This window comes from Rhinolophus sinicus, chromosome 17 (assembly GCF_057876585.1).
Source record: "Rhinolophus sinicus isolate RSI-liver-muscle chromosome 17, RSI-T2T, whole genome shotgun sequence".
NCBI classification, from domain to species: Eukaryota; Metazoa; Chordata; class Mammalia; order Chiroptera; family Rhinolophidae; genus Rhinolophus; species Rhinolophus sinicus.
Window position 1 is genome coordinate 63,807,544 of NC_142517.1, and position 238,669 is coordinate 64,046,212.

Genomic DNA, 238,669 nt, shown 5'->3' on the forward strand with positions numbered 1-238,669 from the left:
TAGCCCTCTCACGCTATGCCCCTGTATCCTTGGTCTCACCCTCCCAGCCCTGCTCCATCTCCATCCCTCTTCTATCTGGAATTCCTTTCCCCTCTCAGTGCACCTTGTGAATTTTTCATCCTTCAAGACTCAGGGGGAGCACGCATTCTCTCTTCAGCCTTTCCTGAACACCCCCAAATAAAGTTGACTAGCCCCCCCACCCCCTGACCCCCAGTTATACAAAGAAGGATGCTTGGAGGCCCATGTTTCAAACTCAGGTACATAGAGGCTTCTATTGTTCATTTGACCTACAATGACTTTGTAACCCTTGATAGATTTGGTTGAAAAGATGGAGAATATATCCCCAATTTTCCCTATCATTTGATTCAAAAACTATGTGCCGAACACAACTACCTGCCCAAAAATACCGTTTCCAATCTATTATTTACTCTTGCACCACCCCACCCCCACTCCTTGCCAGCTCCTTCCCTAAATCTTTTACTCAAAACCAGCTAACCCAGTGATGAAATTCGTAAAGGAATGAGTGTGCCTTGACTTTTGGCATGCTCTTGATTGCTATGCTCTTAAAGAAAGGGCAGTCACTTCTACAAAGGAATCCTGGAGAAGTAAACATTGTCTCTGTTGCTGTCATCTGGGCTATGCATGTCTCTGTTGATCCAAAGCTCTGGCATGGAGCCAGGCGTGATTCTGACCCAAGCATGCGTTGCCCTGCTGATTGAAATCTTGGAGGTGTCGATCCTGATTTCAAAGTCTGTCACTATCTCCTGGCCTGTGCCCAAACTGTCTTTCCTTAAAGGATCAACTTGGCCTTCCTGGAGCTAGTAGAGGAGAAAAGACGCATCAGATGTAGGTGGCATGTTTTTAAAGAAAGCCATATTCTAAAATGGTAAAAAGAAGAGTCAATGCAAGTTCCACAAAATCTCTTCTGTGTCTGTATGTATTTTATTATATTTAAATGTGTCTCCTCCACAGATTTCATGTTCCTAAAAAGCATCAAGTATGTCTTCATTTTTGCATCCTCTGGAGTAGCCATCAGAGGACTTTGCAGAAAGAGTAAGCCCAATAAATGTCTGATGGATGGATTTCTGGGCAGATGAGTGGATGAAACAAAGGAAGGCAAAGAACCTGTGTGGGGCTAGCAAAGCAGCAGAAAGGGAGGCAGAGCCATCTGTTTTCACTATATTCCAACGAGTTAAGAGCAAGAAACAACATCACCCAAAAGTAACTGAATTCTGAAAGTGATAGTCCTTTAAGTCTCTTTGGGAGAGATGGCATAGAGTGATGCCATCTCATAGAGAGAGGGCGTAGGGTTAATGGAAGAGAAACAAGAAAATTATTGTGAGAAAGGTTTCTTCTTAAAGATACTTTCTCCACAGGCTTGTAACTAACAAGCATTAGCAGGAGGACAGTCTACTCATCTTTATCACCATCACCTTCCCGAGTCCCCTTTCTTAGAGCTACAAACAAAGCAGTGTCTCTGTTCCCTCTGGCTGCTGCACGTTTCCCAGTAACACCATCTAGGCTTTGTTATGGGAGGTCTAATGCAAAGGTGACATTTATGGGGCTGAAAGAAGGAGAGAGGCTACTCTTGGTCCTCAGATTTTGCTCTTCCTCACCTGTGGTACCTACTTTGATCTCTCTCCCAAAATATTCTTGATCTTAACATCCCCAGCCAAACTGCAATTTCACTACTGAGATCACAGCGAGACAGGAAATGCCAATGTCACAGGACAAAATAACCCGATAAGAGCTGGACAAGCTGTGGGTCAGTGTCTCCCAACCACCTTCATTCTTTGACTTACCTTTGGATGTTCAAATACACTAGCAAGACCCATAGGCTCAGAGAATAAGTGTTTGGGAGAGGCACTGGAAAGGTCTTCAGGTGACTAAGAGAAAAGCCAAAGGACAGGAAAAAAAGAAAAGGAAGACAAGAAGCCCAAAGGACACAGACATGTGGGCGCTGAGATGAAGGAGGAAGGCAAAGAAAGACAGCCTCCCGCTTGGCTTCGTCAGTGGAGAGACTGTGGCAATTGCCTCCCTTGTAAATGAACGTGCTGGCTCCCATTCTGCGTTGGGAGAAAGTGAGCCTCACGTCTGCGAAGAACAGCAGAGCTACCCTTGCAGAGCCCTTTCTTCAGCTGTGTGTGACGGCTGGCTCCTTGCTCAACTTCCCCCACTTGACTGTGAGCTTCTTGAGTCCACAACTTGTCATAATTATCTTGCCGCACGGTGTGTGGCATGGGGTTGATGCTCAGTAGATGTTTGTCAAAATAAATAAATCAAGAAGAGTGGCCTAGCCTGAATTGAATTGGCTCAAGGGGGGCCCTCATACGGCAACTCACGAGCTGAAGTCACTTAGGAAAGCAGGGCTTCGGTATCTCCTCTCGGACAGCAGTGTTGTTGATCCACTTACGTTGAAATCCTTTGTGATAATACCTGAACCCTTTGTCAAAAGAAGACATTTTTGATGGGGTCTCTTCTCCACTAATTTGTATACAATAATTTTCTACCCCCATTGCAATGCCTGGGCTTAAAATCACCTATGTGTCTGGGTGACTTTCAGCAAGTTGCATAACCTCTTTGTGGCTCAGTTTTCCCAACTGTAAATTGGGAGAATAACACCTACCCTATAAGGTTATTATGAGGGTTAAATGAATTAATATTTGTAAAGTGGTTTGAACTGTGCCTGGCACAGAGTAAATATTATGTGTTTGTCTTAGAAAGTTGTTTGGGAAACAGGTTTACATTTAGAAATCCCTTCATGTTTTCGTGCTTTATACCCAAATCCTCCTTCTTTGTTTTCAATTTATTCCTGAGGGAAGGGTCTTCTAAACAGATCTGGCAAAATGCGAATTGGTTCAGCGCACTTCCTGGGCAACAGAATTTTCTCCCTGAATCCCTTCTAAGGTCAGGTTCACTTACTGTAGGGAACACAACCACCTACAAGACTCATATATTAGGGCTGGCCTAGAAAGAAAGGTGCGGTTGGAAAGTCAGGAAATCTGATTTTTTTTAGGGTGGAGCCAAAAGAAACAATTTCCGTTGTAGAACCATTATACACTTCGTAATAGAAAAAAATACATGGAGTAACTACTATGTGTTACTTGATATTTGTCTCATTTAACACGTATAACCACCCCACAAAGTGGTAGTTGTTTCGGTTTTACAGATGAGGAAACTGTAACAGGGAAAGGTTAGGTAACTGGCCTAAGGTCACTCAACTGGTTAGGGGCAGACCAGAGTTTGAACTGAAATCTGACTTGATTCTAAAGCCCTTTTTTCACTCCCTGATGCTGGTTCCAGAGCATGTGCTACAGGCATGCTACCAGAAGACAGAAGGAATTTCAACCCGGCAGGGCAGGGGCCCAGTCTGAGGTTTTTTTAGGACACCAAGGCTTCCTTAGGAAAAGCAAGCTAGTCTGGTTCTGTAAGCCTATTGCAAAACCCTCCACTGCTGAGTCATTGAACAGCTTCCTGGAGACTGGAAGGGAGCTTTCTAAAGTTACCTGGTCACTCCCACCCCCTTCAGGAAGTTCACTACCAAATACTCGGGGTACAGAGAAAAAGCCAGTCCCTTGTTTAAAAAGACCATGGTCAGGCCCCTAAGCTGAAAGTTTTTTTCCCAAGTACTGTGTCCTTTAAATGGGACAAAAACATGACGCTGGGAAAGGGTCCCAGAAGATCCCATGACAACTAGAGACAGACCACAGATCTTCTGTTGAGACCAGGGTAGAGCCATAGAATCTCTTCAACTCAAGTTCTTACTTTGCTGAAAACCCTTCATTGCTCCTACTTCCTGCAGAATGAAATCTCACCTTGGTTTGGGGATTGAGGCCCTCCAATCATGGAGCTCTGCCCTCCTCCATTCTTAGCTTACCTAAAATGCTCCTCCTGGCTCCTGCTGAATGGGTTTACAGTTGCCAGAGCATACCTGGGTCCACCTCAGGCTTATGCAGGAGGAACAAACTTTCCTCTAGCCTCAAGGCTCTTCCAGCCGGTCTAATAACCAAATAGACATGAGACAGGTTAGCAAGAGAAAAAGAACCAAATTTTATACATATCTATGTATGTATGGGGACACTACATGCATAAGAGGTTCAGAGGCAGAAAGGGTGATTAAGGTATGTAAGACATCCTGAGCTACTAGGGATGAGGCAATGCACCTTGGAGGCTTCAGAAGGTGGGTGTAGGATGATAAGAATAGACCTTTAGTAAATACAAGTTTACTCTGCCCTATAGATAGGTCAAAAGAAGTTGTCTCTGATAATAGCTTATTTTGGTAAGGCCCCCTATGGCAAGTTTCACTAGGAAGTTAAAGGGAAGGGCAGAAATTTCTCTTTAACTGACGTTAAAGTTGCCTTTAGCTCAAAGTAATCTACATACCACTGAGGCATATGTTGGGGTGGCCCATTCTGAACCCCTACAGGCTCTATACTTTTGGTCACACCAGCCCCTCTCTCTTTCATTCTAACTACCTCAGCCTAAAGGGACCTGTTTTCCTTCTGACTAGTTCCAACTGCCTTTTTATTAGGCAATAAATCAAAAACGCCTGAAATGCCCCCTGACAACAATTTTATTGTTGTCCTAGGTTGCTATATACATCCTTTATTGTTAACTTTTCACACGTTCATTTCTTCCTTCTCCAGCCAGATGATGAGAGACTGGAGGGCAAGAACCATGCTTATCATTGCATTTTTAATTTATCGTTGCTTTTCTTTCCATAATACCTTATACACAGTGCTGGATGCCTTCTAGGTCTCAATCAACATGTCTAGGTTTATTTTGAAGACTGGCCAAATCTTTCTTTGCTCCTACCTTTTTGTTTGTACCAAGAATATCTTGAGCAAATAAAAAGGAATTTGGCAATATTTTTCTTTGAGATTGTACTTGAAGTTTAGCATTTAGAAGGCTCTCTGCTGTCTGATTTGTAGAGAGTTCACGATATGCCAAGCATTATGATAGGGCCTTACAGATAATACTAGAAGAAATTAAGCTCACAGGACCCAAGTAGTAAGATCCCTAAAACTTGGGACCCAATTTCCGTAAGAGTCTCAGAATAAGCAAACAAATAAAAACCAGCAACAACAAGACCTGCTTTTCTGGATGGTCCCTGTCTACAAGCCCCTATAGGAAGTTGAAGGGTCCTGAAAAGAGGGAAAACAGGTTAGTTCTGCAGCTCTTGCTCCCATAAAATATAGTAGAGAATTGGAAACGGGATGCAGATCTGTCAACACATTCTCCTGATGTCACAAGCAGTCACTTTTACAGTCAGGAAAAGGAGGCCATACCAGTGGAATGTGGCCAGATGTCTTATTTCCAGCGGTTATCCCATCGTGCCGGAACTGCAGGAGTCTCATGACTGGGCCAGAGTGGCCTGAGTCTTGCAGCCAGAAGCCACTGCTGTCAGTCCACATCCTAAAAGGATTTCTTCCCTCTGAAGCCCTGCCTACACTTTCTAGGACATCCCAATCAAGGTGGAGTCTTGGTATTAGCATTTTTTTTATAGTTTCCAAGGTGATTCTAATGTGCAGCCAGAGTTGAGAGCCCCTGGGCTTTGGCTCCCATCTCCTGGGATGCCAGAATGAAGCTTCTGGCTTCTGTTCCTCATCTCCATCCCCAAGCCTTGCCCAACCTGGGCCTGGACCAATCCCACTCCTCCCTGAGCATAGGCCCCAGGTGTTTGCACATTCTATCCTCCCCTATCCTTCCTCCTGTTCCCTTCTTTCATCTCCAGTGCAGGTCCCTCCTCCTCCAGCCTTTCCCTCCACACCCTCAGCCCACTGCACCTTCCCTCTGCAGCAGTTACCATCTAACACCTATCCAGCACACCTACTCCGACCTGGTCGTGGAATGCAGCCTCTCACATGGGCATGTTTTGTCTCTCCTGAAATCACAAACTACTCAGAGACAAGAGCCCTTCTTTGAACCTCCTTATGTTCTGACAGGGATGAGCATGGAATGCCGTGTACACAATAGACAGAAGATATGCTTAAATATTGAATGGAAGGAGAGAGGGAAGGGGACGAAGAAGGATACATTCTTATTCAACAAGTCCTTACTGCACATCTAACGTGAAGCTAGTGGAGAAATAGTGAACGAGTAAACAAAAAATAAAATAATCTCCTAGATTGTGGTAAGTGTAATGAAGAATAAATACATCAGAGTTAAGGAGATAGGGAATGAATAAATAAATGAATGAATGACTTCATCCAGTGTCTAGTAAATGCAAATCACGCGAACATTTAATTTGCATCCACACAGGGTTTTTCCCACCAGATTGTACAAGAGTGAAAGGAAGCCACTGTCTATTAGTTTGCTAGGGCTGTTATAACAAAGTACCACAGACTGGAGGGCTTAAACAATAACAATTTATTATCTCACAGTTCGGAACTGTGTCTAAAATCAAGGTGTCAGCAGGATTTAGTCCTTCTGAGGGCTAGGAGGGAAGGATCTGTTCCAGACCTTTCCCTCTGATGTGCACCCTAATGATCTCACTTGAACTTAATTCCCTTTGTAAAGGTCCTGTCTCCAAAGTAAGGTCCCATTTGAGGCACTGGGGGGTTAGGACTTCAATATATGAATTTTGGAGGAACAATTCAACCAATAACAGTGTCCAAACAACGTTTTCACCTTTCTATGAATATCCACATACCTTTCAGAATTAACCACTTACAGATTATTTTACTCAGTTGTAAATTCCTTGAGGGCAGGAATTCTGCTGTTGTTTACACCTATCTCTGAAGTCATTAAGACCATACCTGGCCAGTGGAAGAGATTGAATTCACTTTTGTTCAAGAAAATTCAGGGCAAAGGGTAAAGCCATTTAACCCAGAAAATCAAGAAAGCTTGATAGCCTGCAGGAATTCCTGGAACTCTCTGAGTCAAAGGAAATTACGTTTCCATGACACAGAATCTGTCTCTGGATTTCTTAATTAGGGGTATTTGCATGATGAGAGGAGACTTGTTTCTGAATAGTCATTGCTCTCCTGTCAAATCAATGGCCTCTGCTCCTGACATTGGAATTATCTCTACAGCTACTACGTGAGTCATAGAGAGAAGGTTTGACTCTCAGTAGGGGAATGAACAGCAGGAAAGAGGGAAATCATCTTAAGATAGACATCTCTTACCAGGATATACAGGAGAAAAGGAGAACCCACAGCTCAGCCTCTCAGTTACCAAATGCAATAGAAATAGCGAAATAGCTTTTAACCAAGTGTCTCCCTCACCTTCAGGATATGCTGGTACTTCCCTTCCAGCTGCTCAGTAAAGGTCTCCAAAGCTCCATACCACCTGGGTACCCTGCTCTCTGCCCTTAGGGCAACTGTGAGAAGCTTAACACCCAACAACCCAAAAACAAGAGACCATGAGTGTGGAGGTGTGGGCTATTACCACCATCCTGCCTGACTACTGGCCTTGTCCTCTAGGGATTTCAGATCTGGTATCTCAATCCAGCCACCATGGATTCTCTGAATGGGGGTATTCCATATGTGATGCTTCCCATGTCTTCTTCCATCACTAAAAGCGTTGAATAAAGGTCTCAGCAAGACTTTGTCACAGTGGGCAGTATTCTTAAGATCCATTTGTTCAGATAACCAAGAACGAGAAGCCATGTTTCAGCAGGAACTTTTCCGTTCTTTCTCTTCTGCCAACTGGCAGCCTGTGTCAGGGATCCAGGCCTCTAGGTTGGATACCAAGCAAAACCTTAAGGGAGACTTTTGGAAGATGATCCACAAAGCTAAGGCATGTCAACCAGAATTCCAGACAATAATAAAGAATGTTTTCCTTATATTGCTGTGAAGAAGCTGCTGAAGAACCACAATGCAGCTGAAAATGGTTAAAAGCAATTAGGGGCCTTTAGCAGTGTACCTGAGGGAAAGACATAGAGATGGCCAAGACCAAATTCTTGAACTACTGTGTTTCCCCGAAAATAAGACCGGGTCTTATATTAATTTTTGCTCCCAAAGACGCATTAGGGCTTATGTTCAGCAGATATCCTGAAAAATCATGCTAGGGCTTATTTTCCGGTTAGGTCTTATTTTCGGGGAAATACTGTATAGCTTCCCAAGGGAGCTCTGGGGAAAGGACTCTTGCAGCGAATGCACACAGCTTCTGATTACAGGACTTTTGACCTTCATTCACTCCAGGAAGTTAGACCGGGCCATGTAAGTGCTGGGAAGAATTTGTTTGCCCCTCTGGCCTAAGGCTTAGATTAGTATTTCTCTAATGCAGAAGATATTTTCAGAGAACTGTAAGATCTCTCTGAGACTTTTTTTTTTTTTTTTTTTTTTTTTGAAATTTGGCTCTTTATTTTAATGACAATATAAAAATAATTCTAAACTTGTTCTGAGTCTCCTGGATGACTGTTTTAAAATGCTCCATGAAATTTCAGTACCTAGGGTTGTGTGTGTGAATGTTTTCACAACAAATGAAGCTCAAATGACATTAAGGCCTGCTGTATAAGTGAGGATTTGGAAATGGTGCAAGTGTAAAAAAAGTAGTGGGAGAATTGAAACATCACATGACAGATGGCAAATGCGGGAGATTGTATTGTCCAAAAGTGGGCTCAGCAATATTCCTGGTCCTACATGCTCTTCCAGAGCCTTGTCACTATTTCATCAAGAGGCAGAGACTCTCTGTACTCTCTTTCAACCACCATGGGCCTTTGTGACTGCTTCACCAAATAGAATGTGGTATGACTTCTCAGGCTAGGTCATGAAAAAGATAGAGAGCTTCCTCCTGGCTCTTTCTCTCTGAACATTTGCCCTTGGAACATAGCTCTATGTTGTGAGGAAGCTCAGGTCCCATGGAGAGGCCACACGTAGGTAATCTGGCTGGAAGACCCAGGTAAGCTCTCAGTCAGTAGCCATTGTCAACTGCCAGACATGTGAATGAGCAAGCTTTTAGATCAGAGGTGGGCAAATTTTGACCTGTGGGCCAAATCTGACTTATCGCCTATTTATATAGATAAAGTTTGATTACTCTATAACCATGCTCATTTATTTGTCTATGACTTCTTTTGCACTACATGGCACAGTTTTAATAGGTACAACAGCAATCATATGGTCTACAAAGTTGAAAATATTTTACCACCTGGTCTTTTACAGAATAAGTTTACCAACCTCTGCATTAGATTATTTCAGCCCCCAGTCTTTGAGCCACCCCAGGAAAGTCCTAATGGAGCAGGGACAAGCTGTCCCCACCAACCCCTGCCCAAATCATAGATTTGTCAGCAAAACAAATGTTAGTTTTTTAAGCCACTAATTTTGGGATGGCTTGTTTCATAGCAATAGATGATTGAAATAGCATGCTGGATTCAAGAGGACCTGGCCACAGCAGGTGATTCCATGTGCAGATTCTACTACTCAGAGCTGGTCTTTGTACGTACCAACTTGTAACAGTTCATTAGCAGCAAGTATAGTAGGTAATTATAATAAAGGGTTTTTCCATTCCCAACACTAATACGAATTAGATTAGATACCCCCTTTAATTCAGATTTCAATAGCATCACAATACTAATCTTATCTTTAAGAAAAGATAATTTTGCATTATTTTCTAGTAGCATCTCATTAAAATTGGTCTTCAAGAATCATTTGTTGGCACTGTTATGGTTAAGTGTGTGGTCTGATTATCCTACACTACAAACCAAGCTTTGATGTTCTAGTGACATTTTCTATAACTTACTAATGCAAACAGTTATTCTCTGCATTAAAATGATTCAAGTCAAAAATGGAGACAAAAATTAAATATAGAACTAGAAGCAAAACTCAATTATTAAACAACTTTGGGGATTTGTTTTAGCAAAACATCATCTCTCACATTAAATTTAATTTTATAGGACTTTGTGGATTTTTAGGTTATTTTGATTATTTGTTTTTCTAATTATCTAAGCTATAGAGCTGTAAGCATAAGATTCTATAACGACTTTTACACACGTGTGTGTATGCAACATCAGAATAGTCAGTAGAGTAAATCTGTAACATATTTTTTCCTTTAAAAGAGGCCTGTACAGACACAAAAGGACAAACATTGTACGATTCCACTTACACGAGGTACTTAGAATAGTCAAATACGTAGAGATAAAATGCAGAATAGTGTTAGCAGGGGTTGGAGGGAATGGGGAATATGGAGTTATTGTTTAATGGTATAGAGTTTTAGTTTGGGATGATGAAAACGTTCTGTAGACAGATGATGGTGACGGTTGCACAGCAGTATGAATGCACTTACTGCCACTGAATTTTATACTTAAAAATGGTCAAAATAGTAGATTTTATATCATTTATATTTTACCAAACAAAAAAAGAGAGAGACCTGTACCTTACACAAATGTGAGAAATCCCAGCCCAAGCTAAAAGCAGCTGGGAGTCTTTCTAGGCCCCTTCCCCTCAGGCCCAGATGCTTAACCTAGTCCTTTGAGACTAAGACTCAGAAGGTGAAAAGCGCCCCTTTGCAAAGGGGCACCAAAGAATCAGTGAGTGTCTCTCACTCAGACGGAGCAGCACCAGCTGGAACCACTCACCCCTGGACTTTTGGTCCTTACCTCCCCTGAGCTGGGAGGAAGGAAGTAATTCCAAAGAGGAGCCTGGGCTTTCAGAAAGGAGAAGGCCCTCTGCCTGGAGGCACTCGGAGTCTCTTCCTGAACAAATCCTCATTGCTGATTTGTTTCCCACCAAATGGAACTCCTCTTCCTAGAAGACGGGGATCTTTGAGTTACACAGGAGACTGAAGAATCCTTCCAACAGGAAGCAGGGAGGCTCAGTGGAGGAAATGGGGTAATTAAAAGGGAGATTTGAGGGTGGGCATCAAAAGGAAATGACTGAGCACCTACTAGTGTCAGACTCTGTGCTTTACATTATTTATAGCCTTTGAATCATCATAATAACACTAACTGTTTTTCTCTCCACTTTACAGAAGAGGAAACTGAGGCCAGAAAGACCAGCTCACTTATCTAAGTTTCACATACGAAGCCTCGAGCACTGGGTCTGTCTGATTGTAAAATCCTTGATCCCTGCCCCTCCGCCTCCCTGTTGTAGCCACACTGACCCCATCGAATCTTCTCTCACCTGCTCTGTAATGGCTCTGCCTCCCTATACGTCAGCCTCCTCATCCAAAAATACCTTTTTCACAGTCTTCATGGAGTCCTTGGGCTCTCTGAGTAATGTAATAATTTGGCAAATAGTAAGGGACCCTGGGGAAGTGGGGTGCACAGGAAAAACAGTGAAACAATCCACCCCAGATGGCACCAGAACGCGAGGACCCCTGTAGTGCCCAAGGAGGCACTCCACACTATTCAGGGTGCACTCATATGGAATTTATTTTTTCAGAGTGTTTAATTTAACGTGCTGGTGCACCTAGCAACAAAGCCCTCCGTAAGAAAGCTAGACATGTTAAACATTCTTCATCGCCAAACAGCACCACGGTCCTTTCCAGCCACACTGTTTGAAAACAGCTCTAAAAATAATATCATGAGCAGCTTCTATTTGCCCCTTCCCAGGAGAAGGTAAACAAGTAAAATCAAAGTCAGCTGTTGCTCCGCCGCCTCTTCCTGTATTTGTTTCTCCTCTCAAGGACAACCCCCTCCCCACCCCGCCCACCCCTGCTCTTCCTGCTCTCCACAGCTCCTCCATCAATTCCTCTCTTCTATCAAATTAGACACAAGGGCAGCATCAGTCACTGACATTTTCTGAGTAATTATTTACACTTTAGTGTGAATACATTTTTTGTGTCATACTGCCCGTTTGACATTTTCATAGTTGGATCAATATTCTCCAGTAACCAAACTAAGGGGCTAGGACCTGGAAGGGACAAAGGAGGTTATTATACTAAATGACTTGTATGGAGCATGATGATTCCATACCTGAAGAGACTATCGATGGCTGGAATGGAGCTCACACTTGTGGGTTTGGGCCACTAGATGGCAATTACACCCCTTTGCTGTTGCAGCTGACCCTAGACAACAGGCCAGCAATCAACTCCTCCTTATCTACCTTTAACTTTACTAGAAACACTTATAAAATCACTCAGAGAAACATTAAAAATGAAGAGAGAACATCCTCATACCTCAGTGGGAGCTCCATCTGACCAAATATTTATCTAATATTAAGTAAGAGCTTTTGCTCCACTTTCAATCACGTTCTTATGTTGTGTGCCTTGGAAAACCGTGATTCTGGGACTCCTCTTTGGAGCTGCTCTCTCTTCCCAGCCTCTCCCTCAAGGAAGCCTGTCAGGACACTCTGGTTTAGACTACTTCTCGTGCCTCCATTTCCATCTAGAAAAGTCCTAGCTCCCAATCCACTCTGTTGTGAAGCCTTTACTAAGTCCTTTCCCAAACCTGAGCCCCATCCTCTCACCAGGTATTTTCAAAACAGGTATTTATCATAAGACTACTAAAGAGTAAATACACCATTTCATTCTCATTTGCCCATGTGTGTCTTCCTCTCTAGACAGCAAGTGTCTAGAAACAGGGATAAGGTTTTCTTTATTTCTGATGCCCATAGCGTCCAGCCCAGCAAGATGCCAAATACAACCTGAACAGCAGGTAGGGACTGAAGAGAAAAAAACCCTGTTATGTGCTGTGAAAATCCCAGAACTAACCATTATCCAGTCACTGAACAATTTTATGTCATCTCTTCTGCCCTATCCTAGGGCCTGAAAAGCTGAATCACACTATCACTAGGTGGGTGGGTGAGGAATGGGGCGTGTGTAGATGAGTATTTGAGGGGGGGTATATGTAGAGTGGGGTGGAAATACTGACATATGTCTGGATTCCTCTGGACATTAATCAGTTCCCTTATCTCTGCTTGCTCACAAAGAAATGTCATCTGTCTGGGAGAAGATTACAAAAACCAGGTGATGAAGCCCATTTCCATTTGTCTTAAAGGTGACTTCCTTTCTAGCTGCAAGATGATTATGTCCATAGAAGGACATAATTTGGAATTATGTCCTGAAATATTTTCCATCTGCTCTGCTTCCTTCGGAGTCTTGCCACTCAAAGTGTGGTCCTCTGACCAGCGGTATTTTTTTTAAAGATTTTTTATTAAAATATAGCTAACATACAATATTATATTAGCTTCAGGTGTACATCACAGTTATTCAGCAGTACCCACCTGGCTCTATACAGAATTATTACCACGTTATTGATTATATTCCTTGTGCTAAAGAAGTGATCACCGTAAGTCCAGCAACCATCTGACACTGTACCATGCTATCACAATGTTATTGATTATATTTCCTATGCTGTACATTACATCCCCATGACTTACTTTATAGCTGAAACTCTGAACCTCTTATTCCTTATCTTTCCCCCCACTTTTAAAATTTTTCAATTACAGTTGACATTCAATATTATTTTATATTAGTTTCGGGTGTACAGCATGTGGTTAGACATTTATAGAATTTAGGAACTCATCCCCCTGACTAGTATCCTCCTGGCACTATACATAGTTATTACCATATTATTGATTATATTCCTGATACTATTTTGTAACTACCAATTTGTATTTCTTAATCCCTTCACCTTTTTTACCCTGCCCCCAAACCCCTTCCCATCTATCACGCTGATAGATCTAGTACCCATCTGACACCATACATAGTTATTACAATATTATTGACATATTTCTTATGCTGTACCCTACATCCCCATGACTACCATATAACAACCAATTTGTACTTCTTAATCCCTTCCCCTTTTCACCCACCCCCAAACACCCTCCCATCTGGCAACCATCAAAATGTTCTCTGTATCTGTGAGTATGTTTTGTTTCATTTGTTTGTTTTGTTCTTTAGATTCCACTTATAAGTAAATCATATAACATTTGTCTTTCACTGTCTGACTTACTATATTCAGCACAATACCCTCTAGGTCCATCCTTGTTGTTACAGGTGGCAAGATTTCATTATTTTTTATGGCTGAGTAATATTCCCTTGTGTATATGTACCACCTCTTCTTTATCCATTCACCCAATCAGGGATACCCAGGTTGCCTTCATATCTTCGCTTACATAAACAGTGCTGCAATGAACATATGGAAGAGCATATCCCCTCGAAGCAGTATTTTGGGTTTGTTCAGATAAATACCCAGAAGTGGGATTACCGGGTCCTTCTTTGTCTCTTGTTATAGTCTTTGTTTTAAAGTCCATTTGGTATAAGTATTGCTACCCCAGATTTTGTTTGTTTGTTTCCATTTTCATTAAATATCTTTTTCCATTCCTTTACTTTCAGTCCATGTGTGTCTTTCAATCTGAAGTGAGTCTTGTAGGCAGCATATGGAAGGAAGGGTCTTGTTTTCTTACCCATTCAGCCATGTTCTCTTTTGATTGGAGCATTTAATCCATTTACATTGAAAGTAATTGTTGATAGGTATGTAGTTATTGCCATTTTATTATTCATATTTTTTTATTCTTTTTATCTCAAAGAAGTCCCTCTAACATTCCTTGTAATACTGGTTTAGTGGTAATGAACTCCTTTAGCTTTTTCTTATCTGGAAAGCTCTTTGTCCTTCAATTTTCAATGATAGCTTTGCTGGGGAGAGTAATCTTGGTTATAGGTCCTCACTTTTCATTGCTTTGAATACTTCCTGCCAATCCTTTCTGGCCTGCAGAGTTTCTATTGAGAAATCAGCTGATGGTATTATGGAGCTACCTTGTAACTAACTGCTTTTCTCTTGATGCTTTTAAGATTCTCTCTTTGGGGCTGGCCCTGTGGCTCAGGTGGGCTCCTGTGTGCTGCTGCAGGCTACCATGTGCCACCATGAGCAGCTGGTGGCCAACGTGAGTGGCCAGCAGCCAGTGTGAGTGGCTGGCAGCCATCATGAGCTGCTGTGAGTGGGCCGACCAATGACCAGCGACTGTGCCTCAATGGGAGGGGGGGGGACAGCGCAAGGCTCATAATACCAGCATGGGCCAGGGAGCTGTGTCCTACACAACTAGACAGAAACAAAGGCTTGAACTGGAGTGCGGGGCAGGGGTGGGGGTGGGGTGGGAAGGCAGAAGAAAGTGGAAAAACAAAAGATTCTCTCTTTGTCTTTAACCTATGGCATTTTAATTGTGTGTCTTGATGTGGGCCTCTTTGGGTTCATCTAGTTTGAGACACTTCCTGAGCTTGTATATCTATTTCCTTCACTAGGTTAGGGAAGTTTTCTGTCATTATTTCTTCAAATAGGTTTTCAATTCCTTGCTGTCTGTCTTCTCCTTCTGGTACCCCTATAATGCAAATGTTAGTCCCAGAGGCCCTTCAAACTCTCCTCAATTTTTTGTATTCTTTTATCTTTTTGCTGTTTTGATTGGGTGTTTTCTGCTACCTTATCTTCTAAATCACTGATTTGATTCTCTGCTTCATCTAATCTACTGTTGATTTCCTGTAATGTATTCTTCATTTCAGTTATTGTATTCTTCATTTCTGACTGGTTCTTTTTTGTTTTCTTTCTCCGTTTTTGTTTCCTATCTCTTTGTTGAAGTTCTCCCTGAGATCAGTGAGCATCCTTATAACCAGTGTTTTGAACTCTGCATCTGGTGGATTACTTGTGTCCATTTTGTTTAGTCTTTTTCTGGAGCTTTGTTCTGTTCTTTTATTTGGGACATGTTTCTTTGTCTCCCCAGTTGGCTGCCTCCCTCTGTTTGTTTCTATGTATTAGTAAGGCTGCTATGTCTTCCAGTGTGAGTAGAGTGGCCTTATGTAGTAGGTGTGCTGCGGGGCTCAGTGGTGCAGTCGTCCTGGTCACCTGAGCCATGCACCGCAGGTGTGTCACTTGTGTGGGTTGTGTGTGCCCTTCTCTCGTAGTTGAGCCTTGATTGCTGTTTGCATGTTAATAGGAGGGATTGACCCTCAGTCTCACTGGTTGTAAGGACTGGCTGTGACTACAGTGGGGGAGTTGTGGTGCAGGGGCTGATCTTACAGAGCAGGATCTGCTTCAGCAGGACTCTGGTGCCTGCCCAATCTGCCCCTTGGGTGTGTCGTCCTTGGTGGCAACTGGGTGATGTTCCAGTTTGTTTTGAAGCTGGCCTCTGCGGGTGTCAGCCCCAGAGCCACTTGGGAGGGGACCCACTGCAGGTCAAGTTCAGCAGCACAGTGCCCCACCCAGGGCCACCTGCATTAGCCACAAAGAAATCCGCACATGGCCACCACCCATGCCGGGGGTGGAAGTGCCTCGAGAGGCCAAGCTGAGAACCAAGGCTGGCTGCTATTAGTGCCAGGCTTAGGGCTGCTCAGCCAGAGGTACAGGATACGCTCAAGCCAGATGCTGATTGTCTGGGTTCTGCGAACCTTTGAGAGACCCTAGGAAAGTCTGCAGCATGAGCCAAGGCAGGCAGTTTGTACAAAAAAGCCACTGGAAGTGGAGTGGGTGTGGCTGAAAGTTGGGTGGGGCAGGGTCTCAAATCACCAGGGCATGGCGAATGAACGGCATTAGCCAGCTTGATGGAGACTCAGATATGGCGGCTGCCTGCGTATGCACACTGGGAAGGGGGAGGGCTCAACAAAGAAACAATGGCCTCCACCCGCTCCTCTATCTGGGGGAAAGCTGGCCCTCCAGCCCCTGTCCTGAAGCCAGACAACTCAGTTCCACCCCCAAACTCGAATGTCCCTGCCACCTCTCCAGCTGCTGCCCCAGTCCTGGAGCTCAGAGCCAGTCATTCGATGGTAAGTACTTGCGTGGTCGGACCGCTGTGTTAACATCACCTGGGAACTCACCAGAAACGCAGAATCTCAGGGCCCACCAGTACCTGCTAAATCGTAATCTACATTTTTACATAATCCCCAGGTGATTCACATGCACATTACAGTGAGAAGGTTGATCTACAGCATACCTTGAGGTGACAGTGGGATTAGTCAAATTCTGCATGCTTTCGGTGTTTCACAGAAAGCCCGTTATTTGGTAATGTGAGGCCACTTCACATCCCTGATGCATCTTCCAGATATTGGGAGTTAACCATAAAGGCCCAACTGGTGGAAACCTGTAATCCAGACCAGTGTCTCTGTCAGGCTCTCAAAAGATTCCTGGGGTTAAGCAGGCCGTGATACCTGTGGTCATCTGAAGTAGTGTACACACCAGGTTAAAACAAATAGTTTCTAGCAGGCTCTGTGGAACCACTGCAGTCCATGTGAGGTTTTCTTAGTAACTGCATCAGAGAAGACTGACAATTAGCAAGCCACTTGGGGTGGGAGTAAGGGAGTTGTGTGACCTGTGGAGGGCTGTAGACTGAGCTTAGGTGAATGATATTTATGAAGACTGAGGACACCAATGACCAAACCAGGGTAAACCCCAGAAACCTCCACTGGGCAGTAGGCCCAGCAGGGATGGCCTGGGCCTAACCTCAACCACAATCTGCTTCTGTAATTGGGGAAGGACACTGTTCCCAGGCCTTCCTGAGGTCAGGTGAATTAGAGGTCAGAGCAGAGCACATTCTCAGGGAAGACAGGAATTGAGTTCACCTGGGAAAGGCCATGCCACTCATGAAATTGTACAGATTTGCCAGGGTTTGTAATAAAGCTTATCCCTGGCAGATGACCATCCATAGGGCAAGACAGCAGTGGCAGCTAGGGGGTTAAGCAGCCAGTGTGTTCATGGCCAGCTAAATGTGGAGGAAACTCCTGAGGACCTGTAAGGTCCAGGAACCCGAGTCAGGGCCTGAAAATAAAGCCAGAAGTGACATTCAGGAAATAGGCAGAGAATGAGCTCTTGTACTAATTAAGTTCCAAGAAACAGAAATAAGTGAGGCAAAGAAATGAAACATAGTTTCTAATCTTTAATATAGATATGAAGTAGAAATGAAAGAAAATGAGGTCCAAGGAGATAGAAAAGCATTGGAATTGGAACTGAAAATCTATTCCATTTATAACCCAATCTTACCCCAAGCTGACCTTGATGTTTACAGAGCGTGTATCATTTGGTTTATTATTTTATCTTTTCCTTGGTGTGCAGGAAGTGTTACCTCTCTTCTCCCTACTCAAGTCTTAATGGAACCCTTTCTTTCCTCTGTCTTCAACCACATTGGCTTTTCCAAACAGAATCCTAACAGTCCCTAGTCTGGAAATCCTCATTGACCAACGAAGTGTCCAGTCAGAAATTGTTCCCAGACTAATGTGAACAATGTGTGCATGTATATATATTATGGTAACAATTTAACAACAATTTTATATTTTTAATATTTCTTAATTTTGTGGTAACCATTTAATGGTAACTATATATATTTGTCATTAACTGTTACCACAAAAATTACCCATAACTCCTTCACTTAAATACAACTATTTTTATCTATCATTCCTGTGTGCCTTAAAATGACAAGTAAACACATATGAATATAACCCATGTTGTCCCAGGTCACACCTGTCTGAAATAAAATAGAGTCACAGTCATGGTAAAAATGGCATTTCTCTGGCTCTGCTGTCACCTTCAATTTTGGGAAATCTGACCACTCTCAAATTCCACCCAACTATTTCTGGAGTCCCTAAGCAGGGGTGGAGACGGGGGGTGGTCTCTTGTGTTTTCCCAAACAAGGATTTTTCAGTACGAAGTGGTCTCTACCGCCCCTCTGTTCCCCCCTGTTCGGAAGCTTTGCTGTTATCTCCTGCATGTCTGTTCACCCAAACTGTAACTCCTTCCCCAACATCTGAACCCCATAGGTAGCTGCCGAAGCTATTAGGCCCATTATAGATTTAGATTCCTCTAGAAGGCACTCCCCTTCCCTTTATCGCTGAACAAGGGCTCTCGAAGTCTTACACGCCTCTGGTTCTCCAACGTGAGTCCTGTGTGCAGGGCCAACAGACATGCTGGTAAATGACGAGGTGTTACAATCTTCGGTTTTAATGATTAGTGGTAACAAATGGTGACACCCCTCACAACCTGACATCACCAGGAAGAACTGGAAAGCTGGATGTTCTCTTGCCATTGGAATTCAAAGGATTAACTCAGCTGGACTGAGAGAGAAGTCCTCATATAGGAACATGAGATATGAGCCCAGTTTTTAGAGATAAGTAAAACTGATATGGGTAGGAAGAGCTGGTGAAAGATTTTTAGGTAGAGAAAATGGTGTGGACATAGGCACTGAAGAAGAAAAGCACAAGACTTGTTCAGTGACCCGTTGGCCTTAACTACAGGCTCACGTAGGGTTATCAGTGGAAGATGGAGCTAGAAAGGTAGGTCTGGGGCTGCCACCCTGAAGAGAAACCTTAATGCCAGTTCAGAAGTCTGGATTTTTCATAAAGGCACAGAGAGAGATTGAAAGATTTTGTGCCTGTGAATGACGTAAAATTGGCATTTTAGAGAAAATTGTTCTGGAACATGTTTTCAGAAAATATAGGAAAGAAAAGGTGAAAGAGATAAAGACAAATTAATTGTACCAGGTCTTTGGGTTCTTAAAAATCTTACTCTAAATTGCTTGTGTAAATGTGTAAATATAGTTACTGCTACTTCTAGTAAAAGTTGAGTACATGTTATTCTTGACAATTTAAAAAATTCTATTTTTGATGGTAAATAAATATAACTGAGTGAAGAAGTACTCTTTGTTACTCTATTAACCATGCTTGTGGATAGCTGCTTAAAACATCAGACTAGATCTAATTTACTATGTCTATTTACCTGTTGCTATATTAGGAGAAATAGCTTCCAGTGACAATAAATTCGTCAGAGAGATTGAAAAATGGCAGGCATTCTGAATCGAACTTTTAGTTAGAAAACCCAGAAAATGTGAGATCAGTATGTTTCAAATATGAAAGGTACATAAATTTAGATGACTTCATAATTGTTTTTCCCCCAGATGTGTCTAATATCTGTGCATCTATTTTTCCTATTTAAAAAAATAGTAATCTTTCTTAAAGTACTTACTTTCATGTTAGACTTTTTGTTTGGTTTGTTTCGGAGTGGTTTGGGTTTTTTGTTTTGTTTTGCCTTATTTTAAAAAATATTATAAACATAAAGGAAATACTAAATTTTTATTTTGACTTTTTGTATTTGGAGAACTCCTCATCTATGAGTCTTCATGGGAGCATAGCTTGCATCCTATTACAGAAGCTTCAAGTTCAGATTCTTACTTTCCCAGCTTCTTTGTCCTTGGGCATGGGAAAATCTCCTAAGTTCAGTCAAACAGATGTGAACTCCCCAGACTCTGAAGCGTGGCTATTGTCACAAAGTGGCAAGTATTCATTTTGGTGATAGGTGAGGCCAGAAGAGCTTCCATTCAGCAAAGGTGGTACCCAGCATTTAAGGGTGGGTATCACTGTAAGCCATGGTGACTAGGAGTCATGGCAATGGGGGGCAGGGGTTAGTGGCAGCAATCACACTGTCTTCACCAGACTGGTTCAGTTTGGGGCTCACTGATGACTGCCTTCCTTCCAACCTGGTTTAGCAGACTGCCAGATGTCTTTGTGAGCTCCCAATATCCTTTCCGTAAGTTCCTCTTCCACTTAAATCAGACTTGGTCATCTTCTATTGCTTACAAATGCCTTAGCTGATATGAAAAATTCATTGTTTAAATTTAACAATATATAGAGACAAGGGAAAAACATCACTCATAATCTCCTTTAGGAGAACATCTTTTAACTTCTTGTTTATACAGCCTTTCAGAATTTGTCTTATACACCTATATTCCTCAGGTCCTCAAAGTCGTTTTGGTCAACATTGTTTTGTTATAATGTTGATGAGATGCCATAGGAACTTAATTGTTTATATCAATTAGCCTACGGTAAAATTGCTTTCGTTGTACGTTGCTTCTCGCAGTTCCAAGAACCTATCGACAACATGAGGTGGGGACCTACTGTGCATTAAAATATAGCGCATGTGAGTACGCGTGCATTTGCCTGCGCACGAACCCCTCTCCCCCCACACACACAGTTAGTTAGGATACTTTTGGTTGCAAGTAACAGAAAACTCAATTCAAATTGTCTCTAGCACATCTGCTGTTCTTGGCATCCTGCCCTTTAACCTCACCAAGGCCTTATAGATGAGCGTGCAGACTGACCTCTTAGCTGCCCTTAATGAGCCTGGATTCCTGGCTTGCCTGGTCCTATTTTGAGTCTCTATCATTTCATAGTTTCATAGACTCCACACAGTCTGCCTTCGGACTGAATGTGGCACCAGGAGCTGCCTACAAAGCTCCAGGCTTTGGGGACCGACAGCGGCCCACCTATGGGAAGGCCCTGGGGACGTCTAGAAGAGCTCTGCATAGCAAACACTTCCTGGACCACGTCACACGGATCTATGACCTCTCTGATCTCTTTGCAACCCTGCTGAGATCTGAGGTTCCCTTGGATCTTGATTCCCATGCCTGTGCTTTTCATTGTTCCACTGCCTTACCTCAGCCAGTGCCTGATTTGTGACTTGGTGTTTGGGGTCCCACTGCTGGATCCAGGTCAGGATCCTTGGTCCCTGAGCCTGGAGCCAAGAACTGGGTCAACGTGTTATTTCTCCTTGTAGCAATGGGTACCCTGTAATCCTGGCAAGCCTGAAAAAGGAAAGTAGCAGAAAAATCATCAAAATCTATATCAACAGAGGCAGTCTGGGAAAAAATAATGGGCCAATGTTCGTTTTCTTTTTACAGTTGTCTACACTAAAAATTTATATTTTTTAGCAATGGAATAACTGTGACAACATGTAATCCATTGACAGCTAAGTAGAGTTTACCCATATTAATAAACCCATATTAGTATAGTGATTTTTAAAGTGTGTTTTAAACCTTTTAAGGGTTGGCATGAATTATTCCAATTGATATAGGAAGGCCAGAAATAAATATTGAAAGGTCGAAATATCTACCAGTTATCGGGTACTACTAATTGCAGAAAGGACCCATTTATTTTAGCTTTGAGGGGCTTTAAAAGTCTAAATAAGCACTAACATCTCCCTTAAGCACCAATGACTCCCAGACTGAGAGTCATTGAGTTTGGGTTTGGGAGCCAAAGAGAGAGGAGGAAGGGATGCAGGATTCGAAACATCTATTGTCTATATACACCTCCATTTCGCCCAAGTCTGCAGTGAACTCTACTCTATACTGCATACTCAAATGTCTCATGTAAATTTGGGGAGATGGGGAATAGAAGGAGGACGTCACCAAAAACAGACAAACAAAAAAATAGCTGAGGTTCATAGTAGGTCAGACAGCACACAGGGAAGAAAGAGCTGCCAAGGGTGAGATGCACATGAGACACTGGAAAGGAAAACTGGAGCCAAGTAACTATGTGACAATATGAGCTTCCTGCCCCTGATCCCCCAGGATGGCAGAGGGCAGTGCTGCCTCCTTGGAGTGTAGGGGCAAAGTGGGTGAGGGGCCAGATATTTCTTCAGTCTTGAAGGACAAAAATCACCTCTGCTGATATCTGCATTTAGGTATTCAATATTTCACCTCTGACCATCTATTTTATTTTTTCAAGAGCGTGTCATTACCTCTATCTCTATTTCACTGCTCAATAGGGAGTCACCTACCAACAGAAAAACACAGTTAAATGAGCTTACTTCTCCTGTAGAACTGACGTCTGGAGCACTTTTAATCGGTCTTCAGGGGCCCACTGCCACTAATGTCAAACAATGTTAGCTAAGAAATCTGTGTATTTAAGTTGCACCAGTTCCTTAAACATGCCCATCTGCCTGTGACATCCAAAGAGACAGAGAAAATAGGGGAAAGTATGCATATCTGACAACGCAGGAGTGAATGAGAGCAGGCGTCCATTAGCAAGTGTGTCCTACATAATAAATGAATGAACCGGTGAGTGAATGAGTGAATGAATAAATCCACCCTTCAGAAAATCCTTTCCAAGTATAGAACATGTTTCTTTTTAAAAGTGTTTCCTTCTTTTCCTAATTGAGAAAAATCTGCTGATCTGCTTTTCAAATCCTGGTCATATCAATTTGCATTTAAATTATTTACCCAATATAATCTCCTCAGTGGTCCTGCGTTAAATGTCAAAGAGGGGAGTTATGCTCTCAGCTGGATTTAATGTAGGAGTCCATGAACCTTTCTTCCTGATTATTTCCTAGGAGTCCCTGCCTGCCCTGGCACTCTCAGCTATAGGCCTGAATGCCCCTAATCTACAACTCTGTTCCTGAGCTGATCTTGACCAACGCAGAAGCCTCGCCCCACCCGCTGTTGGGGCCTAGAAACAATCTTGTCATTTGTTGAGTCTTAGGTGGGTCTTAGCAACCCAAGTGTCGCAATGCTACTGCATACCCCAACATATCATGTTTATCCATCTTAACCTCCTCCTTGCTTGACCTCCTCCTGCTTGTCCAGAGTTCTGCCCTGAATTATGATCCATTTAGCCAGAGCCCCAACTCTTTACCTGGATCCTAGCAGCACTTTTCCATTTTATTCTGCACCTCTAAACTCAGGCTGGGTGGAGATCTGAATAAAGAGAACATGGAAACTTATGATCCTGTCCTAACGTTAAGTGCTAGCATTGCCTGGAGACAGTTTCCATCCTACAGAGTGACCTCCCTTGAGTATCAACATGGAAGTGAGCCAACAGTCTTACAATGATATCCCTCTTTATTTAGGCAGATGGGGTGTGAGTGGGGCTAATATCAATCTGATGGGCGAGGCAAGGCACCAGACAGTAACATTTGAAGTCAGGGAGTTGCCATCTGTAGCAGCAGCTTAGTTTGAGACCATCTGTTCATTCTTGGCAGGTGTGATGGCAGGGTCTCAACTCTTAGGACAAAAGTGGATAAGAGCTAGACCTTACTTAATTGGGCTGGGGTTCAAGGGAGGTCTCCTGTTCTAATGGGCTAAAAGCTTGCCAGACAGGGAAACTCAAATGGGAGCCTGTTTCTATACACTAGTTTAACACAAGGTAGGGGAAAGAGGACAGAGCTTTTCAAACTGTAGGTCTCAATGAACTAGTGATTTTGAAATCAGTTTGGAGGATCTCTGCAAGGATTTTTTAATGGAATTAAATTAGTGGAATAAAAAAAAAACCCAGAAAGTATCACAGGACGCTGACTGTAGCAAAGAGAAGTACATTTTATGAAACTTTTGCTTCAGTTACATAAACTTATATAGGCACTAACTATCTCTGAGATGGTACATGAGAAACAAAGGGAACTGGGGGATGAAGAGGGAGATTTATTTTCATATTCAGTTTGAAGTGTATACCACACACAGAAAATGAAAAGGTAAGCAATAGAAAAATATTTGCAATAAATGTAATGGGCAAAGCTCAACACTCAAAATAAATACATCTTACAAGGAAACCACAATTGCACAAAGATATATATGTTGTTTATTACAGCATTGTTTGTGATAACAACAACTTGGGGAAAGAATGTCTATTAATGAAAAACAAAACGTTTCAGCCCACTTTGAACAATTACACAGCTATCAAAAAGAATGAGGAAGATCTATACATATGTATCTACGTGAAAAGATATCTATGATGTATCCTTCAATTAGAAAGTAAGTTCTAGAATAAGTGTGTTATGATATCAGTTTTGTATAAACGATTATTTGTTCAATAAGTATTTATTGAGCTCCTACTAAGTGCTGGACACTATTTTAGCTGTCGGGGATCCAGCAAAGTACAAAACAGACAAAACTCATGACTCTGTGATTCTTATATTCTAATATAGAGACTGAAAATAAACAAGTTTCCTAGTATATGGGTGGAAAGTACAATAAAGAAAAATCAGGGAAGGAGAGTAGAGAGTACTGGGTGATGAAACTCACAATTTTAAATCAGGAGCTAGGGAAGATCTCCCACAGAAAGTGACATTTGGGCAGACTTGAAAGAGGAGAGGGAACAAGATAATGGGATACTAGGAGAAGAGCTTTCCAGGCAGAGGGAACAACAAATCAGGAACATGTTTTGGTTGTTAAAAGAACAGCAGAGGCCAATGTGGCTAGAACAGAATGAGCATTGCTTTTAGAAATTGAAAAATATACATACACACATATGTAATAAATGCTTAAACTCCATGGGCAAGTGGATAATGGCTGTGACTCAATAGTTCACATAAGAATAAATATAACCTAAAACCAACATTTAGAACATTTATGTAGCTTCTCTAATGCAAAAAACAAATATTCAGGTCAGTTCTTCCGAACGTGTTCTCTTGCCACCCACCTGCCTGCCATAGGTATTGGAAGTGCCTATATCCCCAACTAGTCTGTGAGCTTGGTGAGTGTAGAAACTGTTTCTGTGTCTGTTGTGTTTCCAGTTTTATCTCTGGAATGTAGCACTGTCCTGGCACTTATGGGCACTCATAATAGCCTGCTGTTATAGGGTGCTTACCAAATGTCAAGAACAGTTCTCAGCACTTGACTCATTTAATTTTCACAGTATCCCTTTGAGATTGCTACCATTATTGTTGCTAAACATAGAGTGCTGAGGCACAAAGAAAGGAGGTAACTTACTGAAAATCATATGTCAGTGCAAGAATTTGAACCCAGGTAGTCTGGTGCCAGAGTCCTTGACTTAAACCATTACAATGGCTTTTAATAAATATGCTCAATAAATTCATCAGGTATGAGCTAAAACTTAACGTTTATCAGATTAACCAAAATAAAAAGAATAGAATCCCTTGCTGGTGAGGCTATGGGAAAACAGGCCCAGTGGTCCATTCTTCAGAACACAGCGACTTAGGAGCTTCCTGTAGAGTAGTCAGTCTATATGGGCAAAATGATTAAATCTTGTTTGTCCCTTTGATGTACAACTTCTTCTTCTTAGTAATGCATAAAGGAAATAATTGAAAACAAAAAGAAAATTGTTTGAGTAATGATATTTACGTCTGCACTGTTTGTAATAGGGAAAAATGGGGCACAACCCAAATGACCTGATTTGAGGACTGGGTTTGCAAAATATAAGGTAAAACAATGTAAGTATATAACTATGAAAATGTTAACTTCGTGATTTAAATTTGTGTATCTCAATGTGTATATGAAATAAAGCCATGGGACAAAAAAAACAAATTACTATGCACCCAGGCATTAATACATATATTTTTTGCAATGATAAATAAGGATCAGAGAGCTTTATTTAAATAGTTAGCTGTGTTAATATAATACACTTTCTTTTTATAAACATTTTTTTAAATGTGTAGCAACATCCCATATATGGTGATAGAAAGAGAACTAAGTCTGGGTGGTGAACATGTAATGAGATGTATTGATGATGTATTACAGAATTGTACACCTGAAATCTGTGTAACTTTACTAACAATTGTCACCCCAATAAACTTTAATGAAAAGAAAATGTTAAAAAAAACTGTGTAATAAAGGTATGTCATCCCTTAATAAGGTTGAATTCATAAAGCAAGTTCTATAAAGGCCGTGTCCTCTAAGGACTAACTTGGAAGCGTTGGTAGCTGCTGATACGTGCACATCCAAGCCTGGGGTTAGGATGGCAGAGTGGTGCTTTCAGTCCTGCTCCTAGGTAAAGAGAATTTAATTTCTAAATCAGAATCCCAAGCATCGGTATTAAAAAAAAAAAAAAAAAAAAAAAAAAAAAAAAAAAAAAACTCTAAGGAAATTCTAATAAAGTTATATTTGAGAATAATTGCAATAATACTTGGACAAATTTAAATATACAGTATAGTCTTAGAAGCATTCACTGTGCCTGTTTTTCCATAAGCCCCATTAACAAAGGTTTTAAACCTTTTATTTTAGCTAATCTGATAGGTGTGAAGTGTTATTTCCTAGCTGATACATTTATTGAACATATTCATTAAAGGACATCATTAAGATGCACTTTTTTTAAAAAAGCAGCAGGAAAATGCTAGCAAAAAATTAAAAACAATCTAAATATCCACCGTTTTCAGACTGGTCAAATAAATAATTGTACTTCCATACCATGGAAAGCTCTGCTGCTATTTAAGAAATGAAACAGAACTCAATGTACAAGTAGGAAATGTCTCAAACATTTATTGTTCAAAGATAATGATGAAGCACCCACGAGTGTGTCCATTATGTCACAGTTATGAGCCCATCCCCAGACTCTGTCTAGAAGGAGACTCCAGAAACTGGTAACAGTGGTTGTCTCTGGACTGGGTTTATGGAAGTTGCAGCGATTAGGCAAAAGGGTAGATTGACTTTTCATTGTACACCCTCACATGTATTCATTCTTAAATAATAAAACATGAGCAATTCGGTACAAGTGGAGCCCCAAATCTACCTCAAGTTCATCCCCTGTTAATTATTGTTAAATTATTTGGAATGTCAGCCCAGATCTAAGTGTGACACACACTACAAATAGTTTTCAGGCCTCATTCACTTCACCACTTTGGTTTCCAGGGCTGTTAGGTTGGTCCTTCTTCCAGTGTTCAGCTCTTAATTAGTTGTTTGTCCTATTTTCTCTCTCGGAATGTATCTGTTCCTGTATCTTGAAGCATTTTCATTTCAGCTACCTGGGGCTTCCTGGTAGTGTAATCAGGAAGAAAAGAGGCCTTTGTTCTCTTTCCACTGACCTAATGAGGTCAGAGAGACACCCACCAAAGCAAATAAACAAACTCACCCCGAGTTCAGTACCCTCAGAATAGTCAGCACCATCTTTTCTTAAACCAGGGATTTCTTTTAACAACCAGAATTTCTCCTAGCAGGCTTCATGAACCCTAACGAGCACAAACACTTCTGTGCAATGGAATTTCTTTATTGAGCAATGAAATGCTGAGGATTTTCAATGAGTCCTAAATATTCTAAAGATTCCCTGAAGGAAATTTTAAGAGGGCATTTTAAACAGCATTTAACATAAAATAGTTCTGTAAAAACATAGCGGTGTATCCAAACCCATAGAAGGTACAACATCAAGAGTGAACTGTCATGTGTTTTCACTTATCTTTGTTTCTCTGTATACTGGTAGAACATGAGTGACTTCTTTTAAGTTTGTCTCTTTATCACTTGTTTTGAGCAATTTATTATGTGTCTTCATGCAGTTTTCTTCATGTGTCTTGTGTTTAGGGTTTGGTGAGCTTTTTGGACCAGAGAGATTAAAGTTTTCATTAAATTTGGGAAAGTTTTGGCCATTATGTCTTCAAATATTTTTCTGTCCACTCCTACAGGAAATCTGGTTAGTGCTTAAGCTGTCCCACAGGTCACTTTTTTAAAAAAGATGGACTCTAGTTAATAAGTTGAGAAACAAAACTTCACAAATTTTTGGTTCTAATTATGGAAAAGCTTGAAAAAATAGTGATATATTGAGTTGCCTGTAGGTAACACTGTACTTAAGCATTCAAATCACATAATTTGCTTATAACTTCCTTTCTTTGAAGCAATATCTCATGGGCTCATTCATACCAGGCAGAATTAGGTGAGAACTGATCTCAAAGAAAATTATTGAGCATCTAATAATTGGATACCTAAAAGTGCACCAGGAAAAAAACAAAAGAAAATACACTTAGGCCTATTTAGGTTCAATGAAATTTATCCATAAAAATCTATTTCCATTTTTCACTTTTATGTAGTGAGATCTGTTGACTACCTGGTACAATCGTAAAGCCTATAAAATGCCTAATTCTAGAGTCAGTCAGAACTTATAGTGAAGTGGTAATTAACCTCATATTATATTTTAGAATATGTGGATCATGCAAATCTCACAAGGAATTGTTTCTTTTTACTTTACATGTGTTGTATAACAGCTTCGCCAACTAGCCCTCTGCATTTACTGCTTTGACTTTGTTGCTACAATTTATTCCTTGTTTCTTAACCATTTACAACCTGGCTCCAACTTCACTGGAATTATTTTCTTCAAGATTATCTGACTACTTCCTCACTGATAAATTCAGTAACCTCTGAAGAATGTTTGTTCTCCAGGAGCTTTCTGCTACATTTGATGTGATTGATGTTATCTGCTCCTTTGTGTAATAATGTCCAGCTTTGGCAGACCCAACTTTAAACACACCAAGTTTTCCTTCGATCCTCTGAGCACTCCCCTCACTCTGTCTGGGACACTCCTCCTCCAAATACCTATTGTATGTGGCCTTTGCTAAAGGATTTATTGTTAGTTAGGATTTCTTTTTTCCTGGTCTAGACTATCTTCAACATTCTCATTCTCTTCAAGCATCTCTGTTGGTGACTAACAAATCTGCATTTCATCTTTGCACTCCAAATCCAAAATACTGAAAAATGTCAAACTGTTTCTAGATAGTATCCTCAGGTCTTCAAATTCAACACGTCTCAAAATCAGATGCTTCATTATCACGTTAAAGTCTGCCCTGAATTTCCTAACTCTGTTAACAGAACAACTATTCTCTCAGTCATCCAGGCTAAAATCTTGCTACCTTTGATTTTTTTCCAATATGTTTCCAAACTATAAATACATATATAGAAATACATATATTTAGAAATATATGTATATATACATATATACATACATATATAGTTTATATATATACATATATGTATATATATGTGTGTATGTGTGTGTGTGTGTGTGTATATATATATATATATATATATATATATATATATATATAAAGAGTTGTATGCTTGTTCAAAAACAGTGAGGTAGGGAAAACCTGGGAATTAACTCCTAATTTATGAGTGGTCTTGAGGAAGAGTCACCACTGAGCAAGTGTGCTAGCCGTCACTGGAACTTAGATTGTAAGATCCGTTGATAATGCCTCAGGTGTGTAGAGCGCCTTACATCTTTTGTCCTGGATTATTGTGATAGCCTCCTCAATGCAAGGCCTTGGGCTAGGTTTTCAAAATCTACCTGTGCAAGTCAAGGCAGGAGAGATGTGAGCAAGCAGTAGAACATAGCGGGGGCAGAGGGCATGGGAAGCAGGGCCGTTAGCTACAATTAGAGAAACATGAGCATTAGTGTGAAGTGGACCTCAACAAAGTGCCATATTGGGTCACCCTGTAAGGCCTAGAACAAGAGAGGTGATGTAAGCTCTCTAGTTGGAGGGTGTCATGAAGCTGGGTATACTGCCTTCTGTTCTTGCAACAATGCATTAAAAGAAACAGAGACAAAATGGAGTTTATATGAGCCAGTAGTCTGAATAGTGGAAGGGCCCCAAAATTAATTCTCATGAGGAATTTTTAACCAACTGGAGATATTTATCTTGGAGAAAATACAAAGGGGATAGTATAGTTGTCTTCATATATCTAAAAGACTATCTTACGGGAATCACCGAATAATTTTATAAATGTCACAGTTGGCCTGAGATGGCATGCATTCATTGCAACAAATACGTAGTGTATGTCTACTCTGTGCTGAGCACTGAAGAAGCACGATCATAGGCAAGGCGGTCCTTACCCTCAGGAAACTTGAGTTCCACTCTGACAGACAGATAATAAGCGAATAAACAAATAAATAAATGAGTAATATAATTTTAGAAAGTGATAAGCTCAGTTGCTTAGGAGATGATGATAATGTATCTGTTGCTAGGAGTCTGTGAACCTAGCTGTGATGACCACTTAGTTGGCAGGAAGGTTTGAGGAAGAAATTTAGGCATCGGATGGGTTATTGAATCGATAAGATGACCTCAGAGGACCCTTCAACTCCAAGATTTTATGATTCTGCCTTTCTACTACCATCTACCAAATTAGGACTTCCTCGCAGATACCCAAAGGCTTAGAAACCTCAAACTCCGTGCTATTCCAGGAACAAGTGCCGCTCTGAGGTTAATGAGTCAACAGTGACTCAATGTGAGTATTTGCCCATGTGGTTCCTCTGCCTGGAATGTCTTTCTCTTATTTCTCAGCCTCTCAGGATACTCCTAGTCCATCAAGTCTCAACTCAAAGGTGAACTTTTTAATCAAGGTTTCTGAATACCCCTGAAATGTGTTGTTCCCCCTCTGGGCCCAGTGACAGTTGCTTGCAGCACTTTTAAAGCACCTACTGTATTTTACTTGTATTGCAGTTCACTGTTTCTCTGTCTGCTTCCCTACTAGCTTCTGATTTTCTTGCGGACAGAGACCATCTCTTCCTTCTTTCATGATGCTCCATAGTGCAAATCTCCTAATTATTGCTTTGCACCCAGAAGATATTCAACAAATAATTGAATGTGATACCTGGCAATAAATTTACTCGTAATTGTCTGGAGTGAATTAGACAGGACCACTGCTTGAAGTACAAAAAAGAAATAGCCTATAGATTTAACTACCGTGTTTCCCCCAAAATAAGACCTAACTGGAAAATAAGCCCCAGCGTGATTTTTCAGGATGACATCCCCTGAACATAAGCCCTAATGTGTCTTTTGGAGCAAAAATTAATATAAGGCCCGGTCTTATTTTCGGGGAAACACAATAACAACTTTCTCTACCAATCTCTGCTGTATCCCTCTCTACTCACTAGCGATGTGGCCCTGTCCATGTTGCCTAACATCTTCATATCTCAGGTTTTTCACCTGTACAATAGCAATAGTAATAGTAGCTACTTCATAAGATGGTTGCAAGGATTAAGTACAACAATCCATGTCAAGTGCCCAGGTCAGTACCTACCACATAATTAACCCTCACAAAATCATAGCTATTATTATCATCATCATCATCATTATTATTATTATTAGGCATTCCTCCCTTCCAATAGCTTTATGGTTTAAGAGTATGAAAAGACAAGAATTTTTGAAAGGAAATTGCAAAAGAAGGCAGATGATGAATTTTCTCTTAAGTAAAATTTCCATCATCCTATGAGGCAAAGATAATTTGAGATATAAAATTAAGAAGGAAGCCCCTACTTCCTTGAATTGGAAAGCAGTGTAATAGAAGACTAAATATAGTTACCAGCAAGAGTCCCTGTAGGGGATGGGCATAGAGACAAACTCCCTTTATGGATGAAGAAACAGATGGTTCAGAAAGATTCAGTGACTTGCCCAAGTTCACATAGCTAAGGGTCAGAACGGAGACACGCACCTACCTTAACCTTCCAGGTCTACTTGGCTCCTTAGCCACTGCTCTTTCCACTGCACCTGCTGCCTCCTAGTTGAATGGCTGAGGCCAAGACAGACTGGAGATGCTGTTCCTCCAAAGCCACACAGGCCCTAATTCTTCATTGTAGCACTTTATGGGCAGCAAGTCTCATTACAGACTGTTGGACTGAGGCCGCTGATATCCTAGGGTCTGAGCCAGAACTGGCTCACAGCCTCAGGCAGACAGGGGCCTGCAGGTGGAGGTGATGTGGGGCTCCACCTGTGGCAAAGCTGGGGACATGACAAAGGCAGAGGAACTGAGGCCTGTCTGAGGTGCACTTACCCTAGGAGAAGTAAGAAAGCGTTACATGGTTCTGCATCCGGTGTGTCAGGAAGACCAACCCTGGAATGGATCAAGACTCACCCAAAATGCCAAGCCAAGCAAAAAGGATTTTCAATCTATGTTTGGAACAAGAAGCTAAAATCAGGAAAGGATAGCCCTCACCCCCTTGCTCTTTGAGAAGCAGTGTAATAAAGAATTGAAAGGAGGCAGAGTTACTCTGGTCTCAAGAAAGGGAATAGGTTAGAACAAACAGAGAGAGGAAACGGAAGCCCAACTGAGAGGCGTTCATAAAAGTACATCTTGCTGCTCTTCTTGAGTCTTGGGCTTAAAAGAACTGTAACCCAAGGGGCTGATTGCCTGACATTGATCTTTATATTATTAGTGCATTATATTTATATAAAACTCTTCAGTTATGAAGAGTTCTCATTTCAATAGTCAATGAACTCAAGTTAACCACCATTTATTGAGCTTTTGCTTATGCAAAGCGCAACCACTTTTCCCCATTCAAATTGAATGACAGGACTTCTAAAATCTTTCCTAAATATATATCAAGCACCTCTGCTTCTCACCCTGGGTTATGGAGGGCTCATGGTGCATCTCTGCCATGTGCCGGGGAAAGGGAAGCCATGGACAAAATGAAGCATCTTTCTGAAGTCAATTATTTGAGGATTTATATACAAGAACAGTGTGTGTCCAAGCAACCATTGTCCATTTTGTGGAGTAGAGGACAAAGTGTGCTCCTTTGAGCTTTGTTATGAGCAGCTCCTAGTACAATAGGGATATATTTTTTAGTGCTAAAGTCTGAAAAGTACTAAATCTGAACCTGGATACCTAAACTGATACACTTACTTGTAGACATATCAAAACTTCATTAATTCAGGCTCCATTTATTTGGACTTTTTAATGTGAATAAGTGCTATAGTCTATGTATATGTAAAAATGATGATGAAAGCTAGTTTTTTAAGTTCCATTGTTATTATTTAAATATTGAAAAAACAAAAACATTCTCAAACATTTTATAAGGAGTAATTTATCTTCAAATACTTAATATACAATTTATAAGTATTCTTATCTCCTCATCAAAGCAGATGTGGAAAGTTGATCAGTCTCATTTTGAATTAAATTACGTATTTGAATATTTACAAAACTTCCTTTAATGTTCTTTAACAGTATCCTTGTAATCAAGGCTTTTCCTTCACCTTTTTCCTCTTTCTGCCATTCGTGATAATAAGGTTTAAGTCACTAACCACCTCCCATTTTCTACCACATAAACCTTCTAAAGAAGGTGTGGTTTCCTAGCTTCTAGATGGGAAAGTTGTAACAGGGTCATTGTACCTAGGTTCCTCAATACTGTTGCCCTTGGAATGACCTTGTTAACTTCAATTCAGAAGAAAACCTTGGCAAACAGTAATAATTCGATGGGCCATTCCCCAGGGAAACCCTGACATACTTTTTAATAATTTGTAGCCCTGAACCACTCATTCTATTTATATAGAAGACAATTGTCACAAAATTCCCTTCCCAAACCAGTAGAACAAAAGTTTTCGGATTAATTCCCAGCTTTAGAGAATTTCCTATTAAGAGGGTAGCAAATTCTACATAAAGGTCATTTGCAAACACAGTATGTTGCAAGCACACTGCGTTTTTAATTCTCAGTATTGCTTCATGCATCATTTATCCCATGCCACGCTGTTCCCTGGGTACCAGTTCTACTCACCCTTTCCTAGTGCTTAGGACCAGAGAAACAAGTTGTGTGGGGAATGGAAAGCATATTGTCTTGGCCACAGGGGAAGGACTGTGTGTGGCCTTGGGAATATCACCTCATTTCTCTGGGCTTTAGTTTCCCCAACTATGAAATGCAAAGATTGTATAAGCACCACCTTCTTGATGATTGCCTGCTCCAACAGTACGTGCTTTTTCAATGTGAAGCAGGAAGAGGTGAGATTGGAAAGGTAGTGGAGACTGGTGGGTGAGTGGCAGGGGTGGGTAGTTGAAGAAGAACTCTGAATGAAAGACTGAAGAGCTTAGATTTTTTACAGCAGACAGAGGAATAAATTTAGGTTCCTGAGCAGCTGGGTGACATGATGACAGTGGTGTGAGAGTTAGATCAACCTGACAAGTGTGTGGGATGCACTGGAGTGGTTTTAGGGGTGGCACACATACACAATAATAGCAAAGGCAAGGCAAACATCTCATTATTTTTGCCTCCCAGACAGGAAAAGATTTCACTCTGTCACATTGGAAAGACCTAATTTAATAAGAAATTGTAAGGCTAAGGAAAAATTCAGGGCTTAACTTTTTGTTATTGCCCAATAATCATCCTCATCCATATCCCCTACATGAGTGCAGGCCTTTAAATTGTCAAACAATTTTCACAAGTGCTACCTCATTTCATCCCCTCAAACATCAAATATTTTCTAATAACAGAAATAGTCCTACACCAAGGCCAAAAAGCAACTGAGCACAGACTCTTTTAGGGAACCTGGCCGCATTAGCATTTTGTATAGAAAGCTTCACTCAGCTGATGGCTACTCAGAGAAGGTACTCTTGGGCAGTGGGCCATGAGTAATGAACCTGGAAGCCCACTTCCTGGGGTCAGCTGAATGGCAAGTGGTTCCCTGACCTTCTGGACAACCTCATGAGTGTACATTGACCCAGTTATGCTCCCCAACCTCTTGGGAGACGAGAGCCCTTCCCATAGCCGAGTGATTTTTAGGAACTTATCCTCTCATCTGAAGGTAGACTAGGCATCGTCACAGGGGAGCAACACACAGGTAAGGAAATAGGTTTTAAAATGACCTGACGGGGTCACTGGTTAGCTCAGTTGGTTAGAGCGTGGCGCTAATAAAACCAAGGTCACTGTGAGCTGTGCCCTCCTTAAAAAAATAATAATAATAGATAAATAAAGTTAAATGACCTGACAATTACCACTGATAGGTAGTACCTACTTAAAGTTCTCTATTAACTGAGAAGGACCTCAGAGACTGAGTTATCTATTATCCATGCCTGCCATGGTTATGGAAATGAACTAAATGGTGCCACAGGTCCTATTCTTTGTTATGCCTGCCCTAGGCCTTAACACTTAGGGCTTAAAATCTCCACTCAAGGATTTACCTCTACTAAGATGGTTTCTGATTTGCCAAGTCATTAAATTAGCCAATGCCTAGTTACTAGTATTTTGCCTCCAGCATAGCCTTCAGTAGGTCCCTAGGGCATCAACTGTCTGGAAGACCATCTCTCCCTCTGGATTATATGAGGCTCCTGTGCTGTCCATGATGGAGTTTGATATGTTTGGCAAATCATCATTTGGCTGTCAGCATAGTATGTATCCTCTTCCTAAAGCAAGGTAATTCTAATTTTGGCAGGGAACAAGTTGTTCCTTTAGGGAGCACCATGAGGCATCTTTCATAAGTTGTCATTTGGATGCCAATAAGGTATGACCTCAGCATTAAAGTTCAAGGCGAGGGACCAGTCTTCTAAATGGGCACTTGGCAAAAGCAGTGGAGTTTATGCCCACATTCAATGGGTCCTGAGCCAATTTCCAAAGGGGAAAAATGTATATTATATTAGCTTGCTTGATGAAATTTCAGCCAGTCTCTAAAATTTGCAACTTTGGACTCATTCACCTCGGAGTTAAATGTTAGTGTGTCTTTGCCAAAATCCTATAGATTACCAAATGTCCAAAGTATCAATATGGATTATCTCAGTTTAGTTTGTAGTTTTTCCATGAGGATATTTCAAACTGTGGCTTGATTTTCCATTGTATTAGAAAGTAATGCAAATCTTAACTTAGAAGAATACCTGTCTCTATGCCAACTGTTGGCTTCCAGAATGATCATCAATACTGACCTCCACTTATTCTTCCAAGACATTGTTAGGGTCAAGACAATTTCTATTTTGCCTGCCCCAAAAAACATTAGCATCCCCATATCTTCTTAGTGTATTCTTCCCTACCTCTACCCCCTGATTTCCTTAGCTTAAGTATTCTTTTAGCTATTCAAAATTGCTCTGCAACCTGAATTCTGCAACCTTCATAATTCTGACTCTACATAGTTATAGAGGACTCTAATGACTTCCTAATGCTAAATATAATATCATTTGCAGTCTTTTTTTAAAAAAAAAAAATTGATATAATCGTTTACTGTTTACCCTCCTAAATTGTTCTTTCTACTATTTCTACATCTTTGCAATCTGTAAAAGTGAGAGAGTTAACACCTCAGCTCTCTGTTCTGTAATTCCACTGTTTCTCAAATGCTTCATTCCTCCTTACAGAGTTTGTGATCAATCTTACGTGGATAATCCTTATCCTTTTGATACAGCTCTAGATTGCCTTCTAGGCACTGGCCTTATACCTCCTGCTGCTTTCTGAGTGTGGCAAATATCCCACTGAAATGTATTAATTTATTAACTAAATAGACCTATAGTTGCTTGGGTAACTGTAGTTTTGGTCTTCCCAGTATACTGTCCCAGCCCTTCACCATTTTTAATATTTGCAATGGAATTCTTTCTTGTGGGGACATTATTCATAGGAGTGGATGTGCAAGATGGGTATGGCCAGTATAGTATTCCATTGTGAAATTTAGCTATCTGCTGAATCTATCTATCTATCTATCTATCTATCTATCTATCTATCTATCTATCTTCTATCTTCTATCATCTATCATCTATCATCTATATATATATATATATATATATATATATATATATATATATATATATATATATATAAAATCTACACATATATCCTCATATTCTTGGTATTTATCATGTGCTACTACTTTGGACCAATAATGATCATTTATAGTTATCCATCCATTCATTCATTCAACAAGTATATGTTGAAGATCTTCAATATACCTAGTCTATACTAGTCTATATCTTATCCCTTCCTAGCCAGATGAAAAATTATTAAGGGTGGTGAGCATGTCATATATATATATATATTTTGATTCACTCTCATTAAGAACAATACTTTTCACATAATAGGTATTCAGTGTTTGTTCACTAGTTAAATTCCAATTACAACCATACTTTAAAACTGGTGGGACTCTACATGTACATCTTTCCTTTAAAAAAATCTGGTTCATGTATCAGATGCCATTGACATTGTTCAGTACTCCAAGAGTATTGTTTTCCAAGATGTCTATTTATTTTTATATAATTATTAAACACCAATCATTACAACACATAAAGGAAGTAAATAGCTCGATGAAAAAAAGAAGACTCATGAAAATTTTTTTGAAAAAAGATGTCCTATTGTAAACTACTCTCATTTTATGAGACTTCTCTTACCTGCTCAGAGCATACTTTCATACGTTTTTTTTTTTTTAAAGATTATTTCAAGAACAGGGTGGAATGCCATAAACCTGTGGCTACTCAAAGAACATTTATTGGTCAATGTGGTAAAGTTGGGCCAGAAAAGCTAATTATAAGTTTGGGTTTTTTTGTTTTCTTTTGCCTCCATTTAAAAATAAAATGGGAGTAACCAGTTTTGTCTTATAGGTTTCAGTATACATCCAATACAATAATGTTCATTATAAGCTATAAAGCATTATATGAAAAGTAAAACCCTGGAGCTGCCTCTTTGACAAGGTTTAGGTTCTAAGCACAGCATTTCAGGTGCAAATCACATACATCAAAAATTACCCTTTAAAGGACCTAAATATCAATGAATTCCATTCAGCTAGTTTTTCTCCCAGTATTGGAACACATCACTGTTTCTTTGGTTGAACACCAGAAGAAGAATTGTACTTAACTTGCATTTATAGGTTGTGTTATAAAAAAATATGCCCTGTATTTTAAAAAAACTATCAGTACCCTTAGTTCTGTGAAATGCTCACACAAATAAGAAGGATGTGGAAATGGGGACCACTGAGTGAGGAACAGCAGATTCACTTCTCACATTGTATTCTTTATGAACTAAAAACCATAATTATGAATTTATGGTTTCATAATTCATATTTCAGTGGCTCCTTCCGTTGCCTGCTGATGCAGGACCTCCAGCTCCTTGCAAAGTCCCCTGCCCATAATTTCTAGGAGCCCTTAGAGAGTGTTTTATGTAGGCTCTAGAACAAGTGTTATCTGCAGCCACATGGATTCTGCTGCTGAGGTTTCTGTTGTCTTTGAATATTTCTGGTACTCATCATTGAGCCAGCCCCATTAAGCCAGGGGATCACCACCTTCTACTGGAACTTTTCATGCTCTCCATTATGACTCTGAAGAAATTAAAATACTTTTGTGCTTCTGGAGTCTCCAATACTGCAAAATTATGTCGTATTTCCTGTGGAATTGGAAACAAACCCTAATTTTTGCATTATATTTTGTGATGTAATAAAGATTTTAGTGCACTCCTATTTCTGCTTACGGTGCTTCCAAGAGGAATCTAAAGCTGCATTATAATATGAATCTTCAAGACAGTAAGGCAATGTCCCCTCAATCCAAGAGTGACATCCAAAATAGGTTACCAGCTGGCACGACATGGGCACTGACCAATCGGAACACTGGCTGGGGCATTGTGGCAGTGCAAATTGACTGAAAAGTAGCCTGGCCAACCCCCTCCTCAATGGTGCCCACACTTCTTGGCAGTCTTTCCGCCAAAACCCTTATGCAAATCACCGCTTGGCAGCATAAATACCAGTCTGCCAGATATGCCAAGACATGTTTGAACCCCAGTGGTGGACAGAGCTTCATCCCAAGCTGTGATTGTGTTATTCTTAAATGCATCTAATTTTTAAAATTTGGTACCCAAATTACTCGTATATTGTAGGAACATTAATGGAAAAATTTTAAATATAAGAAAAAACATTCAGAAAATGAACAAATGAATAAAACAAATTTTTATTTTTGGATATTTCCTCTGAGTCCTGGTCCATATGCAAATATTTTATAAAATTGTAATTTTTATGGTCATAATTAGGATTTACTTTTTCTTTTTTTTAATTAAAGTTTATTGGGGAGACAATTGTTAGTAGTCACATAGGTTTCAAGTGAACAATTCTGTATTACATCATCTATATATCACATTGTGTGTTCACCATCCAGAGTCAGTTCTCCTATCACCACATATTTGAGGTTTTACTTTTTCAACTGCAATAATATTGCTTATTTTGCGAACATTTACTAAGTTCCTACTTTGTGCCCTTCATCAACTGAGATCAAGAGAAACACCATACACCTCCATGTAATTCCATTTAAGCAGGAAGAAAGTTACATATAAAGGCAAACTGTGTGTGTGTCCTCTTTTGGCAACTTCTGTTGATAATTTTCTTTTTACTCTATGGTTTCTCTGGTGCTTAGAAGTACTTCACTTTAATTCCTCTCATGTTAGATTAAAAGCTTAACTCCATAGAATAGTTTACTTAAGGTTCCAGCTGACTTGGCTCTGTAAGAGATATGTTTTTAATTCTAAAAGAGCCCATACCCCTTTGACGTTGAAAATATTTAAAAATGCAGTTGAACAGATTATAGTCAGGTTTTAAAACCTATACAACAGTTTTCTCAATTTGCTATAAGCAAATGTTTCCACTATGTCTGGCAGAGTTCTGGGGACACAGTAGATACACAATAAGTACTTCCTACTGCAATCAGGATATTCAATATTGTATCTTTTCATGTGTTTTCCAACACAGACCAGCAAAATTTATAAAATTTATAGACTCACAGCCAAAGCATTTAATGATTAAAAAAAATAGAATTGGATCACCTTTGAAAAGAAAACTAAATGTGTAAGCTGTATTCCAATTATCAAAAAATGGTTAGAGAAAGTAGAAGAGTGCATATAGATAGGGACCGTGCTCAACTGTCTCAAGAAAAGAAAAATCTAAGTATTTTCCTGAGACTCTTGAATGCTCCTAAAATAGTATGTTATTTAGAGAAATAATGGTTTTTCTAAATTATTATTTTTATCTTCAAGTACTGCTCACGACTACGGCATATACGATATAAATTATAAAAATAATGAACAGATGTGGTGAAATATTTATTAATGGATTTAAAAAACTGAGCTATAAGCCCTCTCCCACAGGAATCTTTCCTGGTCTGATATCTGGCACTTCCTACTACTGTTTGAGCTGGAAGTTATACAAGAAAACACATTCCACTGGGCTTTGTGCATTCTCTCTCCCATTCCCTTTCAGAATTCCATCTTACAGGGCATAGGAATGAAGTCAGAGCAATGATGCACTTTGATGGCCACAATCCAAATGAAACTGTGGCCTGCCTAAGGGATACAGGCTCTCTCTGCATTCTGGAATTCCTTCTTGGATAATCCATGGGATATCTTAATTGTTTTTTGAGTTGTTTTCCTCCTCCAAGTCAAAATGTTCGATAGCCAAGAAACAGAATTCTAGTTTTCCTTTACACTCACATTCACCGTCAACATGATATAGATTAAAGACCTAAAGACTTTTTTGTTCTATTCTGAGATATGTGAGTTCTACTTCCATGTGAAGAAGAAAATATGACTATTTCTGATTTACTAATTGGCTAATGAGTTCCTAAAGTATTTGTTCCAACTGAGAATTTCTCAGGCCTATATTTATTACATTTTAATGCACATAAAACAAAGCTGGGTGACCAAGAATTTTTTGTAAAGAAGTATGCTTAAGTCAAAGTATTGTCAACACATTCTTAACTGTTTTCAATTCAATTCATGTGAATTCATTTATGCAATTCAATGTGAAAATATTTACACTAGTCTAAAAAAAATTTTCAAAAAATATGAATAGAAACAGAATAACAGAAGTGAAATTGAAAGTTTGAAATAATCTAATCAATGAGAATATATTAACCTCATAATTATACCCTAATAGGGGCAAAAAAATGTGATAAACATAAAAAATTAAAAGGATTCATCAAGGATTTGTTTTTCTTTTATCTTAGATAGTAAGTTCCTTTAGATGTCAAAGTTAAAATAATTATATGATTTGTCAAAGGCTTGATATGAAACTTTTACTACAACCAGAGTCCACTTTATAGTGGCAATGTTTCAAACACTTCTTTTTGGGTAGTCATCCATTACTTTTCCATTTGGGCACATCTCAGTAGTTATAAGAAGCATGACCAAGAATGCTGTGCCTTGTTACCCTGGGCACATTTTCAGCATCAGGAAAAACCATGTGGTGTATGTTACCTCAGAGGCTTTGGGGGGGGTTCATATCAAGCTACCCCAAGATGTGCTTCTGTAGTATGCCGATTGTTTTGACCTAAAGATAATTTTAGCTTCAGGCTCAAGAGAAACTTCTGCCCCTACCTTTAACTACCTGGGAGAAACTGAATTAGGGGCCTTGCCATAAAGAGATTATCAGTGATAACCTTTTTGACCCACCTATATGGCAGGGTAAACTTTTATTTAATAAACACCTCTTACCATCCTGCAATGACCCTTTGAAGTCCCCAAGGTTCATTATCTCATCCCTAGCTCAGAATGTGTTATATACCGCCATCCCTCTATCTCTGAATCTCTCCTGCATGTGGCCATCTCTGACTCATGTGTGTGGGGTTCCCATACATACTCATATGTATTAAATTTGGTTCTTTTCTCTTGCTGATCTGTCTCATGTCTATTTGATTATTAGACTAGCCAGAAGAACTGTGAAAATAAAGTTTGTTGCTCCCTAATCCTTTTTTTAGTGACAATGTCTTATATCTCCTAAAATACTTCTCGTAATTCTCTATAAGAATTTGTCTATAAGACAAAACCCAATTTCTTGGTGGAACATTCAAAGCTCTATCAAATCTGGCCACACATTACTTTTTAAACCTTATCTTCCATTGGTCTCCTCTATCAGCTTTTTTTCTAGCCAAACTGGTTTTCCTGAAGTTATACAACAGACTCACATGGTTCTTAATTGCTTTGACAGCTCCACCCACCTAAGAGTTTATAAGGGGGTGGGGGTGTGCATGATGGGTTAGAAATGAAGTGGTGGAAAATAATTTACTTCCTCTCTCCTTTCTTCATCTATTTAAGATCCACTTTAAAATGTCCTCCACCCACCTATTATAAATAGGACAGTATGAGCAATTCATTTGAGTATGAGTACAATCATATTAGCAAATTTGTTCTGCCTCACAACTTTTTTGTGGATTCAAAATGTGACTTTAAATAATTATTTAACTTTTCATGTTGTTATTTCCCCAAAGGATGAGCTCCCCAAGGACACAGAGCTGCTCGTGTACTACTTTATATCAGATAGATGTCTTGCATATAGTATGTACTCAATAAATATTGCTAGTTTTATTAATTTAACTCATATTACAAAGGGTTATCAGTAAAAATGTTAGTTGGAAAGCACTGCTGAGAAATTTGGAGTTTTTAAGAATTCCATGTAATCAGAAGCTTTCTGAGGAGTGTGTGAACCACAGTGAAAAAATGAGTTATTTTGGGGGCAACGTCCTTTAAAACCAAACAAACAGAAATTTATTGCAGAAATATTAAAAACATTTAAGGTGAATATTTTCATCTCTAATTAAATATGCCAATATATTAAGAAAATTATTCTAATTTCTGTATTCCTTTCAATCTTGATCTAAATGTATATATACTTTACAGATATGGAAATATATAATCTGAAGTTCTATATTATTCAGTTAGTATTGTTTCTGAGTTGCTACGAGTCTTTGTATTTATTATTTTTACTGGTTGCATAACATGGATTTAATACAACATAATTTACTTAACTACACCTCTGTTGGCCAATACTGTCTTCCTTTATTTTCTCTAGTTCCATATCTTATATGCTACATAATTTCAAACTACCTCTAGCTCACTGAGGTCGGACAATTTGTGTACTCATCCTAGAAAAAGTGCTCCATACCTCATTGCTGAATATCACTACGGTCACCTTCAAAGTATTACCCTTGGGAAGCTACGCACTGACGCCAGTGTCTAGTCCACCCTTCAAAGCAATTCTGGAACTCTTATTTCTGGAATGGCTTCAATGTCATCATATTACTCTTGATGTCCTGAATGTCATCAAAATTTCTTCCTTTCAATATTTTCTTTATCTTCGGGTAAAGAAAGAAGTCAATGGGGACCAGATTAGGTGAGTAGGAAGGATGTTCCAATACAGTTACTGTTTGTTTACTGGCTAAAATCTCCCTCACAGACAGTGCCGTGTGAGCTGGTGCATTGTTGTGTCATGGCAAGAGCCATGAATTGTTGGTGAAAAGTTCAAGTCGTTTTTGTCTTTTTTACACAGCCTTTTCAGCACTTCCAAATAGGAAACTTGGTTGTTTGTCCAGTTGGTACAAATTTATAATGAATAATCCCTCTGATATCAAAAAAGGTTAGCAACATCGTTGCAACAAGTTCACGAACTTGAGAACTTGATTGTCAGACCTCATATATATATATATATACACATAATTTTGTATAAACAGGATAAACAATGGTATTTTTTGATGGAGGGCAGAGTGATCTAGCAGAAAGCTGAATTCAAATTGACTCAGGTATAAATCCCATCCCAACTCTGCCATTTACTAATTGCATGACCTTGAGCTATATATTTATTGCTCATCCCCTTCATCTATTACAAAAGGAGCTAGTAATGTCTCTCTTGGGGTTTTGGGAAGGATTGAACAGGCACTCAATAAATGTAAATTTATTTCCCCTACCTCTTAATCTTCACTTTGACCTTGATTGGAGGGCTTTCCTAGGGTTCATTACTAAATAACTCTATCTCATAGTATCTGACTACAAGTACCTGGCGCAGAGACCATATCATATACATTTTGAAGAGCAGCATCCAACAACATTCAGGTGTTTAACATGTATTGGCTGCGTAAATGAGGTCCTAGGAGGAGTTTGTTCATTTACTTGTTTGAAATGGTTGACTCTGGGTTCACCTAAATAAACAGCATCTTATATTCTCTTTGCTATCTTCCTTATTAAATGTGCTTATATTTTCTTCTAGTTGCAACTAAAAATTGAGCTAAGTGATTTTGAGCAAGTCGCTTATTCAAGTGTGTAGTTTCCTCATTTGTAAAAACATTAATAGTTTAATAATAGTACTTCCTAAACATATAGTACTTTCTAAGTGCAAAGTGCTATACAAATACAGGCATACCTCATTTTATTGCACTACGCTTTACTGCGCTTCACAGATGTTTTTTAACAAATTGAAGGCAAAACCCTACAACCAGCAAAAAGATTACGACTCACTTTATTGCAATGGTCTGGAACTGAACCTGCAATATCGCCGAGGTATTCCTGTACTTCTTATTACTACACAAGCCTGTTCATTGTGCATTTTAATTTATAACTATTACCTTGTGGGCACGTTCACTAACCTTTTTTTTTCTACACTACTTAACCTGTTGTGTACCACCCAGCTTTCCTACCTTTATCTTTTCCTAGTCCTTTGGTTTGTTACTGTGGCTCAGAATCACTGATCTCTGCAAGGGACCATCTAATAAGCCCTGGAGGAAACCAAACTGTTATAAACCAAACTAGGGGATACGTTCACAACCAGACACAAACAGTTCAAGACATAAGGCTTAGACTTTAAGATAAAGCAAGATATATCAGGAGAGGTGGGGACTGCTTGAGAGAGAAGTGTGTATTAGAACAGTGAATCTGAATCTTGGTTCTACTTTAGCTCTGTGGACTTAGCAAGTTAGTAAACCTTCCTGGCCCTCAGTTTCTTCATCTGAAAAGCAGAGGTGATAACAGTACTTATGTCATAAGATTATTATACATTTGAGATAGTATATGTGTGAAGCACTTAAGAACAGTGTCTGGCATATTGTAAACACTCAGTAAATATTACCTATTAAAATTATTACAAACTAATAAGTGGTTAACAGCAGTTGGGAAGGTAAAGTGTTTGAAAATTCAGAGAAACAAACACTGAATGTTAATTTTATTAGTTCTGTATTTTCTCATAAACTTCTTCTTTAAGTCCTAATTCTGGACCGAAACACTTTTTTTCCTATAAAAATTCCCCATGTCTTGGTCAAATATGTTTTTTTTAAACAGCATCATTTCAAACTATTTGAAGGCAGCAACAATAATCAGTCTTAAGGTAGACTATTTTTGTACTTTATTATATAGAAAAAAATAGCCATGTTTCCAATTTGTATAACCTAAATATGTTATTCACTTTCCCGCTGGTAGAATTGGGAGTATGGATGGAGAGTCAAGAGAGAGGCAGGACTTAAAGCGCCTCACAGCATTTTTAGGGCCTAGTGACAAAGGTCGTTCACTAACAATAGTTTGCATGGAGAGGCAACATTCATTGGCAAAGTTGCCATGCACTGAGTTTGCTTTTAACATTCTTTACTCTCCTCCATGACATTCAGAGATCTCATGTTCTCACTTAATTGCAAAGAACAAGAGGCTCTACTGCTCTGGGGCTATAAAACCCATGCTCAGGTTTGAAATTACAAATTGATTGCATGTTGGCTACATTTATCCCAGGATGTTAGTTTGGCCTTCAGGGTTTTGAAATACTGGTTGCTAACATTTAAAAATAGGGATATTTTACACAAATTAGGGTTTCTCTTGGGAGAGAAAAAACCCCACAATATCTCAGAACACTGGACCCTCATTCCTGAGGGCAACAATCTGCTAGATCTGAACAGCTGCTCCCTTCAGTTACAGCATGGACACTCCAATTTGCCACATTCCTTATCATTCCTCATTGTCTTCCACCAGGCCAGTTTTACTCATTTGCTTTACTTTTCTGGCCCTTGTAGACCTGTCTGCAAACCCTACCTAGACCTTTTTTGCCTCCCATCAAAGCTTACTTTGTTTTGCCCTAAGTCCCTCATCAGTTTTTCAAAGCAATAGCTACACAATTTGATTAGCCATAGGTATTTTTACATGCGCTTTCTGGAGATAGTATTTTAACAGAAAGAGATGACTCCTCAGGTAGAAATCACCTGCACCACGGGATTACAATCAGGATAGCAACTGTCCATTCTACTTTTTCTGCTATCCTGACGTAGTCATACCTCACTGTCCTCAAGCAAACCAAAGGAAATGATTTTCTGTAGAACAACGAACACCCAGCTCTATGTGAAACCTACTTAAATAATATTTTCATAGATCATGCTAGTTCCAAAGGACCAAAAGCTACTAAAGGCTATTCTGACTCCCCATTTCCTCGGAGGCTTCAGGATATCCGGCCTGATGGCATTTCCCTTCACCTGATTTCGGGGCCCGTTTTGCGCTGGGCAGTCGCGCCCAAGGAGCGCGCGCATCCAGCATGAGCTCATTTCTCAGGGGGCGTTTCCAGAAGGCCGGCCTGGCCGCGCGCACCAGGCACAGTCAGCCTCTTTCTAATCAATGGCCCCCACGGTTGGGCGTGGCGCTGCCTCTCTGAAAGCTTTGTTCCCACTCTAGCGTCTGTGAGCTCGCACCCCGCCGGGGAGGCGCCTGGATCCATCTGGCCCTTGCGGGGAAGACGCCGGTACTCGGGACTTGCTAGCCTGGGCAGAAGGGCGTCTCGGAGGAGCAGAATTAGCCGCGCCCCGCCTAGAGCCTGTAGTCGGTGGGGACAGCCCCTAAGCCCTCTGCTCGCCTGAGCGCTCTGAGCTCAGCCCAGCCGACCGCAGCAGTTTCGGACCCGCTGTGTGGAGGGCCTGCGCTCCCTATTTGCGGTTTCCACATGGTCTGAGAGCCGCCGCCACGACCCCAGTCGAGCTTCTTCTGGCTCCTGGGACCGCCGCCGGAGGTCGGAGGCCAATCACATTGCAGCTAGGTCTTGCGATTGGAAGGCAGTGAGTGCCGATTGGCTATCGCTAGGGTTTCCGCCTCCCTCCTTTTCCCTTTTGCCCCAACTCTAGCTCCAAAGCTTCAGGCCAATGAGAAGGCGCTTTATAGACACCCTCCCTTTGCTTTCTTCTCCCCTCCTTGGCGAGGGAGGAGACGTTGTGACTGGCCAGACTGTCCTCGGAAGCCCCCTTCCTTTCACCAATCACCAAGGGAGGTGCACTCCCAGCGGAGTTTTTGGCCAATTACAAAGCGGCCACGGAGCCCAGCCGTGCTGTTTCACCCGCGACTCGGAGTTTCACTGCCCTTAACTCTTCAGGCGGTTTCGTGAGGGCCGGCGACTCTGATTGGCCACTATTGCCACTGTCGAATTTCTCTAGCCAGCCACAAAACAAGACGAACCCACCTTCTTCTGGTTCGGGTATCTTCGGCATTCTTCGGTCTTTGGGCGTGGATTTCCAGCGGCACATTCTAATTGGGTCCTCAGGTCCATCGGGTTTTTCCGGGAGGAGCCGCAAACATACGACGTCCGTGATTGGCTACGCTCAGGCTTCGGCCCTTTAGCAGAAGCGGCGGGCGCAGGGCTCGGCCGGCGATTCCCAGACTCCTGTTACGCGGCCGGCGGGGCACTGGGTGGTGTAAGGCTGGGTGGGGGAGGAAGGAGGCGGAGGACGAGTAGGAGGGGGGAGAGGGAGTGGGGAAGAGCTAGGCGGCTGCGCAGACGGCTCTCCTCACACAGAGCAGCCCCTGACCCGGGCGAATGCGGGTTTGTGCTGCCGTCGCCGCCGCCGCCGCCGTCGTCCGGCCCCAGTGACAAAGGAAGGAAGGAAGGAAGCAAGGAGGAGTCGGCCCCACAGCCGCTGACAGGGCTCCGGGCTGGGGGCAAAGCGCGGATACTACTTGAGTAGGCACCGAGCAGAGGCGAGGGGCGGGAGGGCGACCGCGCTGGTGCCGTGGACGGGGGAGGGGGCCCCGAGGGACGGAAGCGGTTGCTGGGTTCCCATGTCCCCGGCGTATGGGGAGCAGTCAAGGAGCCGCTGCTTGGGGTCTGAAGGGAGCTGCCTCTGCCACCGCCGCCGCCATGGCCGCTGGATCCAGTCGCCGCCTGCAGCTGCTCCTGGCGCAATGAGGAGAGGAGCCGCCGCCACCGCCCGCCTCTGACTGACTAGCGACTCCGCCGCCCTCCAGTTTGCCGAGCCCCCGCCGTCAGCCCGCCGGATCCCGCCGCTGCCGGAGCCGCAGCGTTTTCCGTCGCATCTCCGAGCCACCCCCTCCCTCTCCCTCCCTCCTTCCCATCCCCCTTCTTTTCAAGCGTGAGACTCGTGATCCTTCCGCCGCTTCCCTTCTTCATTGACTCGGAAAAAAAATCCCCGAGGAAAATACAATATTCAAAGTACTTATTTTCAATCAAGTATTTACCCCTGTTTCGCGTGATATATATATTTTTTAGGATTTCTCCCCTCCCTTTTTCTCTCCTCCAAGGAAAGGGAGGAGAAAGAATTGTATTTTTTCCCAGCCCCAATTCATCTATATGTTAAATATCCAGACTGATCTGTCTTGAAGGAGAAATACATCGCTCGTTGTTTTATAGCTATACAAAAGGAGTGAAAAGCCAAGAGGACGAAGTCTTTTTCTTTTTCTTGTGGGAGAACTTAATGCTGCATTTATCATTAACCTAACACCCCAACATAAAACAAAAGGAAGAAAAAGAGGAAGGAAGGAAAAGGAGGAAGGAGGGACAAGAAGGTAATTCGGAAGGAAAAGGTGATTCAGAAAGAGAGCAATCATGTCAGGCCGGCCGAGAACCACCTCCTTTGCGGAGAGCTGCAAGCCAGTGCAGCAGCCTTCAGCTTTTGGCAGCATGAAAGTTAGCAGTGAGTATTGATTTTATTTTACACCCCTTCGCCACCTCACCCTTAGAATAACAAACCTTGAAATACCAGGATCTTCAAATCTTAGACCTCCTGATACAACAATCAGAGGGAATGGAAAAAGGCAAAAACCTGTCTTCAGTCAAGGATGAGGCAGCTCCCTCTTTTCTCCTCCCATACTCCCTCCCCCGGTCTCATTAACCTTGAATTGAGAGACTATGCTTTTTATTTGGATGATTTGGTTTGCGCCTGATTTCTTTTTTTATACTTTCCTTGCTGTTGATAGTCAGCTTCATCAAGTGCTTAAGTATTTCCACGTTAAAATAGTGATGAAAGTGTTTACTTGCTCATCCTTTTGGATAAAGGGAAGGACAAGGCTTGATTCATAAACCATTATGTACGTTTGCTCAGTGTATGTCTTTTGGAATGAGGGATATTTTAGGTAGCTCAGGTCTCAGAGGTTGTCATAGTTTTGTATACTTAATAGAAAGACTGAGTGTCACAGCCTCCTAACATTTCTTTCTTGCTTAACTATATACACAAAGTATTTGTTCTTAATCCGGAAATCAACTTGCTCAGTAACCAGCATTAACGTTGGGAGGCGAGCATTGATCGTTCCCTTTACAAGGGGCGGGTGGGAACTGATACTCAGTAGCAGTAGTATGTCTACATGCATTGTTTTAAATTGGATAAGTGGTTTAATGTGTTCTCTTAATCTTCCCGTTTTGACATTACCAATCTACCACTATATAATTACGTTTAATCAAAAGATAACTTGGTCCAAGTTTTGATTGAGGTTTGTATTGTCACGTTGCCAAATATGAAGTTCAATGTTGATGTTAATTGTTATTGACTCCATCATTTAAGTGCAATTTTGGGGTGGCGTTGCATGCAGTACTTGTTACATGAAGAGTTCAGGGGTCCCTTCTTAGGACTATTTAAAATACTCTTGCATTGGTTTCCTGTCACATTTAGATAAAACTGTGGATTTAGTTATAAGATTTAGACCTTTCCATCATAGGTTTTGCAGAAGGCTGTGATCCTGGATATAATAGGGAAATTTGGGCTCTGTTCAGGGATGTTGCTATTGCTAGACTGTATTCTTATCCCAGATTTATGCTGAAAAGTCTGTGTTCTTGAGATGTTATACTAAGTGTCCAATGTTCCAATGTATCTCTCTTTGTGGGTATGTTTATGTGCTATTTAATGACAGTTTATTTAAACATACATACAGAATTTGACAAAAATATAGCTTTATGTTCTTATTCCTGAGGAAAGGGGCATGATGAGGGTAACGAAAAACTAGTTTGTTGCCTAGAAGAAGGAGAGAATGAAGAACTGAGATTTTGTTTTTTTTTAAAGTATATGCTGGTATGTGAAATTGATTATATCTTTAAGCAACATAAAATGATTTTAATTGAACTCAGGCTTTCAAGTCATGTTGGCCTTTGGAACTTGCCAGAAATAGGGTAGTCTAAGGTAATAGGTGAATGGAAGATTATTTTTGAAAGTTAATTTTTTTTTTTTTTTTTTTGGGTGAGTGGCTTGTACAGAATGCAGGGTATGTGAAGAGGGAAGCTGATGATGCATCTTTCAGGGACGGATCAGGCTTTCTAAGCACTGGGGTCATTTGAAAGGAATATTTAAAAATTCTGGGGTAATTTTCAGCTATGATGAAGCAAATTTTGTAATAGCTACTTAAGAGCCTCTTGTGGTACTGGAGTGTTTGCTTTTCATCTTGGTAATACAGTTTAAAAACCACTCAAAATCAATTTTAGGTAATTAATTTATTAGATCTGTTTTAGAGAGCCAAATAGAATAGCTTACGATGTTAAATTTTGGGACTTTTCGTTTTGTTTCCAGGATTTTGTTTGAAAAAGACTCCTTAATTCTCGATAGTGTGGATGTTGGCTAATAGGGGAACCCCTTATAAAGTGTGTAGGTTAAAATGTTTAATTATCTGTTACCATATAGGTCAACTTAAAAAAGCTGGAGTTCAGTGCTAATTGTTTTTGACAACATTGATTTTAAGGACATTTTAGAAGGGAATTGCTAAACATTGGTTAGAGTGCTAGTGTACTAAGGGACCCCTGTTCAGAAGAGCTACATGAGAAATTGTAGTCGGTGGCCTCAAAAGCTTATGATTTAGTTCTAGAGGCAGGTTTTAAGGACAAAAGATGAAAACAATACGGTGATGACTGTAAGTGTAAAAATACAAATATAATGCTTTATTCAGAGGGACAAACAATAAATGGGGTGAGGCAGATGGGTTGGAGAGGGAAGACTTCCTGCAGAGGTGTGTTTTAAGACAGATGTTAAAGGAGGCAGGAACTTCAATTGACAGAAGTATAAAGGATTCTAGATGGAAGGAATGGACAGAGGTACAGAAAATGGTGATTTTTGTTTGACAGGTAAATGATTTTTGTACTTGCTAAGAAAGTAGGTAAATTTGAATTAAAGGGTCCTAAATTGGAAAATAAGAAGCGATGGAATTTGAGAAATGTGTTCATGTTAGCTGATGGGGGTAAAAGGGGTCTGCAAGAGTTTGGTTGAGATTCAAGAGAGATTGGAATTTACTGTAGATTGTTTAACAAGATTTTGTAGATGATTTGGGTAGCTGAGTTGATGGATTAGAGTAGAGACATTAGAGCCCTTTTAGGGAGATTGAGGGTACGTTGTGAATCATGAGGGAATATAAAATAAAATGTGAAAATGGGATGAAAAGAACACATTTGAGAAAATAGTGTGAGTGAAGAAGTGGCAGGATTTTGGATTGGATTGAAGGGGAATATTTGGGAAGGAGTCAGGAGTTAAAAATAAATTCTGATGTTATTGGTCTGGAAGACTTGACCGCCAAGTTATATTGTTGATTGTAATGGGAAGGTTGAGAAAGTGCTGAGATGAGAGGGTAGATGAGTTCACTTTTTAAAAATTTAATATACAATAGATTCCCTTGAAATTCAGCAGACATCAGTTGGTTCCAGCCTATTAAAATTGCAGTTTCTAATTTTTCTGCACCTAAAAATGTTGGGTTTATTTTTGGGAGTAGTAAACTAAGTGTTTTTATTTAAATGCTTTCCATTAAACTCTTAAAGAAGAACATAATTTTTTATTTAGATTCACATAAAAGCCTCACACTTGAAATCTACTTGTAATAGTTCCATGGTTATGTATATGATAACAATGAAAATATTTTTTTGCTGTGACCTAAACTGTGACTTAAAAATTTCAGATATTTTACATAGCCTTGAATCTTTGGTACAACTTAAAAAGTTTTGCATAAATAATGATTATTCTCAGGTAAACCTTGCATTTAAAATAATGGCAGTAATAATCATAGCAGCCTTTTCTGGGTTCATGAAGGCTTCAAGCTGAAACTAAAAGTTGATTTTGTAACAAGTAGTTTTTGCCTTTTTTGTTGAGTTAAGCATTCATCCCAAGTTTAAATCAGTATATTTGAAATATTTCTTTTTATTTACGGTGGTGAAGCCAACATTTTTTATTTAATAAATGTTAAATAAATGTTAATAGCTAATAATTCACATGATATTATACTCAAAATAGAGAAAGTAGGACTCTCTATGGTGATTTTGGTTAAAATATTAGTAATAAATCCTTTGATATAGGTGAAAATTTAGCTAATTGCCTCGGCTTACATATAGGATTTGGAAAGAAGAAAATAAGTCGAGTATCACTTACGTTATTGCCTCATATTAAAGCTTTTTTAGATTTTTTTTATAAGTGAGGAATGATTAATAGTAGTTAACATATTATTGTGCAATATTTAGTCCTATGGTGATTAAAACCAGAGTAGGTGGCAACTTAGAGTTCCTCTGTTCCCAAGGGAGTTTAATCTCTTTCTGACTTCTAAAAATTAGGTTATTAGAATATAGCCAATTTCTAGATTATGCATGTTGTTGGTGGAAGAGAGCTCATGTGTGAGACTGATAACCAGAACCTTATTGTCATTCCTTTCCCAACCAGACCCTTCCAGGGTTGGTAAGACACTAAGACCTTCATGTAAGAATTGCATGCTTTCTTGTCATGTGCCTGGAGAAGGGAAACTTCAAGGGAACCCAGAGATGCATAAACCCATTTGTGGCTGATTGGGAATGGCATTTAGAAAAGGAAGTGGAATCTTCTCATTTCGCTGGCCTAGCTCAACTGAAAATTAGTGCTTGCAACCTGTGCTGTCTGCCGACTGTTTTAGACTTGAGTTGCAGGTGTGAGATACTGGTTTGGAGAACACAGCAAGGCTGGGACCACCAGTTTTTATGTCGGCAGCAGATTCTGAGGCTAAAGGAGCTTTGTGTGTGTGCGCATGTGCCTGCGCACTCCGTGTATAGAGAAGGTTGTGAAACGTGCATGTGCTGACCCCGGTGCCCCAGTTCCATGCTTTTTCATAAACATTTGTTAGAGTGCTAGTGTGCTCATTTTTAAAATAAGACTCACATGCATGTGAGGCAGGGATGGGGAAGGGCAGGCAGTGAGATTGTCTCTTGCGATGCTCCACCCTCCAAGGGAGAATGGAGGGGCAGAGTTCGTGGGTGTGACAGGAGTACATGCTGGTAGTAACAGGACCAACCTGATTTCCTGGATGTGGTACTACTAAGAATATAATCACCATGAGTAAATGAATTTGTTGGAATGTTTAGTGTCGTTTTCTAGCATATTTTGGGGGGAGACAGGGTGGGTGAAAAGGGAATCTTGCATGATTTCAAGGATACAAGTATTTTTATGGTTCATTGGTTTTAAAGTAGAGGTTGCAATCTTTGTTCCTATCTTAGGTCTTACAAATCTTCCTTGATTATGTAAATGTATTTGAAATTGGTTGAATGTGATGTAGAAATGTCTGTCTATATAAAGACCTGTGTAAATAGAACAGAAGGGAAAAACTGACAATAACGGAGAATAACTCGTTTTCCCAAGAGTTTCCTACCATTAAATTGATAAAGTAAAGGGATATTCTATTTATTATTGAGTTTTTAAAAAAATGAGTTAATACTCAGCAAATAAATAATGGGCATTCAGTAAACTATTTCAATATGTTTTTGTGTCTGTAATGTACTTGACCTGGTATAAGATAAAGATACAACTTTGTTGATTTGGAGTCTTAGTTTACAATCCTCCTCACTTAGTTGTGTTTTGAGGAGAAAAGTCTACTTTCAAAGGGTGTATGCAAGTTAAAAATTCGTAAATGTTTGAATCTTACATTTTTGTATTGAATAGGTTTTTTAGAAGCACTTTGGTTTGATCAAATTAAGGCAATAATGTATTGTTTTTTTTGGAAACATTCTGCTAAACCAGCTTTTCCTTTTGTCTCAAGTGCAATGGCCAACAGTGGTGCAGATAGGAACCCTTAACATGTTCCCTCATTCACATAGTCTGGAGTTGGTAATTTCTTGATTGTCCTTTCAGATCCATTTAATAATAGAAGTAAACATTTCTGGCAAGGGAAGAACTATTTTTCAAGAAACTTGTATTTTAGGTGATGGTATAATTTAAATGAATTTACAGGTTTAGAATTGGATAGGCGTGCGCTAAAGCTGGCGACAGGTATGCAGGCAAAAATAGGAGTAACATTGGTACAAAGTAGTAACATTAGTCCTGCATTTTTTTCATTACCATTAATTGTACAATGTTGAAATCCTTGGTTTAGAAAGCTAAAAATAAACAGGTTGCTTTAATAGAAAGTGGTCATGAATAATGTCACACACCTATTTAATGTTTACTGTTACAAAGTATTCTGCCAAATTCTTCATATGCAATAATATCTCCTTTTAATTATAACAACTCTACAAAGTAGCTAATAGTATTATCTATCCCCACTTTATAGATGGGGTAAATGAGATTCAGAAAGGCGAAGCAACTTGTCTGAGATTACCTGGCCAGAAAGTTGCTCTGCCAGAATTTAAATTAAACCCAGGCATTCTGATTCTAGAACCCTTGCATTGTGTGTGTTACAGAGAATGGATCCCTATTACCTTAACACTTGGATTCCAGAGATAGGCTGAAGTGCTTTTTGCTTTTGGGATAGTCTTTCATTGATAATTTGACAGTGACTGTGTAAGACTTTCATTATTAGAACTGCTTTTGAAATTAGTTTCAGGCATGCCTATTAGCAAATACAATACTTAACTACTTACAGTTTTTTGGAAAAAATCCTTAATTCTTTCAAGATTTCAGGGAAAACTTCTTAAGACGAATACTGAAAATGAAAATATTAGGACTTATGCCAGCACAAGAAGAAAAATAAGTAATACATGGTATTTTTTTTGTTTGTTTAATGTTCAGTCAGAGCTCTGGTTTTTATTGAAAAGTACTGATTGTTCATAAGTAAATCTGGTGTATTTGTATTTCCAGGTAATATGAGAATGCGATTTTCCAAATTAGCCATTATTAAGGATTATTGTATCTATCTCTTCTTGTAGGTTGTATAGTATTGTACGTGTTCTAGTCCTCCTTTTGATGTTTGACAGCAAACTTCACGAAAGGCTTTCTTAAAATTTTTTTTTATTACATATGCACAACCAGTTAGTATCTGTTGGACATTTGTTCTGCCTGGAACTGAGCCTTCAGGGTTGTTGTTTTTAATTTATTTTCATTTTATTTTTTTTATTTTTACAAATAACAGCTATACATCAATGTGGAATTGGAATTGGGTTATTTGGAATATCATCTTTTGGGAATAGGTTGATATTTGGCAATCAGAAAGTAAACCAAAAAAGCTTCCAAGCAGCTGAAATGCCCAGACAAATGGTGCATACATTTTGCTCATAGGTTGTTTTTTATTTAGACTTCTTTATTATTATTTAACACATAGTTCTAATTCATTCAGTTGTTTTGGTTTTCTAAAACTGCAAATTAGAATGGGATGAATGAATGGCTACTGATACAGAGCATCACACCTACTAAAAAGAATAGACAGGCAATTCAGGAAAACAAGCATATTGGGATTACTTAGAACTTCAGGGGAAATCACTCTGATCATTGTTCAAAATGTTAACCAAGAGAAAGTTAAATTATACTAACTTCACTCTCTTTTAAAAGAGCAGGAGTCATGGGATGGCCAGTTGCTCAGTTGGTTAGAGCGTGGTGCTAATAACACCAAGGTTGCCGGTTCGATCCCTGCATGGGCCACTGTGAGCTGTGCCCTCCTTAAAAAGAAAGCAGGCATCAGGGAAGTCAGTTCTGGATAACTGGGGTTCTATAATAACTTCTCACTACTTCAGACGTTCTCTAATTTGTTGGTCACGAAAGTGATGAGGAAGAGATCCGGGTCATCTCCTCTCTGTCTGGTTGACCAACTCTAGTTGGATTTCAGTGATCTAGATAAAGGTACTAAAGTCTTCAGTATGCTAGCTCAGAATATTGTTTCCAGCTCCTTCTGCCATTGTCCATTTACATTTATTACACAGCCACAGCATTTTATTTGATTTAAGGTTTGTTTTATTTTTTTTCTTCGGTGGTACACATGGAGTTGCTATTTGGATTCTGACCTGCCCATGTCTTCTGTTTATTGGGATGCTTGAAGGCACTGCATGGAGTCCTTTATTTAAGCTTTCTTTATGAATTATGATTAGCTATTAGAAAGTAACTTTACCAAATACACATATGGCCTATGTAATGAGAGTTGAAAAGGTGGGTATCTTAATTGTTGATATGCAGAAAAAGGACAGTCATACAAAGTACTTTTTTCCTTTTTGGAGGTCTAAGAAATTTTTAGGGCATAATTGGCTAATATAACTAAAAAGGTTGTGTGTTTTAGATTTTTTTCTAAGGAAAACTAACCTGTCTTTTAAAAATGTGACTCCCTCTACTTCCCTTTATTCCTTAAAATCAGTTAATTCTTTTAAAGTGATTAACCACTTCATGACTTGTGTTGAAGTTACTGAGCTGCGTCAAATTACTGCTCCTAACTGGAGTTTTGAGTTTGTAGAGGCAGCATCTGAATAACTGCAGGCACTGGAGTTACGCCTGCATCAGACTGATCGCATTACTGGTACATTTGCTGTCCTGTTGGAGTTACAGAGCTCCCACAGTATACACATTATTATTTAAACTATGCGGGGAAGAGGGATACTTTGAGTTGGTAAGGTTTCAGTATTAATATATAATTATGTATGCATATATTTACATAATATGTAGTAATTGCAGTGTTATTAATTGAATGCTATATGATAGACAATTACATGCTTATTTACATATTTTGCTTTAAGAAACGGAATTTACTCACATGATTCAAAATTTTAAAGGTATTTTGTGTGGTGTCTTTTTCCTGCTTCTGCAATACCACTTCCCTTTCCTGGAGAGAGCCAGCTTTCCTATCTCTTTCTTTTTAAAGATTTTATTGGGCAAGGGGAACAGGACTTTATTGGGGAACAGTGTGTACTTCCAGGCCTTTTTTCCAAGTCAATTGTTGTCCTTTCAATCTTAGTTGTGGAGGGTGCCATTTAGCTTCAAGTTGTCGTCCTTTCAGTCTTAGTTGTGGAGGGCGCAGCTCAGCTCCAGGTCCAGTTGCAGTTGCTAGTTATAGGGGGTGCAGCCTACCATCCCTTGTGGGAGTCCAGGAATTGAACTGGCATCCTGTAGTTGAGGGCCGCTCTCCAACCAACTGAGCCATCCGGGAGGCAGCTCAGCTCAAGGTGTTTAATCTTAATTGCAGCGAGTTGAACTGGCAACCTTGTAGTTGAGAGCCCACTGGCCCATGTGGGAATCGAACCGGCAGCCTTCGCAGTTAGGAGCACAGAGCTCCAATCGCCTGAGCCACCGGGCTGGGTCCCCTATTTCTTATGTATTATCCTTTCATAGGTATTCTGAATCTTTACAAGTTATTTCTACCATGGAATTATATTTTGTGCATACATACCTACATTAACACTGGCTTTAGCATAAGAGTCTTAGAATTAAAACAATTTAAATCAGTTACTCTAGAAAATTGCTATTGTTTTTCATCACTAAATCTAAATGATTTAAAAAAACTTTTTTAAAAAACATTTTAAACAAATGTTTAAAAAAATCCTTATTTTTCTGAATGTGAGTTAGATGGGGAGTAAGGACGAAGAAGAGAGAATGCTTCTCTTGGCAGTAACAGGTAAAGTGCTAAGACATTACCAGTGAACACTTAACTTAGTAGCACATTTAAAACATTTCTCACAGTGTATTTGAAAAATGATTTGTAGTGTCAAATAGATATTATCTGTGTTCTTGCTGCAAATAGTTGTTTATTTCATGGTAAAGAAAAAAACAAAGGGTGCTTTATTTTTTCCCCCAACTTTCCTTTTTTCTAACATCTTAGATGAAGCAACCTGTTCTCTTGAGAGATCAGAGGCGCAGAGTGCGTCAGTGTCGGTGAAGCCTGTGCCTTTTACCTCTTTAAGAGCGCACGGTTTCATTCTGCTCGTACACCAAGCACTTCTTAGTTTAGTCATTTTTTAAAATATATGTATTTTTTTATTTTTATAAAGCAATACAGTCATATCATTTAAAGACATCAAATAGTGCAGAAAGTCTTGTTATAGAAGCCAGTTTTCTGTCCCCCATTTCTTTTCTCAGAGGCAGCCTTAACAGTGACTGCTGTTTCCTTTAGTAGTGTTTGTCATATTTTTAATTAGTGTACTCTTTGTCTATTTCTTAAAATTATTTTTAGAGATTATTTATTGTCTTCTCATTATGGTAGATACTATTTATTGTCATCCTCATCTCCCTTTTGCTACCATGCTGATATAATTATGCCGTTATTGTTAGTTAATCATTATTTTATTTATTTACTTTATAATTCAAATGATTAATACTCAGCGTCTAGATACTAAACAGTATTCTTGGCAGAAGCAAGTAGTGTACAATGACCACATCTTTTAAAAACAGCTTTATTGAGATATAATTCACGTACCATAAAATTCATCCATTTAAAGTTGTGTAGTTCAGTGGTTTTTAGTATGTTCACAGCTATGCAACCGTTACCACAGTTTAATTTTAGAACATTTTTTTATCACTCCAAAAAGAAACCTGGTACCCATTAGCAATCATTCCCCATATTCCCGTTCCTCCTAGCGCTAAGCAACCACTAATCTACTCTGTGGATTTACCCATTCTTGACATTCCATGTAAATGGAATCATATAATATGTGGCCCTTTTATGACTGGCTTTTTTTACTTCCCATAACGTCTTCTACGTTTATCCATGGTATAGTGTTTGTCAGTACTTCATTCCTTTTTATTGCTGAATAACATTCCATGGAATGGAAATGTCACCATTTGTTTATCCATTCATCAGTTGATGGACATTTGGATTGCTATTTACTTTTTGGCTAGTGTGAATAATGCTGCTGTGAACAATTGTGAGCAAGTTTTTGTGTGGACATATTTTCAGATCTTTTGGATATATACCTAGGAGTGGAATTCCTAGGTTGTAAGGTAATTCTTTTTAATATTTGAAGGAACTTTCAAACTGTTTCCAAAGTGGCAATCACATTTTCTTTGCTTTTAATTTTTTAAAAAATACTTTATTGTTGCCATTTTTTCCTTGCATTGTTTGCAATTACCATAATCTTGGTGTTTTCCCTTAAATTTTATCAGGCATTCTCTAGATTCTGCCCCACCCTCTATTCTTTCCGTGCAGTGTCCTTTTTCCTAGAGTCCTCATCCTACTGCTGGGATCTGGCCTGGTGGTTCTCCAGGTCTCGCTGTACAGCTGTCATCCTCTAACTTCTTTCATTGCTCTTTAGTGCCCACTCTCCTATTTCCTGGATCCCATGTCTTTGTATCACTGAGTAGTTCTTATCTAACAAGATCTCGTGACATCAGCCAGCATTAACTGCTTGGTAAATGTATGTGGAAAAGATGTAGTTGGTTACTTTTTTCCACATTTGCTCCAAAAGGGTAGTTAAGCTGACACACTTTTTTGGCAGGTGTCTTACCTTTTCAGTATCTAGACACTGAGGCATAGATGTTTGAGAGGTTACTTTGTATCATTATGATCAAGTGATTACCAAGCCAGTATGAAGCAACAAGATGAAGCAAGTACAGAAAGCTGAACAATGTTAACATTAAGCAACTGTTTAAATCCGAGCTATTGAATAGAAATATAATGTAAGCTGCAAATGTGAGATACGTATACAATTATTAATTTTCCAGTAGCCACATTAAAAAGAGTAAAAAGACACAGGTGAACTTAATAATATGTTTTATTTAACCCAGCGTATCCAGAATATTTCAACATGCAATCAAATATAAAATTTACTAATGAGATATTTTACTTTTTTTTTTTTGGTTCGAATCTTCACAACCTAGTGGGTATTTTACATTTACAGCGTGTCCTAATTTGGAGTATCCATATTATAAGTGCTCACTAGCCACATGTTGCTAGTGGTTATTGTATTGGACACTGCAGGTTTAAAATACTGTCCAAGAATTATGTTATTGTGTAATATTGTTGTGTGTCTAATCATATAGGCGGTTTATTCTCAAGTGTATGTGGTTTAAAAACACTTCATTGATTTGTCTCATTGCTTTGTTTTGTTTTTAGTCATATCTTCAGTTTATTTTGAAATTTTATACCACATTAAAGGAGGTTGGGACATTTATGTTCTTTAGAAAGGTGCTTGGTAAAGGAAATAATGATTTCTCTCCCATACTTTCGCACAACTGTTAACAATGTATATTGATATTCTGTTGGTTAGTAGTTGTCATTGTCGTGATTGTCTTGGTCCCAGCGGAATTTTATTAGTCTAAGTATTCTTTGTCATATATTCTTTCCTCTTGCTCTTTCAAAGACCTGCCCAGTGTTCAGGGTCCCACAGGCCACGTCAGCGACTGAAATCTTCATGCCTTACCCCCAGGCCTGGGATTCACTTGCTTGTAACTCCTGTAGCACAGCACGCTCTATCGGTCTCCCTCTCTTCTCTGCGTTCTAGTTAACTTGTTTTGTCTCTTTAGGGGATAATAAATTCCAGTGTGGCAAAAAAGTATTTTACTCAAACCTTTATATTTTCTGCAATGTGAAGCACATGCTTTCTGTATTGGGTTACTTATTACATATTTGAGTTGAAGGGAATTTTTTGTGGTAGTACATGAATACTAGACATGGTGCTTCCATGATATAGAGTTTCCAGGTCACCAAACTATCAAATGTTTCTAGGAACATTTCAGTTTTGATATAAGAAATTTTAAAGTTAAACCTGGGTTTTGTTTAAACATGAGGGAGCAACAGAAGGGAAAGGAAAGAGAGACAGAGATGTAGACACTTCTGTTATACTGTGTGCTTAGCACCGAGTGGCTCTGAAATCTTTGGATGTGTCGGTGAATGAATGGAAGGACGTGGCTGTCAGGTTGCCCTGGTTGGGAAGCATAGTACCTTGGAAACATTGACCCTGTCCGGCTACTGCAATACCCCCAAGCCTTCCAGGATTTTATCTGGAGTAGGTGAGGATACGGATAGAAGAGAGATTCAGAACAATAAAACCTGACAAATCAATTTCTTTATTTTCACCAAGTAGCTTATCCTGTAAGATATAAACAGACAGTACTAAATATGAACAGGCATGCCCTGTTTATCATAGATGTACTTAGACTTGTAATTGTAGGGATTTATGAAAACTTTAATTTTTACAGGACTTCTTTTTGTGTCTCTAAGATAATATTGGTTTGATGTACAAGTGCATATTATATCCATTTAAGAGCTTTCCCAGAGAGAGTGAGAAATATTAATAAACAATATAGGCTCTATTGCTAAATAAGCCAACCTCTTAAATAGCTTTAAAATTTTGCTGTTCATATTTGGTTTTGAGAAATCATGTTGTCAGGATAATAATTTGGTTCCTATTGATAAACATGATATCTGCCTCTGTGACTGACTGTTACATTGTGAGATGTTTGGCTGGTCCAGGGTATGATTCTTAGACATAGAGGAGATTGATTTATTTTCTGTGTAAGTAGCAAATGCTTACTCTGCCCTTCTTGAAATGTAAGAGGAGTTCCTAAAGAACAAAGCGCAGTTCTAGTTAAAAGTTCAGTTGAACATAAGTGATAACCTTGTTTGAGAGACTTTTGAGACCTTAGTTATATATTAAGTTTCTAGAAACTTAACTGCTAGTTTCTAGAAAATTAAAGAATAGCTGTGTGCATTTTTTTTAAATTGGGGAATATTGGGGAACAGTGTTTTTCCAGGACCCATCAGCTCCAAGTCAAGTTGTTGTTTTTTCCAATCTTAGTTGTGGAAGGCACAGCTCACTGGCCCATGTGGGAATTGACCTAGCGATGTTTGTGTTATGAGCGCTGCGCTCTAACCAACTGAGCCAACTGGCCGCCCCCTCGCTGTGCATTTTTAAAGGATAGAGGAAATGTTCTAGTATTATATTTAATTTCTGGGGTCCAGAGACAGAAGATTCTCTGACTCCACTACTTTGTACAGTTGACCCTTGAACAACACAGGTTTGAACTGTGTGGGGCTCCTTAACTGTGTTTTTTCCCCAATAAATACACAGTCAACCCTTCATATCTCTGGGTTTCTCATCCATGGATTCAACTAGCCATGGATTGAAAACAGTGTTTTTGATCCGCTTCTGGGAATCTGTGGATGTGAAGGGCTGACTATGTGCATTGCTCAGTGCCATTTTATATAATGAACTTGAGCATCCTTGGATTTTGGTATCTGCGGGGGTTCTGGGGGGGGTCCTGGAACCAATCCTCTGTGGATACTGAGGGATAGCAGTAATTGTTTTAGGGGAGTCAAAAGTTACAGGCAGTTTTTCAACTGAGCAGGGCTTGGAGAGACCCTAACCCCTGCATTGTTCAAGGGTCAGCTGTATGTGGCATCAGTAGAAAGTGGGTAGCTTGTCAGCTAGCAGTATGTACTTAGAAGTAAGATATTGTTTAAAAACGTGGCTTTACTTTATTTAAAAAAATGAAACTAAAAAATATCTATTTGATGGAATTGTAACAGCTATATACAATGAGGGGAGGAGGGTTATCACCTTGTGAGGGGTGTAAACGTCTAACTATTACATTTTTTGTACACCTGAAACTAATAAAAAATAAAAACTCTTCCAAAATAATAAAAAAAAAGTATCTCTTTGTTTGTCACATATAACTGAGAAACCCTGTGAACTTTCTCAAGTTTAGGGGAAGAGGTGAGAACTGCTGCTATGGGCTGTAGGAGTAAGGTTTGGGGAAGAAGTTAATTAGAAAAAAATTTGTGGTTTTGATGGGTATACCCGGGTAATTTAGTCTAGAGCTCTTAATCTTAGCTCCTTTGTGTCCTAAGAGGATGTGAATGATTATGCAAAAATGGAGCCTTGCTACCATTTTGGTAACTTGATGGCACCAGTTTTGAGCCCAAGTAACATACCATAGCTTGACTCAAGGCAAATGTTAGACTTCACAAGCTTCCATCCTTATTGTTTCCTGTGGTCACGTGTCTCAGTATTTTTTGTTGTTGATTTGTATTGTTCTTGAACATGAAAATCCTCTTTATCTAGTTGGCACTTAACAAATGTTGAATATTGAAAAATAAATAAGAAATTTGAAACATTGACTCTAAAGTATAGAGACCAAATTTTAATACATCAGTTCGTAAGCATGTTTTTCTTTTTAAGATGTGTTTTTGTACTTTTTAAGAGTAGTTGAATGTTAATTTAAAAAGTTGATTTACAGTTCTCATGATTGGCAAAAAATTTTTTTGGCCACTGAGGAACTTTCCTTAGTTGATGAGTGTTTTAAGTGTCAGATTACAATAATATTCTGGGACGATACAAACTTCAGAAACAGTGTAATTGGCTCCCACCCTCTACCCTAACTTATTGTTTGAAGGTGAGGCCAGGTACACATTTGTCTGTAATAATTGCTTCATTTCATGCAATTCTAGTAAATGAACACTGAAACATGAACTTACCCTTCCCTGTCTCCTCTGCTCTGTAACCGGAAAAATACTGTTTTCTGTTAACTTGGCAATCACAAGCCCTGTTCTTCATGCAATTAGATTTTTCAGACCACACTTAAAAGAGGATGGCTGGGTTTTAACGCACAGTATTTTGTAAATGGAGTGCTCGTATATTAGCACGCACATTGGTTTGCCGCTCAACTGTACAGAATGAAGGCAGAAACTAGGTAGTGGATAAAAATGAACACTGGAGAGCAAAAAGAGCTGACATAGAATCTGAAGCAAAGTGTTGTTTTGTTTTTTTAATCTATCGTGTTTCCTGGAAAATAAGACCTAGCTGGACCATCAGCTCTAATGTGTCTTTTGGAGTAAAAATTAATATAAGATCGGGTATTATATTATATATTATTATCTTATACCCTGTCTTATGTTATAATAAGACCGGGTCTTATATTAATTTTTGCTCCAAAAGACACATTAGAGCTGATGGTCCGGCTAGGTCTTATTTTCGGGGAAACACAGTATATGAAAGGCCTTTTGGTCAATATTTCCTAAACAGTGTTATGCTGTAATAAATATTCTGCGGTCAAAGAAGTTTAGGAAATGCTGCTCGTAGGAACCCCTGAAGGACTGGTATTCCTTGGATCACACTTTGGAAGCTTCTGCCTTAGGTAATTTGAAGCTTGCTTTTAGAAGAGAAGGGAGGGGAGCCAACATTCAAAGAGCGTTATTTCCCATGGCGTCGGTGATCTGTTTATTTTACATACAAGGAACCCGAGGTCCTTCTAGAGGGTAAAAGATGTAAAACTAGTAACAGGGCAGAACGGGGAATGGATCCCTAACCTCTGATTCTTAAGTCTTTGCTCTTTTGACCTTACTGTGTTACTGTGTGATTGTAATGAACTGCCAATTTAGGTTTTACTCATTAGAAACAGTAATTTAGTGGTCATAGTAGGAAAGAGACTGCCCTAGATAATTAATTGACTAGTTGACACATGTCCCCATCCTTTGCTTTGCATAGATGATGAACTCCATGTTCCAGAAGGGAAAGTTTCAGAGACTATACTGTAAATAAAAGTGCTTTTTGAGTGAGATTTGATATATCTTTAGATGTGTATAACTTTATTTTTTTCATCCCAAGGCACGAAGCACAGCCCTCTCTGAAGTGGTGATAGTAATGCTTACCCTTTCTGGGTGACTGTAAAGCTTACAGGAGGTAATTATGCATGTAAGGGGCTTGGCACAGTGTCTGGCACGTAATTCTAGCTGCTGTTATTAGCAATAATAAAAATAATAAAGGCTTCGGTGTAGATTGTTACTTCTCTGTATCCTGTTTTGTGTGTGTGTGTTTTAAATGGGAGTGTGTGGGGTGGTCATATTAGTTTCAGGTACACAACATAATAATTTGATATTTGTATATGCTGTGAAGTTGTACATCTGCCACCATACAAAGTTAAATTGTTTTTTTTGATGAGAACTTTTAAGATTTACTCTCTTGGCAGCTTTCAAATATGCAGTACAATATTGCTGACGATCGTTGCTGTGCTGTGCGTTACATCCTCATGACTTACTTATTTTATATCTTGAAGTTTGTGCCTGTTGACCCCTTCACCCATTTCACCCAACCCGCTTTCCCTTGGCAAGTATCAAGCTATTCTGAGTTCTGTTTTTCAGATTCTCCATATAAGTGAAATCATATGGTGTATCTTTCTCTGACTTACTCCGCTTAGCATAATACCCTCAGAGTCCATCCATGTTGTTGCCAATGGCAAGATTTCATTCTTTATTTTATGGTTGAATAATATTCCATTGTACACATGTCCACAATTTCTATATTGTTTCCATTTCTTGGCTATTATAAGTAATGCAGTGAACATAGAAGTGCATATATCTTTTTGAATTACTGCTTTCATTTTCTTCGGATAAATACCCAGAGGTGGAATGGTTGGATCATGTTTTTAATTTTTTTTAGGAAACTTCATATTGTTTTCTGTAGTAGCTGTGCCAATTGATATTCCCACCAACAGTGCATGAGGATTTCCTTTTCTCCACAGCCTCTCCAACACTTTTTAATTTCTTGTCTTTTTTATAATAGCCGTTCTAACAGGTGTGAGGTGATATCTCATTGTGGTTTTAATTTGTATTTCCCTGTAGTTAGTGATGTTGAGAACTTTTCTTGTGTGTGTTGTCCATCTGTATATCTTCTTTGGAAAAATGTCTATTTAGCTCCTCTGCCCATTTTTTAATTGGATTCTTTTTTAACTAATGAGTTGTTTGAATTCTTTATATATTTTGGAAACTAACCCTTTGTTTGGCTATATGATGTACAAATATTTTCTCCCCTTTAGTAGGCTGCTTTTTCATTTTGTTGATGGTTTCCTTTGCCGGACAGAAGCATTTTTAGTTTGGTGTCACCCCACTTGTTTGTTTTTGCATTTATTGCCTTTGTTTTTGGTGTCAGATCCAAAAATGTATCGCCAAGACCTATGTCAAGGAGCTTACCCCCTAGGTTTTCTTCTAGAAGGAGTTTTATGGTTTCAGGTCTTACATTCCCCAGATGCCTTTTTAAAGTAATGGAAATTCCGTCTTGAATATATTTTATAGGGCGTTTAGAAAGTTCAAGTTCCCATTAGGGATCTGGCACTTCTCAGTATGTACTAGTTGTGGGCAGCACATGTTGGCCTAGTACCATAAAGTTTTTGTTTGTTTGCTTGTTTTTAATGTGAGATGTGTATTTTAAGTACATCTGATGTCTGTGTGGTCAGTCTTTTTAGACTGAATATTTTTCTTCTGAAAACGATTTTCAGGCAAGTCTGTTTGCAGTGGCAGTTTGGTTTGCATTGACCGTTGGGTATGAAATGCTTCCCTGTGCCGGGCGCAGCGGGTTGTTACGGATCCGACGATCTCCCCCAGCTCCGATCTCTGCAGTGGGGTTCAGCAGAGTAAAATGGCCTGAGGTGCCCTCTGAAAATTTGGAGAACTATTTAGAATCATTTAAAACCACTGTGGCTGTTAACTGTGAATTGAGTTAAGCAGAATACAGTATTTTTTTCCCCCCTTTAATTAGTCCTCCTCAATTTTTAGGAAGTGGGGGAGAGAAGTTTCTTTCCTTCTCTGGCAATTTTCTTCTCCCTTCTTAGCGTTTAATTTCCTGCTTTGAAATAGGCAAGATCCTGGGGCCTCTAAGAACATCAAACAGTTTTCACAGCTTGAGGCCGAAGGATTTTCATGGGAACCTTTTCTTATAAAAGTAAAATACTCTTTGTCCTTGCCAGGACATTTTTAAAAGAGTAGCACCTCACTGCTTTGTCACTAACTAGGGTGAGGGAAGGGAAGAGTGAGTCACAGGTTCATTCTTTCTCTTTTTCCAGTTTGTTTCTCCCTTTCCCTTTCCCTTTGGCTCCTTGTGGGCACTGAACTTGGCTTCTAGTAGAACGGGGGTGATTTTATTTATTTATTTAATTTATTTATTTTAGGGAACCTGGTATTCCCAAACAGGTGATCAATATTTTCTCCATTTTGAGGTGTTTATTTTTAAATTACTCATACATTATTAAGACATTTTCAATTATATAAAAGTATGTAAAATAGTGTAACGAACCACCATGTGTCTATCTCCAATTTCTATAAATATCTATATGCAGTCAATCTTGTTTCATCTATACCCTCACCACTGCTCCAAATATTTTTGAAGCAAATTTCAGACATGACTTTTTGGGAAGTATTACATCTCCCTAAGGGTGTTTAAAACGAACAGACAGACAAACAAACATAATGTAGTACCATGAGTCTACCTTTCGAATATTTAAAAATTTTCTTAACATCAGATATGCAGTGTTCACATTTCCTGATTGTATTTTTTTTCCCTTAAAAAAATTAGTTTGTTTGGATTAGGAACCAAAACAAGGCCCATATGTTGCATTTGGTTGCTATTTTTAATTCTCCTTACAACTGATGAAAAATTTTCGTTCCCCCTCTTTTCCTTATCATTTATTTATTGAAGAAATCATTTGTCCTTTGAAACTTCCCACATTCTGGGTTTTGCTGATTGTATCTCTGTGGTCATTTAATAATAGAGGGGATGTTCCTGTATCCCCAGAATTTCCTACAAACTGATAGACTTTAGTCAGATTGCTTTATAAGGTGGTATTATTTCCTATTGCATAATACCAGGTCAAAGTAATGTCTAGTAAGCTGTCTCTTTTTGTGATCGTACAGTTGGTCACTGGATTTATTCTTGTCCAACCAGATTCACCGTCCACTATGAAGTTCCCTCTCAGCCTTTCATATAATAGTTTTAATAGTCATTGATGATCATTGTGTAGATCAGAGTTTGGCAAACTACAGCCCACTGGCCAAATCTGATCCACTGCTTGCCTACTTTGTAAATAAAGTTTTATTGGAATAGTTTGGCTAAGGAACTAGCCACACTAGTTCCTTTACATCTTGTCTCTGGCTGTGCTTGTGCTGCAGTGGCAAAGTTGGGTACCGTGTTTCTCTGAAAATAAGACCTAGCTGGACCATTAGATCTAATACGTCTTTTGGAGCAAAACTTAATATAAGACCCAGTTTTATATTATATTATAAAGACAAGGCCCGGTCTTATATTACATAAGACCGGGTCTTATAGTAAAATAAGACTGGGTTATAAGACCGGGTCTTACATTAATTTTTGCTCCAAAAGACGCATTAGAGCTGATGGTCTGGCTGGGTCTTATTTTCAGGGAAACATGGTAAGTGCATTCACAGTGTTGTGTATCCATCACCGCTATCTAGTTCCAGAACTTTCCCATACCCCAAAAGGAAACCTCGTATCCATTAAGCAAGCAGTCATTCTGCATTGCTTCTTTTTCCCAGACCCTGGCACTAACCTGCTTTCTGACTCTATGGATTTGCTTGTTTTAGACAGTTCATATAAATAGAATCATACAATATGTGGCCTTTTGTGTGGCTTATATCACTTAGCATAATGTTTTCAAGGTTCATCCGTGTTGTAGAATGTATCAGTGTTTCATTCCTTTATGATTGAACAATATTCCATTGTGTGGATATATCACATTTTGTTTATTCACTTCATGGACATTTGGGTTGTTTCCAGCTTTTCTCTGTTTTGAATAGTGCTGCTGTGAATAGAAGTTTTTGCTTGAACACTTGTCAGGTTTCTTGGGTATTTATCTAGGAATGGAATTGCTGGGTCAATTCTAGTTTAATTTCCTGAGGAACTGAAAAGCAGTTTTCCACAGTGGTTGTACCATTTTACACTCCCATCCGCCATGTATGAGGGTTTCAGTTTTTCTGCACCCTCTCCAACACTTGGTGTTTTCCATTTTTTGATAATGGCCATCCTAGTTGGTGTGAACTGGTATCTCATTGTGATTTCGATTTATATTTTCCTAATGACTGATCTTTTCATGGGCTTGTTGGCCATTTGTGTATCTTCTTTGGAGAAATGTCTATGCAAGTCCTTTGCTCATTTTTATTAAAAAAAATTTTTTTTTAAGGAGGGCGCCCTCCACAGTGGCCTGTGTGGGGATTGAACCGGCAATCTTGGTGTTATTATAAGCAGCTCTAACCAAGCCACCCTCCTTTGCTCATTTTTAAATTGGGTTGTTTGTCTTTTTGTTGTTGACTTGTAAGGATTCTTTATTCTGGATACTAGACCCTTATTAGATACGTGGTTTGAAAAAACATTCTTCCATTCTGTGGGCTATCTTTTTATTCTCTTGGTAGTGTTCTTTGATGCACAGAAGTTTTAAATTTTGATGAAGTCAAATGTACCTACATCTTTTTTCTTCCTTGTGCTTTTAGTGTCATATCTGAAAAAGTATTCCCAAACCCAAAGTCATGTGTTTTCATCTAAGAATTTTATAGTCTTCTTATATTTAGGTCCCTGATCCATTTTGAATTAATTTTTGTGTATGGTGTAAGGTGTAAGTGAGGGTTCATTTGTACAGATTCCATTTGTTGAAGAGTCTGTTCTTTTCCCATTAAATAATCTTGGGACTTTTGATGACAATTAGTTGACCATGGATGCGTAGGTCAACATTTGTGGGCTCTCAGTTCTATTCCATTGAATATATTTTTGTCTTTATGCCAGTAGTACATTGTCTTGATTACTGTAACTTACTGTAAGTTCTGAATTGGGAAGTTTAAGTAGTCCAACTTAGTTCTTTTAAATGATATATTTATATTATTCAGAATCCTTTGCAATGCCATGCAAATTTTAGGTTCCTCTTTTCCATTTCTGCAAAACAAAACAAAACGAAAAAAAGGCCTTTGGGGTTTTGATAGGGATTGTATTGAATCTATACATTGCTTTGGGTACTATTCACATCTTAACAATATTAAGTCTTCTGATCTATGAACATAGAATGTTTTTCCATTTTTTAAAATCTTCTTTAATTTTCTTCAGTAATGTTTTGTAGTTTCAAGTCTTGAACCTCCTTGTTTAAATGTATTCCTAAATGATATTTTATGCTATTGTAAATTGAAAATTTTTAATGCTGTTGTAAACTGAATTGTTTCTTAGTATCCTTTTCAGATTGTTTATTTTTATACTAGTGTATAAAAATATACAACTGATTTTTGTGTTTTGACCTTATATTCTATAACTTTGCTGAATTTTGTTGTGTAATTATTTAAATGAAAAAATACACCATGAGTTCATATCAATATTTCCAACTCTGATTCTGTTTTAAAATTAAGTTAAACTTTTTAAACTTTATGTGTATATTTATAGCTCTTTTCTTTTATGTTGAAAATGTTGAAAGTAGTGAATTACTTGCTTTATTTTATGTATATATACATGTATATATCTTTGCACATATATTAGTATTGTTATCTTGAGATTGTAGAAAATGGTTGCTGAAAACAATTTAAGAATTCTTAGAATTAACAAATTCTAGGGATTTACAGTCAAATTACTGTCTTCATATCATTTGAAATGATTTCTCCCTGAGATTAAGCCACTCATTTGATAATAGTTACATTTATGTGTTTATTGCTGTTTTTGGCAATAACTTATTTTCACTTTGATTAAATTTTGTTTTATAATTATGTAAAATATTTATGTGGTTCCAAATCCAAAACTAAAATATGAAGTGGTATGATCAGAAAAATTTAGCTTTTATCCTTTCCCTCCCTCATAGATAACCATTTTTATTAGGTTTTAGTTATTTAAAAAATAAACGTATGTATACTTATTCATATCTCTCTTAGATAAAGCTTATACTGTTTTTCTACTTCAAAAAAATCCTAGACATCTCATCGTATATGAAGCTCTTTATTGCTTTTTATACTGCACAGCACTGCTTTTTTTTATCCAAGCAATTCCATATGGATGGACATTAAGGTGTTACATAGGGACATTCTGATGGGACCAAGTGCCTGGTTCTTCTTTTGGAACTGAAACTTTTAAGTATTTTATTTCTCATTTTTATCATAATGATATTATTTTACTACAAATATTCAAACAGTATAGAAGCATATACAATAAAAAGTGTAAAGTTTTCTCTGATTCCCTTCTGCCTACTTTCCTTTTGTACCAATCTCAAGAAATTACTACTGGTAAGTTAGTTCAAGATGTTTTCTAGGTGTGTACAGCACTTATGTATACTAAAAATGGTTTTTAGTCAAAATTGGGATCATATGAATAGTCTTTAACTTGATTTTTTAAATGAAATATTATCAATTGAGCTTTAGAGTGGATAATGAAAAAGATCTTGAGTGTAAATAAGATACAAAAAAATGTTTTTGAGACATTTTTCCTTCTCTTTCATTAATGCTAGGTAATATATTTTGTATGTGTATAACTTCCTAAATTTCCTGTATCGTAATTACTGCTCTAAAATCCAAAAAGTAGTATTCGTATGTGTAGCTATATTCTTTACTTTCCTCTAGATTCCAACCTCTATTTGGAAAGAAATTGAAAAAATGTTTATTGTTGTAGTGTCTTGTAGCTTAATAGTTAAAGTAAACCCAGATCAAGTCAGGGTACCTATTAACAAACAGAGTGTAATGTAAGCTCCATAAACACAGGAAAAAAGCCTGCCTATGGTGTTCACCGCTGGGCCCCTAGCACCTAGGACAGCGACTGCTTCCTTAGTCCCACACTGTATTTGTTTTATATTTGCCATGTGATTTATAAACATCATGCTATACAACTGTTCTATGTTCTCTTTTCACTTGTTAATACATCATGGACATTTTCCGTGTCAGTACTTTATTCTTTTAAATGAATGTATTAATTGAGATAAAGTTTGTTAGATAATTAGGTAGTTTTAAAGACTTTAATTTGAACCCTTTTCTTCTCTTAGACTTTGGCACTAGTGTTTTGTTTTTAAAATATTAGTGGAAGATACTAACTTGAGAGTTATGATGGAATGAATGCATATAACTCTCTCTTTTTGAAAGTGTATTACATAAGCATACGTGTTTATGTAGAATGGCAGTGCATGTAATGTGCTTTAATCAAATCTAATATGTGACTGTTCTGACCATGGATACTGGAGTAATTCCCTTGAAAATATTTTGACAAGCAATTTACAATTTAAAGGAGAAAAATATAGTATGTGAAAGTGTGCAATTTACTATAAATGAGGAAACAAAAAAACAAAATGAAACCAAAAACACCCTTGCTCTCCAATCATACTTTCAAAGATTAAAGTATAATACTTAGTTGGTGACAGGGTTTTGGGAGATGTGTTGCTGAAGGAAAATAAATTTGTATATTGTTTCTGGAGGGCAATTTGGCAAGAGTTTAAGTTCTACTTTCTTGCTCCCACCCTTTTCAGGAATTGAGAAAATTTGTTTATCAGGTTGCTGCTTATAAATCTGATATATGTAGGACTAGAACTTACGTAGTTCTATATAGTTTTATGTCGTTTCATCGTTAAGACCTTGTTAAAATGTTTTTCTTAGTGAGGCCTTCTTTGAACCCTTATTTAAAAATTTACAGCTCTTCCCCCTGACCTTGCACTTTATATTCCCCCTTTCTGTGTATTTTAAAACATTCATCCTAACCTTGTAATATATATGATGTATTGATTTTGTTTGTTTCTGTTCTTTCTGCCTCTCACCCCTTGTAAGATGTAACTCGGGTTGAGTACAGGGATTTTTGTTTCTTTAGCCCACTGTGTATTCCTCAGAGCTCAGAACAATGTGTGGCACGTAGTGATATTTCATTGGATATTTTTTGAATAATCAGTAGTGGACACTCAGTATTTGTGGGATGATTTGCACGTTCAGTTTGGTTGATGGAGGTGAAATTTAAGTGTTTACCGAAAGTTAGGGTTCCTTAATTTTGTAGTATGGCTGTTTCATTGTAGGTCTAGTAATAAAATTAAATTTGTAGACAAGTTGAAATTTCTGAATAATTGCAGAGCAGGGATTAGTTTTTTGTTTCATTTGTATGATATTGCTTATTGAACATTGCTCAATGAGCACCAAAAAGACAAATACATAGGGGGAAAACCTTTTAGCTTGCTCTGAGAGTCTGGCCTTTTTGATCCTTGTGAGGGAGTTAGACTAAAGTTGAAGAGCTCACCTTTTCTCCCTCTTCCTTTAAGACTCATCCCAGGGACTTTGTAATTTTAGGTATACTTCTCTGGAAATAAGAAGTTGTGAGGAAATGAGTTGGATGAAACTTGCTGCATGATTGATTGCTTTTTTGAAATCAAAACTGTTGTTGAATGTTAATTAGCATCACAGCTTTGTGTGAAGGCTTTTAGACCTGAGTGCTAATGGGACCCATTATTAGACAGTTAGGTGTTCCAAGGTCTCATGTATTCATCCAGTACTTATGGCCAAGTAACTAAGCGCTCAGCTTAGCATCTGAGGATCCAAAAATCAAGTAGGACAGTATCAGAAATGGAGAGACATCAGCAACATTTGTTCACAGTGCTTCTCCTGGGCTTGGGATTTCCCGAAAGACAGAAGAATTTATTTTCTTGGGTGTTTTTGGGTTTGATTAAATTGAAAGTGAAAATGAGCCATTAAATATTGAGAACACCTATAATTACAACATTATTTTGATGTCCATTTGCCATTGAGCTAGAGTTTGTATCTATGTATGTATGTCTTTTTGAAGGAATTAGCTCTTATTGAGTGTTATATTTTATACTCTTTACATGCTTTATTCTTTTAACATAATCCTTATTCTTTTAACATAATCCTTATAAGAATCCTGAGAGAGAGGAATTATTATCAGTATTTTACAAATGAGAAGCTTGAGCTTTAGAGGTTAAATAATTTGCTTAAGGTTCATAGCTTAACTGTGGATTTTAAACCAGGTCTGTTGATGCAGAAGTCCATAAACTTTTTGTGAAACTTCCCAAAGAGAGCTGATATTTTTGTTTGTTTGTAGATAATGTTAAATAACAAGATGTACTGAATTTGAAAGTTCTGTTGCAAATTTTCCCCCCAAAATTGAATCTCTGGCTTTTGAGCCAGAGTATTTCAAAATACAAACATACAAAATACAAACAAACAAATTTTTCTTATTAAAAAACTAAAATATGTTCATTATAGAAAGAAATGTAAGATTAGAGGGAAGAGAACAGAAAGAATGGTAGCTGGGGTGGGGAGAGAGCCCTGTTGACTCACTGTTACCCTTTTGGTGCACAGGTGGGATTTAACATTAAATAGAGTTTTGAGTTCCAGAGTCCGAGACCTGGGGTCAAATCTGGGCTCCACTACTTAATGGTTTTGTGAGTTGAGGTTTTCATGGTTTGGGGACCAATTACTTATTTCAGTTTTACATGTGAGAGAACTGAGATTTAAGAGAAAGCAGCCTATATCATAAGAGTTTTGAAGATTAAATGTGATAAGGCATATAAAATTCTCGTCACATACCTAAAATTCCCAGCACATGGTTCTTCGCATATGGATGTATCTTTTTTTGAATCATCAAAAATTGTAAGTGCCTTTTTTTTTTTTTTTTAAGATTTTATTGGGGGAAGGGGAACAGGACTTTATTGGGGAACAGTGTGTACTTCCAGGACTTTTTCCAAGTCAAGTTGTTGTCCTTTCAATCTTAGTGGTGGAGGGTGCCGTTCAGCTTCAAGTTGCTGTCCTTTCAGTCTTAGTTGTGGAGGGTGCAGCTCAGCTCCAGGTCCAGTTGCTGTTGCTAGTTGCAGGGGGCGCAGCCCACCATCCCTTGTGGGACTCGAGGAATTGAACTGGGAACCTTGTGGTTGAAAGCCCGCGCGCTCCAACCAACAGCCATCCAGGAGGCAGCTCAGCTCAAGGTGCCGTGTTCAATCTTGGTTGCAGGGGGCACTGCCCACCATCCCTTGTGGGAGTCGTGGAATCAAACCGGCAACCTTGTGGTTGAGAACCCACTGGCCCATGTGGGAATCGAACCGGCAGCTTTTGGAGTTAGGAGCATGGAACTCTAACCGCCTGAGCCACCGGCCGGCCCCATAACTGCCGTTTTAAAAACCTAATTTATCAAAGATACCTTTCCATATACAATATTTTAAATCATCAGATAATAACTAATCCACACAATGGGATTCTGTAATATATTCAGCCATCTGCTTCTTGGTAGACGTTTGTTTCTAGTTTTCTCTTTTGCAATTATAAGCAATGCTTCAATGAGTATTCTTGTAGCAGACTTTTGCATGTTTTTATCCTATTAGGATAGAGTTGGAGGCTGAGAAGTATATATGCTTTTAAGATGTCTGATCCATGTTTCTGGACTGCCTTCTAGAAGATTGTAACTAGATATGTTCCTAACAGTAATTTATATGGACACCTGTTTTCCTGCATTCTTTTCTTTGGGGGGGGGGGGAAGGGGAGGGTCCTGTTTTTCAAGGACCCATCAGCTCCAAGTCGTTGCTTTCAGTCTTGTTGTGGAGGGCACAGCTCACTGGCTCATGTGGGAATCGAACTGGCAACCTTGGTGTTATGAGCACTGGGCTCTAACCAACTGAGCCAACCAGCCGCCTCCCCTGCATTTTTACTGAATTCGATGTTATAATTTTAAAATACCACTGCTGATTTAATCAGTTTTAAATTCGCATTGCTTTGGTGACTAATAAGTTTGGGGGTTATTTTTCTACATGCATATCGGCCCCTTCTGTATTACACTGTTTTCCCATTAGTTCTCATGTCCTTTTTGCTATAGTGGGAGAGTATTTGTCTTTTCCTTAATGATATGAAAGAGCTCTTCGTATGTGAATACTATGAACCCATTGTTGTACATTGCAAGTATTTTCTCTCAACTTGTCAGTTTTTCTCCTAATTCTGCTTATGTTTATTTTTGGATGTATGGAAGTTTAAAACATTTATATCAACATGTGTGTTGGTTGGTCTTCTTGCTTTGGGGTCATGCTTAGAGAAGCTTGCCCCTGCTTAAACTATGTAAATCGGCAGTTCTTGAAGTATTTGATCTCAGGATCCCTTTATACTCTTTAAAATGGTTGAGGACTCAGAATAGCCCTTTTTCATGTTGGTTACATCTGTAGATGTTTGCCACATTAGAAATTAAAACTGAGAAATTTATAAATATTAATTTATTAAGAAATATAATTGTTTTTTCATAAAAATGTTTTTGTTAACATGTAAGTCCATGTAAGTCCATTACATGTTAACAGAAACATTTTTATGAAAAAATAATTATATTTCCCCTAATAAAAAATTACTGAGAAATTTTACAGTTTTTGCAAATCTGGCTTAATAGAAGATAGCTGAATTCTCATATCTGCCTTTGCGTTTAAGCTCTTAATGATTGTCTATCACAGGACATGTTCCCTCTGGAAAACTCTATTGTATACTCCAGAGAATGAGAATGAAAGAGCAGATGTCATCTTATTATTGTTATGAAAATAGTTTTAGCGTTGTGGGCCCCCTGAAAGGGTTCGGAAATCCAGACTGTACTTTGAGAACTGCTGATATAAATATTCACTTATATTTTCCTCTTGTATTTTTATGACTGAATTTAAATCTGGAATGAATTTGAGTATAAAGTTTCAAATATCCCCTCCCCCATCAGGAGCCAACGTCTTTTGTTGAAAGATCCAGTTTTAAGTAAATCATTGACCGACTAGGATAAAACTGTACACCTTTCCACGTTTTCTCAGCTGTCACTGGATGAGCTTAATTAACTATTCATTGAAAGCAGTAGTTTTAGCAATGGTTGCTTAATGTTGTATCTCTCTTTTTGTATATTCTTTCCATTCCTGATGCCTGTTCCCAACCCCAGCTTCTAACTTCACAACCATGTTGTCCTAAGAACATAGATTTTTCATTCATGTTGATTTTGGCATTTTGCTCTAAAAATATTGTTTCCTCACCAATTGTGAAAATGATGTACGATCATTGTAGGATATTTAAAATGTACATAGAAACATAAACAAGAAAGAATATTTTGTCTCTTTGACTATACAGAGCACTGATATGCTATTATTGCTGTATTGTCATGGAGCTTACTTTAGTATTGAAAAATGCTGGCATGTTGAACTACACATAAATGCCTATTTCACTATTAATAAATTATACATCTTTGGAGGTGTTACTTAGCTCCTTGGAGTCCCTCACTCACCAGACTTATGTTTGTTACTCTTTATGTGTTCCTAGGTGCATTGGATAAAAAGAACGAGACACGGTTTCCTGCCATTAAGTTAGCAGGTTAATGAAGAAATACACATGTTATGTGATAAGTATTATAGCCACAAGCAGTATTACAGTATAGCCTGAACAATCTATTGTTGAGAAAAGATGGGGGAAGGGGAAAGATTTGAAAATATTAAGATTTTATAATCTTCTTTTAGTATTTGATGATTTATTTGGCTGTCTGGGTCAAGAGAAAGACGGGGTGAAGAATTACGCTTAGCTATTTGGCTTGGAAGACTGGGTGGATAATGTTTACTAAGTAGGGAGTATACCGACTCCTAACAAAAGAAAAAGTACAGCTACTCTTTCCAGGGCTCAATTCTTTGGCTTTCCAAGATCAGTTAGTTGTGGCTGTGGTGAGTTTGAGGGCCCTGGAAATCCTCAGATGGAGATCTGTGTGAGGCATTGGAAAGCTGCCAGGGTGGTTGTGTGTGCTAGAGAGTTAGATGCACAGCATGAGTGGTTGAATGGAGCTTAAGACCATTATTTGAGAATTCTTAATAGAAGAAGAGAAGAAAAGAAGTCCAGGGACCCTCCAACATTTGAGAGACAGGCCAAGGAAAATGAGTCCAGCAAAAAGTAGTAAGAAGAGGGAAACAGAAGAGTGGTAGTGTAGGAGGCAGCTGAGCAGACTTTGAAAGAGGAGGAGGGTAGAGGAGAAAGGGGTCTGAAGTGTTAAATCCTGCTTTAAAGGACCAATAAGACCCGACAATTGTTCATTTGATTTAGGAATAAGGAGTCATTGATGACGTTAGCAAAAACAACTTAACTGGGGAAGCTAGGGACAGAAGCTACAGCAAAGAGGAAGGAGGTGAGCAAGTGGAAATAATGAGTGTTGGCTACTCTTTGAGAAGCTTGCCTATTAAGCTGGGTGAGTGCAAGTTAAAAGTGGACAAAAACAGAGACTTGAGAATGTGTATGTGCTAAGGAAGAAGAGAAGAGAGGATAAAAGATTGAACTGAGAGATGGGGAAATATCATCATCTTGAACTTTCTAGAAAAACAATTTCAAACTTTGTTTGCACTTTTTGTAGAAATTATTCTAAAAAATATATTTTAAATAATGCTGAATATTGTTTTTTGATACAATTTTATGATACAGTAAGTCCTCACTTAACATTGTTGATAGGTTCTGAGGCTTGAAGTAAAATGCTGTGTAACAAAACCAATTTTACCGTAGGCTAATTGACATAGACGAGTCCTTATAGCATCTCATCAATGTTATAATGAAAGGATGCTGTTATTGGAGCTCCAACTACACTTCAGTTGTCATGAAGATCAGTTACTTTACTGTTCTATTGAAGGAGAAAGAAACAGCTGCATTTCATCTTTTCCTGTGTGTGCAAGCGTGTCTTCCTCCCCGTACCCCCAACTTACTAGTTACTAGTCTGGGGTGGTTCCAGTGGTAGTACTACCACCTGTTCCCACAAATGTGCTGCACCTAAGTAACTGCACTGGGAAATCCATATGAGCCAGTGTTAGACTTGTGCAATGAGTGACGTTGCTAATTTTAATCAGTACTGGACATTGTAAGGCCCAGCTGGGGGGTTGCGCTCGTAAAGCTTAGTCTGTGATGCACGAGGTCTGACAATTCAGTTTGCGAACGTGTTGCGCGGCAACGATGTTGTTAACCTTTTTTGGTATCAGAGGGATTATTCATTATGAATGTGTACCAACTGGACAGTTAACCAAGTTTACTATTTGGAAGTGCTGAAAAGGCTGCGTGAAAAAGTTAGATGAAAACAACCTGAACTTTTCACCAATTCATGGCTCTTGCATCATGACAATGCGCCAGCTCACACGGCACTGTCTTTGTCTGTGAGGGAGTTTTTAGCCAGTAAACAAATAACTATTGGAAAACCCTCCCTACTCACCTGATCTGGCCCCCAGTGACTTCTTTCTTTTCCTGAAGATAAAGGAAATACTGAAAGACAGTTTGATGACATTCAGGACATCAAGGGTAATACAGCAACAGCTCTGATGGCCATTCCAGAAAGAGTTCCAAAATTGCTTTGAAGGGTGGATTAGGCGCTGGCATCAGTGCATAGCTTCCCAAGGGGAGTACTTCAAAGGTGACCACGGTGATATTCACCAATGAGGTATGTAGCACTTTTTCTAGGATAAAATAAGTTCGCGAACTTAACTGTCCGACCATGTATATGGTTTTTTGCTGCTATTTGACTTAAAGAATGCAGAGCTCTACAGTTAGATTGCTTTAGAATCCCAACTCTAACATTTTGTAACTAAACTGGAACAAATGACTTACTTTCAAAACTTGACTTCATTCATCTTTAAAATGATGTTAATGGTACTTACCTCACAGGGCCATCGTGGAGGTTGAATGATGTGATGCATGAAACACACAACCTGGCACAGAGTAGGTAGGTTCAGTACATGTTAGCTATTAATAATTATTTTCAGTCTCCAGGGCTTTGATTCTCTAAGCTTGGAATTTCTGGAAGTCTTCTTGGTGAGAGGAATGTTATTATATTTGAAAGGGAATAGATTAAAATAGTCATACTGTAGATTTTAGGTGTTTGGGAGGGCAGTGAGAATTTGCAGCGTATATAAACGAGATTTATTTCCTGATGTAGGTTGGTTGGCTGTTATAGCTATTTAGGGAAGGTTTTTTTTAGAAATACTGTATTTCTTACAGCGGTTCTGTAGTCTCTTTATTTTTGGATGGAATACTAAAAAGTATTTAAAAATGAGAGGGGGTAAAAGACTGCCTAGCATTATGGTATGGGATATTTTACTTGGAGTGTGTGTGTGTAGGAGGGTAGGAGGTGTAGACTAGCTATTTTAGGGCAGGAAATTAATGTAACCCGGTGAGGCTCATGAATATTGCAGGCTTAGTATCAAAACTACTGGTAACCTGTAATTTAAGCCAGGGCAGTACTTGGAAGGCAGGAAGTTAGGGTTTGTGCCATGGTTTGAGAAAGCCTATATTCACCTTTTTAAATGAGACTTGTACTCTTAAAAGAGACACTGAATGAAATTATCTAGGATATTTGATAATCATCAATTTAGTCATGCTTTCCTTCTATCAAATAAACTTTACTATTCTTTTAAAAATTTTAGAGTCCTGCTGAGAATCTGTACCTTTTTGATATAGTAAAACGTTAATGGATGGAAAATCCTTCTTTGTAACTTTTGTGAATGTACCGGTACATTTGTAAAGTAGTTCTGGCCACTGAACTTTTCTGACACACACAGACCTCCCTTTTAAAGGAGAAGAGCATTTAGTATATTTAAAAATAGTAAAGTAAATTGTTTCCTTCTGAGAGTTTCTCTGGATGTGTTAATAGAGTTTAAAGTTTAATGCTGCTAAACCCACACAGGAATTTTCACTTGTTTTAAATGCCATGAAAATAGATTTTACTCTTATTGATAACTGATTTAGAAGAAAGACCATGTGAAATTCAGGAATGATTTAAAAAATTATTAAAGTATTCATTGCCTAAGTACAGTCTTACCTCAGTTTTCGAATGTCTCCGTTGACGAACATTTCGGTTTACGAACACCATACATTTTATGGATCTATTGTATCATTAGATAGTAAAATTCATGCTAAATTTACACTTTTAGGGGTTGATTTTAAAGGTCTGGAATTGATTAATCCATTTTGCATTACTTTCTATGAAGAAACTGTGCCTCGGTTTTCGAACGTTTCAGAACTCGAACGGTCTTCCGGAACGGATTACATTAAAAAACCGAGGTACCACTGTACCTCCTATTTGCAAGTCTTTCCGTGTCTGAAATCAGACCAAATGACTCATGAGTGCCTTGGTTCTTGCCTTGCGTACAAAATTACTCTCTCAGCAATAGGTAGGATTTGTGGGCAGTGATGGGTCAGTGACTTGGCTACGAAAGCAGTGCTAGTTTTTCACTGAGGGGAAGATGAGATCTCTGTTGTCTGTTGAAATATGTTAGATGCCTGTCAGTTGAGAAGACTATTGTACTATTTGTGGGAGGTATTAAATTAGTATGGTTTAGTATTTGTGACTTTTTGAAGTAAGGTTTGATTGCCTTGTATTAAAAAGTTGCTCTTATGGTAAAGTGCTTCTGAAAATTAAAAGCCACAATAGTAACACCTGAAAAATTTAGAAACCCCTGGAGAATTTTCTTGCTTAAAAGGAAAATCTCCTAAAAACTCCAGTTTCAGTTAGCCATAAAAATACCTCCCCTTTGGAGTACAGTCAGTTGCTACCAAGTGATAGTTGTTTTCCAAAGACAACGTCATGTTATCAAAAATTGTGTTTATGTTTTTAATGGTTTTAAATTGCTGTAATTTTAGGGAAAAGGGTTGGTGGTGGCTTAATACATGTGTCTTCAGAATTGTTAGTTTTTTTCCTCTTTAAGTTAATAGGTGTACCACACTGAGCAAATTAGCATTTGATGACATAACTCTAGCTTTCACGCCAGATGAATGGCCTTTTCCTGTCATCACTACTATCATTAGTGTATGTTAGCTGTTGATATATAACAAAACCACTCCAACACTTCGTTTCTTACTGCTCTTGAGTCTTTGGATCAGCTGGGTAGTTCTGTCTGGGCCAGGCTTATGTGATCTTATTGGGCTTGCTCAGATTTCTCATGGCTTAGTTGGGAGATAGGCTAAACCAGTTTGTCTAAGGTGGTCTTACTCATATCTGGTGGTTGGCTGGGTGCCAGCTGGGCAAAGGGTGACTGGGCCATATGTCCCTAGATATGCAGTAGGTTGGCTTTAGCTTGTTCCATGGTGGCAGAGCATATTTCCGAGAGAGGTGTGGAAGCAAGTGGGAGTTCTTGAGGCGTAGGTTCAAAACTGGCAAACTCATTTTCACTGCTTTTCTATTGGCCAAAGCATGTCGTCAGTCCAGTTCAGGTTCAAGAGATGGGGAAAGAACACAAAGTGACATTGCCAAAGGTGTAAATGTAGGGAGACCAGAAAAATTGAGGGAACTTTTGCAGTCAGTCTCCCACACTTAGCATAGTGCTTTTTTCAATTACCCATTTATATACTCCCCCCCAAAAAAAAAACCTTTATTAGTAAAACACATATCCACTCCACTACGTAGCTGTGCTTACACCTACAACAGGTTTTATCTTATTTTCTTCACAGTTACAGTTTCTCCACATAATGCAAATTGGGTTCCCTAGGTAAACAGTTGAGCTGTGTCACATTCTAGTTGAGAAAACTGGAAACGATGCCTAAAAGTGTCCTCTGTAATCTGTTTTAATCTGATTAAAATTTTCTGCCTTTCTTTGAAGGCTTTTAATAATCTGGTTTCTCATAGTCTATACAGGTTTATTTCCCACTGTTCTTTTCTCTGGCTTGCCTACTGATTTTCTCCCTGCCATTTTTAAAAAAAATTGACATGAAATTTATGTAACAAAAAATTGGCCACTTTCAAGCTTAAAGTTCAGTGGCATTTACATTCACAGTGTACAGCCACCACCTTTTTATCACGTTCCAAAACATTTCATCACCTCAAAAGAAAAATCTCTCCACATTAGCTGTTACACCCCTTCTGCCACCAGACTCGGGCAACCACCACTCTGCTTTCCGTCCCTGTGGATTTACCTGTTCTGGGCTGTCATTTGTTTTTAACCACTGTGCACCTGTGTATGTATGTTCTTTCTGCCTGGAGTATCCTAAATCCTATTAGATTTCTTCATTGTTTGGTCCAGTAATTTCTTCTTCCTCATCAAGATTGTATCCTCTAGTTAATTTAGTTACAGTAATCCTTATCACTCCACTCCACTGAAACTGCTCTTCTGTCTCCTCAGATTGTTTCCTCTCATTCTTCCTGCAGGATGTTTCCCCCTTGCAGGAGTGTGGAGTGGTGTGTTGGGGGCGGGGAGAGGGCCCTCCCCGCAGTGTTTATACTTTGACCTCAGACCTTTGTTTTTACTCTACCCACCTTCTCCCTGGGTGATCTTAACTACTTATGTGACCAAATCTAAATCTCTAGCCCAGATCTCTTCAATTTCCAGACCTGCTGGAATTATCTCCTGAATGTTTCAAAACTACTTTATTTTTTATTTATTTTTTTTAGGGGAACAGGACTTTATTGGGGAGCAGTGTCAGTGTGCACTTCCAGGACTTTTCTCCAAGTCAAGTTGTTGTCCTTTCAATCTTAGTTGTGGAGGGTTCTGTTCAGCTTCAAGTTGTTCTTTTTTTTTCAGTCTTAGTTGTGGAGGGCGCAGCTCAGCTCCAGGTCCAGTTGCCTTTGCTAGTTGCAGGGGGCACAGCCCACCATCCCTTGCGGGAGTCGAACCGGCAACCTTGTGGTTGAGAGGATGTGCTCCAACCAACTGAGCCATCCGGGAGCTCAGCGGCAGCTCAGCTCAAGGTGCTGTGTTCAATTTTAGTTGCAGGGGGGCAGAGCCCACCATCCCTTGCGGGACTCGAGGAATTGAACTGGCAACCTTGTGGTTGAGAGCCCACTGGCCCATGTGGAAATCGAACCGGCAGCCTTCGGAGTTAGGAGCACGGAGCTCTAACCTCCTGAGCCACCGGGCCAGCCCCTCAAAACTACTTTAAACTGAAAGTGTTAAAATTGAAATAATTTTCTCTCCTCACCCTCTGTGCTTCCTTAAACAGAAGGAAACCTCAGTATTACTCTTCCTTCTTTTCTGTCTTGGTAAAGGGCGCCATCATTCCCAGAGATCTCTGGGTTTGTTCCCAGGAATCGGTGTTGTTTCCTCTTTATACTATAGTGCTCACTTTCGTTTAGGAACTCATCACTCTTTGCCTAGACAGGGATTCACAAATTTATAGCCTACAGGCCAAATACAGTCAGCTGCCAGTTTTTGTAGATTCAGGTTTTATGGGAATAGTCTTGCTCATTAGTTTAAGTATTCATTATCTATAGCTATTTTTATGCTAGAGGCAGAATTGTGTAGTTGGAACAGAAACCATATGGCCTATAAAACCTAAAATGTTTACTATCTGGCCCTTTACAGAAAAGGTTTGCCTACCCTTGGACTATTACTGATTTCATGTCTCTAGAATTGTTGAGCCTTTTCTCCCTCCCCAGGTAAGTAGTATTCAGAATTTTGACCATATGTCCCCTTGCGTGAATCTTTTCTTTCCTTGCATTGTAGAGTTTCAGACCCTTATCATGGTATAAAGTCCCTGCCTACCTCTCTTGGTTTATTTTCTCATTCAGAAGGTATCTCGATCTCTGCTGTGCTTTTGCCCCTGCCTGAAACGTTCTTCTCTCTCTTCCTGGTAAATTTATCTCAAAATCTAGCACAGATGTTCCTTTCCTACAAAGTCTTCTCACATTGCAGATTATTCCCCCTTCCTTGCTTCCTTCATATCTTTTACAGTTTTTGTTGTACTTAACAAACCCCCTGTGGTTTTGTCCATTTAACAGTATCCCCCAATAGACTTCAAAACCAAGCTTGGACCAGGCCTGGAGCTGGGCGCTAAATACTCCTTCAAGAAGTGTTTGTTGACCGAATTGATTGCTGTTGTGTTAAGAGTTTTCCTTACTAATCTGTCAGGACAGGAATTATGGCTCCAACAACCTTTAGTACTCTGATTTCTACATAGGGAAATAATAGGCCCAGATATTGGTTAAATTATTTGTTTGAATTACCTGGATAAAGTGAAGAGACACAGAGATTCCTTTCGGGGAGAATGGATGTTCATCAAAGAGAGACTATCTAGCTAAGCCCATTAAAAAGGAACTTGATTTACCTGAATTACTAACTTTCCCCCCTTGTCATGTATAGGCATTTTTCCTCCTCTTCTGTACTTGGTGATTTGATGGATTTTAATTAAATATTTTGTGCCATTAACTAAGCATTCTATGATCTGTTCTCCACAGTGCATGTAGAAGAACAGGTTAGATGGAATGTGCTAAATTGATACATTATTACAGGACAGAGTCCTTCTCAAAGTACTGAGTTAGTCTGAGTTGTAAATGGGAACGGAAATGGAGTGTTCCTGTTGCCATTAGCTGTTAGCTATGTGTCCTTTTTTACAGGATTCATTTGCCTATCTGGTACCTAGATGCCCGCCTTCGTGGGATTCTTAGCAGTAGAAGTAGAAGTAGTAGCAGTTGTCGTCGCTGACACCTGTTGAGTGTTTTGATGAGCCAGCCACTGTTGTAAGCGCAGTACATGAATGAACTCATTTATAACCTGTGAGCTAGATGCTGTTGTCCATATTTTACAGATGAGGAGCCTGAGGCACGGGAAGTGACATAAGGCTGTAATTAGTAAGTTGTGAGCCAGAATTTCACCCCAGCTGTCTGGCTCCAGAGGAGCTGCTGGTGGGCAGGATGCCGGACTGTCTCTTCGTGGGTCACTGAATGGTTGTGTGCACGGTTCTTGCATTCATTGCCTTCCTCTCTAAAACAGAAACTCAGACTGGGCTTTTGGGTCAGCGAGGAAAGGAGGAAAAAATGGTTAAAGATAGGTGTGTTTTTTTTGTTTTTTGTTTTTTTAAAAACATATGTATTCCACTTTATATTTATCATGTATGATTAGTTATAGAGCTCCTTTTTAGCACCATTCTGTTTTTATCTTTTACTGGCAGCTAAGGCAAGAGTTTCGTTTTCTTTTGCCTTAACTTGTGTGTATACGGTAGGTGTTTATTAAATGATTGGCTTTAAGAATAGAACTGTGGGACAATAGAGGTAAACATATTCAATTGGAAAGTTAAATATATATAATGAAAAAATCACGTATGTGATTCTAGAAGGTGTAATTGTATTTAGTTATAGGGATTTATAGTCCCGAAATATGGAAGTATATTAATAATTGAATTGTGCTAATCAAGAGGAAATCGTCATTGGAGCTGGGTAGTGTTGGTCTTTTACAAGCTTAAAAAACACATAGAGTTATAACTTATACACAGTAGATTGCATGAAGCCCAGGTATACAATACAACTCAGGGAACACACTGCCACTCAGCTCAAGCTAAGCACAGAACATTTTCATCATCATTCCGGAAGGCCCTCTTCTGGCCCCTTCCAGTCAATAAACACCTTACCCCTTATCTTGCTTTATTTTTTAAAATTGCGTTTATCACTACTTGACATAGAAAAATTTGTCTTCCCTACTAGAGTGTAAGCTTCCTGAGGACCGGAACTCAGTGTTGCTCACTGTTCTGTCCCAGTGCTCAGCAGAGTGCTGCCTTGCAGGAAATGTTCAGCAGCTATTTGATAACTGTAAATTGAAAAATGCTGATTGTCCCCTATATACCATGTTACGTGGTACACACGTGCTCTTTTAGGTACTGGGTGCTGAGGATAGGCGATAAATGCTGGTTTTCTAGGATGAGACTTTTGACGTTCAGCATGATTCTTAGACCAATTGTAAGACATGGAAATGGAACTGTCCTGGCGTTGGGTTAAGTGTGTGCTGGTCTTTGCTCACGTGAATGTTAGGAAATAGGGGAAATTTGCTACCAGTAAGAGATAATGGCAGCCTATCTATTGGATTGCCTTCTTGAGAGTATCTGATTTCTTACAGTTATCTCAAATTCTTAACTTACACTCTTGATGATCTTTTTGAATACCTCCAACAAGTTGCAAAAGACTAAATGCTCTTGTTCTTTTGGGGAGAGAATTGTGATAGAAAAAGCATTGGTTTATTTGGTCAGGTAAGACAGTTTAACTGTCGTTTGTGTCACCTTAGTTAAAACAATGGAAATTCTGTTTGTCTATCTTGATTAGGTTTAAGATAAGTAAGGAGTCTGTGGTTTAGAAATTGTTTTAGTTCAAACTTATATTCATTCATACGGTGGAGAAAAATTTGAGCCGAAAGTGACCCTGGTTTTCTGGTTTGTGCTCTTACCTGTCAAGTTTAACCCTCTCATTTTACATTTGAGGAAACAGGAGCACAAAGAAGTTACGTTGTATGTGAGTTTAGTACAAAGTGGCAGCCAGACCAGTTTGTTTAACCGAAAACTTCCTGGCTCTTTTGCATCATGTTGAATCACTTGGGAAGTTTTATAAACATATACATGTTAGGGTCCTACTCCCAAAGGTTTTTATTATTGTTAGATTTGGGATAGGGACCAGACATGTATAATAAGGTAACAAAAGCAAAGCAAAATAAAAACTCAAACCACTGTTTTTTCATGTTTAATAATGAATAAATTTTCTGAGTGATACACACTCAAGTGGCTTAGAAGCATTGTGCTATGATGCCTTTTTTCTTTTTTAACTTAATGCATTAGAGCAGTTTCAGGTTTACAGAAAAGTTGAGCAGGAAGTAGAGAATTTTCATACATTCCCTCACTCCTACCCACAGTTTTCCCTATTATTAAAATCTTGCATTGTGTGGTACACTTGTTAAAATTGATGAACCAATATTGATACATTGTTATTGACTAAAATCCATAGTTTACTATTCACAATGGGTATGAAGGCACACTCTTTGTGTTGGATAGTTCTGTGGCTTTTGACGATTGTATAACGTCATGTATGCATCATTATAATACCACACAGAAGAGTTGCACGGCCCGAAAAATTCTCTGCTCTGCCTATTCATTCTTACTTCCCTCCTCTCCCTGGCAACCACTGATCCTTTTTCTATATATCTCTTTATTTTTGTCTTTTCCAGAATGTTGTATAATTGGAATTATACAGTACGTATAGCCTTTTTTAGACTTCCTTCTTTGACATACCAACATGCATTTAAAGTTCTTCCATGTCTTTTTGTGTTTGATAGCTCATTCGTTTATATTGCTGAATATTATTCCATTGTATGAATACGCCGAGGTTTGTTTTACCCTTTCTCCTATTGAAGGACGTCTTGGTTGCTTCTACACTTTTGGCAAATACCAGTGAAGCTACCCTAAACATTTGTGTACAGGTGTTTAAGTAGACATGCTTTCAACTCATTTGGGTAAATACCCTGAGTGCAGTTGCTGAGTTGTATAGTAAGCGTGTGTTTAGTTTAGTAGGAAACTGCCAAACTGTCTCTCGAGTGGCTGTACCATTCTGCGTCCCCACCAGCAAAGAGTGCGAGTTTTCTGTTGCTCCACATCCTCATCAGCATTTGGTGTTGTCAGTGGTTTGGATTTTAGCCATTCTAATAGGTTTTTAGTGGTATCTCATTGTTTTAATTGCAGTTCCTAATGACATACGGTGTTCAGCATCTTTTACCTGCTTATTTGCCCTCTGTATATCTTTGGTGAGTTGGCCAAGTCTTTTGCCTGTTTTTAATGTTGCTTGTTTCCTTATTGTTGAGTTGTAAGAGTTCTTTGTATGTTTTGGATAGAAGTCATTTATGAGATACATATTTTGCAAATATTTTCTCCCAGTCTGTGGCTTGTCTTTTCATTCTCTTAACAGTGTCTTGTTGTAGAGTACAAGTTTTAAATTTTAACGAAGTCCAACTTACCAATTTTTCTTTCATGGACTGTTGTATCTAAAAAGTCACAATCAAAATGCATTTTACCTTACCTAGATTTTCTCCTGTTATCTTTTAGAAGTTTTATAGTTTTTTCATCTTACTTTAGGTCTCTGATCCATTTTGTGTCAATTTTTGTGAAAGATACAAAGCTCAGTTTCTATTCTTTTTTTTTTTTTGCATGTAGATGTCCAATTGATGTAGCATAATTTTTTGAAAAGACAGTCATGACTTTTGGATGTCCCCTTTCAGTGGAGCATGCTTAAGTGTGAATTACGGTTATTAAAATAAAATAAACCTGAGATTATTATCATTATCCTGTTTTTTTTAATACTGAGTCTTCAAAATCTGTTAAGAATTACAGCACATTTCAGTTCAGACAAACCATTTTCAGATGTTCAATAGCTTCATGTAGTTAGTGACTATTGTTTTGGACAGAGCAGGTAGAGAGAGTCAATGTGACTTCAGAAGGAAGAATCATTGTAGTTTACAATGGTTAGGAAAGGTCACAGAGAAGAGGCTACTTGAGTTTATTTTGCTCATTTACTCACTGATTGATTGATTCAGTCATTCATTCACCTAAGAAATCTTGAGCTTTTACTCTATACAAAAACTGGGGTGAAAAATACAGACATGTCTTATCTCTTTGTGGACAGTACATTTAATGGTTACTTTTACAACTATTAGAGTAGATTGCTTATGAAGTAGTAAGTGGTAAGAATATAGATTGAGAGTTAAATATTCCCTGTGAAACAAAGGCTGATGATAACTCCACTGTGGGATTGGTAGGAGTAAGTGAAATGTGATACACCCAGCGCTGGACTCGTTGTCAGCTGTTTAATAAATACTACTTGTCCTTCTCTCCTCCCACTTCAGCCTCTGTCCCTTGTTGAACGCTTGAGTCTGGGCCTGGGGAGAAGAGGCTTAGGATGTGGCTGAGTCCAAAACAAACTGGCTACCCAGGGATGCAAATGAGCTCTTACCTTCCTTTTTTATCCCCACCCTTTCACTACAGGGTCCTGCTTCCTGGACCCAGAACTAAAGTTTATACTATTAGTACTAATGCCTATTTATTAACCACTGTTAAATAGATTCTTGTGGACTGGTTTAATATAAATTACTTCTTTTCCTGGAAAATTTTACCTATTTCATTCCAAACAGTTGTTTTATTAGTGAAAATGTGAAGCTCCTGTCTGATAAATTACTTATTGGCTGTCTCTTGTTTGTTAGATAAAGGACGTGTTTTAGAAATATTTTGAGAAATGTTGAAATAAAATTAGTTTATAACTTTTTTGATGACGCCATCCTCCCATTACATTTCTAAGCACTCTGGTCCTTGTATGTAATTTTTACATTGTAAGAGATCTTGAAACTTGACCATATCCTTTTACAATAAGGATTATTAAATCTATTTAAATATTAAAGGTAGTTAAATTATGTTTGAGATGAGTTGTCTGGACATTATTATTGTGTATTGAATACTTGATTTAAATTGAACAGCTCTTGTTTTTCTGTGTGTTAGCTGTATGTTTGTAGGTAAGTCCATTCATTTACTGATTTTTGATTCATTCAAAAGATCCTTTGACTATGGTCAGGACTTTATTTGCATATTTACTTAACAAATTGTGATAAGTGCTTTGAAGGAAATGAACTGGTTACTGTGAGAGGATAATAGGAAAATTACTTTAGATTGGTTAGTGGTAGAGAAGGCATCTCTGAGAAAGTGACATTTAAGCTGAGACTTAAAGGATACAAAGTAGTGGGTAAGTGGGCTAGAAAACGAACATTCTATGGGGCTCAGTTGTTTAGAGTGCGAGCTCTGAACAACAGGGTTGCGGATTCGATTCCCACATGGGCCAGTGAGCTGCGCCCTCCACAACTAGATTGAAGACAACGAGCTGCTGCTGAGCTGCCGGAGGGGCGGCCGGATGGCTCAGTTGGTTAGAGCGCGAGCTCTGAACAACGGGGTTGCCGGTTCAACTCCCGGTTCAATCCCCGCATGGGATGGTGGGCTGTGCCCCCTGCAACTAAAGATTGAAAACAGCAACTGGACTTGGAGTTGTGCTGCGCCTTCCACAACTAGATAGAAGGACGACTTGGAGCTGATGGGCCCTGGAGAAACACACTGTTCCCCAATAAAATTAAACAAACAAACAAACAAAAGAACATTCTGGGCAAAGGCAAAGGGAAGTATAAAAAAGAGTCCTGAGGAGTCAAAGAGCTTTGTGTATTCACTAAACTGAAAGGCACCTAGTGTGAGTGAAGGATAGAGAGCAGGGGGAAGAATGGCGTGATATGAGACAAGCCAGACCTTGGCAGAGTCTTGTAGAACATGTCGAAACCTTCCAACTATTTTTATCAGGGAAATGAGATAGACAAGTATAACTTCGAAGTGGGAAGTAGAATGTAGGGGTCTCTAAAGGTTGAAAGAATGGTCTGGGCTACAGAAATAAATATGAGAAGCAACAGTTCTCAAATGGTAATTTATAAATGCATAAGATAATTTGGGGAGATGTAAGAGAAAAGGGGGTCTCAGACCAGGCCCAGAGGAACGCCAGTATTTAGAGGTTGGTAGAAGAGGAAGCAACATAACAGGGACTCAGGTAAGCAGGGTTTTTGTGGTTTTTTTTGGAGGGGAGGGGTTGGCTGACCAGAGGTCCTGAAATGGCGGTGAGGGGCAAGGAGGACATGTTTGGAGATGTGTGGAGGAATTGAATAATCTCAGACTCAGTGGAATTTGTGAGAGTAGTGTCTTTAAGGGAGTTATGTTTTTCTTAAGGCCGGAAGATGGAGTTTGCTGATCATAAAAGGAGGAATTCTGAGGGCATTCTAGAAGGGGGAGGGTTGAAGAGTTCACTACGATGAGCTAGATATATAGAGGAGATGGGGGATGAGAGTTAACAGCAAATGGGAGAGGCTTGCATTTCTGTTGAAGCCTTAGGTAAACAGCTTATGAGGTGTGATAAATGTAGTCCTTCCAGTCTCTTGTAAGCTGGAGGGATCTATGGTCTTAGTGATGTGGTCTGGACAATTTCATTCAGTTTCTTGGGGGAGGAACAAAGTTTTGGCAAGGTGGATTGGCTTAGCGGTTCCACTAGTTACGGCATGGCGAGGCTCTGGCTGGCCTCTTCAGTTCTTTAATCTGTGAAATAGTACTGATACCTCATTGGTTGTTTTATGGTTTAAAGGAACAGTCACAGAGTGGTTTGTAAAAGTTGAATCTGGATACAGATACAACCTTTTAGGAAATTTTTAAAACATAACATCGTAATGTTATGATTGATCTACCTTATTTTGTTGTCACTCTTTTCTGTATTGAATATAAGCACCAGTGCTTAATTGAAGAGTAAACATTGGCTATGAATGAGGTATCAGGCCATCTCTGTAATGCTGATGATACTCAGTTTTAGAAACAAGTAAAAATCATTCAAGAAGTAAATATTTGCTCAGTTTTACTTTAAACAGTTCCGTAAGCATACTTGAATTTTTTAGAACCCAGCGAAGAAATGTTAGATTATAACAATAATACTTCTATGGAAAAAATATCTTTATTTATTATTGGGGAATATTGGGGAACAGTGTTGTTTCTCCAGGGCCCATCAGCTCCAAGTAGTTGTCCTTCAGTCTAGTTGTGGAGGCCGCAGCTCAGCTCCAAGTCCAGTCGCCGTTTTCAATCTTTAGTTAAAAGGGGCGCAGCCCACCATCCCATGTGGGAATCAAACCAACAACCTTGTTGTTGAGAGCTCGCACTCTAACCAACTGAGCCACCCAGCCGCCCCAGAAAGAATATCTTTTCAGAACTTTAAGCAAATACATCTTTAAAAAAGTTTACTTGCTCAGTTGTAGAGAATTTGGAAATTACAAAGGGGTACAAAAAAGAAAATGAGAATTTACCTGTATTCTCACTATCCAGAGAGAATTCCTGTTTGCTTTTTGGTATTTTTTGTGTAATATTTGTTTTCAGAATTGGGATCACACAGTTTGTAACCTGCTGTTCCACATATTCTTGTATCATGAATATTTTCTTATAACCTTAAATATTCTTTGAAAATGTAATTTTAATGGCTGTTTAATATTCTGTGACACGTGAACATATCCTGTTTTCCTAATGATTCTCTTATTGGGCATCTAGATTGGTTCCAATGTAGTGATATTATATATAGTGCTTCAGTGAATGTCTACATAAATCAATCATTTTCTCTCAGTTTGATTATTTTTTATCACTGTATTCCTAGAAAGGGAAATACTGGGTCAAAGGGTAGGGCTTTGTTGTTGTTTGTTGTTGTTGCTGCTGCTTTTAAGGAAAATTATACTAAATTAAAACAGGATCTCATTTTAAGAATAAATATATATGTATATATTTGTCGGTATGAAATTATTTATTGTTCTGTTCCAACGGTGATTAATCTGTGTGTGGATTTGGAAACTTTGCAATAACAAATACTTTACAGGCCTCTGGCCCATATGGTGAGAACTACTACTGGAGGCCTTCAGGGCCCCCCTTCACCTTCTCTTTCACTGCTCTCGCTCCAGCAGATACCTTAACAAATATTCCTTTTTCATTCAGTGACTTTTTTTTATAACCTTCTTGCTTGATATTTGGGAACAATTTTAAGACTTTTGTAACAGTTTTAAGATATCAGTCCTCAAACACTTGAGAGTAAAAGTGTAAACTGATAAAACCTTTCTAGAATTCAGTTAGCAAGCGCTCCATCATGTTTGAATATGCTTAGTTTTATTGTATCCTTGTTAACTTCGAATGTTTACTTTATATATTGTTAATTTGCTAGGTAAAATATGGTAGGTATATTTGGGGGTGGGAGGAATGACTGAAATAATAAGTTCTTTCTTTCCCAGCTTAATAAAATTAAAAGATGAATACTGAATAAAAATTGAAAGGCGAGAACTAGGTTATAAAACCCAGTGTTTGAAATTTATCTTCTTCATCTGGCTGCCATGGAAATAACATTTTCAGTGCTGAAAGGTATCTAAAAATTCAGTTCTTTTCAGTTTACAGATAGGAAAACTGAGGTCTAGAAAGGAGCTTCTTTGACTTTCCCAAGGTCATAAGCCAAATAGTGGTATAAAAAAGCTTGCCCTGTTCTTTTCCTAACTAGTCTGTTGATTTTTCCACAAATGCCTTCTGCCCCCACCTCCTCCCCGCCCCATAAGTGACTAGTTTCTTTTTCTGGTTGGATGACGGACAGAATTGTTTTATCCTTGCGTTTAACCAGGATAAGCTGACCATTCTGAGTCAGTGGTGTTTGGTGTGCACTGTACCTTTTTGTCCTGCAGATACAGTTGGCTCAGCATCAAGGAAATTTATGTCTTTGAATACGTCTTCTATGCATGTGTTGGATCCATTCTTGCGATAATAATCCTTATGATGAATCATGTTTGTTCTCCACATTTATTATCTTCTCCAGAATTACTTTAATCTCTTCATTGATTCTCTCTGCGTTACTGTGATTTCCTTTCCTCTGTGCATTAATTTTTCACTAAGTCTCTTCTCTGCTGTTTCATGTTTATTAGATCGATGGTTGTTTTGCTAAGCTAAGAAACAAATTGTGAACTGTGGTAGGCCAAAAAAATGGCCTCCCATAGGTATCTAGGACTGAGAGAATAATTTCTGTTATTTTAAAGCAACCCAGTTCATGGTAATTTATTACTGCAGCCGCAGGAAACTAATAAAAGGACCAAAACAATTTTCCTTTTGTACCTTTCTGTTGTTTTATGACTTTATCTCTGCACGCTTGTTTTATTTATTTCATGTTCTTATTAAGGTCTTCTGTAGCACTAAACTTGGGAAGTAATTTTTTCCTGCCCTTTAGATTGTTTTCTCCCAGATATAGTTCGTGGTTTGGCTTTTGCATGTTTTTCCTGGAGGGTGTTTGTGTCAGTTTTTTCAGCTTTCTGATGGTTAAATTGGGCAGCTCATTCCAGATATTTGTTTTGATATGACATTCCCTCAGTAAATTCTTTTTCTTTTCCACCATATTTTGGACATCTTTGTCTTCTAAGAATGTAGCTGTTGTTTTTATTCCAGTCTTCTGTAGCCTGAACGGTTTGCCACCGAGGTAAAATAGAGAAGTCCCCTGGCCAGTGCAGTTCTTTCTGAACAACTTGCCCACCACCTAGTCGTGTGTGTATAACGCTTTTGTGGGCTTCTTTTTCTGCCTTCAACTTCGTACGCTAATCTGGAAGAGAGTGGCCTTTCTGCCTTTGCTGAGGTTCACAGGTGATGTCTAAGGGGCTTTTGCGGGTAAAAACCATAAGCTATAGACTTTTTCTGGACACTCCTTGCCACCCACCTCCATAGCTATGTACTGCATTTTCATGTTCCACTTTTTACTATATGGAGGAGTATTGCAGAGAATTCTGTTTTGTCTGTTCACCATTTTCCTTCAGAACTGCTTCTAGACGTATGAGCAGTGTTAGGAACTGTGCCATACTGCTCGTGGCTTCAACATTTTCAAGTTTTTTCCTTGGTTCCCCTCTCTCATAGTTTATAGCAAAAGCTGGTTCTGCTATCCATTGTTTGGTTACTGATGGTGAGTTTTTGGTAATTAAAATACTTTGTGAGTGATTGGGGGAGAAATAGTGGTAATACTGATTCATTCCACTTTCTCTACCTAAAAGATAAAATGTTTAATTAAAACAACACAGGTGTTTTATTTTCATTGATAGTCATTGTCTTTCTAAATATAGCAGGGCAAGATGTTTAATTTTATGATCTGCTTAATTAGACACCACTCACTTCTCAGCAATTTCAGTTTTATTTAAAATGTCTACCAGCTAAAGTAGTCAAATTATTTATCTGATGTTTATGTAAAGCCAGTGTGGGGAAGGTAGTGGATTTGTTCTTCAAATAACTGTTTTTGAGTTGCAATGAATATGTACTGAGGTATCAGACAAGAAGTCATTTAATTAAACCTAGTGATACTGGAATGGCCTACAGAGCTGCCTAATGATAAAGCTTCTGGCCTCTTCTCCAACCCCCCTCCATTCTTTTTTTCTCACCGTGCTTTAACCACATTGCCTCTCCCCCGTTTAAGGAGGATGGTTTTTTATTTTATTTTTAACAACTTGATTGAAATATAATTTACACACCATAAGTTTCATTTATCTAAAATGTGCAGTTCAGTTATTTCTAGAATATTTACAGGGTTGTACAGCCACCACCATAATCTACTTTTAGAACATTTTCATCATCCCCAAAATATATCTCTTACCCTTTAGCAGTCCTCTCCCCCAGCCCCAGGCAACCGCTAATTTGCCTTTTATCTCCGTAGATTTGCTTATTGTGAACATCTCATAAACAGCATCATGCAATATTTGATCTTTTATTCACATGTTTTGTTAAATACCTTCACCTTTTTCTTTTTCTGTGCTGTTATTATCTTTTCCCACCCCACTGTTCCTCCTCCCCTTCATACTTTTCCAAATTTCAACTGAAATGCCAATTTCTCAGGGGACCCAACCCTGATCAGATTTTAGACCCTTCATTGTGGGCTCCATTGTATCCTGTAATTCTCTTTTATATACTCTTACCTCAGTTATTATATAACTGGACAATCCGTATGAATAATATTTGCTTTTCTCACTATAGGCCCATAAAAGCTGGGAGTTTGTTATTTATTGTTGATTTTTCACAGTCTAGTTTAGAAAGAGACACTGGGGTGTATACATTCAGGTGCTCAATCCAGTGGGGGGGGGGGGTTTCAGAGAATAGAGGGAGTGTGTGTGTGTGTGTAACAGTGTTGTAACACTGCTCATAGTTGAAAATGTAAGCTTAAAAACTAGAAAATTAGTGGTTAATTAGGCTTTGTGTGTGTGTATTGGACAGATACTATAAGAATTGTCTGTTATACTCGCCCAGAAATATGAGTCTGGAAATTCCTTGCCATAGGAAAACCTAACATTGTCACTACCAGGTTAATTTCTGGACCATTTATGTTGTTGGCTAGATTATCTGGAATATTTAACTTACCCAAGAAGTTGAATAACCCAACTAAAATCTTCTTTCTTTTATTTGGAATCCAACAGTTCAGTTTTCCAAGGACATTTGTAAATTACGGGTTCTACTGTCTACGTGGGACACAGTTTATTGCAGGAGGGTGTTGCTTCACTTGCTTTGATGGATGTGTTAATGAAATTGGCGAGGTTCAGCTGCTGTTATTGGCCTCTGGGATCCACCATTTCTTCTCTGTCTCTCATGGTGCCTGGATTGTTAGGTACATTTGTTCTCTTCTCCCTTAATGTTTACTTTGCCCCTTTTTGGACAGTGCAGGTACCTGGGACAAGGTAAGCAACTCTGGGTTGTGTGTGTGTGTGGGGGGTCTCAAGATAGGGGAAGTAGTAGTTTTCTTCTCGATTAAAGTAACACTTAAGTAAATAGGTCAGATGGCTTTGTGTTGCTCTGCAAGGCAATGAGTAACACAGGACTGTTTACCATATCAAATCGTGAAGCCTTAAACTGTCTGCTGTGGGTCTCTTCTGTAGGTCTGTCGTTACATTTTTGATCATGGAAACAGGTGAGAAAATAGGTTTGCTCTACAGATGCTTATTTGATAGCTAACTTTTATTCCAAAGTATCTCATTATTCACTTATGTGTTCACGTATCGCGGTATTTATGTGTCTATGTATTTATGTATAACAAATGGAAAACGGAAGCTGTCCTACTTTGGGCACATCAGGAGAAGGCAGGGTTCTTTGGAAAAGACAATAATAGTGGAAAAATGGGAGGCAACAGGAAAAGCGGAAGACCAAATTTGAGATGATGGACCCATAAAAGCAGCCATAGTGTGAGCCTGCAGGAGCTGGGCAGGGCTGCTGAGGACAGGACATTGTGCACATCACTATTCCTGGGGTTGCCAGGCCTTGGAGCTGACTTACTGGCATGTGACAACACTGTCAGCTATGAAGCGTGAAGGTGTATAGAATGGAGGGCTGTATTGGATGGAGTCTTGGCGGGACTGCACTCAGAAAACTCTTCAATGGAATCTTGGTCCTGTTTGCATATATATTCCTGCCAGAAACGTTTTTAAAGGTTTTGGGCATTTTTTTCTACACATGAATTAATTTCATAACCTGGGCACCTGGTAGTACCTTTTCCTGTTCGGCCTTTACTTAGAAGCAGATTGATATATTAGCAATGGAGTTAGAACAGCTGTTTTTATTTGGCCCCTCTTATTAGTTTGTGATCTCTAATAAGTCTCTTAACTTCCTCAGTTTTGTCATCTGTGAGATGGATATAATTTCATGCACTTCACAGGATTGTTAAGATTAAGTGAAGTATTATGTGAAAATAATTAGTAGGGTACCTGGCTCTATTAAGTTATGAGAGATGCTGAACCCAGGTTTTGAATAAGTAATGAATCCAGATTTCATTAATAGATTCTCTTTGAACAGAAGCCCTATGAAGGAAGGGGCCTTGTTTGTCTTACTCATCTATTTGTGACCCCAGTTCCTAGCGTAGCACCTCCCTGGTATGCAGGTAGTGCTTATTAAGCATGTGATGGATTAATAATGACAGTGTATTCGAACCAAAAATTCTGTATCTTTTTTCCTTTTCTGTTCTCAAGATTTCTGTCACTGAGCCTACTGTGTGACAATATAAGAGAGTACTTACAAAATAGAAAGGATGTGCATAGCATAAACACATGTGAGAATTAATGTTTTATAAAGCCATACAGATGTTTTATTGAAGTTCAAATACTCAAAGTACAGGATTGTGTCCCCCACCCCCCTTTTAAATGGAACTCACTTTTCCCGATTTCTTTTAAAAAGGAGTATGTATTCTAGTGTTTCTGCAGACGGTGGGGGTATGGTATAAAAAGGAATTCAGCCAGCAGTCACTATTAGACTTAAGATGAAAGTTCTTTGTCAAGAGAAAGTGTTTCCTGCCTTTCAGTCCCTGGGCTTCTGACACTGAGTAATGCGTCAGCAGTGCGGGCCGCGCTCTGTTCTGGCATTGGGTGTCCCAGCATGCTCTTCTGTGACCCACTAGCAAGAGGGTCGGCCGTAGTTCTTAAGCAGTGGCAGTTGGAGCCAAGTCTTATTATAGTCCCACTGTGAGTGCAGGACTGTGTCATTCTAGTGGCCTTTTTTTTAACAGAGCCCAGTTAGCATCTCTTTAGCAGCGCTTTGTGGGGAGAAATACTAAGTGGACTCTGCTTTGTGAATTGACCCAGTTGGTCTGTTAGTCCCCTTCCTCTGTGGAGACATGGGCCTGGCTTTGCCCTATTTGAATGGCATTGCTAGGATCTCTAAAGTCTGTTTTTTTTGTGGGGAATGTGTTGGGGGCTGTTAAGCCCGTTTTCAGAGGGAAGGGCAGAGGGGCAAATACAAAAAACCAATATGGATTTGATTCCTAGTAATTAAAATCTGTTGGGACAATTTCATTTTGTAGTTTTCTCTTAAGCATATTCCTTAGTAACTATGAACATAGCATCATTACTTGCACAGTTGTAGATGTAAACTAAAAATTACTCACTATTTGAAAATGAGTGGTGTCCCTTGCAAAAATGGAATTAATGACAGAACTCGTACCTGTTTTAGTTTTCATAAAGAGACTCTTGTAAAGCTCTTAGGGGGTACCCTATCTTATTTCCACTTTAATAGTTTAACTAGTTAATCTGTAATATTTTAGGTGTATTGCCCCCCCAGATTATGTGAAAAATATGGCCCATAAATGGATTGTGTTGTAAGAGTTCATCAGTTGTTTTGGAACTTAGAACATATTTTTCTTACCTTTTTTTTTTTTTTTTGTAATCATGTATATGTTTATTCAGAAAATGTTTCTTGGGCACATAGATTGTTTGGCTTGCTGAGATACCAAGACCTTGAGTAGCATAAGTTAAGGAAACAATTATCATGCAATGTCATAAGAGGTATGAATAGAAAGTAACTTGAGGACATAAAGTTTAGTCTATCTTTACCTAATTGGCCCTGAAGAGGTAGCAAAAAAGCAGCGAATTAAAGGATAATTAGGCATTTTCCAGAGAGGAAAGACATTTAAATTATTGCATTACTTCCATATCCCTTGGTCAAAAATTTTACCATTCAGAACCCCCATGCAATGGGAGTCAACCTATTTGAATTAATTATTTCTGACTGTGCCTTATGCTTTCTGAATTTTGTTTCCAGTTGTGTCTGTTCAGTCTAAAACCTGCAGTGCTTTGCTCTTTTCTTTAAACTCCAAATACTGTTTTTCTTTTCATGATCTTCTAAGAGTCCATTCATCTTTCTCCTGACTGGCAGTCATTTGGACTGAATATCTGTTTCCTTTCTAATAGGACTCAGAACAGTCGACCTTATATTCATAGCTTCTTTAATGCAAGTTACCTCTTACCTTCCTAATAGGACAGCAATGGCCATGTGTCATAGACTTAACGTTAAGGGGAAAGATTTTATTACTAAATCCAATTAATACCTTTCCATTCTTATCTTATTTGCCTCTTAGTAACATTTGGCACTGTTGATTCTTCTTGAAATACACTCTCCCCTTAGCGTCTCATTTTTTCTGCTACTTCTCTGCCACTTCTCAAGACACTTTTTGCAGGTTCTTTATACCTATCTGTCCCTTGAGTATCTGTGTTCTTCACGAGGCTCTCCTGAGTTCCTTTGTTCTCGCGCTTCACACACACAGTCTTCCCCAGCCGTGTTACTCAGCTTGGTGGCGGAAGTGATCATCCGGATGCTTGTGCCTCCCGAGTCTGAACCCTTAGTCCAAAGTGCTTTCTCAGTTCAGAACCATAAGTGTGACTTCTGCCGCTTGGAGGTTCTGCAGGCACTTCAGCTGCAATATGTTCAAAACTGAACTTGTCCTTCCCCCTTTTCTCTTATAATTCCCACACTGGGGTGGTGGTGGGAATGATGACACTGAGTATTTAGATGCCAGTATTATTTACACACTTCACGTGAATTAGTTCATTTAATTCTTCTCGGTATAATTATCATCTCCATCATAAGCATGAAGAAACCGAGGTCTAGAGAAGTTAAATAATAGTCCCAGATTCCCCCCTTTTAAATGGCAGAGCTGGGAGTCTGGCTGTAGAGCCTTTGTCTTAACCGTTCTGCATCATTAACTCAGTTGCTCAAGCCACAAACCTGGGAGTCATTCTTACTTCATCCCTCTCAGCCTTTCTCACATACCCCGAAATCCCAACCAAGGCCTTTTGATTCTATCTCTTCAGTATCTCTCAAATTTATCTTTCTCTTTTTATTCTCACAGTCGTCATCTCTCCCTTGAATTATACAGCTGCTGAGATGGTCTTCCTAGTTCTGGTCTGTACTTACCCAGTCCTTTCTCTACATCGTAACCGGAACTTCAAACCTTTTTCTAAATGAGGTTGATAGACTCTTAGGCTCTGGAGTCAAAAGACCTGGGTTAGAATTCTTGCTTTACCAGGATTAGCAGTGTGACTGGTCAGATTCCTTTCCCTCAGTAAACCTTAGTTTCATGATCTGTAAAATCGAATAATTATAGTGCTTCCTTTATAGATTTCGTAGGACCCTATGAGGATTCACTGCAGTCCTGTACATAAAGCACTGAGCACAGTGCCTGGAAAACAGCAAGCACTCAATAAAGGATACTGTGTAAATCTGATTGTGTCGGCTCCTGGCTGAACTCTTCCTGGGATTCACGGCGCTCTGAGGTTAAACCTCCTTTCTTTACCATGATTTCCCAGGCCCTTTCTGACCTGGTCCTTGCTCACCTCTCTGGCCTTATCTCCCATCTCCTTAGCTGCACCGTTTGTCCTAGCCTCACTGCACTGCTGTCCTTTCCCAGAATGCACAGGAACTCGGAGCCTTCTCCATGGTAGCGCAGCTCCTCATGTTCAGACTGTAGGTCACCGCTTAGATAAAACAACTCATTTGGGAAGCCTTTCCAGCTGCGTGTCTTAGACTTCTGTGTTCCCTGTCAGAATGCTTTTCCTACTATACTTGCCCTGTGTAAATGGTTTTCCTATGATATTATCACTTATTTTTTCATAATTGTCTGTTTTGTCCATTAACTCGCAGTTTCCTGACCATTAGCATCAAGTCTGTGCCATTGGCAGTTTCCCCCAGCCTGCAGCACAGGCCCGGCGCGTATAGTAACAGACACCCTTTAAATATTTGAACCAATCAGCTACTTGGTGGATGTAATTTTATACTCTGCTATGTTCCAGTAAAGATTTAAACATAAATATATACGCTACAACAACAGAAGTACCACAACATAAGAGGAGAAATTAAGGTAAAGGGAAAATAAGGGTGTAAGGTTAGGATACAACATATATGTTATAAGGTTGATATATAAAATATATGTTCTATATTCCTATATAATGTGAATTATATTCTTGCACTTTCTGTTGAGGGAAACTGAATGGTATCCTTGACAGGGTACATAAGATGCTCGGAAAAAGCGCGCTCGTTTCTGCAGGACTCGAGAGGCAGCCCTGCTGTGCCCCACCACCCCCCCCCCCCCCCCCCCCCGTGCGTCCTCATGGCTCTGCTGAGCCCCAGCGGCTCATCCACGCTGCTTTGCGCGCACAGGACAGTGGAGGACAGTCTGTCATGGCACTCAGAAACTCTCTTTTGAAGTTACAGCTTTTGAAATATTTCTTGAAAACTGAGCAGCTTCTTTGAAAAAGTGCTGGTTGTGGCAGAACACTGTTCACACATAGCTCTTATTGGAAGAGTACTGAGTAGTGTCCAGAACATATTTTGCACTGAAAGTTTTGTAAATATGTAAAATAAAAATGTCTAGGTTCCCAGGCTATCCTACAAAAGTCTCACTACGCCAGATTAACTCAGATACCTGTCTACCTATATGTGCAGTGAAAAAATAATAATGTTGCAAGAATAGTATTAAACAAAACTAGAACCCCCCCTAAAAATTAGTTTTCAAAAATTTTCTGAATGCTGGCACTTGGTTGATAAAGAATTTAATCTGAGGGAGATAAGGAGTAGATAGAGATTTATGGAATGCTGGCAAGATCTTTCTGAATACTTCCATGAGCTTTATAGGTTAACGGTATTGGCTTTTCAACTCATGCTATATTCTTTTGCTTACCTGCTGTGGTTAAGGCTTTTTTTTAAATAAACTCTTCAGTGGAATGCAGAGAGTAGGGAAGAAAAAGGGAGGGGAAGTTTTCTCAGGTAACTAAGATCTGGGGGCAGAGGAGGAAGAAGGTGACTTAACCTAGAATGCTGCCTGAGGTGGATTTAATTGACATAAAAAGAATCGGCAGTTTAAGGGAATGAAGGGAGAGGATAGCAATGTGGTGAATGTCTCCTGCTGGGGGAAAGGGGACGACGAGTATAAGACAGGGCGCTGGGTTAAACAGCGCTGCGGGTCAGTAAAGGGTGCTGGTGCCGGCTCTGTTTAGAACGGGAGTGAGGAACAGTGCTACCTTGGTATTTATATACGTACACATTTTAGAGGTGGTTTTTTGTGATGTGGGACAGCAACCACCGTCTAAATATTATATACATTTGGGGTACTTTTGAAAAATAAATTTTATTATTATAAGCAAACATGCTCTGTTATCTTTAAACGTATGGAAAGTAAAATATTGTAGCTTGGGTAAATTAACAGGAGATACCTAAAACTATGTGATGTAGAAATTTAGTTTTTATATTCCTTTTTTGTTTATTGATTAGAAAAATCATGCTTCACTGCTGTTTTAGTCCCCAGTGTTTCTTATTTTGAATAAACCAGTAGAAAACAAAAAACAAAAACAGGCAATTGTACTTCTATTCCTGCAAAAGTAGCAGCTGTGGTTAACCAGTGGCCTATTGCTTTGTATTCTGATAAATCTGTTGAAGTGCTTAAATTTAAATGTTTACTATCAGTTCACTGATTCCATTTTCCTCGGGAATTCCGACTCTCCGTTTACTCAAAAATTTAGACACTTTTTCATTCAGGCTAAATGAAGTATTTTGCTATCAAAAGGTATTTTTGCCTTAATATTAAAAGGTGTGAGGACGCTTACTAAAATGTGTGGTTATTTTGGACTGAGTTATTTTTTATTTTTTGTTAAGGTTTTTTGTTTTGTTTTGTTTTCTTTTTAATTGGGGAAGGGGAACAGGGCTTTATTAGGGAACAGTGTGTACTTCCAGGACTTTTTCTTTTTCTTTTTTTCCCCAAGTCAAGTTGTCCTTTCAATCTTAGTTGTGGAGGTTGCGCAGCTCAGCTCCAGGTCCAGTTGCCGTTGCTAGTTGCAGGGGGCGCAGCCCACTATCCCTTGCGGGACTCGAGGAATTGAACTGGGAACCTTGTGGTTGAGAGCCCACTGGCCCATGTGGGAATTGCACTGGCAGCCTTCGGAGTTAGGAGCATGGAGCTCTAACCGCCTGAGCCACCAGGCCAGCTCCTGGACTGAGTTATTTTTATGGATTTATTTTGGAATAGAAATAAATGGCTTGATTCACCTCCAATTTTTATAGGCATTGGAAAGTCTACTAAACTTGGGAATTGGATGACCTGGGTTGTAGTTTTCAATATTAATGACCTTGAGCAATTTTACTTACCTCTTGAGGTTCAGTTCTTTCCTTCTGGATTTAGCATTGGCTCTACCTCCCTCATAGGACTGCTGCCTGGATAAAGTGGTGTAATGTGTCTAAATATGTTTGTAAAATATCAGGTGCTCCACACATACGATGTTTGTAATGATGACGGGTGATGATGGTGTATGGTGATCAGGGTTGGTCCCAGGAAAAATTGCCAGATCAGTGAATTTTGTCTTTGTATTTTCTTCTTATTCCATTGGGTGACTCGGCCCTTTCGAGGGGTGATGACAGGGTCCTTTTGTCATCTTAGAGGAAGCGTTAGAGGTACTTATGGGGACTTTTAGACCTTTAGCAGTTATCAAAGTATAGTGGAATCCTGTAGGAATTTGTCTACTCAGAAATGAACAAATATTTACAGCCTGTTATGTGCATAGGCATAAAGTGAGCCCACAGCGTTAAGTGTGTGGTAACATGATTGCTGCCCTCATGGATTAGATATTCATTGTGTCAATTTAAAAAAAGTCCAAACCTGTAAAGATTTTTTGTAATTTTATTTGAGCCAAAACTGACAGCAGTTGCCTGGAAGCAAGATCTCAAATGCTCCCAAGAAGAACTTTTTCAGTCTTTTATGCATTTGAAATTAAGGAGGGGAAAAAGTAAGGAAGATTACATGAAGGTGGGAGAAAGCGAAGCAGGGATTACAGGCTAGTTAAGATGATATGCTCTCTTGAGGGTGGCTAAGCCTTCCAGGGGTGTTACTTCTGGCGTCTCAAAGGTGTGTTAACCTAGATGCACAAGAACAAAGGACAGGGCTTGCTTAAAACCTTTCACTAGAGAAGTTACAGGCCTGGGGCCTGACTGCCCACCATCACCTGCCCGGTTGGGACTTTCTGATTTATTGCAGCATCCCCTTTCATCCATTTTGTTGAATTGTAATTGGTGAAGCATAGAGGACCAACCAAGAGGAAGCAAGTTTTCTGGAAGAAGACAAGTCCCACGCTGCTCTTTTCCCTCTATTTCCATCTGAAATTTAACAGAATACTTCAGGCTTATAACCAGGTTTAAAAGGCATGTAAAAATGTATGTAAGTTTGTGTGTCATGCTGTAAGAAAAGCTGTTTGGATTTAAGGTTGGGGATTACTTTAGTGCATCATTGTTCAGGGGAAAGACTGAGTGAGTTGTTACATTGTGGGGATTTGGGTTGTCAGAAAGCAATATTGAGGACCGAGGGGATGTGTGGTGAGCCAAATACAGACCTAATCCATTAAAAATTTTTTGTAGAGCATTGATTTTAATATTATGCTCACTGAAGACTAGAATAAAATATATCCGCTCTGTGAGTACTATTATGTGGCTTTCTTCGTGGCTGCTGAAGACTGAAGTTGCCAGAAGTGTTACCACTGGATCAGTGAATCTTTTTTTTAATTAGAATCTATTGGGGTGACAATGGTCAACAAAACTGCATGAGTTTCTAGTGTACAATTCTATAACACATCATCTATATATCACGTTATGTGTTCACCACCCAGAGTCAGTTCTCTATCACCATATATTTGACATTGTGTTTTTTAAAGTAATTTGTTTCTTTAGTTGAAGTGTTTACCACTTATTCTTTCCATCCATGTGTAGTGTACTGTTTCTTTGGTAATATGATAAACTTCCTCATTAAGAAAAATTTAAATGTACTATCTATTCCCCCCACCCCCAATTTGTAAATCAAACGGATAAGCTTATTTAAGACTTAAAGATTGTAATATAAATTCCTAAAAGCAGAAGGTCTTTACACACATGCTGCAAGTTTCTTAGACTTTCATGGGAAATAAACCTGTTTCTAAAATATATCTTGATATTATTTCAAGTGAGGGCTTAAGACCAAATGAAATATTTGTTCATTTTGGGCTTGGTTTGACTTTATTCCCGTTCACTGGAGTTAGAAAAAAACGAAAATATGCTTGATTCCAGTTCTTATAAGGAAAGTAATAATTTAAGTTCAGGCTGTTGAAAATTAGCATGGTTTATTCTGGTTTTTGGTTTGTTTGGTTTAAAGTAAAATTTGGGTTTTAAGAGAAGATAAAAAATTAAAGTTAGTTTGAAAGGAGCATGGATGTTTCAAAGTAAAAATTTGGGTATCTAATAGATACTTTCATCAGAATCTTCTGTAAAATATTTGAAATTTTCAGTTTCGGAAAAATGTAAAGTTGATTTTAGGACCACAACCCCTCTGTTATTTTTATGGAATGGTCTTAAGCAAAGTAATTATTAGGGTACAGGTTTTAGAGTTAATGGATGGGTCTGAATCCTATAGGTACACTTTATTGAAGGGGTTTACCTTGCGCAAATTACCAAACTTTTTTGAACACTGTAGTTTCTCCTGTTTGTTAAATTAACATGAGTACCTCGCAAAGTTGTAGGGATTAAATGGTATTCTGGTTTTTCTCAAAGTATGGTAGCTGGAGCTGCATTAAGAATCATTGAAGGGGTGTTTATTAAAAACAGTTTCCTGAGCCCCACTGCAGACCTACTGAGTCTCTCTAGGGGTAAAATTCTAGCTTCTTTGTTTTTAGTAAACGTTCTCAGGTGATTCTGTCGTCTGCTGTGAATGGTACTCAAGGAATATACTTACTTACATCTGTACTGATGTAAATTGAACATCAGACCTCAGAGGCGCCCTTGCCCACTTCTTACCCAGTGCTGCATAGTGATGCGCCAAGGAAACCGGAATTATGGGAACGCCTGTTAGTTACTGAGCAGCAATTCTCCACCTGGAAGTAAATCCACATGTGGCACATTGGGTCATTTGTTTTGACTTCTTGTTACTATATTTTCAGTAAGCCCTCTATTCTGCTTTACTACTTGTAAGACCGTTATATGTACCGTATCCCTAGAGATTTGTATCTGATCAGTGCAAGCACAGGAGAAGCAAAAGCATTGCTTCCTGTTTAGCATGAAGTAGTCAGTTCCCAAATTCTAATACTTCTTTGCTTGAGTGATTCTTACCTAAATTCAGCAGTAAACCTTTGCTGAGCACCTGCTTCGTGCTGGACCCTGTGCTAATAAGCGCCAGGCAAATGTAAATGATTCAGATAATGTCTGGCCACCCTAAGAGCTCTTAGTCAAGTGAGGGCTCAGACTCTTAATGATGATAAGACATGTGATAAGTGCTATCGTAGGACACGTGAAAAGTGCATAGCAGAGCAGAAAATATTTTTTTGTTTCCACTGGCAATAATTCAAAGTTCAGAGAAACTATATAATTTATTGAGTACCCACTATGTGATGTACACTGGAAAAATACCACAACAACCCTGCATAACCTGTTATTTAATCATCACAACAACCCTATATAATAGCAGCTATCTCCATTTTATAGATATTAAGTCGTAGAATATATGATTCAAACCTTTGTATGACTTCGGCGTACATACTATACCGTGATGCCCCTCTTTCCGTAAGGAAAGAAATTTGACTGAAGTTTTTTCTTAAGGGGAATTTTTTGGTTCTTCAGATTTCTGCTTGTTAATTCATTTGGCATGGTATCTTCCTGAGATTCAAAATGCGGTATTCTTGTGCTGTCTGTGACTCTGGAATCTTTTCTGTCTCATCTTGGTCTTTTGCCAGCCCGTGTTTTCCTATTTCTAGAAGTGATATACAGGCAAACATCTCCTAAAGCCAGCCCACGGATGCCATCTGGCCATTTTGTTTTCCCTGCCTCTCCTTTTGCTTACCCTTCCTATCCCCAAAGAAAATTTAGTAATTCTTCTGTTTGTTTTGTTTTTTCCCAGTCCTTTAGGTAGAATCATGTGGAGATGAGTGGTATCTAAGGGAAAAGGCCCTGCGAGAAAGATTTTTATCGTGTCAAGGTTAATGGAAATTGCCCTAATTTTTTTTTTATATCGTGCTGTTGATCATGAGGGTTGATTTGACTGATTCAGCTGCTTGGTTGGCATTCCCCTTCTTTCCTCATAGTCTTGCTCCAAGAGACGTGAGCAGTTGCGCTCTGGCCAGAGCTTCCACGTAATAGGGTAGAGGCCCTGTTTCGTGACAAGACAATTTATCTTAGAATTCGTCTAACTCTGATTCTGTGGACCTTAGTTCCTTAGTTGTTATTTCTTTTGCTTATTAATTTTTATGTTGTTTTCATGTTTGCAGTCTGTTTTGTTTATTTTGGGGAGAACATCTTGTTTTAATATACGTTCCTTAGCAGTTACTTAGGATAAAGAGTTGTTTGAACTTTGATTTGAAAACCTGAAAATTTGACAGTGGTCAGTTTACCCTTCAGACAATCTTAATCGTGTCTGAAAATAAGGTTCTTCTTGGTTCGTTTGAGTAATTTATATAATAATTATTTTCAATAGAGTACCATAGGTATCTGGTATTTCTCTTCCTGCTGGGGAAACAATAGGCAATGCTACCTCCCCTACTGTTGTTAGGTAAAACTTCATAAGATACTTTGTTTCTCTGGGCTTTTGTTACAGACTTTAAACTTTCCTTTATTTCTACATGGAGACCTTATTCTTGAGTTAAAAGAAGATATATAGAGACAGTCATTACTGACTTCTTTCAGTTTGTATCAGTAGAATGGCTTATCAGCATATCTCTAGAAGTTACAGTGTCACAGCTGTTACCTTTTCTCTGCTCACGAATCTTAAGGAACATTAAATTAACTGACTAAAGTATGTTCAATTTTGAATTTATCATTCATATAAAATGAGAATGCCCGTGTCAGATACCTCCTAAATATTTAAACATGCTTGAAGTGGCCTTTGGTTTTTGGATGCTCACTGCACACTTTGGATGTGGATGGGCTGTTATGCTTTAACACTTACTTGTTCATCTCAGGGTGGATTGGTCCGAGGAGTGACTTCAGAAGGCTTAAAAAATGTGACCACCAAGTATTGCTTACAGATACAAACCTGTGTTTGAGAGATTGAGAACTAGGCTGCACTTACGGTTTTGGGCTATGCCAGAAATTTTTATAGAAATTGTATTCTATATTTAACAGTCTTCAGTAGAAAGTGGTTTGTTGTGCTGTTGCATGCCATCTTTCCATTGCTTCATGAGGAATCTATTGTGATTTATATATTTAAGATTTCTCCATTGTGGTGAAGAGTAGGGGATTTAATTCTGTGCGCTGGTTATAATGGGAAATTAATACCACCTGAGTGAATTTTGACTGAACTAGAGGAGCTCAGGGGTCCCCTGGCCGGAGCAGCACTGGAGCCCCCTAATCCTGCTGTTCTGCTGCTGCTGTCCCTGGGAGACGGTGGCAGTTTCTGGACACCACTTTTATCGTAACTGCTGAGACTCACTGCACCGTGCATTCTGGAAAGTTTAGTATTGGGCGAAGTGGAGACTTCTTATAAAAAACGAGGCACATTTGTTATGATTTCTAGGTTTTTAGGAGTATTTTGGTCTCTTAGTACAGTACTTAAAATGCTCTATTGCTAAAATCCAAAATTATCCAATTTCTAGTAGCAAATGTTAAATTAATTTGAACATCACAGAATCAATTGTTTTATATTTTTGTTTTACATATGCTTTTGCTTTGGGATAAGTTTCAAAATCTAATATTGTCAAAGTATGTTTAGAAATTGCTTTTTAGCTATTAACAAGTGAATAATTAAGGTCTGAAAACTGTAAAAGATCATTCATTCTCTAATTACTCTTTTTACATCATATTTTCAGAAACAACTGCTACTTTGGGGGCGGTAATAACAGTATATGAAGTTAGTCTTTCAGCTGTAGTAGGAAGGTTGTAAAATACAGCAGAGCAGTGTGAGGCAACTGAAGAGTTCTGCTCAAGCTTTATGGTACTGGACACGCTAGTCTGTTAGTCTCACTTTCCTCATTTACATAGTAAAATAATAATAGATATCTACATTTGTTGTAAGTATTAGAGTAGATGAAACAATGAATTGGAAAGTTCTTTGTACAGTGAAATTTTGCACAGCTGTTATTTTCTTGCTAAGTCGACAAATTACAAGGCCAAATGGTGACATGCTTTTCCTTGGCACACTAGCTGCTGACTGTCCGTGCGCTGCTCGTGTTCATGCCAAGTCATCCCCAGCGCTATCTTGCCTTTCTTCACAGCTCTGCTAGTTCAGATCTCCGATGGAGCAGTGTCAGGTGGTGGATATCCCAGAATAAAAATTCCAGGATGCTTGAGGTAGAAAGCCTGAGAGCTATTGTTCCTGGTATACATAGGGATTGCACATTAGTAGAGTATAGCCTGTAAGAGTTCTCAGCAATTTCTCTAACTGCTTGAAAGAGAATAGAATAAATCTTTTACTTTCTGCTAAGATAGTAAGTAGGTTTTTACTAGATAACACAAGAAGGTGAAAGGATTGTTCCTTGTTCACATCCAATTGCAGTTTCAAATTAAGAGGCCTCAAGCGTCTCTTTCAAGTGATGGCATCTGTATGACCTGTTTATCTTTCTACTCTGCTTTTAATATTTTTGCACAATTACCTCATTTGTGCATTTTCCCTAATGCAAACTCTGATGCTGGGCTGGATTGGATGTTCCCATGTATAGTAGTTGAGATTGAAGAGATGCTGAATCCCATGGCTGTGACGGGTATCTTTCACAGCTGGTTCTGAGGGCTCTGAACCGTTTTTCTGAAATGTGAATTTTTTCTTTTTTGGAAATGCAACCTTAGAGGAAGCAAGAGGGGAAAGTCATTACACATGATCATATTGCTTAAATTCTCTTACTGGAGCAAGCACTAAGCTGTAACTACTGTTTTCTTTATTAAATATGGCTATATAGTAGAAAAGCATAATTTTTGGTTATATCCCAGACAGCCTTTGTTTTTTAGTTAAGATTGTGGAATACAACAGTCATCCTTAAAATCTATTAATTTATCTTAATTTAATAATAATGATGCTTTGTTTTGTGAATTAGGCCTGTGAAATTTTGCAAGCAACTTGTTCAGTGGAATTATTAATTCACAGTTTTTGACTTTTTTTCCCCCCCGATATAGTAGTTTTAACTAAGATGATCTAGGGAGGTGTCAGACTGTTTGAAATCACTGCTACTTTTTATTTTCTTTGGGACAATTAGATTATAAGAAAATGTATTCAGTACCTTGGATTTTAATCTTTCTGGATCTGACTTTCTAGATCTCTTTATTTAGAGTTTAAGTTCAAAAGACTGTGGTTCTGTCTTTAGAAGTGCCATAATACAGGTAAAGGCAGGTTTATTTTACAAATGAAGAAGAAAATAACTTATAGTAAGTTTTATAGTCAATCTGAACAATTGTAGTTGAGATTAGTATGGTCAGAAACAAAAGTAATATTGACTATTTTGGGGGATTGGAGCATGATGATTTAGAACTCAGATTAAACTAGTTTTTTTTAGCAAGTGTGTTAAGATTTATTTTACTAGTAAGTGAGATGGGAAGGGAGCATTTGAAAGCTTTGAGAACTGAGTATGTGTCGGCTTGTGCTGGGTTTATATCCATGTAAAACGTGTAATACTGTCGTAGATGCAAATGGTGGCATTAAGCAAATGCTTGTGTTGACAAGACTTGAGTTATTCTTTCTACAAGTAGTGTTGGATTTGTGCTAACTAAATCCTACCTGTTGGGGTGTTTCACCTTGGAGCTAAAGACTTATATGTTCAAGATAGCTGGTCATTATATGATATAGACTGCCTGTTACTGACTTTTGTCTGTATTAATACCTCTGTGAGCTTAAATGGCAATAAATATTGGTTATAATATGCTACTAACATTTTAGATATTCATTTATCTGGCAATATTATATTTGGTAGGGGAAAACACTCAAACCATTGAAAAATTAGGTTATATTTTTTATCTTTTTAGATGTAAGGTACAGATGAATATTTCATAATCTTGGCTTGGTATCTAGAGTTAAATATTACATTGTTTTTTCTTTTATTAGGTTAGTATGAATTCAGTTAGCATCTTGAAAATAAAATTGATATAATGGAGGAGTAGCAGAGGATAAAAAGAAGAAGTGCAATTTAGTCAGTGAGCCTAAGGACTTACATTGTACTGAGAATTGGTTTTAGATTTTTCAGGGAAGGGAGAAGACGCACAAGTCATAACTGCGGTTTCACAATGGTTGTTTGTAGTCAGTAGAATCTGTGTATTTTGAAATCAGTAAAAGAACAATTTAAAGCTCTCTAAAATCAAGTGCTAGGTAGCCATAGAATGGTTTAGAATTGTTTAAGAATTGAGAAAAAAAGATGACTGTGAACTATGCCTAGTCAAGTAGGAGGAGGTGGATTTTGAGCTTGAATTGAAGAGAGTCTTTGGCTTGTTACTGGGGGAGTGGGGAGGAGGAAAGGCACAAAAGGAAGGAGAGGGGCCGTGAGTGGGCAGAGACCCCAGAGCCAGCGAGCTGCTTATGAATGAGGCTCAGTTCAGAATACATTTGATTTTCTTTTAAGTTTTACATCTCTTACCCCCCAGTTAACATTCTTTCCTGGTTCTTTTTCCCCATCTGACCCTTCTCTTAGAGGTATTGCTCTATTTCCTTACAAGAAATAAGCTATGGAGAAGCAAAAACTCAAAGCCTTACCTTCCTAAAGGCAGAGTGGTCTGAATAGAGTTGGCATATTTAGATGTTTTCAGTTGTACATATTTTCAAGTAAAATAAGGCAGCCTTGGGGAAATCTAGTGCTGTTGGAATTGGACAGGTCAGGCAGATGAGGAGTCAAACCCTGGCAGGTCCACCTTTCTTCCCCTTATGGATAATACAGAAAAGTACTTTCAACTTCATGGTGCTGGTGTTTTCATTAAAATTACTTACAATTGAAACAAATAGTTGAAGTAATTCTATATGATAAACTACAATGAGCACTTAAAAAAATAGTTTGTGGCAAAGAATATAGTTTCCTTTGTGTACTTTGGCAATTTTCTCTAATCCTTTACAGTACTCACTTTGTATCCTTTTTCTTTTAGGAGACAAGGATGGCAGTAAGGTGACCACAGTGGTAGCAACTCCTGGGCAGGGTCCAGACAGGCCACAGGAAGTCAGCTACACAGACACTAAAGTGATTGGAAATGGGTCGTTTGGTGTGGTGTACCAAGCCAAGCTTTGTGATTCAGGAGAACTGGTTGCCATCAAGAAAGTACTGCAGGACAAGAGATTTAAGGTAAGACCTTTGGTATTTCATGGACTTTGTTGCTATCAACACATGTAAATGATTATTTTTTTCAATTGTTTTGTTTGTTTTCCTTCCAGTTTCATGTATGGTACATGTTTTTGTTCAGTTTACCTACTAAAGCAGCTTTATTTCCCATTGTGTATTTTGTAGAGATAAAATTTACTGAAAATTGCAGTAATATTTTTGAGCCACTGCTATGAGTCATTCGTGTTTAAAATGCTGTGAAAGGTAGATTAAAATTTCCTAATTTATACTTTCAAAAAGTGACCTCTCCCTACCTTGGATGTCACTGGTGTAGAAGACAGAGAAACACTGCTTATGGCACATGATCATTTGATAGTTGACTGTGCCTCCTTTCTGGAAAAATTTTCTTTGAATCTGTGACTCAACACTGTGACTGCCACCCCCTTCCCCCCCACACACAAAAACACCCAAACCTAGCAATCCCCACAGTTCATTTTATTTTCATTTCTTACACCATTTTATAAAGGGGATCCTGTGCATGGATGTACAGAGGTCGTCTCTGTGTTACGGTGTCGTGGAGAGTCAAGGATCTGGGCTGTGTCACGGCTCTGCCAGTAATAAACTGCGCAGTTCTGTGCCCTTCTCTGCCCCTCCCACCTCTGCAGTATTTTCCTGCGAAACTCCTGTGTGTTAGGAAGCAATTATGCTAAATATTAAGTGATAGAAAAATAAGAGGTGATCACGGCTCTGAAATAGCACACAGTCTGTTGTCTCTATGTTGTAGAATGTCTCAAACATTCTCAAAAGGTTTAAAAAAAAAATTGAAGTTTTTGTTTTCAGAGTTCTCTCTCCCAAGCACTAGGCCCATGCTGTCACGTGCCCACTAGATCTTGATACTTGAATGTTGCACTGTTACCTCAAATTGGCAAGGCTTCTCATACAAGCCTGACTTAACTTTCAAGACACAACAGAAATTGTTTCTGTTGGTTCCTGTTCATTTTTCCTTCTTCCTTCTAATGGTTGTATTTACCTTGTCGTTCCTGTTCTTCCATTCTCTCTTACCTCTTTACCTGAAACCATTATCAAATTTGGTTGATTTGTTTTTCCTCGCTGCCTTGTTGATCTAGCCCTTCTTTCCTTTTCTCAACACTCCTCTTCTAGTCAGTCCCTTGTCATTGTTTGGCTTAACCACCAGTAAGACTCTCCCTCTGCTCTTCTCATTTCCAGTCCCCTCTACATACCAATACTAGAATAATCCCATAGTTCACTTTGGTCGTGTTGTTTCACACACAAATCTTCTGTGGTTCCTCATAGTCTAGGATATAAAGCCTGCCCAGTTCAAGTGTGCATTCAGGAGCTTCCATAGTGTCGTCGAATCTCCAAATACTCCGCTTTCCAACGCTCTGTGTCATTGGTCTTTATGGCCTCTCTGCTGTATTCAGCTTCCTATATCACTCCCATTCTTCTGCTAACGAAATCCTGTATGTATATAAAGACCCATGTTAGATTTTTCCCTTATGAAATGTCCCAGATGATTCCAGCCAGCTATACGGATCTCGGTATTCTAAATTCCTTGACTACTAGGAAATTCCAAATTCTTTATGACAAGGACTCCATTTTTACTATGTATGTTTCCTGGATACCCACATATTCAAAGTTTTTTTAATTTTTTTTGTTAGTAGTTGATGATAGCAAATACTTAACCAAATCCTTATATGCTTGGTAATCTAAGCTTTTTACATGAGTAGTGTTTTATTTGAGATTTACCGTTAGCACCATGAGATTGATACTGTTATTCGGATTAGGAAACCTACACATAAAGAGGTAATACTTTAACTTGCCCAGGGTCACACAGTTAGCATGTGGATAAATGGGCAAGTATTTGAATCCAAGCAGTCTTGACTCCAGAGTGCTTTATTGCATTTTATTACATTTTATTATTGCTGTATCAAACCCGTGTATTCTGTTGGGAGGTATTTGGGCTTTTCTTTTTCTTACTTTTTTATTTTTAATTTAAAATTTCCTCTTTAGCATAGTTAGATTATTCATTTGCGATATAGTTTGGTTTATCTATTTCTGTATGTATCCCTTCTTAGAACTTTATGCCCATTTTCTGAATTTTTATTTAAAATTATATTTTAAATCCAAAATTTTATTTTCAGTCTGTGAATCACTAACATGGTTCTAAAAGTAAGAAATATACGAATGTCATTCCCTGTCATTCCCGCTGTCTTATATTCACTCACTCTCTGTAGATGGCCAGTCTCATTATGTTCTAGTTTATTTTTTCTGGGTTTCTTTTGTACAAATGAGTAGTTAAGTATAGTTTTCTTGGGTTCTTTCTTATACAACAGGTAATATGTTAGAGATACTCTTTTGTACTTTGCTTTTTCTCTTAACTGTAGCTCCTGGGAATCATTGCCTATCAGGTCAGAGGCTTTTCTCGTCCTTTATACAGGTACACAGAGTATTACAGCATTGATTCAACCATTCTTGTACAGGGAATATGTAGTTTCTTTTCAGTATTTTTTAAATCTCCGAGTGCTGTTGTGCAAACCTTGTCCATATGTATTTTTTTCTAAGATGTGTATCTTCAGGGTAGATTAGAAGATGTAGGACTGCTGAGTCAAAATATAAATACATTTTGTTTCATGCTGCTAACTTCCCCCCTAAGGGTTATACCAGTTTGCATTCTCTCCAGTGATACGAGAGTGCCTATTTCCCACAGCTTTGACAATACGCATTGCTTTCCTTTTCCAATTTTTGCCAATCTGATAGGTGAGAAGTGATAACTCATTGTAGTTTTAATTAATAGTCTTATTATTATGAATGTACTTTAACATCTTTTCATCTGTTTGGTGTCCATTTTATTTGTTATTGTGAGTGTGTGAATTGCCCTTTTTTTGCCCATTTTTAGTAAAAAAAAGTGGATTTTTGGTCTTTTCCTCTTAACTCTAAAGAGTTTATTATTGCTATAGTCTTATCTGTGTTATATATGGTATTTTTACTGTATGTGTTCTGATTTTTTGCCATGTGAAAGTTCCCCCTACACATGTAGACAAATGTATCGTTCTTTTATCATATCCAGATTTTGTTAGAAAGCCTTTTCCCTATAAAGCCTCTTTTTATAGATAGCCTTCTCCTTAGGTTAAAGAGAAATTCATCCTTATCTTCCTCCAGTAGTTGTAAGATTTCACTTTTTACATTTAGATCCCTGATCCATTTGAAGTTTATTCCTATGTGGAGTTTATTCCTAGGATTGATCTAATTTTATCCTTTCTAATCATTAACCAGTTGTTCTAGTACAATTTAGTAAAAGATCTATCTTTGTTGCACTGATTTGAGACGCCATTGTTATTACATGCTAAATTTCCACATGTAGTTGGTCTATGTCTGGACTTCCCATTCTGTTCCATTGGGTTGCCTGCATTATCCTCTGTAAGTACCACACTGTTCTAATTGTAGTTTCGTGGTATGTTTTAATGTCTGGTAGGGCTAATCCGCCCTTGTAACTTTTCTTTTTCATGTTTTTCTAGCTAATCTTGGATGTTTATTTTTCCGTATGAAATTTGGTACCATTTTGGCTAACTCCGTAAAAACCTTGTTTATATATATATATATATATATATATATATACAGTAATTAACATAGTTTATTGCTCCTTGTTTATATTTTTAATTGGAATTTCATTAACTTTATAAATTAGTGAGCACTAACCTATTTTTGATATTAGATTATCTTAACCAGGAATAAGAGATGTCTTTCCATTTGTTCAAGTTTGCCTTTGTGTCTTTCAGGAGTTTTACTTATACAGGCTTTTGACATTTCTTGTTAAGTTTATTCCTAAGTATTTTATGGCTTTCGCTATTGTATAGTTTCGTTTTTTTCTCCTATATGCTAAAAAGTGGCAGGCCGCCATACACAAAGCTCAGTTCTTTCCACTATATTATCTTTCCTTTGTGGAACTTAAGTATTCTTTGTTCTCCTTGCTGAATGTTACCTGTTTCCAAAAAAATGAAATTTGATATAGTGACCATTTCATTTCTCTTGATTATCATAAAATAGTAGGAATTTTTCTGACAACTTAGAATTCTGTAGTTTTACATCAGTGATTTACATAGCTGCTGGCTAGGATTACATAAAATAATTATCTATTTCCAGAAAAAGATTGGAATAAGGTCTTCTCCTTGACCAATTAAATAAACCAATGTGCTGAACATGCTAATGTAAGTGAGAAGCAGTTTGTTTTGGTGAAAAAACAAGATCAGAGAGGTCCGAGATAAAAAGAAAACCAAGAGTAATTATCCTTGCATCAGTAGTCACACAAACTATTATCTAAGACACTGAGAGTTTTTTTTGTGTGTTTTTTTTTTGGTTTGTTTAGTTATTTCTGGTATAACAAGCTTCATTTTATGTTTTATTTAAAACTTGAATGCTTTTTTTCCTCTGTGACCCATCATACTGTGGCAAATTATGTAAAGTAAAATTAAACTACGTCATTTGGCCAGTTTGGAAGTGCTTGTGATAGAAAATGCTACTGTGGTGTTGGGGTAAAGTCCAGCTAGTGCCTTATGTAGGAGACCTTTGATATTAGAGCTGGGAGAAAATTAATCAATCCCCAAAGCTACTGATGGTTGTAGAGGCTGGCTTTTCCATTTGAAAATCAGTAAGTTGCATTTTTAATTAATTAGTGCTCTTGGTTAGCTTCATTAACTATTAATTTCAGTTCTCCTTTGAACTAAGTCATAGGTTTCAGGTCTCCTGCTTGGTTTCATTTGTTCTGGGTTGGGATGTGGGGGTGGTGATGTGAAGTGTTGCTGTTGTTCTGTGGTGAATGGAGAGTGAATGGAGCCCTACTTTTTAATCCACACCATTTTGGAGAGTGAGAAGAGATCATTAATGTCTGGTTTCCATCCTTAGGGAGAGGATTATTCTCTTCATGATATTCTGGAGACAGCATAGGGGAAAGACCTATTGAAGGGCATCTTGGTTGCTTCCATATTTTGGCAATTAAGAGTAAAGCTGCTGTAAATATTCAGTGTAGGTTTTTATGTGGATATGTGTCTTCAACTCATTGGGTAAATACCAGGTAGCACAATTGCTAGATAGTGGGGTAAGAATATGTTTAGTTTTACAAGAAACTGCCAGACTAACTTCCAAAGTGGCTGTGCAAAAATAATTTTGTATTTACCCCAGTGAGTGAGCGCTCCTGTTGCGTCACATCTTCACCAGCCTTTCGTATGGTCAGTGTTTTGGCTTTTAGCCTTTCTAATAGGAGTGCAGTGGTGACTCGTTGTTTTAATTTGCAATTTTCTGGTGATACACGATGTTGAACACTTTTGATACGCTTATTTGCCATTTGTATATCTTCTTTGGTGAGGTGTCTGTCTAAGTCTTCTCCCCATTTCTAGTGGTTGTTTTCTTACTGTTGAGTTTTAAGAGTTCTTTATATATTTTGAACAACAATGCTTTATCAGATATGTATTTTACAGTGATTTTCTCCCAATTTGTGACTTACCTTTCTTTTAATTAGTGTCTTAGAGAAGAAGCTTTAAATTTTAATGAAAAGTCCAACTTATCCATTTTTTCTTCTAGTATGAATTGTGCTTTTTGGTGTTGCATCTGAAAAGTCGTTGCCAAACCTGAGAACACCTAGAATTTCTCCTATGTTTCCTTGTAGCTTTGCATTTTACATTTAGGTCTGTGACCCATTTTGGATTAACTTTTGTGAAAAATGTAAGATCTGTGTCTACATTCATTTCTTTGCATATGGCTATCCAATTGTTCCAGCAGTGTTTGTTGAAAAAATTACCCTTTTTCCATTGAAATGCCTTTGTTTCTTTGTCAAAGTTCAGTTGACTATATTTGGTGGCTATTTCTGGGCTCTTTTTTTCTATTCCAGTGATCTATTTGTTCTTTCTCCAATATCATCACACGTCTTCTTTTATTGTAGCTTTATAGTAAGTCAGTTAGTATCAATCCTTTGACTATTGTACAATATTGTGTTGACTATTTGAGTCCATAAAATAACTGTTGGGATTTTAATTGTGTTGAATCTATAGATCATGTTGGGAAGAACTGGCATCTTGACAATATGGAGTCTTCCTATCCATGTGCATGAAATATGTTTCCATTTATTTAGATCTTTGATTTCTTTCCTCAGAGTTTTATAGTTTTCCTCGTGTAAATCTTGTACATACTGTTTTTGATTTATAATTAAGTATTTTACTTTTTAGGGGGGATGCTACTGCAAATTGTATTGTGTTTTTAATTTCAAATTCCAGTTGTACATTGCTGGCATATAAGAAAGAGTTTGACTTTTGTAACTTAATCTTGTATCTTGCAACATTGCTATAATCACTTATTTGCTCTAGAAGATTTTTTTGTTTGCTTGTTTTTGGTTCTTGATTCCTTGAGATGTTTTTTTTGTTCTTGATTCCTTGAGATGTTTTTACATAGACAATCATGTCATCTGTGAACAAAGACAGTTTTATTTATTCTTTCCCAATCTGTATACTTCTTCTTCTTGTGTTTTTTTTTTGTTGTTGTTGTTGTTTTTTTGGGTCTTAATTGCATCCAACACAATGTTGAATAGTAGTGGTATGAAGAGGACTTCTTGCCTTGTTTCTGATCTCAGCAGGAAAACATCTCCTGATTAAGTATAATGTTGGCTGTAGATTTTCTTTGTCAAGTTGAGAATGTATCCCTCTATTCCTAGTTTGCTAAGAGTTTTTTATATATATTATGAATGGATGTTAAATTTTGTCAAATACTTTTTCTACATCTATAGATATGATCAGATGATTTTTCCTCTTTAGCCAATTGAGGTGATGGATTATGTTAATTGATTTTGAATGTTGAACCTGCCCTGCATACCGGGAATAAATTTCACTTGGTCATGGTGTATAATTCTTTTTATCCATTGTTACATTCATTTTTAAAAAATAGTTTGTTTAGGATTTTTGTATCTATGGTTTCTGAGAGAAATTAGTCCGTAGTTTTTCTTTCTTGTAATGTCATTGTCTGGTTTTGGTATTAGGGTAATGCTGTCGTCATGGAATCAGTTAAGAGGTATACCCTCTGCTTTTGTCTTCTGGAAGAGACTGTAGGGAATTGATATCATTTCTTCCTTAAATGTTTGGTGGAATTCACCAGTGAACCCAGTTGGGTGTGGTGCTTTCTGTTTTGGAAGACGATTATTAATGCTTTAATAGATAAAGGCCTGTTCAGATAATCTATTTCTCCTTGTGTGTGTTCTGGTAGATTGTCTTTCAAGGAGTTTGTCCATTTAATGTAGGTTATCAAATTGTGGGTACAGAGTTTATTGTAATTTTTTTTATTCTTTTAATGTCCGTAAGGACTGTGGTGATGGCCTCTCTTTGATTTTTTATTAGTAACTTATGTCTTCTCTCTTCTTTTCTTGGTTAACCTGGCTAGAGGTTTATCAGTTTTATTAATCTTTTCATTGATTTTGGATTTTCTTTTTATCTAATGTATGCAATCATTGCTGTAAATTTCCCTATAAGCACTGCTTTCGCTGCATCTCACAAATTTTATTTAGCTCAAAATTTTGTCCTGAGACTTCTTTGACCCTTATGTTATTGAGAGGTATGTTGTGTAAGCTCTAAATATTTGGGGGTTTTTCTTGCCTTTAAAAAAAATTTCTAGTTTAATTTCATTGTGGTATGAAAGCATACTTTTATAATGTTTATTTTAAATTTGTTAAGGGATGTTTTATTATTCAGAATTAGGTCTAGCTTGGTAGATGTTCTATTTGAGCTTGCGAAGAAGGTGTATTCTGTTATTGGACAAAGTTTTCTGTAAATGTTTATTAGATCTAGTTTATTAATCGAATCAGTTCAACTATGTCCTTATTTTCTGCTTGCTGGATGTATCAATAACTGATAAAGGGGTGCTAAATTCTCTAACTATAGTGGTGGATTTGTCGATTTCTTTTTGTGAGTTTCTTAGTTTTTGGCTGAAATATTTTGATGCTTTGTTGTTACGCACATGCACATTAAGAATTACTATGTTTCTTTGGAGAATTGATCCCTTTTTCATTATGTAATACACCCTCTTTATCCCTGATAATTATTCTTCATCAGAAGTTTGCTTTGTCTGAAATTAATATAAGCAGTCCAGCTTTCTTTTGATTATTGTTAGTATGATATATTGTTCTCCATCCCTTTAGGTTTTGTTCTATAAAAATATATAACATTAATTTTATCATCTTAACTAGTTTTGGGGTTTTCAAAATTTTTTTCTGGACTCTCCCTGTCCCCCCAATTTTATTGAGGTATAATTGACAAATAAAATTGCATATATTTAACATGTTCCATGTGATGACCTCATACATGTATACATTGTGAAGTGATTGCACCAAACAAGTTAATCAACATATCTGTCACCTCACATAGTTACCTTTTGTGTGTGTTTGTGTGGTGAGAACACTTAATATCTACTCTTAGCACATTTCAAATATATGATATAGTATTGTTAGCTATGTACATTAGATCTCCAGAACTTCATTTTATAACAAGACTTACACCCTTTGACGAACATCTCTCCATTTTCAGCTAAGTGTAGATTTTTAGGTATTTTTTTCCTCTGTTATGTTCTCTGAGCTTCCTGCATCTGTGGTTTGGTGTCTGACTTTAATTTTGGAAAATTGTCAATTACTACTTCAAATGCTTTTTCTTGTGTGTGTTTTTTTCATTTTTCCCTTCTTCTACCCACCCTCCCCACTCCCCCACCCCCAGTTCAAGTCCGTTGTTTCTCAGTCTAGTTGTGTAGGACACAGCTCCCTGGCCCATGCTGGTATTATGAGCCTTGTGCCGCCCCGCTCCATCCCCCCACCCCCAGACTGAAGCAGTGGGTCACTGGTCGTTGGTCGGCCTCTCACAGCAGCTCACGGCAGCCCATGGCAGCCCAGCTCCAGGGAGATCCTTTGTTCACAATCTTAGCTGTAGAGGGCGCAGCTCACTGGCCCATGTGGGAATCGAACCGGCTTCCTCGGCCTTAGGACCTGAGCCACAAGGCTGGCCCTTTTCTTCTTTCTTTTCTCCTGTGCTATTCTCATTATGCATGTCACACGTTTTGTGATTGTCCCACAGTTTTTGGATATTCTGTCCTGGTTTGTTTTTCCTCTTTGCATTTCAGTTTTGGAAGTTTCTGTTGCCTTCCAATAGAAACTCACTTGATTTTTTCCGTCGCCATATTCAGTGTATTGATGAGCCCATCAAAGGCTTTGTTAATTTCTGCTACAGTGTTTTTGATTTCTAGCATTTCATTTTTAATCTTTCTTAGAGTTTCCATCTCTCTCTGCCTACATTACCTATCTATTCTTGTGTGTTATCCACCTTTTCACTTAGTACCCTTAGCATATTAATCATAGTCGTTTTAAATTCCTGGTCTGGTAATTCCAGTGTCTCTACTGTATTTGAGTGGATCTGATGCCTGCTCTGTGCATTCATGTTCTCATTTTGTCTTTCTTTTAGTATTCCTTGTAATTTTTTGTCGAAAGCTGTGCATGATATACAGAGTAAAAGTTACTTAGGTAAATGGGTCTTTAGTGTGAGGTTTTATGTTTTTCTGGCAGGACATAGACTGTGTTTATTGTTTGCCTACAGAGATATCAGAAGCTAAAATTTCCTCCGGTGTCTTTTTGTCTCTTCTGTTTCTTTGGGTTTCCCAAGAGACTTCTTAAAGTCTGATACATGCGTTTCTTTCCATTGTACTTCTGTGTCATTATAGAGGAGGCCTATTTCTGTGGTGGTAAGGTGTTTGAGAGGAGAAATGCTCTGTAGTTTTAAAACTAGGTCTCAGTCTCTTAGGAAGCCTGAGCTGAACCTTTATAAGTGCATCTCTGTTTTTTCTCCTCTCCCCAATAGGAGAGACAAGAGGCTAGTGGGGCCTGGAGTTTTATATTCCCCTCCTTCCACATGGAAAGCTAGATGAGGTTAGAAGTGGGGTTTCCCGCCCCCAAATTGGAAGTCTGGGGAGGGCTAGAGTTGGGTATCTCCTTTCCCCAAGTAAGTTAGCTCTGGTAAAATAGTTTTCCTTGAGGGCAGGTTCTATGAAGAACAGAATACTTGGGCCTGTTTTAAAATGGCTACCTTTCCCCTCCTTCTTCCAGCAGATTTGTTTTGGATCTTCACTGTGAGAACCTTGTAGGGTTCCTGGAGGTAAAACTGAGAAAAGTGTGGGGCCCCCTCTGGAGTTTTTAACTCTTGAATTAGTTCACACTGGCCTCCTGTCAGTTGCAGTTTATGTTTTTCCGTGTTGGTTCTGGCTTCACAAGCAATTTCTGCTGCTGGGCTGCTGCCTCAGTGAGCTGAGACTCTGTTTCTCTGCCTCAGGTCTCTGCTGGATTTCAGAAGAGTTGTTGATTTTTCATTTTGTTCAGCTCTTCTCCTGTTGTGAAGATGGGAGGGAAGACTTTCTAAACTCATTTCATGCTGGATTGGAGACCAGAAGTCCTTCTTTTGATCATTTTTAAATAGATTTATTTGTCTTTTTATTGTTGAATATAGTTGTTTATTCTGGATACAGATCCCTTATCAGATATATGATGTTTTCTCCTGTCTGTGGGTTGTCTTTCCACTTTGTTGATAGTATTCTAGAAGCACAAATGTTTTTCATTTTGATGACTCCCAGTTAATCTGTTTTTTCTTTCGTCGTTTGTGCTGTTGGTGTTAGATCTAAGAATCTTTGGCTAACTAACCCAAGGTAACAAAGATTGACTCTTATGATTTTTTTCTAAGAGTTTTATAGTTGAAGCTCTTACATTTAGGTCTATGATCCATTTGAAGTTAATTTCTGTCTGGTGTCAAGGGCCCAAGTTCAGTCTTTTTGCAGGTGGATATCCAGATGCCCAGGCTCCATTTGTTGAAAAGATTATTCTTACTGAATTGTCTTGGCACCCTCATCAAAAATCTGTTGGCTATAAATGTAAGCATTTTGTGCTCCTAATTCTAGTCCATTGTTCTGCAAGTCTGTCTTGATGCCAGTCAGTCCCACACTGACTTGATTATTTTAGCTTTGTTGTAAGATATGAAATTTGCAAGTATGGATGAATCCTTTTGTTTCTTCTTTATCAAGATTATCTTGGCTATTCTCTGTCCCTTGCATTTCTATATGAATTTTAGGGTCATCTTCTCATTATCTTAAAAAAAAAAAAAAAAAGGCAGCTGGAATTTTGACAGGATTGCATTGAATCAGTTCTGGGAACACTGTTATCTTAGCATTATGTCTTCTAATGCATGATTATAGAATATCTTCCTCTTTATTTAGATCTTTCTTAATTTTTGTTTTGTGATTTTCAACATAGGAGTTTTACGTTCTTTGTTAAATATTCCTAAGTATTCTTTTTTGTGCTATGTTAAGTGGAATTTTTTTTCTTAAATTCATTTTCGGAATATTCTTTGCTAGTGCTTTATTATTTTGACATCTATTCAGTATGTAATTTTAACCTGTGTTCAGAGTTCATTTTTATATTAGGCGAGGTTAATTTTTATAAATGTCATCCTAAGATAAAAGATCCTTCAACAAGATAGAGTGGTGGTAGGATATAGCTACTCCTGAACTCGGGGGTATGATTTCTGTTTTATTTAAATTATTTGAAAAAGATTTCACTGTTAACCCCCAGCTAGTCTCTTCTGGTTCTTCAGTGTGCTTTGGTGACTATATTATCTGAAGGTACATATCTGTGCCTCTTTGCCACCATTACTAGTTTGTCATTTTCCTAATGCTCTAAAAGTATTGAATGAAGCCCTTTATTAAGTTAGACGTGTTTATTTCACCTTTCTGAATTTGTTCCTTGTTGGTAACATGTAGGAGGAAACATTTAATACTTACACGTTTTTTACCCAGAATCAGGTGAGAGAACTTATATAAAATAACTTTTTAACACTGTGAAGTAATATCTAAATATCAGGGACCTTCTCTCTTCAAATTAGATTTTATCATCTTTTAGCTTGGGATAATCTAGCCAGATTCATCTGAATAAGCTCCTTTCACTTACCCTTCCACTAAAAAAAACCTTTGTTGACCTGTTGAGTTACAGGGTCAAGTGTAAACTAAGGCTAGCCAACTCAGTCTGTGTATACTTTGCACCATGAACTAAATTATATTTTGCGTGGGTCACAAGAGAGGATAAGACGCAATCTATGCACTCAAGTCTACAGTCCACATAGGATGACAAGACAAACGTTTGGAATGTGAAGTATTAAGCAGATCATGTATTTTATTATCAGATATGGGAGCTCACGATTTGTGTGATGGAATAACTTCTTGTAGATTCCATCAAGTCCTAGAGAGTCTGCATGGTTTATATTCCTAGTCACTGTTTGGGCTAGATAACACCTAAACTGAACTTTAGGGCTTATTGAGGAGAATTTTTATCTTGTTATTGCCATGTAGTACCTGACTCTTGGTGATGCTTCCATATTGAGGAGGAAAACTTGGGGGTATTTTTTGGTGAGGGAGGAGGGAGTTAGGCATGGTGACTTTTCAGTTGGACTGGTAAATTCTTTCACGTCAGTATGTTCTTGCAAAACTTTATTAAGGTAATATTGTATTTTCCTGTGTTCTTTCATGGACATACTTTGTTAAGAATATTCTTTCATTGACATATAAGTGTAGTCTTTCATTGACATACTTAACTGTCAGTGACAATTCAGAGATACTAAATGGCACATTAACCTATTATCTATGTAGGGATGCTTTCATTAAGATGTTGACTGAAAGGCAAAGATTTGTGTTGTTTTAAACAAATTCAGCTTGGGTTTGGAGGATTAGAGGGAGGTTTTAGTTTTCTCATCACTTAAAATGCCCAGACAGTGAGGAAGAGAGAAACACTTTTGTATACATGCGTTCTTTTTGATGGGCTAGAGCCTGGCTGAAGTGTGGTGTTTTCAGGCCTGCGTCTTTGCATTGCCGGGCATGTAGGGCCTTGGCCAGTTCTTCATCTGCACTGATCAGGTGGAGAGTGACTTGAGAGAAAGTTACACATCACCACAGCTTTATTCTCCTGGATGGGAAATAGTCTTTTTATGTGTGTTGAGAGGGGAAGGGGGAACTTCCTATTTGGGGCTTATTTGTCTCTAGTTCCCCCTTTGTTTTTCTGACTGGTTGTATAACCTTTGTTACAATGAAATGCTTCGTTATAATGTATCTTTGTAAGTAGGAGTATTATTTTATGTCATCAATCCAAATATGCATTCAACCATTGGATTATTGAGCACCTCCTATGGGCTGGGCCTTATTCTAAGTTTTAAGGATACAACAATGGATGAAACAGACAAAAAAAATCTGTGCCATTTTTAAGCTTATATTTTAATGGGGAGAGATAGACAATAATGAATAAATATGGAAAATAGATACAATATGCTAAATGATTTGTTTTTGTAGGAAAAAATAAGCCAAGAACAAGGGAGAAGGAATGCTGGGTGTGAGGGGTGAGGTGACAGTGTACCATTTGAGGAAACATTTTATGTAAGTATGGGGACTAGGTATTCAGGTGTTTAGGAGAAGATGGTTCCAGATGGAAGGCAGAGCAAATGCAGAGACCCTGACAGCAGTGCTGAAGTAGAGGAACAGCTGATGGTGAGGGTGGTACAGGTGTGAGGAAGCTGAAAGTAGTAAGGTTAGCTGAGCAAGGAGAGTGGGGCTGGGGAGTGTCTCTGCAGCAGTGGGTGGAAGCCTTGTGAGCCGTGGAAGGATTTTGGCTTTAACTCTGCTCAAAGTGGGAGCCACTGGAAGTTTTAAGCAGAGAAATGTCATGATCTTACATTTTAAAATCTAAGATCACTCCGCCTGCTTTGTTGAGCATAGATCGGAGGTGAGCAGGAGGAAGCTGAGAGACCAGACCATTTAGGAAGTTATTTTAATAATTTAGGCAAACAACTCCTAAAAGACTTGCTCTAGGGAGGGAATAAGAAATGATCACATCCTGGAGTTACATACACACACACATAGTTTTTTATATTGAGATACACATGCAATTGTAAGAACGAATACAGAGAGAGCCTATGTACCCAGTTTCCCTCATTGATAACATATTGCAAAACTAGTACAACATTGCTACCAAGATATTGACAGGAACATGAGTCACCAGTCTTGCTCAGGCTTCCCCAGATGTACTTCTTTGTGTGTGTATTTAGTTCTCCATGTTTATCACATGTGTATGATGGGTATTCATTAGTCGAGATACAGAACGGTTCCATCGTGAGGATCCTTTTATTGCCCTCTTCTAACCATACCCATTTCTTTTCGTCCCCATCCCTCTGCTTTAACCCCCAGTTTAACCCTTCGCAGCTACCATTAATCTGTTCCCCATTTCTATAATTTTGTTATTTCAAGGATGTTACTAAGTTAAGGGTTCTTAGACCCAGTTCTAAAGTGTGTGTGTGTGTGTGGGGGGGTTCCTCCCACACCAACAAACAAACAATTCTCAGACACCAGCAGGGTGTGCAAGAATTCAACTCAGTTCTGACATGGTACCGGGAGGGAGCATCAGATTCCACAGAAGGGTTCAATCCTTCCTGCCAGGTCTCCCCCACCCCCACGCCCACACACACTTCAGATGCCAGCCACAAGCCCAGGCTCTTACCTGTGCAAACCAACAGGCTATAGATTGAACATTCCAGGGACCTTCTCCTTGGGTTTAATTAATTTGCTAGAACAACTCACAGAACCCAGGACAACCTGTTTACTCACTAGATTACCAACTTCTTACAAAGGATATTAAAGGATACAAATCAACAGCTAGATACATAGATAGATACATAGAGTGAGGTCCCGAGCACAGGAGCTTCTCTCCTCCTGAAGATTGGGGCCGGGCAGGGTGGCACATGGAAGTGTTCTTGAAACCCGAGGCCAAATGAGCCCGGGGCTCCTGCTGCCTGCGCCACTCAACTAGTACGGACGCAGGAGTTGGGTCGTATAATAAGCGTTTATTATCAGAGCACCGATGGTCTAAGAAGGCAGTGGGTTAACACCTCCAAAAACTGCCTTCACATTCTCAGACTAGTCTGGGAAATTTAAGGGAAAATCGGGGCCTTCCTCCAGAGGCTACATGATGGTTCTAGAGGTCTGCATGGAGCCTCCCCTCTGGCGATGTGGCTCTCCGACATGCTCCCCAACCCAGGAGCAGTGATGACAGTAACCTGGAGAGAATGCTAGGCCATAGAGATTGTAACCAGCAAGCACGGGGGAGAGGGACGGTGGAGGGGGCATTGTGACTAGTAAGCAAGCATAAGTTTCAGGATAATTATCTAAAGCAGGGAACTGGGACAGGGGACATCCTAAGCTCAGGAACTGGGACAGGGGACATTCCAAGCTCAGGAACTGGGACAGGGGACATTCCAAGCTCAAACTGCAGGGAGGGGGTTGATCAACTGTTAAGCTCTAGGGCAGGGAGAGGCCAGGCCTCTTTTGTGGGGTTCCCAACCGGGCCCTGTTTCATTTTTGTTCCCCAGTGTGGAAGCTCTCTGAAAAAAAGGACCAAGGAGCTGTTCCCCTGGGTTTTTATGGAGGCTTCATTACACAATCATGATTAACTAAGTCATTGGCTGTTGGCAATTGAACTTAACCTCCAGCTCCTCTCCCTTCCCACTCCCAGGTCAAGGGATAGGACCTAAAGCTCCAAACCTCTAACCACTTGGCTATTCTCCTGGCAACCAGTCCCCACTCTGGAGCTGGGACCAAAAGTCACCTCATTACCATAACAAAAGACACTTTAAAAAATCACTTTGAACACTTCTGGAAATTCCAAGGGTTTGGGGAGCAGAGAGCCAGAATTGTATACAAAGACCGCATATCTTACAGATCACAATATCACAGTTACATAAATGGAAGCATATACCATATGTAACCTTTTGGGATTGGCTTTATTTGCTCAGCACAATTATCTGGAGATTCAGCAAAATTGTTGCATGTATCATTCTTTTTATTGCTTAGTAGTATTCCATAGTATGGATATAAAGTAGTCCCCCCTTATCTGTAGTTTTGCTTTTGTTGGTTTCAATTACCTGCACTCAACCACAGTCTGAAAATACTAAATGGAAAATTCCAAAAATAAACAATTCCTAAGTTTTAAATTAAGTTTTGAGTATCGTGGTGAAATCTCACTCTCTACTGCCCTGGACGTGAATCATTCCTTTGTCCGTCATCTTGATGCTGTGTATGCTACCCTCCCTTTGGTCACTTAGTCTAGGTTATCAGGTCAGTTCTTAGAGTGGGGGGGGGATGGGGGGCACACCACATTCACATCACTTTTTATTATAGTATATTGTTATAATTGTTCTATTTTATTATTAGTTGTTAATCTCTCACGGTAACTAATTTATAAATTAAACCTTATCATTGGTATATATGTATAGGAAAAAACATAGTATATCGTGTATGTATATAGGGTTCGGTACTATCCTGGGTTTCAGGCTTCCACTTGGGGGGTCTTGGAACCACTGTTCCATAGTTTGTTTATCCGTTCATCCATTGAAAGACATCTGGTAGCTATTCTGAATAAAGCTGCTATGAGCATTCATCTGCAGGTTTTTGTGTGAATATAAATTTACATTTTTATGGGATTAATGCCCAAGAGTGCAATTGCTAGGATCTTGGACATATTTTGAAGGTGGAGCCAACAAGATTTCATGACATATTGAATGTGAGGTTAGAGAGAAAGAGGAATCAAGACTTCAAAATGTTTGGCCTGTACATCTAAAAGAGTGGACTTGTCCACAAATGAGGCAGGGAAGGCTATAGGTGGAGCAGGTTTAAGGAAGATCAGGAATTTGGTTCATGACATGTCAAGTTGAGATGTACGCATATATACCAGACACACAAGAGTTGTCAAGTAGACAGCTGGCTAAAAGATTCTGGAGTATATAGGAGATATCTGGCCTGGGAATATAAAATTGGGAGATATTAAGAAGAACTAGCAAAATAAACTGAATTTAGCAAGAGAGGAAGAAGGAAAACCAAGATAATTTATTGTCCTAGAAGGCAGTTAGAGAAAGCATTTCAAGGAGTGACCAACTGATACCGGTTTGTGTGGAAACCATAGTTCTAGCACATAGGCATTCTCTGTAGTAGCTGAGATTTTAGTTGGGTTGTATTCTAGTGATACTGGATGGTGCCTGCCCCCCCCAACCCCCCCCAACCCCGTTTCTTCTTAGTAAGAAAAAAAAAGCAGTTTTAAGAGTTTTTGTTTATGTATTCAGAAAGCCAATGGTCCCTGAGAGGAACTGAACCCTGCTAGTTAAGATCCAACTTAATTGTATGTGTATCCTTTCATGAAAAGTCTTTTAAATCTCAGGCAAAAATGTTCTTTCTCTTTTCAAAACTCATGTGTGTTTTTTTTTTTGATACCTCAAATGATACATCTGTCATGTGGTATTATTATTTGCACACTAGTAAACTTGTCTTGTTTTGAATTACAAGTGGTTTCAATACTGAGGTCCTGCTTTATTGTAATAATGTTCCCCAAACATATAATAACAAATGAAAGTTGATGGAATTGAGTTACATTCCATTGTTAGTTAAGAGCATGGGTTTAGGAATCTGACACACCTGGGTGGAAACCTTGCCTCTGCTCTTTGCTGGCAAATTCCTTTAACCTCTGTACGCCTTCACTCTCTCTGTAAGAGGGATAATAACGTTGCCTATTTGATAAGTTAGTGGAGAGGTTATTAAATGAGTTCCTGAAGATGAAATTAACACATTCTTGGCTCTGGATTCTCAATAATCTATAGTTTTTTGGCACCATCAGTTATGCTAATTATAATATGCTATTATTACATTGTCTTTCAAAGATATAGGCTTAAAGGAGTGTTGCATTTAAATTAGTGTTGACTTACCTGCTGGGGCCTCTGAAAACTTAAGTGTTTAAGAACCTCGTTGATCTTCCGTAGTCCATAGTAGCTGACAGGAAATAGAAGTCCTTCAAGCTCTCCAGGAATCCTTTCTGTTGTTTTCCTTTTCCTTCCCCTTTGAATGCTGGGCAAGCTGTTTATGTGGCTGTTTAGCAAAATCAGCTTGTATGAATCCCATTTTATTTTTTCTATAAAATTGGAGTTTCTTTGTAGAAAATTTTCAGCCTACCTGAGCAGTGTGTATTTTATAACTATACAATTTAGATTTTTTATTTACATACTGTCTAATTATATTAATGTAAAAGAAAAATATCATAAATTCCCAGAACATTGGTTGATAAATTAATATTAGAAATTCCATTGTGTGTATGATATATATGCATTAAGTGAGAAAGAGATTATATATAAGGAACTTTCTTTCCTTGGCTTTTAGAGCAGGAAATGGCAAACTGTGGGCCTGTTGCCTGTTTTTGTAAATAAAGTTTTATTGGAACATAGCCATATCCATTCCTTTACATATTTTCCTTGATGCTTTTCCACTATAAGTGCAGAATTGAGTGGTTGCAACAGAGACATACTATGGCCTGCAAGCTCGAAGTATTTATTATCTGACTCTTTACAAAATGTTTGTGGACTCCTAGGGTTTTATTTTTGTGTTTTGTTTATTCTCAGTCTCTTGTATGATTCCTTTTTTTCTGTCTGCCTAAATGTTGGTATTCTCCAGGATCCACTCCTGAATATCTTACCTGCTTGGCTTTTGTGACATCACTGTCTAGGTTATAATGCCTGACCATGTTCTTTTTAGTGTCTTTTATAGACTTTTCTGCTGCTGGAGACTCTGGCCACTCTTCTTATTTTCCAGGCAATTTTACTTATTCCTGTGGCTTCAAGAACCATCCATAGCTCTTGCTAGAGAATAAGAGAAACATATCAGATTGCTTCCTGGACCTTTCCACTTCAGTACACCTCAGTCGTTTCAAACTGAGTGCTCCTACCTGCTTCCCAGCAGCTTGCTAGGCCAGTGAACTCCGCTGCCATTTTAATAGTCACGTGAGTCAGATAGTTATCACCCCCTCCTTGCAGTTACCAGACAATAGCAGTAGGTGATTAATAACTGTTGATCTGTTATTAATCTTTCATTTTCACTGTTCTTTCATCGCAATCTGCCAGTCCTAGTGTATCTTCCTTCTCCTTTAGGAACTTTTTTTCATACCCAGTGATCTTCCCAAAACAAATGTCTTGTTTAGTGGTTCTTTTTTTTAAAATTTTAACATAAAAAGTTTACTTGGCTTGGGCTTGCATTTTACCTTGAAATTCTTCATGTTCAATTGCATTATTTTTTTAATTAAAAATAATGTTTAAAGATTTTTATTAAAATATTAGTTTCAGGGGTACACCATAGTTATTCCGCATTTATAGACCTAATAATCCCAGCAACCATCTGCCACTGTACTGCGCTATCACAGTATTACTGACTATATTCCCCCTGCTGTGCATTACACCCCCTACATCAGCGCTTCTTTATGGCTTGTACTAGTCAAACTTTTTAGCACTGTATTTAAGACTTTCTACCTGACCTCTTTCTAGAGGTTTTCAAAGTAATAAACAAGTTTTTTAGCTTCTGTTCCCATTGACTTACAGCACTTTCTGAGTTAGACTTTTCACGTCATATTGAAATTGTTGGATTTGCTTGTCCATTAGAATATGAAACCTTGAAGGACTCTGAATTTTTGTATACTCAGACCCCTGGCTCTGACACATAGTTGGCTTCAAAATATTTGCTGTACACATGGAGTTATTTTGAGGTGATAATCTAGTCAACTGTAGCGTCTTTGGGGGCATCTGAATTCACTGTGGAATCAGAGAATCAGAAGTGGATTCAACAGTTTCAGTCCTAGTGTGATTACTAAGGATAGATGGTGGAATTTTGGATAATCCTCATTTTTTGAAGAAAATATATTTTGGGAAAATAGTCTTTGAGCAAAATTTTTGAGGTGAATCCTAACTTACGAAAATGGAGCTTTCTACCGTGGGGGAAAATATCTCCTGGTAGGATGAAATTTGGTGAAGAACAAAAGATGATAGACAGCCATGTGTGCCCACCCGTACGCCCACCGTGTGAATCTTGCTGGTTGTTACTTCACCTAAAAGTTCACTTTTCCTTTATTGAACTTTTACATAAAGGTGCATAAAGTACCCTTCTGGGAATCTCTTGACTCCATGCTTTTAGCTTCCAGAAGGATTTCCCCCCCTTTTTTTCCTTTTTTAAGTGTGAGGTATGAAATGATGTAAAAATGAACAAAAGCCTCTATGTCTGTTTTAGAGGTGGATATATTTTAATGGTTGTTACTTAAAACAAAAGGATAAATTTTTTCTTTAAATGTGCCTTTCAGGTTTTCTTGTACTGGTGTGATATCCCATCTTTACTAGTCATTTTGTTTTTCAGATCGGAGTAATAATGAGATAGAATCTAGCTTATATGTACTTATGTTTTTCTATACTGGAAAAAAAAATGCCTTTATAGGTAGGTTGTTGACTACAGTGGATTTCAAAATTTTAACCATGATTCTGTAGTAAGAAATACATTTTACATTGCAGCCCAGTGCACGGGAGAAAAACTAAACACATTTAATGAAAAAGTCCTTGCTTTTACTATGCTTAAAGTTCTGTTATTTTATTCTATTCTGTTGTGTTTTCTTCTGTTTATCTTACCCACTCCCTTCTCAATGCTGATTGGCTGGGACCCACATTTTGGAAAATACTGGTCTGCAGCAAGTAACCTGCTTTGAGAGAGGTCTGTGGGTGATATGGAAAAATACAAAATTCAGCTTTTGCTCTTAAGGCACTTATGGTAAGCTAGTTGGGCAAGTTGTGTGTGTCTCTTAAAAATGACTGTAATGTAATATCTGATTTCTGTGAGCTGCTTTTTAAAAAGCATTCTTTTATATAATACCATTGAGCTGTAGTTGTAAAAATAAAACAAAACGAAGAAAGTATATAATAAATTTTAAAATATTTGTATGTGCTATAGGAATATAGAGGTCGGAAAAGATTAGTGGGAGTTGGAGCAGCTGGGGATGGTCTGTGAAAGAGGTGGGAGTTAAATGGGAACTTAAGGGACGGGTAGAATGTGTGTAGGCGGGAGGGAGGGAGGGAAGGTCGAGACATTCCAGGGATGGTGTGATCAGTGGCTGAGAATTGGGATTGAAATAATATGTTCAGAAAGAGAGAAGTGGGATCTAGTTATGACCATATTGGTCATGAGTGGAAGATAAGATGAAATTGATAAGGAGGGACTAGATTATGAAGTGATTAGACTTTATCCGGTAGGAAATGGAGATGTCTTTCTCTCTCTCTTAAAATTTACTTTGCTAATGACACTGCCACTCCAGATCTCTTTTGGGTGCTGTTTGCATGGTATATCTTTTCCTATCCTTTTACTTTCAAGCTGTTCGTGTCTTGGAATCTAAAGTATGTCAACTATACAGAGAATATACTTGGAGCTTACTTTCTTATCTGAGAATCTCTGCCTTTGATCCTATGCTTAGTTAACCACATTTGGTGTAGTTTTTGATATGGTTGGAATTACCTGTTCCATGTTCTTTGTTTTCTCTGCAATGTTTTTTTTGTTCCTCTCTTCTCTCATTTGTTGCCTTCTTTTGTGTTTAACAAATCTTTTTTACTGTACCATTTCAGGTCCAGTGTTGATTTTTTAGCATTAAAAAATTGTTTTCTTAGTGGTTGCTTATGAGTTACAGTATGCAGTTTAATTTGTCACAGTCTGCTTCAAGTTATACTGACTTAATTCCAGTAAAATACAGCATCTTTTCTCCAGTATAGCTTTATTTTCTCCTTCTTCCTACTATTATTGTCATATGTATTATACCTATTTATGTTATAAACCTAATAATATACTGTTACCAGAATTGCTTTATACAGTTTATGTCTTTGATGAAATTAAGAGAACAAAAGTGAAATATATGCAGTCTTTGATATTTTCCCATTTATGTTTACCATTTCTGGTGCTTTCATTTCTCTTCATGGATTTGAATTACCTTCTGGTGTCATTTCCTTTTAGCCAGAGAGTAATACTTGCTTGAGTATTTCTTAAAGACAGGTCTTCTGTAGAATATTCTCTTTAAAAAAAAAAATCTGGAAATGTCTTCATATTTTCTTTTCATGTTTAAAGAATAAATTTTTTGTATATAGCATATTAGTTGGCATGATTTTTTTTTTCTTTTGGCGTTTTGAATATTTTTTATTGCCTTTTTGCTTCCATTAGTTTGATAATCAGTCAGCTGTTAATTGTATTGTTTCCCCCATGTATATGATGAATCACTTTTGTTATTGCTTTCATGATTTTTTCTTTGTGGCTTCATTTCTAAAGTGATGTGCCAAAAAAAAAAAAAAAATTAATAAAAAAAAAAAGTGATGTGCCAAGATGTGAATCTCTTTTTGGAGGTTCATTAAGCTTGGGCTACCTTAAGCTTTATGGTTCAGTAGATTAGTGTTTTTCACCAAATTTGGAGAGTTTTCAGCAATTATTTCTTCAAATATTTCCTCTCCCTTGCCCCTTGTTTAATACTGCTTTTATATCTGTTGGTAGGTGTAATGTTATCCTGCAGCAGGTGTCTGAGGCCCCGTTCATTTTTCTGATGTCTTTTTTTGCTTCAGTTGGATAATTTGTATTTCTCTATTTTCAAGTTCACAGATATTTTTTAAATGTCATCTGAAATCTTATTTCGAGCTCATAGTGAATCTTTCACTTCTGTAATTATGTTTTTCAACTCTAGTATTTCCAGGTTTTAAAAGTTAATATTTCTTTATTGGAATTTCCTATTTGTTGTGTAATTGTCATCATATTTTTCCTTTATTTTTTTAAATTAAAGTTTATTGGGGGAACAGTTGTTAGTAAAGTTACATAGATTTCAGGTGTACAATTCTGTAATACATTATCTATATCTCACATTGTGTGTTCACCATGCAGAGTCAGTTGTCTTTCCACCAGCATATATTATAATTTTTAAAATAGGATTTCTGTTAATTCTTTGCACATTATTTATATATTTATTTTATTTAAAAAATTTCCCCCAGGTTTATTGCGATACAATTGGCATATAGCATTATGTAAGCTTAAGGTATACAACGTGTTTGATGCACTTATATATTGCAAAATGATTACCACTATAGTATTAGCTAACATGTCACGTCTTGTAATTATCATTACTTTTTTGTGGTGAGAACATTTAAGACCTACTTACTCTTTTAGCAATTTTCAAATATACAATACAGTGTGATTAACTGTAGTCAGCACACTACATATGAGATCCTCAGAACTTTTTCATGTCATAACTGGAGGTTTGTACTTTTTGAGCAACCTCCCCCCTCCCCTGGTAACCACACTTCTAGTTTGTATGAGTTCAGCCTTTTTAGATTCCTCATAGAAATGGTATCACACACTATTTGCCTTTCTCTGTCTGACATTTCACTTAGCATAATGCTTCAAGGTCCATCCATGCTGTTTCAAATGGCAGGATATTCTTACTTGTTATGGTTGAAAAATCCTCCCCCCGCCCCCCACACACAATCATGTGCCACATGATGACGTTTTAGTCAGTGAGGGACGGCATATACACCAGTAGTCCTGGAAAATGACAATGGGGCTGAAAATTTGTTAGCGATGTAGTAGCACAGTGCATTACTCACGTGTTTGTGGTGATGTTGGTGTAAACAAACCTCCTGCACTGCCAGTTGTATAAAACGATAGCACATAAAATTATAGTAATAGACCATACCATATAGATTTGTGTAAGGACACTATGTGTTCGTGAAATGGCACAATCACTTAATGCATTTCTCAGAATGTATTCCCATCATTAAGCAACATGTGACACACACACACACACACACACACACACACACACACACCATTTTCTTTATTCATCTGTTGATGGACACTTAGGTTTTTCCATGTCTTAGCTGTTGCGAATGATGCTGCAACGAACATGGGAGTAGAGGTATCTCTTTGAGATAGTGATTTCGTTTCCTTTGGATGTATACCCAGAAATGTCATTGCTAGATCAGATGCAATGACATGTTGAGGAACCTCCATACTGTTTTCCATAATAGTGGCAACAATTTACATTCCCAGTAGCAATGGACAAGGGTTCTCTCTTCCCCGCATCCTTGCCAACATGTTATCTCTTGTCTTTTTGATGATAGCCATTCTAATAGGTGTAACATGCTATTTCATTGTATTTTTAATTTGCAGTTCCCACATGATTAGTGATGTTGAGCACTTTTTCATGTTCCTGTTGGCCATTTGTATGCGTTCTTTGGGAAAATGTCTATTCTGGTCCTTGGCCCATTTTTTAATTGGCATGGTTGTGGGTTTTTCTCTTTTTTATTTATTTATTTTTGCTATTGAGTTGCATGAATTCATATTAATCCCTTACCAGACATGATTGCAAATATTTTCTCCCATTCAGTAAGTTGCCTTTTGATTTTGTTGATGGTTTTCTTTGCTTTGCAAAAGGTTTTTGATGTAGTCCCAGTTTATTTTTGCTTTTGAGATCTTTCCTTTGGTGTCATATCTAAAAAATCATTGCTGAGACTATTATCAAGAAGTTGTAAATGGGATTGTTTTCTTAATTTCTCTTTCTGACAGTTTATTATTGTGTATAAAAATGCACCCAATACCTGAATGTTAATTTTGTATCCTGTTACTTTACTAAATTAATCTATCAGTTCTAATAGTTTTTTCGTGGAATCTTTTGGGTTCTCTCTCTATATAGTGTCATGTCATCTGCAAATAATGACAGTTTTACTTCTGCCTTATCAATTTGGATGACTTTTTTTTTTTTCTTGTCTGATTGCTGTGGCTAGGACTTCCAATACTGTGTTGAATGAAAGTGTAGAGAGTGGACCTCCTTCTCTTGTTCCTGATCTTAAGGAGAACACTGTTAGCTATTCCCTGTTGTGTATGATGTGCGCTGCAGGTTTGTTGTGTATGGCCTTTATTATGTTGAGGTATGTTTACTGTATTCCAACTTTGTTGAGAGTTTTCATCATAAATGGATGCTGGATTTTGTCAAACTCTTTTTTTTGCATCTATTGATATGATCATATGATTTTTATCTTTCATTTTGTTTATGTGGTGTATTCTGCTAATTGATTTGCAGATATTAAATAAACCTTGCATCCCAGTAATAAATCCCACTATGATCTTTTTAATGTATTGCTGAATTTGGCTACCTATACTTTATTGAGGATTTTTGAACCTAAGTTCATCAGGGATATTGGCTGATAATGTTCTTTTTTTTGTAATGTCTTTGTCTGGCTTTGGAGTCAGGGCAATTGTGGCCTCATAAAATGAGGTTGGAGCCATCCATGCTCTTTAAATTTTTTGGAATAGTTTGAGAAGGATAAGTGTTAATTCTTTGAATTTGGTAAAATTCATCTGTGAAGCCATCCGATCTAGGAGTTTTGTTTGTTAGGAATTTTTTGATTCCTGATTTTATTTCATTTTGTAGTAATTGGTTGGTTCAGATTTTCTGTTTCTTCTTGATTCAGTCTTGGAAGATTGTATGTTTCTAGGAATTATCGATTTCTTCCAGATTATCTGATTTGTTGTCATATAATTGTTCATAGTAGTATTTACTCTTCATCCTTTGTATTTCTGTGGTGTCAGTTGTCACTTCTTTTTTGTTTCTGATTTTATTTTGATCCTCTCTTGATGAGTCTCACTAAATCATTATCAATGTTGGTTATGTTTTCAAAGAATCTTAGAAAAGGTTGCGTTGTTATTTTAGACTATATTTTGTTTATTTATGCTCTCATCTTTATTATTGCCTTCTTTCTACTCACTTAGGGCTTTGTTTGCTATTCTTTTATTCTACTTCCTTTAAGTGTAAGGTTAGATTGTTTATTTCTGATGTTTCTTGTTTCTTGAGGTAGGCCTGTATTGCTATGAATTCCCCTCTTAGGACTGCTTTTGCTGTGTCCCATAGATTTTGGGTCGTTTTATTTTCATTTGTCTCAAGGTATCTTTTGATTTCTTCCTTTATCTCGTTGATCCATTTATTATTTAGTAGCATGTTATTGAGCCTCCTTGTGTTTGTGTGTTTTTCGGTTTTTTTCTTGTAATTGACTTCTAGTTTCATACCATTGTGGTCTGAGAAGCCACTTGATATGATATGCATCTTCTTTAAATTATTGAGACTTGTTTTGTGGCCTACATGTGGTCTGTCTTGGAAAATGTTCCAAGTGCACTTGAAAAGAATGTATATTCGCCTACTTAGGGGTGATGAAATGCTGTAAAAATACCAATTAAATCCATCTGGTGTAGTGTGTCGCTTAAGGCCACTGTTGCCTTATTGATTTTCTGTCTGGAAGATCTGTTCATTGATGTCAATGGGGTGTTAAAATCCCCTGCTATGATTATATTACTGTCAATCTCTGTTTATGTTTTATTATTTAAAAATATAGTTGCTTTATATATTTATGTGCTCCTATGTTGTGTGTATAGATGTTTACAAGGGTTATATTCTCTTGTTGGATTGATCCCTTTAACATTATGTAATGTTCCTCTTTGTCTCTTATAGCCTTTGTTTTAAAGTCTATTTTCGCTGATGTAAGTATTGCTGTCCCATCTTTTTTTTTTTTTTAAGAATTTTTTTTAAATTAGTTTCAGGTACACAAGACAAAGTAATACTTAGACATTTATCATTTATATCCCTCACACTGTGTGAACCCCCTCCCCCATCCACTGTCCCTCTGACATTGCACACAGCCATTACATTTCCACTGTCTCTATTCCTAATGCTGTGCTCCACTTCTTATAAGTGTATACATACATATATATGTACATATATATATGTATGTACATATATATGTATATATAATTATAGTCAACATTCATTATTGTTCAGCTTCAGGTGTACAGCGCAGTGATCAGGCATCTACATCATTCCTGAGGTGGTCTCCCAAATGTGTCCCATCTTTTTAAAAATTTCCATTGACATGAAATATATTTTTCTGTCCTCATACTTTGTGTGTGTGTGTGTGTCTTTCAATTTGAAATGGCTCTCTTGTAGACAGCATATGTACGAGTCTTGTTTTCTTATCCATTCAGCTACCCTATGTCTTTTGATTGAGTATTTAATCCATTTACTTTTACAGTGGTTATTGATAGATATGTAGTTATTGCCATTTTATTTTTCAACTTTATGTCTCCCCTTCCCTTCTTCTAAAGTCCCTTTAACATTTTCTCTTAAAATTGGTTTGGGGTTCAGGACTCCTTTAGCTTTTTCTTGTCTGGGAAGCTCTTTACCTGTCCCTCAATTTTAATTGATAGCTTTGCTGTATAGAATAGTCTTGGGTGTAGGTCCTTGCTTTTCATCACTTTAAGTATTTCATGTCAATCCCTTATTGCCTACAGTTTCTGTTGAGAAATCAGCTGACAATCTTATCAGAGCTCCCTTGTAACAAGTAACTAGTTGCCTTTCTCTTGCTACTTTTAGGATTCTGTCTTTGTCTTTATCGTTTACCATTTGAATTATAAATGGTCTTGCCTGTGGGCCTGTTTGGTTCATGTTGTTTGGGACTCTGTGCACTTCCTGGGCTTGTATGTCTATTTCTTTTGCAAGGTTAGGAAAGTTTTCAGTCATTATTTCTTAAAATAGGTTCTCAATCCTTTGCTTTTTCTCTTTTCCTTCTGATACCCCTATGATGCAAATATTATTAGGCTTGATGTTCTCCCAGAGGTCTCTTAAACTATTCCCATTTTTTAAAATTCTTTTTCCTTTTTGCTGTTTTGATTGCTTTCTGCTTCCTTCTAAATTGCTGATTCAATCCTCTGCTTCATCATGTCTGCTGGTGATTCCTTCTAGGGAATTTTTCATTTCAGTTACTGTATTCCTCAATTTTCACTGATTCTTTTTTATGTTTTCGATGTCCTTTTTATGGTTGCTGTGTCCTTGTTGAAATACTCACTAAGTTCCATGAGCATCCTTATAACCATTGTTTTGAACTCTGTCTCATTTGTTGCTTGCTTCCATTTTGTTTAGTTATTTTTCTGGAGTTATCTCCTGTTCTTTCATTTGGGACATACTTCTTTGTTTCCTCTTTTTGACTGCCTCTCTCTGTTTGTTTCTATATTAGGTAGTTCTGCTACATCTCCCAGTCTATGCCGGGTGACCTTATGTAGTAGGCGTCCTGTGGGGCTCAGTGGCACAGTCTCCCTGATCACCTACGCTGGGTGTTCCATGAATGTCCCTTGTGTGGGTCGTGTTTACCTTCCTGTTATACTTGAGCCTTGATTGTTATTGGCATATCAGTGGGTGGAATTGACCCTCTGGCTGACTGGCTGTGGGGTTTGGCCCCATCCACAACTTACGGGCTGCTGTGTGGGTGGCTTATCCTGTGGAGCAGGATTAGCCCTGGTGGGTTTGTGAGCCTGTTGAGACTACCTTTTGGGTGTGCTGCTTGTGGGGCTATTTAGGTGTGCTCTGCTGTGGTCTGAAGTGGGCTTCCAAGTATGTTGGTTCTGGTGCCTTTTGGGAGGGGCTCTGGTATAGGCCCAGTTTAGCTTCTGCCTCTGATCAGCTGGGGTCTACCTGGTAGGAGCTACAAAGCGATCCACAGTTGTTCGCTGCCTGTCCTGCACCTGGAGGCATGTGGAAGAGGCCCTAGTGTGAACTGAGGATGTCGGCCACCAGTTCTGGGCTTGGGGTAGCTCCACATAAGGCCTAGGGTACTCCAATGCCACCTGCCAGCTCCCGTATGGTTCAGCTGCTGGTATAACCTTGGGTGGTCACAGAGTTGGTGAGGTGGGCTCACGGGGAGTCATCAGTATGGGACTATTGGTGTTCAGTAGATTAATGTATGTTCTGGTTTGGTACCAGTTCTGAGCCTGAGCTACTCAGCAAAAGTCTCAGAGCACACTGAGGCCAGCTGCCCACCTGGGGCCTGGAGAACCCCACGAGTTGTCCAAGAAATAGTGCAGTGGGAGCAGGGCTGGCTGTTTGCCAAGAAAGTGCCTCAGGTGTTGCTCAATTTGGGTGGAGCGGGGCCCCATGCAGTCAGCAGGGTGAAACAAGCTGTGTTCACCAAACCAATGCAGATTCAGATTTGGCTGTGCAGTGGTACCTCGCTTTCGAACATAATCCATTCTGGAAGACTGTTCGAGTTCTGAAACGTTTGAAAACTTAGGTGCAGTTTCCCCCATAGAAAGTAATGCAAAATGGATTAATCTGTTCCAGACCTTTAAAACCGACCCCTAAAACTGCAGATTTAGCATGAATTTTACTATCTAATGATACCGTAGATCCGTAAAATTTACGGCGTTCATACACTGAAATGTTCGTCAACAGAGACGTTCGAAAACTGAGGTACCACTGTGTTGGGGAGGGCTCAACACAGGAAAGGTGGTGCCCACCTGCTGACTGCATAGGATGATTCTACACAGGGGAAACGGCGACTGTCCCTCCAGTCCTCGCCCTGCAGCCACACAACTCAGTCTCCCCCGTATGTCTCTGATGCCTCCGAGTCACTGCCCTTCTGCCAGAGGCCAGGCTGAGCACCTGCAAGCAAGTGAATCTGTGCAGGGGCCCTTTAAGATGACATCTGAGTTTCCTTCTGCCTTTCATCCCACCCAGCTGGTTGGAATTCCTGCTATTTTTCACAGCCTGATATTTGGGGGCTCGTCTTCCTGGCACCAGTACTCCGGGTTGTGGATCCTGGTGTGGGGCTGGAGTCCATTGCTCCTCCTATGGTGGCGGGAGGGGGAGGGGATGCCTCTGTAGCTGAGATATCCCTCCTGATTCTCAGCCTCTACACTCAGGTATCAGGCCGGCCCATTCTACGTCTTCATCCATCTTCCCACTCCTGACGTTACTTCTTTAAATCCTTAGTTATACAACTTTTGTTCAGCTAGACTTCTGATGGTTCTCCAGGTTGATTGTTCTATAATTTAGTTGTAATTTTAATATGGTCTTGGGAGGCAGCAAGCATAGCATTTATCTGTTCTGCCGTCTTCTATCTCTCTCCCTAAAACAGTCAATCTTAATATCTGTACGAGTATAACACAAGAGGCATGAATCTTAGCTTACTAGTAGTTTTCCCACAAAACTAGCTACCTAGATGCAAATTGGCAAACTATAGATATACTTACAGAAATAGGTTTAGTTTGGAATGGAAATGGCCACAGTTTTGAAATTGGTAAAGTTTTCTGCGTTCTCTTCAACAGTCAAAACTTAGTCTGACTTCAGACTTGAATTATCATTGTTCAAGCAGTTATACTGTACTGCCTAAGTTTGTTTATTGCTTCAGCTATAAACATTTTGTAGCAAGTAATGGAATGTATGATTGATACCTTATAAAAGAATTTTAAATATCACCATACACATAAGCCCAGCTCTCATGGTCAGGTTAAAGGGACAGAAGGAAAGTCTTCTTGAGTTTCCTATTTTCCTGAGAGGAAATGCTAGAACAATCATAGCGTGTTTGGGAAGTTTCTAGAGGAGGAGAAACATTCACTTATTTCTGCTACCATCTTCTAATAACTGAAGCTTACTCTGCTCTAGAACAGTTCTGCTTATTTGACTTGTAGTCCCCTGTCCATCGTCAACTCCTTTTTTGGGGGGGCCATTTTTCCCCTAACTATAACAGCGTTTCCCTTCCAGATTCCCAGGTATATACTTTATGTTTTGTCGCTCTGCTAACTTATTATTTTAACTGAAAGTTTGTATTTTTTGTACACATAGCTATTACTCTGGTGTTCTTTCTCTGTGTTATGTAGTTTAGCCATTACTAACTGATTTCTGACAGCCCAAGTATGTTGTTGGAATTTATCTTTGTTAATATATGAGTGTACTCTTCAAATTTACTACTGCGAGATGTATTGTGTTAAGAGGTCATTATATTATTTAATGAAGAATCAGCATAACTTTAAGTCTCCTCCAAAGGGAAATTATTTGTGTGGTCTATAAATTTATCAGACTGTACAATTTCTAGCATATCATATTTTAACTCTGTAAAACTTAGCAACTGAGCCCTTCTAATGGGGTTGATTCTCATATTTTTCACTGTATCTTGGAAAACAGTGGGGCTTTTAAAGAGTTTTCTTTGCACTCAATTTTATTTGTTTGGGGAGAAGTTTGATTTTTATTATAGTTGTAAAAATTTTGGCAGTAATAGCTCAATTCAGACACCTCTTATATACTGTAGACCAGTGCTTCTCAAACTATTTGTGGTAAAGTACCAATTTAAAAATTTTCCAATTTATTAAGGACTGACATTTTTGTGAAATAATACAATTATTGAATTACTGGAAAAGTAGAATTTTAGGAAATACGAAATATAGGCCCCATTTCAAGATTCATTGATACAAAATTATTCTGTCAAATTGCTATAAAAAATTCTTACACTTATTCTCAATTTGATTTGTGGAGCAGTAGTAAATAGTTCATGGACTAGTAACAAATAGTTTACAGGTCAGCACTGGTCTGTAGACCATACTTTTTAGTAACATATCTATAACCGCTGTTCGTAATGTTTAATATTAAGCATTAGTCAATGTGATGAATAGCAGTTATCCTTTAAAAAATATTTTCATGTGTTTCCTTTTCAGAACCGAGAGCTCCAAATCATGAGAAAGCTAGATCACTGTAACATAGTCCGATTGCGTTATTTCTTCTACTCAAGTGGTGAGAAGGTATGTCTTGCAGAAAGTGTGTACTGAACATTGTGATAGACTTGTTATTCTTCTAGAAATAGTCTTCCCCCTCCCTCAAGTGAAATAGTTTTGTTAATTGAATGGAAGAATTGCATAACCCAAGTCCTTGTGATTCTGGGCTCAGTATATTATCATTAAGCGTCATTAGTTATATCAGGAAAACGTTAATGAAATGACAAAGGGAATGAATTTTTCTAAAACTTTCTTTTTTTAAAACATCTGCCTTCAGTTCTGAAGCAAGTGTGTGTGTGTGTGTGTGTGTGTGTGTGTATTTTAAACATTCTATGTTCCCTATGTGCTTTATTGGAGGGAGCAAACTGATGTCATTTTGTTAATTTGAAGTATTAGAGGGGAAGGGGAAGCAGGTGGACTTCAGTAGGACCAGAATGAGACTTACACATTGGGAGAATGCTAATGTTGTTTTGACAACTAAATTGGCCTTTTAGTGAATCTTTTTTTGCAGCCCCCCCCACCCCACCCCTTGCCTTTTGAGTTTAAATGATGGCCTCTGCTTGTATTAGGGACTGTAAACCCTCATAGGTATAAACCTCTCTAGGTTTCTCTCTTAACCTAGAGAAAAGTTAGAAAATGTGTATTTCAGAGCTTGTTGTGAGTGGTCACTATTTATGATCACTTTTAAGTTTGTGAAAGCAGAGAATAATTAAAGAAGACTTGTGCTGTGACACTTCTCCTCCCTCTGTCCCATCGGTTTTTCTCTTCAGAAGATGTATGAATTAATGTCATTGTACTCTCTCGAGTCGGAAGCATAGAAAATCAGTTTCTTTTGTTTTACTGTGGTCTTTTTTATTTTTCTGTCTGTTCACTGTCCCTTCTTCCCAGATTCAGTCTTTGCTTTGCATTTTTCCTTCACTAGTTTGAGATGAGGGGTCAGGGCAAGTAACAAAGCACTTAACGTTTTCAACTAAATAAATAGGATTTTAGATAACATCATGAATAGACTATCCAAAGTCCGTAAGATCCATGATGCCTCTTGATTTGTAGCCTAGTGTTCTTTTTACTTCACATAACTATTTCCGAATTAGCCAGTGTTTGATTATTTTCCATTACATTTTATTTAGATTATTTCCTTAGAAATTCCTTTTTTTTTTAAATGACTGAGCCTGTTATATAGGAAGGTACCTACACAATGAGCCAGAATTGTGATATACATGCCTACAGATACATAATTGGTGTGTGTGAGAGAGAGAGAGAGAGAGAGAGAGAGAATGCTAATGTTGTTTTGACAACTAAATTGGCCGTTTAGTGAATCTTGTTTTGCAGGCCGCCCCCCCGCCCCCAACACACACCCCTTGCCTTTTAAGTTTAAATGATGGCCTCTGCTTGTATTGGGGACTATAAACCCTCATAAGTATTTGAGCTCTTTTGTTTCTAAAGCCGATTACTTGGCTAATGCTACTTTTCTTTTTTAATCTAGCAAACTGCCTATTATGTCTTTAATCTTATCTGTTTTGGCGTGTCTTTACTTTTTCCTATCCCTTCCCAAATAAAATTATGGAGCATCTGTTACGTTCACAGCACTCTTATAATGGAATTTTGCATCCGTGTGGCTTTTTGTTATTAGATGCTAGACATTGTAAGACACCAGAGAGGAAAGTAAAGGTCAGAATTATTTGTTCCATGAACGACTGGATTGCATGCAGATTCACTTGCAGACGTCTCCTTACAAAGCCCCTTAAACATTTTCTCTTGACTACTTAATTTACACTGTTTTCCCTATATGCTGGGTACTGTTTTAGTGCTTTACAAATATTAACTCATTTAAGGCTTATGAAGATAAAAAGCAGAACGAGAAGAATATCAAACCTTTTGAATGTAAGGCTCTATTTGTGGCGGCACCTGAAGGCTTACCTATCTGAGTTTGGTTTGGCAGAAGCCCCCCCCCACCCCCACAGTCTTCCTCCCTGCTGTCACTTAATCCAGCCTCACAATGACAATGGACTGACTGTTATCTGTGTATCCCCAGGATGATTTTCCTCCCTGCTGCTGTTCAGAGCTGCTATTTATCTTAAACAGTCTGTTACTGATAAAGAGCAATTGAGAAGTCATTAAGGGAGATTAACCAGAAGGACAGTGAAGGAACCTCTATTATAAAAAAGAAATATACTTTCTGATATTTTATTTATCTCAGAACTTTCCCTTAAACATTGTAAATTTTCCAAAGTGAAAAAAAGGCAACTTTTAATTTTGTTGGATAGCTTCATTAAAAGAACAGAAAGAAAAGTTGTGATATATTACTGAATATAATTATCCTGCCTTGTCAAAAAACGGAGCTTTTCTGAAGATATACAGAAATACACAGGGTCAGGACATCCAACCACCACAAAGATAATTTCTTCTTAGCCTGCTCGCGATCTCCACTTCCTTTCGTCTGAATTGTTCTGGCAGGACCAGTGTTACTCAAGAGACCAGTTAGTAAACTAATACGTTTCATATGAGACGGGTTCTGCCCGAGGGTTGAGAGCTCAGGTTTGTTATTATCAGTTCTAACTCGCCAGGAGTAGATGACTGAGAGTGAACTGAGAACCACCGTTTAGAAAGGGATCTAAATGTCTTACGAAATTCTTACAAATTCTTAAAGGTGATTTCTCTCTAAATGTGGTGGTTCTATATTAGGTAGGTATTTTACTAACAGAAGCATTATGTATTGTCTGTGTGTATGTTAGAAGAGCTTTGGAGGAGGAAATAATAAATTAATAGTTTGAGATGGCCTGTGAGACGTGCAAAGAGAGATGCCCAGTAGAAAGGTATATGTATGATTTCATGGGGGTGGGCGTGGGGCGGTAAATGAAGAGATGACATTGAAAAGGTTGGGTAGATAAGCTGTGTAACCATGAGTTTGGGAAAAAGGGAGAGGCGATGTTTGAGGCCAGGACAGCAAGGAGCCAGCCGTTTGCAAGCGTTGCCTTCTGGTCCTAGAGTAATGGTGAAGGGTGAGAGTAGTCTTTATTTGAGAGAACCGCAAGGAAAACAGTACCATCGGGTGGGATCCAGATTTTATCTAGGGAAACGCAGTAGAAGGAACCCTCTCTGAAGAGACGGGGGTTTGAAACTCCATGGAGAGTTTTTTGAGGGGTTTCAGAGAGCTCAGGGGAAGCTGTGGGCCGGAGATCAACGGTAAGAACGGGAGCCTAAGAGTGGCTTGAGCAGGCAGTTGGGGGGGGGGGGGGGGGCGAGGGCCTTGTGAGGGTGAGAGAGAGAAGGAGGAGTCAGTGGTGCAGGACTATGGGGCTGAAAGACTTGGTTAGCTTCCCAGGACGATTCCACATGTATATGGGGATACTTCGTAATCCTCTCCTCTTCGCTGTCATCATCATCATCTCGGACTCGCTCTCCGTCTCCGTCATTTTCTACCTGTTCTTCTAAGCCTTTCGTCTCTTTTCTCTATACTCGCTGTCCTCTCTGGGTTTCTGTCCCTTTCACCCTGGACTCTGGGTCTCTATCTTTGTGTCTCTGGGTTTCTGTCCCTCTCTCTTGGTCTGTGTCACCTCTCAGATTTCTTTCCCTTGTTCACTCTGGTGTTTGGCTGGCTGGCTGTGTTTCTCTGTCTCTCTGTGCCCCCCACCCCATGGTGGGTCCTGCATGGATCTCTCAAGCTCTTTCTCTGGGTTTCTGTATCCTTCTTACTCTCTTTCTTTAAATATCTGATTCTTTGTAAATTTTTGTATGGATTCTCATCTGTCCTGAGCCTTCCTCATTCTCTTTCTTGGTATCTTCTCTCTGAGCCTCTACTCTTCTCCCTTTTGTGATAATTTTAAAGAAGAAAAGTTTTTAGTCACTATCCTGACTTTTGACTTCAGTTCTACATCTTATTTCATACAATATACATGTTTTACATAGTTGTAGGAATAATTCTTTATAACCTTATTAAATATCCAGGATCTTGTAAAATCTTTCCCTTGTTGCCTCATAATATTTGTAGTTATTGGTTATGTAATGTTCCATTGAGTTGTACTACATAACTATTCTCCCATTGTTAGTTTTAGTTTTAGAATTGTAGGTAAACTACTCCAGGGCCTCATTATAACTTTTGTCCGTAAGTACTTTTTAGTTCTGGGTGAAGTTCAAGTAGGATTGCTGTAATATTTGGCAGATATTTTCACTGACCACACAGTTTGACTGGCTGTGTCTATTTTGGTGACCTTTTCTTTATTGTGCTCCAGCCATTTAGAGACTGTTTTTCTTTAGTGATTATAAATAATCGGCTTTTAGCCTATAGTTGGGGGAAGGTGTAGCCAGTGTAACTAGAAGAAGGAGGAATTGAGTCAGGATAGAGACTAAAGATGTGACCTAATTAGTATTAGTCTTTTGATTGGAATCATTAATGTTTGCTGTTGTAACTGGAACGTCACGTACTTCATTAATTAGTATACTCTTGCTTACCCTAAGAGGTTTTAGTGACTCTAATTTAGTACAGAGTAGTTTTTCTCCATGATCAGAGAGGAAAAAATGGGATTTTTGAATGTTTTGAAAGACTGGGCTTATAATACTTTTGTGAATTCCATGTATTATATAGGATAGTTCTTTTTGTAAGTATTGATATTTGGCAGTAGAAACCCCTGAGTAAAATTTTATGAAGAACCCCTATTGTATAGAGAGCACAGATAAACACCAAGTTGCTCTGGTTGAAACTGGGGTGTGGGACCAGGTGACTGCCTTCCCGGAGTCACTCACTTTTGTAGAACCCCAGGCCTCTGAAGGCCATAGTATGAAAACCACATGGCACCTTTACAGCAGCCTAACATTTTATTTAGATCAATTAATAGTTTTAAGAAAAATTTCTGAGTGACCTTACATGTAATAATATTTTACCTGTGGTTCATCAGAGATTGATTACTTGAATAATTGAGGTCGCTTTCCTTAAATACATCTTTCCTCTCACTGTATGAGAGAAGTTTACATAGCAAGGATGGCGCATTGATTTTATTCCTCGACTTTGTTCTACTGATAGTAAGACTGTGCGGAAGGGGAAGATGGCACCACTGCTTCCGGGATCAGGGAGAAGAATGCAGTGCCCTGATTATGCCTGTTGCCGCCAGCCCGGGAGAGGGCTGGGCAGAGGCAAATCTGTTCTCAAAAGTAAAGAGCACTGGCCTGTAGCGGGGCGTATTTGGGTTTGTACCCCAGTTCTGCCAACTCATAGTTATGACTCGGAAAGATGTTTTCCTCTTTAAGCCCTTTTCCCCTCCTCATCTGTGTAGTAGGGACTTTGCAGGGGGAAAACATAATAATGTTTAGTAAGTGCTTACCATAGCACCTGGCATGTAATTAACACTTATTAAACATTAACTTACTATGTATTTTACAAATTGTTGTTTAATAATAGCAAATTTATATTGCACTTGCTATGTGTCACACATTACTCTAAGCCCTTTACATGTACTTTTATAACTCTCTTAAACCTCACAGCAACCCAGTGAAGAATGGGTACTGTTATGATCCTCATTCTATAGAGAGAAAAAAAAACAACTGAGGCAATCCCAGTTAAATAAGTTACCTAAGAGGGGTACAGCCACTGAATAGCAGCGCTAGGGCTGAGCTCTAGGCAGTCTGTCTCCAGAGTCCGTATAGTACACTGTACTATTTAGCTTAGAATGCCAGTTTCTAAGCTAAGCACTGTGTTACAGATGTAACATTTAAAAACATCTTAGTAATGATTGTTGAAAAAGGGGAGATTATGCCGTTCTTAGGAGAACTTTAAGAGAATTAATAGCTCTTTGCTGTATGATTATAATAGTAGTAGCAGTAATAATAATAGCCAAAATTTATATGGTGCTTGTTATATGCCAGGCATTAATCCAAATACTTATACTCTCTTTTTTGAAGGGAAGAGCTTAAAGAGGATTGTTGTTAATTCTTTAAGTGTGAGAATTTACCATTGAAACCATCTGGTCTTGGATTTTACTTTTTGGGACGTTTTTGATTACTGATTCAATCTTGTTATATAGGTTTTTTGAGATTTTGTATTTCATTAGTATAGCAATTGGTGTGTGTCTAGGAATTTGTTCTTTTTTTTTTTTCTGTTACCTGATTTGTTGGCACACAGTTGTTTACAGTATTCTGTTACTGTCCTTTTTATTACTGTAACGCCACTGTTGTCCCTACTTTCATTTCTGATTTTAGTTATTTGTGTCTTCTTTCTTTTTTCTTTGCCAGACTAGCAAAAGTTTTGTCAATTTTGTTGATCTTTAAAATAACCAACTTTTGATTTTCTTAAATCTATTTTTTGTCTTTCTCTGTTTTATTTATCTCTGGTCTAACCTTCATTATTTCCTTCCTCTGCTAGCTTTAGGTTTAGTTTCCTCTTTTTTTAGTTCTTCAGGGTGCAAAATTAGGATACTGATTTGAGATCTTTCTTAATGTAGGCATTTACAGAAGTAGATTTCCCCTTTGAGTGCTGCCTCCACTGCCTCTCATAAGTTTTGGTGTGTTGTATTTTTGTTTTCATTTATCTCTTAAATTCTCCCTCCTTCCATCCCTCCGTCCCTCTCTTCCTTCCTTCCATTCAAAGTGTGTCGTTTACTTTCCTCTTTGACCTGTTGGTTCAGAGTATGTTGTTCAATTTCCATGCATTTGTGATTTTCCCCCCTTTGTTACCGATTTCAAGTTCCATTCTATTGTGGTTGGAGAAGATACTTCGTGGATTTCAGTCTTTTTAAATTTATTGATATTTGTTTTGTGGCCTATCCTGGATAATATCCATGTGCACTTGAGACGAACTTATTCTGTTTTGGGGCGGAGTGCTCTATGTATATCTGTTAGGTCTAACTGGTTTGTAATGTTGTTCAGATCTTCTGTTTCTTTATTGCTCTTCTGTCTTAGGTGTTCTGTCCATTATTGGAAGTGGTGTATTCAAACAAGTCTCTAACTATTATTGTAGAATTGTCTATTTCTTCCTTCAATTTTATCAGTATTTACAACTGTTGTTTGGTACGTATATGTATAAAATAGTTATATCTTGATGAATTGACCCTTTTATCAAAATACAATGTCTTGGATACCTTTTACTTCTTTTTCTTACCACTGCCCTGCTTAGAACCTTCAGTATAATGTTAAGAAATGAAAGCAGACATCTTCTTCTTGTTCCTGATTTTAGGAAGAAAAAGTATTTAGTCTTTCATTTTTAAGCTATGGATATCATCTACCAATGTCATTTATCAATAAAAGGGGAGTTCCCTTATATTTCTAGTTTGTTGAGCATTTTTATCATAAAAGGTTGTTGGATTTTTGTGAAATGCTTTTTCTCCCATCTATTGAAATGATCGTGTAGTTTTTGTCCTTTATTCTATTAAGGTGTTTTACGTAAATTTTTTGAATGTTAAACCTATAGCTTGCATTTCTGGAATTAATCCCTTTTGGTCATGGTGTATAATCATTTTCATATGTTGCTGGACTGTATTATTTTTTTAGAGGATTTTTGCTTCAGTATTCATAAGGGATATTGATTTGCTGTGTAGTCTCCCCTGATGTCCCCCGCCCCCATGACTTTGTTTGCTTTGTATCAGAGTAATACTGGTCTCATTGAATGAGTTGGGGAGTATTTTCCTCTTACATGTTTTTAAAGATTTTGTGAAGAATTGGTACTAATACTTTGAAAATTTGGTAGATTTCTCCAGTGACACCACCTGCATCTGGGCACTTTTTGTGGGAGGCTTTTAAATTACTAATTCAATTTCTTTCCTTGTTATAGGTATATTTAGATGTTCTATTTCTTCTTTTGTCTAAGTTATCTTACTTATTGGCACTAAGTTATTCATATTTTTCCCCTTAAAATTATTTTTATTTTTGTAAGGTCAGTTATGATGTCCCTTCTTTCATTCCTGGTTTCGATAATTTGAGTCTTCTCTTTTTGTTTCCTTAATCTGTCTGGCCAAAAGTTTGTCAATTTTGTTGATTTTTTTTTTTTTTTTTTCAATAAACCAACTTTTGGTTTTATTGAGGGTTTTTTTCCAGTTGCTTTTCTATAATTCGTTTATTTCTGTTCTAGTCTTTATTATTTTCTTTCTGCAGCTTGTTGTGGGTTTATTTTGCTTCCCCCCCCCCCCCCAAGTTTATTAAGGTAGAAGTAAAGGTTATTTATTTGAGATCTTTTTTTGTTTTAGTGTCACTTACTGGTCAAAGGTTGTGCTTAAGGTTCCCATTGCCAGTTACGTTTTTATCCTTTACCACTGTACGTGTGAGTGGCTTGGATGCTGCTGTCATAGGTCAGGGAGTTCATATTTATCTGTTACATGTTGAACCAGGAACTAGTGACTTGGAAGTTCCCTTCTGATTGCTCCTGTGAAGGTGCAGCTTTGGGCATTCCCAGCCTTTCTGAGCGCAGGGATGAATGTGATTTTACTTCCTGGGAGCTGCTCAGGGGTCAGAGTAGTTTATTGTTTAGTCTGTGTTTGCTTAGCCGTTACGTGTGAGCCCTTTGTGCCAGGGATGTGTCTGCTGTGTGTTGATGTATCAACTTAGGGAATGCGTCCCGCGTGTCCCCCGTCCTGCTCAGTCCAGCACCTGTGCACGTCCTTACTGAACCCCAGAGATCACTATAACCCCCACCGAGTAGGCGCTTCTTGGCTGTCTCTTTCCTCGGTTCTGTATTAACTTCTGGTGCCTTGCCGTTTTCCCTTGTGTCCTGGACCTACCAGCTTCTCGAATTGCTCTCCGCAAAGATCTCCATTGTTCTTGGACAATGTCCATAGGCGTGGAGTTCTTCCTACTGTGTTGCAAGTGAAGTTAGTCTCTTGGCAGAGCACGGAGCCTGCCTTTCCGCCTGGACAGGACCTTTGTTCCCTGGCACTAGAACTGAGAGTGAGAACTGACTTGTCCCAGAGTAACACCCCACTTTCTGACTGGGCACTGCAGGAGGGGCAGAGGCAGCCCTGGGCTTCACACCCCACCCCTCCCGCCTGGGAGCTGTGCCCTCTGCGCAGCTGCCGATGCGTCTCAGAGCGCCCAGCCGGCTGCACCTGGAGCACAGCTTCTGGCCAACTGGTGGGGACCAATTGGGGGAGGGACACACAGTCCTCCTGGCTGTGCCCCGCTGGGACACATGGGGCACAGCTGTCCCTCCTGCGGTGAAACCAGCCTGGGAGCTGAAGGGACAGGAGTTACCCCTCTTCTTGCCCAGGCTTGTCTGGAGTAGAGTAGCGGGCGGAGCTTCCCAAACATGCAAGTAGGATGGCAGGTCTGCTGAAACGCCACCGTTCTTGCTATTACTGAGATTTGTTTCTTCATTTGCTATGTGCCCTTAAAACAATTACCAGTTACTTTTTACCAGTTAAATCATTTACCAGTTAAATTTTTGCTTTGCTGAGGAGATCTCCTGAGCTACCTACTCTGCCATTCCAAAAGTCCTGCTCCCCCACTGTTATTTTCTATACTTTGTTAATGGACTGCTGATTGAAATTGTTAAGCTAGGTAGAAAAGATGAATAAAATAGTGGCTTCCAGCTGTGGCGGGGCGGGCACAAGGGAGTGTAAAGGGATGGACTGAAGAGTAACGACTGAGCAGATGCTGATCGGCTTCTCTTTTGGTTATATACCTTATCATGAAAAAAATGTTAAGCAAGCACAATAAATTACTATCATTTTACTAATACATTTTAAAACATAAACCAAAATAAATATTTAAAACCATAAAAGGAGTATAATATACCTTGTGAATGATAATTTTTATCAGATTCAAATTCTTACAGATATTCTCTTGATTAACTAGAGAGTGTTACATGTCTTGAATCATGAATACAAATACTTGATTTTCTTTTAAAATTTTATGATTTATAAAGGGCTTCTTCTGTGTATTTTACGCATTTTCTGATTTAATCATCGGTGCTACAAGATAGATAATAGTATCATTTTGTGAGCTTTATCATTGAGAAAATCGGAGCCTAGTGTGATTAAAGAATTTGCTCGATGTTGCATAATTTGTAACCACATGGGAGCCACTTTCAAACATAGATTCTTCAACTGTAAAGTCTGTGTCCTTTCCAACCACCTATTTTTTTTTAAATTCCTATAGTTCACTTCATTTCAGTTTACTGGCACTGTATAGTGTTTTAGGTACAAAGACAAAGTATGAGATCATTCTAAATGAGTTTGAGAAGGACAAGAAGAAAAATATACTGCAGAACGATACATGGAGTAACAGTCATTTTTTTCTATGAACAGATGTAGTGTAGAGGAAAGTAATAAATTAGCCAGAGCGTCAGCAAAGGAATTACGTAGAGGTGGTGCTTATCCAGGTTTTTGAAGGTTAAATAGGGGCTATTTAGATAAATACCGTGTTTCCCCGAAAATAGACCTAGCCGGACAATCAGCTCTAATGCGACTTTTGGAGCAAAAATTAATATGACCCGGTCTTATAGCATAGCATAACATAGAATAGAAATAATATAATATAATACAATACAATACCGGGTCTTATATGCATTTTTGCTCCAAAAGTCGCGTTAGAGCTGATTGTCTGACTAGGTCTTATTTTCAGGGACATACGGTTGCACAGAGAGCGTGTGTATCAAGTTCAAAGTAGAGGGTGTTCGAAAGGCCTGGTACAGTTAAACAGCATGGTCTGTATATAGGAGTTAAGAGTATTTTGAAATTTCTGGTATATAAAGTATGGGAGTGTGGGGATAGTAGTGGGAGGTGAGGTTAGGAAAGTAGAAGTGGGTTCATAAGTGATTGTTTGGGTCAAGGTCAGCCTCCTTGTATGAAAAGGACTTTATGTTGTTATTTTTTAATTAAATGAAACCCCAGGTTATAGAAATGGTGTGTGTGTGTAAGTACTATGCAAAGTTATAGCTAAGTTTATACACTAGTCCCCCCTTTTCTGTGGGGATATGTTCCAACACCCCCAATGGATGCCTGAAACTGCAGATACTACCGAACCCTCTGCTGTGTTTTCTCCTCTCCATAGGGAAAAGTGCTTCCTTTTTGCTTCAAGGAAGCACTTGACTACTTCTCTTTGGCATGTCCAGATTGTCAGCATCACTACTCTTGTGCTTTGGGGCCATTAGTAACTAAAATAAGGGTGACTTAAACACAAGCATCAAGACACTGCAGCAGTTGATCTAATAACTGACACAGCTACAGGTCGGTCGCCTACGAGTATACAGCGTGGATATGCTGGAAATAGGGGTGATTCACATTCTGGGTGGGACAGAGCGAGATGGCAGGAGATTTCATCATATTACTCAGAATGGCATGCAATTTAAAACTTAGGAATTGTTTATTTCTGGAATTTTCCATTTAATATTTTCGGACCACAATTGCCCCTGGGTAACTGAAACTGCAGAAAATGAAACCATGGTAAGAGGAGACTACTGTACATGGTCAAGTTTACGAAATACAACTTTCATCCCCCTTCCTTTTCCTTTTCTCTCACTTTTCTTACTGTGTGAAAATCAAATAAAGAGGTTGCTAAGTGAGCTGAATTTTGTGTCTTCCTTAAAATTTTATGGTGACTTCTGTTAAAGTGGTATGTTCGTTATCTGGATGAAACTTTTACTGATGAAATGCTGACATTTTCAGAGGAGTGTGACCTAGGGAGTGATTATATAGGTAATGTAAAACTGTTAAGGTGGATGAATTATCAAGACCTCCTCATAAATTATAACTGTTATAGCAAATAAGATGATAATTATCATCTGCTTAAAATGTGAATCTAGAAGTTTATTATGAATATCAGTTTCCAACTTTGCATTTATATTATTTTAATATTTTGTGAAACTAAATACTGTTATTACATGCATATTTTAAAAATATTGAAATAACACAGAAAGCAATAGATAACAAGTAAAATCTTTGTCCCCCCAAATCCCTTTCCATAGAGGTAACTTTCCTGTATTTTGGAACATGTTAATCCTCTTTCCCAACAATATACCACAATGGCTTTTTGTGTCTCTATGCATAGCCATTGCACCCAGGTTCCCCTATTGTTAACATTTATGTTAGTATGTTAGTTACTTTGTTACAATTTATGAACCAATATAGTGATACATTATTATTAACTGAAGTCCGTAGTTTATTCAGATTTTCTTAATTTTTACCTGATGTCTCTTCTCTTCCATGATCACATTTAAGCTATCACATTGTGTTATTATGTCTCAGGTTCATCTTGGCTGTGGCAATTTCTCAGACTTTCCTTGTTTTTGATGACGTTGACAGTCTTGAGGAGTGCTAAGTAGCTATTTTGCAGGATGCCTCACTATTGGAATTTATCTGATGCTTACCTATAATAAACTGGGGCTGTGAGTTAATTTGGAAAAAGACTACAGAGTGCCATTTTTATCCCATTATATCAGGGGTACATACTATCAACACGATTTGTGACTGTTGTTATTAATCTTGATCACCTGGCTGACCTAGTATGTTTCAGTTTTCACCTCTGTAAAGTTACCCTTCTTTCCCCTCTTTCCGTGCTGTACTGTGTCCTTTGGAAGAAAGTCATTATGCACAACCCACACCTAAAAAGGAGGGAGCTATGCTGCTTCTTAAGGGCAGAGTGGCTACATAAATTATTTGGATTTTTTTTGCATGAGAGATTGTCTCTTCTCCCTCATTTTTTAATCACTGTAATCATTTATGTCAGTGTGGATTTGTGTATATTTGTTTTATACTTTTGGTTATAATCTAATACTATTTTATTCATCAATTTGTTCCATTTTTGGCCATTGGGAGTTCTTTTCAGTTAGTTTCAGCGCCCCTTTCTCATTCCCCCATTAGTTTTATTATTGAGTATGTCTTTACTTTTTGGCATGTAGATTATTCAGCCGTCTTTGTGCATACACACATACACACACACACACACTTGTTTTCATAGACCTAATTCGTAGAAATGACATTGTTGAGTCAAGTTGAGGGTCTGTATGTCTTCACTTCGGGATAAATGTATTTGCCCATTGACTTCCCGAAAGACTAAGTGTTTGGGCTTTCACCAAAAGCGTGTTGGACTATGACCCTCTTCTAGTACTTAGTTTTGTCAGATTGAATTTTCTTTTCCGATATTATAGATGAAAAATTGTAGCTCATTGTTATTTATTACATTCCTTATAAATTAAGTTGAGCATCTTGCTAGACTTATGTTGGCCGTTTGTATGCCCATCTGTTCATGCCCCTATCCATTTTTTTTCTGTTGGACTGTTAGGCTTTTTTTATTGACTTCCAAGAGCTATTTGCATTTTAAACAAAAACAAATTAGCCCTTTGTCATGTGTAAGCAAAATTTTCTTTTGCCAAATTGTCCATTTTTTTATTTGGTTTGTTCTGTGTGTGTGGTTTTTAAGTAGTATAAAGGTTTCCCATGTTTATGTAATCAAATTGGCATTATTTTCCTTAATAGCTTACAGATATTTTGTCCTCCAGCATTTGCAAACGCACTTATGTTTTCTTCTGGTACATTTATAGTTTGTTTGTTTTTTAACTTTAGTGATTTTGGAATTTATTTTGTTTGAAGATGTGAGGTAAGGAGGAAGCTTGCTATAATTGTGTGTTAGGTGCTCATCTTTCCCCAATCCCTCCTCTCATCTCAAATCTAAAGGATGTTTCTCTTTTCCTAATTCACATCCACTTTACTATTAGTATTATTCTTATGTCTAGCTGTCAGAGAAAAATAATTTATTTTGAAGTTTTTTTGCTAGTCCAAGTTCCCTAACCCAATTCTCAGGGGAATCCTGGGCTACCATGTTGAGTGTCTTATTAGTGGGTTCTCTGATATGCTGCTTTGCATCCCATCAAATTTTTAGAATTATAGTATGATTCTATTTAAAACTGCAGCCTCAAGCAACTTTGTTTCCTTGACTTCAGAAATCACCTGGGGGGGATAAGGGTATCAGAGTAGTATCTGTTTTTCAAACATAGGGTGGAGTTTTCCCAGTTCTTGTTGAGTTGTTGTGAGGTGTGATCAAAATTTTGTCATTTAACTGTCTTATTCAGTGAATGGTTTTAGAGTAGAGTTCATGGAAGAGTGGTTATTAGAAGTTAGAGAGTAGTTTATTCATAAATGCGGTAACTAGAAAAGTTGTACCATTGAGATAAATACTCTGTAAATTGTACATCGTATAATTTTTTGAAGACTTCTGAATAACATACACTTTTGTATACTATAGATTCTTTTTAAAGGATTTATAGCTGTGACTCCTTAGCAAATTTATTGGAAGCCTAGTAACTATTCTTTGAAATTAGTACTTTCTCATTATGTTAGTAGACTGTTGTCAGTATGTTTATTTAAATTTTACTTTTGTATGTTGTATTTTTGTATTAGGCCCTTAAAATCTGCAGCTAATCTGTATTTAGGCATTCTGCTGATAACCCAACAGAGAGAGACAGTAAGAAAACTGGACCTGAGGTATTTCAGAAAAGTACAAGTGGTAGAAATGCTGAATCCTTGTCCTTCTTTCATCTCAAAATAATAGCATCTCAGTCTCATGAATTGTCTTTTGCACAAATCTCCAAACAAAACTACGTTAGGAACATGAAAATGTTCATATTTTTTCTACTGTGATCATGTTTCCTAGGGAGGAGCACTCTCCGCTCAGGGTTATTCCTGTGGCTGTTTTATCTGCAGCAGAACATCTGTAAATTTAACAAGAGCATCTAAAAAGCATGATGTTGAGCCCATTTATTTCAAATCGGGATTGATGGTAGTATTATTGGTTGATTGTTTTGGTTTTTCAGTCTTAGGACCCAGTTAGATTTTTTTTTTTAAGTGGATTTGATCTGAATACAAGCACAGAGCCATGATGTAAAAGGTAGTTCACAGAGTCTTTGGGTACAATGAGACATGTCCAGTCTTTCAGAAAATGAAGACATTTAAAAGGACAGCTTTTAAATGTCAAAGGGATATTTACATCATACCCACAAAATGGACAAACCTCTTCTGTGATTCTAAAGGAAATTGCAAGTTTTTGATCATTAATGGAATGAATAAACAAAGTTTATTTGAGCAAAAAGATAAGCTTATGTAAATCCACAAAGTACTAGTACAAATATAATTTGAACCCCCATATTTCTCACAGTGTAGTAAATTACAATTTCAACCTATAGCAGACATGGTTTAATTAACCCTTCTTTGATATGTTCTGCTTTGTTAGTATTATGAATAAAATACACTACCTGAAAATGGAGATGATCAGTACATTAAATTAAATCTGAACTGTACAAAGTAGAGTGGGATTATCTTTATTGATCTGAACACAATACTTCTGTAACCTAATACTGCATTGTTTTTCATTAACTGTACCTCAGTGTTGATTCCTCTTGAGTTCTGTTCAGTTATACCTATCATTTTTTTCCAGATGAATTACTATCAAGTCTTATCTGTCAGTCTACATAATAAATTGATACTTTGATTTTAATCATAGGGCTTTATATTTATCTTTGTTAAATTTTAAACTGTGGGTTTGGCTTAGCGTACCAGACCATTAGAGTTCTTTACATTTCTTATTTGGTCTTCCATGTAAGCCACTCTTCCTAGGCTGTGTGTCAATCTTCAGAGTTTTATTGAAGTTTGAAATTGTAAACTGACGCCCAAATCCATCCTCTGATGTGTTTTATTTGTTAATAATTTTTGAATTAGAATGCTTTTAGTTAAATCCTATACTCTCTGATTTACCAACCACTACCCCTTACTGCATTACACTTTTATGTTTGTTGCTTAGTCATTGAAAGCATTTACATTTACAACCCCTAGTAAATGAAATCATTTAGGAAAATAGTGACTGGGACGAGTGAAGGACAGAGCTTGTATCCCTAACTAGAAACCTTCCTTGATCTTGGCATTCATTTTTTCATTTTTTATTATTTTTTAATTTTAATTTTTTTTTTTTAAAGTTTGTTTTTCCAGGACCCATCAGCTCCAAGTCAAGTAGTTGTTTCAATCTAGTTGTGGAGGGCACAGCTCACAGTGGCCCATGTGGGGATCGAACCGGCAACCTTGTTGCTAAGAGCACCACACACCTGCTCTAACCAACTGAGCTAATGGGCCGCCCCTTGGCTTTGATTGTTCAAATCTTTTTATTCTTCACTTTTGTTATGATTGTTTAGCAAATGAACTAAATTGTAATACAGTTGCATGTACATCTCTAGGTCATTCATAAATATATCAGGATTAACCTTGTCATATGATTTATAAAAATCAACTAACCTTGTAATCAAATAACAGTTAAAAAAGGATAGCTTCGACGTCTGTGTTAATGACCTTTCAAAAACCCGAGACTCACCATTCCTTGAATTCTACTTAACACAGCAATCCCTTTGACACCAGTTTAGCCGTCTATTTACTCGCTTTATTGGACCTCACTTTCACTTGGAAGTGATCCTTGTCTAAATCTCAGTCTCCGAAATGTTAAGAGAAATCTTCGGCATTACTCTTGCTACCCTTGGGTTTCCATATGACCTCATCTCTTTACCAAAATTAGGCTTATCAGACATACACTCATTTTACTTTTAATCCTCCCTAACACTTAATCACTTATTTTAGGTGTACAGAAAGAAAAAAAAGTGGTGTCATTCCTTTTTAAAGATGATAATAGTTAAAATTTGAGTCTTTATTATGTGCCAGGTAATGTGCTTAAAGAACTTTATATGGATTATTTCTTATAATCTTATGACAGTCTTTTAAAGTAGATACCAGCATTAGCACTATTTTATAGGAAACTGAGGCTGAGAGAGGTTAAGAAACTTGCTTGTGGTCACATAACTTGTCGTAGCAGAGTTGGAAGTTCGGTGTAGTTTTGTGTGATTCACGCTAATTACTGTATAGCTTCTTTGTGTTCTTGTTCTCGTCTTATGATGTTCTAGAACCTTGCTTTATCACTTATCCCTTTTTTATAGCTTTATTCTGTTCATTCAGCCTACAAATAAATTGGGGTCTCTTAGCCATTAAAAAATACAAACACAAAGCACATCAACAATTTTTGTTATCTGCTTCTCCTCAAGATACCAGCTCCCAGCTGTCTCCTTATTTTCAACATAGGGATTTTGTAAGAACAAACTAAATTAACTGCCTCCTGTTTCTCACATGCCATTTGATGAACCATGATATACCAGATCCAACAACCTTTTCAGTCCTGTCCTTGCCCCTGAAATTAATTGTGATAGATAGATAGATAGATAGATAGATAGATAGATAGATAGATAGATAGATAGATAGAATATGTGTATATGTGTGCGAAAAAGAGGCGAGTGGGGAATTAATGATGCTGCTGAGGTTTTTAGCCTGAGCAATATCACCTAGACAGTTGAATATACTACTCTGGAGTTAAAGGCAGAGACCCGGGATATACATGAATTTGGGAGTCATCAATGTATAATAGTATCAGCTCGTCAGGGGAGTGAGCAAATGTGAAGAACAAAGATCTGATAACTGAGCCCTGGGATCCTCCATTTACTTCAGAGATAACGGAGAACAGAAGGAACCAGAATAGGAGAGCAAGAAGAGTTGTCTTTAAGGTAGGATGAAAACCAGAAGAGTACAGTGTTCTAGAACCCAAGTGAAGCAGGTGTTTCAAAGAAGGGAACATGACCAACTGTGTCAAATGGTAGTGCTAAGCCAAGTAGAAGGGAGAAATAAGATGACTAAAAATTGGCATTGGATTCAGCAACAGGAGAGACTATGGATCTGGATGATGAACGATTCTGGTGGAGTAGTGGTGCTCAAATTCTACGGGAATAAGTTTTAGAAAGAATTAAGACAAGACCGGTATTGGACAATCTCAGTGTGGACACCTCTGTTCAGGAATTTTGTTCATAAAGGGGACCAAAAAATACGATGGTAATTAGTGCAGTTAGAGGTTTTTTTTAAAACAATGGGAAAAATAACAGCAAGTTTGTGTACTGATTGTAATGCTCCCACAGAGAGAGAACAATTGATGAAGAAAGACAGGAAAATTACTGAAGCTGTGACTATGAATAGGAAAAACAGTATTTTTTTTTTTTTTTTACAAGTAGCAGGGTTTGTGTACATGTGTGCAAAAAAGGGGAATGGGGAATTAGAAAGGAACTGGCTTATCTCTAGAAAAGTGAAGGCAGAGGGTGCATGGGGATAGATGATGGTGGGTGGTACATGGGATGGTGCCAGCAAAGTCACCAGCGGAGGGTGAGAATGGGCAAAGAGGTATTGGAGGGTGAAGAGAAGGAGAGAAGAAATCACGTAGCTTGGAAAGGTGAATAGCAAATGTAGTATGATTGCTGGCTGATTGGATTTCTTGAAGATGAATTTAATATGAGACCAGTCAACACGATTTTAGGTTTGCAGCCGTGTTCATCTCTTGGGTACAGGCCTGGAATGGGTGGAAAGCTGGACTTAACCAGACTTGTGGTTTATCAAACAAGTATGACGTAAGAGAAGGGCTTACACACATGTGCGCACACACACACTCTCAGCAAACTTTTTCATAAAGGGTCATATAGTAAGTATATTGGTTCTGCAGACTATATGGTCTCTGTCACAACTACTCAGTTCTTGCCGTCGTAGCCCAAGAGTCATCACAGACAGTACTTAAGTGAGTGAGCATCACGGTGTTCCTATAAAACTTTATAAAAACAGGCAGCACGCCTTTGCTGGTCTTTACTGACCCCCACAGAGAGTGAAGGTAATGATAGATCATGGAATTTAAGCTGGATGTGGAGGGAAGAGAGGAGAACGTGAATGTGTGAGAGACAGTGAAAAGGTAGTAGTAGGGTCAGTGGCATGCTGTGTCCCTAAACTCTTCTGAACTCTGCTGTATTCTTTGAGCCCACATCTTGAGTATGGTTTTCTCGTTGCATGAAATGCTCCTTTCATACTCAGTTTAGGTGTCATCTCTTATACCTGTACCCTTGCTTCCTCTGTCATGGCTACTGACACATAGAAAATGTTCAGTAAATGCTGAGAATTGAAATTCTTCACCTCAGTTTGATAGGTAAGATGATATCAAATTGGGAAGATTGTGGAAGTTTGTTCACCTACAGATTTTCTCACTCAGTAGCCAATTCTAGACTTCAACTCAGTGATTATTCAACTTTGTTTTCTCCTTCAGTTTACTTATCTGATATTCACACGTTCAGGGGAAGGGTAGTGCTCTGTTTCTCTGTCTTACTTGGTACTTAGTTGGAATTCCCTTCTTTTCCTCCATTGATCTTGGGTTGGTGTTTTTATGCTGCTGAGAATGGATGTTTAAACATGTGACCTGCACTAAACTTGTGACTATGGTAACTTGCTGCTTTATAAGTTATTCTTTTTCTTTCAGTTAATTGTAGAAGACAAATGGTTGTTCTAGTACGTATAGACTATCAGATAACCATAGAATCTTTTTTGTATAGGTGAGAGAAATTTTGAAGACTATCTAGTCCAACTTTTCATATTATAGTTGAAGAAACTGAAGCCTAGAGAGATTTACACATCAGTTAGCAGCAGAGCTAGGGTTAGAAATGCACATTTTTAGCCCTCAATTCAACACTCACTTTACTACTCTGACACCTTTTCTGATAGGATATGAGGGCATTCATTTTCAAACTATAAAATATGAAATACTGTGACAGGTGATAATTTTGAATACCATATAACCTAAATAATAGTTTAAATATGATTAAGAAGCTTAACAGTATCGAAGTGGCTATGTTTTTTCCATGAAATTATTAATAAAAAGGTATGGTAGATCATTATTACTGTTGTGGTTATATTCTGAATTAATTTTGTATAATTAAAATTAAACATGTGAACCTTTTTTTAAATCTGAGTAAGTGGATGTATAGAACATTTACTGTAATTTGACTATTTAAATAAAGACTGGTTTCTAATCTTTTTTTTTTTTTTTTTTCATTTGTTTTTAATGACCTTTTTCAGAAAGATGAGGTCTACCTTAATCTGGTGCTGGATTATGTTCCGGAAACAGTATACAGAGTTGCCAGACACTATAGTCGAGCCAAACAGACGCTCCCTGTGATCTATGTCAAGGTATGGAAAAATGGAACAATTTCCCATTTTACAAAGTATATCATGAGCTAGGGAGAGGGTTGGGTGTGTTTTGACTATATTATCACATCTGAGACTGAGGGAGAAAAGCTAGGTATTGCTAGAGCTTCATTAAATTCTTGTACAGTTTTAAAGTGTGAAGCCTTCACCTTTTAAAGTTTCATGACTCAGGTATTAAGGATACTTGTTATCTTTCTGACAAGTGAATTTTTTCAGACAATTACGGACTTTAATTTTACTAGCCATAGTACCTTTTTATTTAATGTCTGATACCCTCGTTGTGCCACAGACTGAAATAAGAGCAAGCATGTCATATAAAATTATAAAACATAGTTATAAGTATGATCAAATTCAATGTTTTATTGCCATTTGTAGATACTTTGTGTCTGCAGCTGAAGTTTAAACTTTTGACAATTTTAAATACTGTGTTTCCCCAAAAATTAGACCGGGTCTTATATTAATTTTTGCTCCAAAAGACACATTAGGGCTTATGTTCAGGAGACATCATTCTGAAAAATCATGCTAGGACTTATTTTCCGGTTAGGTCTTATTTTCGGGGAAACACAGTATGCATAGACTATCAAGATGTTATTTAATTTTTTTGGTACCTGATATCAGTGCCATCTTGTTTATTTGCTAGAGCTCATGACAAAATGGCTAGAAATTTATCCAGCTTAATTCTGATTATCCAGTTACTGTTTATATTTCTAATATGTCTTATACATATTTTTTAAATCTCTTTGTTAGAGTCAGGATCCAAGTAAGGTCCACATGTTACAATTGGCTGATGTGCCTTTAATGTTTCTTTTAATTTCTAACCCCCACCTCCCACCCCCTGCCACCTCACATTCACACTCACGCTCTCTTTCTTGTTGAAGAAACTGGGTCATTGACCTACAGTTTCTTAATCTGGATTTTACTGATTGGATTACTGTAGTATAGTGTATTGCTGCCCTCTGTATTTCCTGTAAATTGGTGATTAGATAAATTTTTGTAGGAATCAAGACTACTTCATACACAGTTTTGAGTGCTTTCCTAAGGAAGAAGATAATATCTTTTTGTGATGCTTGTAGCCATTGATAATTGCCGATACATCCATTAATTCATCAAAGGTTACAAAATGTTGATATTTTAATGTTATTCCTTCTTTAATTTGTAAGCTAGAATAGTTCCATAAATAGAAACTTACCCATGTCAACTATTTGATTATTCTGAAATACAGTTTATATAAGAAAGACAGGATATATATTTGATTATGTCTCTATATTTACCAACTTTTATAAGTTGGTTTCATATCATTCACCAAAGGTGACCAATGACATACTTTTTCTTGTTGTTTTGTGTTTGTTTTAAAGCTTCTTGTATTCTTCTTAATAATCTTTGATAGCTTCCTTGCTTTCTAGCATGCACGACATTGTTCTAGGTTCATCTTATACCTTTCTTTCCCAGACTTGGAATGAGCCTTTTCTTCAAGGAAAGCTTATTCTTTTATTGGGAAATGATATTTAGAGACCATAGTCTGGAGGTTAAGGGTGCTGATTGCCACAGGGTTGGTTATTGTTTTTAGGTCTTTTTAGTGTGCAAAGCTAGAAAATATGTGGATAATTTTTTCAAAGGTAAAATGAATCCTTTTATTATCCCAAAGATAAATATATTATGAGATCATACTGATATTTCTAATTAAATATTGGAGGGCTTAACAGTCTTCCATCTGTATTTCCTATCTCTTAACATTAAAAATTCCATTTTTCAATGACTGTGTAATTACTTACTTTTTCTATCCCACACACTGCGTACAATAGTCTTAGGATAACAATACCAACGCTACCAACACTGGCTGAAAATAATTTAAGAGATTTTTGCAGCTCTTTGTATTCCCCTGGTATATCCCATGAGGTATGAATAGTCAAATTTCTCTACTTTAAAGAAACATTGAATAATTCCTATCTGTGTGATTATGCCTCATTGACTTTTGTTTGTTTCATTTTGCCTTTATTATAGATGATGTTTTAAAATTTTTTGAAAGTTAATTTTGCTTTAAATTTTACATCAAAAGAAAATATTTACAGTTCTAAAGTAAAGTCTACCAAATAAGGTATATACAGTTAAATAAGTTTAGCTTTTATCCCTATTTCCTCTACCCTATTCCTTCCCTCCCCCAGAGTTAGATATTTAAATTTCTTAATAGTTTATCCTACCATTTTATAAATAAGCAAATGTGTATAATTATTTTATCCCGCATCTCTTTTTAATGTAAATGGTTACATAATGTATATATTTCCTCTACCTCACTTTCTTATTTAAAAATATGTTCTGGAGATCACTCTTATTGTAGGTAGGTAGGTAGGTAGGTAGGTAGGTAGGTAGGTAGGTAGGTAGACAGATAGATAGATAGATAGATAGGTAGGTAGATAGATAGATACATACATACAGCTATTTTGCCTTTCTTTTTACAGCTGCATATTAATCTGTTGCATGACTATATCCTAATTTATTCAGCTGGTCACATTTTAATGGACATTGTTTTTCCATTCAGTTTTGTTTGTCATTTTGTTTTGGTTTTTGCTATTACAAATAATGTAGTGAAGAACCTTATGTGTATCTCTGTATTTTTGACAGCATATATTTGGATTAGATGCTCTGGCATCTGTATTTAAGAAAAAAATAAGATTATTATGCATATTGAAGTTGGCATACAAAGAAATATCTAGCATTCCCTTTTCCTACTTTTGGAAAAAAGAATGGTTCTTTTATACCGTGTTTCCCCAAAAATAAGATCTTAGCCAGACAATCAACTCTCACGCGTCTTTTGGAACAAAGATTAATGTAAGAGCCGGTCTTAAAGTAAAATAAGACCGGCTCTTATATTAATTTTTGCTCCAAAAGACGCATGAGAGCTGATTGTCTGGCTAGGTCTTATTTTTGGGGAAACGGTATAACCACAGTCCTTTTAGAGTCAAATCTATTGGCTGTGGACATTATTCTTTGAGGACACAAGTCTATTCTTATCTTTAAGGGTCTGGAAAGATAAAAACATTGTCTGGAATTGATAAGTTGATGCCGTTCACTTACTCATTCTACATAGTTTATGAAAAGTTTTTTGTGTGTGAAAAATCCTGGATTGGGAGATGGAAATAAAAGTGATAAACACATATAACTTTTGCCTTCACAGACTTCACCACCTAATAAGAACCTGTTTGGCACACGTTACCAAAATGGGAGCTGTAGTTCTTTGTGATGTTTTGTTTTTTGACTTGCACTTTTTCTGGGGGAGTTGAGTATTTCTATGACCTTATTGCTTCAAACCTCGTTCTTCACTGCTTTTATAGTACTAATCACTTTGTAGCTGATGATGGTTATATGTATGTTAAGTGTTTGAGCACCTTTTCTTTTCTGATGAGCTTTTTAAAAATAAGTGGGCTTTAAAACACAACTCTAAAACAGATGGCTGGCAATCATCGTTGTAAACTTGAATTTTTTTTTAATTGAAATGTTATGTTTAAGGACAGGCTCTGGGTACACAAGGGAGCTGGATGCATTTTTGTGAATCATGAACAAAATTATTATTCCACTATTTGTTTTAAACAGGTTTAGTAGCACAGAGGAGAGGACATTGGACTTAGTTAGATTTGATAACTTTGTAATAGGGTTCACATTGTGTTCAACTGTTAATTAGGCCTCAGTCACCTCGCCTGTAAAAATTAGGATGCGTGTATCTCACAGAGTGATTGCAAGAATCAAATAAACAAATGGAGGAAACACATTTGGTTTGACAGTACATGTTAAATAAATCTTGAATTTAAACGTGTTAAATATCTCTGAGTTTCTAAGTGTTTATCATTCTAGTCTTTTACTTAGTGATCAAGCTATTTAACAATTACAGTTTTGCACATTTCGTTAATGGAATAAGAATATGGCAAAAGAAAGAAAGAAATAATTAAAAGAGCAGTACTTATCCAAGCCTCTACAGAATATTAAGTGTGTGATATTGGACAAATTGCTTAACCTCTGTGCTTCAGTTACTTTATATGTAAAACAGAAATAATAGTAGAGCCTGTTACATAAGGATTAAATGAAGTACTACATGCAAAATGCTTAGAATAGTGCCTGACACACAATCCGTTGTTTTTCTCATTATTGCTATCTTTCTAGTGTAGTAAGCCTCCGTTATCCTAGAAATACTCTTTTACAGAGTCCAACAACAACAATAAAAGATATAAAATTGCATATTTCATTCTTTATCTTGACTTTTCCAAAGATAAAGTGAAGAGAATGTAGATAGAGTAGATCTTGCAGGGGACTGAATAGAGTAAAAAGACACCTTAACCTTATTTAAACTCTTAAACATTTTTGACAAAGAAAGTGTTTTTTCCCCCCACTAATTTTTGCCTAGACATTAGTACCTGATACAGAGTTAATAAAGTCTCTCCTTTAGTAAATTAATGTCTGTGAGTTCAATTTCTTATGGAAACATATTTTCTTAGCTGTAGTGAACTTAAACTCTTAGAATTCTGAGAGTAAGCTTTAAGACTTGGAGACTGATTCTGTGAAGAATGATACAATAACAGTTACAAGGCTTTTAAAATTTACGTAAATTCCTTAATTTTAACTTTGGTGGCAAAATGCTGACCCAATTGAAGATCTTATCTGTACATTTTACATCGTGCTTCATTTTAATGTAAGCGGGCATTTTCCCGCCAAATCGCGTCATAACGCGGGGCTTTTTTGACATTTTCTCGCCAAAATTAGACTTTCCGTAAAATATTCATATCTTTCGATCTATTTGATATTTTTCTATGAAACTTTCAGTGTTTTAGTTTAAAAAGAGGTCTCTATTTATTTACTTTGCAAAATTTTTGCCGGTTCCAACTAGAGGCGATATGACAAGTTTACTCGTTTCCCGCAAAAAATGTGTCAAAGAGGGCTTAGACTTTTCCAGCTTTAGTTCAGTATAGCAAGCATGTACTGACATTCACCTGTCGGCAGTTTTCATCATGCCCGTTTGAAGGAAAGTAGGTCCCATGTTAACTTTAGTTAACTAAGTCTTAACAATAACTTCTAAATATGGTGCCTTATGTCAATGCTTTACCTGATCTTTAATTGTCTTTTTTGTTGTTGTTTTTACCAAGACACTGGTATCTTTGGTTTCAATCATTTCAAAAATTCTTCACGTGGTATATAACTTTGGGGTAGAGGTCAGAGGTGAGTAGTCAGAAAAATTTAAAAGTGAACCAGAACACTGACCTTGGGAAAAACAGAAGGTTGACCCTTTAATACAGGGGGTTAAGGGCACTGACCCCCACCATGTGCACTCACGGTCAGAAATTCTATAACTTTTGACTCCCCTAAAACTTAACTACAGATAGTCTACCATTGACTGGAAGCCTTACTGATAACATAAACAGGCAATTAACACATGTTTTGTATGCTGCATGTATTATATACTGTATTCTTAAAATAAAGTAAGCTAGAGAAAAGAATATTAAGGAAATCATAAGGAAAGTACATTTACAATACTATACTGTGTTTATTGATACTGTAAGTTTATTATCTGTTTACAAAATAAATCGTCTCTTTCAGTACCTACGGCAATATTGTCTTATATGATACAAAACACGGTAGATAGCGTACCGTGTTTCTCCAAGTATAAGACCTAGCCGGACAATCAGCTCTAATGCGTCTTTTGGAGCAAAAATTAATATAAGACCCAGTCTTATATTATATTATACCGGGTCTTACATTAATTTTTGATCCAAAAGATGCATTAGAGCTGATTGTCCGGCTAGGTCTTATTTTCGGGGAAACACGGTATGTATTACTAACAGTAGACATCAAAAATGAAAAGATAATGTGAAAAAGAAATTCATTTATTTACGGGTATAACAATTCATGCATTGGTAACAAAGAAGTAGCAGTATGATAGCTTCATGGTAGCCTGGTGTAATTGATATGTGATTGTTTCACGGTAGTAAGGAACTCTCTAAAAATTTTTTCAACATACATAGTTGTTGAAAAAAAATCCACATATAAATGGATCCATGCAGTTCAAACCCATGTTGTTCAAGGGTCAACTATACTTACTTTCTTCATAAAGTCAATCAAGGGTCTGATTCTTTCCTGCAGTCCCAGTTCTCAGTACTTTTTTCCTAATAAAATTGAAATAAATATTCTTTTAAGTTGATGTCAGTAATCAGCTAGGATCTGTTTTTAAATAGCATTTTAAAGTCTACTTATTTCTGGAGGATATTAATAGGAAGTATAGTGATGCTCTTTACAAGGTTACTGATGTTGTAATAAATCATTAATTATAGATTTTTCTCAATTAACATGTGAATTTTTCCAGGCCACTGTATCAGTAACCTCTGGGGCTGACATCTCTGAGAATTATTGTTCTAAAGATGAAACTGCAAATACTTTTAAAGAATGATGAACTTAAAAAAACAGAAGACTTGGCGTTTGGTCTAAACTTTGCTACTTATTAGTCACATGCTTTTGGAATACCTCTCTGAGTTTTTTATCTATTTGGGAAAAAAAACACCCCATCTTAGGCTTGTTGTGAGATGTAAGTAAAATAAAAAGTTACAAGCACATTGTAAAATCTCCCTTTTTAAGTTATTAAAGGATGGTACAAATAGAACATGTAGTTAATGAAACTAATTAGTTGATTGATACAGAAATGACATGAAACTTGTTACAGGAAGGTTGAGTGCTAATAATCCCTGGCATTTCACCTGTTTTGTTCTGAAAAATCTGTTACTTCATTTACTGCTTAAGGTTTCTGATTTGTTTGGGATAGGAGGTATTCAATTAATTTTTACTATTTATTCCAGTTGTATATGTATCAGCTGTTCCGAAGTTTAGCCTATATTCATTCCTTTGGAATCTGCCATCGGGATATTAAACCACAGAACCTCTTGTTGGACCCTGATACAGCTGTCTTAAAACTCTGTGACTTTGGAAGGTAAGCTAGCTCTCCTCTCCCTGTTTTCTCCCCTCTTACCTCACCTTTCTACCCCATATGTTCTTTTTAAATATATTTCTTTTATAATGTCAGTCTAAAAAAGCTATAGTTCTCATTCAAGGAATATAAATTAGAGCAGTTTCTTGCGAGGGTAGCTTTGGTAAATTCTGTCAGAATTATAAATGCATGTAGTCTTTGCCCAGCAATTTAACTTCTAAGGAATTATTCCCTTAGAAATACACATTTACAAAATAGTGTGTATACGGGGATTTTTATCATAGCATTGTTTATAAATGTCTGTCAGTAGGAAAATGACGAGATAGATTATGGTACCTATGCATATAATGTAGTACATGTAGCTGTGAAGAAGCATGAGCTGGCTCTCTATGAACGGAAAAGGAGTGATCTCTAAGAAATACTAAATTAAAGCAAGGTCAAGACTGTACATATAGTATGCTATCTTTGGTGTTTTAAAGACACACAGAATGTAGTCATATGTATACAGATACATGCATGGCTTATTTCTGGAATGATATATAATAAATCCATAATACTATTTGCCCCTAGGAAGGGGAACTGGGAGTATAGTATAGTATAGTTAGGGAACTTTTTCATTGATTGTACTTTTGTGTTGTTTGAATTTTTATTATGTGTATGTATTTCTTTTTCAGTAAGAACTAATTTTTAAAAAATACTTATTATACATTACTGTGTATCTTCAGAGTTAATCGCAATTTAGAGGTGCAGTAAGAGGTCTAATAGCAGTATTTTCTTCTTTTCCCACTATAATTTAATCTCTTATCCTCCCTTTTCTGCAAATTCCAATGCACTTTCTGTTTTCTTAAACTCAATCCTTGGTAACATAGTGTGTAATAAGACTTCATCCTTTCCATCTCCATAGTGTTCAGCATCTTTTACCTCTCTGATCTAACCTTTCAACATGAAGCCAAGCCTGTATCCCCATGTAACTCAGTCAGTTACCTTCTACCTTCTCTCTAGTGTAATCACCTAGAGTCTTCGCTCTCCTCTCAGTCTCTAAGACATGTCTGAGTAACTTGGATTCTCTCCAATTTTTTTCATTCTCTCAAATTTTTATTTTTCAACTCAACTCTTTATAGATATTGACCCAGTGCTAATATCTGTATTTCTACCTCTTTGTAATACTTTTATGTCAACCCAAATTTAAAGTCTAGGTTTAATATAGGATGTATTTTCCACAGGCTGTCTCTTGAGAGAGAGTCTTAATAAGCCCATCTGCTCTGTCATGAGTTAATTCTTCTTAGTATCACAAGGGTTTCCTCTTTCAGACCATTCCCTTTTAATAGTTTTCTAATTTCAGACACCTATTACAAGATGCAACTCATTTTGGAGGCTATAACTCTGTCCTTTCAACTATAAGAAATGGTGAAGGATATTAAATCAAAACTCTTTATTTGATGCCTGAAACAAAGCACTACTATTATTATCTGTAGGACCAACTACCTAAATCAGATGAGTTTTGTTTTTATGAAGTGTCTCCCCCACTGAGAGTATCTGATTGGTATGGACTGGAAAAGACAGACGACAAGTTCAGTAGGGTTTCCGCTTCCACCAGAGTGTCTACACTGTTGCAATGGGTCATTCTGTTGGGATATAGAAATCGCTTTGTTCTAATGTATTTGGGACAGGGACTTCACTTGTATGGTAATACCTCATTTTTAATAGCTCTGATAACAAAGCCCTTTTTGGTTTTTAACAGTTTGTTTAGGCAAGTAGAGTTTGGGATATACTTTAGATCCTTAGTGCCAGGTTGGTGGTGACTTAAAGAAAACAGTATTACTGTCTTAGCAGTAATTCTTTACTGGATGAAACAGGACCTGGAGGTAGGTGAAGGGCTAGTTGGGCTTTCTTAGGACTATATGTGATTACGGTATTAGACGCTCTCAACCCTCAAAGGGCAGGAAGTTACAGCCAGACTCACTTGAAACGAAAGAACGTAACTCCATCAAGCAGTGAAGAAATCTACAGGCTGCGGAGTTTCCAGTAATATCTTCTTTATCTTATAGTGAATTTCTGACTATATAATTGGAGTTTGTCTTGTTAATGAAAAAAATTCTTCATAAGGTAGAAAGGTTTTATCAGTTATGCTGAAAAAATATCTCAACTTTCATATAGCTTAAAAACAGGGAGTAATATTTTTTAATTTATGAAATGGTTGCTGTGTGTCAGTACTTGTGGAAAATGTTAAAAAATAAACTGCCTCCCACCTTCAAATCTTGTGATGAAAGAAAAATGGGTTAAGGTCAGAGTTATCATGGACCAGAACTAAATGGAAGAAAAGAAAGCCCAAACTTTGAAACCCTTGTGACCACTTTCATCCATCTCTACTCTGATTTTCCCGTACCTTTACCCCCCAAAATTTTTTACCTTCTCTTGTTACTTATATTTTTATTTTTATTTTGTTGTTTGTATTCATTTCCTGTATTTATTTTTGCTATTATTATATGTCAAAATAGTTAGCTTCTACGGCTGTTTTTTTATTTCAGTTTGTCTTCAAGTTATCTTGAGAGACATCTTAAAAGAAACTGATTTTAATTTACTTTAATATTTAAAATACATGCCACAAAGTTTCGGAAGGAAAATTGGATTAAGAGAACATGTAATTGAACTTAGGACAACAGAGTTAGATTCATCTCTGAACCATCTCTGCCCTGAAGGAGTGAGCCTGTCTTTTTTATTGGGTAATGGATGTTTAGACAGTTAATAAATTGACAGAGATGGTGGGGAAATGAATTAGATTGGGTCTGTGAGCCTTAGGATATTGATACTCATTCTGAGTCAGAAGTCAAATTATAAAAGAGTAGCCAATTTCTTACCCTTAAAAAAAAAAGGGTAAAGAGTGTTCATTCTTATGTTATAATCTATTACTGTGCCTTTTGATAGGGAGAGATACCTCTTACTTTTCTGCCCTTTCTTCTTTGTATTTTGTTTTGGAGATGGAATTTAGGGAACAAAGGATCAGAAGAAATCCAGCATTTATCCTTTTGTGACTTTTTATCTCTTTTTCCTTAGGTGACAGTTATGAAATGAAGTCTTTAAAAATTACTATTATTTTTTAAATTAATGTTATGTTAAAATTATGTTTCATTTGTCAGATAGATATGGTTCATATTTTCTTTTTCATATGCTGCATGATTGGAATTGTATGACTTAGATAAACATTCAGTGTTGTGTGAATGATAGCAGTTTAGGATTTCTTAAGGTTTAGATTTAGTTAAAAGACTTTCTGCTTTTTATTTTTATTTTTATTTTTTATTAGTGCAAAGCAGCTGGTCCGAGGAGAACCCAATGTTTCGTATATCTGTTCTCGGTACTATAGGGCCCCAGAGTTGATCTTTGGAGCCACTGATTATACCTCTAGTATAGGTAAGTACTAAATCTGAGTAATGGCTTGTCATTAATCACTTAATCTTGTTTTTAGTCATTTAGTATTACTAATCTATACTTTAACTTAAATGTAAAGATAGATATGCCCTAAAATCTTTCTTCTTAAAGATTGACATGCAAAAAATGTGTAGAATGTTTTCAATTTTACCTTTTAGAACTTAAACTGTATTTATGATTCTCCTTTTAGGTTTCTTCGATTATTAGAATAATAATATTTAATATTCACTTTATGAGTGCATGATTTCTTTATGATTACATTTGTTTTTAACTTAAACTTCCAAATAAATCCTAAATATACTTTTCTTTCCTTTTTCTAAATTTTAATTCCCCTGAAATACTCACTTCTGAGCTTGATCACCAGTTAGAGAATTTGCATCCATGAAGTTTACGGTGATAGTAATGGGATGACCATATTGTTGATATTCCTACTGTGCTGTCTCAATTGGTTGATTTTAATTCAGGTTTAAAAAAACCACTCTGACTTCTTCATTAGTAGTTTGGCTAAACCCACGATTCTGTAGAAGTTTTCATGAAGGATCTTTAATGATAGAAGGCATTGAATACAGACAATTTGCTTCAATCTTCACTGACCTCTTCTGCCCCCTTCTGCCCACGCGTCAGAGTAAACACAGAGTGTATGATCAGGTAGACATGAATAGGAAGCTAAGAAAGCCTTAGGCCTTAGGCGAGGTGTGAGTGGAGGTCGGAATTATTGTATTGTTATATATTGTTTCTGAAGAGAATTCCTTAGTCCAAACAGAAACAAAAGCATACAAATACCAAGCAAACAAACACCACCACCACCTCAGTAACAGAAAACTAAGAATAATCAGAACTTGTATAGTTTTTGTTTTTTGATACAAGTAGAAATTCTCTGGTGAACAAAGACCTCTAAACAGAAACACATTTCCATTTTTATTATGCCAAGGGGCCAGAAGTTTTATCCACCATTTCTTTTGTACCACTAGTGCAATTGTGAACACAGTGAAAAAGGCAAATAACATCTTAGTATTTTATAAAAATAGCTTTGCCTTTCAGGAACTCTGAAAAGGTCCAGGGGCTTGCGGCTCTGCACACCATACTTGGGACCTGTAGCACTGGGGGATAGAGAGTGTAATTGTGTGTGTGTGTGTGTGTGTGTGTGTGTGTGTGTGTGTGTGTGTGTGTTGCTCCAGGTTTCATCATGGCTGCATTATTTGGCAGTGTTAAGGGATAAATGAGAAGTGAGTTGCAGGTTTATTACTACTTAACTAAGCTGTCAAGTGGACATTACTAATAGTTCTGCCTACCTTTCTGAGTGGCTGTGAGGATTAAATAAAATGTCAGTAAAAAGTACTATAGAGATGAAAGGTAGTATTCTTTTTGTGGTTAACTTGACTCTCTCCAAGAGCACATTTCAGCCCTTTATCTTTAGAGAGGGATTTTCCAGCTGCTTTATATTTTATTCAGATACATGCTACTGATCATCTGCATACCAGCTACTGGGATGAGTTGTGCCTGAGTAGATGCAGTTTGCTTCTTTTAAAAAAGTTATGACCACATCATCTGACACATTAAAGCATGTGTATATAAACCTTTGACCTTCTTAAGAGTGCATTACTTCAATAAATGTCCGTGTGCCTGGCAGTTCTTTGGAATCTTCTCACAAAAGGACAGTATAGTCTGTTTTATCAGTTAGGAACCAGTTCTCTGGGTGTTAGGAGCACCTGCTTTTCAGTAGCCTCCTTTGCGTGGCTAAGGCCAGATTCTGACTTCTGACTTTCTTGGCTTAGGACTCACCATGTGCCACTGATCTAATTCTGGGGCCTTTTGAACCCCAAGGAGCCTAAATTTGGCCTCCCTTTTTAGATTTAGGATACTTACCTCTGAAGACTCTGGAAGATTTATAAACAGACAAAAACAAAGGTATTTAAAAGTGTACTAATACAGGTACATTTTAGAAATTTTTAACAGTGATTTTTGAAGTGAAAGAGTAGTTGGTTCTGGCTATATTATTACCGTATTTGGGTATAACCAGAGGTAAGCCTGATGGTCCTGTTATATTGTCTTACTGAGAAATGGCAGCGTGAGAAACAGCTGCTTGATAAGGAATTGAACTTACAGACCCTTGAAGAAACAGTTAGTTATTCTGTGATAGGTAGTTATTTAAGACAGTGGTATCTTGACTGGGAATTGAAATTCAGCTCCAGGCCTATCTCTGCTGTTCAGTAGTGTCACTTTGGACAAGTCATTGAACTTTATTATGCCTTAATTTCCTTATCTGTGAAGTAAACGTGTTAAGCTATTAATAGATGCTCTTGAAAGATTGCTTTTACCATGAATTAGAGTTAAGTAGGAAATAGTATACCATTTTAGCTCAAATCCCAAATAAACAGAAAATTCAGTGTGCCAAAGCACTTATTTTTTTGTTCTTTCTGTTCTTTTATTCTTGTTGGAGAATATCATCCATTTGTCCATTGTGAGGTAAGAACAGATTTTGGTATTTCTCAAAAAAATGAATGATAAATATCTTGGTTTTAGTAATTTGCCTGAGTTAACATATACTGAACACCACTAGTATAGTTGCCACTTGAACCTTTGATTATTAATCTTCTGTGGCAACCACTAAGCAATAGTATTCCTTAATGTTTTACTCCCTGTCTCCCATATTTGTAGCTTGAATCCTGCCTAAGAAAGTGTCTTCCGTGCTTTTTTAATGAAAGTGTAATTATTCCCCTACAATTTTTCCAGCCTTGTCTTCTGAGATGAATTATTCTGTATTATAGAGGAAAGAAGTGAGTGCATATTACCTTTAACCTAATTAGCGAGGTAAAGGGATACTTTGAAACCTAGATCAAAATAAAGCATTTACATTAATAAGGAGATAGATGTTTTCCACTGGATTTGATTTTAAGAGTTAATGTTACTATTAGCTTTGAGTAAGATTTCCTAGCAGATTTTCGTATTTGTTTCATTTAGCAATTTCCTAATATTATCAAGGAGGGCTTTTTTGACCTATGTCTGCAAAATAGGTGTCTTGGTTGTCATTATATGAAAGTGGACAAAACTGACTTAAATTTCTTAAATGAATTTTGTGTCATTATTTTTCTCGGTTACTAAATAGAATCACTGGAGCAGCAATTACTAGTTCCTCTTGAGAGTGCATGTCACCATATCTGACCTCTTAAATTATTTGTTGTCTGTCCCCATGCCATTCCACTGTTCTCCTTCCCTACTGTTAGATAGGAATGCCCAGCAATGATTTATGTTTATCTCCCTAAAGCACTTGATTGTTGGTTCATACAAAACCCAGCAATCTCAGGCATCCAGAAACTGAAAATTAGCTTTTCTTTGCAGGAAGTCTTAATGATGGGCTATAGATAGAGTGACCATATAACTTATCTTCCCGCTTGGTAATACTATTAAAGGAGAAAGGGGATGCGATTAGTAATTATCCTAGGACAATAGATCTAAACCAGGATGATTTTGGAAAGGCAGGATGTATGCTTTAAATTATTTTTTTAATTTATTAATTAAATTTATTTATACATTATTAAAATTTATTAATTAAATACTTTTTAAAAATTTTCTTCAGGGATTGAAGTTTCCACTTTGACTTAAAAGTGAATTTTCAAAATACAGTATATTGTATCTTTGCATTTAAAAATTATATGACATATTTAAGCACATTTTCCTGTCCATATTATCGCATAAAAGTCAACTATTTGAGGTCTAAAAATTTTTCTCAGATTTTGCATTGGCTTAAAACTCTATGTACAGGAGATTGAACCCTTCGTTGTTGCTACTCTGTTAACACCGGCTAATGTGTCACTTTAAATATGATAAGTAGATAATCATGCCTTAAGTTTTGGTACTATATTCCCCTGTCTTGGTTGTTGAAGACTTGAACCTGATATTTGATAATTAAATAGACTTTACTTTTTTTTGAATGTTATTAGCCTTGTTTCCTCTTTCGTTAAGTTTAATACAGTTTTAAAATGCATTAGGAATAGTTTGATGACTTTTTTCCTCTGTTCTGGATTGTACAATCTTTTGGTTTTAATATTTATTCCGTGATCAAAGTGAAACTAGAAAATGTATATAAATATTTTTCAACTCAACTTAAGCTACACAATATTAATGAGCCTTTGTTTCTTTTCTCTTCAGACGTATGGTCTGCAGGCTGTGTGCTGGCTGAGCTGTTGCTAGGACAACCAATATTTCCAGGGGACAGTGGTGTGGATCAATTGGTGGAAATAATCAAGGTGAGATTTGAATTGGAATTTTTGAACTGGAAGGCATTTTGTTATTATTCTAAGTGCGTATAACACACACCTCCATGAAAAACTTAAAAATGGAGACAGTGATCCAAGATCACAAAGCAAGTTTAGCTATAGAGGAAGTGTAAGAACACAGCCTTTGGTTTCTAATTGAGTTATTTTTCTGCTGTATGATCCTGGAAAAGCCATTTTGCATATCTGATGCAAAAAAGGATACATCTGTAAAGTACACAACTGTAAGATCACTAAATTGTATATAAACTGAATACAAGCACAAACTATGTCTGATTTTGCTCACCATGTACTTTGTTCCTAATACTTTGCTGAGCACATAGGAAATGCTTGCATTTATTTAATATATTGATATTTGTAAAATGGAAGAATGAGTATCTATATATACAAGTACATCACTTATAGAAACAGAAATTTGACTCATCAGTTTAATATAATTTTATTTATTAGGTCTGTCAACACTTTTAATAACAACAGATTCAAAATATTATCTTGGAATTAATATTGTCCCTTAAGAACAGTGGGGGGGGGAGATTTGAATTGAGTTTTTAAATGTAATTTTTAAAAGTTTTTAATATTTCAGATCTTAAAGAAGTTCCCACCTCTTTTTTAAAAAAATCTAATGTCTGTACATTTAGACCATTAAATTGGTTCACTCTAAGGTTACAGTTTGGCCAAAGCAACAACATCTATTTTGGGGGCTTTATTCTTGATTTTCCAAATGTTTCATAGAAGTGTGAAATTGAAAATCTCCTTAAAGGTCATGTAGTTCAATCCTCTGTCCAGTGTAAGAACCTTCTTAGTTACATTCCAGTGTTTTCCAGTGTTTTCTTGAATGACAGATGGTTTTCCAGTGTTTTCTTGAATACTTCCAGCCATCAGATCACTACTTGGGAATGCAGCCTGTTCTGTATCTGGACAGCTTGAATTTAGTTTTTGTTGTACTGAGCCATACATAACTCCTCGGTAGCTTTTACCAGTTGTACACAGGACCATGATTAAGTTATTTTAAAATCCTTGTACTTCATTCTATGAAAATGTTAGTTTTTGATAAGGTGCTTTTGTTAGGTATCAGTTTGTACAAGTGTGGTTGAAAAGATCAGTGTGTGATCAAGAATCCCCCTTCCTATCCGTGTAATTTCTTATGGTGTGCATCTGAGACCACCAAAGTGTTTGTAGTGATTTTTGTTTTTTGTTGTTCTTTGTTTTTTTGTGTGTTTTATTTTTTGATAACCATCTTTTAGTTTCAAATTGAACCTTTAAACTTTGTTCAACAGATCTACTTCCTTCCTGATTGCCTCACTATACTCAGATCTAAATTCAAACATTTTGACCTTTTTGTCTCCCAAAAGCCTATATATTCCCCATTATTCAAATTAATATTCTGATACAGGGATTGGCAAACTTTTTCTGTAAAGGGCTAGATAAAATATTTGGGCTCTGTGGACTAAATGCAAATCAAGAATATCCTAGAGATATATAGCAAAAGAGAAAACAAATTTCCACAGATTTTTCGTTAATGAAATTCAAAATACAGTAACTACGTATAATTTTTTTGTAATACAGTCTAATTACTAGAATGGAGTTATTTGGCGGGGGAGCTCTCAACATTTAATTGGGTGCAAAGTTAGTATTCCCTATCATAAAATTGATTGCAAATTGATCATCTGTGAAGTCAATTCTTAGTTCACGGGCTCTACAAAAACAGAGGTTGGGCCATAGTGTGCTGACCTCTGCTCTATAGCAGCCATTTAGCCTTTTTCCTGTCCCCAGGCTTTCACTTGATGAGCTTAAGCTCACAATTCTCTGGGTATACTGCCATTCTATTTGTCATGTGTTTAGCTTATTGGAATTGTTTCATTTCTCTACTGAATATAGTTTTAGAATTGTCATTAATTTTAATCAATTCATACATGATACAAATGAAATTGCCCAGGAAACTTAAGTGTATAGCTGTGATGAGTCCATAGCCCATACTTGCCACCGTATCTTATAAACCTTTACATGGAGAGCTTTTTTGCACTTTTTGTCCAGTTCTTATAATTCACTTTTCTGCTAATATTGGTTTGTACTTATTTAATAGATTTTAGTAGAAACTCAGTTTGTTGTTGATGGTTTAAGACTTCGTTTTCATTTAGGGCTTATCTGTTGCAAGTTGGTCCAAGATCAATTTGTAGCAGTAGGCCACCTCTAAAACAACACTTTTTCATTTCTGTATTTTCTTGTCATCTTGCATTTACATGCAAGGAACATAGTCATCACCCTACTATAGTTCCACGTCACTGTCTATAGGTGTTTTGAAGGTGACATGAAATCATGGAATTAGCACCCCAGAGCTCTTTGGAATATCTGGCTTTTTGGTCCCTTTTAGTCCTAAGCATGACTCCCCGGGATAAATGAAATATCAGTACAGTAGTACTTCGTTTTTCGAACGACTCCATTGACGAACATTTCAGTTTAAAAATGCCGTAAGCCCAGAAGTAAATGCTTCGGTTTTCGAACATGCCTCGGAAGTCGAACATGTCACACGGCTTCTGCTGAGTGCAAGATCCTGAAGTCTAGCTGTCAGCTCTTTTCGAATGTTTCAGAACTCGAACAATCTTCCGTAACTGATTACATTCAAAAACCGAGGTACCACTGTACTAGTTTACCATCCATTTGGTGACATGAAGTTATACATTATATTGAGGTTAACAGACATTGTGTTGTAGTGTGTATGTGAGTCTGTGTGTGTAGAATAGCATTAAATCTCATTGCATGGAGGTTAGTAAACATTGTAGGGGTTCTCTGTGTTTGTTTAATATAGCTCTAAATCTTGTTAATTCTACATATGTTTCTTAAATATTGAATATCTATGATGTTTCATTGGAATGAATTTCATAACTAATTCTGATTTAACTGTTCCAGTTTTCCTGATTTAAGTCAGAAATCAGAAAAGAGAAGTTGTGTAGGTTCGCTTTCAAAGTTAAATATTAAGACATTTTTTAAACAGGTAGTATCATTACTGCTAATCAGAATTGATTTGAATTGTCCATGAAAGGTGGTCTCAGGTCCCCAGTTCATTTCCTTTTTTTTTTTTTTTTTTACATAATAGTCACGAGCCATTAATCCTTATGGTAACTACGGAATCTATCAATCTGTTCTTTCCTACTCTTTCCATTTCTCCTTTGAAAACCTCATGGGGATTCCTCTGAAATATCTGTGGGTAGCTGACCCCCCACAGTGAAATAGATACTCTTCTCTTTGATTTGAGTGTATACAAAAAAAATGAACAACCATATAGCAAACTTAATGAATTTTATATGTGATACACTGCCTCATTATTTTGTGAACTTTCTGAGCAGGCACTTTGTTTTACTATATTTTAATATCCAAGGGCACCAAAATAGTTTTCAATAAACATTTAAATTGAATTAAGCTGCTAGACCATTGTTCACTCATGAATTTGGAATTAACCTGGAAATTAATAAGAGAAGTTAGTATGGTTTTTGTATATGTTGTTCATTAAGTTTTATTGGCTCAGATGTTCATGCCAATATTTAATCCATGAGTAACATAGTTTTATAAACTGAGCTAACTTTGTCTTATTCTAGCAAACCTTTTAAATCTCTTCTCTCCCTGCCCTCCAATAAGAAGGCTTTTGCAACATATTTAGAATAAGTAAAAAGTATAAAGCAGAACAGAATTGAAAGTCATGAAAAAGTATGAAGAACACTTAATTTTCTGAGGTTGATTTCATGCATAGGATTATCAGATCAGTATTTTATTATGACAGGCAACCTGTGAATATATACATATGAAAAAAAGCTTTGGATTTTTAAAGCATTTGTAAAAAGAGAAATTCTATTAGGGACTTCTCAGATAATAAGATATTTTTCTTAAAATTTTCCTCAACATATTAGTTAAAATAATCTCAAGAGTTATCTGATGTGGTTTCACATACCTGGTAAAAAATAAAGCATTTTGGGATAAACTCTACCAGAAATTTCACAAACATAGGTTTAGTGCCATAGCATTATTCTTTGACACCTCTGCCATCAGTCACACCAATGGGGTTATTTAGAAAAGAGAGTCTTCTGAATAGTTGGAGAAGATAGTAGTTTTAATGATGATTACTTTTTAAATAATTACATATGTTATAATTTTATATGCTCAATGCAGAAGACTGAAAACACAGACACACAGAACAAAAGCAATTCCTTACTGTTCTGGCATGCCATGAAAAATAACTTTTATAAATATTTTTATATACTTTCATATGCATATATATGTTTATATGAAAATGCCATCTGTTTTATAGATTTTTTAAAAATAATTAATTGTATTTCTCACATGAAGAACTATATTTTGACAAGTGATTTTAATGACTGTATGGATTTTATTGTATGATTATATTGAATTACATAATTGATTCTGAAAAGAATATAAGGTAAAGTGATATATTGCCTTTGAAAAGAAATTATGTACAATATTTAGCTTCTCAAAGATTTGATCATTAACTTTCTTATGTAAATGACAAATGCCCCCCAAATTTCCCAGATGGATTGAAGTTGAAACAATAAAGGAATTTCTGGACCTGGGAATACTGGAGGTTTTACTAGTAGTTTTTTTTTTTTTAACCCCCTTCAAATTTTAAAACAAAAATTTCAAGTAAGAAAAAGTAAGCTTCAGTCCAGAGTTCAATTTCTAGATTAAAATATCACAAAATCAAAAGTTTCAAAGAAACCAACCAATTTGGAGAATTTCAAGTTTAAAATGCATTAATGTTCCTAGAGATACGCTTTCATTTATTCCATAACATTTACTTACGCTTAGTAATAATTTGACCATTGCTTTCTGATGGACGTTTTAGGGCAGAATTAGAGTCTTAACCTTTTGATGATAGAATTTCAGTAGTTTCCATGGTTTTAGTAACAAGCTTTTTAAATTTGGATGTATCTCTTAGAAAAACATGACAGTTAAACATATAGATACATAAGTTATTTACAATAATAAAATTTTTATATGGCAAGTAAAGTTACTTAATTTCTCTTTAAAAAAACTTTACCATTGTATCATTTTCTCAGCAATGATCTCAATTTAGGTATCTATGTAGATAGCTCTTAACATAGCTGAGAGCTAGTAAAATCTTAATCTCTAGCAGAAATTTGAAAGTAAAAACAGTAAGATCCAAATAATCTTCTGCTTATGTTATTATCGCTACGTAGATGGACTTCATTTCTATGGCTATCAGTAGAAAAAGATTTAGAAGGGAAAAGATTTAGAAGTGAAGAGTGGAATTAAAAGGCAAGAGAAAGGAGAAGATTTTCATTTTTTTCTGTTCTGTGATACTGGTTTTTTTTAAACCATCTCTTTTTTCTTTCTTTCTTTTTTTTTTTTTTTTTTGGTAATTACAGAAACTATGAAAAAAATAGATGCTTTTAATTGTTTCATGCCAGAATCTTTTGTTAGTAAGCAAATAAAAACAGTTATATAAAGTTGAGAGAGCCACATTTTGTTACAAATGTTTTTCTAAATAGTTGTTTTCCTGGTCTTCCAATTTGACTGATGGCTATTTGCAGTATAATTCAGACCAAGAAATCAGTGATTTTCTGGCTCCTCAGAAGTCTACATTTTCAAAATACTGGGAAACTACTGCTGATCACAAAGCTGTCACTTAGTGAGATCTTCCTTTGTACCAGGCACTGGGCTAAGCGCTTTACATACATTACCACATTAAATCCTTATATTAATCCTAGGAAGATGATGATGGTGATGATTACCACCACCACCACCAGATTTGGGAGGGGTTAGGTGGTAGGAAAAGCCTTTCTGATTAATCTTTAGCTAAATTGATGTTCTCTATTGATGGAATTTTATAGATCTAGGGAAAACAATATGATACTTAATGTCAGCTTGATATCCAGAACCCATTAAGTCATATTTATTGCATATTAGTATTTTTAAAAAGTGACCACAAGCTAAAGGAAACAGCCCTTAAATCTTATTGTAATAAATATACCAATCAGCTTAACATGTCTTTGGACTAGGTTTAATTGTGCTTCATCTAAAGCAATCACAGTTATAGTGGTGATTTTCTTTGCTTTCAAATACAACTTAACCTTATTTTCACCATCTTTGTTTAGCAAATGTTTTAGATTTTCTCCACATTATGGTTTGTCCAGCACTGGTGTGCTTAGACTCTCCTGGTTTAACATTTTCACCAGCAAATAGAGACAGAGGTCTAAGCTAATAATTAAATAAGTTTAATAAGTGTAAAATACTTTTTTTCTTAATTTTTTTGATAGATCGATAATATATCTTTTAACATGCTTTTGGAGGTTAATCAGGTTACCTGGTGACATTTCTTGTGTTGTCATATCATAGAGCTCTTGTGTTACTAACAGAGAGCAACATATTAAACTTCTGTCTTTTCCTGCTCCCCAAACATGTACATACACCCCATTACACATTGTGTTATAGATTTTTACTTGTAAGATACATTGTATGTAATATACAAACTAAATATTAGATTGCTTAATTCATTCTTACATTATTTAAATTTTTCCATGTTTATTACTGACTAGAGAAGCAACTTTTAATAGCTTTTGGATCATGAACCACTTTGAAAATCTATTCATAGCAGTGGATTCTCCTCCAGAAAAATGATGCATGCCAGAATTTTGCATGTGTCAGGTGGTCCCTGGGCTTTCTGAAGCTCACCCAGTAACCCTAGGTTAAGGGTTAATCTTTAAAGGTTGCATGCAGCTGAATTACTGAAGTTTGGCGACCTCTCGTGTTGAGCTATTAAAAAGCAAGGCTGTGAAAGAAATACTAATGTTTATTTCATAGCTTTTGTCAGATTCTTGGGTTTGTTTCATTTCTTGAAAAAATAAATCAAAATTTCTAGTTTTATATTTATCGATGTCTTGGTAAATTTTTAACTAAATGAATGAAAAAAATGTTAAAACAAATGTGGATGGGACTGGCTACAAATGAGACGATTGACTTAATCGTAAGAAATGAACAGCATCCCCAAAGGTATGTGCAGGCTGATCTCTGATTCTTTGGATTTTTCCATCCCTGAACCCCCATGATCTAGGATGGTGGACAAAAGAATAGGTGCTTTATAAAAAAATTTTTGCACTAAATATTAGAAAGGTCTTATTCTAATAATAAATGACTGAAAATACATACTCTTCCAGTGGTGTGATGATTTTTAACATCTCCCCTTCCTTTTATTTTTTTAATTGTGTGAGATATCATACTTACAGAAAAGTACATAAAACATTCGTGCAGTTTCATTTCCTTCAAGTCATGGAGGAACTCAGTTTTTCAGAAATCCAAAAATAAGTTTTTTGGTGGTTTTTTTTAAGACTTTTTCAAGTCTAAAAGTCATGAAAAAAATATTCCTTTTCCATCTCTTAAAATTAAAGGGAACCTTAAAACTTGTTTTGTGACTGGAATGATGTGGTCCATGTCAAACATTTTTTTATCTACAAAATGAAAACATTTAATTATACTATTTCAGAGTTTCTAAATACAGTATATAATTCAGCAGAAGTAGATTGGGTGGGAATATACTCTGAACCTAATAAAAACTAAATGTAAAACCTAAAGATATACTCAAAAGTAGAAATAGGATAGTCTGTTCATTAAAATGTTTGTGGTATTGACGCATTTATAATCTCTGCTCTTCATACATCTGTCACATGTTTACCTTTCAGTCTTTTAAGTTTGCCGTCCATCGTCCAATCTTGAGTCTATCACTGCTCAGCTATTACAGTTATCCAAATCACGCTGTTTTCCACTTCATACCTAACATGCGGAATGTGCTTCTGACTCTCTTGCTTCCTAGATTCCTTAAATAATATCAAGTTTTGTCTCTCCTTACAGAACCCTTTCCTGAATCCCTTCCTCACTCCAGTGCTGTTTAGCACTTTCACCTCAAACATAATCGATGCTTGTTTTGTTGGTACTGGTTTTGGCTGATTGTAGTTGTGTACAAGTCTCTCTTCCCTACAGCTCCTTGAGCGTAGGAACTCAATAAAAGTTTTGAATGAGTGAATGATTTAAGAAGCTGACAAAAATCTTTTAAATGCCTCTTGATTATGCCTTACCTTTTCATTCTTAACATTCCTTTGCATCTTAAATCATACCTTTGCTTTCTTAAAGACTATATATATTGTATATAAAATAATTCTGATTTTATGGTTTGACAGACTCTGATACTTTTAATGCTAGCCTTAAAATAGCAACATAAAAAGGATAAACATCTGGCTATATTTAGTGTAGTAAAGACATCACGAATTACATAATGGTCTATTGTTTTACTTTTTAAATTAACTTTATAGAGATGTAATTTACATAGAGTAAAATGTAGCCATTTTAAGTGTACAGTTGAATGAGTTTTGACAAACCCATATAATCACTGTCCTGGTCAAGACAGAAAATTTCCATCACCCCAAAAATGTTTCTGTGTGCAGCCTGGGGTGACCAAACATCCCGGTGTGCCCAGGACTGAGGGGTTCACCCTTGTCATTCCCCTTCAGAGTCAGTCTGCTGTCTCCTGTTTCAGGTGACCATTGGTCTGCTTTCTGTCACTACAAATTTAGTTTTTTCTGTTATAGAATTTCATGTGAATGGAACCATATGATATGTTTCTATTGTATCTGGCCTCTTTTGTTCAATGTCATGGTTTTGAGATTCATCCATGTTGTTGATTCGATCATCTGTTTACTCCATTTTATGCTGAATACACAACAGTTTGTTTATCCATTCCCCTGTGGATGGACATTTGACTTGTTTTTGGGTTTTGTCTGTTATGAGTATAGTTGCTATGAATGTTTATTTACATGTATTTTTGCAGACATGTGTTTATATTTCTCTTCCATAAAGAACTAGGACTGAAGTTATTGGTCCTGTGATCAGTGCATGTTAACTTTATAAGAAATTACCAAACTGGTCTCCAAAGCAGTTTTACTATTAACACTCCCACCAACAGCATATGAGAGTTCCAGTGCCCTGCGTTTTCATCAACACATGGTATTCACAATAATTTTAAGTTTAATAGTATTAAAATTATTTTTATCATTAAGAAATGTCCCTCTTTATTTTTATTTAATTTCTTTGTCCTGAAGTCTACATTTTCTGATACTAATGTAGGCAGTCCATCTTATGATTATTGTTTGTATGATACACTTTTTTGTATCCTTACCTGTGAGTCTTTAAAGTTTATTTCTTATAGACAATATATACTTAAGTCTTATTTTTTTATTGAGTCTAACAATTTCTGCCTTTTGATGGGAGCATTTAGACCATTTATATTCACTGTAGTTATCAATATAGTTGGGTTTAAGTATTCCACCTTGACATTTGCTTTCTTTTTATTTTTTCCCCACTTTTACTGCCACCTTATGGATATAATGAGTATTTTTTTATTTTCCTAGTTGACCTTTTTAAGCTCTACCTCCTTCTTGGCATTTTTCATATGTTGTTGTATGATTGAAAATTTACTTTATTACGGTCTACAAATAATAATATACCACTTTGCATATACAGTAAGAACCTTACAACATTAGATTTCCCCTTCCTGTCCTTTGTACTATTGTTGTAATATTTTACTTCTACCATACTGTTACTTTGCTTTAAACCAGGGGTGTCCCAACTGCAGCCCGCAATCCCATTTTTAATTGGCCCGCAGCAAATTCCAAAAATATATTTAGTTTACTTACATAAACCACGTAAGGTAATACGTACTTCGCCTCGAGTGAGTGGCCCGGCTCTTTGTGTATTTTACCGCATATGGCCCTTGGTAAAAAACGTTGAAAAAAGTTTGGACACCCCTGCTTTAAACACTCAGTTTCTTCTAAGAAATTTAAAATCAAGGGGGGAATCTCATATTTAGCCACATGTTTACCATTTTTGATGGTCTTTATTCCTTTGTGTAATAGGAATGGCCATTTGGAGTCCTTTTCTTTTCATCCTGAAGTACTTTCATATAGTGAAAATCTCGTGGTGATGAACTCTCATAGCTTTTGTTTGCCCAGTATCATTTGAAGGACATTTTCACTGGGTGTAGGATTTCTTGGTTTCCAGCTTTTTTTACTTTCATTCTTTATAGAAAGGTCTCTATTTTCTTCTGGTTTGCATTGTTTCTAATGAGAACTCGGCTGTCATTCTTATTGTTATAAGATACCTGTATATAATGTGTCTCTGGGCAAAGATTTCCCCTTTATCTGTGGCTTTTATTGTTTGATTGTGACTTGGTATGGTTTTTTTGTTTTTTTGATACTGCTTGGGGTTTATTGAGCTTTTCATTGCATTTTCCTCAAATGGTTTTTCTGCATCTCTTACCCAAACCCTCTTTTCAAACTTCAATCACGTGTAAGTATGGTTTTTTTTTTAGGCTTTTGTACCTCCACGCTTCAGCTTTGATTGTTTTTCTTTTTTAAGTTCACTGATTGTTTCTCTTCTGTGGTCTCTGATCTGCTGTTAGACTTCCAGTAAAGATTTCCATTTCACATATCGTAGTTTTCAACTGTACAATTACTATTTGGTTCTTTTTAAAAATCTTTTATTACTCAATATCACTGTGTTAAAGTTGTTGTTTTCTAATTTTGTCTCCTCTGTCATTTTTATCTGTGTTGACTGATATTTTTTTCCCTCTTGCTTTTGTCTCATATTTTCCTTCTTTAAAGAATATTTTGCTTGTCAGTTTTCTAGTTGTTTACACCTGGAAGGCAATTCTAGTATCAGTTACTTCATAATGACTAGAAGCAGAAGTCCATAATAGTTTGCTTTTATTTGTTTGTTTAGTAATGCAAGCCTTTACATGTCATTCCAAATTTATTGAACTACTAATGTAAAGTCATACAAACTTATGCTACTTGATATAAGGCTTTTAGTTTATATTTGACCACCAGAAGGCAGTTATGGTTCCCTGTTAGATGTGTACAATATTAATACCCAAAGCAATTCAGTAACAGCAGTAGTTTCTGCAATTTAGTCCTTGCTATTAAAAATGTTTGCAATAACATTACTTATAATATGCATATTCATAGTACTTGCTTACCATGTATATTCTAAGCAAAATTCTGCACATGTGAAACAGTTACTAACAGATGAAAATACTAAACTTGAATGTTGGCCTTTTTAAGCTATACCTATTTACTTCTACCATACTGATTGCAAATATACTGAATCATGAATAAGCATGGGATTTAAGCATGAGAACCTATAGCTAAGGAAACCTGAAAGTGATTTATCAAAACTGCTAAATCATTAAAAGAATTTTTATAAAAAATTTGAAAACTTATAAAAGTTTGACATTTGTTATAGTCTTTTATTTTGTTTAGCTAATTTGATGCCTATATTTCTTCATGTTATTCTGTTGCCTAAAATCTGTAATATTAACAGTTCAAGGTATTCTTTTTATTAAATTGAGTTACCATGCTATGGGTAGATTTTATTTAAATCAAGTTTTTTTAAGTTGTCAAGAAAAGTCTATTTAACTTTTTAAAAAACTTTTAATTATAGCCTCATGATATCATGTATATATAGTATATCCAGCACGACTTAAAAGAATTCAGGTTTCATTTTATGGTATAATCAATGGAGTTTAAGAAAGTGATTTTTTTTAAAAACTATTTTTTAAGTCTTTTTTTGTTTTTGCCCTTAATGTTGGGTAGACCTCTTAAGGGGTCATCTACACATGCATTTAAATCCCATATTTACCACTGATATACTGTAACTTTGAGAAGTCAGTTTTCCTCAGTCATCCTTAGGTTTCTTTTAGGTATAAAATGGGGTAATGGAGTATGTATAAATTTTAAATGAGAAAAGAAAATTGATATACATTGTACAGAGCTTCTACATACTGGGTGCTCAATAAGTATTTCTTCTCATTGTCCTCTCCTTCCCCTCACTGCTGTACCTTTTGAAAAGAGAACTTATAGATGCTGTCTTCACTTACTCATTTCAGATGATTTTGGTCTGCTTGCCCTTCTCATGACTGATCTCACCAAGGTCAGAAAGGAAGACTCCATGGCCACCTGCAGTGAACACCTTTTGGGCTTTATTTTACCTGGGCTCATGTCATAAGATACCCGACCTGTCTGTCCTTTAATGTTCACTTTCCTTGTCTCCCGTGGTATCACTGTGGGACCTCTTCCAATTTCTGGACTTCTGTCTCAGCCTTCCCCCTGCCCCCCCCCCCCCCAGTCCCTCATCTTTAGCACTCTTCTCCTCCAGTCTGCTTTGCCTGTTACACACTGTCACAGCCACCTAACTAACACCAGTACGTCAGGAACTACGACCAAAGCTGGTTTTCCTAGCCTCAAGCTAGATGACATACCTAACACCTACCACTTGGTGGAGAACTCCTCTAGGTTCTTCTTGAATGTCTCAAATACTATTTTTTCTTCCAGCTCTATTCTTTCATGCTTAATAGCATCAACATTTTTCACAGTTACCCAAATTAGAAATTGTTTGTCCTCCCACCAAGTCCAGTAAGCAGATTCTTTGATACCATCTCCTAAAATTGGTTTGCCACTAACGAGATTTAAATTTTGTCCTAGCTCTGCCTCTAATTAGTTCTGACCTCTGAAAAGTGGATCCTTCTGGGCTTCAGTTTTTGTCATCTCCGAAAAACGTTAGGACTAGCTCAGAGGTGGGCAACTAGGATGGGGGCCTAATACAGTCTGCTGCCTATTTCTGTAAATAAATTTATTTATTTTTTTATTGGGGAAGGGGAACAGGACTTTATTGGGGAACAGTGTGAACTTCCAGGCCTTTTTTTTTTTTTTTTTTCCCAAGTCAAGTTGTTGTCCTTTCAGTCTTAGTTGTGGAGGGCGCAGCTCAGCTCCAGGTCCAGTTGCTGTTGCTAGTTGCAGGGGGCGCTGCCCACCATCCCTTGCGGGACTCGAGGAATTGAACTGGCAACCTTGTGGTTGAGAGCCCACTGGTCCATGTGGGAATCGAACCAGCAGCCTTCGGAGTTAGGAGCATGCACCTCTAACCGCCTGAGCCACTGGGCCGGCCCCTCTGTAAATAAATTTTTGTTCATAGCTGCTTTATGCTACAGTGGCAGAGTTGAGTAGTGACAGAAGCTCTTTAGCCCACAAAGCCTGAAGAGTTTACTTTCTGGCCCTTTACAGAAAAAGTTTGCCCACCTTTGGACTAGAGGATCTCCCGTCTGGTTTCTATCTCTACTAACTAGCCTGGGGAGGACCTGGTTTTAATATTAAAAAACAGTAATAAGAGGAAGAGTAGAAAAAATGATTATAGTAGTTAAATATTTGGCAAGAGAAATTAAACATAGAACAAACTATAACGTTAGAATCTCTTTTCTCCATCTAATAGCCTTAGTAATTCAAGAACAAAGGAATGAGAAAATCTCCATTGCCACTTTGTGGTGACAGACTAATTTATTTGGTTAAATTGCTTTTAAATAATTGATAGTGAATAGATCACTGAGTCCATTTACTAGTTAGTAATTAAGCTTAAGTCACAAATATTCATATTTTGAAAGAAAAGAATTCTGACCGCCAATTAAAAGTACACATAAGAATCTTTTATATGACTACTAGTCAATAAAAGCAGAATTATTTCCCATTGTGATAAAAGATTTTCCACATGCATGTACTGTTTTGTGTTGAAGGAGGATTCTGGGTATGTAAAACTGATTAGGTAAAAAGACATAAATATACAACCTTAGTGATGCCTGCTCCTGACTTTGAACTGCATCAAAAAATAAAGTGGATTAAAAAATAAAGTGGATTGATGTATGGACTGAGGAATGGAAATGTGATGAATCGAACATAGTAAAGTGTTAATCATAAAATTAGGTCATTGGTATAAGGGGAGGTGGTTTTCACTGTAAAAAAAATGTAGTACAACTTTATATATATGATCTTTTTCTATATATATGAAATTTTTCATTATAAAATTTTGGGGAAATGGTTAGATCTAAGTGGCTGTGAGACTAAATTTAGGAGAAAAGATATGAGAGTGAATATACACACGCATACAGTATACCAGTATGCTTTCACATTAAATAAATTATTAAAAGTTTGTATGTTAAGCAGACCTTGTGTATATGGCGTATGTTTCTCATCTGTTTGTGGTATATTTCACGAATTTACTTCCATTGGGAATATTCTTAGGTTATAAAATAACATGTAAGAATTGTAACATTCGCTCCAAGGAGCATCCTGCCTTTTCATTATCCAGTTTGTAACTCTTGCGTTCTCTCACATAGCCCCTATAGGAAAGTTAGCCCAATGGCGGGAAAGTCCGTGTAATCTCTGTCTACACAGTAAAAGGATGCATTTACTAATGGACATCATACAATTCTCATTCCTTTTCTCATTCTTCCCAGCTCGTAGGGACTTAGGAGTGTGTCTTGTGTTAACACAAGAATAACACTGAATAAATAGTGGGGGATTATACAACAAATACTCACTGATTCAAGAGTGGGCATTTCTTAAGTGTCATTTATTGTGAAATATATCATAGTGCAAAAATAAATAAAATTGTGTTCAGTTTAAAGCACAATAATAAAGTGAATATCCATGTAACTAACATTAAAAATTAGAGGAACTAGTTATACGCTGTTCCAATTACAATCCCTCTTTCTGCATCCTCTCTATTAAGCTTAATAATCTGTACTTGATTTTTCTAATGAATATTCGCATGCTTTTGATTTATTTTTGCAGTTTTACTATGTAAACGAAACTGTAGTTTACTGTTGCCTGTTTTTAAACTTCATTTAAGACAATCATACTACATGTATAAATTGTTAAGTGAAAACTCACCACTGTGAGATTCATCCATAAGGTATGTGTAGTCTGGTTCATTCATTTTCATTGCTAGTTAGTATAACATTGTATGACTAGGCCACAGTTTATTACTTCTCTTGTTGGATTTTTGCTTTTGCCTGCAATATTTTATTATTATGAATAATGTTGCTTGGATGTATAAGGAATTTTTCTAGGTTAGAGTATATACCTTAAAGTGGAATTAGTAGATTGTAGGGTTATTGAAGGTATGCACTTTTAAGTGCTATTCATGTCACTGCTGTTGTTTTCCTTCAGCACTTAAAATAATCCAGTGGAGTTGCGTTTCAGGGGACAAAATTATTCATTAGTTCACTTGTTTTTCTTTTTCACTCCTTTCCTTCTTTCCAAGTACATGTACATATACACATTCACAGACACACATACATATATCCTTCATCAAGGGTCTAATACAGAATATAAGTGCTTGCTTTATTAAAAATAAAAACGAAGTCAAAGTTTTCATTGTAGGCTTTATGTTTTAAGTATGGATAGTTTCTGACTATTAAATGTATATCTACAAATACAAAGACCAGATATTTTTCTTCCCAATACTAGATACATTTTGCTTCCTTCTATAAAGCTGGAATTCTACAAAAAGGAAGGGAAGTTGTATAACTGAAGATGTGTTTCCTATGCCCTAAGAGTGAACCTTCTTCCAGAAAAATGTTAGAAATAGGAGATAGAATGATGTGTTGCAATTTAGATTATTTTTACACCTTTTTATTTTTTTCCCCAACAACATCAAGAGTTCACTCAGAAATTATCTTATTGGCAATTAAATATCAATTTATAGTTAACTAAATTCCTTTTTTTCTTATGTTGACTTACAGCTCTTTGGCCCAGAATGTCCTTTCGAATCCCTTAAACTTTATATATTCTAATATGTAAATCATTTCTGACAGTTTGCATTATAGGTATAATTGACATACAATAAAGTACACATATTTAAAGTATACGATTTGGTAAATTTTGACCAGTGAAACTATCACCATGAAATCAAGATCATGAACATTGTCATCATCCCCAGTAATTTCCTAGTACCTCTTTGTAATACTCCCTCCAGCACCTCATAACCATGGATCTTATTTCTGTCACTAGAGACAGAAAATTTTCTAAATTTCCCCAAGAATGAAATTATACAGTAGGTATTCTTTTTGTCTGGCTTCTTTTACTCAGTATAATTATTTTTAGATTCATCCTTTTTTTTTTTTTTTTTTTTTTTTTTTTTTTTTTTTTTTATGGTTACTGAGTAGTATTCATTGTATAAATATACACTTGTTCATTCACTTGTTGTGGATGTTTGAGTTGTTTCCACTGTTTGGCAGTTGTGGAAAAGATACTATGTACATTTGTATAAACATCTTTATATGGATATACGCTTTTATTTCTCTTGGGTAAATACCTAGGAGTGGGGATGATGGGTATATGGTAAGTATATACTTAACTTTTTTTTTTTTTTTTAATAATTATTGCAAGTTATTTTTTATTTTTTAAAAAATTTTATTGGGGAACAGTGTGTTTCTCCAGGGCCCATCATCTTCAAGTCGTTGTTCTTTCAAGCTAGTTGTGGAGGGCGCAGCTCAGCTCCAAGTCCAGTCACCATTTTCAATTAGTTGCAAGGGGCACCGCCCACCATCCCATGTGGGCATTGAACCGGCAACCTTGTTGAGAGCTCGCGTTCTAACCAACTGAGCCATCCGGCCACCCCTCCAGAAGCTCAGAAGCAGCTTGTCTTCAGTCTAGTTGTGGAGGGCACAGCTCACTGGCTCATGTGGGAATCGAACCTGCAACCCTGTTGTTCAGAGCTCGCGCTGTAACCAACTGAGCCAGACACTTCTTTAGTAAAGTGTCTGGTCACCTTTTGCCCATTTTTATTGGGTTGTTTTATTGTTTTTGAATTATAAAACTCCTTTGTGTATTTTACATACAAGTCCTTTGCAGAATATATGCTTTGCAAATGTTTCCTCTCAGTTTGTAGCTTGGCTTTTGTTTTCTTAAGAGGGTCTTTTGAAGAACAACACTTCGAAGGTTTTTATTAAGGTCTGAGAGTTTCAAAGAAGTCGAGAAAATTAGTAACAATGAAAAAAATACTGAATTTCTTACTTTGCCCTGATTATTCACTGGTTGCCACCATAAATCCAGTATGTATCATTACATTCTACTCCTCCTGTACAACTGTCCTTGAATTGTAAATGCCTTAATATTTTATTTCAACAAACTTGTTTTACACCAGGCCCTAGAGTTATAAAGATCAGTAATATATGTCATTTTTTTCAGAGTGCTTATTTTTAGTATTTGGTGTCCTTCCCGTCGTCTGTCTTATGTAGCAGGACCACATACTTTCCTTTGTTCAGTGCCTACTACAGCTCTAGACACAACAAAGTGCTCAATATTTTTTATTTGTATTGTAGTTACGCTTTTTCCATACACAAGTAGTTAAGTTCATCATACAGGAAATCTCTTCAGGTTTGGTTTTTTTTTTTTTTGGTATCCTCCATATAACGTATTTCCTTATACACAGGGGACAATCACTAAATATTCAATGATTGAGTGGACTTACTGATGACTGTGTTTGAGTAGGGTTCTCCTAATTAATTTATTGATAATAAAACCTTTGGCTATACTTTACTAAATGAATAAAAGGTATTCTGATTTTGATGCCATCATTGCAGTAGATTACATTTTAGATAAAATGAAGGTGCCTGGTTTTTACTTGAATGTTTTTGAGTGATCTGTTTTACAACCCTGATTTAACAGGATTGTTGTAAAAGTCTGTGTAGGGTAGTATAGCGTGGGTCTGTAGTCAGTTAAAAATCTTTTGCAAAGTCTGCTCTTGTTTATGTATTTTATAACTTTAGAGTTCCTTTTCCAGTGAAACCAATACATTGAAACATAAAGACTATATAAGTGTATAGAAAAACATATGGCAATAACTTGTTTTTTTTATTTAGGTCCTTGGGACACCTACAAGGGAGCAAATTAGAGAAATGAACCCAAACTACACAGAATTCAAATTCCCTCAAATTAAGGCACATCCTTGGACTAAGGTGAGTCAAATAAAGTTTTTATAAAAGCACATTAACCAATAGTTCACTATAACTTGGGTTTCTCGTTGTTCTTAAACTAAACTATTTTGAGACTCGATATCTGTCTGAATAAAAAGTACCCAGCAGTTCTGTATGTAAAGATAGTTGGATAGTTGTACTTCAGTGTTTCATTGACTATATATAGTTTCATCCCCATTGATTTCCTGTAGTCAGTTTCCAGCTTGGGGTTTTGTTTGTGGGTAAGGATAGAGTACTTGTATCATTAAAATACAGAATTTTATTAAGAGCAAAATTCATATGTAAATTTTGACGACTTAAAATTCAGAAGTTAATTTCTTTACATCAAGGTGCTTATTCAATATCATACAGCATATTGAAAAATACATTTCATGTGTTTATTCTTTTTTTAAGCTACTAATATATAGACCTTGTTATAGATGAGATAGTGTATTTTTCTTATTCGCTTTCCTATTGATGTTCTGGGAGCGGAATAAAAAGCAGATTTGATCTTGCTAGGAGTATACATTGAAAGCGATTGATATGTTAACAGGATGTCACTAGCCATCGGAAATTCTAAAGTCAGCATTAGATGGAACCATTTCTAAGAGTATAAGTACTAATTTACCATGTAACTTTTTTTTCTTTGACACTTAGTTGAAATAATTTTAAGAGAGATTTTCTTTAGGAGGTTTTTTTTAAAAAAAATCTCAGTTTGATTTGTGAGATTAAGTGCGCAAAGAAAAGAAATTTAAAAACTCAATAGGGATTATAGTTAGAGTGAATTTCTAGCTTCCTCATTTTACAGATTGAGAAATTCTAGCCAAAAATACTAAGTATCCAAGATTAAATAGGTAGCTGTGATGAAGCCAGTAAACTTCCATTCATGCGCTTATGTGCACGTGTGTGTGTGTTTAATGCCAGATCTTTTAAACTTCTAGTTATGTGCCATATACCTTCCTCTCCCATTTATTTATATTTTTGTGGGTTAGAAATGTTCAACTTTTTGATAGGTATTTCAAGCAGAGACTTTGTTTTTAAAGTGTACATATAACAGTTTATTTTGAATATTGGTAAGTTCATTTAATTAGTTATAGATCTTTTATAATGAGGTGAAGTAATTTAGTTGAAAAAATTTGCATTTCCAGATTTAAAGTATGTCTATTTCTGTTTCTAAATTATAATGATTCCAATTACTTTCCTTCAAATTTTTATAATCTCACTACCTCTGTTCACTTCAGAAAATACTTGTTACTATTTATATATTATTTAGAATCAAAGACTTCAGTAGTATTTTAGTGCTAGAATTATAGACTGTAGCTTTCACCAAGATGTTGCCCTCTCCTCGCCCTTATTAAATTTATAATAAACAGTAAATATTTTGAGACAAACCATTCTTTGATCTTTGTGTTGAAAGTTTATTGTAAGTCTGGGTCAGAAGATATTTAGGGTGTCTAACCTGGCTCTAAATGCCGAGAATCCCAGGTGACCTATTTGGATTTAGAGGCTGAGTTGCAGTTTCATCCAGTAAGGTTGTTGCAAGTTAAAGTACTTATGAGTGGTTTGTAGTGTATACTATGATTTCAACCATGTTAAAGAAAAACAAAAAACAAAGAGAATTCTGTCTGTTCAATAAATACAGGGAAATATTTCAAAATGCTAACGATAGTTTTGGTGAGAAGAGTAGTGTAGGTGATTTTATTTTCTTTGTTCTGCATTTCCATGTTTCCTTTAATAATAAGCATGTTATTTTTATGAAGAAAAAAAGTAAAGCTCTTTTTGGTGTAATCTGATCTAAGTATTCATCACGTTACTCTTTATAGTATAGAGTTTCTGACAAGTGTAATGCTGAAATTGAGGTCATAAAATCTTATTTAACAGTCCCCATCCTTATTTTTTTTTAAATCAAGACTGCTACCAATATTAGTATGTGTCATATACTACATTTTTTTCTCCTGGATTATATCTCTTCAATTCAAGTATTAGCCAGGGTGGAATGCGAACGAAGGATGATTGATTATAATTAAAATGCAGCCAAGAGAAGGTCTATGGTAAATTTGTATGCTTTACACTTTCCTTTGCCCATGTGGATTCCTGATGTTTCTGTATCTTACACTAATGTTTTTCAAACTGAGTAATCTATATAAAGCCCTTTTATTTGTTTTATTTAGGTTTTCATTCTTACCATGTATAGAATAATCACGCAATTCTCCCACCTATTTTGTGTGTCAAAACTACTGTGAGCTCTTCGTTCATATAGTGTGCCTGGATGTAATTTGGTTTCCACTTGGTACATATGTATTTATTATGTAATAAGAGCACTTATGTTAATTTCTCATTAGTGCACACAGCTAGGTTGGTGTGATTGTGGTTGTAAACACAAAACCAAATTCAGAGAGAACTTTCATGACACTACTCCGTCATCTAGAAGAATCTAGATGACCCAGGGTATGCTTATATTGATTTTAAAAAATAGGTTATTATCAATATAAAATTTTAAATTTCTGGAGGAAACTCAGTCCCCTTTGCCCTCCATTGTGATGGTAGACACCAACTTGAGAAATGCTCTCTTAGGCCAGGCACCCAGCAGAGTTATTTTTAAAAAATATATAATGTTGTTTTCTAAAGCGTCTGGAGGAGAGATAAACAGAGTTTGGAAACTCAAGCTGCTTTCCCTTTATTGCAGTTTGTTAGAATGCACTTTAGCTTCATTTCCTGAGGTCATAGACATGTGAACCCTGGTTTCCTGTGCTGAAGTGTAGTACAGCTGTGTTACCAGGATTGAGAGCTGGTATTCTCAAAAAAGTAGGTAGACAAAGATCAAGAGAGAGAATGTCTTCCATGGAAACACTGAGGTGAGGGAAACAGAAGATGATCCCAGTGTGGTATGTGGCAGGAATCTTGAGAATTTAAAAATCAAATAGGTTGCCCTTGACTATTACTTAATAGCCACAGCAACCTAACTCATTGATAAGGCACTTGTGATTTAAGTAGGAAATGAAATAGGTGCTAATGCTTTGAAACAGGTACCATTCTCAGGAATGGGGTTGAGGAGGATAAAGACCTGTGCATTGGTATGCTCTATACTTCAAACAATAAAAGCCAGATGGAAAGTAAAAAGAAGTGATGCAGAAGTAGATTGAGAATTAAATAGAGATGGAAATTGGTTGGAAAAAGAGAGGAAGCTTAAAATTTTTCATTTAGAACATGGAGGTATGGTTAAATGACAGTTCGCTAGGTATGAAGTGAGGATCTAGTTTAAGCATTGTTCCTTCTCTTTGTGCCTCAAGTTTTCTCTTTCATAAGATAGCAATTAGCTCTTGTGTCTTTTCTCTGGATTCTTTTGAAAATATTAAAGTATGCATATAAAGGATTATTTCATTTAAGTTCTGAATAAATGTGAAGATTCTACCTCCAATATAGTTCTGTGATTTGTCCTCTCTATCTCCACTGCCCCGACTTGAGTTTAAGCCATCATCATAGCATAGAATTGTTAAAACAACCTCCTACCTCCTAACCAATTTCCCTCCTTCAGTTTCACCTCCTTCACATTGTCATTGCTGTCAAAGTTAGCTTTCTTAAAAGCACACGTGATACTGTCACTACTATTTAAAATTCTTCTCTGATTCCTCATTGCGTTTGGGAAAATTTGACGTAATATACATACGAGTGTAAGGCCTAAGGTGATCACATGTCCCAGTTTATGCTTGTCCAGCATAATTATTAATTGCATGCCCTTTCACGCTCACGTGTCCCAGATTGGGTGACAGATTATACATTCACTCTGTTCCTAATTGTTTCTACCTTTCCTTTCCAGAAAAACAAGGTATTTAGTGCTTACCCTGTTCCTAACCTTCCCTGAAGCATCTAGTTGACAGAACCCAGTCTCTTTGCCAAGTTCTCCAGCTCCTCCACCCTTAATGCATATAGTTAGGCAATGGATTTTAAAAGTTAATGTTTCATTAGAGTAGGTTAGAGATTCTAATAAGGTTATATGGTAATCGATAAGACATCCCCCATTGTGAGTACCTGATTCTGCTAACATTTTGTTTAAAGCTCTTAAGACAAGTATTCTCCCTTTGTCCCAGTAGTAAATAATCCTGTGAAGTCAGGTGACACAGGTGTGTCTGTACATTCTTTCAGATTAATGAAATTCATAAGTGATATAACTGGTTAGTGGAAGGAAGTAGATTAGAATCCCAAGGGCCCTGATCTCTTTCAGTTGGATTAGGGCTGTTTAATATATTAGCTACGTGTGTGAGTGTTGTCCTGCTTGCAGCTCACTTGGAAGGGCTGATGTAGTCATGCTGAGTTCTTTGGTCTAGTCCAACTGTTCTCCTTAGTGGTCCCCAGAGAAGCCACATTCATTTCTGCCTCTTGCTAGTATCATTTTTTCACACTTAGAATGTTCTTCTTCTCTACTTACCAAGTCTTAGCCTTTTCTCAAGACCTCAAATCTCACTTCTCCCATGAAATATTTTCTTAATTATCTGAGTTCTCTGTGATTATTCCTACCACATAACTCCTGTAAGTACCTACCGAGTTATAGCAGTTCTTAATTTCTCTTTCATAATGGTAATAACAAAATGGATACCACCTCCCTTAAAATGTTTGTTGCTAAGTTTTTGGCATACATGGCAGTTTACTTAATAGTTAAGTGACTGTAGGATATGAGAGACCATAGATCATTGATTAAGTATCCCAGAAAGCATTGTCTACAAAACTCAATCCTTACCTACTTGATTTCTTAGAACATTGTCCGCATACTTCAAAATGAATGAATACTAGTATTTCCAACTAGCTAACAGAGGAAGCAGAAAATCGAGTTCAGCCATTGTTCAGGAATTAGCCTACTGAACAATCAGACTTGTATTTATTATTCTCTATGCTTAAAGCTTAACAGTTATAATTTTTGTAAGATTTCAGAATCTTACCATTTTTTTGCAAGATTTTTCACTTAGTAAGCTTACCTGTTCTAACTATAGTTTAACACATTATCAAAAATGCCTTCAGAAGGGCATAGAGAGCACAAAACAAAAATTGCGGTCAGACACTTGTTTGCAGTTCCACTTTACCTCTTCTGGTCTCTGCCTTACTCATTTTGCTCACACGTATTCCAGAAAGCATAAAACTGTGTTGGGGATTTCTATTGGTTCCTGAGATTGCCATTTGTCTGTTTTGTTCTATGGCTTAGGTGAATCAGTTTCTATATTATTACCCCTCTGCCCTGAACCTTTCACTAATCCATTATCATTTGTCGCACGGAAACACTATGTTCTCTATCAAATTTTCTGCCTACAGTTTATTAGTGCTAGAATAATCACTTCTCCTTTTCTAACATCCAGTTTCCTAGGTGAGTAGACTTCCTCACTTTTCTATTTACACAGGCTATACTACCCTTTCTTTGCTGGAAACTAGGCAACTAGGGTGGCTAATCCATATGTGAGAGGAATAATACAAAAAAAGAAAGAATGCTAAGATCTAGTTGCAAGATCACTTGGAGCAAAGGGTAGGACGGGGGTGGTTTGAAAAAGAAGGCAAAAAATCTATTTGTAATTTATCATTTGTTCTTTAAAACCCCTATTTCCTATGTAACCAGTGCTGTGCTGGATACCATAAAGGATGCGAAAGAAGTAAAATATACATATACGCTTATCCTTGAAAAGCTTACTTACTGACTCAGTTGAAGCAAGTATTGAATAATATGATAATATATAACCACATACTTGCTTGATTGCGTGCTATAGGTATTCAAAGGTATTTCCCATGCTGTAGGTATTATAAGACAGGGCTCCAGGAGAGTGGTGGAGGGAAAAAAGAAACCTAAAAGTGATAGAAGGACGAGGGGGGGGGGGGTCGGGGGGGGTGCGAGGACACTGTTGAAGAAAGATTTGGATTTGCTTAGGTGTGGATAAGGTTGGGAATTGTGGTAGACTATCCCTTAGGATGAGGAGGAAGTGTGGATGAAAAAACGATATTCCTATATTATTAGAAAGGTCAACCTGACTGCAATGACTGTTTCATGAACAATGAGAGATTAAATTGGATAAATGGACAATGGTAAATCACACTTCTGTGTCAGCCTGTAGTACTTTTTTATCAGTGAATGATATTAGAGGGAGAAATACATTGCATAGTTGAATGCTGATATCAAAACATGTAATGTTTGTTATATGTAGTAGAACTCAGGAGAGCTCAGTAAGCCTTTTACTTAATCAGTGCAGATTAAATTCATTGAATGCTAGCTCTGCCAGGGCTAAGGAAAGCATGTTTGTGTTTCTTAAGAATTATGTACTATATAAGCACTTCAAGTAGACTTCAATTTTGTTCTTCATTAACTTGGTTAATCATCATAATTAATATTTAACAAATCCATGGCATTCTCTCATTCTTAGTCTTGTATTTAGGTTTACAAACTGCAGATAATTTAAATGATCAGTAGATTACTTGAGAGGCAATATTGGGGTTGCTGTTTAGGAGTGTTCAGTTTTTAACATTGGGTGCTTGTGTATTTTGTGTATAACCAGAGAACAGTGTCTATGTTGCACATTTATCACAATGAAAACTAGGGAGGAGTGGCTGTTTGGAATAGGGCACAGTAGTGTCCTGTGTTCTACTTAGATTAATTATCGTTGCCCACAGGCATTGTCACATTGCTCTGGTTGGCTATTTAATACAGTAGAATTGTCAAGAGCTGATAACTATGAGAATCAACCGCAGGCCTGCTTATAAATGTTAAAGGATTTAAGATTCAGTCATAACAATTAGTTCCAGGTTGAAATTTGATATTTGATGGCAAAAGTCTATTCTAGGACATGTAAGGGGGAAATTGCCTCTGTCATTTTTGAGTTATCCAAATGCAAATTTGTTTTGAATAATTCTTTATTTAAGGACTCATTTGCATTTGTTTGATACCACAGAGACTTTCTTTTTGAAAAAACTTAATTTTTTCTGTTAGTTTCTTCTATGGACTAGTATTTGTGATGAGAGTTTGTTTCAATTTAAGAAAAAATGAGTTGCTGCACAGGTGAGGTAGTATTTGAATCACTTAAAAGTTCATGTCAGTGTTTTGGTTCTTTTCAATTTTTCCTTTCTCTTCTTTTTTTTCTGATTATTTATTTTTTTGCTTTGTTCCGTTTTGTTTTATTTATTTACTTCTGTTTTTAGTTTTTACAGGGGGTGTTTTGGGCTCTTCATGGCCTTGCTAACATACTTGGCTGGCCATATTTAGTCTGCGCACTAATTGTTAGTTGGCCCAGTTGAGTCTTACTTTGTGCTCTCAGTTTTTTTAGTCTGGTTTTCTACTTTTGTCCACCTGGTTGTATTTTAGTTCATGAAAGATTTTTATTCTGATGGGCCGGATTTTAATCCGTGTACTAAATTTTAGTCTGCAGACTAAAAGTAATCCGCGGATTATTTATTTTTTGCAAAATATTTAATTCCCCCACTGGAAACTATCCTAAAAGAATGTTAAATTCTCTTAGAATAGCCAAGGGAATTCACAGCTACTGGTGAGCTCTGCCATTGTTTGTTCTCAATGCCTAGACTTAATAGACCCGACTGCCTGGCTGTGCCTAGGTGTTGGTGTGCATTACTGTGCATGTCACCTCTAACTGTGACTGTCCCTTAGTTGTATTGTTCATTGTATACATTTTTGTTTAGCTTTTGGTGGGTGAATTGGGCATATTTGCAGTTGGAACTGTGTTGAATTTGTAGTGCTCAAAGATGTAGGATTTTTTTTTTCTTTTTCAGTGAGTTTTTCCAAAAAGGAAAGAATGTTCTATATTTATTTTTCCTAAGTAATGGGTGCAAGGGTATGAGGAGGCAAAGCCCACAATAGAAAATGTAAGTTTATACCCGCACTCCTGAGGTCATATGTATTTCCTGAAGAGTCCTAAGATAATGAGAATGTAAGCAAATATCTTTTAGCAGGGAAGTCAATCCAAAATGGAGAATAATCCGCGGTGGCCTGATCCTTCTTAGCTCACACAAATTGAAAATATCTGGCTTGAAATCTATAATAATATAAATTAAATCTATTTCTAACTTTCCTCTCATCACTAATAATATAGCAAAAAATGTTTATACTGTGTATCTGGAATACGTTAATAGAGAAAAATTAGCATATTGGGAACTCGTATCTTTAAAAGCAGTCTTAATATGCCCACTCCCAGCCTTGTCAATGGACCATGAATCCAGGTCATAGAAGACCAAACACTTTACTTTGGGAACTTTACTTCTAGATTTGATTTTGATTTTAACTTTTTTTGGTTTTGTATTTTTTTAATAAATGCACTGGCATTGGAACATAATAAACTAAAATTAAAATGTTTCTTTACTGTGCCTCACCATTGCGCAATCAAAAATTTTTTTGCATACACTGTGGTGAAATAATTTTTAAAACTTGGACTTGCTACTGTGGAGACTGATGTTTAAAGTTTATAACTGTATAAACATTTTCTATGTCCCCCCCACACCATGGATTTCTTATAACATTGGATATATTTTTCCTTGCTGGACTATTCTCTTTTGGATTGACTTCCCCTGTTTGGATTATTTCACTGCATTATCATCTTTAGGATTCGTCAGGAACAGGACATTTCACCTCAGGAGTGCGGGTATGTATTTAATTTTTTTTTCCCAAAATTTCAGGGCAGGTCTATAAAACTAGGGGGAAGACTTTTTTTTAAAGACTAAGCAGTTATTCATTCTTGAAATGTAATAGTAAAAACAATATAGGTAGCTCTGATACCTGTTTTCATTCACTGTATGATAAAGATTTTGCTTATGGTATATTTAGATTGTCAGTCTCCTGAGTGATTTATTGACATCTAGACTGAAGTTTAGCATCTGTGGGGTTTGAAAATTAGTATTTTTGTAAGAATAAATATTGACAAGGATCCACAGAACCAAAGGTTCTGAATGTTAAGCAATTTAAATGGATAAGGAATGACTTACTTATTAAATAAGTTGAATTTTCAGTAGTAATTAGTTTCCTTTTCTTTAGACACAAAGATAATTCAGAAGAGCTATTTGCTGGTTGGCCTGTAATTTTCAGACATTGCATGCTACCACACCCTATATTATGGCCAGAAATCTGAACTAGGAGATACTGGGTTTTGACCCCACATAGTTTTCCATTTAACCTTATCCATAAAGTACTGAACCAAAGCTTTTCTCATCCAGAATCTCTCAAAGGGCTTAAAGTAATAATGGATGCTTTTCTAAAAGGCAGGTTAAGTCTTCATTTTAATATAGGCTCTTGAAATGAATTATTTTCTTTATTGTTTGTAACTTTGATACCATGAGTTAGGATTCCCTGGTAAAATAGGCTAATATGTGTTTTAGTACCAACATTGATGGTCACTTGTAGCCTATAAGATACCAAAAAGATGTGGATGCCTTTTTTTTTTTTTTAAATAATCAGAGATAAGCTTACAGTATTGGTTTATTAATAGCTTTAACACAGAATCTTCATTAATATAACATTAAATTTTTTAACTTAAAATACACTCACTGTCCAGCTACCCTACATTTAAATATTAGTAGGAGATACTTATTTCCACTTTCAATTCTACTTACGTGCTCCCATATTGTTGCGGAAGCATTTTGTAGTATACTAGCTAGCAAAATAAATCCATACGCTGTCAAATGAATGTAAATTGCCCTCAAGGATAAAATATGTCAGTTTTCGCATTGATTATTTTCTTTTACACATGAATGTGATTATGGATCTGGCTAGGAAGCAAGAGAGGGAAAAATGACCAAGAACAGCGGAAGGTCTAAACATTTCAAATGCTACGATAACGTTAAGGTTTCTTGACTGAGGCAGGTCCGATCACTCAAGAGTAAAGATAAAGCAGTTTTTCACCTTGCAGAGGGTTTTCTAACACAGCCAAATAAATTGACAAGGCCTTCAGTATTCGGAAATAAATTCCTGAAACCCTACTCAAACCAGTTTCTCAATTTGCACAGAAAATATCTTTGTTAATAACAAAGTTTGTGTAAAAACATTTAAAAAAAAAGGTTTTCACTGTAGAAAATACTCTTGTAGTCTCTTGAAATCTAATGAGCTCTGTAGTAGTAACTAGTTCTCCTACCTTCAGCCTAAGTGAATACCCAGATGTTCGTGAGCCTTTCTCGTTAGGAAACCTTAGCCTCCTCCAGGCCTTGTCACAGCCTACCTGTCCTCTCCTCACTGTGAGTCTATTCCCCTCTGTTTATATACTTCTGCTCCTTTTTATGTGTCTGCTTATCTCCACCACCACCACTTCCACACCTTCTATTTGATTCTGTGTTCTTCCTGACAAGAGATCTGTGTTTCATTTTTCTTTTTACGTCAAAGGATTTCTATCCATCTGCTTATGTTTATTTCTATTTTTCCCTTTTTGCTTTTATTCTTTAACTCTCCATAACTTAAAACAATGTATATTTTCATAGTTTTAGGTATTGATTAGGAGTTTTAAAACATAAATAAATGGAAAGCTTTCTATTCCTTCAGGCAAATTAATTTATTTGCAGTTTGCTTCAATATAGCCGTCAGTTGACTTTTTCTGTGAGTTAATGGCACTTAATGAAAAATACATTTTTCTCTCCCAGATTAAAACCCTAGAACATTCATTCAAGTGAGGGTAATCTGGCCATGTTCATGTTAAACAGCTACTTGAGAAAATAGTTTTGGACATTTTGTCAAATTCTGTGTATTCAAGAATTTCTTCAAATAATGTGAGGTTCTATTTATTGAAGATATAATACCAAATCATTAACATTTATAGACCTAGAGTAAATAGCTTTTCTTTTTTAAAAGGTATTGATTGCCAAATTTGAACAATGCCATCCATTATCAAAAATTGTTCTGCTAAAAATTACACAAAAGAGGCAACCTTTTATCTACTGCCACAGCAGTCAAAACTTAATTTTTTAAATATTCTTCTTGTGCTTGCCTCCAGAACCTACCTTTTCTCTTGTGCCTGTCATATTTTGTGTGCGTGTTTGATTATACTGCTTCATGACTAGCATATATAGACTTTTTCCCCCATTTCCCCTAGCTTTTTTCTCTGAGCTTTTCTCATATAGCCTTTAATTAGCATTTTATTTACCCCAGTGTGGTAAATTGTATGCAGTTAACTCTTTTCATTCTAGAAGGTTCCTTTCACAAATGCAACCATGTTTTTGTTCGTGGTGGGAATTAACTCAGTACTCAGAGGATAAATTGCTAAGATACTTAAAAGAAACATTAATTGCTCTTACCCTCTTTTTGTACTTCAGGTCTTCCGACCCCGAACTCCACCAGAGGCAATTGCACTGTGTAGCCGTCTGCTGGAGTACACACCAACTGCTCGACTGACGCCACTGGAGGCTTGTGCACATTCATTTTTTGATGAATTACGGGACCCAAATGTCAAACTACCAAATGGGCGAGACACACCTGCACTCTTCAACTTCACCACTCAAGGTAATTCTAAACCTTTAGCTGTTTTACCATTCTGGGAAAGCTACACATGACTGTGAAGCTACACTCTGTTAATCAAAAATCCGGAGGACAAAAGTGGATATATTTAGTACTTATGCAGGTAGGAAAGATACTTTCTAACCATCTATTAGGCCACTACTTACATGATTTTGAAGAAAATAATGGCAGCTAAAATTTTTTGACTAGGCATAGCTTCTCTCATTTTTAGCAGATTATAATAAATCTTGGCATATGAGAAGTTGTAGAGATTTCACTAATGACTGCTGTACAATTTAACCTTCAGGTTTGTGTTTGAAGCTTAGAACACGTAGCATTTGCTTCCCAAGGATTTATGTCAAGTTTTTTAAACCTAGAAATAAATTGGTGGCTGTATTTGTGTAAATTCAGGTATCTTACAAATGGGGAGAACTGGAATGCTATAACTCTTTGTTACTTGGTACCGACGGCCCGAAGGGGCAAACAGCTTGAAACAGTTGAAACTCTTAGGGCTAAAAGGACTTAGGGTGAGCCATGGGCAGAGGGGGAAGTGGTCTCCTGCATTGTGTACATAAGTATTTATGTTAGAGTGAGATGCAGTGAACCAGCAATAAAGACCATGCAGATAAAAAAAAAAAAAAAAAAAAAAACCACACAAAAAAAACATGTAAGAGATGGGATGATATAGAGAAATTCCCATCCCCTCTGGGGCTTGGCACCATTGCTGCTGCTAAGAAAACATTGAAAGGAAAATTGAGTTTGAATATCGTAGGTTTCTAAAAGATCCAAGGATAGTCATTATTTCTTCACCACTTCTGTGTTCACTTTTCTTTTCTCTCTGATTGAGACCTTAAGTGATTCATTTAATCAGCCACACTGCCTCTAATGATGTGATTTTCTTCTTAAATTGAACATACAATTCCGTGTAGATAAAATAAGCAATAAATAGTTGATTGATTGATTAGTTTAGCTTAGTCAAGCTAAAAATATAGAAGGAAGACAGAGCTTTCAATGACCAGGAAATAGATATATTTTCTTTATTCTAAGGTGAATTTTTCCCCCCATATTTAAACTTTTTAAAAATTGAATGTGGACAAATGTGTTGCTTATATCTGTAGATTTGGAAGACCTGAGTTGCTGGTAAAATAGACTTGGATGATTCTGTTGACTATAGTAATCTTAAGCTTTCAATATTATGTAACTACTAACAATATTGACATAGTTTTAAACTACATTCATAAAAGAGAAATCTTCATGTATCCTGGGACTATTCTGACTGTTTAGGGATAATTAAAAGTCATTTGGAATGTTGTTTTAGGTCCTGGCTATGCCATTTAAAAAAAAATAATGAATGGCAGGTAGGGTGTACAAAGGAGCAGAAATGAATATAAAGCCTGGAAAAGTGAAGATTTTAAGGAACTCCTGAGAGCTGTTTAAAAATACCTCAAAGTCTGTGTTCTGTTTAAAGAGGGAGACATACATTCTTCAGATTGCAAAATCGAAAGTAGTAGCAAAAAATTAGAGAGCAGTACACATTTGAGCTTACTATAAAGACCTCAGACCCTGGCACAAATAGAGACTGAATAAAGTTATTAAAGAATCAATGAAGTTTTTAACTGTTTAACAGTAGAATAAGTTGTTTTCAAAATACTGATCTCTGTGTCAGGAAAAAGCTGGATGACGTCAAATATTGTAGAGAAGACTCCTATTTGGCGAAGGTTAGGCTGGGAGGCTCTTCTTGGTCTCTTCTAGAGCAAAGATTCTGTGATTCCATGTCGTAAGTTTTATAACTACTAAGAAAATAAATTTTATTTTTAATTCTTATCGCTTCTATTTTAATCAAGAGTAATACATGTAGATTGAAGAAAAAGTTGAAAATACAAAGGAAGTGTAGAGAAAATTAAAATCATAATCCCAAAATAGCACTTAAGATTTAAAATAATCACTTTGTAGCATATGGTAGAGCTTTTTTCTATCTTTCTTCCTAATGCATATATTGATAATCCGTGAATATAAAGTGGTCCTCTATTTTCTCATTAAGAAGATCCCAAAAGGCTTTTTGTTATTGTTGTTTACTCACATGTATTTAAAATTATGTATTATGTAAAGTTAATATTAATTTAGGAACTTTACTTTTTTATATCTCATTGTCATGAAACGATTCAAACTCTTTATGTGCATGTTTTACATATGTGTCTATATAATCAGTAGAGCTACTTTTTGAACCATCTATCACAGATTTTAGGTACAGCACCTAAATTTTTTATATGAAACACCTTTTGAATCTCTGTGAGGCTACTACTGGAAATTCTACAAGTACCCGTTTATATATATATAAAACAAGTATTTTTTTTCTTTTGTACTTTAGGTATATATTTATTATCTGCACAATGTAACTGTTGATTAGATTGCTTTTTAAAGTGGTCTGTAAAAGGCTTTTGTACACAGTAACATCCAACATTGAAACTGTGGAGTATTGGCATCAGAAACTAAGTTAGTGTTAAATTTCTTTGCTTCCATTTTTACCCCTTCTGTCAGGTGACCTTAAAGTTTCTCAAACCAGCAATGATTGATGTTTTTTTTTCACACTGAGTGTCTCCTCCAATGAGGACTTTGTTTCTCACAATATATGACTCAAGAAAGCCCCTTGTCAAAGAAGCAACTTGGTAGAAATCCAAATTCAACATGATATTTATGATGGATATTCTCTAAATGTACGATGGATACATTTAGAGAATGACTCTCCTTATATTCAGACACATATGGTACATACTCTTCAGTGTGTGTACACCTGTATGTGTCGATCAAAACTGAGATATTTCTTAAACCTTTTGATCAGATTTTAAAATCCAGGATTCATTTTTATTGTTTACATGCGCCATTTTTGAAGTACAGTGGTCTCCCTTTTCTTTGGTTTTGGTTTCCACGGTTTCAGTTACCCCTGGTCAGCCGCAATCTGACAATATCTACATCATTCACCTCACTTCTCTCATCACATAGGCATTGTATCATCTCACGTCATCTCAAGAAGAAGGGTACAGTATGATAAAATAGGAATTTTACTTTTTTACATCTCAAACGTCATGAAACAATTTTATTCAAATTCTTTACCTATGTGTCTTTGTAATCAATAGAACTAGTTTTTGATCTATGATTTTAGGTTACATCACCTAAATTTTTTATATGAAACACTTTTGGAATCTATATGAGGCCATTTTTTTTAAGGTATTTGTGTTACTGTTATTTCAAAAGCACATCATTGTAATACAATTAAGAAAATTGTATTCCTCCTTTCTGCTGATCAGTTTATAACCTCCCCCTCTCCCCCATTCCCAACAATACTGTGCCTAAACAATATCAGTGAATCCTCATTACATATAAAATCATGCAGGCCAGAAAAACCAAAGGAGAATGAAATCTTGAGGAGATAACACCCAATATTTAAGGTCTGATTATCTTTCTGTTATGGGATAGGATCTACCAGAAGCCAGTAAAATGGAAGAGAAGAGTAAGCTTCTGTGAAGCTGGGTGTGGGAGTGCAGGCTTGTGGGAGAAGTCACAAAGGCACAGCTCACTCTCTTGTACAGTGTTCAGTAGACTTGGCTTTCAGATGTAGCTCTGCCACTGGTTAACCTTGGCGCTTGGACAGACAAGTAAACTATCCAATGCATCCCTCAGCCAGTTCACATGATTATAATGGAGATCGAAATAGCTCATTTATGGTAATGTCTCCTTGTCACCTATATAACATGACAACAAAGTTTTTAGTTCAATAGCTACCATTGGCTACCCCTCGTTAAGGGATGACTGAGCTGGCTTAGACAGGATTGAGAGTGGGGGTCATGGAAGTGGCAGAGCCATGCCGTGCTGTTTTGTGGGATCAGCACTAGGGGAGACGGGGTGAGTAAACATGACTGGAGGAATAAGCAAAGCAAAAAACCGTGAGCTTGCTGAAGTTCAAAGGGCCAGAAGGAACAGATGAGGGTTATATGAGCCCACATTCACATAATTTTCATTACAGTATATTATTATAGTTGTTCTATTTTATTATTGTTCTTAGTATCTTACCTAATTTATAAATTAAACTTTATCATAGATATGTACATATAGGAAAAAACAGTATATATAGGGTTCGGTACTACCGTGTTTCCCCAAAAGTAAGACCTACCCGGAAAATAAGCCCTAGCATGATTTTTCAAGATGACATCCCCTGAACATAAGCCCTACTGCGTTTTTTGGAGCAAAAATTAATATAGTACCCAGTCTTATTTTCGGGAAACAGTCTGCATTTCAGGCACCCACTGGGACCTTAGAATGTATCCCCTGAAGATAAAGGGGGGACTACTGTAATTACATTTGATTCTTTAGTCACTGGCTAATAATTTTCCATTATTACTATAAAAAATAAAATTCAAAAACAACTAAATTTATTCTAAGCTTAGAATAAAGCTTAGAGTTTCTAAGCTTTTTTTAAAAACAGATAAAATTCACATAACATAGGACAAACCATTTTAAAGTAAAAATTCATTGGCATTTAGTACATTCGCAGTGTCCAACTACCATCTCTGTCAGGTTCAAAAACAATTTTCATTGCTCCAGAAGAAAACTCCGTACCCATTAAGTAATCAGTCCTCATCAACACCTCCTCCTTCTGTCTCTGGATTTACCTCTTCTGGATATTTCATATAAATGGGATCATGTAATAAATGACCTTTTGTGTCTGGTTTCTTTCAATTAGCATAATGTTTTCAGGGTTCATCCATGTTGTAGCATGTATCAGTGCTTCATTTCTTTTTATGGCTGAATAACATTTCACTGTATCCTATCTTAATCAGTGCAGGCTGCTATAAGACAATACCTGCCGTAGACTGGGTGGCTTAAACAACAAACAGCCTTGGAGGCTGGCAAGTCCAGGATCAAAGTGCCGGTAGATTGGTGGTGCGGTGAGGGCCTACTTTCACCTTTGCAGATGGCCACATTCTTACTGTATCCTCGTATGCTGAAGAGAAATCTATAGGGCCACTAATCCTATTCATGTGGGCTCTACTCTCCTGACCTAGGCGGTTACCTCCCAAAGGCCCCACCTGCCTATACATCACTTTGGGGACAAGGGTTTCAGCATAGGAATTTTAGGGAGACACACACATTCAGTCCATAGTATGTGTACATGCCACATTTTACTTACCCATTCATGTATTGGTGGACATTTGGTTTGTTTTTACCTTTTGGCTATTGTGAACAGTGCTGCTAAGACCATTTGTGTACAAGTATTTGTTTGAATACTTGTTTTCAGTTCTTTTGGATACTGCTGAGTCACATGGTAATTCTACGTTTAACTTTTTGAGTAACTGCCAAACTATTTTCCACAGTAGCTTGCACATTTTACACTCCTACCAGCAATGTACACAGATTCCAATTTCTCCATATCCTCACCGATGCTATTCCACACCCCCTGCCCTTTTTTTTTTTTTTTTTTATAAACAGCCATTCTAGTGGGTGTGAAGTTACCCTAAACTAAGCTTATTGCAATAAAATGAATCAGGACCTGGTAAATGCTATTTACCTATTCTTTAATAAATTACATTTATAAAACGGATTAACATAAAAGTAAATTGGCTTAGATTTTAGAGTATGGTCTTGAAAATATTGGAAGGACTTTTGTGAATGAGTTTGATATTGTTGGCAAATATAACAATTTGAAACATCAAAATAAAACAATCTTCATTCCTTTTTTAAAACTAATAAACATTAGATATGTATGAATAAAGTTTGAACTTTATTTTTCTTTAAATTGAACGTTTACTTTAAAAAAGCATGTATGTGTCAATGCTGAAGTTACCATATAAACTTTGGAAGCTTCAAAGGACATTAACATTAGTTAATTTTCAACAATATCAAACATAACTGTGTCTCTGCATGTCTGAATAGCCACATGTCTTTGAGAATTTGAAGACTGCATATATTTGGATGTGGTGTGTATAGACGTAGTATGCAGTCTCTGTGGCGGTCAGAGTGCTTGTGATTCTCTTAATATCAGAGAAAAGGTTGTACGTGAGTCTTTGTATTTATTCAAGTGGACCCTGTAAATATATCCTTGAAATAGTTTTTCATAAAACTAAGTGTAAAAATTGAAAGTGCCATCATTTTGGGATATGGTCCTCCTTTTTTTATGTATTAAAATGCCCTATCTGCATCCATTCTGAAACTGGACTATGATTACCTAGTGATACTTTCTCCCTGTCGTTTAGATCATGTTTATATTTAAACAGTGTTTCTATATGAAGAAGGGCACAGCTTTCCAGGGAAGAGGAGTAATTTGATGTCATTGTATTTGGTCCTCTGTGTTCTGATTTTGGAGTAATGTTTCCAAGTGGTGATCTTGTTTACTAAGCAAAGATGTAACTGTTGTGCAGATGCAACTTTGAAGCATTTGTTAGTTAACAGCAATTAATGGCTGATCAGAATAAAACTGGCTAATACAAAAGGTTGAAGAAGAAGAACAAATCCCCCAATTGGTTATATAGCTAGAAAGAACCCAGAGATAGGAAAAATTTAGTGGTGGGTCAGTTAGTGAGGTTCTGCTGTAGGCAGAATAAAATGCTCCTCTGCCCTAACAACAAATTTTCAGTGAAGTCTGTACGAATTCCTCCAAATGAAATAAAGATAATTCTTGATCTTCATAGAGTAGTGCTCAGTGAATATTTGAATGTGTGACACGTGGCACTTTAAATAAACACAGTATTTATTAATTCATGCAGCCAGTATTTATTGGGCATTTCGAATGCTCCCTTTAGGTGTTATTACTGTTGTTTTAATTAGTAAGGTAAACCTACCATATGAACAGAACTAGGAAGATTAAACACGAGTAAAATATAGTGTATGAAAGTAAAGCTTAACAATAATGCTAACTGCAATTTGGTGTTTGTTGCTATGCCATGAGTAATTAGCTATAAGTGGTAATTAGTATTACTTTCATATAATCAGAACAAGTATTTCTGTGATCAGCTAGAGGAAGAGAGATGAACAGATATGGGTCAGAAAACTTTGAGAGCCTTCTGACATTCTGGATCCACAGCTCAGGGAGACTGTCACACCTCACATTCTTCTGGCACTAGGGCTTCAGTGTTCTAGGAAGCCTTGTCTGACAGCATTATCTGCATCCAGACATTGGAAACCGGGACGTACCTTTGGCACACCCCTTTTCCTCTGATCATTGGATTTCAAGGGTGGACATAACTGAATCAAGCCTTAGGAAGCGGTGGAATCAGGAAATTCCAACAGGGATTTATATCTATATAAAATATCTGTATACTGCGTTTCCCTGAAAATAAGACCTAGCTGGACAATCACCTCTAATGCGTCTTTTGGAGCAAACATTAATATGGGGCCCGGTCTTATTTTACTATAGTATAAGACCGGGTCTTAATAATATATAATATAATATAATATAATATAATATAATATAATATAATATAATATAATATAATTAATATAACATAACATAACATAACATAACATAACATAACAATACTGGGTCCTATATTAATTTTTGCTCCAAAATACGCATTAGAGCTGATTATCTGGCTAGGTCTTATTTTGGGGGAAATGGTATCTATATCTATCTATATACCAGGGGTACCAAAAAATGTACACATTTTAAGAGATGTTATCTATGTATTACTTTTCAAAGTTGAACTGAATAACACTAGGAATGTCTAGTATGACATTCGCTCAAAAGATGTCGTCAATCAAATGAATGCTACCATCATTCATGGTATTACAATTTTAATACAGTTTGTTCCTTTCTTAAAATGTGTGTACATTTTTTTTGCTGTGTGTCTGTGCGCATGCACTTTTTTTTTTTTTTTTTTAATGGAGGGCGCAGCTCGTAGTGGCCCATGCGGGGATCAAACCAGCAACCTTGGTGTTATCAGCATCACGCTCTAACTAACTAAGCTAACCGGCCACCTGGTGCACGTGCATTTTATTCACCAATTCCTTGCCTATTCCAAAACTGGAATATATTGGGAAATAGGTTGTTTGTATGTTCAAAGATGAGTCTCCAACTAACCCCACTACACACATCCCTGATCCCAATTTTTACTCAATTTGTATGAAATTTTACCAAGTGAAATTATGTTAGCAAGCATCACCCCCCTGAGAGCATAGGACAGGATGAGGGTTGGGCAGGGGTGAGTAAACGTTATCAACCATTTATGTTAGTATGATTTAGTTTGAAAAGTTTACTGCTCTACCAACTTAGCTGGGTTATCTGAGAGAAAGGTAGGTTGGTGGCGAGATGAGGAGTGGTGGCTTATTGGTTAGGCCAGAAGAAGGGAGAACTGCTTAGAAGAGTTAAAATAGGATATTTGGGGCAGCCGGAGAGCAACATGCAAGCTCAGGCAGACTGCAGATGTCTTGTAGGCCAGGGGCAAGAGAATCTGGACGTGAGGGAAGCAGATGGTGAAATAGAAAAGGGGGTCCAGAAAGCAAGTGAAAAAAGGGACAGTAAAAGGAAGATTAAGAGAACACAAAAAGAAATTAGAAAAAGATCAGAGAAAGATTTTTAAGAGTGTTGGAATGTGTCAGAATAGAAAGTGATACAAACAGGATTGAGACTAAGTTGAGGCTAGGCAACAAAAATACCTTGTTTCCCCAAAAATAAGAGCTAGCCAGACCATCAGCTCTAATGCGTTTTTTGGAGCAAAATTAATATAAGACCCGGTATTATATTATATTATATTATACTATACTATACTATACTATACTATACTATACTATACTATACTATATTATTTTAGACCTGGCCTTATATTATAGTAAAATAAGACCGGGTCTTATGTTAATTTTTACTCCAAAAGACACATTAGAGCTGGTGGTCCGGCTAGGTTTTATTTTCAGGGAAACACAGTAAGTGTTCTAGAAGCCCAGCTCATCAAATTGTTATACTTATTTGAAAGCAGCGGACTACTTATTTATAAAACTTATGTAACTCATTATTTATGATAATTAGCAGAGTCTATGATCGTTGTAGCAATGAATTGTAAACCAATTTTCCTGTTAATAGTTATTCACATAAATATGGTCAGCTTACCTGTTTATCTGCCCTTCTGTGTCCTGGGCATTTTCTTGTAGCCTGCTTTATCCCCGCTACATCTACAGCAGGCACAGTATTTCAACCATCTGAAATAATGACGTATCTTCTGATGATATTCTCAAATTACTATAAACTTTGATTTGAAGCTTTTTGGTTTTTAGACTATCTTTTTATAATTTTCATTGGCAAGGATAAACTTACGTAAGATAGGAAAAGAACTCTTGATTTTTATGTAGGATATGAATCAGATCATAAAGTGAAACTCATTAACTGCTCTAGTTTGCAGTACCCCTCCATTTAAAAAAGCAAACAAACAACTGAACTGTAAACCTTTTCCATGGCTGCCTATCCCTGTTTTCTGTTGTGTTCTTTTTAGTGAAATGGCTATAAAAGGTGTTTATTAGACAGTGAACTTGAGGAAATTTGGGTATAAATAAATAACTTATTCTGTTAAATAAATGAGAGGTAAAGCTGTTCATACTTATCAAAGGAATTGATGTAAGAATTATTTAATGTTTTATAAATAATCTAGAAGAGGAAACTTTCTAGGTAAGTAAGCAGTACTGTTCTAGGTATTGAAATACTAAACTAATGAAAATGCACTGCAGTGAGAGCTTGAGAAAATTCCTGCCTTAGAAGGGGGCTGGTAAGTTTTAGTTCAGGCAACAAGAGTACTAATGACAAATAATGTTGACTGTTTTCAAGATTTTAAGATCTAAATGATCAGTTGTTTTATGAGAATTATTGTTTTCTGTGAGATTATTTGGTCGTCTCTGCTGCTTTGTCCATGCTACTGGGAAGAATGTGGAATGATACAGGAACGAAAAATCAAAAACTAGTATCTTGACTTAAACTTGTGCATGCAGTTTGGACAGATGCACCGCTAGGAAGACCAGAACACTGGCGGTGTATGATAAGTAACCAAAGCAATAAAAATATGCAGTATTTGTTGGGTTGCAACGTCTTCTAGAGCTTCCCAGGTATAATCTGAAATGGGCCCCCATTTTTAGAGAGCAGAGAGAGACCAAAGAAAAAGTAGTCCACTCCAGATTGGTAGGTAGCAGGTTTAAAAAGCAAGGGAACGAACTTACCAGGCTTATCCTGGGTGGCTGGCCGCAAGATGAGTAGATCTCAGCACCTGCCTGTCAAATTTTAAAAGTTTTTATAGAGGCCCTAACTGGATCAGTCACGTACCCAGCCCAGATAGTTTCAAGACCGTATTTCTGTCTCAAGGCTATTCCCTTGGAGCAGCTTCTGGGAGCAGGGAAGACAAGCAGAGCACACATTCCGAAGCTCAGGGTAGGGGCTGAGGCGTTCCAATTGCCCAAGTCCATCCAGCTTGAGCGTCTAACCTGCAGCCACATCTTCGTGTGGCCTTCCCCAGCAAGTACTGCTATGAAAAGTAAGTCAGACCTAAAGTCTAGTTACCAATCTCTAGGTGCAGACCTTGGCCAAAGCACTATCTCTGAGTTTCCTCATTTAAAATATAAGGTAGTAGGATACTTCCAGCTCCAAAATGCTGATTTTAAAAATGAATCAACTCCAGAATGACAAAGGAAAATCAGAAATAAAGCTAAAAACATTGACTGTGCTAGGGTGAAATATGTAAAATCATAGTATAAATGGATACAGAGAAACAGAGGCTCATTTTCCCCCAGAATTTAAAATATTAGCAGTTTTATTTTTAAATGCTCAAAAAGGTTATTAGTTGGATTAAAAAAAAATCAAAATAATGCTACATTTATTAAACTTCATCAACAATGGAATTCTGAGTATAAGATCTTTAGGTTATTAAAGCTTATTCTTTTTCATCAGAGCTTTTAAAATATTAAGATTTTGCTAGATAACTTCTAAAATATATCACTACTGTAAATGTGCACTAAATGCATCCAGACTTTTGGGGCTGGCTGGTATCAGTGATGCTCCCTCTGGGGCCGTTCAAAGCAAAGTAGTCATGGGTTTTGCAGAGATCACATAGTCCTTCACATGAAGCATCACCAGAGTCACCACGTAGCAGGAGGAAGCCTTGTAATTATTTGTTTACTATTTGTCTGATCTTCTAATTAGTTGAGTGTTTAATTTTCTGAGTGAGTATGGAATATGTAGTCACGTTAAGAACTTAGTTGACTTGGTTTCTTAGGCACTTTGAAATTATTGGGAGAGGACACAAGCAGTTATGAGGGGGTTACTTGTTTATCTAAAAAACTACATGTCCAAATAAGCAACATTAGAATTCAGTAATATGAAAGATCAAGGTGCACCATCCCAGCATTTTAATTACTACTCCAAAAAGTACACAAATGAAATGGGCACACCATTGTTAAATCATTCAAAGATTTTTGTGAATGGAGAAAAATAACAGTTTAACTATGCAGACAACCACTGGCAATTTTCATATATACATAAGAGGCCTGATACACAAAAAGAAAGGCTGCCTCTTTTAGTGTCTGCTTTCTGGGGATCTGCAGGTTGAGTTCCCTCAGAGCTAACAAAGGAAGAATATTCCCTTCTATCTGATGACTGCTATTTTATTACATGACTGTAAGAGTGGGTCTAGTCAACAAAGGGGTTATTTCTTCCCTCTGGTTAACACATTGATTGTTGCTCTCAAATTTATCCTTAGCTTTAACACTACACTAGTTTGAACAAACATATATACCCTACCCTTCCTCCCCCCAAAAAAAAAAATTAGGAAAGATTTTTACCTGCTCCCTATCACTAATTTTGGGAATCTCATATTTGGAAGAATAGAGATTTTTAGATTAAGAGAAATTTCAGGTTTTCACAGGTGATTAGATATGGTTAAATTTATCCAGTTGTCTTTTCATGGAAATTTTTATTTTACAATTTGCAGTAGAAACAGCCATAAAGCAAAATTCAGTTAACTGAATTTGATTAACTTTTTAGTTGATTGATTGAGCTCTATTCCAAAATTTATTTTGCTTTTCTTTAAATTGTGCGTCTATTAAAATGCTTGGTTATGGAGCATGCGATAATTGATACACCATCAAAGATTCTTAATATTTCCTGATAAACTATTATGTGGTTTTTGATGACTAGTTTCATAGCATCTGCAATTCGGTGAAAAAATCCTTATCATGCATTAACTTTTCTACAACCTGCTGGAACGTGTTGCCATGTTGTTTTGAACCATGTCTTAGCTCTTATCCTTCCTGCCTCTTCTCCAAAGCTAGCCCCACTTCAGCATTATGACCCTCCTGGTTCCCTTAATTATTTTCTTACTTTCAAGGCTAGCACACATATTTAATAAATAAATACTAGCTTATTTTCATTTTCAGTCTATTCTACACTCCTTATTCTCCGTATTCAAGAATACATGCACTCTCCTGATCCTGAAAAGTTTTATTACTTTGCTGTTTCTGTCCTCGGAAATGCCATCCTTGGTTGCACTCTTTCACTACAGTTTGTGTCCACACTCATTGCCTCGATGTCCTTACCGCTCAGTGCCATGCATAGACAGGGAGCTTGGGAACAGGTGGGTGTTATTGTAAGCAAAAACAGTTACAGCCTTTTTGGACTGTTGTGACAGCCCTGTAGAAGTGCCCATAGTCTGTCCCCCACAAAAGGAACAGATTTGTAGAGAACAGAAATATAACAAGAGGAGAAGGAGGCTTCCTAATTCACATAGCAAAGCTGACAATGAACAGGCTGTCTGAAGTAGAGCTTCATACACAAAGATGCAAAGCACTGGACCTTAAGGAATGCCTATCACTAAAGAAGAGAAGGACAAGGGAGTATACGAGTTGGAGGGATCTGGAACTATAAGTGATTGTCCAGTGTAGAATTTCTTACTTTTAGGATGTTTGACTCAAAAAAGTTCACAGAAGTGTCTCTCCCCGTCCACCCAAAAGGCTGGCGACTCTAGGTAAAGAACCTAGTCTTTTTAATTGTTTTGTGGACTTACACTCTCTTCTGTGTCTTTAAATGTGGCTAAGCCTCCAGGATCCCATAGCTTCTCCTTTTCTTGCCTCCTGTTTTCTTCACTTTCCCCCTTCTTTCCCTGCATGAGTTGCCACTCTCTCCCTACCCAAGGCCAAAATGACTGTCTACCTACAGAAAAAGAGGATTGCTTTTTTCAAGCTCTGTGTGTGTGTGTGTGTGTGTGTGTGTGTGTGTGTGTGTACACGTACCCTTACCCAGAATAAGACACAAACCACCATGGCCCCTCAACTGGGCATACAGACGCACAGAAAGATAGGTGATCTGGTGAGAAAGTGTAAATAAATGGGAGGAAATGGGCAGCGTGGGCCATAAGGAAAGTGCCCACAGACCTTGATACTCAGTTTATTTTAAAGATTATCTTAAAAGTAGCTTTGTCAAAAAGTCTTACATTAAAATCTCTGGTCTCTTTTCCTGTTTTAGATTTTCTTTTAAACATTGGGCACTTGGTCATAGAGATCTTTTCATTTAGAGGTGCCTGTATCCTGAGTAGGTTGAATGCCTTTCTTGCCTGCTTGTTTGTCTGGTTGTCTCCATTTTCTATTTCTGTTGATCAGACAAAGACAAATATCTTTTTCTCTGTCCTGGGACCTAACACCTTATTCATGTTCAGTATTGTTCAATGGATGGGAGTGTGGGTGAGTAGGTAGATTGATGGATATGAAAGAAGCCTTTCTAATTTAGCAGATTTTAATCCTAATTGGAATGGTAAATCTGACTTTCTTTTAAGTTACTGAGAGTAACTACCACATCCTACATTCATTTTTATTCCTAGAACCACAAAGTTATCAGCCATGGCAACTGAGATTCTCTTGCTTTCCAAGGAATAAGACTGTAGATTATAATTGAACTGACTTGATTTTCCTGTTCCTTAGTCAGAACCAAAAAAGCTACTAAAGCTGATTATGAGAAAACAGCATCTCTTTGAACCTGATCATTAAGGTGATGGTTTTCCAACTGTCTTCCCAGGGAAGACTGTTATGAGCTGACCTAAGTCATCTCATTTAAAGGCAAAGAATAACGAATAATTTCTCTCAGTTTTAAACTTTGCCGCTCATTCATTTTTTTCATAAATCTTGACATCAGCTTGTTTCTTGTTACCAGAATTAGGTATCACTTAATATCTTAATTTAGTACAACATTTAGACATTTAGTATTAAGTTGAATAACTCAATATTAACAGGGACTTTGCACCAGAAAGCATTTTCAAACTACTACATTCAAACATTTCCCGTGCTAAGGGCTGAAAGGAAGGACCAATGGGAAGAGACTGCTGGGAGGTTTCCCTTAAGGGCGATGAAAATGTTCTGAAGCTCGATAGAGGTGATGGTTGTACAAGATTGTGAAAGTACAAAGTGCCTCTAAATTACGCACTTTAAAATGATTAATTTTATGTATGTGAATTATATTTTAATTAAAAAAGAAAAAGCTTATTTCTTAAGTTTTAAAATTCCATGCCATGTCTGTGAATTGTCAAAATGTATACTGTAGTTCAGAGAATAACGTCTTTCTGTAGCTAGTAGTATAGTTGTGTAATTATTCCTCCAAACTGGCATTTATTAAGGTGGAAAGAGAACACTCACTGGTGAAATGCTGGAATGAACAACAGGAATAAACTAGGGTTATCCGGGCAGACTGGGAGAACAGTCACAACAGTCACATTACTGGAAGCTGACACGAGATGCTTATATACACAAGCTTACCAACACTCCTTTTGTTATCTGTCTACATCGTTAGATTCAATATCATCTTAAAATTATCTCTTAAGGCTCATCTACAGAACTTGATTCTTTAAAGAAAGCCAGTCTGTATACAACTTACAGAAACTTTCCACATGCAGGTAAAAAGCCTATTTCAAACTTTTAGTAACAATCTTATTGGTTAACAAAGCAAAATAGAAATGAATAAAGATATTTTTGAAAAAAGCAATGAGACTTTAAACAAATGTTTGTTAAATCCTGTTTCCACAAGTGTTTGAATAGATCTTATCTGCCACTGGCTCGTAGACAATTGGGTAGATTGTTCTGTGTGTGTATACACATACAGACCCGCAGACTACAGTCATACTCTTTTTTCTCTGACACCATCACCCTCAATTTTTGTAGTTAAATATTGTCAGAATGGTTTGGGAAAATATAGTAAATTTAAGTTAATGAAAGATGGAAATAGATCCTATTAATACGCTTATTCTCAAACTTCGGCCAGTGCCTTTCTCCCAGATATCTTTAGTTCTCAGACATATTCTAATTCTAGCAGACAGTTTGTTATGTATTACAACATTTCTGTGGGCTTTCTCTGTAGCTCATTGATTTAGTTTCAGATGTAGGTTTATCACGTCTTTTTGTTGTTGTTAAGCCAGTGCTTTTACAACACTGGTAGTATTATATTTATTGTCACCAATGAAGTAGTTTACATACAAAGTTAAGAGTGAGTTCTAACATGTGTGTCTTCCTTTTCTCTAGAACTGTCAAGTAATCCACCTCTTGCTACCATCCTTATTCCTCCTCATGCTCGGATTCAAGCAGCTGCTTCAACCCCTACAAATGCCACAGCAGCCTCAGGTGAGAACACATTAAGTCTCTTCTATGAAAATACATTGTATTTTTTAAAAAAAGACGTGATTACCTCCATTATATTTCATTTGATACGTGTGAACATTTAATACCTCCCAAGTATCAAAAACATAGCACAGCCAGATGAATAAATGTGACTAAAATATTTTTTTTTATTTTCGAAAAGCACAAAAGGACCCTGTAAATACTTTTCATATAAGGTGTAAATATCTTATTATAATGTTAAATTCTGTCACCTTATTTGTTAATTTGAAAGTCATGCTTTCCATATAATTTCTTGATTATATATATCAAATGAGATGCTGATAGCAGAACGCAATCTGTATAAATGTAATATTATTGAACATAATTCACTTCAGTTTCATTGCCCTGAATGTAAATTATATTAGTATACTAGAAGGCAAATTTTTAAGAAGTATAAAATATAGATTGGAGAATTGAGTCATTTAAACAGGGCTAAAACTGCAATGCAAATACATTTAACTAAGATTTGGATCAGAATGTGACTAGATTTTGTCTTTCAAAAACAAAAAGCCCACATGATTCCCAGGGTAGATTTCCTTATAGTGCTGGTCCCTAGCCAGCTAACGAGGTGCCTGATTAAGTAAGGCGTGACGAATATCTGTCATTACAGATATTCTGAAAATACTCAACCTTTGAGTGAATTGAAGGTCCTCCAAAGAATGGCTGGATACTGTTTAAAAGGAAATTGGAAATATAATAGGAGCACAATCGGGCTCAGAATTTGGTGCGTCCCCTCCACCACCACCCCCTTTTTTTTTTTAACAAAAATCAGATGTCAGGAGCTGACTTTATTTTCATTAAATCATCTATTACATTGAACTAAGTTGGATCAGACCCATTTTTGCCTAAAGGCATTTATGCTGCAGGAGATAAAATCTTTCATTATTAGTTCCTAGCATTCAGCAGTAGGTCAAAATCCATCTGTTGTCTGACACAGAGTTGTTTGTTCCTGTCCGATCTTAATCTTTTAGAATGTTGCTAATGAAGATTTAAAACATTTTGTGCTAGTCCTTGTCCTACCTTTGTTCCAGAAAGAAAGGTCTTTTTTCTAGTTCTATTTTGGTCACCACATGCTACCCTGAAGAAGTCATTGGAACTTTATTAGTTTTAGTATTGTCTTATTAGTTTTCTCGTTTCTGTAAAATGAGTGACAGCTCTCCTAGAGTAATTTTGTAAAAAACAAATACATAATGAAATGTGCTTTAAATTTTTTTAATGTAATACAAGGTTTCAAAAAACTGACCTATTTGTTTAGAAGGAACACAGAATTGCTCAGATGAGTTATTAATAAACTTAATAAATCACTGGTCCAGGTTAGATTACATTGATTTTCAAAACTTGAAATAGGCCCTAACCCTGAACTAAATGTGTGTACTTGTTGAGCTCGTTTCCAGGAGTTTTTATAGAATTTCTTTAGACTATGAAGAAAAATGAGAATTATGATTGTAAGTTTTGAGTAATTTTAAATTTTCTTAATGTGAGATACTAAACTAATTAAAGTAAACTAAGGTTTTTGGGCAATTTGCCTAGTAGGAGCCTAGTGTAACTTTATTTTTACGTTACTTTGACTCAGGTTATAGTAGTTACCAAAATTTATTTTATTGCTATATATATATATATATATATATATATATAGAAATCAGACTTCAACATAAATATGGAAACTGGCATTGGACTGTGATCCTGAGAGTTTACTTCAAAGTTGAAGTAAATCAGGAGATGAGGAATTTAATAGAAGACTAGTAGGCTGAGAGCAGAGCTAAAATTAGTTTAGAGAAATGCATGCCTTGAATATCTTAATAGTGACCAAAGAGGATTTCAGATATTGCTCTGAGCTTCCTACTGGCTAAAGTAAATAAAGAAATGTTATCTTAAAATTTCCCGTTGTTCATTAGATAAAAAGCACCCTGGTGACATAAGAGAAGCAAAGCATTTCTGGAGCCGCTCTTTGAGAAGAATTTCTCCCTTAGAGCCTTAGATTTGGTACTGTAGGAGATACAATAAATGAATTTCTCATTACCATTCCAACAATAAACATAATAGAGTTTCATAGATACTTTTTAGGTGCCCCTCAGTGTCAGCCAGAGTTGTAAGAGCCCAAGTATGTCACCAAATGTTCCTCAAGAAATGCTGATCTGAATGAATGGATTGACTGTGTGACATTAGCGGCTGCCTGTATTTAAATAAATGCGTGTGTGTGTGTGTGTGTTTAATAAGAATTTGGCAGTGTGGACCATATTTAATAAGCCCTTAAAATACAAGGTGTGATCAACAAATATGGTGAATGTTGAAATAAAAAATTTTATTACAGTGGAAGACACATTGCCATTAATCCCCCTCAAAATACTCCCCATTGCTCTGAACACACTAATCCCATCGTACTTGCCACTTTCTGAAGCAGTTCTGGAAATCCTCTTTCGTGAGTGTCTTTAGTTGTGCTTTCATAGCTGCCTCGATGTCCTGAATAGAGTCAAAACGTTTACCTTTTGTGGTTATTTTGACTTTGGGGAAGAGCCAGAAGTCACACGGTACCATATCTGGTGAATAAGGTGGATGAGGACACACTGTAATGTTTTTATTTGACAGAAATTGCCATACCAGAAGCCAGGTGTGACATGGAGCCTTTCCACTGTGATCACAAAATACGATGAATACTGCTGACGAGTGCCATCCAACAGAAAGGCAGGGATCTTCAATACGAAAAGTGGCATGTAAAACTTTAGTAACTGTGTGACAAGTTTCAACTTGTTCAGTGCAGTTGGATGTGAGCTATGGTTAAGAGATGGTGTGTTTTAAAGTGTGCTGTAAATCATCCTCCATCATGACAACGCTCCAAGACGCACATTGCTTCTGTCAAATAAAAACATTACAGTGTGTCCTCATCCACCTTATTCACTGGATCTGGCACCGTGTGACTTCTGGCTCATCCCCAAAGTCAAAATGATTCAGGACATTGAGGCAGCCACGACAGTGCAACTGAAGATACTCACAAAAAAGGACTTCCAGAACTGCTTCAGAAAGGGGCAAGAACAACGGGATAAGTGTTCGAAGCAAAGGGGAATATTTTGAGGGGGTTATTGGCAATGTGTCATTTACTATAATAAATTTTTTTTACTTAAACATTCACTGTATTGTTTGATCACACCTCGTATACATGCTCTCTCAGCTTCAGTTTACTTATCCATAAAAAAGGAACAGTAAATACTTCATAGAGTTGTGAGAAGTAAGCTATAAAGTGTACAGAGTGCTTAGCTGGTGTTGTGTTCAAAGTTCAGGTAGTGACTGCCGGTGAATTGATTAAGACTCACTAGAAAGCATTACTGTGTATAATGAACCATCAGCGTTCATACTTTTTAGTTCACTAATCCCCCTTTAGGAATCTTAACTTCAGGATAAATCTAACAGAAGAAAAAAAGCTGCCATGTACAAAGATATAAATAAGAATAAGTCTATAATAACAAAAAGCCAATCTGATCTGAATGGTCAACAGTAGGTAATTATTTCAGTACATTATGAATCTCCATTTTTATGTAACCAAAAAAATTATTATGAAGCTTATAGATATTTGTGGAAATAATCATCTCAACTTACGTGAAGAAAATCTAAAAATCCTATGTATCATGTTGGTAACTGCCAAAATGTGAGTTTGCATGTGGATAGGAACTACATAGAAACACAAAAATTAAAGGTTGTGTTAAATTGTAAACAACTAGTCGTATTAAATTGTGGGTGTTGACTTCTTTTTTCTCTCAAAAGCTTTCACATCTTTTAAAATTGTTAAAATTCCTCAGTATCAGGGAGCATTATAGTTGATCATGGCTCTGATTGACATGAGAAATTCTTGAAAATTACACATACTACTCTCAATCCATAAAGCATAATTTCTTATTTTGATACATATATAAAATTCTGATATTCTCCACACCCCCAACAGATCCTCTCATTTACTCCATTTGGGAAACCATTCATCTAGACCATCTTGAGACCATCTAAAGAATCTTGAGAAGTTGTAGTTTTACTAATCAAAAATGAACCCCTTTGTAGATTATCTGATGCCAGATGAGTTAAGTGTGAGGAATGGTGGGAAATTTCAACTAGAGCAGTTTTCTCTCTTTATTTGTTTTGTACATTAGTCTTCTAGGTAAGGTTTCTTTCAGTGCAATGGTTCTTTTATTAAAACAAATTTGAAAACCACTGATTTGAGTTCACCTCTCTTATTATCTACTGAGAACTAGTCATCTGTCCTATACATATATATATTCACTAACTGGAAGCTCATATCCAGAAGAATGAGCACATTCCATCTTTGTGTCACTCTGTTAGAAAGTTTATCCTTTATTCACCCTGAAATTTGTCCCCCAATACCTTCTTCCACTGAGTGATTCTACTCTGGGGTTATATAGAACCAACCCAATCCGTGCACACACAAATCCTTCAAATTTTAATAATGGCTAACATGCCGTCCACACTAATGAGAATTTTAAATCCTAACCCTGAATATGTTCTCAAGTGTCAGGGTGTTAAGATTTCTGTACAATTGTATATCATTTGCACATTTCCTAACCATCAATTTTTGCCTCTATCCAAGCAACTAATAAAATCTATCAAATAGGACAAGGCAGGGCCTACTACAGATTTTTGTGCCTTTTTTGAAATTACTGATAAAGTAAGTTAAATGGGACCAGGTAAGGTTTACTAGAGACAATTCTTCTAGTGGTCTTTAAGTGATTGGTTAACCTTCTTGTTGTTTGCTTAGCTATAGACCAACCTTACAATACATATAATAATGTTACGAAAAACTTTGTAAAATGCTTTGTTGTCAAGAAAACTTTCAGATTCTTTTCTATCAAAAAGGTGTTAACTATCAAAGATGAAAATAAAACATTTTTTTTAAGACTTAGGGAAATTTATAGTGCTTAAATATTTCTAAATTGAATTTCTGTAATCCATGTTAGAATTTGTTTCTTGACTATATATAGATTCTGGGTTTAAAGACATTTAAATATGTAGATTGCCCTCACCTTCTTTGGGCTGCATTTTGTTTATTAGGATTTTTGTTATATCCTTTCCAGGTTGAAAACCCTTCTAACAGAAAAGGGAATCATGATAGGAGTTGGACAAGGTCTGTCTTCTCTGTCTTTTTACCTGATCAGGGGGCTTAAGTTTTCTTGATCTTGCTTTGAAAACCTTTCGCTGTTACTTATTTAAATGAAACCTAGCCTCTTCTCACAGGTTCACATTGTTATTTTCTATTCCCTGGATATGTGCCCTTCTTAAAGTTATATATTTTTAATATGAGCTCATCAGAGAAAACTCTTTTAGTTGCTTTCTTTGGTTCTTCTCCCTTTACTTTGCATTGAGATTATTTGCAATTGCTTGGTCAGAATTTTGTTTTTTATAAATTTCTGTTTCTTGTTAGTTATTAGCCCCTTTTGAAGCCTCTAGCCACAAAATCATACCTATTTGTTCTCTGAACTTTTTGAAATCCATTTTGCTGAAAGTCACGGTTCAGATTTAGCCAGAGCCAGTGATCTTCTTTCCTTACCTATTACAGTTATTTTTACCCAGAATGACTGCTGCCTTCTATGTCACCAGCCAGTTCTTTCTAAATGGACAGAACTAAACCCAGAATAGTTTCTCCCATTGTTTGTTTCCACTGATTTTTTAAGAGATGAAATGTTAAGTTAGTGTATCAAATTCCCACTTTTCTAAAACGACAGCTCCCATCCCTCTTCCCCTGCCCAAGTACTCTGTTGCTTTGCCTCTGTGCCACTTTCACAGTGCGCATTGGGAAAGCTGTGTCCATGTCCTGTGTAGTTGTAGAATCTGCAGGGTGTGTCCTCAGGTGTTCCTCCTCCTAACCCTGTCCTTGCTGTTTGCTCTATCTTAATCCATATGTATGTGGAATTGCATAAAAGTATACAGCTTTAAAAAAACAACAAAAAACGGATTTTTCTCTATTAACAACATAATATATATAGTTATTTTAGAAAAAAACATCTCCCATATTCTCACTTCCATAGATAATCAAAGATAACATTATTTTATATTTTAGTCTATATATGAATGGACAGAGACACATGCTTTTTAAGTGGGCTTATGCTAGTTAGGGGATGGGAGTAAATGACTATATAGTATTTAGCTGGTATTCTAAGCCTGTACCATAATTTATTTAACTAATTCCTTATTCTTAGATACTTGGGTTGTGTCCCAGTTTTTAGAAATAGAATTGCCAGTCAAAAGGTATGAAGAATTTTTAAGTTTTTGATACATGTTGTCAAACTGCCTTCCAGAAATCTTGTCCCAGTTTACACTGCCCACTGGTAGTGCGCGTTTTTCCATTTTTCCATTCCCTTCACACTAGCCAGCCCAGAGTGGGGTGTGGCGCACAGTGTGCTCATTCTTATTTTTAGGCATTACCAACGTGGTAGCCAAAGAACGGGGGTGTCTCTTTTAGGTACGGAGCTATACCCCTTTCCTCCTATTGGCTCTGTGTTTGAAATAGACGTCCATCCACATCTGCCAGTTTGACCAAGTCACTGACACTAAGGAGGTTGTATCTACCTCATGTCAGGGTTTTGGATTCACTTGGCGAGTTAATATAGAGATAACTGAAGTCATTAGCTTAGTCATTATTTCACCAGCACAGTACTAAATGTCACTTCTAGGAAATTGTTTCTTTTTCATGCAAACTATGTTCTCTCCTATTAAGTTAAAATTTTTACCAGGATTTTTTTCCCCACCAGCAAAAGTAATGTAAAATCTTAAGTTGGTGGGTGTCCTATGGGCCTTTCAGGTGTTCCGTGCTCCTCAGTTCTTGACTGAAGTCACCTGCTTAGATTTATACACTTTTTCTTACTCTTTATTTCTAAATTATTAGATTTTTTAACTTAAAAGATGGAAAATGTTTTCTGTGTCTTCCATAGCCTTCAGTTCCCTACTTTGAATAGCCAAGCCCTTAAATACAACGTGCTCTGCTCCCGAGCTCCGAGCTAGGGCCTCTCTGCTGCTGGCCGAGCAAATATAAACAGGCTTGTTGACAAGCTCTCCAGTCTGCTGCTGGATTAGTTAGCTCGCTGGCGTCTGAATTTCAGTTCTGTTTTTGAAATGACTGAAGCCACCTTGGTGTCTCGCACCACACTTTTTCCCTCAGAATAATATGAAAAGAGAGACAATGAGGTTTTGCTGAGGCAGATTCCCTCCCTCTCCCTCATTATTACACACGCAATATTGTCAGAATCATAGTAGACATTATATCACCTTACAGGTGATACTTTGATTTCGTTAGTGTAGATTATGATTTCAATTTAAACATGACCTTAGGATATACCTTTGATTATCTGTAATGATTGTGTTTGTTCCACGCATCCGTTACAACACTAATGTCCGAGACCTAGTTTTACAGTTAGTGGCATTGCCACTTAGAACAGCTTGAATAGGGACATACCCTGAGTTAGCTACACGCTGTAAATAGCATCCCAGGCTGCCAGAATCTTCCCTTTTAGAAAAGTTGACCTGTCATGAGCCATTTCTGACTATTATAGAAAGAGGATAGCTGGTGAATAGAAACACATAAAATGAGCCTGAAAGAGCACAATAAAGGAAATAAGAAATTAAAAGTTTACTTTATAAGTTCCCAGATATACTTATAAAGTCCATGTAAAACACAAAAGGGATTTGCTATATCTGAAATACACTTTGATTGATATGCCAGTAATAAAAATATTAAACATTGAATGATCTTATAACTTTTGAGAACTTGAAACGTGCTTGGGATAAATAAGGAACTAAATTTTTATTTAATCTCAAACTTACTCCCGTCTAGCACGCGGCCACCCTCTCAGAGAGTGCAGGTGGAACATTCCCATCACTGCTGCTGGGCCAGACAGCGAACACCTATGACAGTTAGAACCCGTAGTTCTGGAACACTGATCGTGGTGGCAGAGCCTTGGGAACCCAGCCCCTATGTTTATTCTCTGTCCTTTTCTCCCAACCTGTTTCCTTGTTTTCTCCTCTTTGTATTCAAACCCTTGAGCTACAGTTTATAAATGTAGGCCCTTCCATCCACTCTCCTTCCCCTCCCCATGTGCATGTTCAGTCAGACACTTTTGGTTTCTGACCTGGGCAGCTAGGTGGAGTAGTTTCCTCAGTATTGAGACAGCTGCCCATCAAATCCATGACTCAGTTATCTAGCGACTCTTACAGATCTCTGAGAATTGGTGGGGGGAAAACGAATCCTCCCCTAGAAAAATGTATATGTATCACATATGGAATTTTGCATGTAAAAAATTTACTCTAGAACAAAATTGCAGCCTCCTGGACTCTGTGGTGACCTGATACCTTAGGGCTTCACCCTCGGCTTCACTGTGACTGCCCGACTTCTTGTTTTTACCTGTAAAGTAACCCAGAATAAAACTGGTTTCAGTGAATACATGCACAGATGCCTTTTGCCACATCCAGTACAAAAGCTATAGAACCATAGACTTGTCTTAGGATTAGGGAAAAAACAGTTGGTCATAGGATGCCGTCTTCCTATGAGGAGCAAACCGCGTTTTGTAGAGTGCTGTGGTGCTGTCCTGGGCTTATAAACCCTAACTGGTATTTAAGTTCTTTGACTAGTATGTATGTATGTATTGGTTTTATATTGCTGCATATCAAGAGATGCTAAAACTTAGCAGCTTTAAACACAATAAACATTTATTATCTCACACAGTCCATGTGGGTCAGGAATTCAGAAGCAGCCTAGCTGGATGGTTCTAGGTTAGGCTTTCTCACGAGGTTGTAGTCAGAATGTCATCCGGGCTGCAGACATCTGAAGGCTTGCCTGGGGCCGGAGGATAAGCTTGCGGGACGCCCGTTCACTTCATGTGGTTGGGGAATCCCTGCTGGCTGTGTGCAGCAGACCTCGTCCCTCAGTGTCTCTCCCCATAGTGCGACTTGAGTGTTTCACATTGTGGCAGCTGCTTCCCCTAGACCAAGTGGTCCAAGAAGGAAGCCACGGTGGAATCCACACTGTCCTTTATGTCCCAGCCTTGGACGTCACACATCATATTTCTGTAGTATCCTATTGGTTACACAGGAGAGGGACTACATTAGGGCATAGACACCAAGAGTCATGACTCATTGTGGCCATTTAGAAAGGTGGCGACCACAATATATAAGAATGATGTTATACCTTCCTCTCCCAAAGCTGATTATTCTCTCCATTTCCCCTCAAGTCTGTGGTTGGTTGGTTGGTTGGTTGGTTGGTTGGTTGGTTGGTTGGTTGGTTGGTGTTATAGGAGCAACAGAAGGCTGGTAATGGGCATTGGTTTCTAGGAAGCTAGGAAGTCAGTAAACTATCAGCTCTATAGTTCTTTCCCAAACACTTGTAACTATATACTTCATACAGACTGTTTGAAAATTAGAAAATAAAATAACTGTACCTTTAAATCTTCTTATCGTAAATTCACTGATGTGTTCTAATGTAGTAACCCTTTTAGATAATAGAAATAGGCTTCTAGAAATCACAGTGGATTGTGTAGAGGTTAGGTCCGAATGAAAGTCCCCTTAAGCTCTTTTCTCCCGTTGCTAGGAAATCTTTTCTGCTGTTGCCTACTGCCTGTAAGGTCACCATTCTCTCCTCTGCTCCCTCTGGTGCTCAGCAATCCCACTTATTAGCCCTGTAGCCTTACGTACATCACTTCATCTCTTTGGGTCTCCATTTTGCCATTTGTGAAGTGAGGGCAATAATTGTACCTATTTCTTGAGATTGCTGTGTAGGCTAAATGACATGCCTGCACTGCGTACTTAGTATGATGTCTGGGGCGTTGGTAAGTACTCAGACACTAACAACTGCTGCCACTGGTACTTACTGCGGTGGTGATGGTGGTTATTGAAGTCATACTAAGCCATCAATTTATGTATTTTGAGATGTCTCTTTTACCTTTCCATTTATGGAACAATTACTATAAGCCAGGTACAATGCCAAGCACTTCATGGGCCTTACTTCATAAAAATAGGTGGTATTACCACCATTTTACAGATGAGGAAATTGAAGGATAGAGAGGTTAAGTAACTTTTTCCAAAATCACACAGCTATTAAGTTGTACAACTAGGTCTCATACTCGATAAATGTTTGTGGAACTGAATTAAAGAAAGAGTGTCAGTGTCAGTATCAGAAGAGCATCTCAAGACTAAAAACAATGGACTATAGAGCCAGTAAAAACAATGGACTATAGAGCCAGTCTTTGGTGCTTCCTAGTTGGATTGGATGCTTTGTGTTCAGAAGACCTTAGCCCATCCTATAAACTGGTAACATCACTTTTACCAGTGTGAGTGTAAAGAAGGGAATGCAGGAGAAACAAAGTGAGCTTTGCTGCTGCTAACGACTTACTGTTCAAATGACTGAGAAGAAAAGTTACAGAAATTAACAATAAACATCCAAGTCAAGTGACAGTTTCTCAGAATTTTAAATTAATGAACACTTTTATTACAGAATGCCCATATTAATTCAATTATGGTAAAATAAGTGTATAGAATTGACAGTGAGAACAAGACAAGCATATACCAAGAATAACTTAAGAAATGTAGCTGTGTTCAGTGAATAAGCCAAGGGGTCTGTTGGTGTGACTATTGAGTTTGTAGAACTTCACTGTTTTGTTTTGTTTTGCTTTTCTCCTCCCTGTACTTTGTCTCCCTCTGAAAAACGGAGAAGTCTGTTCTTTTTTTCAGTAAGGACATGTGTAATTAGATTTTAAGTAAAACTCATTGCATTAGGCAAAGGGTTTGTTATTTTTATGCATGAGTACAGTGCTTTGATTTTAGGTATCAACAGTATTTGTAATCAACATAATTAGCTGTTAAAATTTTTCTCATCACGTAATTTGGAAATAATTGAGAGAAAAATATAGATCATTAAATTACAGACCTGAGAAGCCTGAGTGAGTGCCTTTTCAACTGTTATTGTTCAGAAGATGAACAATGGTTATGTGCCCACTTAAAAGGCTTGTGCTTCTTATGACCATACAAGCAGCCTTGAATTGATCCAAGGAGGGGGAGACTAATTTGGGGAATGTCATCAGCTCACAGGTAGTAGCCAGTTCAGAAAGGACATCTGCGGGTTAGTAGCTAAATAGGATTTTGTCAAAGAGCTGACAAGCATCACGGGCTGGGTGGCCATGTAGATGGGACTTGCTGGGTGGTGGCCGACGTAGCCGATGGCTGCCGTGGCCTGAGCTGCTAACAGTGCTGGTATATGTGCTGACGTCATGGTCACGCAGATAAATTCCTGATGACGAGGGAATCTCTTAAGTCCTGGGGAAAATCAGAATGTGACAGATTGACCCGTCATCTTCACGTATCTGAAAATGAGAGAGCAGTGCTATTTGATGATGGTCACGCACAGGTTCTCAGTACCATCCAAAGCACAGGAAATGCTGCGGTACGCTGGTATGTGAGGAACGTTATAAGTATGAAATAGCTCTGTGGCCTTACAGGCTTTCTCTAGACTGCTGTGCTGAAATTATGAAAATGAATGTTTTTCCCAAGAAAGACTTACAGAAACATGTGGCCTGGATAGGAATTGATGTTAGGTTATTTGATGCCCAGAATTTGGGAGATCATTGAGAATAAAACTCCTGCTAAGTAAGGCATATCCAAGAAAGACCAGGAGTCATGAGTGAAGCATTAGACATAGTTAACTGACTACTGGAAAAGGCTCTTTACCTGCCTTTGGAGAATAGGTTCTATGTCATATACCCTTTCCTGCCACCTGTTCACATGTCATACCAGTGAGTTAATATGACTCCATGCCATGGGCAGTGAGAAGCTAATGCATGGACCCTGGTGCCATAATGTCTGCACTTACTTGCATGAAAACAGGATTAAAAGCAGCTATAGCTATTTTGAAGCAAATTAAATTAACTAAACATAACCATTCAAATTAAGCGAGGTAAACATTTCTTCCCCAACGGTTTAGTTAAATGTTTATAAGGGCAGATTGTTTTGAGGTCAGGAATTCAGAAAAGAAGTATAGTTTTTATAGAGTGGCCACTGAAATTATAAACTGACCAGCTAATCCTTAAGAGTTCCTGTGTGTCCTCGGGGTCTTTTGTTTCTCTCTCTAATTAAAAAATTCAAAGTAGAAAAATCCAAAGACCGTACGTCGCATTCAACCATGATGTTGTTTACTCCTCACAGGATAGAGGAGAGCCACAGGCTCTAGGGAGACACAACTTCTGGGTCTGTTTTTGGTGTCACCAGCCTTGATGGCCACAGGTGGTATGACTTCTAGGGAGATGACTCTTGGATGTTGCCCACCCCCACCAAGCCACCTTCCTGCCCATGGCTTAGCATGACGTGTTTGGAAGAAAACTGGCCCAGCAATATATTCCCAGTCGTGCATGAGGTGACAGGGAGGCAATAGACCAGCCACTGAAATAGCAGTCTATTGCATGCCCAAGATGGAGAGCCAGTCTGGACACAATTAAATACCCACTTAAATGTTAATGGATACTGTGAAATAATATTGGACCTTTAAAGGGGAGAGATGGTGAAAGTTAAAGTTATATGTATTTCCAAAGGATTAGGCAAATTAAGCTCAGTGCCAAGATATTTGACTATAGGATGCTTTGTTGAATAAGTGAATTGGTACTACAGAGGCTGTTTTCTTTTTTTGCTGATTGTCTGTCTTCCATTTCTATGAATAACGAAGAGGGGCTGTGCTTAGAAAGCAAGCAGCTGAGTTTGATTTACGTATAGCACTTCTGCCTGTCAACACTGACCAACATTACTTTCATTGCCTCCACCCATTTTACCCACTTAGGCAGAAGGCATATTCAGAACTTTTAGCAAGTTTTTCCAGCTGTGCATTTTCAAGTGAGCTAGATTCCAGCTGAGTATTCATACGCTGCTAATCCCAGCTATAACGAGCTGTGACGGAAGTGGTCTCTGGCTACCTGTCTGTAACTTACTCAGACAGTATCGTCCTGCACCAGCACCAGGCTAATGCATGGATTTAGCTCTAAGCAGAAAGAAATCAGATTTCAGAGCATTGGCCACACTTAAAACAACATTCTAGACACAGCTTGGAAGACCACACAGCTCACAGTCTGCAGTGGAGGCAGTGTGCTTTCCTCTTTGGGGTATTCTAGAATTGCTCATACCCTCTCGGAACGTTTGATTTGCAGATGCTAATGCTGGAGACCGTGGGCAGACCAATAACGCCGCTTCTGCATCAGCTTCCAACTCCACCTGAACAGGCCCGAGCAGCCAGCTGCACAGGAAAAACCACCAGTTACTTGAGTGTCACTCAGCAACGCTGGTCACATTTGGAAAGAAAATTAAAAAGCGAAAAAAAACCTGTTCATTTTAGTGTTCAATTTTTTTATTATTGTTGTTGTTCTTATTTAACCTTGTAAAATATCTATAAATACAAACCAATTTCATTGTATTCTCACTTTGAGGGCAACCCGGGGTGGGAGGGGTTGGGGGGGAAGCGGAGCACTAGAACACACAATCTCTCTCCCACAACAATCTTTTTATCAAAAGTCTGCTGTTGTATACTTACCAAACAGGACTGCTGCCTCATGCCCCTTCCACAAAAGAAGAAAACTTGGTTCTGTGCTGACGTTTTTGTGAACTTTGTTTTCTTTTAAAGTCAAGTGTAAGACCTTGGTATAGTGCACAGCTTGAACTTGGCTGGGAGCTTAGCAGGCGTAACTCCATGGGGACTCAGTGTCACTTGTAAAATTAATCCATATCCTCGGGTGTTTGAAGACTTGCCTTTGGCATGTTGGTGGCAGGTGTGGCAGACAAAAAAGGAAATGTGTATGTTTGTAACCCAGGGATGTCAGTCATTTTTGAAACTATAAAAGGGGAAGATTTTTAATTGGTTAACGTTTTGTTTTGCTCTTCATCAGTGCTAGTGGTGGAGAAACTTAGTAGGCGGCTGTCAGAGGAGGAGCACACGTGCTCCACGGTGGGTCTTTCTTTGCCAGACCAAAGGTTCTCTGCAGATCGCAGTACAGTCTTAAACTGGTGACCTAGGAGAAGACTGAAAAGGGCCACTCTGGCTGCAGAGGTCAAGAGCCGATGGACCTGGCAAAAGGCAACGGGCCAGGGGCAGAGCTCACCACTGTGAATGAATTAGTCCAGATTTTTTCCTAAAGTTGCTTCCCTTGGAAAGATACACTTGAGAGGACATTATAGTTAAATAATGTGAACTGAAACAGTCTACTGGTTTATTTTTCATATTTTTTTCATTGTAGATCGAGCTTGCAGAAATTGCCACATTCTGCACATAGTTCTAATTTTAAATCCAAATCTAGAATCTGTATTTAATTTCAGCTTTTTTTAACCT

General features: G+C 37.4%; 1 protein-coding gene across 5 annotated transcripts; it reads left to right on the forward strand.

Moving 5' to 3' along the window:
- Positions 1 to 47,530: 47,530 nt before the first annotated feature.
- On the forward strand, positions 47,531 to 237,707 carry GSK3B (glycogen synthase kinase 3 beta). Of its 5 annotated transcripts, XM_019729654.3 has the most exons (13): positions 47,549 to 48,689; positions 112,969 to 113,162; positions 144,645 to 144,728; positions 164,576 to 164,686; positions 171,535 to 171,665; positions 174,964 to 175,070; positions 179,238 to 179,335; positions 197,133 to 197,228; positions 205,805 to 205,843; positions 208,494 to 208,680; positions 224,194 to 224,292; positions 229,401 to 229,450; positions 237,498 to 237,635. In XM_019729654.3, the coding sequence occupies exons 1-12, from the start codon at positions 48,602 to 48,604 to the stop codon at positions 229,403 to 229,405; spliced, it is 1,239 nt and encodes a 412-aa protein (XP_019585213.1). In that variant the 5' UTR covers positions 47,549 to 48,601; the 3' UTR covers positions 229,406 to 229,450; positions 237,498 to 237,635. The 5 variants fall into 5 exon arrangements, with proteins under 5 accessions (XP_074187592.1, XP_019585213.1, XP_019585211.1 ...); XM_074331491.2 differs by lacking the exon at positions 205,805 to 205,843 and having other exon boundaries at positions 47,531 to 48,689; positions 237,498 to 237,673; XM_019729652.3 differs by lacking the exon at positions 229,401 to 229,450 and having other exon boundaries at positions 237,498 to 237,707.
- The last annotated feature ends 962 nt before the right edge of the window (positions 237,708 to 238,669 follow it).

Coding starts and splice junctions, on each gene's coding strand:
- GSK3B (XM_019729652.3), top strand. CDS start 48,602: ATGTCAGGCCGGCCGAGAACCACCTCCTTTGCGGAGAGCTGCAAGCCA. Junction 208,681..224,193: donor CTTCAACTTCACCACTCAAG/GTAATTCTAAAC, acceptor CCTTTTCTCTAG/AACTGTCAAGTAATCCACCT. Junction 224,293..237,497: donor AAATGCCACAGCAGCCTCAG/GTGAGAACACAT, acceptor TTTGATTTGCAG/ATGCTAATGCTGGAGACCGT.